Raw genomic sequence first — 273,581 nt, forward strand, 5'->3', positions numbered from 1 at the left:
GCCTACTCTTTTATACGGTTTCATATTTGTATCTTCATATCAGCACCATCAGATATTTAACAGTCCTATATTTTATTTGAAGATGTATATAACTGTATCAATAAAAAATGAGCATTTAAATGAATCTGATGTGTGTTGATATTTGTCTATTATTCTAATCTATTCTTATGGTTAAACAAAGCTAGTTTTACCATGGGGCAAACATTTGACATGGTAACTTGGTAATATACCTACAATGTCTTCTTCTTCTTCTTCTTTGTCTTCTTCTTTTTTTTTCTTTTTTTTTTTTACCATGATCATAATATCATGGTGTTTTGAAGATCCATAGTGTTGTGTATGAATATGGTAATACTCATACAGTGATATATATTGAGGAATTAACATCTGATTTACCACAGTATTATCACAGATCATTTTGTAATTGAAATGGTAGAAACAGCTTTGATATACTTTATCAATTTTATCATAGTTTGGTTTATTTTGATGTATATAAAAACAAAAATACAGACACTTTCACTTTGTCAGGTTGAGATGGGTGAAAACAATGGCATGAATAATTATGAAAAGTTGAAAATAAAATAGTTAAACAAGCATTATATTTTCACAATATAATTTGCAATTATAGCTAGAATTATAGATTTTAACAATGAAAAACAAATTATGAAAATATAGCAAAACATGTTTAGATTTGTAATTATAAATAATTTTCATTGTGTATTTCATATTACGGCAGAAAATTCATTTATTGTAATTGACAGGTGTGATGATCAGTGGAGTTGAGTTTTTACCTCCAGCATTATTGCACGGGCAAAACAATGGATAGAGTTTCCCAGTGAAAGACTGATCAGTGAAAGAGTAGAGATGAGAGCTGGACTCCACATCATAAAAGGAGACCAGACCCTCCTCATAATCCACAAACACACCGACCCGCTGCGGCTTCACTCTCACACACAGAGAGACAGAAGGATCAGCACAGGCTTCATATTCATTCTCAATACTCAGACCCATAGCCCAGCATCCATTACTGGGACTCGGTGTGATCGATCCCTTCCTGTTAATGGATTCTCTGACCACTCCTAAAGCCCATTTAGTCTTTCCCTTCACCTGCACCTCAAAATAAAATCTCCCTGAGGAGAATCCCTCCTTTCCCAGGACACATACACATGTATCAAATCTCTCTGGTTTGTCTGGGAGTTTCTGTCTAATGTCTCCATGTCTCACTTGTTTTCCATCATCAGACAGGATGAGATATGGATGAGCTGTATCAGGATCCAGAGTCACATCCACTGAGAAAACAGAGAATAGAAATCACAAATTCACAATACAGATATTTAGTGATGATGTTTGTAATATGTAATCAGTGTTTAATCATACTGTCGGTCAGTGATGAAGCTGCGAGTATCTGAATGTAATCTAGTGTAGTGCAGACAGCACACTGTACCTGCATACTGCTGTCTCCTCTTCAGTTCTGTAGAGACTAATGACAATAAAACACCATCAGATCTTTGACATGTTTATGTGTGGAATTATAGACAAGATTTAAGGTTATATTTAAAGAATTGTGAACAACATCATGTTTTATCTGATCAATGTTTCTCTGCTGATATTTAGAGAATCCCTGAACTCCTATTGTGTTTGAGCTCGAAACATTCCTCCTTTTTAGAACATCTAAAGATGGGTTAAAAGATGATAAATATATGTATCTGTACGGTGTATTTGATATTGCTGTACCAGTTAGCGTGAGTTTCTCCTGTAGAGAGTCCTGCAGTTTAGTCAGAGCTCTCCTCAGAGTCTCCAGACTCTCATCAGTCTTCACACTGATCTCAGACCAGTTCCTGGTGTTTCTAGAGCTGCACAGGGATGAGTAAATCTACAGCAGGAGAGAGGAGAAATCCTTCAGCATGGGGAGTGTTATGGTGTCATATACTGCATTATCATTGATCAGAGAGATGTTGACTGACCTGTAGGAGGTGGAGGTGATCTTCAGTGTGTGAGAGCTGCTCCAGCTCAGTGTTTCTCATCTTTAGCTCAGTGATCTCCTGCTCCAGCTCTTCAATGAGCTCTTCCTCCTGTTTCTCTGCTGCTTTCTGCTGCTCCTCCATCATCTCCAGCAGTTCAGTCTGACATCTCTCAATGGAGCGGATGAGATCAGTGAAGAGCTCCACACGGGCTGCTTTCTCCTTCTCTGTGTTTCTCTGCTCAACCAGGACAATCAACACATTATTAGTGGCGTTTGTTAAGAGAAGAATCAGTGTTATTATTTCTCATACTTCAGTGTTTTTAGGTGATTTTCAAAATCCCTCATTCTGCCCCGTTTGCACTGAATGATTCCTCAAATCATGTGTGTTGTTGAGGAGAGATGTGTTATTACTTTACTAAGTGATCAGGGAATCACAGACGTGTCGATATTCAGACCAGCAGTGTGACTGTGATTGTGAAATTGCTTTTATAAACAATGATACATATTAAAATTAATTTAATTTAATTATTTTAAACTCACTTTTCTGACTTCTGCTGAGTGTTTGACATCTTGAATCTTCTTGATTCTGTCCTGGATCATCTGCTGTGTGTCTTTCTGTGTCTTCATCAGTTGAGTCTATAGACAGAGAACAACACACAATATGTTTTCATAATCGATTCATTTATATTAGAGAACATGTGTTTCCTCATGATAAGAGCCATTTAAAATCAGTTTGTCAGTAACTTCTACCTTCTTCTCTTCACTCTCCTCTTCTATAGAAACAGTGTTGTGGTTCTTGTGATCTCCGTCAGTGCAGATCGGACACACACATGTCTGATCATCTCTACAGAACAGCTCCAGAGGTCTCTCATGTTTCTGACATATATAGTCCTCCAGATTACTCACAGGATTGATCAGTTTGTGTGTCTTTAAACCTGCCACTCTCGAATGAGGCTCCAGGTGAGTTTCACAGTAAGAGCTCTGACACACCAGACACGACTTCAGGGCTTTCAGCTTTCTTTCCTCACAGACGTCACACAGAACTTCATCTTTTTTCTCAGGACTTTTCTTTTTATAGTGATCTACGAGCTCTCGGAGTGTGGTGTTAATCTTGAGATCAGGTCTGTGCTTGAATGTTTCTTTACAATATGGACAGTTGCAGGTCTGGCTGTTGTCCCAGCACTTATTCAGACAGGTCTTGCAGAAGTTGTGTCCACATGGAGTGGTGACTGGATCAGTGAACACGTCCAGACATATAGAGCACTGAAGCTCCTCAGTCAGTGGACCGCTGGAGGAAGACATCCCTGGAGAGAGAAGTGATGAAGATAAATCACCTGCATTAGTTTAAAGTCAAAATCTTGTTGAGAGAATGTCCAGAATATGCAGAGTTTAATTCTAACCAATGCGAGGCTATTTTCAAGATAAAATATGAGATAGATTTGAGTGGGTTATTGACTCACATGGGGGATCACCCATACTCCCTCTCCTTTCTCGTTCTTTTGTTGATGGTGGGAAAGATTCTGCCATTTTTTCACCTCTTTATTCCTTTTCAAGGCAAAAGAAAAAAACAACAGGATAATCTTAAATAGGAAATAATGTTTACATTAAAGGACAGCACAGATAACCTTTCCCCCAAAATTAACATACATTTTGTATGGCCAAGTGACATTTAATTTTGCTTTAAGTAAATGTGATTTTCAGCTGCAGTTTATTTTAAATGAAATAGTTTATTAAAACTACTAACAAATTGTATTATAACAATTCCGATACCATTTCAGCGCAGTAAACATTTGTAGGAGAAAAGTTCTTTTCAAAACAGTGAGTGTTTTCATAAAAAACTGTGTAACAGGTTCAGCAGGTTTTTCTGTCAGTGTCAGAAAGTCCGTCCCGGAACGGAAAATATGCAGTGATTCATGACGGACTGATTTAAGAGTTGCTACTTCCTTCCAGCAGACTGATGCAATAGTCAGATCCAGCCGTGCTTCCTGATATTGTTCAATGTTGTGCGTTCATGCAACAAATACCACAACACAACGTCACTTACTGCCTGACAAGTTATTAAAGAGAAGTTTATGAAGATACTTTCCCTGTCCTTGATTCTCTTACCGGAATCACTGTCCATAATTGTCCGCCTACCGAACTGTAAATTACAAAAGGTTGACAGAGGTGCGACTCTGCAACAGATTGGTCCTTCGAGCCGGATGTGGCAACAGTAAACAGTATGGACACAGCAGCTAGCGATGCATCAGAGACAGTGGATAGACCCAAGAGACAGAGTAAACTGCCTTCTCATCTGGGTGACTATGAGGTTGGCTATATACCTCCTGTGGACCCTCCTCCAACCGCTTCTTCTCGCTGTCACAGCCAACATAAGAGCCAATCGAGGAAGACGTCCCATAGTAAAGCCAGTTCTCGTTCCAGATCCAGTTGTTATTCTATTGTCTCTGGTGTGAAAGCTACATCTGCACTCACAAGCAGCCAGGCAGCCATAGTGGAGGAGAAAATAAAACAGCGGCAGTACAACGACCTACTTCAACAGATGGAGGAGGACACACTGGCAGAAATAGAGTACCAGAGACTACAAACCCAAACTAAAGAGGCTCAACGTGCTCAGGAAGAGGCTCTCATGGCGAAGGAGGCCTTATCTAACCAGTTAGAACGACGACGCAAGCTGAAAAAGGCAGAAGCAGATCTGGAAGTGGCCAAGCTGGTGAGTGCTCAGCCAAGACAAAAGTTTGACGGATTCAGAGCCTCAAGTATCACCAGACACAACTGGGCCACCATCACAGTTCCATCCTGCCAGCTCAGCCCACTCACCTGTATTGCAACAGTCCTCCTGCTCCCCATCTTCCATGCAGGTCACACAGCCAGTTCCAGAGGCACAGAGCACATTAAGGGACATACGCACAGTTCAGTCTACACCCAAGCTACCTCATTTGGCACTACAAGCGACTATGCCTGCACAAGTTCCAGCTCTCACAGCGCAGTTGTCTTCATGTGTAGTTACTCAATTCCAAGGGAGACCACCCATCGCATATTCTGGGGAAAACATGTCACCTGTCCCACAGGAGCTCAGCCCAGTCTCAATGCCACTACCTCAATGCAACCACATGCAAGCAGCAGCCACCCGATTTGTGACACCACACACAGATAGTGTTCTGATATCACAGCCTGTACTTCCTGTTGCAACCATTGTATCAACCTCAAATGTGAATACTCCGTTGGTAAGCCAGGTAGCCCCACCTATTAATCAGAATCAGATTTTTCCTGCCTCACAGCAGCGAGTGACAGTCTCATCTAACACACCCATCGGCCCTCAGCCTCATCCACATCCAACTGTTCCCCAAACTGGTTACTTACCTCAACCCGGAACAGAGCTTCTCATGGCAGCAGCCTATGGTATCCCTCGGCCCACACTACCAGTGTTTGAGAGTGGCACAGAAAGTGACTTTGCTTTGTTGAAATTGGGCTTAGACAATTTATTAAGTCACCATACTCACATCAGCGAGCAGTACAAATACCAAGTGTTACTGAGCCACCTTAAGTTTGCTAGTGCTCAGCAGTTGGCTAAGGCATATATGCACCACCCACAACCATACACGGCAGCCTTGCAAGCTTTGCAAGAGAAGTATGGTCAGCCCAGACAGCTTGTGCAATCAGAATTAGGTGCTATCATGAGTACTCCACCGCTCAGAATGGGTGATACCAATGCCTTTTGATTCGTTTGCCTTATCTGTGCAATCCCTAGTGGGCATGCTGAGAACGCTGGAGGGACAGTACGGATATGAGCTGATGTGTGGTTCTCATGTGGACCGACTTTTGGGAAAGATGCCACCCGCTTACCGAGACAGCTTTGTAGAATACTGTTTGAGCCGTGGTATCCTTCAAACTGGTACAGATTGAACCTACACTCTTCCTGACTTAGCGACTTGGTTACAAACGAAGTCACAAGCGAAGCGCATCTCAAGCCGAGCTGCTGCCATGTTTCAGTTTGACACAACAAAGTCATCTGTGAGGAGTAAAGGAACTCCATATCATCGAGAGCGCTCAACACCTGTACTTCTGACATCCGAGAAAGTTGCCAAGCCCTCTGAACTGGCCCAGACTAAAGCCATTTCCAAGCCAAAGCCTTACTGTCCTCATTGCGACAACCAAGATCACTTTCTTAACTCCTGTGATAAATTCAAGAGGTTGACCACCACCCAGATTGTCACCTGGATCACAGAGGGTAAACGTTGTTGGAAATGTGGTCGAAATCATCCAGTGGACTCCTGCAATCTCAAGCGGCCCTGTAAAGTCTGCAAAGAACTGCACCTCACTGTCCTACATGATTCTGTCAAAGATACTTCCAGAGCAGTGCTTATGGTGAGTTTGCCATCCACACAAATCTATCTTGACAGACCCAATCGCTCACAGAAAGTTATGCTTAAGGTTGTCAAAGTCCTCTTGCACAGTGGTGGCCAAACAATAGAAGCCCATGCTGTTCTAGATGACGGCTCAGAAAGAACAATAATTCTTCCTCCAGTAATTCAGCAGCTTAGGCTGAATGGAACCCCAGAGGTTCTTTCGCTTCAGACCAATTCAAAACCTGGAACGAGCTAGTTCAAGCTACTGTTGAGTCCTGTAATGGGGCGGCCAACATCACCGCCTTTGAAGCCTCAATGTATATACAGGCTGAAAAGCTCCTCCTAGCACAGTCACAGTTTGATTCATTCCCGGAGGAATTCAGAGCTTTGAAAGCTGGAAAACCTATCCCGACAGACAGCCGATTGGGTTCTCTCGCCCCAGAGTACGACGAAAATACTGGTCTAATCAGAGTGGGTGGACGACTTCGTCGTGTTGAAACCCTGCCTTCTGATATCATTCACCCGATCGTCCTAGATCCTCAACATCAGGTCACAAAGCTACTCATCCAAGACATAGATCAGCAACTCCATCATCCAGGTGCAGAGCGAGTGCTAGCAGAGCTACGTCGTAGATACTGGGTGCTTAGAGGCCGTGAAGCTGTGCGCAAACACCAGCATTCCTGTCAAAATTGCCAGCTTTGGCGCGCCAAGCCACAGTATCCACAGATGGCCGACCTTCCACCATGTAGGCTACGTCTGTTCAAGCCACCATTTTACTCCACTGGCGTAGACTGCTTCGGGCCTTTTCGGGTGAAGATAGGCCGGCGCAAGGAAAAGAGATGGGGAATCTTATATAAGTGCTTGACAACCAGATGTTTACATCTCGACCTCCTTGAACACCTGGACACAGACGCCTTCCTCCTTTCTTTACGACGATTTGTAGCCCGTAGAGGAAAGCCTTTCGAGATTCTATGTGACAATGGCACTAACTTTACTGGAGGCGATCATGAGTTAAAGGACTCCTTTCGTCGAATGGCTTCTGAGCTGCAGGAACAACTGGCTAAACAGCAGATGCATTTTCGCTATAACCCACCAAGTGCCCCCCACTTCGGTGGAACATGGGAGCGAGAGGTGAAATCAATTAAGACTGCCTTGCGAGTCATTCTACGGGAACAATCCGTGCCCGAATCTGTACTGCAAACATTGCTAGTGGAAGTTGAGGGCATACTCAATTCCAAGCCCCTTGGCTATGTCTCATCAGACATTGCAGACCTGGATCCTGTCACTCCGAACCTGTTACTCATGGGACGTCATGATGCTTCATTGCCACAAGTCCTTTACGACTCAGACGAACTCTTGGGTAAACGCAGGTGGAGACACAGTCAAGTATTGGCCGATCAGTTCTGGACTGCTTTCATTCGTTGTTACTTACCAGAACTACAGGGTAGACAGAAATGGAGATCAGATGGTAAAGAAATTGCAGTGGGACAAGTGGTACTCCTAATCGACCATCAACTCCCACGAGCACTCTGGCCTGTGGGTACCGTGACAGAAACCTATGCCGGGGCTGACGGGAGGATTCGGACAGCCAAAGTTCAAGTCAAAGGCAAGATGTACACACGCCCTGTCGTGAAGCTGATTCCACTCCCTCCAATGAGGGATGATGATACAGACCCAGACCTTCTGACGGCCTTTCTTAAAGGTGCCATAGAATGGATTATTTTATTATTTTATAATGTTTCCTGGGGTGCCCTTATAATGTTAGTATGTTTTTTAGATCAAAATTTGTTATAATTTAGAAATAAAAGGCATATTTCCTAGCCTGATTTCATCCATTGATTTGAACACTCTGTTTGAAGGGGCGTGTCTGCTGTGAGACTTCAGTGTTGTTGCCCACTGCTGTGATTGGCTGACATGCTTGCATATGAAATATCTGGCATTACATGTAGAGCTATCTGGAAAAATTTTACTATTACAGCTATCGGGATTAACGAATCATGAGAAGGTTTTTTTTAAGTATTTAGATCTATTCCCATCACATAAAAGGTTTCAGTGATGAGCACTGAGCAGATGACAGCCTGTTGATCGCGTGAATGAAGATCTTATCACTGCAACGCGATTTACTGATGCATAAACAGTGTTGAACGACTTTGAAAGAAAGATTATCTGTCTGAATTTGAACAATTACACATCAGAAATTCACATAACCCACTGGTTCTCCAGAGGCTCGGATGAAGGAGCAAAAAAATATTTTTGTGTTCATTTGTACAACCAAACACTGAGCGACTGCCATGCTTCGTTCGCTCGTTTGCAAGCCATGATGTCTCTCGAGGAAAAAACAATATCGCGCTGGATCTAGATAACACAATGTAAATTATCGTTAATAAAATCCCTACTTGCCGCTTGCGGGAATATAACGTTAGTTGAAATTGCCCCCTTCGTCCGTTTGAGACGCCGAGAGAAGCCTGGCTGCTTGATATTGTTGTAACAGTCCATGGTGAAATGGGCAGAGCAACTAAACAACTTCGAATTAAACTGTAGCGGTATCCGATTATAGATAGATCTGCCATTTTCCCTATGATCCTCCTCCTGTTTCTTCACCTGCAGAACTTCTGATGATTCGGCTGTGCAGTTTCGCCTGGCACTGAGCATGGGCTGGCATATGCAAATTTTTAGAGGCGTACATATTAATGATCCCATCGGTTTCGTCACAGTTGGTGTTATGTGGAGATTCGCCCGTTTTTCAGGGGTGTTTTTCAAAAACGAGATTTAAATAAGAAAGAGAAAACTATGGTGTTTGAGACTCACTGTATGTCATGTCCATGTACTGAACTCTTGTTATTTAACTATGCCAAGATAAATTCAATTTCACATTCTATGGCACCTTTAAGGAATACAATTATCCTGACTGATAATTGGGGGCGGCTATGTCAGAAAGTCCGTCCCGGAACGGAAAATATGCAGTGATTCATGACGGACTGATTTAAGAGTTGCTACTTCCTTCCAGCAGACTGATGCAATAGTCAGATCCAGCCGTGCTTCCTGATATTGTTCAATGTTGTGCGTTCATGCAACAAATACCACAACACAACGTGATAGTCACTTACTGCCTGACAAGTTATTAAAGAGAAGTTTATGAAGATACTTTCCCTGTCCTTGATTCTCTTACCGGAATCACTGTCCATAATTGTCCGCCTACCGAACTGTAAATTACAAAAGGTTGCCAGAGGTGCGACTCTGCAACAGTCAGTGTCTGTATAAGGGTTTATGCTTCCTGCTTCTGTGTGACAAAATTAAAGAAAGCCCAAACTTTGTGTCACAACCAATCAAATGACCTATTTAAATACAATTCTGATAGCTATCATTTCAGTGCAGTGAACAACTAAAATAATTGAGTGAGTATTTTACATGATTAAACCATCGGGGAAGTTACATAAACAACTATTATGTTAAGACTGTCTAAAGAACTAAATCACAGTTATTTAGGGGTTACCGGTCTTACTTTTCAGTATCAAATTAGACCAATCTACGTTTTCATGTAACTGACTTAAAAAAGTTATGAACAGTCTTAAAGAAAAACATTTGATTAACTTGTAAGACAAGTCTTAGAAGTTTATGCAACAGACCCTGGTTCTGTTCAATTTTTGTGTGACATAAACCTACTAAACCAGATCACTTCCATTAGAAACCTGTTCAGCACAATCTCTCTTATATTTCTATCTCTTACCTGTGAGGATCAGATGTGTCCACAAGACTCTTTGAACGGATCAATAAATATTCTGTAGTTTAAAGAGGTTGATCGTTTCAGGCGTCCATATTGTTGTTGATCAAGGTTCACTTTCTCTGAATCTCTCTGAACTACAGTGATGTCAGAGCTCGACATGTGTGAAAGGGTCAAAGATTACAAAATCAGTGTAAGAACTGCATTTCCTGCTATAACAAAAGCTGAGATAAAATTCACCCTGCAATAAAGCAATAAAGCAATAAAGCAATACAACACACCCTGGACAGAAGATCACAAAGAAAGAGCACAGGACATTATCTTGTCCAAACTTATCTCCTTGTTTATATGCATCCCCCCTCTCCCTCCTCAAGTCACTAATGAGAATAATGAGAAAGATTGAGAACCTAGGAGAATCCTGTTCTCCTCTTTGGGTGATGTCTCTTCAAGATATCTCCCCTCTCCCCCGAAACCAGGTGTTACCCCCTGGGGAACATGATTTGACCCAAAACAACTCTAAAAAATATGTTTTTCTCTTTTGTTCTGGTCTGGGTATTTAAGGGTAGGTGACAGAGCAGTCTTTGGGAGCCTGTAACCAGGAACATCCCCCATTCAGTGCTGTTTCAGTGTTTTCCCATTGGAACACACTCACACACCACTGTGTGTCTCTGTCAGGAATGCATTGCTTACTTTTAGAGTCATCTTGGAGTAATTGATTTCATGCATTTATTATTTCTGAATTGGCTTTTAATCATTTACTTGTGTAATTGACATGATACATTTTTACCTGACAAATAAATGTTACATCCTGATTTATTCTGAAGTTTTCTGAAATCATTATTTTAGTAGATAATGAGCTGGTGCTACCGCAGCTCTGTGTCCAGGATAGGTCAAACTAACGGCGCATATATGAACGGAGCAGAAGACGAATCGGCTTTCTGGGGTTTCAGGTCCTGTAAGGCTCCGTCTGCCTCCTCTGTGTCTTCCTAACTGGGTTTGTTCCCTGGTTCTGGAGGTCCGGGGACGTGTCGCTCACTGTCCCGCTGCCTGGCTCGCCTATAGGAGCAGAGGAAAAGGAAAGTTTATAAACATAAAGTGACTAACACATCAGGCCACTAAATAAACTGAATCAAAGTAATTTACAAATCTTGCAAAACAATCGTCAAACTGGCTGTTTCTCTTAATAGTGTACCTATGTCGTAGACTATGTAGCTCGTAATAAAACAAGAACTTTTTGGAGATGGCGAGAGCCAGGGACGGACTGGGGCTAAAAAACAGCCCTGGACTTTCTCCCAAATAGGCCCATCATCTGGCCATTCGCCCCTAGCCGTGCGCTACAGACACTATAGCCAGGATGTCCTGATACTATGCCACATACTGTAGCCTGTCAGACAAGCAAGTAACATCTCAAAACCAATAATGATAATTGGGGTTGTGTTTATTAATGCAGCCTCAGCCTTCAAATAAAAACAAAACATTTGTACAATGCCATTACATCTGCATTGAAAATAAAATACAAATAATGAAATGCCATTGGCCACAGAAACCCCAAATTACACAAACTTGTAATTTTACAACATATAGTTACTACCAGGGGTCTCCAACCTTTTTGTGTGCTAGGGCTACCTCAAGGGATAAAATAATCTAGAAGGGCTACTTGTTTGTTATAGGCCTACTCAAATATTTATTATACATATAACATGGTGCTTTTTAACTTTACCTTCAACTTTTTTTTTACTTTTCACCATCATATGCGAAATAATAAAATATCTTGATATTCTGGTTCAGACTTACAAGCGTTTTAAAAAAAATCAACAATTCCTGAAAAATTATGAAAATATATATTGAATTTTTTTATTCTCTATAAACCTATTGTATGCGTTATCAGTAGCACAAATATTTAGCATTAATATAAATGCAAAATAAATAAACTGCCATAACTTCTAAACAAAAACATTACTGCATTACATTTAATTAATTTTTTTTTTTTACTACAGTTTTACTATAGTAAAGTTGTGGAGTGAAATGTTTTCTAACTGGTTTGTTCTTGGAACAATGTTTCGCCTGTTTTTTGCGCTGTTTCATCTGTCTTTTAACTAACTTAAATCACATAGTCATCTGTGGGTTTATAATAGAGATAGAGAATTCTGCGCTGAATTGAAATGCTTCTCAGTGGATCGCGCAGCTCTGTGTAATAATGTTCGCGTTATCGATATCAGCACTGCTTGCTTTGGCCGCGCACAGATCAAACAAGTTCCGTTCCGCTTTTTGAGCGTTTCCCATTTGATGTTTATCAAACGCAACGCAAACGACAGCGTTTAATCAAAGAAAGTTGGGTAATTCAGTGGCAAGTTGGGTAAAAAGTGCAATAGCTAGGTAAGTCTTATAAAACTAACTTTCTGTCAGTGGCTAGTAGGCCGACTCTTCTTTCTCATTTTTTATTTATTTTTGTTTTTATTTTTTACACGTAGCATGTAAGTGATAGTATTAGTGCCCCTGCTGTTGGCTGTTCATATTGCTTTAGGCTATAGACTTTTTTTTTTGTTTTTTTTTGCCGACGGCCCTCGGTTGGACGGCCGTTCTGGACTTTTCCAGAACGCACAGATTGTCAGTCCGTCCCTGGCGAGAGCTGATTGGAAATGTTGTAAAGGCGATGTGGAGATGTGCTTTTGTGGCGATGGAGCGGTATTACAGGTAGAAAGAATTTCGACTACGCCACCAGGGGAATTTCGCCCCAGGAAATATGGACAACACTCAGATTATCATCATTAGGTCACTCAGGTTCACTTTCTCTAGTAAAGGTAGGCAGAGACATGGGTATCAAAAATACAAAAGATTTATTACAATTTAATTTATAGCAAAAAGACAAATCACATTAAAAGGCAACCATTTCCTAAAATAACATCTGGAACTAAGAAGAATATACTGACACAAGGTCAACAAACGACATATACACAAAACATTAATACAGTTGACAAAAAAAAACCCCGAAAAGACACAAATCGACAGGGCTGAGGTACACCACGGGAGACGCAGTCACTAAGTTTAATTTACCAAAGCACACTCACACACCATAGTGCACTCAGGTCACACCATCAAGCACTTCAACAGTGTCACACGGCAAACACTCGAAGAAACACCACCACCAGAAGAGACCCTCTACCCGTGGGACCCCAGCTCCTGAAAAGAAATAAGAAAATGAATGCACAAACTTCAAAATAATAATAATTACAACAAACCACAATTAGAAATTGTCCCAGTATAAGCAAACAAATGATGGTAATAATTTAATAAACACTCACAATTGGTACACAAAGATCTAAACAAACAGCAACACACTCAATTTCCATCACGGGTTCGCAAAGAGCCACGGACGGTTTTGTGCACTAGTTACACACCCTAATGAGTGTTAGTTCCACGTGTAGCAAATGGTAATATTACACCCTCAATAAATAAAACCAAACCAGACAGCAGCAAGAGTAAACGCCACAGGTGTGACCGGAAAGCGGCAATCCCTTCTCTTTGCAGAAATATATGATGTTCTTGTAATATGGCAGCAAGGAATCGACAAGATTACAATGGCTATTTATTGCATCAGTAGAGAAAATGATCGCCCGGACGAGAGGGAAAATCCTGGTCCAAAGACAAAGAAAACACCACTAAAATGTTATGCCTCAACGCTAAATGTTAAACTCAACTCAGTTACATGTGCAATAAACTTACCAAAAGAAGATGATCTAACCACCCATGGTGTTTATCCTTTCATCGCACAGACGCTCTGAATTTGTGCACTCAGCTGGAGCACAGAGACACTGCACACAGCCCAAAACATCAGTCGATCCCAAACAAAAACAGACAATTCGCCCTCCACACCCAATTTGCACATACCTGATTGTAAAGCAAGCACACGAATGCACCCACTAAGACAATGCCACGGACAAGGCAGAGAGAAAAGACAGGCTAAACACAACACAAATAGTCAGTGCCATACACAGAGAAGATAACCATTGCTATATGCTAACCCACCTACCTACAGCCACTGTCAACAACGAATCAGGAGGCGGAGTCGGACGTGACGCATGCCAGGCTACAGCCAACCAGCTCTTAAATAGGGTGGATTATCTGCTGATAGGTGCTTACTAATGTCAATCATCTCATTCATTCGGTTACAATCTTATTACTCAACAAGTGAATGAATAATTTTATTGAACAATAAAATTGCCAAATGTTGCTCTTTAACAAAGTTGATTGTACAGCATCATCTATTGTGAATGGTAATTTCATTATGGTTGTTGTTATGCTGTGCTGGAACTTATTTTCAAGGAAGTAGCCTACCGTGTCTATTAGAGGTGCAACGGCTCGCAGTTGATCCGTACGGACCAGGCCCCACGGTTCGGCACGCATGTGATTCCAAAAGAAGAGGCGAAAATCGGAACTTGCACGTTATCTGCGCACACAGCAGAGAGAGAGAGAGAGAGAGAGAGAGAGAGAGAGAGAGAGAGAGAGAGAGAGAGAGAGACGCGTTTCAGACAGCGCTCGAACATAAATGTATTCCTCTTTCGTGTTTCCTTGCCTTGATGTCTAAATACCCGTCTAAGCAAGTATTCTCTCGGATAAGTCATAAGTGAACAGTTGAGAAAGAAACCGTTTTTTCAGTACGTGCAGTCGGTCTTAAAGTGACAGCACACACCTAATATTCCTACTGTTTCCTGTGTCATTAATGTTAATAAAACAACAAAATACAGCTTTAACAATGATGATATTATTGATAAATTTGGGGATATCAACGTCCCAAAAGATACCTTATTGTGTCGGGATATGAACTGTAAGAATGTACACTGTAAGGATTTATGTTCCCTGTATGAAGCTATTGTGGAGTCTCTCAGTATTTCGAGTAGGCCTCTACACTCAAAAAAATAATCTGTTGAACGAACTTAATTAAATTAAGGAAAGGTTTTCCACGAAATTGAATTACATTTTTCCAACAAAATCGAATTAGTTTGAAATAATTCGTTGTAATCTTGTTGTATTAATTTAAATTAATTTAGTCATTCCTGCTAGATAAAGTTTTGTCAGGTTAACTACATTTAGTTTTTGCCTTAAATCACCAACATTACAATTTTAGTTAATTTGACTCTACGGTCACTTCTAATGATAGACACTACTAGTGTTCAATTGAATTAAAACCATTTTTTACATAGTAATATAATACTACTTGTGCAGATCTGTGAGTGAGGTTTACACATAGTGTATACTGAGTGCCCACAGCCTGAACACGAGGTTTAATGCACATATAGCTAATACTGAGTAGTGATGGGCGGATCGATCCTGAAGTATCGATACTTCGATACTGACGTGGTATCAAAAAGGATCGATCCTCACATAAAAATATCGATCCAAATGGGTGTTTTTTTTACCAGTAATTTTTTATTAATTTAGCACGCAATTCAGTGCGTAAAAGCTTCTAAGTGGAAAAATAAGCGAATGTTAGCGGATAATTGTGTAGGATAGAACTTTTTCTCCTAGTCATCTGGATACAAGACGAAACCAATCAATCACAGAGAGCGTTCGATGCTGGTACTTCACTGAGCTCACAGGCCCAGTGCGTTTGGGAAACGAAGCCTTGCTTAGATGACACAGAGAAACAATCGGGAGTTATTTCGCAATAAACAAACCAAAAGTGTGCATAACGGTTCAAAATGTTGACGTCAGTAAGTTTTTTTTTTAAATGAAATTAATATTTTTATTCAACAAGGATCGATGCATTAAATTGATCAAAAGTGACAGTCAAGGGTTTTACACTGTTAAAAAAAATCTACTTCATATAAATTGTTCTTTCAACTTTGTTCATCAAATAATTCTGCATAAAATGTATCATGGTTTCCACAAAAATATGAAACTGTTTCCAACATTGATAATAATAAGAAATGTTTCCTGAGCAGCAAATCAGCATATTAAAATGAAATATCATCATGACTGGAGTAATGATGCCGAAAATTCAGCTTTGATCACATGAATAAATTACAGTTTACTATGGCATAGAAAACAGATAGCCTATGTTAAATTGTAATATTACAGTTTTTACTGTATTTTTGATCAAATAAATGCAGAAGAGAATTAAAAATCTTACCCCAAACCTTTGAACAGTAGGCTAGTACTAGTAGGCTAGTACTGTAATTAGGGTCGTTTTGTAAAAGTCACTGACTAATTACAGGCGAGTTGAGAGCACAAATCACAAAATATTTAGGCCTAGTAGTCATGAAAACGTATTCAGATTTATCATATTAATGATGCATTCACCTCATAAATCATGACACACTGCTCTAGCACAGGAAAGTGCATACAAGTTAAAGTGCATGCTTTTAAAATGAAAAAGTATTGGTATCGGTATCGATATCGGCGATACTGGCCCTGTATTTACTTGGTATCGGATCGGTACCGAAATTTGCAGTATCGCCCATCACTAATACTGAGTCCACAGCCTAAACACAGTCGCCACTCTTCTGCATAATGGTAACCACAAAATTCAAAAACATTACAGAAAGTCCTCTAAGTTTCTAACATAACTGAACATTAAACACTAACATTAAAGGGTCACGACACCCCCCTCTTTCAGCTCAAGTCTAGCTCACAATCTTTTTGAAAAATGCAACTTAATTGGGCGTGGTGGCTGTGAGAAGAAGGGAGGGGAGAGGGTGTGGTATGGCACGGCAGGGGAGAGGGGAGGGGGGGAAACTGTCATCGACTGTCACTAAAAATCAGTGGTAAAACGTGAGGAAATGCTAGATTTTTTTATAGCTGGCAAAGTTATAGTCTAATGAAATACACTGACACCTTATAATTGTATTTAAAACATATAAATGCACATGTATATGTATAATTATGTCATTATAAAATATATATTTGTTTATACACACTATAAATGCATATATTTAAAAATATATATATATATATATATATCTTAAAAAAAACGTTCAGTAGCCTACATATCCTAGATCTACGCGCCCCCTAAACCCACATAATAAAGATGTACAGTGACATAGAAATTTGCACAAATTAAGTATACGTTCCATACAATTGAGGTATTATCGAAATATCTAAATTTTAATAACGAGTGATTTAACAGAAGGCAAGTAAAACGGTCAGGGTTACATTTTAGACACACACACACACACCTCTGAAGCGATAGAAAAGTCCTCGGGACCGCATCACTCGCAAGACGAAACCTGCATTGGTGTAGCAAGGCCGAAGTCCACCATTCTCCCGTTGAATGGTTGCTACACACACACATAGTTTAGATGTGTCCGTGGTTGATGGCCAACCAGCCGCCCGCAGTCAGAGTCCATCCCGGGCAGCATCGCGAGGAAAGATGCACTGGAACTTTTGCACCACGAAAACAAACGCGCGTGCCATCATTACCTCTCTCATCTACGATATCAAAGTTTGACATGTCTGTCATTGGAAAGTTCCACATGGTGTCATGAATAATTAAGAGAAAGTGTCTTCTCATTGGATAAAAAACTCAGTCTCATTAATAATTATGAGACACCGATGAGTCATCAAAGTACTATAGTGCTCTGCCACGTCACAGCCGTGGACACAATGAAGATTTTAAACCCGGAAGACGAAAATAGCGTATAAAAACTAAAATTTAACCATTTTCCCCCTACTATTAAATCTAACAGATGCTAACATTGTCTTCAATGGTGTTCAACACACTCTGTTAAAATCTCAGAAATTTTGGTTTAGGGTTTCATGACCCTCTAACAACATCTTTCCATTTACTGAAAAAGACATAAAATAACACTTTTTCCCTAAATTGACCCTCTTAATGCAGTCCCTTGCAAAGCATGCTGGGAACTACAGATCCACTGCCCAGTTAGATGTCAACAACGATTCATGTAGTTTTCACACAAATGAATTAGGTTGATTGAACACAATTAAATTAAGTTGTGACAATATTAAACAATCGTGTTACTTTTGCTTATTTTAATTAATTATTTTAACAAGAGGCCAAAATTCATTTTTTGAGTGTATATAAACCAGTGGCGATTTCTATAAGACTGCAAGGGAAGCTCGGCTTCCCCTATAATGTCAAAAAAATGAATGGTCAAATATGTACTATTGTATTAACATTTTATTGACTAAAATGCGTTAGAAAACGTTCGTCTCAAAGACGAGTTCGTTCAGAATCAGTTACATACAGCCTTCTCATACATTCCCGTAGCGTCACAGTGCATTTCCCTGTTGAAGCCCAGCTTCCAATTGACTTCAATGGGACTGCTTCAAACAGTTTTTTTCAGCGCTTCGAAACTAGACGGTCATTGGATAAATGCTGCGATTATGTCCCGCCCATGGAAGCTCAGCTTCTCTAGGGGTGAACGGGGAGTGGGCTGGCCTGGACTCCGGGCTTCCACGTGATGATTGGAGGGTCTGTCGAAAGGCTGTGTCTCCTTTTGATTGACAGCGATTTCATACAATAAAAAGTCGCTGATGTTGAAGCTGTTCGAGCTCAGTCCCCCATCGCGGATTTTTCAAAGACAAACTGCTGCAACCTATTTCTTGGTATTTGCTTGTCGAAATTGCTAGCCAATTTTTATAATACATTTCACACAATTATACCTTTATTTATTATTACTTATTATATTTTTTATATTATTATTAGTAGTAGTAATAATTCAAAAATTATTTAAAAAAATCTTATTATTAGTAGCATTATTATTATACTTTATTATATTATTATTTTTACCTTTATTATATCATTACATTCATTTTTCACAGAGCATTTTCTTGAAAAGGAACTGTTGTAAAGTTTTCTTCGTCGAAGCAAGAGACCAGGAGACGTTGGGGATCACGTTCAAACAAAGTTATTCTTTATTGAGGACTTCGCGTTGACGCGGCTGCAGTTCTTCCCAAATCAGTCTGACTAACGTAACTTTACATGGTTTCTTTATAGGCATTTTAGTGGGCTGTCCCTAAAGGTGCTGAACTTATGCACAGCCTTTAGGGATGACTACTGCTAAAGACAATAGAGGCAATTACCCCCAACTGAGCTCCCCAAATGGTATAAACACAAATGGTCACGAGAACTAAGACTAGTAACATTCACACACAGTTCAACTCTTAGCTGGAAGATCAAAGGCTAACAAAACCCCTGACTATTACAATGTTTAGACAGCTGACTTAAAGCTAACTTCTGATCAGTAAATTGATGCCATCATGTTCACCTTGAATGCCCAATACAGTGTAATTCACCTTAGTTTTTCATGTGATGTTATGTAAGGAAGTAAGATCAGCAGATCTTAAACATATTCTTAAATTTGGATCCTTCAGTCCCCCGTTTGAGAGTTCTTAAAAACTCTCACAAAATACAAATTTAAACACATAAAGTTAATTCTTGTAACTGGTGTAAGTTACAGGCACATCACATATGTTCATTCTTGTAACTTGTGTAAGTTACAGGCACATATAACTTGCTCTGTGTTGTTCATCTGTAATTGCATGTTGACACAGAAACAAACATGCACTTAGGGTCCGTGAAATCTTACGGGTGTGCTGGACGTGAGTCATTTGCTGGTTGACACACTTGATACTAACAGGTTTCCGAACCATGAAAAGTTATCTTCAGTCATATTAACCAGGTGCAGCACTCAGATAATGGTGCAGGCTTGTAGTCTTGATCATATCGATGGATGACTGAAGGTTTTGTATTTCTGCGTTGTGTATTTTTTTTTTCTTCTTTTTCTTTTGTGATTGGCTCGTTCAGCAGTGGGTGTAGTTGTCTTCTTGAGGTTGTGGCTTCATATGCAGGTGAGACGTCGTTGCATATGGATTTTTGGAACAGCCATCAAGTGTTTATCTGCACAGAGGAAGAAAGAAAACAAAAGACGACAGAGCAGTATTTGTCCAAACACTAGGGTTGTAGCAGTATTTGTTTAAACACTAGGGTTGTAGCATCTGCTGCGGTTGTTTCATTCTTTCCTTATTTCTTAATTGATTTGACACCTATGGACCAGTGAGGTGGGGATAAGAGGGGGGATGAGGAAATCTTCACCACATGGCTGACCCCCGAGGCCTGTTGCACATCGGTTCTTCCATTGGCTCCGCCCTGGTCTGTGTGTCCTATTCTGTCCCTGTTGTGTGCACACTGTACAGTGTGTGAGAAAAATTGGCACATTTCCATTCTCCAGTGAAACATCAGTCCTAATAAACATCATTAACAGAGGATGGTTGTCTAACTGCAATATTCTGTGGTATAACATTTTAAGGCTGTGAGTATACTGAATGTCCCCCAAACAAAGGCTGTGACAGTCAATAAGTCTTTCATCTTTGTTGTGAGTTACTGGGGAGATTAAGCAATCACAGCCTAAATGGTTAACACCTCAAAAAGCTTACCCACGAGTCCAATGACGAGGGGAGGGGTTGCTTCAAAGTAGCAAACAAATGTAGTAAAATCTGCATAACATTGTTAACTTGTCTTAAGTTATTTTTGTTTTTTCTACATTCTTTTCCAAAATGTCCATGCTTGCCACAGTAAGAACAACTGGCTTCTCTAGGACTTTTGCGTTTCTTTGGCTTCTCTGAGTTGACCTTAACAGAAACTGCTGCAATTCTTACTCTCTCTTTGACATCAGAATCTCTTTCCCAAATAGCTAAACTTTCTAGGTTACTTCTGAGAGTTCTTTTAGCCCACGTAATATCTAGGAATGGCAAGGCTGTTCTGTACTCAGCTACAAGACCATCTGCCCAAATTCGGATTAGAGCTCCTTTGTCAGCTAACACACTTTCGGAATCATCCACTATTCCACTGTACGTTACCGCTACCTGACAGAACCTCTCAGTATATTCACTCACAGTCTCTCCTTTCTCTTGTACACAGCTAGTAACTCTTGACCAATCGATTTTCGGTCCTAAGATATTCTTTAGGATTTTCAAAACACCTTCTCTCAAATCGCCTTTACTGACATGTTGCAGTTCGGAAGTAACAGCAGACTCAAAATTGTTGAATTCAGATTCAGTTAGAATTTGTGACATCAGCTGTGTAACTTCTGGCAACGACATGTCGTAAAGACGCATTTTACTGACCAATGCCCTTCTAAATTCAGAAAATTCTGTGCGTGCTGAAGGTAAACTCTGGGATAGTCTCTCGATATCTTTCGGTCCTAGAGCTTTGGCAACAGCTTGTATTTGGACAACAGAAGAATTGGGAGGAACACTTTCAGTTACCTCAATTCCCTGAGACCTTCTCCTAGCGCCACACACCTTCACTGAATCTACTGGCTTATCAGTTACTGATTGGATGGCTACATCTTTTTCAAAGAAAGCTTTTAAGTCAGGATAAATGTTATCCGGCTGACTAAATTCTCCCTCATCAGTTTTTTCTGCATCTTTGTTGCGGTGTAATTTCTTAGTCAAAGAAGATATTCTAGCACGGAGCTCATTGTTCTGTTTCTCCAGCTCTGAGTTGCGTTTAGACTGTTCTGTAGCTATTGCTAAAACAAATTCTCTGTGGCAACAAATAATGGCTTTGACTTTGTTCTTGCGAACACTTGCTCCTAGTACCTTTTTACAATCTTCCATCGACCATGCTTTGTCTGGATGAATCTCATATTTCTTTGTCAAATCCAATCTGACGGACTTCGTCACTATAGAGTCCATTTGTTCTCCCAACAATGTTTTAAATTCGCTTTCTGACCACAATGGAGCTGCACGGCCACCTTTTTCAGTAGTGGGGATCAGTCTGGGATTTTTCCTAAACATTTTTGTGAGTTTTCTTTGTTACCACACAATCAAAAACACTAAAACTTCTCTCTAGTGTCTACACAGAGGGTACACTTGTTAACACATCAGCTATTGTTAACCTTCCTTGCCCAGAGCAAAGGATAACACAAATTACTAGCACTTTACGCTAAAATCTTCCCTGCCTACAAGAACAGAGGATCAACAGAAATAACTAGCACATAAAGCTAATTCTTCTCTGCCTGAAGCAAAGGATAAACCAAAATATTAGCACTAATGCTAACCGTCCCTGATAAAGCGGAGGATAAATCTTCACTAACTTTACAGAGGATAAACCTTCTCTAGCAATGTAGAGGATAATGCAATTTCATCTCAAAAAAAAAACTTTTTAGAGGATAAACTTAGTTAACAAAACCCTGCAGCTGTCTGTTAACTACTTCTCTGAACGGCGCAGAGGATTTCAAACTTGTACTGGTCTTTAAAGGTTCTTTTGAATAGAGTAGCACTCACCAACCCTTGGTTGTAAAAGAAGATTCAGACTGGAAATCTTTGTTCAGCTGGAAGTTTCGCTCTGCATTCCAAAAGATGCAGTCTGGAAAGCAGATCTTTGTTTGAGCTTGAAGTTTTCAATCTGGAGGAAGCTGGAAAGATTCAGTCTGGCAGTCTTTGTTTAGCTAGAGGTTTCGCTCTGGATTCCAAAAGATGCAGTCTGGAAAGCAGATCTTTTGTTGAGCTTGCTGTTTCAATCTGGATTCCGGTGAAGGAGCTGGAACTCTATCCGGGTCACAGGCACCAAATTGTTGAAAACTTTTTCTTCGTCGAAGCAAGAGACCAGGAGACGTTGGGGATCACGTTCAAACAAAGTTATTCTTTATTGAGGACTTCGCGTTGACGCGGCTGCAGTTCTTCCCAAATCAGTCTGACTAACGTAACTTTACATGGTTTCTTTATAGGCATTTTAGTGGGCTGTCCCTAAAGGTGCTGAACTTATGCACAGCCTTTAGGGATGACTACTGCTAAAGACAATAGAGGCAATTACCCCCAACTGAGCTCCCCAAATGGTATAAACACAAATGGTCACGAGAACTAAGACTAGTAACATTCACACACAGTTCAACTCTTAGCTGGAAGATCAAAGGCTAACAAAACCCCTGACTATTACAATGTTTAGACAGCTGACTTAAAGCTAACTTCTGATCAGTAAATTGATGCCATCATGTTCACCTTGAATGCCCAATACAGTGTAATTCACCTTAGTTTTTCATGTGATGTTATGTAAGGAAGTAAGATCAGCAGATCTTAAACATATTCTTAAATTTGGATCCTTCAGAACGTAGAATTTACGTATAAATAAATGAATAATTTTTTATGATGTAGGCCGAAAATGAGCTTCCCCTCTTTAAAAGACCAGCAGCCGCCACTGATATAAACCTAAGACAGTGTGCAATGCTAAGCCAGGTTGGAAGGATCATGTAGAAGAGCTCCATACAGAGGCCCGAAATGCTTTTTAAAAATGGGCTGAGTCAGGCAAAAGCAGGCATGGCCCCTTGTTTGAAAAAAAATAAATGCACTAATGCTAGATTTAAATATGCACTTCGCTACATTAAAAGAAATGAAAACACTATGAGGTCAGATTCACTGGTATAGAAGCTGCAAAAAAATGATGGTAATGACTTCTGGAAAGAAAAAAAAACTATTAATAATTGCAAAACATCTCTTCTATCTAATATAGATGCTGGTGGCCCTGTTGAAATCTCACAGACCAAAACAAATAGTGTTGCAACCAATCACCGACAGGGGGAGGGTGTTGTAAGGTTTTGAGCCACCTTCTTCTTCAGCTCTGACTTCACGTCATCGCGTGCAGCCGTGCACGAGCACAAAACCTCACAACACCCTTCCCCTGTCGGTGATTGGTTGGAACACTATTTGTTTTGGTTTTGAGTGGTTGGTGAAACCAATTGTTTTTGTGTGCAGATCTCAGAGCCTAGGCTGCCTACAGAGACGCGTTTTTTTGACGGCATGCTTATGGGGCGGGCAGCTAGCGGATTGTTAGGAAAGATTAGATGAATGTGATCATTTTTTGGGGGGCCTGAAATCACTGATACAACCTTTAAGTAGAGATGTTCCGATACCCTTTTTCCCTTCCCGATACCGATTCCGATACCTGGACTCAGGGTATCGGCCGATACCGAGTACTAATCCGATACCTGGGTGTGTATCTATACAGCTGCAATTCATAATAGCCCTGTATGAATTGATAGAATTATTTTATAAAAGGTATTTTAGTTTTACAATATAACTGTATAAAAAAGTGCAACAAATAAATCTAGGAATCTAAAAAATGATATATGAAAAATAGGGTTGTAATGGTCCACAAAATTCACGGTTCGGTTCAATATGATACACTGGTGTCATGGTTCGGTACGTTTTCAATACAGCAAAAAGAAAGAAATGGCAGAGAAATTTCCTTGATTTACATTTTTTATTTATTTATTTTTTATTAAAACTAACATCATAAAGTATGATCATTTTTTACTTTGAGCAATGATGGAGCTATACTTGACATATAAAACAAAAACAGCTCCTTATAAAAAAATGAAATGTAATATTGTAGTAACGTTAGTTATAAACAAAGGTTTATTTTATTTCAGATTAACATTTGAGGGCAGCAATTTTATTCATAATGTCAAAATAAAACCAACGTAACGTTACTTGAAAGCACAATGTTCCTGGTTTCCACGTCAGCGCTGTTTGATCCGTTAATAACGGAGAATGTGAATGCTTCTCACTAGATTTCGCAGCGATGTTATTAAGTTACTTCAGTGGCGAATTCAAATGCTTTCTTTACTGGATCTCTTAGCGCTGTGTAGTAACAGTGTAGCTTGATCACGATCGGCTCGCGCTGCATTGTTCCAAACTGTTTAATGGTCCGTGAAGCACAAAATAACGAGTAGCGCAGTTTTGTTCCGTTTTCATTACGTTTGCCATTTGATGTTGGGCGCCAGCGTCTATGCGCTTGCAGCACGCCTACATTTGAAAATTTGCGTTTCACTTCTTCTTCGCTGCTCTAAACAGTGGTTGCTTGTGGCAACAGCACAACTTCCTGTGTTGCCACAAGCAACCACTGTTTAGAGCAGCGAAGAAGAATTGATCTCCGATTTGCAGCGTTAAGCAAAGCTAGCGTGCATAACTAGGTATTGTTTAATAAAATGGTATCGGATCGGTACATGGGTAGATGTACTCGCCGATACCGATGCCAGAATTTTTATTGGTATCGGCGGCATTTCCGATACTAGTATCGGAATCGGAACAACCCTACCTTTAAGCCGTGATAAAGCAATACGATGATGATGATGCGAATATGATGCGATCCAGTGCACGGAACAAAACTTCTAAAATGGGATTTGATGTCAAAATCTGAGTTGATTACATCACTTGATTTCCTTTGATTTCTCGATTTGTTTGATTAAAGGGAATTATGGATTTGTAATGAAGAGCTCAGGAAAGAGTCCGAGTTTTTAGGCCACAGACGTCTGAATCTGAGCTTCATCTGTTTCCACACTGCCACATTTTGTTCACAGACGTGCGAAAATCTCACCTGAACGTCCTGTGATAGACGACACAGAGCTTTTGTTGATATATATCTATAGCACTTGTGTTATTTTGTGTTTGACGGGATGTTTCCAGATGTGCAGAAAAGATAGAGATGATGATGATAAAACATTGGCTGTCCGATGATTTGGTGAATCTCACAAAAAATGTCTGGGTCACGCATTTCACCCCGAGGAGTCATACATGAGAAATGAAAAACATCCTTCATTTTATTTATTGTTTACATTTATTTTATTTGATCAAATTATATTCAGTACAACAAATACTACCATGATGTATGCTTCAAAATTTAAATACGTTTTAGTTATTATTTTTATTATTTTCAGTAAGCGAACTGCAAGGTTTGTTTAAATGTGCTTAATTGTCATGAAAATAATGTCAAAATGTGAGAATTTTTTAATTAGGTACTTAAAACCTATTTAATTTTATTTATGGGATTATAAAATTGTATGAATCATATTTATGCAGTTTTGAACTCTTTTTGTAAAAAAAAAACAAAACAAAAAAAACACAAATATATATATATATATATATATATATATATATATATATATATATATATATATATATATAAATTACAAGTTAATCTACAAGTTAATCATCTCATTTTTTACCTCAAGACATGGTCATAACTTTAAGTAAGTAACATAAGAAAGTAGATTGGACTAGCCCTAACTAATTTGGTCAGACTAGATCTTCAGATCGAGTCTTAACTTGGTCATTTCTGACAGTTTTTGTGAGATTCTCTCGGGTAAATGAAGTATTTTGAGGTTTGCTGTTCTCCTAAAGCTTGTGGATTGTGGCTAATCTTGTGCTGTAATGGATTTGAATAGGGAAGAAACTGGACTGACCTGCCGTCGCCAAAAGCAGGACAGAAAGCCACTGAGATTATGAACATTTATGGGGTGTTGTTGTAATCTGCAAATGTAAATATAGATATGCTCTGAATATAAGACTTAATGTTAAAAAAACACAGATTCAAAGCAATATATTTACAGTCTTTAAGATTTATGTAACATTACATGCTGTCTTTAATTACTGTAATTATTTTTTTCTATTTTCTGAATTCTGCCATTAATTCCTCTTTTGTTTGCATGATTCAGCTTTATTTATGTTTAAGAATAATGTTTCTGGGTCCTTTATTAATCACTAGTTCATACAAGGTGTAAAGGAGCGTGTTTTTAACCTGAAAACAGCAATGAACACTTTTAAAGGGATAGTTCACTTTGAAATTAAATTTTGGTATGTTTTAGCTTACCTCAAGGGCATCCAAGATGTAGGGGTCTTTGTTTCCGCAGTAGTTTCAATTTGGATATTTTTAGGTCAAACCGTTCTTGTCTGTCAGTCATATAATGCAGGTCTATGGTCACCACCTCAAAGAGCATGCACAGAGAAGTCCAAATTAAACAATTCCCCATCGTAAGTACACATTGATGGCCTAAGACACGAAACGAGCGGTTTGTGTGAGAAAACAAACAGTATTTATATCGTTTTTATATTTATTACGCACGAGAGATCACTTCCGGCGCTTGCGCAGACTAAGCCAGACGCACACGTCACACACCAGGAAGCGCGCGCGCCCTCAGATCACTTGGACATGGTTGTGTACATAGATATCATCAGAGAATGTCTAATATGGCGAGAGGTTTCACTCTCAGTACACTTCCGGCTTCTGAACTGGTTGCAGTTCCACTCTGATTCCATATGAGGGCGCTCACAGGACGAGTGCAGAATGAATGGAGGTCTATGGCGCTATACCAATAAAAATCCACTTTTCTCAGGATATAATTTTTTGTCTAGTAATTTGAATGTTGTATTCGAAAGGAGATGCAAAGAAATTACTCATTGCTGGGTGTTAGATTTTTTTGAGTCACTTATTTGCTTTAAAAAGTCTTTTAAAGTGTCAATGACGTCATACACATACGACCAGAGATACTGCTTCACGGCAATCCTTCACTCACTCTGGTGCTTTCGCGCTCTGCACTTTCTTTTCTCTCGAGGCATCGACAACACAGCTGACACAGGTAAACACACGTGCTAAAAGAGTTTTTGTTTTGTTTGTTTCTGGTCCCGCTGCGGATGACATGATGCCATCAAGCGGTATCTCTGGTCGTAATCAGTCCTTCACTGACCAATCAGCATTCATTAGCAGAATGCTAGCGTGTTATGGGCAACAACAACTCAGCCTGTAAGAAATCAAAAGGACATAAGTACTCGTTCATTCAACTTTCGACCTAAAACCCATGTTGAACTTGCACAATCTACAATCAGATCTGAGATTTCTCAACTGCAATCGGGTGAAAGAGACAAATTTAGCCGTCTAGCCCCATTGACTCCCATTCATTTTGCACTCATGGCGATCGCCCCCAGTGGAACTCTGGTGGTACTACAACCAAAATTCGGTACAATAGAGTTTAATAGGGAGTGGGCAGGCTCTCCGTAGACGGGCTCTGATATCATATAAAGGCTAGATGTCTCGTGCGCGCTGCTGGCCAATGGAGGTCGACGTCCGCACACGGCGGCCATCTTACCACAGGGAGCACGCTCACTCGTAACATGGTGCATGTACTTTTAAATAACCATAACTTGCTCAATTTTCTACCGATTTTCAAACGGTTTGGTTTGTTATAAACGTCAGAGATGTAGCTATGACACTGCATACATATGAATAATTATAACATACATGTTCAAGCATTCGGAATTATAGCCACGTTAATAACGTTTGTAAGAAACCAAACTGTTTGTAAATCCGTCAAGATTTCAGCGAGATAAGAGGATTTGTGTGCGTGCTGATCACTCACCTTAATTCACAGCTTCACTGTGTTAAGATGGCCGCCGGTGATGCCGGAAGTGACTCCGCCTTAAGACATCTAGCCTTTATATGATATGTATGGTTGTGTACAAGAGGTAAAAACAATATAAATACTGTTCGTTTTCTCACACAAACTGCTCGTTTCGTGTCTTAGGCCATCAATGTGTACTTACGATGGGGAATTGTTTAATTTGGACTTCTCTGTGCATGCTCTTTGAGGTGGTGACCATAGACCTGCATTATATGACTAACAGACAAGAACGGTTTGACCTAAAAATATCAAAATTGAAACTACTGCGGAAACAAAGACACCTACATCTTGGATGCCCTTGAGGTAAGCTAAAACATACCAACATTTAATTTCATAGTGAACTATCCCTTTAAGTACTGAGCAAAAATGTTTAATCCTTATTACAGCGCGTTCACACACACACACACACACACACAGTACATTAAACAGAGTTTAGGAATAACTATGGAGCACATGCCCATGAAAGTGTGACATCAGTAGGGAACAGAATATTACAGGATTGAAAAATATTAAGAATTTAAATGCATTTACACGGCAAGAAGAAAAGAGTTGTCTTTAAAAGAGGACATCTTGCTATATCAGTGCAAATAAAAGTGAAGTTAGTTTATATAGTAATTGATGAGATAGAAAAAGTTTTTTATTTCTCTTGTTTGTTTCATCTAATAAATCATATTTTTAATCATATAGAAATCATGTTGTGTTCATCATCATTTAATCTGAAATTCTTCCATATAATGGCAGTGAATGGCAACCAGCATCAAGCTTTAAAAAAAGACACAAAAGTATCACAGAATGACCCCATGTGACACGTGTCGGTGTCGTATAGTGTTCTGGGGGTGTTCAGCAGTTTCTTTAAGTAGGAAGGAGGGAAAAGCTATGATTAAAGAAGCTTGCAGTCGGATATGGCAATGAAATTGGAAAAACTGTAAAACTGGAAGACATTTTTATAATATACAAAACATGGCAAGACAAAGTAGAGAAGATCCGATCATTTTATTAAGACTAAGGATGGGCCATGCAAAACTTAATTCTACACTGAACATAATAGGGAAACACAGTACAGGATAATGTGAAATTTGCCAAGTGAAGGGAACAGTTGATCATGTGTTGTTATTTTGTCCTAAACAGGAAAGGAATGAACTACAAAGAGAACTACAGAACATATGCAATGAATTTACAATCTGCAACTTATTAAACATAAAACAAGGATCTGGTCAAATAATAAAGAATAAAATTCATAAAGAATAGTGGACTTAAAGGGTAACTAAACCCTAAACCAACTTTTTTTAGTTAATGATCTGTAAGAACGGGGCTTTATTAGTGCTGTTCATTGATTCAAGTAACTTTTTTGACATTTGGGTATAAAGTGTTTTAATTCTACAATATATGGTGTAAAAACGTCTGAGTGCTGCCCTCTTCAGGTTGAACGGTGGCTACTGCAGTTGAATTTTCCTATTGGATGTTTGCGGTACTGCGTAACATAAGCAGGTTCCAGCTCACCACATATTCCAATATAGAGGCAGAAAAGTCTCAATTATAATTCACGCAAAAAACATGATTCACACATGCGTAGACAATTTCACATGCATGAAACCTAATTCACGTACACACAAAAAAAATTCACGTGCGTGAAAAAAATATACATTCACAAAAACCAATTCACATGTGCAAAATAAAAGTATATATTCATAAAATACACTTCACAAATGCAAAACACAATTCGTAGATATACAACGGTGCATAAAAACCTTTGAATGTTTATTCATGTGTGAATCGCCTTGGATTTGTGTGTGTGTGTGTGTGTGTGTGTGTGTGTGTGTGTGTTTTTGAGACTTTCCTGGCAGCGAACTCCTCCTACACAGATGAGTCGTACTCTTTAGCCAATCAGATTTAAGCTTATCAATCGACCAATCGGTATCACGTGAGGGCGGGCCTACCTGCATGGGGCAAACATTTGACATGGTAACTTGGTAATAGACCTACAATGTCTTCTTCTTCTTCGACGTCTTCTTCATCTTCTTCTTCTATTTCGTCGTCTTCTTCTTCTTCTATGTCTTCTTCTTCTATTTCGTCTTCTTCTTCTTCTTTTTCTATGTCTTCTTCTTTCTTCTTCTTCATCGTCTTCTTTCTTCTTCGTCTTTGTCTTCTTCTTGCCTGTAATACTACAGTTAGATCTGCTGCTGCTGTTCGGCGCTGTCGTATTATTAACCCTTCCACTGCCGCTCAGTTCTCCACTGCCTTCAATCTTAGCTGCGTCTTTCCTGAGACTGTGTCCTCTACTGAGGAGCTCAGTTCATGGTTTCACTCCACCTGTAAGCATGTAATAGACACTGTGGCTCCATTAAAAACCAGGCAGCCTAAAATCAGATCTGAGCCCTGGTTGAATGACGCAACTCGGGCTATTAGACGTGAGTGTCGCAGAGCTGAGCGCAGGTGGAAGAGGGACAAACTGCAGGTGTTTTTTTGAAATGCTTAGGGACTGTTGGCGACGCTATCAAACAACTGTGAAAACTGCTAAAAGAAAATATTTGTCGGACATCATCGTGTCAAACTGCCATAAGCCTCGCATCTTGTTCAAGACTATTGACTCTGTCCTGAATGACCCACAATCTGTCAGTATGGAGACCTCCCCTGTTGTTTGTGAAAATTTTCTTCATTTTTTTATCAACAAGGTTTGTTCTACTAGGGCTTTAATTTCCCCCTCTGCGTATGACCCTTCAATCCCTGTCACTTGCTCTGCTATTTTTAACCAGTTTGAGCCTGTGACGCTGTCGTTTGTACAGGAGATTGTTGGTCATATGAAGCCCTCAGGTTCTCCAAATGATGCTGTCCCTGCGCGATTCTTTAAGGAGATCTTCCCTACTGTAGGTCCTTACGTTACTTCAGTCATTAACAGTAGTCTATCCTCAGGTGTGGTCCCTTTGAATTTTAAACATGCAGTGGTGCAGCCACTGATTAAAAAAACAGGGCTAGATCCTGCTGTTCTTGCCAATTACAGGCCCATCTCTAAACTCCCTTTTTTTTCAAAAATCATTGAGTTTATGGTCAATTAATGGCCTTTTTTTTGGAACACCAAAATATTCTCGAGATTTTCCAATCCTGTTTTAAATCCCTGCATAGCACTGAATCAGCACTTTTAAGAGTTTTTAATGATATCTTGTTAGCTACAGACTCTGGTGATTCTGTGATTCTCGTGCTTTTAGATTTAACTGCTGCCTTCGACACAGTGGACCACGAGATCCTAATTTCTCGCCTGGACCAATGGGTGGGCATTAGAGGCGTGGCATTGGATTGGTTCAGGTCGTACCTGGCTGATAGAACGTTTTGTGTTAGCCTCGGCGACTCTGTGTCATCCTCTGCTCCCCTCTCATGTGGGGTCCCACAGGGCTCAGTGCTTGGCCCTCTCCTCTTCTCTCTTTATCTACTCCCGCTTGGCTCCATAATTAGAAAGCATGGGATTCTATTCCACTGTTATGCGGACGACAGCCAAATTTATGTACCTCTTAAGAAAAATGACACCAGCTCTGTTATTGCATTACTGAAATGTCTGGATGACATCAAGGCCTGGATGTCTTTTAATTTTAATCATGACAAAACAGAGGTGATGGTTTTTAATGGATCCACTGGAACCCCCCTGCCAGATCTTGGTCTCTAACACAGTACATGAAACCCACCATTACAAACCTGGGGGTGAAGATGGACCCCGATTTTAAACTTGAGAGCCAGATCAGGTCTGTCGTGAAATCAAGTTTCTTTCACCTGAGGCAGCTGGCCAAAATAAAACCGATTCTTTCCAGACAGCATTTTGAGACAGTAGTCCACGCTTTCATAACCACTCGGCTAGATTACTGCAACGCACTGTATGTGGGGGTCAGTGCATCGACCATCTCTCGGCTCCAGATGGTACAGAACGCTGCGGCTCGACTTTTAACTGGCACAAGAAAACATGAGCACATTACCCCCATTTTAGCCTCACTCCACTGGTTGCCTATTCATTTTAGAATTAATTTCAAAATTCTTCTATTTGTTTTTAAATCCTGCAATGGTCTTGCCCCGCTATACCTCTCTGAGCTTGTACGATTTTATACTCCTTCCCGGTCTCTCAGGTCAGCAGATCAGCTGCTCCTGAGAGAGCCTAAAACTAAGCGGAAGCTCAGAGGGGATCGTGCCTTCACAGTGGCAGCTCCAAAACTTTGGAATAGTCTGCCTCAGCACATCAGACAGGCCTCCTCTCTGTCTGTTTTTAAATCCCACCTAAAGACCCACCTCTTTTCCTTGGCTTTTAACACCTAGTAGGAAGTTGACTTCATTTATTTTATCTTAAGGATTTCATATTTATTTGTTGTTTAATTTTAAATTTTGTTACTTTATCTTTTGAGTCCATTGTACTATTATGCTTCTGTTTGTTATTTATTATTATTGTATTTTTATTTTTGTGTGCAGCACTTTGGAAACCTTGTGTTTATTTAAATTGTGCTATATAAATAAAATTGGATTGGATTGGATTGGATTGGATTCTTTGTCTTTGTCTTTGTCTTCGTCTTCTTCTTCTTCATCTTCTTCTTCTTCTCCTCCTTTTTAATTTTCTGTTTTTCAGTATTATCACAGATCATTATGTGATTGAAATGGTAGAAACAGCTTTGATATACTTTGTCAATTTTATCATAGTTTGGTTTATTTTGATGTAAAAACAAAAATACAGACACTTTCACTTTGTCAGGTTGAGATGGGAGAAAACAATGGCATGAATAATTATGAAAAGTTGAAAATAAAATTGTTAAACAAGCATTATATTTTCACAATTTTTATTATAGCTAGAATTATAGATTTTAACAATGAAAAACAAATTATGAAAATATAGCAAAACATGTTTAGATTTGTAATTATATAAATCATTTTCATTGTGTATTTCATATTATGGCAGAAAATTCATTTATTGTAATTGACAGGTGTGATAATCAGTGGAGTTGAGTTTTTACCTCCATCATTAAGGTCCGGGTCAAAATATGGATAGAGTTTTCCAGTGAAAGACTGATCAGTGAAAGAGTAGAGATGAGAGCTGGACTCCACATCATAAAAGGAGACCAGACCCTCCTCATAATCCACAAACACACCGACCCGCTGCGGCTTCACTCTCACACACAGAGAGACACGAGGACCAGCACCGGCTTTATATTCATTCCCATTCCTCAGCCGCACAGTCCAGTATCCATTACTGGGGTTCAGTGTAATCACTCCCTTCCTGTTAATGGATTCTCTGGCCACTCCTAAATCCCATTTAGTCTTTCCCTTCACCTGCACCTCAAAATAAAATCTCCCTGAGGAGAATCCCTCCTTTCCCAGGACACAGGGACACAGATCAAATCTCTCTGGTTTGTCTGGGAGTTTCTGTATAATGTCTCCATGTTTCACTTGTTTTCCATCATCAGACAGGATGAGATATGGATTAGCTGTATCAGGATCCAGAGTCACATCCACTGAGAAAACAGAGAATATATAAATCACAAATTCACAATACAGATATTTAGTGATGATGTTTGTAATATGTAATCAGTGTTTAATCATACTGTCGGTCAGTGATGAAGATGTGAGTATCTGAATGTAATCTAGTGTAGTGCAGACAGCACACTGTACCTGCATACTGCTGTATCCTCTTCAGTTCTGTAGAGACTATTGACAATAAAACATCATCAGATCTTTGACATGTTTATGTGTGAATTATAGACAAGATTTAAGGTTATATTTAAAGAATTGTGAACAACATCATGTTTTATCTGATCAATGTTTCTCTGCTGATATTTAGAGAATCCCTGAACTCCTATTGTGTTTGAGCTCGAAATATTCCTCCTTTTTAGAACATCTTTGGGAATGTTTTGTGAACATTTTATGAAATTTTTATTTTGGATATTTTTATGCCTAATGTTATTTATCTTAGTTTTGGAGTGTATTAGTGTTGTGGTTATTCAGCAAAGACAACACTATAAAAAATAACCTTAGAGAAAGTGAAAATGCAGTCCAGCACTGCGAAGCTGTTTGATACAGGTCAGAAATTTTCCTCTAAAAAAGAACAAATCTGCATGAATACATGATTTCTATCGATTTGATTTTCTTCTGCTAAACTGATTTTATCTGACACATAATCACAACATTTAGATGAAACAGCTGATAAGACTGAAAATGGCAGAAAATGAATGTTTCTTTCTGTTGTTTCTCATCTAAAAGTGTTCACAGATTTACTAAAGCCTCAAGGTTCTGGTTACAGTGATGAAGCTTCTAGAACGAGATGAATTTACTGCATGTTTTCTGAAATTAGAGATGAATATGACCTGCTCTCTTCAAGAAGAACTGTGATGATAATGAGACACAAACACATGATCACACACTTCTCTTATTTCAGCTTTAACAGACTCATTCTTCATTACTGATATTAAAAGATGATAAATATATGTATCTGTACGGTGTGTTTGATATTGCTGTACCAGGTAGCGTGAGTTTCTCCTGTAGAGAGTCCTGCAGTTTAGTCAGAGCTCTCCTCAGAGTCTCCAGACTCCCATCAGTCTTCACACTGATCTCAGACCAGTTCCTGGTGTTTCTAGAGCTGCACAGGGATGAGTAAATCTACAGCAGGAGAGAGGAGAAATCCTTCAGCATGGGGAGTGTTATGGTGTCATATACTGCATTATCATTGATCAGAGAGATGTTGACTGACCTGTAGGAGGTGGAGGTGATCTTCAGTGTGTGAGAGCTGCTCCAGCTCAGTGTTTCTCATCTTTAGCTCAGTGATCTCCTGCTCCAGCTCTTCAATGAGCTCTTCCTCCTGTTTCTCTGCTGCTTTCTGCTGCTCCTCCATCATCTCCAGCAGTTCAGTCTGACATCTCTCAATGGAGCGGATGAGATCAGTGAAGAGCTCCACACGGGCTGCTTTCTCCTCCTCTGTGTTTCTCTGCTCAACCAGGACAATCAACACATTATTAGTGGCATTTGCTAAGAGAAGAATCAGTGTTATTATTTCTCATACTTCAGTGTTTTTAGGCGGTTTTCAAAATCCCTCATTCTGCCCCGTTTGCACTGAATGATTCCTCAAATCATGTGTGTTGTTGAGGAGAGATGTGTTATTACTTTACTAAGTGATCAGGGAATCACAGACGTGTCGATATTCAGACCAGCAGTGTGACTGTGAGTGTGAAATTGCTTTTATACAACAATTCAATAAACAATGATAGATATTAAAATTAATTTAATTTAATTATTTTAAACACACTTTTCTGACTTCTGCTGAGTGTTTGACGTCTTGAATCTTCTTGATTCTGTCCTGGATCATCTGCTGTGTGTCTTTCTGTGTCTTCATCAGTTGAGTCTGTAGACAGAGAACAACACACAATATGTTTTCATAACTGATTCATTTATATTAAAGATCATGTGATTCCTCATGATAAGAGCCATTTAAAATTAGTTTGTCAGTAACTTTTACCTTCTTCTCTTCACTCTCCTCTTCTAAAGAAACAGTGTTGTGGTTCTGGTGGTCTTTCAAAGCACACATCGGACACACACATGTCTGATCATCTCTACAGAACAGCTCCAGAGGTCTCTCATGTTTCTGACATATATAGTCCTCCAGATTACTCACAGGATTGATCAGTTTGTGTTTCTTTAAACCTGCCACTCTCAAATGAGGCTCCAGGTGAGTTTCACAGTAAGAGCTCTGACACACCAGACACGACTTCAGGGCTTTCAGCTTTCTTTCCTCACAGAAGTCACACAGAACTTCAGGTTTTTTCAGAATTTCAGCTTTTTTCTCAGGACTTTTCTTTTTATAGTGATCTACGAGCTCTTGGAGTGTGGTGTTAATCTTGAGATCAGGTCTGTGCTTGAATGTTTCTTTACAATATGGACAGTTGCAGGTCTGGCTGTTGTCCCAGCACTTATTCAGACAGGTCTTGCAGAAGTTGTGTCCACATGGAGTGCTGACTGGATCAGTGAACATGTTCAGACATATAGAGCACTGAAGCTCCTCAGTCAGTGGACCGCTGGAGGAAGACATCGCTGGAGAGAGAAATGATGAAGATAAATCACCTGCACTACTAGTCTAAAGTTTGGAAACACATTTGATTTTTTGATTTAATGGTTTTTTCTTGAAGGACTTAGATAACAATAATAATAATTATTATTATTAGCCTTATTATTATAAATGGGCTCATTTAATACTGTTTATAAAGTATCCCATGATGCACCTCATGAAGTTGGTTGAATGTAAAGAATGTCTAGAGACAAAGAGTGACGTCTTTAAAGAAACTCAAATATATTAGAGATCATGTACAGTCAGCTGGTCATTACTGCAAAATGAACCCAGACAAGCTGATCAGAACCCTAATGTGAAGCTCATTACACGAACACTTACTGTACCAAATAAATAAATACACGAAGGAGCAATATTGATTTGAAATCTTGATTTGAAATGATTTTATTATCTGCTGCTGTACACTCCTGAACTACATATTAAATATTATATGAGAAGAGTGAAAGTTATTCATGCACTAATTCATTCCTCTTGTTTGTTTTTTTGTTTGTTTTTTTTATTTACTTACATGGAGGTGTATTCTCAATACTCTGTCTCCTGGTTTTTCTTGCTTGTGTTGATGTTGGTGAAGATTCTGCCATTGTTCTTCCCTCTTTGTTTTCAAGAATAGAAATGTTATTGAATGATCAAAGAACTTATAAGAAACATCTAAGCCTATATTTGCTCCTAATGTGTATTTAGTCACTGAGGTTTAAATGAAATCTTACCTCGAGTCCGGCTTAATTGTACTTATTCATCATAATATTATTTCAAGTCAAATTTATAATTTATATCAAATTGGTTAAAATGAATGTAAGAATTTGTAGTGAGGGAAACACAATAATTCATTTGAAATTCAGTAAGAAACTCATAAACTTACAGAACTGAACTTTGACATGCTCTTTTGATAACCTTTTTTTTTTTGCGAACTCAACTGAACTTTTGACCCTAACTAAAGTAAGTACAAAATACATTATATAGTCAAGTGTAGTTTTAATCTAGTTTATTATAAAAGTGATTTTCATCTGCAGTTTAGCAGGTTTGTGTTCAGTGAATCTGCAGGTCATTTACTTCCTGTTTCTTTAGTCTTTCTGCCATGTGACAAAATGACAGAAACACCAAACTTTGCTTTACAACCAATCAAATTACATATTTAAATACAATTCTGATACCATTTCAGTGAACAACTAAAATAGTTGAGTATTTGACATGCTTAAACCTGGTTCTGTTCAACTTATTCCAGATCGACATAAACCTACTAAACCAGTTCACTTCCATTAGAAACCTGTTCAGCACAATCTCTCTTATATTCTCTTACCTGTGAGGATCAGATGTGTCCACAAGACTCTTTGAACGGATCAATAAATATTCTGTAGTTTAAAGAGGTTGATAGTTTCAGGAGTCCATATTGTTGTTGATCAAGTTAGTTTCACTTTCTCTGAATCTCTCTGAACTACAGTGATGTCAGAGAGTGATGTCAGAGCGGTCCGTGTGGATAAAACATCGAACATGTCTGCGTACGTTACTTCAGCGTATGTACTTTTTTCTCTTTTTTTTTTTTTTACAGTCTATGGTATGTACAGATAGCGAAAAAGGTAGAACATTTCTGTTTAATTTTCTACGAGAAACTGGACTGGACAAGCGACCGTAAAATAAACATTCTGTTACTGCCATAAAACACCAACGAAATTACGTTTATTGTATGGCGCTGTAAAAAAAGGGTTTGATACGACTTATATTTTCTGTGCTATATTTTTTTATGCGCATCTCAGTGCGGTAAGTTGGCAGGGACGTGAGAGTTCCTCAGGGGCAGCCGGGCAGGGGCTCAAAAATGTAAAAAAGGGGCATATATATATTAGTATTATAAGTATAATGGTATATAAGTAGCCAACCAGACAAAAGTTTGGACACTACTATTTTTAATGTTTTGAAAGAAGCCTTTTATGCTCATCAAGGCTGCATTTATTTGATCTAAAATACAGAAAAAACAGTAATATTGTGAAATATTACTACAAATTAAAACAATTGTTTTCTATGGTTTTCTATTGTAAAATACTTATGATATTTTCAGCAGAAACCTTTGATATTTTTTTCAGGATTTTTAGTTTAAAAAAAGAACAAAATCTATTTAAAAATAATAATATTTTGTACCAATATACACTACCGTTCAAAAGTTTGGGGTCAGTAATTTTCTTTCTTTCTTTTTTTTTTTTTTAAAGAAATGAATACTTTTATTCAGCAAGGAAGTGCTAAATTGATAAATAAAAAGTAAAATAATTTCTATTTTAATTTAATGTTCTATTTAACTTTTTATTCATCAATGAATCCTGAAAAAAAGTATCACAGGTTCAATAAAAAAAAAAAAACTGTTTCCAACATTGATAATAAATCATTAGAATGATTTCTGAAGAATCATGTGACACTAAAGACTGGAGTTATGGCTGTTGAAAATCCAGCTTTGCATCACAGAAATAAATGCTAATTTTTTTAAAGTATATTAAAATAGAAAACTATTATTTTAAATTGTCATAATTTTTTCTGTATTTTTGTCAAATAAATACAGGCTTGATGCGCATAAGAGACTTCTTTAAATTTTTAAAAAAATAAAAATAAAATAATAGTGTGTACATTTTTGACCAGTAGTCAAATACCACAGGCCATGTAGGCCTATGAAAAAAATTAACGAAGAAAACAATTTGGCATATTATTTTAGTTCCAGTGTTCTTGTTTCTGTTCAGTGCATGGAAGCCTGAAGGCTTAGGGGAGGATTTTCCCCGGGAATAAGAGGGAGAAGTCCCGACACCAGCATGTTGCATGATTGGAATGTGTGGCTGAGACTGTCCTATGCAGAACCCATCAATGTGCTTACATTTGCTTTATTCCATAATATTGGACATATACACTCACCTAAAGGATTATTAGGAACACCTGTTCAATTTCTCATTAATGCAATTATCTAATCAACCAATCACATGGCAGTTGCTTCAATGCATTTAGGGGTGTAGTCCTGGTCAAGACAATCTCCTGAACTCCAAACTGAATGTCAGAATGGGAAAGAAAGGTGATTTAAGCAATTTTGAGCGTGGCATGGTTGTTGGTGCCAGACGGGCCAGTCTGAGTATTTCACAATCTGCTCAGTTACTGGGATTTTCACGCACAACCATTTCTAGGGTTTACAAAGAATGGTGTGAAAAGGGAAAAACATCCAGTATGCGGCAGTCCTGTGGGCGAAAATGCCTTGTTGATGCTAGAGGTCAGAGGAGAATGGGCCGACTGATTCAAGCTGATAGAAGAGCAACTTTGACTGAAATAACCACTCGTTACAACCAAGGTATGCAGCAAAGCATTTGTGAAGCCACAACACGCACAACCTTGAGGCGGATGGGCTACAACAGCAGAAGACCCCACCGAGTACCACTCATCTCCACTACAAATAGGAAAAAGAGGCTACAATTTGCACAAGCTCACCAAAATTGGACAGTTGAAGACTGGAAAAATGTTGCCTGGTCTGATGAGTCTCGATTTCTGTTGAGACATTCAGATGGTAGAGTCAGAATTTGGTGTAAACAGAATGAGAACATGGATCCATCATGCCTTGTTACCACTGTGCAGGCTGGTGGTGGTGGTGTAATGGTGTGGGGGATGTTTTCTTGGCACACTTTAGGCCCCTTAGTGCCAATTGGGCATCATTTAAATGCCACGGCCTACCTGAGCATTGTTTCTGACCATGTCCATCCCTTTATGACCACCATGTACCCATCCTCTGATGGCTACTTCCAGCAGGATAATGCACCATGTCACAAAGTTCTATCATTTGAAATTGGTTTCTTGAACATGACAATGAGTTCACTGTACTAAAATGGCCCCCACAGTCACCAGATCTCAACCCAATAGAGCATCTTTGGGATGTGGTGGAACGGGAGCTTCGTGCCCTGGATGTGCATCCCACAAATCTCCATCAACTGCAAGATGCTATCCTATCATTATGGGCCAACATTTCTAAAGAATGCTTTCAGCACCTTGTTGAATCAATGCCACGTAGAATTAAGGCAGTTCTGAAGGCGAAAGGGGGTCAAACACAGTATTAGTATGGTGTTCCTAATAATCCTTTAGGTGAGTGTAGATTAGATCAGGAGTTCCCAACTACGTTCCTGGAGCCCTCTGTCTGACACACCCATCTGATCTAAAATTATTGACTGCGCACATTGTGTATCGCAACTGTTCAGATCCGATCTGTGTGTCCCATGGTGCTCTTTCGTTTTCCAGAATATCTGCATTGCTTTCTATGCCAATAACAACAACAGCAACATGGAGGGGTTTGCAATATAGATGTTGTCTTATTTACAAAATGACAATGTGTATCTGCCTCGCTGGACTACTGTGTCTTCTGAGGCAGCGGCAGAACCGTCGGAGGCTGGGATGAGTTGCTTGATGCTATGCTGCCATCTTCGCCGGTTTCAAAACATGTCTCCGTTAAATTCTAATGTTTTGCTCGTCAGGCACTTTGCAACAACGCAACCTTGTTTCTGCAGGGACATGTTTCCTATAACAACGGCTGATGTTTCTGTTTTACATGGCGTAAGAAAGTCACATAAAGATTTCAACCGGATATGCACAAAAATCGGATTTGGACTGACAGTCTGAACTTAGCCCAATGTAACTTGTAGTGATCAATGTGGCTTGTCAGTATCTTTTCAGAATAATTTGTCTTGCTTTTATTTTTCTTCAGAGAGACATCTTCTCCAGTATGTTTACAGCGCTCTCTCCAAACCTGCTGGATCCTCCGGTCCTGAGTTCAGTGCAGTGGGTCTGTATAATGACAGACGGATCTCTCACTACAGTAATGAAGAACAAACCTGGAAAAGAGACCGCCAGAGTTCAGAGATCTGGAGAGACACTGAAGAACCAGATGAATCTAAAGACTGGTTTATACATCTGGTTTATACTCTGACAAACTGCACAAGATCCAAATGTAATGGTGAGTCGGTGATTTTTTTTTTTTTTAATACATTCATATTCAAAGAGTTATTTATTAAAATAAATATTGATCAACAATGTTATCATATATTTTTAGGCCTCCATACACTACAGAGGAGAATCGGCTGTGAGCTGGATGCAGTGATGAATGTAAAAGCGTTTGATGAGTACGGATATGATGGAGAGGATTTTATTGCCTTTAATTCTGACACGATGCAGTGGATGGAGAAAAATCTAAAGGCAAAAGAAACCAAAATGAAGTGGGATGCTGACAAATTTCATAATCTGTATCTCCAGTCATTTCTCAAGACGTGCAAGGACTGGATCTCCATATTTAATGATTCAATAAGCAGTATGTGTTGATCTGATGACTTCAGTGTCTTTCTATATCGTTTTCAATGATACTATTGTAAGAATTGATAAATTAGGAAATTCCAGACAGTCTGTCTTGGGGGTGGCCAGGCCCTGAGAGGACAAAAGGACCTCTCTGGAGATTATCATTTGAACTGGCCCTCGTGCACCATTGAGACGAAAGTCTCACCTCCGAGTCATCCTAATCTACATCTCTTTCCCTCTCCCCTCACCCCCTCTCTCATGCTCAGATGATCACCTGGTTTCTCCCAAGAAAATGTATAGTTTAATGTAAATGATTATCACAGAGTATTTTCATGTTTGGTATCATTTAAAATGTCACAGTGCGACTGGTACAAATGTCCTATTTCCAGAATAAGTAAAACACAAGGTAATAAGGTTTTTGAAGGTTTATGGATAACTAGCATACAAGGAGGGGTTGGTCTCTCAAGCAAATGGTCACGCACCCCCAAGAGGTGTTACAGTGTACCTCTGAATGCAAATTTCTATTGTTAGCACATGGTTCCAGGTGAAAAGGCTTGTCTATTTAAGGAAGTGCAGCAGGGAGATTGGGGCCTTTTTCTGTACCTCAGAATGGTCCGTGAGGTTGAGAGTGAAAGCTCTCAGCCTAACGTATTTCTTAAATGTTGGGTATGCATCTCTTTTCTTTATTCCAGAGAATTTGATGTTTTGTATCGATTATCTTTGAATTGATTATGAAATTGGCATGATACATTTACCTGACGTAATAAATTGTTACATGTGATTATTCTAACTGATCTTGACGTTGTTCATTTAATGGTTAAAAGGAATAGTCAAACATTCGCTCACTTTTAGTGAGGCACAGATATTATTAAACCTTTCATTTATGGAGTCAGATGAATTAACGAGAGAATACATAATTAAATGTATTGTAAATTTAACCAACCAATACTTTCCATGAGTAAGGACAGAGCACGTGAGACCTTCCCTGTGTTATTGGAAAAACCTCCATTGGACCAATTTCACGGGCCTTACACTATTCACTACGTTTATGGTGGTTTGTGTTTGATTTTTCTTTTGTGTAGAAATAATATGGAATATTGTTGCACTTTGATTTATTCCTGATGTTTCTTACTGCAGATGCACCAGATGTTCACACGTTTGCCTCTGAAGCTCCTCATGACCGAAGCAAGCTGAATCTGAGCTGTCTGGCCACTGGCTTCTACCCCAAACACATCGAGATGAAGATCACATTGAACAACGCTAGCGTTGAACCCTTCAGCTCTGGAGTCAGACCCAATGATGACGAGACCTTTCAGATGAGAATCAGTGTGGAGATTCACAGAGAAGAAGAAGAGAGTTATGAGTGTCACGTCTCTCATAGCAGTCTGACACAGACACTTATAACACAATGGGGTAAATATGAAAGTATGTCCTGTCAGAAGTTAACTTTAATTTTTTACCTCTTAACCTGTATTCAAATCTCAGTCAGATTTTCTCAAATTAAATTTGGAGATTTTTTTTTTTTTGTCATTGCATGTTGTTATTAATTCATAAAAATTGTAAAAAGACTTGTTGTTTTCCTACAGATGAGAAGCGCACTAATAGCAGTGAAGAATCTAGAAGGCATGATTTGGCAGTAACGGCAGCTGTATTTGCACTGGTAGTTTTAAATGTTAAGTTAAGTTTAAGTTAAATGGTTATGGAGCTCATAATATGACAAAACGATTTGAATTTGAATTGTGTAAATTTGAATTATTTGCAAGTGTAATCTAACAAAATTGAATTTTAGGTGGTAGTTTAAATAGTTCTGAATTTGATTTTTTTTAAACGAATATTGAACATTTGAAATGTAACAAATTGAAATGTTTGTATGGCTGAATTTTATAGACATGTATTTTCAAACAGCTAGTTTTTTTGTTCTGAATTCATATACTGCAAATATTCAGTTTAAAAAAATACAGATTCAAGTTTTCAAGATGAAGAAATTCGGAACTTCAAATTCAGTTTTCTAAAATTCAAGTTCAAAAATTCAGATCTTACAGAAAGTAGGTCACAGGTCATCCACAGGGAAGAGTAAAGGATCTCAGATAAGTCGAACAGAGCATTTTGGCTGCACTGCAGTAGTTTTCTGCCGCAAACGCGGTGGTGGTTTAAGAGAATCCGTGTATCTTTCGTTCAGTCGTTTTTTATTTAATATTAAGAGTAGAAAAATGAGAAAACAGCTTGAGTATTAGATTTCTAATATTCTAGTAGCCTAATAATAGTCCGCTGCAGCAGTTGCACGGAGCTTACAAAACGCGTGTATTGCAACTATAGGCTACATTTAATTTTCTCATCAAACAGCTAGACTAACGAATGGCTCGGTACAACAGAAGAGCCTAGAAAGGGCTTTTTCTCTGTGTAGACCAGCAGTTGGTCTGAATTTGCTATAACCTATAGCCTATTTTCTGGACTGTATAGGCTAAGTCACGTTTTATCATGAAACACGCTGTGATTTATTCCAAAGTGACTCAGGCATATATAATGCAACGTTATAACGTTAAATAATCTAAATGTTGACTTTCAAAAGTAGTCTATTCTAAGAAGGCTATTCTCTGTATTTTGGTTCATTTTTGGTGAGCGCCAGAAAGATCTAAAGAGACCGAGACGCGCTAAAGCAGCTCATCATGTTGTTTTATTTTTCAATGACATGATATTTTGTAGTCATTTTGAATGTACACAAATAAAAATATACATTTTACTGTTTCGAATGATGTCATATTATCTGTATGACTATAAATAACAGCAGTGGAACAAATCCAAGAGATGGCGCTCGCGCATCGCGCTCTCACACAACATAGTATCAGTTCTGGCGTTGCTTCATATCGCAGACTGTTCATTATAAAAATGAAACACAATCAACCAAACATATAAAAAGTTATTCTGACTAATTTAATTGGTCTGTTGTACAATATAAAGGGCAAGCTGTGCCGCACACAGTCCTACTTGTTATTCCAAACATTTACCTTGCTGTGAAGACGCTGATTTAGCCTGGACTCGACTGAAGTATGACCGCCTTCTTTATATTAATAGTTAGCATCCACATGTTACATTGCAAATATGAAAACTTTTGACTGAATGAGAGATGCGCGACCGTTTCGATTTAAATAAATTTGTTTAGGCTTGGCGTTTAAAATAGGCTAAATGTTGTTTGTAATAAAGGGCACAGTATAGGCTATTTTTATAGTCTATGTAGCCTATATTATTTTATTATACATGGCTACTTATTTTTCATTTTTGTTGTTTTCTGCATTCATTTGTCATACAGTAAGGGAAAGTAAAATAGGCAACACATAGCCTACATGTTAACAGTGTTTATCATGTAAATGTTGTATTTTATTTACAGGTCTTTTACACTATTGCTGAATAGGCTTATATTAAAAAAAAAAAAATAATTATGACGCGTTTCTCTCTCAATATGATCCGGTGTGACTTGCACTCATGTGCATGCGACTTATTTTCTGGCAAATACGGTCAGTTAAAAAATGTTGCTGTATTATTACAAAATGCATAGAGTGGAGACCATTTGGGCAAAAAAAAACAAAAAAACATATTGTGTTCATTACCCCCACCCACATTTGGGCTTAATCACTGTTATTATTAGGAAATGTATTTAGGTGTAGACAAAATCAGTTATGTTCATTTATAAATATGAACGTACCTCGCATTTCCCGGACACTAGCCGTTAGTCTACTTCTTTGGCCTATTTTTTTTAGCTGGCCATTCTCAAAACTGTGTGTAATTAAGCTGCGGAGCGCGGAGAGAACGCACAATGGCTTTGCTTTGGAAGTTTTTTTTTTTTTTGGAAGTTTAGTTGCCAGAGAAAATAACACACCGTTTTATTTAACATCAATTGATACTCAATATTAATTAAATAAATAAATATAATGTCAGAGAATGCACAAAGCGCATCCTTTTGAGATGTAAATTATAATATATTTTAACACACAAGGCCTACATCATAAAACTCAGAAGATTTTGTATTTTAATATATTATATTATAATACAAATAAAAACGCGTCATACTTCAGTCGAGTCCCAAAATACACGTAGGCATATAGGCTAAATCAGCGTCTTCACAGCAAGGTAAATGTTTGGAATAACAAGTAGGACTGTGTGCGGCACAGCTTGCCCTTTATATTGTACAACAGACCAATTAAATTAGGCAGAATAACTTTTTATATGTTTGGTTAATTGTGTTTCATTTTTATAATGAACAGTCTGCGATATGAAGCAACACCAGAACTGATACTATGTTGTGTGAGAGCGCGATGCGCGAGCGTATGGCGTTATTTCTTGGATTTGTTCCACTGCTGTTATTTATAGCCATACAGATAATTCGAAACAGTAAAATGTATATTTTTATTTGTGTACATTCAAAATGACTACAAAATATCATGTCATTGAAAAATAAAACAACATGATGAGCTGCTTTAGCGCGTCTCGGTCTCTTTAGATCTTTCTGGCGCTCACCAAAAATGAACCAAAATACAGAGAATAGCCTTCTTAGAATAGACTACTTTTGAAAGTCAACATTTAGATTATTTAACGTTATAACGTTGCATTATATATGCCTGAGTCACTTTGGAATAAATCACAGCGTGTTTCAGGCCCGGGGTGGGTAATCGGGAGAATCGGGAGAATTCCCGGTGGGCCGCTTCACTTTTGGGCTGGTCGAGGATTTTTTTTATTTTTTTATTTATACGTTTTTACATTTGTCACGTTAGTTACATTAGGCTACACACGTTCCGCATTCTGACACCGCAGCGCGGAGCCTCTGCATGGGTTGTACCATGAGAGGGAGTTCTCCCCTCCCCTCCCATAGAGTTGGTTGGATCCATAGCTCGTCTTTTCCAAAACGTTTTCTCAGGTAGGCTACCGCGGCACTGCCGGCGCCTACCGATAGCTGGGCCGGCCCTATGGCGGAAAATCAATGACAAAATTAACGGAGCGCACAACTGATGCTTGGCGCGCGCAGTAAATGACATTCGCGAGAGGATAACAGCTCTACAAGCGAGGAAACGGGAACTCGCGAGCTCATTCAAACCCTGCGCGCGCGCATGACATCTCCTCTGCACGCAATACAAGCCCTCGCGCGCGCATGATCATTCCCCACGCTCTTGATCTCCTGCTTTTGCTCGCTCAAACACTTTTTTTACTGTATGTTTACTGACTTACTGTTTTAATAACCTCAAATGTCATTAGGTATCACGTTTTTTGATTAAAAAAGCATTATTTTTGAATATTTTTGAATATAAATAAATCTGTAAACATTAGTTCAATATGCCTCTTTGTGGAAGAGTGGGATACATTTCAAATGCTTTCTTTCTTTCTTTCTTTCTTTCTTTCTTTCTGCTTTTGTTAATTTATCAACCTATCCTTGTGGAATAGTGGAACATTTTTTGTTAACTTCTCAGCTTAAGTGAATTATTATTTAACCTTTACATTATTTGTTGAACCATGTTATTAATAAAAACTACACAATGGTAAGAGCTGAACTGTTACTTCATTTATCCAATTTGGAAAAAGTGCTAATTTGGAATTCCACCATGGAAAAAGAGTGCCGGTCTTGGGCCTGAAACTCCCGGGCTGAAAAGTGGCCCCACTCCGGCCCTGGCGTGTTTCATGATAAAACGTGACTTAGCCTATACAGTCCGGAAAATAGGCTATATAGCAAATTCAGACCAACTGCTGGTCTACACAGAGAAAAAGCCCTTTCTAGGCTCTTCTGTTGTACCGAGCCATTCGTTAGTCTAGCTGTTTGATGAGAAAATTAAATGTAGCCTATAGTTGCAATACACGCGTTTTGTAAGCTCCGTGCAACTGCTGCAGCGGACTATTATTAGGCTACTAGAATATTAGAAATCTAATACTCAAGCTGAATTCAGAACAAAAAAACTAGCTGTTTGAAAATACATGTCTATAAAATTCAGCCATAAAAACATTTCAATTTGTTAAATTTCAAATGTTCAATATTCGTTTAAAAAAAATCAAATTCAGAACTATTTAAACTACCACCTAAAATTCAATTTTGTTAGATTACACTTGCAAATAATTAAAATTTACACAATTCAAATTCAAATCGTTTTGTCATATTATGAGCTCCATAATAGGTAAGTTCAAAATGTTTAAAACTATTTAAAGAAAAATTACACCCTCATGTTGTTTCAAACCTGTATGACTTTCTTTTATTCTACAGAACTGAATTATTCTTTTGTCCTTTCAATGAAGTCAATGGGGTGCAAAATAACATTGGACCCCATTGACTTTCATTGTGTGGACTAAGAAAAACGCATTCTTCAAAATAACAAATTTTCCTTTAATAAACGTTTTAATCATTTTTGAAGCTACATTTGTAATGCAGATAAACTGCTTTAAAATTCAGTGCCATAAAAGCTTATGAATTGTGAAACACAAAACAGTGAATAATAACGAAATCAACTTGAGCTAAGATTAATGCTAATTTTGTCTAATGTGTATTTTCCCAGCAAACATTGGTCTGACGGCAACGCCGTGTCCCTGGCCAAAAATAGTCGCGGTAGGACGGAATAAATCGGTAAAAATATGTAACACAGAACATTTCCTAAAAATGCATTCAGATACATTTGTACATGTCTACAGTTCTCTGGGGTTGCATGTATAATTGTTATTTTGACTTTTAGCTACGTGTAGTTCAATATATAGTGTATCGGGTGAGAGGACGTCACCTGGTGACGTCTTTTACACATGCATTCATGACCCTCTATGAAATCCTTGTGAAATATGCAAAAGCTGTGCTTAATCCTTGCATGGTTAATACTGCAATAATTAATTTAATTGCCCAAGTAGTTTTTAAGAGGTTGTGAAGACGTCCACTGACGTCCTTTACACGTCTTGTCAAGCAAGACAGAAAAAAAAAAACAGGAATTATCTTTATGAAATACACGATTTGTATACAAAGTAAATATATTTACTTTATCTTGTTTAAAATAAATTATAATCACAAAGTGCCCAGTGTGGTTAATTGATTGCAAAGCCACTGCATTTAAAGTCGTTTTAAGTGGACGTCCAGTAGGTGACGTCCTTTACACGTGCATTTATAGTCCATCATGACCCTCTATGAAATCCTTATGAAATATGCAAAATTATTATGCTTACACCTTGGTTGATACTGCAATAATTAATTTAAGTGCCCCAAGTAGTTTTAAGAGGTTTTGAAAAGACGTACACTGCTTTACACGTCAAAACTGTGCCACCGGGATGTTGTAGCAAATCTCGCGATATTGCAAAATCCCGCGATAAAGTGGCCATTTTCCCGTTTTTCTACAACCACGAGGCGAGCAGGATTTGAGGGTGCATTGGTGTGTTGCCGAATTACTAAAAATCTGCTGTTGGGTAAGTACATTTTGTATTATAAATGTAACATTAGACATTCTCTGTTTCAACAGAGTACCCGCCTTCAATGAAGTTAACGCTTGTCAATGAGAGGGGCCAGACTCTCTGTACAAATTTTATTTTATTTAATTTTACATTTATGTACGAGAGTCTGGTAGAACCAGGCTAATTTTTTCTGCCGGTGAGACCAAATTTTGTTATAGGTCGCGCTGGCGCGACCGCAACATTGTTAAAACATTGTTAAAACATCGCAAAAAATAAAAAATTTAAAATGAAAGCGGAACGAAACTGCGCAACTCGTTTGTGCTCCACGGACCGTTTATTCAGTAAAATAATATGGTTATTTTCCAACATTTTCAAAAAAAAAGTACGTAATTTACCTAGAAATTAGCCTTTTTCTTTTTTCTTTTTTTTTTAAAACCATATTCTCTTTCCTCAGATGCTGTGATGAGGTGGAGCCCAAATGCTACAGACTCAGACATAGATGCAGCAGCGGAGGAACACCTGAAGAACGCTCCAGGAACAGCTGAGGGTGGTGTATGTAAAAAATGAGCCATAAACAAAACAAAAACCATAAAGCCATAAACAAACTTCATAGACTCTAAAAACTTTTATTTATGGCTGTTTAACAGTAATGCAAGACTGTTAGTAACAAACTTAGTACTGCCACAGCTCTGACTTCTATTCATCAATGATGGCATATTATAGAAAGACTCTAAAAATAGAATGCGTTGACTGTTCCTGTACTTTTGTTATATTCTGGTTTGATTAATGTCTGCTTAACCTTAATGTGAAACTGTTAGAGAAAATGCCATTACCACAGAATTTACCACATTGTACTATTTCTATTATCTTTTTTGAATAATAGCTGTTTAACAACTGGAAGACATTTCAAATGTAATATTCACAATAAAATGTTATGCTAAATTATAGCACTATTTTTTGCTTTTGTCCACAAATAATGTGTTGATGTACACGTGATTAAACGGTTTTATAGACGTCCAGGTCTGACCGGACCGATTTTGGACCTTTTTAGAACCTTTGTCAAGTTAAGATGTGTAAAAATAGCCTAAATGATTGCCTTTCACGATGTTACACAATATGGGTGTGATTATTTTATATGCAGGATTATATATACACATACATTTGGCAGCAACACATCTTATAAACATCCAGAAGAACTAAAAAAATAAATAAACCCATTTAGACGTCCAGGGACGCGCAGAAAAGACGTGGAATTCACGGCCAGACAACGTCAAAGACGTCGGTTCAACTTTCATTTTGGAACTATTTTTCAACCATGACGGGACGTCTCGGACGGACGTCTTTTCAACGGACATTAAACGTCCAAATGTTTGCTGGGTTATAATCTCTAGGCCAGATGAACTATAATGGCTCCAGCAGAAGGGAGAACGTCATCTCAGGGTCTCCAGAACGACCGAAGCCTGTTGAGCGAAACCGGTTTCAGTGGCTACTCGGGTCAGTTTGGGCTTCGTTTGAGCAAACTCAGTTTTTTCAGACTCAAAAAAGTGGATCACCTTTTAGTGGTGTTCATCAAAATTTGATACTGGAGTTTAAGTCCAAGAAGGTATTAATGCAGGGTTTTTTTTTCTCCTGCAGGCCGAAGAATCTGTGCTCATGTACAGCAGTGAAGCCAGAAGAGGATCTTCCTACATGCATGAGGTTCTTCCATGAAAACACATCTCAGGGTTTCAAAATTAGAATTTCATTTCACCGCTCTGATCAGGCCAAATAATTTGTAAGCTTTAGTGGTCAATATAGATTACAATTAGTTTTTTATTTTATTTTTATATGGAGCCGGTTGCATCAGCTGCTTAATGCACAAGTACATTGAAATATTTACAAAAGCCTCCGACCATATATGTGACCCTGGACCACAAAACCAGTCATATGGGTCAATTTTTATTAAATTGAGATGTATACATCACCTGAAAGCTGAATAAATAAGCGTTCCATTGATGTATGGTTTGTTAGGATAGGACAATATTTGGTTGAGATACAACTATTGTAAATCTGGAATCTGAGGATGCAAAAAAATCAAAATATTGAGAAAATCGCCTTTAAAGTTCTCCATTTATGTTCGCGACTGTGCTGCATTCACTCACAAAAATAAGCGTTTTATATATTTGCGGCAGGAAATTTACTAAATCTCTTCATGGAACATGATCTTTACTTAATATCCTAATGATTTTTGGCATAAAAGAAAAATGGATAATTTTGACCCAAACAATGTATTGTTGGCTATTGCCACAAATATACCCGTGCGACTCGTGACTGGTTTTGTGATCCAGGGTCACATATGATGTTTCTGTTTGCATGCATTTACATTTTAAGAAAGAACGTGTGAATGACTGACTTGTAAGCGGCTCTTCGGCACAAAACCGATCCTTACGTATGCAGGTCAAATTTCAACACTAAAAACTATAGTGTTGTTCCAGGTACAGCAGGTAAACCACTTTAATGCTGCAGCCAATTAAGTACAAAATGAGTTACAAACGTACCTGATCTGTTCTGTTCTATGCACTTTAAGCCATGGTTCCCAACTCTGGTCCTGTTTGATCCCTGCAGCAAATTTGGCGTTGGGAAACACTGATTTAATCGTATCCACTTTGAGCTATCTATCAGTCTAAAGCTATCTGTCTACTTTGAGACTTAAGTGTTTTTTCTCTAATTCATCTTTTGATACTCATATGAGTTGAGTTGTATAAAGAGTTACATAAATTACTATATCCTTCTTTACACTGAATAATACATGTGATTCACTCGGACTGATAAATAATAGTATGGATGAATGGTGTTTAAATTGCCCCTATTATGCTATTTTAAAGGTTCCTGATTTAGTTTTAGAGGTGTCCTCCTACAATAGGTTTACAGGCATCAAAGGTAAAAAAAAAAAAAAAAAAATACATCAAAGGTTTAATTTCCTCATAATATAGATTGCACATCACCTCATTTCTCAAAGAGTCTGAAACCGGTTCATTCGAAGATTCGGTCTCTCTAAACCCCTCCTTTCTGTGAGCTACTCTGCTCTGATTGGTCAGATGGCCCAGTCTGTTGTGATTGGTCGACCGCTTACAGTGCGTCAGAAACATTAGCATATCTGAATCTCAGCTCCGGATCTTCCTCAGCACTTGATACACAGTGATGCGAACAGTAACGATGGCGTTGGTTTTTCCGTATCATTTCCAGCACGAGTCTCATTCTTTAGAAGTGCAGAAAGTGGATTCACAGCACAGAAAACAGCGTCTTCTCAACATGTGGACAATACGAACCAAACTCTTCCAGTCTCGGCTACAACCAACATTATGAAGCTGCAGACTTGGAGCCTGCATCTACAGTCCCGCACCCAGAGTCCCGCATTCTCAGACCCCTCGTTTTTCGAGACAGCGCCTCCTGCTGTTCGGAAGATCGTATAACACCCTTATCCAAATGCCATTGAAAACATTAGGATGCAATATTACGGTCTCTTTTTATTTAAAGTTATCCAAATAAATATTTGCGTTCCTCGCTTAATGCATGTGCCAAAAAAAAAAAAAAAAAAAATCATTGTGTTTTCAAACTAACTAATTACCCAGTATTTATTTTTTTAACGTGGGTGTAATTGAAAGAAAATTACTGATGTAAGGGATACAAATACAGATTGAACTATCTTCTGAAAAATATTATGTGATATTATATTGCTACAATGTTTTAGTTTGTTTTTGTACAATGTTTCAAATTCCATTTTTTCTTTCAGTTCAACCTATAATGGTCTAATTAACATTATACCATGCTAACATTACAAAACCTGTTTTTTGATATTTTGAATGTGAAGCAAAACTCAAATAATAGACAAAACACCAATAATAAACAATTCTGTACTTTATTTAACAATCACCGTGATCACCATCATCTTGCTGTAAACAGGACAAAGCAAAGAAAAAAGGAAGAAAGAATTGTGTTAGTGACATTACTTTTCATCTTCAATTGCATTAAAAAAAACTCCTCATTTATAAGTCGCTTTGGATAAAAGCGTCTGCTAAATGAATAAATGTAAAATGTAATGTAAATGCATAAGGTAAAATAATTACTTTCTGGTATAGGCAAATGTTGCTTATTTTCTCATTCTTTTTGCAATCACCCTGTCAAATTCCTCAACTTCACTAAAATAAAAGATGAATGCCATTGTCAAAAATATTGTGTGATAATAAATAATATTTTTATTGTTTTATTATTATAAATGGCTGGCAACAACTTCATATCACAGTTAAATTAATATTGATCAATTTTAATACTTACGTTTTATAAGAACTAATTTAAGTAGTCTACATAAATTATATAAAGTAAAATAATTACCGGCATTAATTAATTCAATTTATAGTTTTAGGAGAAACGGTCCGATAATTAAAAAAAGGTAAAAAGGTAAATCTGATTAAATAATTAATGATGACATTCTTTGATATTAACACACTTAATGTATTTAATTGGTCTACTTTAATGTCAACTAAATTTAATCAAATTTTTACAATGGCTTGTCTACAAAAAGTCCAAGGTTAAAGGCTAACGTTAGCTATCAAAATATTTTCGGGGGGATAAAGGCGAAAAAACATACATTAGCCTAACGGCTAAAATTTTGTTACAAACTATCTTCACAAATATTAACTATTCATATGTTGGTGTATCGATGAGCTATAAAGTAGTTTGATTAAAAAAGAAATCATTGAATAAAATTGACGATACTCACGTTTCGGCTTAAGTTCTTCAAATGTTTATCCGATCCAATTTGATAGGAGGCGCTGTCTCGAAAAACGAGGGGTCTGAGAATGCGGGACTCTGGGTGCGGGACTGTAGATGCAGCAGGCTCCGAGTCTGCAGCTTCATACTACTCGCTACAACTGCAGTGTTTGAGGGTCAAAGTAGATGTTGTTCACCGTCAGCCAATGAAGATCATAGGCTGGCATTATGCAAATGTGTGACATTGTTACATAGGTACCAGGAAGTGAGACTGGAATTACTGACGACTCAATTCAGCAGTTCAGAATCGATTCTTTCTTTAGGAGACAATAAGTCCATTTATCTGCACTTTGATCTTTAAAACTTTGCAGATATTTTACATTCACAAACAGCTCTATTATTACACGCTACATGAAAGATAATATCCCAAAAAAGCATATAGGGGCACTTTAACATGCACCATTCATCTTTTCTGAGGAAAATTCATAGGTCAAATGAATCACCAATGCTGTATATTTAAGATTAGGGAGGTTAATGAATTATTGTTGATTGATTAATTGCTGCTGAAAATTTCATTGAATAAGCTAACCCAGATTATGCTATAATTTGCGTCATTGCCTGTACCGTACCGAACGCCCTGTATCCGTTACTGTTGCATATATGGATGTGTGTTTTGAGGTATTAACGTTAATGATTTGAATGAAAATCGATTATTAATATTCCGGAGAATTTTTTACAGTATTTAAGTAGAAAAAACGTAACTTTTATTTAATCTTTACACACATATTACATGTACAAAAGCTTCAGGTCTTCAGAAACACTGTACTTTACATTTTTAGTATAAAATATATTGAATGCGTTCATTTCATTTGCATTCAGAAGACCTCATTGTTAAATGTTAAAGTGTCACATGTCTTTTATATTGTCATACATGTTGTACTGTCTGTTTAGTGTTTATTTTTCATCCTTGTTTTGAACTATTTTCTTTGTTCTCCATGAAGCTGCAACTTGTTTGCAAATGTACAAATATTTTTAATACCAATAAACAATAAATCTGAAACTTCTCCTTTGTCAGTGTGTTTTTACAGGCGAGGTTTGCTTTACTTGAGGAAACAGTATAAAATAAGTTGTTCAATAAATGAATTAAATTACAGCAATACACTGCTTTTCTAAAACTAAACAAAAGTGAAATATTTTATTTTGAAATTGCCACAGTTTAAGTTGCAGCCAAAAGTAATACTTATAAACATAAACAAACTCGGATCACATTTTCATCAAAATTGGATACTGGAATTTAAAAAAATTACACCAAATTCAAGAAGTAATAGAAATAGATACATAAAATACATGAAATATGAAGGTTCCATATAATGAAGGTCAAATGATGGATAATTTGTGTAGTTAAACTTTACAGAAAGCTTTAATGGTGAAATGGAGGCTTAATTACTTTAATGGTGCAACCAAATCCAGTAATGAACACTTCACCTCTGGTCCCGCAGGATCCCGTTGCACATCTGCATTTCTGGATACTTCAGGAACAGGGTTTGGGAAACACTGATTTAATCAGTCTAAACTTTAAGCTCTCTCTACACTGTAAAAAGTGATTCTGAGTTTTAGTCAGGTGGACAAGTAAAATCATGTCCTGTCAACTTGCAGTGTCTCACTACACAATAGGATGAGTTATAACCACCTCAACTTGAAGGGAAATGGAAAACTTAAAATAACGTGTTCATATAACAAAACATAGGTTCTTTCAATTTTCTGCCTCATGCGCATGTGCCAGAAACTCTACGTCACGATGACGTACTATTTTAACGAATTTGAGCCAGACGCGCCATCGCCATTTTCTGCACGAGAAGACGAGATCACGACACGAGTTGCTGATGAGAGAAAAAAGACGAAGGAGCTCTTATTTGAACGACTACAGATGGATTTTTATAGTAAGTATAACGTTACCCTGATTTGTTCTTTCTTTCATGTAAAAATTAGGCTTGTTTCGTTTGCGCTCACCGACCGCGTATTGATTTCAGGCTATCACATTTGACAAACTAAGACAACTTGATTAGTAATCAGGAGCCGCATGCACATTTTTTCTAGCTATACAGTGTGTTAGACGACACCGAGCTGCTGTCGAGACGTGAGCAGAAAGAGAAGTCGTCTTTGACTAGTATAAGTTAATGTTGGTAAATAGATAAAAAAGTGTACATATAAGTTACTTTTTAGCGTGTTCTTGATCGGATCTCATTATCGTTAGAAACACAGAATGACCAGTAACGTTAATATCTGAAGCACCACCGCCAGTCCATATTTGTGTTTACCATTACGAATAAAAATGCTTGATTTACTTATGTTAAACGCCCAGTTGTTATTTTTTTTAAATGACATACCATAATGTTTTTGAGCACGTGCAAATATTTATAGGCTAAATGAATTTATTACTTGGACAGTTAGGGCTGGGCGATATTTTAATATTTTGATTTAAAAAATATATATATAATTTTTTTCAGCCTTTTGAACATGTTCGGTATTTATTAGTATTTATATATGTGCTCTGAAATAGATTTGAAGGCTGATTTCTTTTAGTAATTTCAACCAAATAGAAACTGTTGCCAGTTTGATTGAAAATGTTTAATGCAAGAAGAAAAATACAGTAAAAATCAAGAGAAAAAAAATATTTTTTTCTATTTTCTGAATTCTGTCATTAATTCCTCTTTTGTTTGCATGATTCAGCTTTATTTATGTTTAAGAATAATGCTTCTGGGTCCTTTATTAATCACTAGTTCATACAAGGTGTAAAGGAGCGTGTTTTTAACCTGAAAACAGCAATGAACACTTTTAAAGGGATAGTTCACTTTGAAATAAAATTTTGGTATGTTTTAGCTTACCTCAAGGGCATCCAAGATGTAGGGGTCTTTGTTTCCGCAGTAGTTTCAATTTTGATATTTTTAAGTCAAACCGTTCTTGTCTGTCAGTCATATAAACGAGCGGTTTGTGTGAGAAAACTAACAGTATTTATATTGTTTTTATATTTATTACGCACGAGAGATCACTTCCGGCGCTTGCGCAGACTAAGCCAGAACGCGCGCACACGTCACACACCAGGAAGCGCGCGCGCCCTCAGATCACTTGGACGTGGTTGTGTAGAGGTAAAAATGATATAAATACTGTTCGTTTTCTCACACAAACCGCTCGTTTCGTGTCTTAGGCCATCAATGTGTACTTACGATGGGGAATTGTTTAATCTGGACTTCTCTGTGCATGCTCTTTGAGGTGGTGAGTGTGACCATAGACCTGCATTATATGACTGACAGACAAGAACGGTTTGACCTAAAAATATCAAAATTGAAACTACTGCGGAAACAAAGACACCTACATCTTGGATGCCCTTGAGGTAAGCTAAAACATACCAAAATTTAATTTCAAAGTGAACTATCCCTTTAAGTACTGAGCAAAAATGTTTAATCCTTATTACAGCACACACACACACACACACAGTACATTAAACAGAGTTTAGGAATATCTATGGAGCACATGCCCATGAAAGTGGGACATCAGTAGTGAACAGAATATTACAGGATTTAAAAATATTAAGAATTTAAATGCATTTACACGGCAAGAAGAAAAGAGTTGTCTTTAAAAGAGGACATCTTGCTATATCAGTGCAAATAAAATTGATGAGATAGAAAAAGTTTTTTATTTCTCTTGTTTGTTTCATCTAATAAATCATATTTTTAATCATATAGAAATCATGTTGTGTTCATCATTATTTAATCTGAAATTCTTCCATATAATGTCAGTGAATGGCAACCAGCATCAAGCTTTAAAAAGACACAAAAGTATCACAGAATGACCCCATGTGACACGTGTCGGTGTCGTATAGTGTTCTGGGGGTGTTCGACAGTTTCTTTAAGTAGGAAGGAGGGAAAAGCTATGATTAAAGAAGCTTCGGATATGGCAATGAAATTGGAAAAACTGTAAAACTGGAAGACAGTTGTTTTAATATACAAAACATGGCAAGACAAAGTAGAGAAGATCCGATAATTTTATTAAGACTAAGGATGGGCCATACAAAACTTAATTCTACACTGAACATAATAGGGAAACACAGTACAGGATAATGTGAAATTTGCCAAGTGAAGGGAACAGTTGATCATGTGTTGTTATTTTGTCCTAAACAGGAAAGGAATGAACTACAAAGAGAACTACAGAACATATGCAATGAATTTACAATCTGCAATTTATTAAACATAAAACAAGGATCTGGTCAAATAATAAAGAATAAAATTCATTAAGAATAGTGGACTTAAAGGGTAACTAAACCCTAAACCAACTTTTTTTAGTTAATGATCTGTAAGAATGAGGCTTTATTAGTGCTGTTCATTGATTCGAGTAACTTTTTTGACATTTGGGTATAAAGTGTTTTAATTCTACAATATATGGTGTAAAAACGTCTGAGTGCTGCCCTCTTCAGGTTGAACGGTGGCTACTGCAGTTGAATTTTCCTATTGGATGTTTGCGGTACTGCGTAACATAAGCAGGTTCCAGCTCACCACATATTCCAATATAGAGAGGGGGGTTTTCAAGATGGCGGAGTGAGTGGTAGCACTTTTGCAGGCTCCGGTAAAAAGTTTGTTTTTAGTCCTTGTAATGTGATAAACTAGTGTAACATCCCCTCTGTAAAATAGATATTTAACGTAGTGTCAACATTTTCTTCGTTTTTTGGAATCATGTCCGACCACAAGTAGCCTACAATTTGGCTGCTCTCCACGAGGCATGCGATGATTTTGACATTGAGGGAGAAATGGAAGCAGAGCAACATTCATCCAAAGAAGACAAAATTAACAAAGAACATACGCCGATTAAACAGCCAAATCCAAAGAAACAGAGACACCAAAGTGAAATTAAGGACGTGAATACTGGCGCTGCAATTCTTCATGCAGTACAAGCTCTGACCAGAAAAATGGACGAGCAGACGGAACTTTTGAAAAGTTTCGACAGACGTATCGAAGCTAACACAACCGCAACTAAAGAAAACAGAGAAGAAATCTGCGCGCTTCAAAAAAAAAAATAGGAGGCCTTCAGAGAGAAAACAGCTTGTTAAAAGAAGCATGTGCAGAGCAAACCCGATATAAAAGAAGGTGGAATCTGAGAATGATTGGTCTCCCTGAAAAGGATGGAGAGGACACGAGAGAAGTTGTCATCGGGATACTGACAAGAGTTGTTCCAATGTCTGTGGAGCGGCTGCGAGACACCGTAGACACCGTTCACCGGCTGGGAAGGAAAGGCGACGCCGCTACCTCGAATAACACACCGAGAGCGATCATCATTCAGTTCGGGATGAGAACGGTGCGGGATGATGTTTGGAAAAAGTCGAAGGATGCGAGAGTGTGTAGAGACATGCACATACGTTTCAAAGAAGACTTCTCGAAAGAAGACCGGGAGGCGCGTGCAAAGCTGTGGCCACTGGTCCAAGAAGCCAGAAAGACGGGTAAAAGGGCATTCTTAAAGGAAGGATACGCGCTGATCGATAACCGGAGAGTGGACCCCAATTGATCACTTGTTTTTGCTATCATTTGAATGGCTGTAGAAATTCAGCATGCACTCACGTTTGACTGAGAAATTTATTTTTTATTGTTGATTGACATAAACGTTCCGATATGTAAGTATCAACACTACCCGCACTTTGTTTGTTAATGCATCACTGAACATTCGGGGTTAAATAAGCCGATGTTATGATCGGAGCATGGTCAATACGTTGAGGACTACAAAACTTTTTTTTTTTTGCACGCCAGCATATGGCAGATACTGATTGTTTACTTTGGTTACCTGTTAAATGTTTTTTTTTTAAAGCTGGTCATAATTTGATTTTTTTTTGTTGCTATGGTAGTCTACTAACAATAGCTTCATGGCTGTCAAAATTAAGAAAAACACAAAGTAGACGAAGTTGATTCCATATTTAAATGGACCGTTGTTAAAATAGCTGTTCGGTTTGTAGTTTTCCTTTAGCCTACTCCCTCTATAGTGTATAGAGGATTAGTTACACTAAACATGTAGATTTAGGACTAATGACTCATTCCTGCGCATCATTAACACTCTTTTGTGCACTGTTTATAGGTTATCTACTTATCAACTAAATGTTTTCCTTTATTTCTTTAAATACTAGGGGGTTGAAAGATAATGTAAAACGTAAGGCTATTTTTCTTTTCTGTAAGGAGCAAAGGGCTAATTGTGTTTTTTTGCAAGAAACCCACTCAGTTGAGGCTGACACAAAATTTTGGAAATCGCAATGGGGAGACTCTATCTTTTTCAGTCATGGAACGTCACGCTCGGCAGGAGTTATGATTTTGTTAAATAGATTTCCGGGGAAAATTATTGACCATAAAAGTGACCCTACCGGCTATTGGATAATGGTCGCAACTGAAATTAATGGTATAAACTACATTTTATTATGTGTGTATGGGTATAACAAAAGAGCACAGAATAAAACTCTCTTCTCATCCTTAATTAAGTACTTAGAAGAATGGAAATTGCTTTTTTTAACGGATAAAGTAATAATTGGGGGAGATTTTAACCTGGCCCCTGATCTTTGGTTAGACCGCCTACCATCAAAAAGACACTGCCACTCATTTGATGAAACAATAGTTGAATTAATCACAAAGGCCAGTCTAATAGATTATTGGAGAATGAAAAACCCAACCAGTAAACAATTTACCTGGTTTAACTCATTTAATAATGGCCAATGCTCAAGATTGGATTACTGGTTAATCTCAGACAATCTAATTAATGAGGTAAATAGATGTGAAATTTCAGCATCACCCCTAACTGATCATTGTGTAATATTTTTGACACTTTTTCCGGGTGGAAGAGAGAATAACATAAACCCTATATGGAAATTTAATAATACCCTCTTGGAAGATACTGAGTTTTGTAATGCAGTTAAACAACTGGTTAAAGAAGTAGGTGAATTGGAAATGTGTTTTCTGAGTAAATGGGAATGGTTCAAATTCAAAGTTAAACAGATAGCTATTAAGAAAAGTAAGCAATTATCAACACGTAAAAAGATAAGACAAAGGGACATCATTAGTCGCATTAATACGTTGTGCTGTAAAGATGATTTGACAATGGAAGAGCAGACTGAATTAAACAATTTACAGTCCCATCTTGATAATATATATTTGGAAAAGGCCAAGGGAGCATTTATTCGTTCAAGGGCTCATTGGATCGAAGAGGGGAAAAAAAACTCTTCCTATTTTTTTAGTCTGGAAAAACAAAGACAGACGAAGAAGAAAATTCGGAAGTTAAATATTAATGATGTTATTATTGAAAATCAAGAACAAGTAAACGAAAAAATCAAAGCTTTTTATACACTCTAAAAAATGCTGGGTTAAAAACTACCCAATTTGGGTTATTTGGCAACCCAGCGCTGGGTAAATATTGGACAGAACACATGCTGGGTTATTTTGACCCAGCAGGTTGGGTTTTTATACATTAACCCATCTGCTGGGTTGTTTTTAATCAGTGCTGGGTCAAACAACCCCCATGCTACAGGTTATTCATTTTAGATAATAATAATAAAAAAAAAACGAATAAAAAAATATTAATAACAATAACACTACTGTTTATTGATTCAATTAAAGTGTTTATTCCAGGAAATTAATATAATCATAAATACATTCATGTTAAAAAAAACAGTTAGACATCTGCAACATAAACGGAGGCCCACAAAAATCATTTGTGCTAAAATGTTGGTATGTTAAAAGATTATAAAATGGTAAGATTCTCAAAATTCAAAACTCTACACTTATAAACTGTAAAATAGCCTATAGCTAAAGATTCTCTTCACAAAGAATACAATAAAAAAAACACACAAGTACATACATTGCAATTCACTTAAATAAGCAATCATTTAGTCCTGTGCAGCAAAAATGGGAGGCAGATAAAAACTCTGCGTATAAACAGTAAGTACATTGCAATTCATTTTAAATAAGCAATCATTTAGTCCTTTGTAGCAAAATAAAAACATGAAACTCCATACCTATAAACTGTAAAATAGCCTAGCTAAAAATTATCTTCACAAAAAAAAAAAAAACGAGTCAACTGTTCCAGAGTTTCCCCATTCACAAAAAAACTGTCCAGCCATTCCAAGCTCCAAGACAAAGGGGAAGGGTTTTGCTTCTCTCTGCCTTTCCAGGTAAAGCACCATGTTGGTTCCAGACTAAATGAGGGAAAGACAATATCAGACACAGATAATTATTTAAAAGTGTGTCTTAGGTTTTCAAAAGAGCAGTCTTAAATTCGTGAAATACCGTCTTAAATTAAAGAATTAGTTCACCCCAAAATATAAATTTCCTAATCATTTACTCACCCCAATGCCATCCAAGATATCTATGTCTTTCTTTCTTCATACAAAAAAATTACATTTTTTTGAGGAAAACATTTCAGTATTTTTCTACACAAAATGGACTTCAATGGCAACCAACTATTCCAACAAATGTCAGTCTCAATGCAGCTTCAGAGTCTCTACACAATCCCAGTTGAGAAATAAGGGTATTTTCTAGCAAAACGATCGGTCATTTAAAAAAAAAAAAAAAAAAATTATATACTATTAAACCACAAATGGCTGATGGTTTCGCTAGATAACACCCTTATTTCTCGACTGGGATTGTGTAGAGATTATGAAGCTGCATTGAGACGGACATTTGAACCTTCTTTGAACGTTGGGATAGTTTTTTATTAAAGTCCATTCTGTGTAGAATAATTCTGAAATGTTTTCCTCAAAAAACTTAATTTCTCTTCCACTGAAGAAAGAAAGACATGGATATCTTGGAAGATAGTGGCGTGAGTAAATTATTAGGAAATTTTCATTTTGGGGTGAACTAATCCTTTAAAGAGTTGTGAGAAAATGAAATGCGTGTCAGATCCAAGCATCAATAACCATAAACGATTAAAACGATTTATCGTGCAGCCCTACAAACAGGTGTAAAGAAATGAGCCTGCTCTTTTTGTCCCCTGTTGTTTTACTTACCGGTTGTACATCAATGAATGAGGTTCTTGCCTCTTGAATAGTTGGCCAAAAGGTTTTGTGGCCAATCTTGTACACAGGCGGGGGAAGAATGACAGGCAGGATTGTAAGTGCTAGCATGCCCTTGGAATCTAAGAATAGAAAAATGGCAAATTAGAACTTGTTCGTTCATCAGCTTTTAAATTAAGCAAAGTGCATTTCTAACTAAGGTCAACTTAGAATGAGTGAAATTAGCTTAAATATGTAACAGTTAAATATGTACTCTGGTAATCTGAAAACATTTAGTGTTAATAAAGGTATAGTTCACCTTAAAATGCAAATTTACTCACCCTCATGTCAAATTTACTCGCCTCATTTACTCACCCTCACGTTGTTCCAAACCTGTACAAGTTTCCTTCTTCTGCTGAACACAAAAAGATTTTTTAAAGAATGTCAGTAACAAGATAGTTGACGGTAGCCACTGATTTCCATAATAGGAAAAAAGTACTATAAAAGTCAATGGCTACTGTTAACTGTTTTGTTACCAACATTTTTTTAAATATCTTCTTTTGTGTTCAGGAGAAGAAAGTCATTCACGTTTGTAATAACATGAGGGTGAGTAAATGACGACAGAATTTTCCTTTTCAGATGAACTATACCTTAAAGCAGTGCTTCTCAAACCCGTCCTGGGGACCATGTGCTTGTACTTTGGACAAGTAAATTGGCCATTCATGTTTTTGAGCTTATTGTGAATGGTGTAGCAAACTTTGTTAAGGGTTAAGGCCTGTTCACACCGTGACGAATTTCGCGCGGGATATTCGCTGACGTTTAACGCCTAAACAAAGGGCGCTAATGCGAGTGTGCACACTGACGCGAAAAACGCCACGCGTAAAAGCGTCATTTTGTAAAAAACGCCTCAGGTTGTTTTTTTTGGTTTGACACGCCGCGTCAAAAACTATCATACCAATGAGATTGCTGCTTTTGCTCACGTGTCTGGAGCTTCTGAAGTTACAGTAAAACACAACTTGGGGGCGCTCAAACACAAAACGGTCTTGCCGAGCACACATACGTAACGGCGAAGAAGATATACGGCAAGTAGTGTCTACACTGCCGGGAAGAAATAAGACGAGGAAGATGCAAGGCAAGATGAATGTAGAGCTGCTGTTCTCGTTGGTGTCGGAACATCAAGAACTATATGACAAACGTGACAGTGACTACAAAAATCTTGATAAAAGAGAACTGTTATGGAGTGGCATTGCACCTTGTGTACCGGGGTATTTCTGTTTTTACATTAAGCGTCATCTAATGTCAGGGAATGAATTTGCATGTTCACTCGGCTCATCATCAGCGAAAACCGCTTGGGTGTGAACACAAAAAACGCGTTGAAAAACGCTGGCGAATAACGCGCGCCAATATTCGTCCCGGTGTGTACGGCCCTTTAGGGTTGGCACTGGATGCAACTGTGAAAAAAAGATTACCTACAAAGAAAGAGAATTTGAAATGCAAAATTGTTCATCACATATTTACCAGCAATTTTTCAATGAGGCACTCAAGATTCCAGTTGAGGAGTTTTTGTTGAACAAAAATGTCCATTGCTGTAAAAGAAAAGGAAACATCTGATTAGTAATATCTTTACAAAGTTAGCATGTCTTATACAATGCTTTTAAAATTAATTTAATCTCCAGTTAATTAAAAATATATATATATTTAACTAATTTTAATGAATCATTACTTATTTAAAAATTAAATAAATAGACAAAATAATTTTTAACAGCTTAATTAACTATTGTTAATTCACAAGACTGTAAACAGAAGAAATGTTAATTTTGTGAATAATTTAAAAAATATTTTATAAAATCACCTGTAGATATTTCATAGAATATTTTTTTCATTCATTCCAATGTATTAGTCTATTAGTCTTTTTTTTCCCTCTCCCTTCTGTCACCTGATGGAGTGTGGGTTCCTTGCCACTGTTGTCTCTGGCTTGCTTAGTTAGGGGCACTTAATTTTCAACAATATTATTGATTTAATTGACCCTTCGCAGGGAGCTTGATTGACAGGTGATCTGACCAATCATACTTCGCCATCCGCCATTTTGTCCGACAAAGCAGTCAGGAGAGTTAACGTTAGTAGATTAACATAGGAGGATTTGAACTTGAAAAACGGAGTGTACTGACGCCTTTCTGTGGTTAAAACAACATTCCTTTTTGTGTTTGTTCATGTTTATTTGAGGCTATAAATTAACTAGAAGGAAGAGATGATCGGTTCACGAGCAGCTTTAACTGATGCTCTACAGCGATCTGTCACGGCACATTAAAGAGCAACAAAACGGTATTTATTGTTAAAATTTCTTTTTAAAAATGACCAAATTTGAAAGGTGAGACTTTGTTTAATATGTTTAATATCAAACGTAACCGAAAAGTAACCTGCTCTGTCCTGTCTGTCAGCGTGTTGTCAGTCTCCTCTCTACTCCGCGATGTATTTTTCACTGCATGAGAACATGGTGTGGCATGAGAACGGCGTAGCTTGTCGGACATAGCGACAGTAACTAAGGGGGGCGGGTCTTTGCGAACGGTCAATTGCACTGACAATATCAGATGAGAATTGAACTGAATGACTCTTTTTCAGAGCCGGTTTAAGACCAAATTGTACTTCAGTATAACTACTTTGTTTATCTTTACATAGTTTCTGAACGTAACTAAAGCAACACTGAACTGACTTCAAATGAACAATGACAGTTTTTGATAAGAATTGTACTGAGCTGGACGATGACATCACTGTTTTCTGCAGAAATGCTTAGCCAAATTGAACTAAGGTGCACGCACCCAAACACAGAGAACATACTGCAGCATAATAAAATATTTTATGTAAAGCTACCTTTCGAAAATGACTAACAAAAACAGTTAAATAATAGGTAACGTTAGACTTACAGCTTCTTTAGCATATCCAGCCACTAGCCAGTGACGTTAACGTTACGTGCATCCATCCAACACCGCCGAGTCAAGTAACGTTAACCGCAACATTTCTGGAGATAAAACAGACACCAACAACTGTACTTAGACATTGTGACCGTGTTATAAGTGGAATAATTGATGACAGACCGTGTAAAAATAATGAATGTTATGTGTAACGTAACGTTAGCATAACGGTCGCTAGTTCAACAGACGCAAAATCTAGACTAGAGCATTTGTCCGTCGTCAATAATTCATAGTTCATTTCAACATAACTTCTTGTTGACTTTCTGACTTCTTTGACTAAAGTTACTTAACGTTAGGATAGTTTTAATAAAACAGGGATGCTCACCTTTACGCTCGCTCCTGCTTGAACCTCTCGTCCTCCTGTTGACGTAGTGATTTGAACTGTGGACAAAAGCGCGCGACTCGCGAGAAGGTAAGCGCTCAGCGCTCAGTCAAAATTTCCAAAACAAACCCAAATGCTGGGTCATTGTCTGCTGATTACGGAGAAAATAACCCAGCAACATAGTCAAAATGCTCAACCCAGCATTTGGGTTTAAAAAATAACCCAGCATTTTTTAGAGTGTAGTAATTTGTATAAATCCCTTTTTTTCTAAAGAAGATTGTTGTTTTTTCCTAAATAGGATTGAGGGGTTTAAAAAGACAATTGATGATAACTTTAAACAATCTATGGAAGATGAGCTAAGAATTGAGGAGTTAGACTTGGCAGTTCGACAGATGTCTAAGGGGAAGTCACCTGGAATAGATGGGATAACCGTGGAGTTTTTCTTTTTCTTTTGGAGTGATATCAGAGAAATGCTCTATAATGCCTATTTAGATTGTATCTCAAAAGGTAATCTTTCTCCCACTATGAAACATGGTCTCATCAATCTAATTCCCAAACCTAACAAAGATAATCTGTTATTGGATAATTGGAGACCAATTACCTTGTTATGTAATGATTATAAATTATTGGCACTTGTCTATGCTAATCGTCTAAATGAGGGATTATCACATATTATCGATGAGTGTCAATCAGCTTTCATGAGGGGTAGAAATATACATAATCATACCAGATTGCTTCTAGACATGCTTGATTATCGAGATCTCATTGATACTGATGCCTTTATTTTATTTCTCGATTTTTACAAGGCATTTGACACTGTTGAACATGCCTTTTTATTTGAAGTCCTAGATTTTTTAGGTTTTGGGAACAATTTTTGTAAAATAATTAAGATGTTTTATACTGATATATATAGTTCTGTGTCCCTGAATCCTGGTATGACTCCTAGGTTTGAGGTGCTCCGCGGTATTAGACAAGGGTGCCCGATTTCTCCCAAACTGTTTATTCTAGCCACCCAATCACTTATCATGCTCATTAATCACAACCCCGATTTGCATGGGATCTCAATATTTGACAAGGAATTTAAAATTAGTCAATTTGCAGATGACACCGTAATCCTTTTAAGGAATAAATTCATGGTTGATGTTGCCCTTGATTCAGTCTCAATTTTCTCTAAAGCTTCAGGATTAACCCTCAATGTTAAAAAATGTGAGCTACTTCCCATTCACTCGTCAATGGATTCCAGCATCTCTTCAATCGAGGTTAAATCCGAAGTTAAATATCTAGGAATAGTCTTATCTAAAAATGCTATCAGAAGGGAAGATGTTAATTTTTCTAACCGATTAATAGATATGAAGAAATCCTTGAGTCGATGGCTTACCAGAGACCTCACTATCTTTGGTAGAGTTACTCTATCTAAAGCAGAAGGTATTTCCAAAGTAATTTATCCATGTCACTCCCTGTATGTTTCTTCCAGTAATATTAAGAAAGTCAACTCAATTATTTTCCAATTCCTGTGGAAAAATAAAACCCATTATATAAGGAAATCTCAGCTTGTTAAAGAGTATGATATGGGTGGTATCAAAGCCTTGGACTTTGAATCAATGTTTGGGACCTTTAAGATTAAGTGGTTGAAAACATATCTATCACAACCAGATTCTATGTGGTTTCACATTCCTAGACATCTATTTAAAAAAGTAGGAGGGCTTGATTTTCTTCTTCAATGTGATTTTGAGGTGACCAAAATTCCAGTTAAATTATCAAACTTCCACAAACAAATTCTCCAATATTGGAAAATGATATTCACCCAAAACTTTTCTCCACATGGATCCACCTTATGGAACAATAGGGTAATTCTAATCAATAGGAAATCATTGTTCAGGTATGACTGGTATGATAATGGCGTTGTGTTTGTGAATGATATTATAGATGATAATGGTAACTTCTTTGAATATAAAGCTTTCTTAGACAAATATAATTTAAACTGTACGATTAGAGAATACAGCAAGATCTGTAAAGCAATACCTGTACCATTATTACAGCTAATACAAAACACATTGTTATATTCAATAGTAAGACCCTTACCAACTTTACCAAATTTAGTCATTAATGATTGTAGTTTAGTTGACTTTAAATGTAATAATAAATATATTAATGATGTTTTGAAATCTAAATTGTTTTTTGATTATAACAGAGGATTGTGTGTACAGGTTCCGAATATGGTTGCATTGTCCTTAGAAAAAACACATTTTAAATTCATCAAATGGCCCATTTCCCCAAAAGTCAAAGAGACTCACTTTAAAATAATTTATAAGATATATCCGGTTGCTGATTTTCTTAGAAAAAGATTCAAATTTGATGTAGACCCTTGTGTATTTTGTGAGATGGCTGATGAGACTCTGGAACACATGTTCTTCTTTTGCCCCGTGGCCAATAGTTTTTGGTCCGAGTTACATAATTGGCTGTCACTTAAGATTGATAATATCCCTAATCTCACCTTGCCACACATCCTCTTTTATATGGATAATGTAAATTCATCAGTATCAGATTTAGTCAATATGATTATTCTTATGGGTAAATATCACATTCATTGCAGTAAATGGAGATGCTCTAAGCCTTCCTTTGTTTGGTTTATAAATGATTTTAAATTGTTTTTTACCTCACTGAAAAAGGTCAAATCTACTAAAATAGCAAGGAAAATGTGTAGTGATATATCTAGGAAACTACTGTTGTGATTAATCTCCCCTTGTGTGTGTGTGTGCAGCTCCAAATGGAAATTTTTGCCTGTGACTTGTGTATTTCAAAGTAGCTCCCCCTTGTTGTTTTTTTTTCTTTTTTTTTCTGCTTGGTAAGTACCTTTTGTATATTGACAACATTTGTATATATGCATGTGTATTCTTTTCCCCTACGAGAGTTTTGTATGTTGTTGTTTTTTGTTAATAAAAAAAAGAAAAAAGAAAGAATATTCCAATATAGAGGCAGAAAAGTCTCAATTATAATTCACGCAAAAAACATGATTCACACATGCGTAGACAATTTCACATGCATGAAACCTAATCACGTACACAAAAAAAAATTCACGTGCGTGAAAAAAATATACATTAACAAAAACCAATTCACATGTGCAAAATAAAACAATATTCATAAAATACACTTCACAAATGCAAAATCGTCATAATCGTCATTCACGTGTGAATCGCCTTGGATTTGTGTGTGTGTGTGTGTTTGAGACTTTCCTGGCAGCGAACTCCTCCTACACAGATGAGTCGTACTCTTTAGCCAATCAGATTTAAGCTTATCAATGACCAATCGGTATCACGTGAGGGCGGGCCTACCTGCATGGGGCAAACATTTGACATGGTAACTTGGTAATAGACCTACAATATCGTCTTCTTTCTTCTACTTCTTCGTCTTCTTCTTTCTTCTTCTTCTTCTTCTTCTTCTTCTTCTTCTTCTTCTTCTTCTTCGTCTTCGTCTTCATCTTCTTCGTCTTTCTTCTTCGTCTTTCTTCTTCTTCTTCGTCTTCTTCATCTTCGTCTTTCTTCTTCTTCTTCATCGTCTTCTTCTTCTTCTTCTATGTCTTCTTTGTCTTCGTCTTCTTCTTAATCGTCTTCGTCTTCTTCTTTCTTCTTCGTCTTCTTCTATTTCGTCGTCTTCTTCTATGTCTTCTTCTTCTGTCTTCTTCTTTGTCTTCGTCTTCTTCGTCTTTCTTCTTCTTCTTCTTCTTCGTCTTCTTTCTTCTTCATCATCTTCTTCTTATTCTTCGTCTTCTTCTTCTTCTTCTTCGTCTTCTTTCTTCTTCATCGTCTTCTTCTTATTCTTCGTCTTCTTCTTCTTCTCCTCCTTTTTAATTTTCTGTTTTTACCATGATCATAATATCATGGTGTTTTGAAGATCCATAGTGTTGTGTATGAATATGGTAATAATCATACAGTGATATATATTGAGGAATTACCATCTGATTTACCTCAGTATTATCACAGATCATTTTGTAATTGAAATGGTAGAAACAGCTTTGATATACTTTATCAATTTTATCATAGTTTGGTTTATTTTGATGTAAAAACAAAAATACAGACACTTTCACTTTGTCAGGTTGAGATGGGAGAAAACAACGGCATGAATAATTATGAAAAGTTGAAAATAAAATTGTTAAACAAGCATTATATTCTCACAATTTTTATTATAGCTAGAATTATAGATTTTAACAATGAAAAACAAATTATGAAAATAAAGCAAAACATGTTTAGATTTGTAATTATATAAATCATTTTCATTGTGTATTTCATATTACGGCAGAAAATTCATTTATTGTAATTGACAGGTGTGATGATCAGTGGAGTTGAGTTTTTACCTCCAGCATTAAGGCCCGGGTAAAAATATGGATAGAGTTTCCCAGTGAAAGACTGATCAGTGAAAGAGTAGAGATGAGAGCTGGACTCCACATCATAAAAGGAGACCAGACCCTCCTCATAATCCACAAACACACCGACCCGCTGCGGCTTCACTCTCACACACAGAGAGACAGAAGGACCAGCACCGGCCCAATATTCATTCCCATTCTTCAGAGCCACAGTCCAGTATCCATCACTGGGACTCAGTCTGATCGATCCCTTCCTGTTAATGGATTCTCTGGCCACTCCTAAATCCCAGTCAGTCTTTCCCTTCACCTGCACCTCAAAATAAAATCTCCCTGAGGAGAATCCCTCCTTTCCCAGGACACATGCACATGTATTAAATCTCTCTGGTTTGTCTGGGAGTTTCTGTCTAATGTCTCCATCTCTCACTTGTTTTCCATCATCAGACAGGATGAGATATGGATTAGCTGTATCAGGATCCAGAGTCACATCCACTGAGAAAACAGAGAATATAAATCACAAATTAATACATATATTCAGTGATGATGTGTGTAATATGTAATCAGTGTTTAATCATACTGTCGGTCAGTGATGAAGATGTGAGTATCTGAATGTAATCTAGTGTAGTGCAGACAGCACACTGTACCTGCATACTGCTGTCTCCTCTTCAGTTCTGTAGAGACTAATGACAATAAAACACCATCAGATCTTTGACATGTTTATGTGTGGAATTATAGACAAGATTTAAGGTTATATTTAAAGAATTGTGAACAACATCATGTTTTATCTGATCAATGTTTCTCTGCTGATATTTAGAGAATCCCTGAACTCCTATTGTGTTTGAGCTCGAGATATTCCTCCTTTTTACAACATCTTTGGGAATGTTTTGTGAAACATTTTATGAATTTTTTATTTTAGATATTGTTATGCCTAATGTTATTCATCTCAGTTTTGGAGTGTATTAGTGTTGTGGTTATTCAGCAAAGACAACACTATAAAAAATAACCGTAGAGAAAGTGAAAATGAAAGTCCAGCACTGCGAAGCTGTTTGAACTACAGGTCAGAAATTTTCCTCTATAAAAAAAAGAACAAATCTGCATGAATACAAATTCATGATGTCTATCGATTTGATTTTCTTCTGCTAAACTGATTTTATCTGACACATAATCACAACATTTAGATGAAACAGCTGAAAAGACTGAAAATGGCAGAAAATGAATGTTTCTTTCTGTTGTTTCTCATCTAAAAGTGTTCACAGATTTACTAAAGCCTCAAGGTTCTGGTTACAGTGATGAAGCTTCTAGAACAAGATGAATTTACTGCATGTTTTCTGAAATTAGAGATGAATATGACCTGCTCTCTTCAAGAAGAACTGTGATGATAATGAGACACAAACACATGATCACACACTTCTCTTATTTCAGCTTTAACAGACTCATTCTTCATTACTGATATTAAAAGATGATAAATATATGTATCTGTACGGTGTGTTTGATATTGCTGTACCAGTTAGCGTGAGTTTCTCCTGTAGAGAGTCCTGCAGTTTAGTCAGAGCTCTCCTCAGAGTCTCCAGACTCTCATCAGTCTTCACACTGATCTCAGACCAGTTCCTGGTGTTTCTAGAGCTGCACAGGGATGAGTAAATCTACAGCAGGAGAGAGGAGAAATCCTTCAGCATGGGGAGTGTTATGGTGTCATATACTGCATTATCATTGATCAGAGAGATGTTGACTGACCTGTAGGAGGTGGAGGTGATCTTCAGTGTGTGAGAGCTGCTCCAGCTCAGTGTTTCTCATCTTTAGCTCAGTGATCTCCTGCTCCAGCTCTTCAATGAGCTCTTCCTCCTGTTTCTCTGCTGCTTTCTGCTGCTCCTCCATCATCTCCAGCAGTTCAGTCTGACATCTCTCAATGGAGCGGATGAGATCAGTGAAGAGCTCCACACGGGCTGCTTTCTCCTTCTCTGTGTTTCTCTGCTCAACCAGGACAATCAACACATTATTAGTGGCGTTTGTTAAGAGAAGAATCAGTGTTATTATTTCTCATACTTCAGTGTTTTAAGGCGGTTTTCAAAATCCCTCATTCTGCCCCGTTTGCACTGAATGATTCCTCAAATCATGTGTGTTGTTGAGGAGAGATGTGCTATTACTTTACTAAGTGATCAGGGAATCACAGACGTGTCGATATTCAGACCAGCAGTGTGACTGTGACTGTGAAATTGCTTTTATACAACAATTCAATAAACAATGATAGATATTAAAATTAATTTAATTAAATTATTTTAAACTCACTTTTCTGACTTCTGCTGAGTGTTTGACGTCTTGAATCTTCTTGATTCTGTCCTGGATCATCTGCTGTGTGTCTTTCTGTGTCTTCATCAGTTGAGTCTGTAGACAGAGAACAACACACAATATGTTTTCATAACTGATTCATTTATATTAAAGAACATGTGATTCCTCATGATAAGAGCCATTTAAAATCAGTTTGTCAGTAACTTCTACCTTCTTCTCTTCACTCTCCTCTTCTAGAGAAACAGTGTTGTGGTTTTTGTGATCTCCGTCAGTGCAGGGCAGACACACACATGTCTGATCATCTCTACAGAACAGCTCCAGAGGTCTCTCATGTTTCTGACATATATAGTCCTCCAGATTACTCACAGGATTGATCAGTTTGTGTTTCTTTAAACCTGCCACTCTCGAATGAGGCTCCAGGTGAGTTTCACAGTAAGAGATCTGACACACCAGACACGACTTCAGGGCTTTCAGCTTTCTTTCCTCACAGACGTCACACAGAACTTCAGGTTTTTTCAGAACTTCAGGGGTTTTTTTCTCAGGACTTTTCTTTTTATAGTGATCTACGAACTCTCGGAGTGTGGTGTTAATCTTGAGATCAGGTCTGTGCTTGAATGTTTCTTTACAATATGGACAGTTGCAGGTCTGGCTGTTGTCCCAGCACTTATTCAGACAGGTCTTGCAGAAGTTGTGTCCACATGGAGTGGTGACTGGATCAGTGAACACGTCCAGACATATAGAGCACTGAAGCTCCTCAGTCAGTGGACCGCTGGAGGAAGACATCGCTGGAGAGAGAAATGATGAAGATAAATCACCTGCACCTCTCAAATATATTAGAGATCATGTACAGTCAGCTGGTCATTACTGCTAAATGAACCCAGACAAGCTGATCAGAACCCTAATGTGAAGCTCATTACACGACCACTAATCAAATAGGCTAAATAAATACACAAAGGAGCAATATTGATTTGAAACATATGATTTTAAATGATTTTGCTACTGTACACTCCTGAACTGTACATAATCAAATATTATATGAGAAGAGTGAAAGTTATTCATGCACTAATTCATTCTTCTTGTTTTTTGTTTTTTATTTTTTATTTATTGACTTACATGGAGGTGTATACTCAATACTCTGTCTCCTGGTTTTTCTTTCTTTGGTTGATGTTGGTGAAGATTCTGCCATCCTTCCCCCTTCTTCAAACCTTGCAAAAAAAAAAAAAAAAATTGTATTTAACAGTAAATTATGAAAAATGATTTGCTCCTTGTAATATTGAGTGTTTATTTGGTCAGTGATGTTTAAATGAAATTTCCATAGTAAAATTGTGGGTTACTTATTAGTATTATTTAAAAATAGATAATTTTACAGAGCAGTATTTTCGGCTGCAGTGAGTATAGGTTTGTGTTCGGTCTGTCTGCAGGATTTACTTCCTGTTTCTTTAGGGCCAGATTGAAAGTTCAGCACAAGATCTACTGAAGAATACAGACGCAGCCGAATCATTTCCATAATGACCAACACAATCATTTAAATGCTCTCCTCCCATAAATTTTGCGTCTGAAAGGGAAACTTTTTCACTGCGTGTCTTTAGTAAACCCTGACAATATTTTGTAATGCCAAAAGAGGGTTTGCACGGGCGCATGCTGTTAGTAAATCTGTTTTAATCTTATGGAAATGATCTGTTCTTTAATATGCTAGTCTAGCCTGGATGCCAGGCGAATTTAGCCCCGCCCACAAAATGTTTAGGACTAGAATCTGAGTATGGCCCTGTCCCAAATGGCGCACTTCATGAGGACTTTCGGTCTCGTGGACTTAAATTGCGCGTGCTCGCCGAGTCTACGAGTCCGTAGGCCGTCCCATTCATTTACATTTACATTTACATTTAATAATTTAGCAGACGCTTTTGTCCAAAGCGACATACAAATTAGGACTAAATTAAGCGAGTTGTCGTGAAGAGGCAAAAAACAACGCAAGAAGTGCTCAAAATACGAAGTTCAGGCATTATTCAGAGTGGCATAAGCCCGATAAGCGAGGATTTAAAGGAAAAGGAAGTGGAACATTTTTTTAATTTATTTTTTTATTAAGAGGTTAAGTGCTCACGGAAGAGAAGGGTTTTCAGCTGTCTTTTGAATGTTGTCAGGGATTCTGCATTCCGGATGAGGGTGGGGAGAGCATTCCACCAGCATGGAACTGTGAATGAGAATGTTCTGGAAAGTGATTTTGTGGCTCTCTGTGATGGAACCACGAGACGTCGCTCGTTGACCGATCGTAGGTTTCTGGTAGGGACGTAGACTCGTAGGAGTGAGTGAAAGTAGGAGGGAGCTGAGCCTGTGATAGATCTGTAAGTTAGCGTCAATGCCTTGAACTTGATGCGAGCAGCGAGAGGTAGCCAGTGCAGTGAGATGAACAGAGGAGTGACGTGGGCCCTCTTGGGCTCGTTGAAGACAAGACGAGCTGCAGCGTTCTGAATCATTTGTAGAGGTTTAGTTGCACATGAAGGAAGTCCAGCCAGAAGAGCATTGCAGTAGTCAAGCCTAGAGATGACCAGGGCCTGGACGAGAAGTTGTGTTGCATGCTCAGTTAGGAAAGGCATGATCGAGCTGTCTTTGAAATGTGATCTGTGAAGGTCATCTGGTCATCAAATGTTACTCCAAGATTTCTGACCGACCTTGATGGGGTGATTGATGATGAGTCTAGCTGGATAGTGAAGTCGTGCTGTAGAGACGGATTGGCAGGGAGGACGATAAGCTCAGTCTTTGCCAGGTTGAGCTGCAGGTGATGTTCCTTCATCCATGCCGAGATGTCCGCCAGACAGCTTGAGATCCGTGCAGCTACTGTGAGATCATCTGGTTGAAATGAGAGGAAGAGCTGTGTGTCATCAGCATAGCAGTGGTAGGAGAAACCATGTGCCTGTATGATGTGTCCCAGTGATGTGGTGTAGATGGAGAAGAGCAGGGGTACAAGAACTGAAACCTGAGGAACCCATGTGGTCAGCTGATGTGCTTTGGATATCTCGCCTCTCCATGCGACCCTGAAGGACCTACCTGTGAGATAGGACTCAAACCAGTGGAGAGGAGTACCTGTGATGCCCAGTGATGAGAGGGTGGACAGAAGGATCTGATGATTCACAGTGCCGAAGGCAGCAGACAGATCCAGGAGAATGAGAACTGAGGATTTGGAAGCAGCTTTTGCGATCCGTAGGGCTTCTGTGACCGACAGTAATGCAGTCTCAGTTGAATGCCCTTTCTTAAAGCCGGATTGGTTGACATCCAGCTGGTTTTACATGACATCCATTCAGCATTTAAATGCTCTGAAGTGTGCTCAGCAGCGCCCCCTTTGTACCCTTGAAGCGGTCTTCCGCAAAGCCTGCATAGATGCAGGATCCACACACTTTAACTACCTAAGAATCCTTGCGAAAGGCCAATCAGACAACAGATGGGAGGAGATTTCACTCACGGATAATTGTAGACATGGCTGAGAAGAAAATATTAAGATTTTTATGACCTAGATGTACATTTTACCAGTTGTTAGCTACAGTTTATACAAACATTATGGTCACCGACCAGTGGTTGATGTCTCAAACATAATAATAGTGAGTTGAATAATACAATCACATTATGATTCATTAAATAAATAGAACCGAATGTCAGGGCTTTACTGAGTCATATATAAACATAGTATGAATATTGAAACCTGTAAATTCATCTGAAACTCATGCACATTTTCATTATGTGTTAAAATTGTAATCTTAGTTCAAATGGAACATTATGTATTATTATGTACAACTGTATCATTTAAATAAGCATGATGTATCTATTGTCTAATGCCCAGGTGATATGCACAATATCAAAATATATAACTGTAAAATTAGGCTGTGTAGTTGACATGCAGATAAGACGTCGGAGCACAAAAATGTGATTTCTCCTGTCCAACAACAACAAGACCGTTATTTCCGGCGTGACGATCGAGTCTGTCCCAAAAATACCTCTCAATGCGCCCTCATGGACTCGCGCCAAGGGCCCTATAGGTCTGCACTACATGACGTCACCAAAGTGTGGACTTTTGAGGAAGTATGCCATTTGGGACAGGGCCTCTCCTCCTGGGACCCAGGAATAGATTTTTGTCCACTGTAGTGGACATTATAGAATTTCTCTGACATCATACATGTCACGTCACAACCTGAGTGTCCTGTAAAGAGCACATTCAGGAATTTTCAGAGATACCAAATGTTTGGAGGTTTCACCATGAAAACAACTTCTCCTTGGTCTTTAAAAATGTCTGACATTAATTTAGTGATCAAATGTAAGAAATATGATAATATATTGTAATTATAATTTAAATCTGACTATTTTTTAAATTGTATTTCATAAACCAACATCTCAGGAAAATGTTATGGGGTTTCAAAAAAAAAACAAAAAAACTTTCTGTTACAGAACAGGGCATTGATTTCATACGTGTCCACTGTAGAGGACATCAGGACTTAAATCTTGTTTATCAGGCATTTTGGGAGACACAACAAGAGAATTTGGAAATAAATTATACATCAATATTCCTATGAAATATTAGATATTATTATTAAAATGTTGTCAATTATTACTCCAATTATTACACTTCTTTTTTCATTAAATGTTGCTCCAAGAACACATTAATGTGCAAATTAGATACAGTGTATAGATACATTGCATTGAATGGGAATATTAATTTATGGCCATTTTACCCACATATTGCATAAAGTAAAATGGTGTATCAATTAATTCCGTTATATCTTTCATAACATAGTTGAGAATCATCTTTATACAAATTTTGGTTAAAAAAATCCTGAAACCCCAAAATGTATTGGTGATTGGGGAAAAAATCCCATCGTTTTTGCCTATACATATAATTTCATGTCATTTTATTTTTTAAACAACTGAGTCCTGGTGTCCACTACAGAGGACATAGTATAACGTATGAATAAAATATTATTTTTCAAAAATGTTTTTTTTTTTTTTTTTTTTTTTACCATTTGTTTCTTATGACATGAAAAAAAAAAACTAAATTCAAAAAACTTTTTTTTTCTGGGTCTCAGGAGGCTATGACGACGTCAGGCTAATGCTAGTCGTCAGTAGCCTAGAATCACATGCAGAATTTCCCACTTCCGTCTGCGCTTTTATGGGATTGCGCTCTCACACTAGAACTCCCAATCTGGCGCTTTATGTAGTGTGACAAATTGACAGAAACACCAACCTTTGCCTGCGTTACACAACCAGTCAACTGAAATAAATACAATTCTGAAAGGTCTACCATTTCAGTGCAGTGAACAACTAAAATAGTTGAGTATATGCTTAAACCTGGTTCTGTTCAACTTATTCCAGTTTGGCATAAACCAACTAAACCAGTTCACTTCCATCAGAAACCTGTTCAGCACAATCTCTCTTATATTTCCATCTCTTACCTGTGAGGATCAGATGTGTCCACAAGACTCTTTGTCAGTATAAATATTCCGTTGTTTAAAGATTAAGATCGTCCATATTGCCGTTGATCAAGTTAGTGTTGTTTTCTCTGAATCTCTCACTGAACTAAGGTCATAGTCCAATGTATCTGTTATCAGTTTCCAGAACAAATGCTATAAAATCATCTGCTTAGACTGACATACTCTGGCTTATTGTTTTACAACAGATATGTGGATTGTGAAAGTTCTAGGACCAGGACTGTTCAAAGTATAAAATAATTTCAATGTGGCAATGCCAGATAAATGCATTATTTAATATACAAAGCATTTGTATGCTCATCTGCAAGCTATTGTAGTATTTTGAGAAGAGATTCTAGATATTAATGGAGTAATGAGAGATTTATAAACACATTAAAAATATGACCTTTGAGTCCTTTCTATATTTTAGTCTTGCATCACGCAGAAAGAAGCAGTCATCTCCAAAAGTCTCCAGTAGAGGCCGCCATTCTCTCACAATGACTGCTGTGATCAGTGTTATTGTTATGTGGGTGTTAATACTGTTATTCCCCATTGTGCCTGCAGGTGGCACTGCCACTTGTAATTGTAAGTTGTTGAGTAAGTAGAGAATGTTGGCTGTGTTCTGTTAACATGGTTTACACCGAAGTGTTTTCTACATGTTGATATTGAGAGACATAACAGTTATGTCAGATGTGCTTTGCGATCACACCTGGGGCCTGTACCATGAAGCCGGATTAGGTGGCTAGCCAGCTATGTTTCAGCTTAGTTTCCGCCAACCCTGGGTTTTAGGTACTATGAAAGTAGCTCGGCTTTAATCGGTGTTCGTTGCCATGGTATCTTACGCTGCACGGCTAACCTGCTCCGGGGCAGGTTATGTTCTGGATTCAAGATCTCAGACTGAAGTTTGACCAATCAGCTGTGAGCAAAGAAACATATAGGTGACGTAACTAATTCCCAGTGTCTGTTGCAATGGCTTCACCTTTTCTTCCAAATCTGGTGGACATCTCAGCGCAAACTGTTTGACGAGCACTCGTAGAGAAAGAGTTTTTAGCCAGACAAAATCCCCTTGCCTTTCCTGATAGTTACTTGTATGAAAGATACAGATTTTCCACGGAAGGAAAATTTTTTTTTATAAAATTGCCGGTAAGATATATTGATAGGGTTACATCACATGAACACGTTTTTTTTTTTTTTTCCAAAAAGCAAATTTCTAAAATGTACTATACAATACAGTATATGTTAAGAATAATTTTAAATCTTTTTTATTATTATTCTGTTAATCTTATGATAGGATTCCCTAGAGTTATTGGAGCAATAGACTGCACTCATGTTGCAATCTCCACTGCTCTAGGAGAACATGAGGCAGATTGTTAATATGAAGTCCTTTCACAGCCTTAATGTTCAAGTAGGCATACATGTGAGATGATTATTTTCTGTGAGATGAATCTTTAAGTAACATTAACATATATAACAATGATCTACTAAACATTTCATCTGCAGATGACTTGTGGTCATGAACGTATGATCACAAGTTTGGATGCCAAATGGCCTGGCTCCAGTGCATGACCAGGACTGAGTCTGTTTCCACCTGAAACATAATTCCACCACAAACATGATCTTTAGAAGTTTTCTGGAGGCTCATCAAATCACAAAAAGTTCCTTGCCTTCCAACAAACACAGGACTGACTGTAATTTATGTCAAGGTTTTTAAATCCTTGTTCACATTTCTTCTGAAGCCCATTGAGGTAGAGGCTTCAGTTTCTGGGGCAGGTTGTGAAAAATCCTACAATAAAAGAGATGTGTAAGGGCCAGTCTCTTTTTTATGCCACACATTCAAATGTTTGCCATAGTAAAAAGCCTAGTGCATTCACCTCAGCAACTGTCTGAGAACACACAGACAGAGTGTCTTCATCATTTCCTCCACCCCAATAAATAAAAGTAGGCCAATATAAAGCATAACTGTTGTAAAGCAGGTTATGTTTCTGGTGTTCTGTCTGCTGCATACTGACCTCTGTGTGGGAGACTGTGTGCATGTGTGCTGGCTTCAACAGGGACACTGTATTTCCCTCTACTGCAGAACATACAGTCAGCCATATTTAAAACTTCAAAAAGTAGTAATGTATTGCACACGTACCCAGTGTTACTTGCTTAGAGGAGCCAGCACCAGGGTCAGACTGTACAGCACCTGTAATCTCATCCATAATCGGCCGTCCCTTATTGCTACTCAGAGCCAACTCCTCCGCCAGTGTATTCTGGTTTTCTGAATTTCACTCTTTATTTCTGTTTGCTGCAAACAAGTGTTTATGATAAAATGTTCACAAAAATAATAAAAGGTTGTGGTAAATACTCACCATTTTGAATTATATTTTTATATTTTGTCTTTATCTGCTGTCAAGAACGTTTGGAGTTAGGGTTGCATATAAAAATCAATGAATATTAATCTTTCTTAGTATATACATGCACATTTTTTATATATTATAAAAATGGGCTAAAATATATACATCATTTTACATGAATATAGAACGTATTTGTTTAACTTACACATTAACGCAATCAGCAGACCGTATTGTTTCGAGCTTGAAATACATATTTAAATTCATGGTAATTCTGAATGATTATCTCTTGTTCGGAAAAATATATCGCTCGATCGCTCTATCCATATCGAACGCAATTGGTTGTTCGGTGCCAACGTCACTTTGGTATGTGCACGCGCTCGTGGAGTAATCATAGCTTAAAGCTCAAAACCTGAGTTGACAGAGAAAGTTGATGAGCTGCGTCATGGTACCAATAAAGCCTGATCGCATCGGTTTGGTTTTGTCGACTCAAAACCAATCCTGTAACACCGAGTTTGTTCAACTATCATCATGGTACAGGCCCCTGGACTGGTGATTGTCTGGGTTTCTTGTTTTTATTTTTTTAATACATAACTTTATATTTTTTCTTTTTAATAACAAGTAGTTATTTGTAGTTTAGTACACACAGAGTTTGGCAAATAATAATTATTCTAATTTTCTTTATGAATATCCAGTAAGTTGTTAAAGGACAATTCCGGTGAAAAATGAACCTAGGGGTGATTAACACATGGTTACCGAGTCGATCGTTCCCTGGGATGCGTTTTCATGATAATCGAATGTAAAGAGTTTTATCTCTAAAAACAGATTAGCTTATAACACTAGTATATGGGGCATAGTGTAAGTAAAAGTAAATCGCTAGTTAATACCACTAACAAGGCTCAGAATAGCCTCACACTAACACGGTAACATAATGAGGGTCCCTACATGCAAACCGAAGCATTGAGAACTTTGTAAGTGTACAGACAGTTTAATAAGAAGATACTTTATAAAGACAGTACATTACGCGTTTACATGCAGGAGCCAGGGCCGCGGGAAGTGGGGGTGCTGGGGGTGCTGCAGCACCCCCTGTTTTCACAGAATTGTAAATGCAACGCATATGTTTGTTCATTAAAATTTATTAATTTTTAGCATTTAGTCATTTATTTGTAATAAACACTTTAAGTGGGCTATTTAAAAATGGTTATTTATATGTTAAATTATCTTTTTAAAACATTAGCGCAGAGTGTTATGTAATATTGTGTGTGTCGAAAAAATTTGTCCGCATGCTGCTCAAAAAAAAAAAAAAAAAAAAAAACCCAGTCAAAAACCCCACTTTCAGTGTTTTGTAAGGAACAGGCAAATATGTTAAATATATCAGGATACATTTTAATTGTTTACTAATAAAACAGTTCTTTTTTTTATGTCAGTGTCGGCTAGACAGATGAAGTTGACGACTCGCGATCTTCGCAGCGCCAGAGAGAAATGCACATTTCATACGAATTACATAAGCAGCGCCGTCTGTTTTCTTTCGTTTTGAATTGTTCTGCTTAAAAGTAGACATTTCAAGCTATCTATATGTCTCAGGTCTGTGAGGCAATAGGCTACCTTATAGGCCTACGCTGAGTTTCGGTTCATTTATGAGACGAGCTCCAGGTTCGCCAGCGCCTCCGTGTCCTGATTATCTATTTTCTAATAGCCTATATTTAGCTACTTCTTATTAAATCCAGAAAATTTGTTGATGAAACATTGATTAAAATTAAGATACAATTAATACAAAACGAAATTAAATTTAAAGACAGGCTTTGTGCTTTCAGTTTTAGGTCTCTGTGAAAGTTTTAAAACATTATTTTAGTGCCGCTTTAGAGCGCTCACGTCCGTAGCGGAGAACTGTCTGTAACTTTTTTTTTTTTTTGTGAAATAAATTTAAAAAAAAATGCAACTTATTCCAGTGCGACTTAGGCTTAATATGTTTTTTTCTTCTTCGTGGCGCATTTTTTGACTGATATGCGTCTCCGGAGCGACTTATAAAATAGGCTACGGTAAGTTATTTATTCTTTTTGTGCAAATGTCCCATAAAGTCCCATCCTTTAAGGATTCATTTATGTCCCGTTGACCGGTCCATTACGAATAAAAGCAGAATCAATAAATTCAAAAATGTGATGTGCAGTCAGGTGGTTTGAGTGTGCGCGCGTTTTTTGACGAGATTTATAGTCTTGATATTGTTTCTTATTCAAAAGTGGTGAACCCCCCCCCCCCCCCCCCCCCCCCAAAAAAAAATCAGCACCCCCAACCTAAAACCTCTTCCCGCGGCCCTGGCAGGAGCCATCTTGGAAAACAGTCTCGACTAGTCCCCATATACTAGTGTTATAAGCTATCTGTTTTTAGAGATAAAACTCTTTACATTCGATTATCATGAAAACGCATCCCAGGGAACGATCGACTCGGTAACCATGTGTTAATTACCCCTAGGTTCATTTTTCACCGGAATTGTCCTTTAAATTGGCAAATGGTTAGTCCACTTTTTCCTTTAAAAATAGTCTTGATAATAGACTTAAAAAAAAAAGAAAAAAAAAAAAAAAAAAAAAAACTTTGCATATCCACCTATGATGTCCACACTATTGATTTTCTGCATCATCCTGTGGCTTGAAACATTCTGAACGCTGGATTTGTCAATATTATATAGGCCGACGTTTTTATTCCCTATAAGATTTCACTAATATTTGTCACTAGGGAGTTTTTATTCTGTATTTTATTCTTAGATTTTCATATTTTTAATATTTTATGCTGTAAAGTTGTGTACACTATTGTTTATGCAGCAGTATAATCATAAAATAAGAGGCAGACATGAGAGTGCAGCTCAGCAACTGTATTGCCAACAGAACAGCCAGCGAATGTAACCGGCCTAATTCTGCCCACTGTTATGATCTGCGTTGTGTTGGTTTATTGAGAGAAGACACCGGACACTGGAACTGCTGCTCATGGAGAATTTATTATCATGGAGGATGTGGATGGTACTGGATGGATTAAAGAGAAAATGCAGCAATGAAAAGTGTTTTCTCTGTGATTTTATCACCTCTCCTCAACTCACTCAAAGCAGACTCAGTACACATACAATGATAATAACATATCAAAAATACTATGAATGAAACATGTTGCAAACCAATGCAAAATGAATCGTCACAATTTATCCAAACATACATTATATTCTCTTGCAGCTAATTAAGTCGATCATAAATTAGTAAAGAAACAAATTGATACAAAATGAAGACATTGGAAAATTAAACAGAAATAAACCATACCTGGATGGATTAAAGAGAAAATGTAGCAATGAAAAGTGTTTTCTCTGTGATTTTATCACCTACAGATTAAAGACCAGAAAATGAATCAATTAAAATCACCACATTCTATTGACGCACACACATTCTCAAAATCGCTGTACTCAGTAATAAAACTATCGAATCCTATCCATCCATTCATAAAACACTTCCTGAGACATTTATAACAGTCTTAACAATAATATTACCACATATTATGAACTTAATCAACCTTCTGAGAACTTTTATAAACTTAAATCGGAAGAGCACCTCTAACTGCTTACCTCTCCTCAACTCACTCAAAGCAGACTGAGGACGCAGTGCGAGGTGAACGGTAATGACGTCACGACGTCAGCAAAAATACAACACAAAACTTCTTTCCCAAATTAATACAAATGATATTAAAAAACAAATTATTGCCTTTTCTTAGACAAATAAGTAAATAAACAAAAATTGACAGGAAGGATTATTAGTGAAATACATTAATTCTTATTTTGAATATTTCCTCATGAATATTAACATCCGTCACATTCACCCCTCCTGAATTTCACTAATATCCTGACCAAATGACACAAAATTTGTCTAACAGAACCCCATTTGCAACGAATCTCATTCGCAGTTCAACATAGTAAGCTACCTGCTTTACAGGTCAAGAAACATCCAAGGTTGATCAAGTCTCAGATATTCTTAGAACAGTATGCTGCCTTGTACACCATCCAATAATCTGGTCTGTATTACACTTCATGAAATTCACATTTTTCACAGTATTTTCCTAGAAACAATACTTTTTTTTAAAATAAAGAAAGAAATTATCCTGATTTTCTTGCTAAAGATGACCCCATTCTCTGAACATAAAATGGTCTCTGTGCCATTGACTCAATTAAACGGTTAACTCTTTTGACCACCCTTCCTGCACGGGTCCTAACCAGGGTGGGAATTAAAATTCTTCCGGTCGGAGAGCACGCTGGCATGGTTTGGTTGCCGCTTCTCCCTCCGTGACTATCTAACACTGTTGGATTTAATATCTTAACACAGTTGGACAGTTGGACTTACTTTTATTTATTGTCGATGCTCATTTGCGCTAGTCAAAAAAGTAGTGCAAAACTGTTACATTTACTGGCATCTCGTACAAATGTTGACTGCCTGTTGGCTCCGGTTGAAACGTCTCCATTCCACGTCCTTGGCCTGGGTAAATTGCCTCTGGTGCCGTTCGTCTCTGCTGTGGTATACGTGCTTTCCTCGGAGGGCCTGCTCATTACCGGGCTAACTACAAAGTGGATCCACGTAAACCATGTGTCTTCCCCGGTGCGCACTGTGCTGCCGGCTGTGACGCGCTGATACTCACTGACATCTCAACGAGCCTTGGCTCCTACTGAACTGTCCTCATTCCTTGTCTGTGGTTTGTGAAAGCTGTCCCAGGTGACGTCTGTGCCTGCTGTGGTGTTCTGCCCTGGAGGGCCTGCCTGCTAGCGGGCCAACTACGAGGCGGATCTCTGTGTGTGTCTACCCTGGTGCGCTTTTACGCACGCACATACACACACACACTCATCGGCGGTGACACGCGGATAAGTTACTTATCGGCATCCCTAACTACTGAACTTCGGAATTCAACCTACCAAGGGGGCTTCTAAAATACTGCTGTTAATATGAGGATTAATATGTGTCTCTGGTGGATTCTTCTATGCTCTACTGTCAGTGCCACTTCAGCACTAAAATACTCGGCAGCGGAGCTATTGCGTCTGAACTCAATGAACTTCAGGACTCCACTGGCTCTGTTTGCCCACCGTGATGTTCTTTCCCGACCGAGATACATCCACCGCGGATCGGGGCGATCTTATACATCCAGTAAGTCATCCTCTGCTATTAGTTTAATTTGGTCTAAAGTTCGTCCCGTTTCTTCCACCGGCCGTGGAGCTAATCCAAATAATCTGTTTCCAGTTACCAAGGCAACGTCAAACGCTAGTTTTACTGACTGTTTTAAATGTGGACTTTTTAATGTTCGATCTCTTACAAATAAAGGTCTGCTGATAAGTGAGTTTATTAGTGATGGTAAACTGGACATAATGTGCCTCACTGAAACTTGGCAACAGCCTAATGATTATTTTCATCTTAATCAAACAACCCCTAATGGTTATTCTTACATCAGCCACCCTCGCTCTAGTGGGCGTGGGGGTGGGGTTGCTGTTGTCTATCGTGACACGATCAAAGTTAAAACAATCAGTATACCTCATTCTTCTTCATTTGAATGTTTGGCTGTTAAACTCTCTGGCTTTCAACCTCTGGTAATTTTAACACTCTATAGGCCACCTAAACCATCTGATCTGTTCTTTACTGAATTTTCTGCATTAATGACTTCACTCTCTGTCTATTCTCCCAATATATTACTTGTTGTTGATTTTAATATTCATGTTGATGCCACTACTACTTGTTCCTTTGCTGCTGATTTTATGTCATTACTAGATGGTCTTGATGTCACCCAAAATGTACATTTTCCTACTCACAACAAAGGTCATACTCTAGATTTAGTTTGTTCAACTGGTATTGTTCCCTGCAATGTAACACATGCTGAGTTACCCATCTCTGATCACAAAGCTGTTTTATTTGAAGTCTCTGTCCCAGTTTCCAGGTATAAACATCAACGCATTATAGCCTACAGAAACATAAAACACATTAATCCATCTGACCTTGTGAGTCTCATAAATACATACTCGACTACTGTCTCCCTCTGTCCCCTCAGCCTCATCACTCATTACAATGACTGCCTATCTTCTTCTCTTGATGCCCTTGCTCCCACTCAAACTCGTTCTGTTTCCTTCAACCACTCAGCGCCGTGGTACACACCTGAGCTCCGCCAGTTAAAAAGATGTGGGAGACGCCTTGAGCGCTTGTATAAACGGACAGGCCTTGTATCTCATGCGCAGGCCTACAAAGATCACCTCTTGCAATATAATAACACCATTTCTGCTGCTAGAACTTCTTACTATTCGAACATTATAAACTCTGGAAATAACAATTCTAAGCTTCTGTTTTCAACAGTAAACCGGCTCCTTAAGCCACCTGAAAATGTACTCTCTGTCCCCTCAACGGAACTCTGCAACAAGTTTCTTAACTTTTTTCATTCAAAAATTCAAGAAATACATGACCATCTGCTTAATTTTCCTAGCACTACAGTTCATAACCTTACCTACATAACTGCCCTGCAGGGTTCTGCTTTAACCATCTCCCTCTCAAACTTCACCTTGGCCTCAGAGAACCAGATCAAAGAACTTGTCAGCAAATCAAAAACATCTACTTCCCAATTAGACCCTCTACCTACTAGTCTTCTTAAAGCATGCCTGCCTTCCATCGCTCCATTACTCACTACATTAGTAAATTCCTCCCTCTCCACAGGCATTGTACCGCCCGCTCTTAAGACTGCTGCTATCACTCCGGTCCTTAAAAAGCCCAATGCTGATCCTGATGACTTGAACAACTACCGTCCCATCTCCAATCTTCCTTTTGTCTCCAAGATACTGGAGCGGGTCGTGGCACATCAACTACATCACCATCTCATCTTCAATGATCTGTATGAACATTTCCAGTCTGGTTTCCGCGCTAAACATAGCACGGAAACAGCATTGGTAAAAATCACCAATGACCTACTCTGTGCTGCTGACTCTGGTCTATTGTCCATCCTGATCTTACTTGACTTGAGCGCTGCCTTCGACACCATCTCACATCCCCTCCTCATTGAACGTCTTGCCAGCATTGGTATCATGGGCGATGCACTCTCCTGGTTCTGTTCATACCTTACGGATCGTCAGCAGTTTGTACAACTCAAACACTATAAATCGGCCTGTGCATTTGTGCCTCAGGGTGTCCCCCAGGGGTCAGTGTTGGGTCCACTCCTCTTCATTATTTATCTGCTCCCCCTGGGCAAGATCATGAGACACCACAAAATTAATTTCCACTGCTATGCTGACGACACCCAGCTTTATATTTCAACTAAACCGTCATCTCCCCTTCCACCCACCTCTCTCAGCAACTGTCTTAAAGACATTCAAATCTGGATGAACTCAAACTTTTTAAAACTGAATGCCAATAAGACAGAAGTCCTGCTCATCGGCTCCAAAAATACTCTCTCAAAACAGCAAAACATCAATTTAACCATAGATGAGATCACGGTCCCTCTGTCAACGCGAGTCAAAAGTCTTGGTGTCATTCTGGACAGTTCCGTCACATTCAAATCTCAGATTAAAGCACTTACCCGGACTTCATTCTTTCACCTCAGAAATATCTCCAGGTTTAGACCCTCTTTGACTCAAGCCAGCACTGAAACCCTAATTCATGCCCTTGTCACGTCACGTCTGGATTATTGCAACTCCCTTCTCATTGGTCTCCCTTCTAAGCTGATAAATAGGCTTCAACTTATTCAGAACTCTGCCGCTCGAATCCTTACTGGTACCAGACCATCTGAACACATTACACCTATCCTTATCACTCTACACTGGCTCCCTGTGCACTTCCGTATTGATTTTAAGACCCTCGTCATCACCTACAAAGCACTCCATAATCTTGCTCCCAGCTACATTTATGACCTCCTATCAGGATATGTTCCTACACGCTCCCTTCGCTCTTCCTCGATTGGCCTTCTTGTCACCCCCAAATTCCGCCTCTCCACCATGGGGGCCAGGGCCTTCAGTTGCGCTGCTCCAAGACTTTGGAATGCCCTCCCCTCCCACATTCGACAGGCAGACACAGTCAATTCATTCAAAAAATTGTTAAAGACCTATCTCTTTAAGAAAGCTTTTAATCTTTAAAACATCTTAGTTTTACTTTGCCATCGTAACTCTTCTGACACTCTTTTATAGTGCTTTCTCCTGGCCTTCTTAGCACTTTTCTGATTTGTCTTATTTGTAACATGTATTAGCCTACTATGAATTTAAGTATTTTTTTTATTTTTTTTTCTTTTTTTTTTTTTTTCCTTCTTTTATGTCCTCCGAAACATGTAAGATGTCCTTGGGTATTTAGAAAGGCGTCGGCCAAATAAAATGTATTATTATTATTATTATTATTAATTATGTAATTTTAGGGGCAAGGCCATTTGGCCTCCACCTTTTTTTTTTTTTTAGGGGCACCAAGGCCATATGACAGGGCACAAAGGCCATCGTACAATTCGATGGTTTTCCCATTCAGATTGATACCATAACATCCTAATTTGGAATAAGACATGGATTATGACTTTTTTAATAAATAAAAAAACATTTTTTAATGAGAGAGAGAGAGCGCCATTACACCCAGAAGGTATACACCCTCACACAACAATAGAAACAACATAAATGCCAATAAAAGCATTCAGAAACACCACAAATGCCAATAAAAGCATTCAGAAACAACACAAACGCCAATAAAAGCATTCAGAAACAACACAAATGCCAATAAATTAATAATTTCCTGCATTGTCGAACGCTCTTCTTCATGCGTTTCAAATATGGACTATAATGTTCAGTAGAGCGCCCTCAGGCTGCTGGTATGAATTGAAAACACAGCACATCAGTATACAACGCTCATAATGATTACATCGACGCATTTGGCTATAAATTCAATAAAATATTATTCCTGTCAATAGAAATCTGATGTAAACTGAGAATATATCAATATTTCTCCAAATCTGCACACTTTTGAGCTAAAAGCCGTGAGGGACGTTGTTTTGTGAATCGCTTTCATGACGACAGCACAGGAGTTTTTTATGAATGGGAGCGTCTGACGCTCATAATTCATATTAAAGGTATCGACTCATTTTTGCATTTCATAACTCCTGACACAAATTAAGACATAACTGTCAATATAAATTTCTCAGAATACAATAGTGGTCAAATACTGAAACGTGAGTCTTATATCTTTTTAATGATGTAAGTTATAGTTTGTCAAGGTAATAACATTAAATCTTATAGTAACTTTGAACTATTAAAAAAAAAAACGCTTCAGTGCGCCGACGCCGTTAACGTTACCTCTGGAACCTTGCATAGGGCCCTTTTCTGAAAAGGGCACTTATCTAAGTTACTAGCAAATAGATTTTGATATTTTTAGGTCAAACCGTTCTTGTCTGTCAGTCATATAATGCAGGTCTATGGTCACGGTCTCAAAGAGCATCCACAAAGTCCAAATTAAAACAATTCCCCATCGTAAGTACACATTGATGGCCTAAGACACGAAACGAGCGGTTTGTGTGAGAAAACGAACAGTATTTATATCGTTTTTACCTCTTATAACACAGCGACGTCCAAGTGATCTGAGGGCGCCCGCGTTTCCTGCTGTGTGACGTGTGCGCAGACTGGTGCATAGATAGACATAGATTTCGCCTTGGCTACGGCAGTTCATGAACGAATGCCGTAGCCAAGGCAAAATCTAGTGTATATATCTATGCACCAGTGTAGACAACAGAGTGTCGTTCTTCTGTTGGTGCTGACGTTACATGCTTCTTGCACTGCTGTTTTGATGCGTGAGATCATCGATGTGATTATGACACTGCACCTGCGCGAATCCACAAACTAATTGAAGTTCAGAGACTACTTGGGTGGAACTTGGACAGGGCCAGGGCACACAGGCCACTGTGGCCGTACGATGATTTTTTTTTCACGGGGCATGAAGGCCAAAGTGTAGGGCAACGGCGGCCATGGCCGCGTGGCCGCGGTATAATTCCCACCCTGGTCCTAACACCCAATGTGTCAGTTGGAATTTGTGCTTGTGTGTCAGTAATACTGTTATCGTGTGTATCATTCACTGTTTCTATTAATAAGTCAGGATTACCAGCAGAAGATTCGGTCTCTATGGTAGGTACTTGATCAGAACCCCCAACAGCCTCATTTTCACTAGGATTTTGTTCACAATCACTTCTTTGACTGTGGACTGAATGATCAGATTCCAGAACATCATCATCCATAACCTCTTCACCCTCAATCTGTTCTTGACCTTCAAGTACCCATGCCCTCGTTCTATCATCCGAACTCCCATCTTCCAACGAGTCAGACAACTCAGACACACAAGACTCGCTCTCCATATTGTCATCATTAGACTGTTCGTCCTTGTCATCTTGAGGTGGTTCAACGGGTAGGAAGCTGATATCCAGAATCAGATTTCGATGCACCACTTTGGATTTTCCCTTCTCGTCAATCAGTTTGTATATGTTTGTTTGAAGGTTCCGGTCCTTTACAGTATAGACGGTTGGGTCCCACTTATCGGCAAGCTTTCTCTTTCCTCTTTCACTCTTGTTTGCAAGGAGCACTCTGTCTCCGATGTTCAAACTCGTGCCCTTGATCTTCCGATTGTAACCTTTGGCCTGTTTTTTTTGCTCTTTTTCAGTATGTTTCTGAGCAATACGAGCTGCTTCATGCAGGTAAGACATAAGGGTTTTCGCATAGCTGCTATGGTCAACAATCACCGGGTCATGCAACACCTGCCCAAACATGACATCAACAGGTAGCTTTGGGATGCGACCAAACATCAACTGGAATGGGGCATAACCAGTGGTCTCATGTACTGTAGCATTATATACGAATGTCAGAGTCTGTATCTGCTCAGGCCACTTGTGTTTCTCCTTGAGAGGCAAAGAACGAAGCATACTGCCCAGGGTCCGATTAAACCGCTCGGTCCCACCGTTTCCCATCGGGTGGTATGCTGTAGTGTGGGATTTCTCAATACCTGCCAGCTTGAGCAGTTCTGCTATGAGGGTACTTTCAAAGTTGGTCCCTTGATCCGTATGAATGCGTGTGGGGAAACCATAAATGCAAAAGACGTGATCCCACAGCTTCTTCGCAATTTGTTTTGCCTTCTGGTTTACACACGGAAAGGCATGGGCCAACTTTGTGAAGTGATCAGTCACAACTAATACGTCTACAGAACGCTGCTTGCTGTCCTCAGCACTCCAAAAATCCAAACACACTAACTCCATAGGGGCAGAGGTTTTAATGCTCTCAAGTGGGGCTCGTGCAGATGGCTCTGGTGTTTTGGCCAATATACATCTCTGACAACACTTGACATAGTCCCTTATGTCACGCTCCATTCTAGGCCAGAAAAAGCGTTGTCGAGCTAGCTGGAGAGTTCTTGACTGTCCCTGATGTCCAGCAAGATTGTGTACACCATTTAAGGCTTTAATCTTAAGACTAGAAGGAAGCACAAGTTGAAACCTCTTGTGCTTGCTTAGAGGATCTTTAGAAACACGATAGACTACTCCATCTTGAATCTTCAGCCGATCCCATTGCTTAAGAAGAACTAGAGCCCTGGCATCCATTCCAGCCCTCTCTCGCCTTGATGGTCGCTTCTTCTGATTCAGATAGGGCATCATTTTTGAAATTACTGGATCTGACTCTTGGCCATGTTGGATCTCCGCAAGGGGAATTGCTGAAATTGCGTCATACCCAAGCGGTACTGCATTCTGAATGGCCTGAATTGCCTGCATAGCCCTCAGCTCAGTTACAGTCTCCCACTGATTATGAAGGTTCAATTGAATTCCGACTGCTGTGCGATCACAGAATACTGCAGAATTCGGCTGAAGCAACACATGAAGACTGTTCACTTGTAAACGGAAAGTGTCTTGAATTCCATCTTCAGTTACACCTACAGCTTCAGTGAGTAAGCTGCCATATCGCTCTGTGATAAGCCTGTGACTGATTGTTTTTGCGAAAGGGTCTCGGCTCAAAGCGTCAGCCACAGTGTTCTTCTTTCCGGCAATATGTTTGAGGTCAAAGGTGTAAGCAGCAAGCTTAGACACCCAGCGCTGTTCACAAGCATCGAGTTTAGCCTTGGTTAGAATATAAGTGAGCGGGTTATTATCCGTCCATACAGTGAATGTGTGGCCCTTTAGCCAATGACTGAATTTCTCACACACGCTCCACTTTAAGGCTAAAAACTCGAGTTTGTATGCCGGATATCTCTTCTGAGAGTTACTTAGGGACTTGCTTGTGAATGCAATGGGACGAGCTTTCTCCCCGCTTGCTGGTTATTTGCGATAACACAGCCCCAAGCCCATCCAGAGAAGCATCAATTGACAAGATTAATGGAAGAGAAAAGTCGGGATGTGCTAAGACCACACTATGCAGTAGGCTCTCTTTCAGATTAGAAAGTGCATCATCACACTCTGGAGTCCAGTCAGTTGGCTTGAGCTTTCTGTATGTGCCTGCCTTAGCCTCGGTTCTGACCTTTGCCCTCTTTTTCTGTCCAGCTGTTAGGGAGAAGAGCGGCTTGGCTACGGAGGAGCAATTTGGGATGAAATGCTGGTAATAGAGGATCATTCCCAAAACAGACTTAATCCTCCTCACAGATGGAGTACACCCATCCTCTTCCATGAGATCAGCTTTTGACAGCTTGACTATGGCCTCAACCTTTGAAGGATCAACGGAAACACCATTTCCATCAATGATGTGGCCTAAAAACTTAACGGATCCCTGCATCAGATGGCACTTTTTTGGACTTAACTTGAGATTGTGGCTCCTCAATCGTTGGAATACTATCTCTAACCGCTTCAGAGCTGCATTTTCGTCAGGTGCAAACACCAGTAGGTCGTCCAAGTAACACAACAGACTACTAAAATTCAGGTCTCCAAAGATGCTCAACATCATGCGCATAAACGATGCTGGGCTATTGCACAACCCTTGAGGCATCCTGTTGTACTCATGAAGTCCTACTGGAGTAGTAAACGCTGTGTACTTTTTATCTTCTTCAGCCATGGGGATGTTATAAAAACCAGATGTTAAATCCATAGTACTGAAGAGAGTGTTTCCACCCAAGGCAACTAGACAGTCAGACTGATGTGGGAGCGGATGTGCGTCCTTCGTGGTCCTGGCGTTCAGCCATCTAAAGTCCGTACAAATCCTCAAGCCACCGTCTTTCTTCCAAACTAGAACTAAAGGCGAAGCATACTCGCTCACTGATTTTCGAATTATGCCTTGCTCTTCCATTTCTGAGAGAACTTGGCATAATTTTTGATAGTGAGCAGGTGGTACTCGACGATATGGCAGTCGGAATGGACGCTCGTCTGTCAAGCGGATGCGATGGACAAAACCACTGACCTCTCCACAATCCAGAGAATGCTTAGAAAATACATCATGGTAATTCTCAAGCAGCTGAACAAGCTTTTCTCTTGCTGCATCCTTGACAGAGCATGTATCAATGTCGATATCACTGAGGCCTACGGCCTTTAGTCTTTGCTTAAGATCAGCTGTGCTCGGTGCGAGTTGACAAGAATTCCCGGACGTGGGCAACTGTACTTGACTGAAACCCTGCAACAGCTCAAAATCTTCCACAGCTAGGCATGGGAACACATCCGCAAGCTTACAGTTTCTTTTTAGGGTAACTGGTTTGTCTGAAAGGTTGGTAACTTTTAGAGGAACCCAACGATCTCCCCACAATGGTGTAACAACTCGTCCAATGATGATGTCCCGTGGCATGGATCTGGAAGAAGTGGCTTCAACAATTATAGTACTCCCTGGTGACATAGCAGTATTACTCGGCAGCCTTCCCCAAACAAGGTGCTCTTTTCTGGCCATAAGTGTAACTGACTGCTGAAGCTTTACAGTCCCAACCTTGTCGGGTGGATCTCCACCTCTCCAACGGCAAGTATTTGCCATGACATCCAAGAATTGTTCACACGATGAAGATGGCTCTGAGACACTGTTAGACACAATCCTCCAGTAATCATCACTGATCTTCATCCTGTGCATGAGGAACTTAATCAAGTTGGTGCCAATGATCAAGTCGTCCCTTTGTCCTGGCACAACTAGAACAGGTACTAAACATCTCTCGCCATACACCTTCAGCTCAACTTCATACATGCATTTTGGCTTAGTTGCTTTACCTCCACAGCCTATTAACATTATTTCCTGCAACAATGGTGTGGGCTTTGGCAACACATCTTCACTCAGCATTCGGCTCTCTACTGCTTCACTGAAAGTACATGCCATGGATCCGGAGTCCAACATTCCCATCATCTGGAATTTGTCGTTGATACAGACTGGTGCATAAAACAATTCATCAAACACTTCAAGGGTTTGCATATTCTGTGCAATCACTTTAACTTCAACAGAAGCTTGTGCACAGGCACTTTCGTAAACTTGCATAAGATCAACATTTTCGAGGGTTTGTTCAACTCTACCCACACGTCCCCTCTCCAGGTGTGGGCCGACTATTTTAAAGTCGGTGAACCTTGAGGAGGCTGTGCGAACTGATTGCGATCGCGGGGTTGGATATTTGCACAATCCCTCTTTATGTGACCAGGCTGGAAACAGGCAAGACAAAGTCGTTGTTGTCGACAATGTGCTAAAGTTGAATGCTCAAGGGAATGGCATACCTTACATGCTCTCACAGGGGGTTGGCTTGGCCGAGTGCGCCTCATCTCTGTTTGACTATTCTGGGAAAGAGCACGATCAAGTAAACCGATGAGCGTCTTCATGCAGTTATCATTCTGTGGATGAGATGGGGTGCTTTCATTCACATTATCAGATGACACAACAGGAAATACACTGGTGACGACCTCACCCTCCATAGGTGACTGGGCATGAGTTGTAACGTTTTTCACAACAAAGTTATGCTTGGGTTTGACCGCCAACTGTTCCTTTTGCTCAGTCTGATACCTGTCAAGATGCTCTTGTACCTCACTTGCTGTCCACTTATCTGGTGCTTTCAAGCGGAAAATGGCTGACAGAGTTGGGTCCGGGCAGTGCTTGACAAACATCATGGCTGCCTTCTGGCATGGATTATCCATCTGTCGCCCAAGCCTAGTTAGAGCCTCCTCTGCAACATCCACAGCCTTATTTAAACGGACCCAGTATTCAATTGGGTTTTCTCCGACAACAGGCACTGTGCCATAGAAATCAGCTAAAGGCATGTAAGAATATCTGACCTCGCTGAAATGCTGTTTCAGGATATCAAATATCACTTTGGGGTTCTCAGAGGGTCTTAGGGAAGTGTTACTGCGAAGGGTAATTCTAGCAATGTCTTTGGCTTTACCCATCAGCCTTGAAAGGATTTCATGGTGGTGCTCCAAGATTGGTATGCCTCTTTTCCGCAGGTAAGTGTCCATTAAATCCTCCCACTCATGCACACTGAACTTATCTGTTCCATCTCCTCGGAAAACAGGGGGCTCTTTTGCTTCAGACTGCATGACTAGTTTAACTCCTGTCAAATTAAGTGAGGGTGTCTCTGAGAATGACTGACCTGCACCTAAACTTTTAGTCTGTGCATTGGTGGATGCTCTTTCCCCATACACTACCCCACTTTGAGCAGAAATTATACTTGTTCCTACTTCCTGAGCAATGTGTGTTATAAGGTTAGACCATGCTGGATCACTTATGTCTGGGCAGACTAATAATGGATTACCCCGTAAATGACTAGGTGTTTGTTCAGTTACTCGAGTGGAACAAAGTTCAGGTGATATTCGTTCTACATTACCCCTCCCTGGAACAGGTGTGAATGTACGGTCACTGAAAAGTCTACCTCTCCCAAAATTTGAATCTGACATGTTCCCCTCAGCATTAAAATTATCTGCATTGAAACCATGCGCCATCATTCCTCATTAACATACAGGTCACCAAATGTAGACCTCAAATGTAAAAAAAAACTTAAGCACACAACAAATGATTAAAGGATACCAAGGGAGGAAAATTAAAAGTGGCAGCGCTAATTATGAAGTGAAATGTCCAGTTCAGCAAAAATTAACCTATTTGTGTTACTGTTCATTGAAACCTTGAGTGAACCGCAGCGTCCACCGGTGACCAAACGGCATTGATCCTTGGACGAAGATCCTGGAAGACGAGCTGATCTTCATCCGGGTCACGGCACCACTGTAACCGGCCTAATTCTGCCCACTGTTATGATCTGCGTTGTGTTGGTTTATTGAGAGAAGACACCGGACACTGGAACTGCTGCTCATGGAGAATTTATTATCATGGAGGATGTGGATGGTACTGGATGGATTAAAGAGAAAATGCAGCAATGAAAAGTGTTTTCTCTGTGATTTTATCACCTCTCCTCAACTCACTCAAAGCAGACTCAGTACACATACAATGATAATAACATATCAAAAATACTATGAATGAAACATGTTGCAAACAAATGCAAAATGAATTGTCACAATTTATCCAAACATACATTATATTCTCTTGCAGCTAATTTTAAGTCAATCATAAATTAGTAAAGAAACAAATTGATACAAAATGAAGACATTGGAAAATTAAACAGAAATAAACCATACCTGGATGGATTAAAGAGAAAATGTAGCAATGAAAAGTGTTTTCTCTGTGATTTTATCACCTACAGATTAAAGACCAGAAAATGAATCAATTAAAATCACCACGTTCTATTGACGCACACACATTCTCAAAATCGCTGTACTCAGTAATAAAACTATCGAATCCTATCCATCCATTCATAAAACACTTCCTGAGACATTTATAACAGTCTTAACAATAATATTACCACATATTATGAACTTAATCAACCTTCTGAGAACTTTTATAAACTTATATCGGAAGAGCACCTCTAACTGCTTACCTCTCCTCAACTCACTCAAAGCAGACTGAGGACGCAGGCACAGCGCGAGGTGAACGGTAATGATGTCACGACGTCAGCAAAAATACAACACAAAACTTCTTTCCAAAATTAATACAAATGATATTAAAAAACAAATTATTGCCTTTTCTTAGACAAATAAGTATAAAGTAAATAAACAAAAATTGACAGGAAGGATTATTAGTGAAATACATTAATTCTTATTTTGAATATTTCCTCATGAATATTAACATCCGTCACACGAACAACCAGGGAAAAGCAATCGACTGCCGATCGCATGATTCATTACATTTCGTAACATCCCCCTTTACAAATATGAACTAAAGAATTCCCTTCTAAAATAAGAAGTAAATAAGAACAAAATATTATATAAACTTTAGGCCACATAACATTTAAAACGACTGCAATGAACTTCAAATACTAATGACCTGAAGTATAATTGCTGACTATAGAGTCCTTGTTACACTAACCGTTCTTTTCCTTTCCAAAAACTGCCACAGCAGCATTTCTAACCTATTACAAATCAAGCCTCTTGGGTGGCTTGGACAATCGGCCAGCCCTAGTGTAAGTGTGTCCATCTGATGATGAGGGTTTGACAGGGCCAAGTGAAGCCTGTGGCATGGGCTTTGCAGGAGGTGAGTCAGCGGATGGAAGCGCCTCTGCAACACTCCCTTCCAGCATTTCGGGTTCAGTACTGTCCAGTGCTTTTGTGGTGGTTGACTCTGCCGTTCTTAGGTGCACTCTGTTTCGTCTATATAGGGATCCACCCACATTCACAAGATAAGAGCGTGGTGCCACTTTCTGAAGGCAGGTGCCGACCCTCCATAGCGCAGGGTTTTTCCCTGGAAGGGGCTTCATGCGGATCCTCTCTCCTATGTTCAGCTCTGGCAGATCACGAGCTGACCAATCATAATAGGATTCTGCCAACTTCTTTCGTTGGTGAAGCCGCTCCACAACCCCAGTTACAACACTTGGCACCAGAAGCTTGTTTGTTACTGTAAGAGACGTTTTCAGTCTCCGCGACATTAACCTTTGTGCAGGGCTACTGTCCATGTATTCAGTAGGGGTGTTTCTCCAATGAAGGATTGCTTTCCAAGGGTCAGTTCTGTCGTGCATAGATTTGCGCAGAAGGTTCTTAGCAATCTTGACGGCTGACTCAGCCTTTCCATTTGATTTAGGATGTCTTGGTGAAGTAGTGACATGCTTAAATTCCCAGCTTGAGGTAAAAAACTTAAACAGAGCACCAAACTGAGGGCCATTATCTGTGATCACTCTTTCTGGCTGACCATGTCGAGCAAACTGAGCCTTGCAGTGCTTAATGACCATCTCTGCAGATAGATCAGTAAGCAGTTCAGTCTCCCAAAAATCTGAGAAATCCACAATTAGAAAATAGTCCTTTTTCCGGTGACTAAACAAGTCCATGCTGACGATCTGCCATGGCCTTGCTGGGGATGTCATGAGATAGCATGGTTTCCTTCTGTTGGTTGTGCGCAAATTCATTGCAAGTCGAGCAGTTACTCACAAAGTCTTTGATTTCTGCTTGCATACTAGGCCAATACAGTGTGTCACAAGCTTGAGGATAACATGCGTCACCTCCTATATGGCTTGAATGTATGCGCTTGAGCATCTCTGGACGTAGTGACTTGGGGATAATAGCTTTCTGTCCACGGTACAAAATACCATCTTGGACACTAATTTCATCTCGATAAGGCCAGAATTCTCGGTTGATGTGTGTTGTTTTTTTCTTTCTCATCAGGCCAGCCTGCAAGGACAGTGGCCTTAAGGGCCTGTAGCGCATCATTTCCTTCAGTATGCTCCCTGATTGTCTTCAGCCACTGGTCCGTCACATTCAAGTATTCTGGTTGGTTGATAATTTTAGCACAAGGAACCGTGTTTACTCACAATTGAAAGTGAGCAAACACGAGTAAAAGTGAGTAAATCACATTCTCTGATCTCTGCGATGTTCGATTATGACGTATCCTCTCGCGTGGCCTCCTGGGATAGAAAAGTATCCATCGGTTGAGCACTCAGTAGTAGATCATCCAGGAACTTCGCCTACTCTTTTGTATACTGTTGTTTCGAACATACTACTCCTTTCACGTACTGTTTTCTCCTACTATAAAGTAGGTAAGTATAAGGCTTGTTTGAGATGAGCAAAATCTGCGCAGAACCGATCACCGGTGATCAGCGCGAGAGGCATGCCGGTTAGAAATGTGTCTGAGTGCGGTCTGCCTTGCTCTGATGTCATGCTGACATATGTCAAAAATCTCTTGCGAGCGCAAGGCGCACCTGTTGGATTCTGCAGTCGGGCGCAGTTGCTCTCCAATGACTGCGCTGATCAAAAGCACGATGGGAAACGACTTGCATGATGACACAGCTTAATGATCATTGGTTTAAACAACTGTGATGTATTGTTCTCTTTTAAAATGTTTGATTTTAAAACTCTGATATCATGTTTTATACGTTATGTGTGAATATTCCCAAACTATCTGACAGTGCGATCTCTATGGGTTATGCAATGTAATAAAAAAAACAAAATAAAAAAAAACATCTGTCTGTATTAAAGAAAAAATTATTGATAAACATGTATTTGGAATGGAATTAAATAAGTACTTTGGGTGTCTTGTTCATTATATTTATTTTCATATAAAAGCAACAGAACTTAAATTCCATCCAGTTTATTAGCAACACTGTGCACAAGCATGAATCCCGTGAATCCCGCGATATCCACCTGATCTCACAGGTGTCAGATCCACTGCGAGAAGAGAGAACTGTCCGGCTTGCCTGCGCTTTCTTCACTCCTCCTCTCACTGCAGCCGCGAGGCAAGGAGCATCTCAAACAAGCTTATATTCGAACTCACTTTAAGTATATGTATGTCCGAATCTCGCGAGAATTAGTACGTCACCCAGGTAATTCTCGCCTACTCTTTTATGAATACTAGGATTCATACATACTTTTTCGCTCGCCTACTGCTTTTCCCCTACTATATAGTAGGGAAGTATGCTGTTTCGAACGCAGCAATATACTTCAATGGAGACAAGTGAAGTCAATTAGAAGCTGATTAGAAGCACTCACTTCCTGATGGCTGAGCGTACTGTGCAGACTCAAACTGAGCTTGACGACGTAGATGTGAAGTGAGCAACCCATCTGTCTTCTAGTAGCTGTGCCAAGAGAAATCTGAATCATTCCCTTCCGAATCTTGCAGAGACGGAGAGCGTGAGTAGGAGCTGTCCATGAGCTAGGAGCAGGAGCAACTTTACGACTCTCTATGGGCTTCTCCCTTGACTTTATCGGACTTTATGCCTCCACGTCCCCCTGATTGCCTGCGAGCTTCTCTTTCTGTCTATACAGTAATTTCTCTACTGTGCGACAGAAAGTCGCGTTGTTTTGACGCAATCGTTAGCCTATTTTTTTCAAAAACGGCTTCTATGGGGCCATAGTGTAAGATACAAGGTAATGGAGCCTTTTATACATTGTCGTGTTTCTTTAGAAATAAACAATGGACAAATGGAGTCTTTAAACGCCTCAGATGTAAAGTTATTCGCTATCAAAGTGACGCCAAAATGAATGGGAATCAATGGATTGCTAACACAGCAGGTGATGGCTTGTTAGCCAATGGATGCCCCCATAGAAGGTACGCTTTCTGGGTGAAAAGTTTGTACGTCTTGCAAATTGTGAAATTGTGTTTTACCATGGTAAAACTAGGTTTGTTTAACCATAAGAATAGAATAATATACAAATTTCAACACAGATCAGAAATCATGTGAAAGCAACATCCCACAGTTTACAAATAAACCTGAGAGTCGTGTTGTGAATTCTTTCCTCTTCAAGCCTTGAATTTGTATTTGGTGTCATTTTGTGTGTGTGTTCAAATTAAATAATTTTAAATAATTTTGTTTTGTATCATTGTGACAAAGTGCAAGTTGACAAAGAGGACATGTCTTTTGTTTTTTCTTCCAAAAAGGCATATGCAAACAAACCTGATAATTTGATTAAATGGTGGCACCAAATGAATGCACACAGTTATTCCCTGATATGTTTATGATTACTCTCAGTACTGTCAGAACAATTAACAGTCATTAATGTCTACTATTAATGCTCACCATTATGCATTTCGATATAACATTCCCAATGTTTATTTTTATGGATAAACATTGGGAATATGAAACATATCATTAAAAATACAATAACTTTTTTTTTTACCGTGTCCGGTCACTTCTGACCACGAAGATAACAAGTTATACTCCCAAATGAGGAGCACCAGAGGGTTAATTATTGTTTAATATCTTTGTTATTATTTTAATTATATATTTCTAAAATACTGACCGCCACTGATGTGACAGAGGACGTTCCGCTTCCTCGATCTTCCTGTTCCTCCGATCAGTCTTGCTGTTGGAATTCCTAAAGCAGAAGAAAGCTGATGCTGACCTGTATGACTTGTTAGGGGTTAACAGTTTAGGACCCAAAGACCAGATGTTTGAAAGAAGACCTGGAGTCAGAATTATAAAAAATTGAAGAAAAGTTTTACTGAAGATAGATATCACAGCAGTTATACCATTTCCAAGGTCTAAGCTACGTCATTGCTTACAGGTTGAATGATTCTCATTGGCTAAGAAATAGATAAACATAGTAATCTTCCACACATATACAGATAGACTGAAGCATATCTCCATAGATTATGCAGCTGACACTCGGACCCTGAAGTTAGGCACGTCGTGACCTTCCAGTTCTCAGATTTGGGTTGCTGGGTGCCAGCATGTCCCGAACAACAACTCAGTCAATCTCCGATAATGCCAGTGGTTTCTTAACCTGTAACCAAGAAGACTAACACACACACCGACACACAGCTTTTCCAGGGTTGGATTCGGCCAGACTCTAACTATAAACAGGATTCCTCTCAAAACATCCAGATAATGCGTTCTTTCTCTCAAGGAGAGCTACACTTTAGTCTAACTGGAAAGTAAAGGCTTTAACAAAGAAATGGTCCCTTAAACTATTGGCTTCAATGACCCCTATATGTTTAAACACGTTGAAGACCTTTCTCAAACACAAAACAAGTCCCTATTTCATTTCTGGAAGCTGGGATAAATAGGCAAGCACTGTTACTGAATTCAGATATCAAATACAGACATTAGAGAATACACGAAAAGAACATTTCAGTAATCACACTAGTAAGCTGACTTTAAGCTTCATATTATACTAAACTCTGAGTTCATTATGAAGTTGTCAGCTCAATATCATGATAATATATTATATAAATTAATATATACTTTTTAATTAATAATTAGGACTAAAGATGCATGATCAAAATTTATTTACCAGACATAGCACTCACAATGAACAATTTTAACCAAGTAAACTAAAAACAAATCACTAAACAAATTAAATGTCAACATTTTAAATAACATATTTCCAGGTTTTCCTTGACTGTGTGAACCTCATTGTTTTCTCTGTATTTTCTGATTTGAAACTATAGCGCCACCTAGTGAACATTATCTACAGTAACGCTGTAGCACAGAGGCCTCAGAGAATCTTAAAGTGATAGTTCACACAAAAATAATAATTCTGTCATCATTTACTCTCCCCAAACCTGTATGAGTTTCTTTACTGTGACTGGTTTACTTTAAAGAGATAAAGTTTTCTACTCTTTCTCTCAGGACACAGAACAATGTGAAAAGACCAGAATATGTGACTAGCTTTCTATATATATTTTTTCCTTCAAAACGATGACCTTATTTGTGACCCTGGATCACAAAACCAGTCATAAGTCACACGGGTATATTTGTGGCAATAGCCAACAATACATTGTATGGGTCAAAATTATCGATTTGTCTTTTATGCCAAAAATCATTAGGAAATTAAGTAAAGATCATGTTCCATGAAGATATTTTGTAAATTTCCTACCGGAAATATATAAAACATTTATTTTTGTGAGTGAATGCTGCACAATCGCGAACATAAATGAACAACTTTAAAGGAGATTTTCTCAATGTTTAGATTTTTTGGCACCCTCAGATTCCAGATTTACAATAGTTGTATCTCAACCAAATATTGTCCTATCCTGACAAACCATACATCAATGGAAAGCTTATTTATTCAGCTTTCAGAGCTTTCAGATGATGTAGACAACTCAATTTCAAAAAAATTGCCCATTGTGGTCCAGGGTCACATTTTATCACTATCTACTGTAAAATGAAGCTGTGCTCAATTTTCATACAGATCAAAAGACATTAAACATAAACAGCAATATAAATAGGCATCTTTAATAGAATAATCTCTAATATGTCCTGATAGAAGGAAAATATTTTTTATAAGGTTTAATTTTATAAGATAGGCCTACTCTTTTATACGGTTTCATATTTGTATCTCTACTTCATATCAGCACCATCAGATATTTAACAGTCCTATATTTTATTTGAAGATATAGTATATAACTGTATCAATAAAAAATCAGCATTTCAATGAATCTGATGTGTGTTGAAATTTGTCTATTATTCTATTCTATTCTTATTGTTAAACAAACCTTTTACCATGGGGTAAACATTTGACATGGTAACTTGGTAATAGACCTACAATGTCTTCTTCTTCTTCTTCTTCTTCTTCTTCTTCTTCTCCTTTTTTTTTTTTTTTTTTTTTTTTTGTCTTTACTGTGATCATAATATCATGGTGTTTTGAAGATCCATAGTGTTGTGTATGAATATGGTAATACTCATACAGTGATATATATTGAGGAATTACCATCTGATTTACCACAGTATTATCACAGATCATTTTGTAATTGAAATGGTAGAAACAGCTTTGATATACTTTATCAATTTTATCATAGTTTGGTTTATTTTGATGTATATAAAAACAAAAATACAGACACTTTCACTTTGTCAGGTTGAGATGGGAGAAAACAATGGCATGAATAATTATGAAAAGCTGAAAATAAAATTGTTAAACAAGCATTATATTTTCACAATATAATTTGCAATTATAGCTATAATTATAGATTTTAACAATGAAAAACAATTATGAAAATATAGCAAAACATGTTTAGATTTGTAATTATATAAATCATTTTCATTGTGTATTTCATATTACGGCAGTAAATTCATTTATTGTAATTGACACGTGTGATGATCAGTGGAGTTGAGTTTTTACCTCCAGCATTAGGGCACGGGCAAAACAATGGATAGAGTTTCCCAGTGAAAGACTGATCAGTGAAAGAGTAGAGATGAGAGCTGGACTCCACATCATAAAAGGAGACCAGACCCTCCTCATAATCCACAAACACACCGACCCGCTGCGGCTTCACTCTCACACACAGAGAGACAGGAGGATCAGCACCGGCTTCATATTCATTCTCATTCCTCAGCCACAGAGTCCAGTATCCATTACTGGGAGTCGCTGTGATCTGTCCCTTCCTGTTAATGGATTCTCTGGCCACTCCTAAAGTCCAGTCAGTCTTTCCCTTCACCTGCACCTCAAAATAAAATCTCCCTGAGGAGAATCCCTCCTTTCCCAGGACACATACACATCTATCAAATCTCTCTGGTTTGTCTGGGAGTTTCTGTCTAATGTCTCCATGTCTCACTTGTTTTCCATCATCAGACAGGATGAGTTTAGGTTGAGCTGTATCAGGATCCAGAGTCACATCCACTGAGAAAACAGAGAATATAAATCACAAATTCACAATACATATATTTAGTGATGATGTGTGTAATATGTAATCAGTGTTTAATCATACTGTCGGTCAGTGATGAAGCTGTGAGTATCTGAATGTAATCTAGTGTAGTGCAGACAGCACACTGTACCTGCATACTGCTGTCTCCTCTTCAGTTCTGTAGAGACACATGAGCATTGAAGATGGGTCGAGGCTGGGTCTTCCAACATGACAATGACCCGAAGCACACAGCCAGGATAACCAAGGAGTGGCTCTGTAAGAAGCATATCAAGGTTCTGGCGTGGCCTAGCCAGTCTCCAGACCTAAACCCAATAGAGAATCTTTGGAGGGAGCTCAAACTCCGTGTTTCTCAGCGACAGCCCAGAAACCTGACTGATCTAGAGAAGATCTGTGTGGAGGAGTGGGCCAAAATCCCTCCTGCAGTGTGTGCAAACCTGGTGAAAAACTACAGGAAACGTTTGACCTCTGTAATTGCAAACAAAGGCTACTGTACCAAATATTAACATTGATTTTCTCAGGTGTTCAAATACTTATTTGCAGCTGTATCATACAAATAAATAGTAAAAAAATCATATATTGTGATTTCTGGATTTTTTTTTTTTTTGATTATGTCTCTCACAGTGGACATGCACCTACGATGACAATTTCAGACCCCTCCATGATTTCCAAGTGGGAGAACTTGCAAAATAGCAGGGTGTTCAAATACTTATTTTCCTCACTGTATATATAAAAATGTAATTTGTTTCAGCCTTTTGAACATGTTCGGTATTTATTAGTATTTATATATTTGCTCTGAAATAGATTTGAAGGCTGATTTCTTTTAGTAATTTCAGCCAAATAGAAACTGTTGCCAGTTTGATTGAAAATGTTTAATGCAAGAAGAAAAATACAGTAAAAATCAAGAAATTAAATAAATAACAACAACACTTGTATAAATATAACAATATAAAAGCAATATTAACATATAAAAGACTGAGACTCGAGATTTGAATCAGTTCGACTGATTCATGGAAAATAATCAGAGAAGAAACTCAATGGCCAAATAAAATCATCACAATGTTGCTTCATTTTATAAACAAAGCGTATATCGCCCGGCCCTACAGTGTAAACTCAGACTGAACGAACAAACACAACTGGTGTCAAAGGTCATGATGATGTCATATAGGGCCAAGTACTCACTTTCTACTGAATCTTGTTATGATGATGTTGAGTTATTGTTTCATATTATTTAATGTTTCCAGTTTGAGCTCAGTCCAGATGTGACACAGCCAGTCTTTCCCACGACACGCCCGTGACTGAAGCTTTTCTGAAGTGTAATTTCTACAGTGACCTGACAGTATTATTTCACAGTCATTATTTCTTGGTCCGTTCGGTGGTCGAGGCTCTTGAAGATGTTCGTTTCGTGCAGTTTTTGCCCTTCACTCGCTCTCGTTTGGATACAGTCGTTTATATTCGCAGTTCTGAAGCTCTGGTGTGAAACTCATTTCAGTTTTAACAAGATTTTAAAGTGACATGCATGCATATTGTATTTGCACTTACATCTTTGTTTGTACATTATCGTGTAAGAATGTATATACGTTTGTAAATGTAAAGAAAAATAAGTTGGGTCATTTGCAAACACACGTTTCTGTGCCAAGCACTATTATGGGAGAGCAATGCAATATGAGAGGATTTTAATATTGTGAAATGTTTTATAAAAGCCTTGAACCCCGATCTGTTCTGACGTGATCGATCCAGTGCACAGAACAAAACTACTTCTAAAATGGGATCTGATGCCAAAATCTGAGTTGATTACATCACTTGATTTCTCGATTTGTTTGATTAAAGGCACACTAGGCAGCTTTCCGTTTTTGTCAAACAGCGACCCCTAGAGTCGCTGTGGAGTACTTGTATTTAACGTTACTGTCGTAAATAGCACTCGCGCAGAGCTGTCTCTGCACTCACGGCCTGATCCCTTCCGCCCTCTATACCGGTACCTGTTCAATAGGATGGAAGCTGTAACGAGTGGAAATAAGGTGTGGCCCCTTTAAGAGCTGCGCGCGCCCTGTTGAACTGTCGTCGGCAGTCTGTGTTGTATCATGTGCACCTCGAACACCCGTATGCGGGTAATTTCAGTTTGATGCTCATTCTTATCCTACTTTTGTTTATCAAGTAAAGATGTGGACGTTAGAACGGGTGACAGACAGTTACACGAGTTCGACTGGGGAATAAAGTGCAAGTTGTGAGATGCCAATCGCCTCCGTGAGTCTGTCTGGCTCTCGGTAATAACTTCATCTGTGAGCTATCCCTATTTCTCCTCCTGACAGAACGCGTTACAAAGCGTCGGACATCGAACAGGCACAGATAACCTCTGAAGATGTCTACTAGGGTGCGGTAAAGTAGGTTTTATGTTGGACATTCGTTAGACATTCGCCAAGCAAATTAAGGGACTGTCTCAAAACTGCACACACACACACACACACACACACACACACACACACACACACACACACACACACACACAAATAAGCATTCCAAGGTGCGAACCCACGCAAAGCATACTAATAAAATGTAAAGATGTGAATTAAGTGGACAACCTATTTTTTGTCAAATAGGCGTAGATAGTTTTAAGCTGTGAATGGGATATTCATTATGAATGGGTACATGGTTATTACATTGTACTCCCAAAATTTCATTTTACCTTATAGAAACAGGTGATATCACACCACCTGGAATTTGTTCACCAACCCTTGGAACACACCATACATGACTTGAATTTGGAAAATGTCATTTAGTCTATTTTTAATGAATTTTTGAAATACGCAAATCTATATAACTTCCTGGTCATGTGACCTGATGATGTCACACCACCTGGAATTTGTTCACCAACCCATGGAACACACCATACACGACTTGGACTTGGAAAATGTCATTTCGTCAATTTTTAATGAATTTTTGAAATACACAAATCTATATAACTTCCTGGTCATGTGACCTGATGATGTCACACCACATGTAATGTATTCACCAACCCATGGAACACACCATACACGACTTGGACTTGGAAAATGTCATTTCGTAAATTTTTAATGAATTTTTGAAATACGCAAATCTATATAACTTCCTGGTCATGTAACCTGATGATGTCACACCACCTGGGATTTATTCACCAACCCTTGGAACACACCATACACGACTTGGACTTGGAAAATGTCATTTCGTCAATTTTTAATGAATTTTTGAAATACACAAATCTATATAACTTCCTGGTCATGTGACCTGATGATGTCACACCACATGTAATGTATTCACCAACCCATGGAACACACCATACACGACTTGGACTTGGAAAATGTCATTTCGTAAATTTTTAATGAATTTTTGAAATACACAAATCTATATAACTTCCTGGTCATGTGACCTGATGATGTCACACCACATGTAATGTATTCACCAACCCATGGAACACACCATACACGACTTGGACTTGGAAAATGTCATTTCGTAAATTTTTAATGAATTTTTGAAATACGCAAATCTATATAACTTCCTGGTCATGTAACCTGATGATGTCACACCACCTGGGATTTATTCACCAACCCTTGGAACACACCATACACGACTTGGACTTGGAAAATGTCATTTCGTCAATTTTTAATGAATTTTTGAAATACACAAATCTATATAACTTCCTGGTCATGTGACCTGATGATGTCACACCACATGTAATGTATTCACCAACCCATGGAACACACCATACACGACTTGGACTTGGAAAATGTCATTTCGTAAATTTTTAATGAATTTTTGAAATACGCAAATCTATATAACTTCCTGGTCATGTGACCTGATGATGTCACACCACATGTAATGTATTCACCAACCCATGGAACACACCATACACGACTTGGACTTGGAAAATGTCATTTCGTCAATTTTTAATGAATTTTTGAAATACGCAAATCTATATAACTTCCTGGTCATGTGACCTGATGATGTCACACCACCTGGAATTTGTTCACCAACCCATGGAACACACCATACACGACTTGGATTTGGAAAATGTCATTTCGTCAATTTTTAATGAATTTTTGAAATGCGCAAATCTATATAACTTCCTGGTCATGTGACCTGATGATGTCACACCACCTGCAATTTGTTCACCAACCCATGGAACACACCATACACGACTTGGATTTGGAAAATGTCATTTCGTCAATTTTTAATGAATTTTTGAAATGCGCAAATCTATATAACTTCCTGGTCATGTGACCTGATGATGTCACACCACCTGGAATTTGTTCACCAACCCTTGGAACACACCATACACGACTTGAATTTGGAAAATGTAATTTTGTCTATTTTTAATGAATTTTTGAAATACGCAAATCTATATAACTTCCTGGTCATGTGACCTGATGATGTCACACCACCTGGAATTTGTTCACCAACCCTTGGAACACACCATACACGACTTCAATTTGGAAAATGTCATTTCGTCAATTTTTAATGAATTTTTGAAATACGCAAATCTATATAACTTCCTGGTCATGTGACCTGATGATGTCACACCACCTGGAATTTGTTCACCAACCCTTGGAACACACCATACATGACTTGGATTTGGAAAATGTAATTTCGTCAATTTTTAATGAATTTTTGAAATGCGCAAATCTATATAACTTCCTGGTCATGTGACCTGATGATGTCACACCACCTGGGATTTATTCACCAACCCTTGGAACACACCATACACGACTTGAATTTGGAAAATGTAATTTTGTCTATTTTTAATGAATTTTTGAAATACGCAAATCTATATAACTTCCTGGTCATGTGACCTGATGATGTCACACCACCTGGGATTTATTCACCAACCCATGGAACACACCATACACGACTTGAATTTGGAAAATGTAATTTCGTCTATTTTTAATGAATTTTTGAAATACGCAAATCTATATAACTTCCTGGTCATGTGACCTGATGATGTCACACCACCTGGAATTTGTTCACTAACCCTTGGAACACACCATACACGACTTGGATTTGGAAAATGTCATTTCGTCAATTTTTAATGAATTTTTGAAATACGCAAATCTATATAACTTTCTGGTCATGTGACCTGATGATGTCACACCACCTGGAATTTGTTCACCAACCCTTGGAACACATCAGAGAAAATTTAACACTAAAGAGTTAAGGGTCAAGAGTCCAACTAAAGCAAACGCTAACCACCATCATGGTGACTTTAAAATACAACTATTGATTTCATTAAACCGGAAATTAAATAAAGTCAGTCTGGTAATGCTGTTTGTGGAGTTGTTTAATCCTCCTCTGCTGAGATCTTCACAGATTTAATGTCTTCTTTTATCTTCAGTTGATTTCATCTAAGGCTGTGGCTGAAGTCAGTTGTAGTTCTTGCGTTTCTCTGTTCTTCAGTGATTCTGCTTGTTAACAGCAGGTGTTCATAATTAATTAATCAATCACCATTTTATTTTCATTTATTTTATTTGTTTGTTTGATGTATCAAAGACTTTTTTTCTCTCTTTTAGAAAACATCAAAACAATGTATAGTGGCAATGGATTTTTTTTTATTTTTTTTTATTTTTATTAAATACATAATTATACTAAACAGTTGCATGGTTCGTATTGATTTTAAAGTGTTTAAAAATATTTATTTTTTAATCCACTTTGGTTATAGGCCTAGTAATAAGCCATAATAGTTATGAAATCACATATAAATATTTATCTATATCAATTGTAAAACATTTTAATATCACTTTCTTCAAAACAATATCAGCTTCAATATGAGTGGCTCATGGGCATAAAATATACAATTGTCTTCCACATTAACTTTAAAGCACAAGTGTCTAATGAGTGTAGGCCTACTCAGTGTTATTTATCTTATATGAAAACTCATTAACTTTGTTTGTTATAGAATATCTATGAGGTGTCATCTATAATTTACTCCAATCTAAAACATGTTTCTTGAACAGAAAGTTCAATGTATTTGTAACATCAAGAATATATTTTGTTTAGACAATGGAGCATAGGCAATTATTACATCCATAACTTAAAAAATGTTTATTATTCAGCCTAAACTGGGAAGTACTTCAAGTGTCTCTAATCCAATAAGCCTCAAAAGTTCTCTGGGAATTGCATACAATTAAATATTAGCTAAATATTTGTAAGTTCTATAAAACTAAAGATACCATCATCTTTAATCAATTTCCACAACCAAAATTCCCAAACCAATTGTCATTAAAAAAAGTTTTTGTTTCTAACCTTGATTTATTTACTATTCCAAATTGTGCATTAATCCTTTGTGGAGGAAGAAATTATTACTGTACAAAGTAAAACCTATTTATGAGTGTATAAGTGTAATTGGTATGTTATTAACATCAAAACTGCATTTTAGTAAAAACTCTGGTGCCTTTTGAAATATAGCATTTGGTTTTACAGTTATAAGACATGTAACTACTAATTTCACTGTTATACTAGCCTAGATAACGGTGATATTACAAAATCCCAAGACCATAAGTTCACATTTGTTAATATTTAAAGAAACAGACGAAAATTAAATCAAACTCTTGATTGTTTAACTTCTGTATGTTTTCTTCAATAAAGGGATGTCATGAGCTAACTGTATGCACTTAATTTCTTTTTCCTCTATGAAAATATGACAAAACATGTATTTCTTAATGTGAATGGTCATTACTTGTGAAATCAATCTAATTTCACAGCTTTGTCAAATTCCTCTTTTAATATCAATTAGAAAAATAAAAAATAGAAAACTTTAGAAAACCTGTAAAAATGTTCCAAGGGTTGGTGAATAAATCCCAGGTGGTGTGACATCATCAGGTCACATGACCAGGAAGTTATATAGATTTGCATATTTCAAAAATTCATTAAAAATAGACAAAATGACATTTTCTAAATCAAAGACGTGTATGGTGTGTTCCAAAGGTTGGTGAATACATTCCAAGTGGTGTGACATCATCAGGTCACATGACCAGGAAGTTATATAGATTTGCGCATTTCAAAAATTCATTAAAAATAGACGATTTGTGTATTTCAAAAATTCATTAAAAATAGACGAAATGACATTTTCTAAATCAAAGTCGTGTATGGTGTGTTCCAAGGGTTGGTGAATAAATCCCAGGTGGTGTGACATCATCAGGTCACATGACCAGGAAGTTATATAGATTTGCGTATTTCAAAAATTCATTAAAAATAGACGATTTGTGTATTTCAAAAATTCATTAAAAATAGACAAAATAACATTTTCTAAATCAAAGATGTGTATGGTGTGTTCCAAGGGTTGGTGAATAAATCCCAGGTGGTGTGAAATCATCAGGTCACATGACCAGGAAGTTATATAGATTTGCATATTTCAAAAATTCATTAAAAATAGACGATTCGTGTATTTCAAAAATTCATTAAAAATAGACAAAATGACATTTTCCAAATCAAAGTCATGTATGGTGTGTTCCAAGGGTTGGTGAATAAATCCCAGGTGGTGTGACATCATCAGGTCACATGACCAGGAAGTTATATAGATTTGCGCATTTCAAAAATTCATTAAAAATAGACGATTTGTGTATTTCAAAAATTCATTAAAAATAGACGAAATGACATTTTCTAAATCAAAGTCGTGTATGGTGTGTTCCAAGGGTTGGTGAATAAATCCCAGGTGGTGTGACATCATCAGGTCACATGACCAGGAAGTTATATAGATTTGCGTTTTTCAAAAATTCATTAAAAATAGACGATTTGTGTATTTCAAAAATTCATTAAAAATAGACGAAATGACATTTTCTAAATCAAAGTCGTGTATGGTGTGTTCCAAGGGTTGGTGAATAAATCCCAGGTGGTGTGACATCATCAGGTCACATGACCAGGAAGTTATATAGATTTGTGTATTTCAAAAATTCATTAAAAATAGACAATTTGTGTATTTCAAGAATTCATTAAAAATAGACGAAATAGCATTTTCTAAATCAAAGATGTGTATGGTGTGTTCCAAGGGTTGGTGAATACATTCCATGTGGTGTGACATCATCAGGTCACATGACCAGGAAGTTATATAGATTTTTTTTTTTTTAATCTTAAGAAATGTAATAAAACATTTTTTCACCAATCTAAGTTGTGTATTATATGCTGCATGTGTGTATAAATACATTGTAGGTCATTTGAGGTATTTACATAAAACAACCACAAAGTTAAATAGATGTATTTCATTTAAAACATTCAGTTTAATTACAAGTATAACAGATATAAACCATATACAAGTTAAAAATTGGCTTAATCTATTTTAATCTATTTACTAACATCAACTACATATGTAAAAGGATCACGTTTTTAGTGTTTTTGTGGAATAATGCACATACTTAACCAACTTTGTTGTCGATTTGGCACTTTTGAGACACTCCCTAACTTGAAGTGCCCAAGTGGGGATCGTTATGAGGACTTTTTCACTTCCAATTCTTAAAACAATTACATAATCGAATAATATTAAAATTCACCTTTGACATTATGCTTTACAATGTGACCTAGACGAGATACAGCATCATCCACGACTATTAAGCCATTACATATCAATTAATGCTGCAGAAAAGATCGAATGTCTAACGAATGTCCAACATAAAACCTACTTTACCGCACCGTCTACTAGTCCATCAACAAGAACGATATTTACTCAGTCTGCCGTTTCCTTTCTTTCGTCCTCCGACAAAGCTTTCCTAGCTTTGTGTGCAGTGCCATAAAGCAATTTGTTACATCGCGAGACCTGATATCACGCGATACTTCCTGACGCGACCCGCCGGCCCAAAGTTGCAAGGGTGGTTTTTCCGCTCACAGGCGCTCGGGGGATGCGCGACGACCACCATTCAACCCGAAACAAGTCATATAACTATTCCAATGACTCCGAAGCTGTTCGGTTAAGGTAAAAACGTTAGCCTACTTAGTGCACCTTTAAAGGGAATTATGGATTTGTAATGAAGAGCTCAGGAAAGAGTCCGAGTTTTTAGGCCACAGACGTCTGAATCTGAGCTTCATCTGTTTCCACACTGACACATTTTGTTCACAGACGTGCGAACATCTCACCTGAACGTCCTGTGATAGACGACACAGAGCTTTTGTTGATATATATCTATAGCACTTGTGTTATTTTGTGTTTGACGGGATGTTTCCAGATGTGCAGAACAGATAGAGATGATGATGATAAAACATTGGCTGTCCGATGATTTGGTGAATCTCACAAAAAATGTCTGGGTCACGCATTTCACCCCGAGGAGTCATACATGAGAAATGAAAAACACCCTTTATTTTATTTATTGTTTACATTTATTTTATTTTATCAAATTATATTCAGTACAACAAATACTACCATGATGTATGCTTCAAAATTTAAATACGTTTTAGTTATTATTTTTATTATTTGCAGTAAGAGAACATTATTTAATTAGGTACTTAAAACCTATTTAATTTTATTTATGTGATTATAAAATAGTATGAATCATATTTATGCAGTTTTGAACTTTTTTGTAAAAAAAAAAAATATATATATATATATATATATATATATATATATATATATATATACATTTTGGGGTGAAATATGACCTTGTTAATCTTAATATGAAGTTAATCTAATTTTTTTACCTCGAGACTGGTCATAACTTTAAGTAACATAAGAAAGTAGACTGGACTAGCCCTAACTAATTTGGTCAGACTAGATCTTCAGATCGAGTCTTAACTTGGTCATTTCTGACAGTTTTTGTGAGATTCTCTCGGGTAAATGAAGTATTTTGAGGTTTGCTGTTCTCCTAAAGCTTGTGGATTGTGGCTGATCTTGTGCTGTAATGGATTTGAATGGGGAAGAAACTGGACTGACCTGCCGTCGCCAAAAGCAGGACAGAAAGCCACTGAGATTATGAACATTTATGGGGTGTTGTTGTAATCTGCAAATGTAAATATAGATATGCTCTGAATATAAAACTTAATGTTAAAAAAAACACAGAGATTCAAAGCAATATATTTACAGTCTGTTGCTATAGAAACCACACACGTCTTTTCTATAACCTGCATTTTTACAATAATGTTTAAAGGCAAATGTCAATAAAAGATTTATGTAACATTACATGCAGTCTTTAATTACTGTAATTATTTTTTTCTATTTTCTGAATTCTGTCATTAATTCCTCTTTTGCATGATTCAGCTTTATTTATGTTTAAGAATAATGATTCTGGGTCCTTTATTAATCACTAGTTCATACAAGGTGTAAAGGAGCGTGTTTTTAACCTGAAAACAGCAATGAACACTTTTAAAGGGATAGTTCACTTTGAAATTAAATTTTGGTATGTTTTAGCTTACCTCAAGGGCATCCAAGATGTAGGAGTCTTTGTTTCCGCAGTAGTTTCAATTTTGATATTTTTAAGTCAAACCGTTCTTGTCTGTCAGTCATACAAACGAGCGGTTTGTGTGAGAAAACGAACAGTATTTATCGTTTTTATATTTATTACGCACGAGAAATCACTTCCGGCGCTTGCGCAGACTAAGCCAGAACGCGCGCACACGTCACACACCAGGAAGCGCGCGCGCCCTCAGATCACTTGGACGTGGTTGTGTAGAGGTAAAAACGATATAAATACTGTTCGTTTTCTCACACAAACCGCTCGTTTCGTGTCTTAGGCCATCAATGTGTACTTACAATGGGGAATTGTTTAATCTGGACTTCTCTGTGCATGCTCTTTGAGGTGGTGACCATAGACCTGCATTATATGACTGACAGACAAGAACGGTTTGACTTAAAAATATCAAAATTGAAACTACTGCGGAAACAAAGACCACTATATCTTGGATGCCCTTGAGGTAAGCGAAAACATACCAAAATTTAATTTCAAAGTGAACTATCCCTTTAAGTAAAAATGTTTAATCCTTATTACAGCGCCCCCACACACACACACACACAGTACATTAAACAGAGTTTAGGAATAAGGAGCACATGCCCATGAAAGTGTGACATCAGTAGCGAACAGAATATTACAGGATTTAAAAATATTAAGAATTTAAATGCATTTACACGGCAAGAAGAAAAGAGTTGTCTTTAAAAGAGGACATCTTGCTATATCAGTGCAAATAAAATTGATGAGATAGAAAAAGTTTTTTATTTCTCTTGTTTGTTTCATCTAATAAATCATATTTTTAATCATATAGAAATCATGTTGTGTTCATCATTATTTAATCTGAAATTCTTCCATATAATGTCAGTGAATGCCAACCAGCATCAAGCTTTTAAAAAAGACACAAAAGTATCACAGAATGACCCCATGTGACACGTGTCGGTGTCCTATAGTGTTCTGGGGGTGTTCAACAGTTTCTTTAAGTAGGAAGGAGGGAAAAGCTATAATTAAAGAAGCTTGCAGTCGGATATGGCAATGAAATTGGAAAAACTGTAAAACTGGAAGACAGTTGTTTTAATATACAAAACATGGCAAGACAAAGTAGAGAAGATCCGATAATTTTATTAAGACTAAGGATGGGCCATACAAAACTTAATTCTACACTGAACATAATAGGGAAACACAGTACAGGATAACGTGAAATATGCCAAGTGAAGGGAACAGTTGATCATGTGTTGTTATTTTGTCCTAAACAGGAAAGGAATGAACTACAAAGAGAACTACAGAACATATGCAATGAATTTACAATCTGCAATTTATGAAACATAAAACAAGGATCTGGTCAAATAATAAAGAATAAAATTAATTAAGAATAGTGGACTTAAAGGGTAACTAAACCCTAAACCAACTTTTTTTAGTTAATGATCTGTAAGAACGGGGCTTTATTAGTGCTGTTCATTGATTCGAGTAACTTTTTTGATATTTGGGTATAAAGTGTTTTAATTTTACAATATATGGTGTAAAAATGTCTGAGTGCTGCCCTCTTCAGGTTGAACGGTGGCTACTGCAGTTGAATTTTCCTATTGGATGTTTGCGGTACTGCGTAACATAAGCAGGTTCCAGCTCACCACATATTCCAATATAGAGGCAGAAAAGTCTCAATTATAATTCACGCAAAAAACATGATTCACACATGCGTAGACAATTTCACATGCATGAAACCTAATTCACGTCCACACAAAAAATTTTTACGTGCGTGAAAAAAATATACATTCACAAAACCAATTCACATGTGCAAAATAAAAGTATATATTCATAAAATACACTTCACAAATGCAAAACACAATTCGTAGATATACAACGGTGCACAAAAACCTTTGAATGTTTAAAATGTACGAGTTTATCCTTGAATGTGAATGTGCAAATCGTCATTCACGTGTGAATCGCCTTGGATTTGTGTGTGTGTGTTTGAGACTTTCTTGGCAGCGAACTCCTACACAGATACTCTTTAGCCAATCAGATTTAAGCTTATCAATTGACCAATCGGTATCACGTGAGGGCGGGCCTACCTGCATGGGGCAAACATTTGACATGGTAACTTGGTAATAGACCTACAATGTCTTCTTCTTCTTCTTCGTCTTCTTCTTTCTTCTTCTTCTTCTTCTTCTTCGTCTTCTTCTTCATCTTCTTCGTCTTCTTCTTCTTCATCTTTCTTCTTCTTCTTCGTCTTTCTTCTTCTTCATCGTCTTCTTCTTTCTTCTTCTTCTTTGTCTTCTTCGTCTTCTTCTATGTCTTCTTCTTCTATATCTTCTTCTTTGTCTTCGTCTTCTTCTTCTTAATCGTCTTCTTCTTTCTATTTCGTCTTCTTCGTCTTCTACTTCTACTTTGTCTTCTTCTTCTTCGTCTTCTTCTCCACCTTTTTTAATTTTTTGTTTTTACCATGATCATAATATGGTGTTTTGAAGATCCATAGTGTTGTGTATGAATATGGTTATAATCATACAGTGATTATTGAGGAATTAACATCTGATTTACCTCAGTATTATCACAGATCATTTTGTAATTGAAATGGTAGAAACAGCTTTGATATACTTTATCAATTTTATCATAGTTTGGTTTATTTTGATGTATATAAAAACAAAAAAACAGACACTTTCACTTTGTCAGGTTGAGATGGGAGAAAACAATGGCATGAATAATTAAGAAAAATTGAAAATAAAATTGTTAAACAAGCATTATATTTTCACAATTTTTTTTATAGCTAGAATTATAGATTTTAACAATGAAAAACAAATTATGAAAATATAGCAAAACATGTTTAGATTTGTAATTATATAAATCATTTTCATTGTGTATTTCATATTACGGCAGAAAATTCATTTATTGTAATTGACAGGAGTGATGATCAGTGGAGTTGAGTTTTTACCTCCATCATTAAGACCCGGGTAAAAATATGGAAAGAGTTTCCCAGTGAAAGACTGATCAGTGAAAGAGTAGAGATGAGAGCTGGACTCCACATCATAAAAGGAGACCAGACCCTCCTCATAATCCACAAACACACCGACCCGCTGCGGCTTCACTCTCACACACAGAGAGACACGAGGACTAGCACAGGCTTTATATTCATTCTCATTCCTCAGCCACACAGTCCAGTGTCCATTACTGGGAGTCAGTGTGATCAATCCCTTCCTGTTAATGGATTCTCTGGCCACTCCTAAATCCCATTCAGTCTTTCCCTTCACCTGCACCTCAAAATAAAATCTCCCTGAGGAGAATCCCTCCTTTCCCAGGACACAGGGACACTGATCAAATCTCTCTGGATTGTCTGGGAGTTTCTGTATAATGTCTCCATGTCTCACTTGTTTTCCATCATCAGACAGGATGAGTTCAGGATGAGCTGTATCAGGATCCAGAGTCACATCCACTGAGAAAACAGAGAATATAAATCACAAATTCACAATACAAATATTTAGTGATGATGTTTGTAATATGTAATCAGTGTTTAATCATACTGTCGGTCAGTGATGAAGCTGTGAGTATCTGAATGTAATCTAGTGTAGTGCAGACAGCACACTGTACCTGCATACTGCTGTATCCTCTTCAGTTCTGTAGAGACTAATGACAATAAAACACCATCAGATCTTTGACATGTTTATGTGTGAATTATAGACAAGATTTAAGGTTATATTTAAAGAATTGTGAACAACATCATGTTTTATCTGATCAATGTTTCTCTGCTGATATTTAGAGAATCCCTGAACTCCTATTGTGTTTGAGCTCGAAATAGTCCTCCTTTTTAGAACATCTTTGGGAATGTTTTGTGAACATTTTATGAAATTTTTATTTTAGATATTTTTATGCCAAATGTTATTCATCTCAGTTTTGGAGTGTATTAGTGTTGTGGTTATTCAGCAAAGACAACACTATAAAAAATAACCTTAGAGAAAGTGAAAATGAAGCCCAGCACTGCGAAGCTGTTTGATACAGGTCAGAAATATTCCTCTAAAAAAAAGAACAAATCTGCATGAATAGACATTCATGATGTCTTTCGATTTGATTTTCTTCTGCTAAACTGATTTTATCTGACACATAATCACAACATTTAGATGAAACAGCTGAAAAGACTGAAAATGGCAGAAAATGAATGTTTCTTTCTGTTGTTTCTCATCTAAAAGTGTTCACAGATTTACTAAAGCCTCAAGGTTCTGGTTACAGTGATGAAGCTTCTAGTACAAGATGAATTTACTGCATGTTTCCTGAAATTAGAGATGAATATGACCTGCTCTCTTCAAGAAGAACTGTGATGATAATGAGACACAAACACATGATCACACACTTCTCTTATTTCAGCTTTAACAGACTAATTCTTCATTACTGATATTAAAAGATGATAAATATATGTATCTGTATGGTGTGTTTGATATTGCTGTACCAGTTTGCGTGAGTTTCTCCTGTAGAGAGTCCTGCAGTTTAGTCAGAGCTCTCCTCAGAGTCTCCAGACTCTCATCAGTCTTCACACTGATCTCAGACCAGTTCCTGGTGTTTCTAGAGCTGCACAGGGATGAGTAAATCTACAGCAGGAGAGAGGAGAAATCCTTCAGCATGGGGAGTGTTATGGTGTCATATACTGCATTATCATTGATCAGAGAGATGTTGACTGACCTGTAGGAGGTGGAGGTGATCTTCAGTGTGTGAGAGCTGCTCCAGCTCAGTGTTTCTCATCTTTAGCTCAGTGATCTCCTGCTCCAGCTCTTCAATGAGCTCTTCCTCCTGTTTATCTGCTGCTTTCTGCTGCTCCTCCATCATCTCCAGCAGTTCAGTCTGACATCTCTCAATGGAGCGGATGAGATCAGTGAAGAGCTCCACACGGGCTGCTTTCTCCTTCTCTGTGTTTCTCTGCTCAACCAGGACAATCAACACATTATTAGTGGCGTTTGTTAAGAGAAGAATCAGTGTTATTATTTCTCATACTTCAGTTTTTTTTAGGCGGTTTTCAAAATCCCTCATTCTGCCCCGTTTGCACTGAATGATTCCTCAAATCATGTGTGTTGTTGAGGAGAGATGTGTTATTACTTTACTAAGTGATCAGGGAATCACAGACGTGTCGATATTCAGACCAGCAGTGTGACTGTGAGTGTGAAATTGCTTTTATACAACAATTCAATAAACAATGATAGATATTAAAATTAATTTAATTTAATTATTTTAAACTCACTTTTCTGACTTCTGCTGAGTGTTTGACGTCTTCAATCTTCTTGATTCTGTCCTGGATCATCTGCTGTGTGTCTTTCTGTGTCTTCATCAGTTGAGTCTGTAGACAGAGAACAACACACAATATGTTTTCATAACTGATTCATTTATATTAAAGAACATGTGATTCCTCATGATAAGAGCCATTTAAAATCAGTTTGTCAGTAACTTCTACCTTCTTCTCTTCAATCTCCTCTTCTAAAGAAACAGTGTTGTGGTTTTTGTGATCTCCGTCAGTGCAGGGCAGACACACACATGTCTGATCATCTCTACAGAACAGCTCCAGAGGTCTCTCATGTTTCTGACATATATAGTCCTCCAGATTACTCACAGGATTGATCAGTTTGTGTTTCTTTAAACCTGCCACTCTCGAATGAGGCTCCAGGTGAGTTTCACAGTAAGAGCTCTGACACACCAGACACGACTTCAGGGCTTTCAGCTTTCTTTCCTCACAGAAGTCACACAGAACTTCAGCTTTTTTCAGAACTTCAGGTTTTTTCTCAGGACTTTTCTTTTTATAGTGATCTACGAGCTCTCGGAGTGTGGTGTTAATCTTGAGATCAGGTCTGTGCTTGAATGTTTCTTTACAATATGGACAGTTGCAGGTCTGGCTGTTGTCCCAGCACTTATTCAGACAGGTCTTGCAGAAGTTGTGTCCACATGGAGTGGTGACTGGATCAGTGAACACGTCCAGACATATAGAGCACTGAAGCTCCTCAGTCAGTGGACCGCTGGAGGAAGACATCGCTGGAGAGAGAAATGAAGAAGATAAATCACCTACACTTCTAGTCTAAAGTTTGGAAACACTTGATACACACACTCAATTTAAGTTTCTTATAATATTAAAATATATTGTGGCGAGCAGGACGAGGCCGGTGGCGTGATTGATAATGAGTTTATTTGACATGCTTAAACCTGGTTCTGTTATTCCAGTTCGACATAAACCTACTAAACCAGTTCACTTCCATTAGAAACAGGGGCGGATCTAGAAAAATATTTATGGGGTGGCGAGAGGGGGGCAAGAATTTTTGAGGGGTGGCAACATATGGCAGACGTATATATACTGAATTTAATCACAGTTAAATTGGCCATAACTTTTAATTTGTTGCTGCCAATAGGGATGGGTATCGTTAAGGTTTTAACGGTACTACTCTTACCGATACTCCTTATCGATCCGGTACTTTAACGGTATTCTTATCGGTTCTTTTTGTTATATAAAAAAAAGGGGAAAAATTATTTAGAACACAATTAATATTGCTTTTGCTATTGATATTTATTTAACATTTCAAAATATAAAGAAAAAGCAATGCTTTAACAAAACAAATAAAAGGGTGCAGGCTTTTGTGTTTTATATTCAGAAGACATAGGACACCAAAAACAAAGTACAAACACGTGGTCAAATTTTTTTTTATACAATTAAACAAATATACAAATTATATACCCAGTGCTTTAATTTCAGTAATGTCTACTGACATTACTGTTCAGGAGTAATATGGGCTAAAAAGACATCTAATAAAGTCAGATGTAAAATAACACTGCATAGTTTATCATAGATAGATTAAAGATTATAAAAGCCAAAATTATACATTCAAGAGCTGCGACTGATTTTCTCTTTGCCTTTTGTTGTTTGATTCACATTAATGGAGCAATCGTCAGCAGGATTATTAGACTGCTGACTCTTTAAGACCAAATGCAGTATTACGCATCATATTTTCTCCCAACTATTAACGCCCATTTAAGACATAAACTGTATTTAAGTGAATAATCTGTTTAAGTGAATCTCCAAGACAGCCATTTTGACATATTTGATCGTTTAGATGTGCACACGAAGCCCAAAATATACGTTGCTTGTCTCGTTGCGGTGTGTTTCGGAGCGCGCGCCGCATTTGGAACAGCGTCTTTTGCGTCAATTTTGGTACTTTTAATAGCCTTGTATTATCAAACGCGTCCCACACTTTAGCAACAGTATAGACTGCATTTTACAGCAATCACTGATCGTGCAGATTCTGACGTTATGTTTGGGTTTTAGGGAGAAATGACAGCGCACCGCTGTGAAGGGAAGGAAGTTGCGCTAGACAGAATGCAGCTTTAGTTTTTAATGGAATACCTCAAATATATTCTTTTTTATAATCATTGGAAGCCAAAATCTAAAATAAAATTAGTTTAATATCAAAGAAAGTGTAACCGTTTGAATGTCAGGGCCACCGCACCGCAGCAGACTCGCTGTGTGTGAGCCAGACTGAGCGAACGCCGCTCTGCACGTTTGAATCAGGGACGTAGCTAAGTATTTTCTACTCAAGTCATGATGCGTTTAGGGGCGCCCAGGAAACAAAGGTTTTTACCGTAAATGTCGTCTTATTTTCAGCCGGCCTGGCTGACATCAATGGGGTGGCAGCTGGGGTGGCAAGACCTTTACTAGGGGTGGCAGCTGCCACCCCGTACCACCCCAGTAGATCCGCCCCTGTAAACCTGTTCAGCACAATCTCTCTTATATTTCTATCTCTTACCTGTGAGGATCAGATGTGTCCACAAGACTCTTTGAACGGATCAATAAATATTCTGTAGTTTAAAGAGGTTGATCGTTTCAGGAGTCCATTGTTGACCAAGTTAGTTTCACTTTCTCTGAATCTCTCTCTGAACTACAGTGATGTCAGAGCTCCTCCTGTATTCACACATTTACATTTGTCCCTGTATTCGGTGTGTTTGGTTCATGTGTTTATTTGTAATCGGACTAATGTTTCTGTCAGGTCCTGAAGAAGAAAAATAGCAGACTTACAAAAGCTTGGTTGTTTGGTGATATCTGTGAAGATTTTCCAGGACAAACGCTGCTCAACTTAAAGATTTTCATAAAGTTGTCACAGGGTGACGAGAGACAGGTGGAACCATTTGTCGTGGAGGATGTTTCCCCGCCGGAATGGCCGGTTCCGGTTTTCCCCGTGTGCTATGGCCAGGCGGGAAGGAAGTCGACCGGAAGTTGAAGTCAGCCGGGTGCCGACATCTTGTAGCAGAACTTCACTTGCGTTAGCATCCCATTGACTCCCATTCATTTTGGCGTCACTTTGACAGCGAATAACTTTACATCTGAGGCGTTTAAAGACTCCATTTGTCCATTATTTATTTCTAAAGATACACGACAATGTATAAAATGCTCCATTACCTTGTAGCTTATGTTATGGACCCGTAGAAGCAGTTTTTGTAAAAGTAGGCTAACGATTGCGTCATAACCACGCGACTCTCTGTCGCACACTAGAGAGATTACCGTATAGACGGGAGGAGAAGCTCGCGGGCAATCGGGGGGACGTGGAGGCAAAATGACAATATAATTAATCAGAATACCTAGCAAAAGTTTCTCCTGCTCCAAGCTTATGGACAGCTCCTACTCACACTCTCCGTCTCTGCAAGATTCGGAAGGGTAATATTCAGATTTCTCTTGGCACAGCTACTAGAAGACAGACGGGTTGCTCACGTGGTCCGTGTAACGCTTTGCTCGGTTTGAGTCTGCGCGTCAGGAAAGGAAGTGCTAAGAAATCGCTGAAAATGGGCTTCACTTGTCTCAATTGAGTTCCAATGGGGTCGCTGTGTCCATTTCTTTTACTGTCTATGGCTATGGCCGATCAGGGCTATTGAAAAGTTTGACATTTCATTTGATTTACTATACATTTCATTCATTACATCATTACACTTTCTTTCTTCTGCTGAACACAAAAGAAGATATTTTGAAGAAAGTCGGTAACCAAACGACTGATGGACCCCATTGACTTCCATAGTAGGAAAAAAAAAATACTATGGAAGTCAATGGGGACCAGCAACTGTTTAATTACCAACCTTCTTTAAAATATCTTCTTTTGTGTTCAGCAGAAGAAAGGAAATCATACAGGTTTGGAACAACATGAGGGTGAGTAAATGATGACAGCATTTTCATTTTTGGGTGAACTATCCCTTTAACAATCAGTGAAAGGCTCGCTCTATGAACGCGATAATACATTTTTTAAACTAGCTACAAATAATTATTCTACTCACCTTTCAACAATCGAACATCAAAAGGAAACATAAAAATGTAAAAGCTTTGAAAATTACTTTCAACAATATATATATAGATATACCTTGCCTTAGAAATGTTCATTACCTTCAGCATTGAGTGATAATATTTCAAAGTTATTTCAGTCATTTTGATTGACAATATTGTATTTCCCTGCTTTAGAAAGATTCCAGTAAACACTGGGATTATAAGTGAAAAGGGGAGACAGTTAAATTTTAAAGCAGGGGTGTCCAGACTTTTTTTTTACCGGTGGCAGATTCGACAGGGCTCTAGAATATCTGAGACCAGTGGCACCAACACACGATACAGCATGTATTAATAATATTACATGTTTTGTCTATTGGAAATGCACATTTGACAGTAGCGGTTTTTGGCACGGGCGAGGTGTGTAATTCAATGTAGAACCGCCACTGGCTTGAGTTGACAATAGCAGTTGGGATACAGATGTAAATGTATTTTCATTAACACAGACAGTAGCGAACATCTGTAAAAAATAAAAAATAAATAACAGCCTCATTTTTAAAGGGCAAAATGTAAATAGGCTATTCTTACTGAGATAGAAGTTAGAACTCTTAATATACTCTTATTAAAATGAACCATTGGTCTGGCTATCATACATTCAGATCATGAGAACCACAGGTAAAACCACACAGGGCACACACATGGTTCTCTTACGAGAGGTTCTCTCGTATTGCGTAAGTTGCTTACGCTACGGGAAAGTCTTCTTTCTTCGAGATCTGAAGCCAAAAATTATCCTTAATTTTGTATTCATTGTCAACGCAGTGCGGCAGCCGGCAGACCAAGGCAGGCTGTATAAGCGTGCTCATTGGCTGCTCGGTGGCAACTGCTTAAGCCTATCAGTGAGCCTCGTGAAACGTGGCCTCCAATGAGGGCGCTTCGCGCCCTCCACACCCTTCTAACCGTCAAGATGGGTGTGGCCAGAGTGTATATAACGAAGGCTCACAGGCTGAATATCTGATTTTCTTGTCTTCAGCGAAGCTCTTCGCATCGCTGGATCTTGAGAGCCGCCGCCGTTGAAACCAGCGACCAGCAAGCCTAGGACAGCGCCTGAAGAAGCCGGCCGCCTTCGCCGCCTTCAGCCATCCGTGCCTGCTACGCTATCCGGCGACATATCCTTTTACTGCTGTGTGTGTTCGCCTACTGCGACACATACTTTCTCTCATTCTAAAAGAGCACGAGGCGTTTTTCTAAAAATGCCTCGTTTTTTTCCTGCGGCTTGTGCCGCGAGCACGCCGCCACCGCACTCTCTACGGGCGGCTGCCCCGAGTGCGAAGAACTTTCAATGTCGACCCTGCGGGCTCGACTTGAAGTTTTCGACCAAGCTGTCGTTCCGCCTGTCCCTGCCGGGCCGCGCAAGAAGAAGCGCCGCTCGCAGAGACCACCGGACACTGATGTGACTGAGGAGCTCGCCGGAACTTCTCCCTTGAGCTTCTCTCTCGCTCGCTCTCTCCGCCCCCCCCCTCCCGGCCGTTCAACCGCCGGCTCTCGCCCGCGCCGCCGCCGCGTCAGGGGATGAGGCGAATGAGATAGATACACTCCCTCTGTTCGAGCCGCGCTACTGCGCCGCTCACAAGGGATGGCAGAAGTGGACGGTCTCGGAGCGAGCTTCCTTTCCCTTTGTTCGAGCCGCGCTACTGCGCCGCTCACAAGGGATGGCAGAAGCGGACGGTCCTGGAGCTCTCTTTACGTTACAAGAAAGCTACTCCGTCCTCGCACGTCACTCACCGGCGAAAGGAGAACAGAGTGTTTTCGTCCCGCCCTGGCCGGACCTACCTCCATTCCTCACACATTTCTCAGTCCCCTCTTGAGTTCAGGCGACTGGAATTGTTCATATTGCAGTATACGAGCCTGTTATAAATACACGCACGCCTGCAAGCAAACGCCGTCGCAAGACATGACTCTCTTATATGCTCGCTCTAACCGAAAGTTAATGTATTCTTCCCTGTGGCTCAGTGGCAGAATCTTAGGCTTTTGCGCCAGGGATCCGGGTTCGATCCCGGCTCTCGCGGCAGATAAAAATGTATGCTGTTCGCTTCTCCAAGCTCGCGGCAAGCTTTTCTTATTTACAGAAAGCGAACCCGCTCTCCCCCTTGTTGGGCCGCGCAGATTGCGCCGTTCACAAGGGATGACAGAGCGGACGGTCACGAGCAACGTTCAGCGCGCGCGCCTCACTCACCGGCGAAAAGAGGAGAGAGAGTGTTTTCGTCCCGCTGTGGCCGGACAAACCGCCAATTCTCACACATTTCTCAGTCCGCTCTTAAGTTCAGGCGGCTGGAAATATTACTATTGCAGTAAACGAGCCTGTTTTTATTACACGCACGCCTGCAAACAAACTTGAGGTCGCTCACTTATATGCTCGCGCTAACCGAAAGCTATTGTGTTCTCCCCTGTGGTACAGTGGTGGAATTATAGGCTTTCGCACCAGAGACCCGTGTTCGATCCCGGCTCTCGCAACAGATAAAATTTATGCTGTTCGCTTCTCCGAGCTCGCGGCCAGCTTTTCTTACATACAGAAAGCGAACCCGCATATGAGCATAATGTCTGGTTGCACGGCTCACGCCGTATGTGTTTCAAATGCAGTGAATGTGCCCACGTTTCCGTGTTCACCCCTGCACACAAGCACTATAAATCCCGTGTCTCTCACAGAGCCCACTCTCATAAAGCAGGCAGAAGCCGCTCGAGTGTTAAAAGTAGGTCACGTGTCCACCTCCCCGTGCCCACACCTACTCACTGCCCGCTCTGTCACACGGCCTCTCACGACCGGTCATGTTTTAAATGTAAGTCCTGTGCGTTTTAAATGTAAGTCCTGTGCCCGCCCTCGAGCGCTCACACATACTAACAAACATTTCGCCCTGACGCCGCCCTCGCGCGTTGCGCCTCACACTGTATGTTCCCCGTCCAAAGCCACTGGGATACTGTGTGTAAAACGGCCAGCTATCGCTGCATGCGAGCCGCCGTATCTAAGCACCAAGAGCGCGCGCGCTGCGCCCGCGCCTCCGTTTCGAGCTCTCGAGCCCGCGACGCGCGGCAATCAGAGCTCGGAGGCCATTCTGCCCCTGGCTGCACACGCGAAAGCGTGGGAAGCTATTCCAGGCGCGTCAGAATGGGTGCTAAGCACAGTAAAACAGGGCTATACTCTGCAGTTCGCTCGCCGCCCTCCGCGCTTTCAAGCGCGTACCGAGACCAGAGTGAATGGGGAAGTAGCACATCTACTTCGAGCAGAAATAGCTACACTTCTGTGCAAAGGGGCTATAGAACCGGTTTTCCCCTTCTATGAGCGAGTCGGGCTTTTACAGCCGTTATTTCCTCGTTCCCAAGAAGGACGGAGCTCTCAGAATTTTGGATCTGAGATGTTTGAACAAAACTCTTATGAGAAGACCGTTCAAAATGCTCACAACCAGGCAAATTCTCGCGCAAATTCGCCCGAGGGACTGGTTTATATCTCTCGATCTAAAAGACGCGTACTTTCAGATCCAGATAATACCCCGTCACAGGCCATTCTTGAGATTCGCCTTCGACGGTCAGGTATATCAGTACACCGTCCTGCCTTTCGGCCTGTCGCTGGCACCCCGTACATTTACGAAGTGCATGGACACGGCTCTCGCTCCCCTGAGGGGTCGGGGAATGCGAATTCTGAACTACTTGGACGATTGGCTAATTCTAGCACAGTCAGAGGCCGAACTCATCGCCCACAGAACAGTGCTTCTAAGCCACCTGGACAGCCTGGGGCTCACGGTCAACTGGACCAAGAGCTCATTAGTGCCCAGTCAGTCATCCTCTTTTTCTGGGTTTGGATCTGGACACTGTGGCAATGACGGCCCACCTGTCGACACAGCGCGCGCGCTGCATTCGACGCCTAGCCGCGTCTTTCCAGCCGGGCAGCACCGCACCTCTCAAGACATTTCAGAGGATGCTGGGTTGTATGGCTTCAGCTGCAGCAGTGCTTCAGCTGGGTCTGTTACGTATGCGCCCGCTACAACGCTGGCTGAATGCCCGAGTGCCTCACAGAGCCTGGGCTTCCGGCGGCATTCGAATCAGAGTGACTCAGAGCTGCATTTCAGCACTGAAGCCCTGGTTAGCGGCCGACTGGTACCAGCGGGGAGTGACAATGGGAGCCATCTCGCACCGCAAAGTTATCTCGACGGACGCTTCCACCTCAGGTTGGGGCGCTCTTTTCGAGGGCAAACCGGTCTTTGGCCTGTGGTCAGACCAGGAGAAATGCCTCCACATAAACTGGAGATGATAGCGGTCGAGAACGCGCTCAAGCGCTTCCTCCCATTTATACAGGATCACCATGTGCTAGTCCGCTCGGACAACATGTCAGTGGTATCCTATGTGAACCGACAGGGCGGCGTCAGATCCAGAAACCTGTGCAAGCTGACAGAACGCCTTCTCGTGTGGGCTCACCGCTCGTTGCGCTCGCTGAGAGCCGCGCACGTGCCGGGCCACCTGAATGTCGGTCCAGACAGACTGTCCAGAGACATCATTCCCCCGGGAGAATGGTCCCTGCACCCCCAGACAGTCCAGTTTCTCTGGCGCCTATTCGGCAGAGCGGAGATCGATCTCTTTGCGTCAAGAGACAACGCTCACTGCCCGAAATTTTTCTCGAAAAGCGAGGATGCGCTGTCCCAGACGTGGCCCAGCCTCCCGCTGTACGCTTTTCCCCCGATCAGTCCAGTTTCTCTGGCGCCTATTCGGCAGAGCGGAGGTCGATCTCTTTGCGTCAAGAGACAACGCTCACTGCCCGAAATTTTTCTCGAAAAGCAAGGATGCGCTGTCCCAGACATGGCCCAGCCTCCCGCTGTACGCTTTTCTCCCGATCTCCCTGTTACCACAGGTTATTGCGAGGATCAGGGAAACGCACCACCCAGTGCTTCTTATAGCCCCGCGTTGGGAGAACCAAACCTGGTACCCAGAGCTGGTGAGGCTGTCGCACTCATCCCCATGGCCGATCCCCGTGAGAAAGGATCTCCTCTCTCAAACCGGTGGATCGATCTGGCATCCCCATCCAGAACGATGGTCTCTGCATGCATGGGTAATCAACGGATACCCGTTGACCTGCCAGAAGGGGTCGTGAACACGATCACGCAGTCTAGAGCCCCCTCCACGAGACGGCTCTACGCGTCTAAGTGGTCGGTGTTTTCTAAATGGTGCGCTACTAAGAGCTTAGATCCACGTGCATGTGGGGTCCCACGGGTGCTCTCCTTCCTACAAGAGCTGTTGGACAAGGGCAGGTCCCCTTCCACGCTCAAAGTGTATGTGCTTATTGCAGCGTTCGCTGAGACGACGCGCGGCCAGACATTAGGAAGGAACGAGCTTATTATCCGCTTCCTCAGAGGAGCCAGACGGATGAATCCCCCGCGGCCCCCCTCGGTTCCTATTTGGGATCTGTCCTTGGTCCTGGAGGCCCTGAAGGCTTTTCCCTTTGAACCGCTTGAATCTGTGGATTTAAAGTACCTGTCGCTCAAAACCGTTTTTCTGATAGCTCTGTCTTCAGTAAAACACGTGGGGGATTTGCACGCGCTATCTGTTAGCCCTGCATGTCTTGAGTTCGGACCGAACGACTCGAAAGTCATTCTCAGACCGAGACATGGTTACATCCCCAAAGCGATTGGAACCCCTTTTAGGGCACAAATTATTTCCCTTTCGGCTCTGCCAGCATCCGATAATGGGGACAGTGATAACCTCCTATGCCCTGTCAGGGCGCTGAGAGTTTACATCACGCGCTCCGCCGCTTTCAGGCGTTCCGAGCAGCTCTTTGTTTCCTTCGGCGGGCGCACCAAGGGTCTCGCCGCCTCGAAACAGAGCCTGTCCAGGTGGATAGTGGACGCGATTGCAGCAGCTTATGCCTCCAAACACCTGCAGTGCCCTCTGGGTGTCAGAGCCCACTCCACTAGAGGCATGGCCTCTTCGTGGGCATGGTCCAGTGGAATTTCTATCCACGATATTTGTATGGCGGCGGGCTGGGCCTCCCCATCGACATTCGTGAGGTTTTATAACCTGGAAGTTCCCGCCTTACAGGCTAAATTGCTGTCAGTATAAGTGACATGTATGCTCTGCCCAGTCGCTCATGTGCAGACTACGTTCACATGCTGACGATATTTCTAGCATGTTACTTAGGGTGAAGTGTTTTATACTCAGACCGGCTGGTCCGCTCTGTTTATCATTCCCCGTTACGCGCTGTTTACCGGTGCTGGCCCGCGCTGCTGGCCGCCCGTCTTCCACTCTGCTGCGCGGGGGGTTATTCTCTTCGTAAAAGGCCGATGATGTCGCTCTTTTCTTCCCCTAATGTGTGCTTATGTACTGTGTGGGCTCGCGCTGCCGGCCCCACTGTTTTGCACTGATATATACTTATAGACCGGCGGCGCCGCTCTATTTTATACACTGAGTGAAGTGCTTTGTACTGTGCTGGCCCGTCTCTCCGACCGGCCACCTGTTCCAGCAGAATGTTTTCCCCGGTCTCCCTGGGTTTCAAGTGCTGGATGCTCGGCGCGCACGGCGTTGACAATGGGTTCCCGTAGCGTAAGCAACTTACGCAATACGAGAGAACCTCTCGTAAGAGAACGTACTCGGTTACCTAATGTAACCTCGGTTCTCTCTAGAAGAGGGAACGAGTATTGCGTAACCTGCCGTGTCGCGCCACGAGCTTTTGCGCTTCAGACTACGAAAACCAGATATTCAGCCTGTGAGCCTTCGTTATATACACTCTGGCCACACCCATCTTGACGGTTAGAAGGGTGTGGAGGGCGCGAAGTGCCCTCATTGGAGGCCACGTTTCACGAGGCTCACTGATAGGCTTAAGCAGTTGCCGCCGAGCAGCCAATGAGCACGCTTATACAGCCTGCCTTGGTCTGCCGGCTGCCGCACTGCGTTGAAATGAATACAAAATTAAGGATAATTTTTGGCTTCAGATCTCGAAGAAAGAAGACTTTCCCGTAGCGTAAGCAACTTACGCAATACTCGTTCCCTCTTCTAGAGAGAACCGAGGTTACATTAGGTAACCGAGTACGTTAATTTGTCTCAAAGTATCATAAGATATTTGACAGTAGTGCATTTAGCTGTTTATCAGTGTTGTCAAAAATTCGTTTGTCAGCACATCAGGCAATATGACATGAACAGATGTTTAAAATTATTTATTTAAAACATGAAAAGATGTTTAACAATATTTATTTAAAAAAAATGTTTTAGACAAAGCACAATTTCAAAAGAATAGCTATATTAGTATTTGCTCCACAGTCTAGTTGAGGTGGGACAATTAGAAAAAAACAATACATTGCAATATGGTTTCTAGCAATACATTATCAATACCTTGGCAGTGGCATAAATGCATATTGAAACTTGCTTTACTGTATACAGACAAAAACAAGCATTTTGAAGATGTCATCTCAAAGGTTTATGTTCTTGAACAGCTAAGAGTCAGTTTAGTGCACTGCATTTGAATATGTTCAGTTAAACTTGTGCGAGATCGATTAAGAAGCATATGGAACTAATCGCATACTTTTCTCTAATCGCTCTCGCGGTCATTTGATGTCACCTCGTCATATCGCGGAAGTGGGCGTAACTTGAAGGGACGTGACTTAAGGTTGTGACGTAACTTGAAGTGGGCGTAACTTGAAGGGGCGTAACTTGAAGTCTTGCGGGGTGCAGACAGATTCTATTGCTTGTGCCCCTCAATGCGCGTTCTCGCTAAGGGGTGCAAGACCGTAGGGTGTCCCGATCCTCTAATGGTGTTCTCCAGGGGTGATCATTGGTGCACTTAATGCACCCCTTTCGCAAGTGCGCATCAGAGCAGCTTCTTCTTCTTCTTCTTCTTCTTCTTCTTCTTTAGGGTTTTATGGCGTATGGCAACCAACTTAATAGGAGCATTACCGCCACCAACTGGGCTGGAGTGTGGAACAAGTAGATCGGACCAAATGAACAAAAAAAAAAAAAAAAAATTCAATTAAATCCTCTGGGCTGCGCATCAGAGCTCACTTTGCTATAGGCTATTACCCAGAATCCTTGTAGTGTCATGATGTTTCGAACAGCTGGTCGGACGCCGGGAAAACTCCGAAGAAAAAGGAAGCCGTGTGGTGAACAATCCGGTCAGATGAAATCCCTAAATCCCGCTGCTATATGCAAGGTAAGATTAAATTAAATTGTATATTGTATGTAAATTGTGTATATTCTATAGCTAATATTTAAAATCTCAAGTTGCTTCAATAGCAGAGGAGAAAGACCGCAAAATTTTAAAATATCCAGCAAGCAATTTTGCGTCTAAAAGACATCTAATAGCCGTCAAAACAGCCCAGATGTCTATAAAACAAGGCTAAATTTGGGCTGTCAGTGAAAATCTAATAGACGTCTAACCATAGCCCAAGAATAGACTAGTCATCAATTAGACGGCTATTGAACGGCTAAATATATACGTCTAATAGACAGTGCATATGGGTCTAGGCTAAAACAAGGCTGAATTTGGGCTGTCAGTGAAAATCTAATAGACGTCTAACCATAGCCTAAGAATAGACTTGTCATCAATTAGATGGCTATTAAATGACTACATATACATGTAATAGACAACAAAATAATGGCTAAATGATTCTTTTCACTCAAATATAAAAGGTTCTCATAAATTGTAATCCATCCGAACAAATTAAATATAAAGGTTTTATTTAGAAAAAGAACATTAACAACTTTCAAAACATAAAAATGACCAAATCAAATATTTAAAATAATTTATATATGGAAAAAATAATTTAAAAATATACATATATATATATAAAAAAAAAAAAAAAGGAACATCAACAACTTAAGATAATAAAATATAAAACTCTGTTGCTGCTGGGAAGTTGGTCGTCACAGCATCTGCCAAATAAGAAAAAATTAATTTGCACAAGAAAATCATTGTTGACAGTTTAACCTCAAGTGTGCATGGACTAATACCTTCACCTATACTGTGTGTGTGTGTGTGTGTGTGTGTGTGTGTGTGTGTGTGTTCAGTTTAGGTTTTAATGCACATCGGAGCTATTTGCATTATTGATATACTGCCAGATATTTTTTTATAATTGCTAATTTTATGTAGCCAATCATTTGTTTTTTTTATGCTGTATTATAAAATTAATTTGAAAGTTTCAAACTTGAATGAATGAAGGCATTTTGAATGAAACTTCATCTTATTGTGCTTGACAATGACAAATATTATTCTACTCTATTAGAAATGCTCTCTCTATGTAACAAGCCATTGTTCAGACAAATTCAATATTATAGTTCAAATCAATGATGGACTTTGTCAAAGATGAGAGCTTTAGTGAGGAAATGCTATTTTCATATCATAATGATCTAAAGAAAAGAGTAAAATATATTTGTGGCTTTCATAACACTCTATAATTGTTTGCACATGTTTCATGTTTACACCTTTGGATTTAGATAATTCCAGTTTAAGGGCACATGGAAACATGGGGTTACAGTACACGTGAATGTACCATGATACACTGTTACCCACTAAAATGTCACGATTCAACACAAGATAACAAATAATCTAGCTAAAAAATGAGCACGTCAAAACGAAAACACAGATACTTACAAGACAAAAGTAGGAATGTCTTTTACCTGTTCTCTTTGACCGATAGCTGAATGCAATGCTCTGGGTCGTTTAAAATATTTCAAAATGGTGGAAATGTTTATCGCGCGATCGCGAGAATGGTGATCTCTACTAACTATCAAGTCTCGCGTTGCCAGTAGTCATGTCTCAGTAGGGCGGTTGCCATCTAGTGGTTGAGAAATGTAATTGCATTTTTATTTAATTTAAAATGAAAGACAGTCAAATAATATCGTAGATTTTTTTATGAATGTGTGACAGCAAACATGAAGCTGCGTGGGCGAAAAACATGTAAACTATTTTAAAGGGGTGATGAACTGAGAAATCAAAGTTTCCTTGAGCTTTTGACATATAAGAGATCATCATACTATAATAATATCCTGTAAGTTTCAGAACTGAAAACTACCTTGTTAGTCCAATAAAAGCTTTTATAGACATCAGGCTCAGCAAACGACTCGTTTTTCAAAGTGTGGAACTATGACGTCAAAGAGGATAAAACACATAGACAGTATAAGAAGTGGACAGAGCCATCTCATTGGATCTCAATTGAGACAAGTGAAGCCCATTTTTAGCGATTTCTTAGCACTTCCTTTCCTGACGCGCAGACTCAAACCGAGCAAAGCGTTACACGGACCACGTGAGCAACCCGTCTGTCCTCTAGTAGCTGTGCCAAGAGAAATCTGAATCATTCCCTTCCGAATCTTGCAGAGATGGAGAGCGTGAGTAGGAGCTGTCCATGAGCTAGGAGCAGGAGCAACTTTTGCTAGGTATTCTGATTAATTATATTGTCATTTTGCCTCCACGTTCCCCCGATTTCCCGCGAGCTTCTCCTCCCGTCCATACGGTAATCTCTCTACTGTGCGACAGAGAGTCGCGTGGTTATGACGCAATCGTTAGCCTATTTTTACAAAAACTGCTTCTACGGGGCCATAACATAAGCTACAAGGTAATGGAGCATTTTATACATTGTCGTGTTTCTTTAGAAATAAATAATGGACAAATGGAGTCTTCAAAAGCCTCAGATGTAAAGTTATTCGCTGTCAAAGTGACGCCAAAATGAATGGGAGTCAATGGGATGCTAACTGCAGGTGAAGTTCTGCTACAAGATGGTGGCACACGGCCGGCTTCAACTTCCGGTCGACTTCCTTCCCGCCTGATAAAACACCGCCTCCACAAAAGAAGATCAACGCCTACTTCAACACGGCCTGTTTAGCCCCGCCCACCAATTCGCCCAAACATGCGAAATAACCTAGGACGACATGATAATTGCTAAACCGGATCGAGCTACTTCCAAGCAATAAACCCAGATAGCAAAATCTTCCGGGCCTTTTCTGGATTCTTCTGGCATTTGTTTGGTTTGTGTACGATGTTGGCAAATGGATGGCAACCCTGAAGAGTTCCGGAATCGGTGGTGGCGCAGCTGGAGGTGGTGGAGGGAGGGGCATTATTTTATGGCTCTCTTCTGGCAAATATGAAACATGCCAGATTCAACGTATTTTTCAGTTGCTGTTGTGGGAGTGATTGTGAAATGACTTAAACAATTTTCTCTCCAGTTTTATCATAAGATATATATTTATATATAACGTTATATATAGCCTCTAAAGGACAAGGTTGTCTTTGTCATAACTTTATGAAATTACACGAAGTTACACAATTTAATTTAATAATAAATTAATTTTACTTAAATCGTATTTAAAATGTATGTAACGGTAGGGTCTGACCATAATTAACTTGACATAATAAAATAAAAACTGATAGGCTACAGTACATGATATTTAAGTATGAAAAAACGAACTTATTAAAACATTTGTGATTTACCCTTTGACCTTGCTGCCGCGCCATTTTAAACGAAGTCGGACAATTCTCATCCTCAGTACCTGAACCGCGCTGAGGTAAAGTGTGTTGCTTGAGCTGCTGAACTATGCTTTTTTTGGGGGGGTAATTCCATTAACTATCGTACAAATAGCTAGTTAACAAATTATATTTTCTGTTGTAAGTTATATTGTAGGTGGTAAGTTCCATGTAAACTGGCATTATATGATATGAGCATTAAACTGCCCCGTTTTTGAATAGTTCTCAGCGTCAGCACTTAACGTACTTTAGCTCGCTTTCTAGGTTTAACATTTTTTACAGTCTATGGGTTTAACCGAGCCCGTTTCTCTGACCAAACCAATCTTCCTGTACATTTCCTGACAGAGATTTCACCGGTGACTATCAGAGCCAAGTAAAAGTAAGGTAAGTTGTGTTCTGTATGTTTTTAACTCTATGTTGCATTTTGTTTTTGTTGCGTAAGCTATGTAGGCCTAAACGTCTTTTATCTGCTAAGTAGATTTTTTTTTCGCACCCTAACGTTAACGTGCCCTCATGAGCACCATGGCAGTTTTAGATGACAGGAATTTGATGAGAAAATTGCATATGGCGTATGGATAGGCAGTTTATTGGTATTATAATAGCATATGCACATTTTTAAAATATTCAATGGTTGTTTGAAGAAATCCGTATAAAAGCCACTGCTTCGTGTCTATTCACACCGCATGGCGTCAAGATGGCACCTGACGTCGTTCTGGCAGACATTTTCCCGCTGCATTCTGCCTACTAGTGTACTTGAGGGATTCGCCAGCCTTATTCTAAATTTGAGTTTGACATGTTTTCTATTTAGTTTGGGGCTTTTAAAAAAAACCCTTGCCTACATGAGATCAGGCGAAGTTCGCGTTGTTTGAAAATCGATGTACCACAGCCTTCTTGTACCCTGGAAACTCCAGAGTTCTCGCAAGAGCAATTTGAATTGTCTCTGCGAGACACTCTGGCAACCCATACAGAAAAAATATATTGAAATATATTTTAAAGTGTCAAATATATGTGGAATATATTCCAAATACATTGAAAATATATTTGCATTGTTGTTCACTTATATTAATCATTTTGAAATGTATTCTGAAATATAACAAAAATATATGATGTCCAGTGTGAAATGTATTTACATTTATAACATGTAATGTAAAATTTAAATGTCAACTCAAAAATAGCTGAACTCAGATTTAAAATGAAATAAATAAAAATGTAAAAAATAAGTTGAAAATATGTTTATGAAAATGTTAACGTTTTAAATTTCAAAATATTTCAAATGAAACAATTTGCAAAAGTTAAAACGTATATGAACATGTTGACATATAAATATATTCACATATTTAACAAAAATATATTTATTGGGCCAATTTCGAATATTTGCATATATTCCAAAAATATATTTCAAAATATATTCTGAATTTATTTCAAATATATTTCTTTTGTGTGTGGGTATGAGTGATGATGCACGTTACTTTTGCCACTTGTATCGCGAGGAGCCAATCACATCGGTGTATCTGATATAGGTGGTATAAGATAGCTAAACCGATGACAGTCATAGTGTTATCCAATTGCGTCGAAGTCCGTACGTTTTTGTTTTTAGCCTCACCAACAAAAAATGTCCTTTCCTGTGTTCATTGCATGTTTTCTATCTTATTCCACAATTGATTTAATTTACTTTAAAACCTCAGTTTTTAGAGATAGATGGGTCTCTTCATAGTAGGTAGTGTAAATGGGCCTTACATGGCTGTGGGGTTGTAAATAATTTTAGTTATTTTTCTCTCTTCAAAGACCAAACCAGCGCTTCCTCTCGAGTCAGGTCTGATGAGGAGACTGTGAAGAGCAAACCAGTCCTCCCTAAGGTGCCCTCCATTCCATCTCTGCCGTCACTGTTGCGTGACGCCATTACCTCATCAGATGAAATGCCTCCGCCTGCTAGTCAACTTGCCTCTCTGCAGCCGTTTCATGCCCTTGGACCTCCTGAGTTGTTCTACCATCTTCCCTCTCAATCGTCTCACTACCATGGAACTTCTGAGCCATTCCATCTTGCCCCTCATGCTGCTTCTGAGATTGACCTGCACACTGGTGAGACCTTATGCTCTATTCCCATTTACAATACATTTCTATGTTATAGCTAGCAAGGACTGAACAGTTTTTAAAATGTTCTGGTTTCAGCATTACTACGAGAGATCATTGCCAAGCAGGAGGTGATGAGATGCAAAGAAATCTGCTGGAGATTGTTCAGGATCTTTCTTCTACACCTACACCACATGGACGGATGTTTCCTGCCGTTGAGGGATGCTGAGGCTCTTTTGGCGCTGGACCACGACATTAAGACAAAGCCAGAGAAGAGAAAGGACTTGGTAATAATAACTTTTATCATTAGTATTTGGACCAGATTTTTTTCTGAACTTTTTTCTTTGCATTTTTTTCTCCACAATGAACATTCAAATTTTCAAAACCTTGATTTTTTTTATTTTTTCCAGGTGCTGACACTGGGCCTTGCTGGGGGCGTGACCCTCAAGGACACTGTGTGGAGGGTCATGAAGATGCTTCTTCAGAACGACTTGGCAAAACATTATTCCAGGGCCTAGAAGGCAAGAATGTTGTTACTTACAGGTAAAAGTATTGATTAGATGTACCAGGCAACATTTTAAGGTTCATTTACCAGCTTTGTAGTCACTTCGATGAGCTGCCACCCCTCAATACAGGGTGAATAAAGGCTCTTGGCCGCCTCCAGTGTAGTGGCCACCGTTTTTAGAGGCAAATTCTTTGTATGTAAACAAAGGGCATAAATGCAGAGAAATGTCTGTTTTTCAAAATAACCATGTACGTGTGAAAGGGGTGTTAGTCTATCGTTCGTGGTCAGACTACACATTATGATATAGGGCCCTATTTTAACGATCTGAAACGCAAGTATCAAGCACGAAACGCAAGTAACTTTGTGGGCGGGTCTTGGGCGCTGTTGCTATTATACTGGCGGGATAAATGACTCTTGCGCCGACGCAAATCTAAAATGGGTTGGTCTGAAATAGCTTCATTATTCATAGGTGTGGTTTAGGTGTACGTGAAATAAACCAATCAGAGCGACATCTCGCATTCCCTTTAAGAGCAGGCGCGCTTGTTCTAAAGCGGATTCCTATTGTAACGGCGGATTTGCCAGGCGCACGCCAGGAGTGGTTCACAGCCGAGGATGTTCTCGTCAGGGACGTTGGGGATGGAGAAACACACCGAAATTAACTTCGGTTAAACAGGCGTATGATAATTTGGGTAAATGTGTAAGCTAGATGTATGCTTTTAGAATAAACTATCTATATATCTATCGTAATAATGTATGATTTGCAAAAATGATAACTGCTGCGTCTGTGTGTAGATGAGAGAATCAAAGTGTATGCTTGTGACACTTAAAGCACACGCTACATTGATTATGGCCAAGCATGCGCCCTTAAAATAGCATATGAATAACATGCGCAGCGCACCACTGACTTTAAACTGTTTTTTTTTTTCGGTCAGTGGCGGAATTGTTTTCTAAACCTGTAAAATAGCATGAGGGAACGTTTGCGCCGGAACACGCCTCCTCTTTGCGCTGAACCGCCCCCGGGAGCGCAAGTGTATTTTTTTAGTTAACCGACGTGCGTCTGTGGAGGGAAAAGTCCGCTGTGCGCGGGTGCAAAATAGGAATGATACATGCGTCTGTGTACAAAGTCAATTGCGCTGGGTGCGAGATAGGGCCCATAGTCTGGCTTGTCAGGCTATGTATACATCTCTTTTTTAAGGTCTGTGCCTGTTTAACTCCATAGTGGTAAAGAAACTGTATGAACAAATTATGCTGCCCCTTTCCCTCAAGTCTGTCACACAAAGTCAACAGAAGAATGGGACTTAACTTAAAGGCCTAAATGAAATTTAAGTTTAAATGGCATTGCCTGTCTTTAAGTCTTATATTTAAACTCTGAAACCTGCCATGATATCTAGAACCAGGAGGTGGAGCAATGGTTGAGGCGTTGGTTGTATTTGGCTGGCGATCGAGAGGGGGGTAGGAGGAGGAGAAGCACAGTCCTCCACCACCAGCCACCCACCAACACATAACGTCAGGCACACACCAACACATAAAGTCAGGCACACACACATATACATTCCACTTTGGCCCGTTTCTGGCCATACTTTAACATACACTACCGTTCATAAGTTTGTGGTCTTTCATGGTTTACACAACTAAGTGTGATTTCTAAAACTTTCTTTTGCTTTTGGCAAAATTGTTTGGGCCGGTTTTGGCCCTGCATTCCCGGCGGTATGATTGCCAAAACTAAGAACAGTGTTTGGGCCATAAAAGGCCCGGAACAATTTTGCTATCTTATAGCTTAAGAACATTTTTTCCTTAGACTTTAGCAGTTTACTGTGACAATCTGACGTGGTAACATACAGAATATGGTAAACGGGGTGAAAAGGACAATATTTAGCCTATATAAGCTAACTAACGTTAGTTTATTGACAACCTAGCTGCTAACGTTACTCCGTTGTCGTTCGACAAAAACATATGGTCTGGATTAAAGCTGCAGTCGGCAAGTCTGGCAGATTGAGTGGACTTAGCCAAAATTTTGAATGTTTACAACTCTCATGCCCCTCCCCCACTACCAACGAGCACCCGCCCATCGTCAGTGCGTGTGTACCTGATTTTCTGTGAACGCGTCCGTCTCTTCAGCATCGATCAACACCATGGACTCGGAGGTAGGCTGCCCTGGCTAATCTATCCATAGATAGCAATAACCGAGGAATTGGAAGCTTGTTAGTAGATTTTCTCTCCGCCATCACGCTTCGTACAATCTTCAGGCGAACTTCAGGCGTGTCGTGTGCATGTGATATTGTAATGTGCGTGTCTGCGCGAGGGAGGGGGGATCTGTGGCGTGTGCACGAACTGTGATTGACAGTCAGATCTCACACCCCCCTGCGCTGATTGGACCCGATGAGACGGGAGCGGTGGATTTTTGCAAAACAAATAACACGCTCCAGGTGGAGTTAGAAGCTCGGGTTTTTTTCTAAAACCACCTTATTTATGTTGTTCTGTCGGATTATAGTGTCAATTTCACTGAATTTGATCAAAAAAATGTTGCCGACGGCAGCTTTAACAAAAAAAAACAATAGGTACTGAAAATACAATAATAGCAGAACACACACACTATGGCAAATATTTACTGTTAAAGATAATACTCAATTTACAATTAAAACTCACCTCAGAGTCAGGAGAATTCCACTGTGAAGGCAGAAACAACCGTTAGGAAGGCGGAAAGTGACGACTGCAGCCTGTAGCGCGATGACGTTGATTAATCAAATACGTAGTTGATGTTCGACGCATGCGCGGAATTGGATACTTTTAACACGCATGTATTAATCTTTTATGTAATGTAATTTAAACTGTAATGCCGAGTTAAGGATAGAAAAATAGATACTTAAATAGATATTTCATTAGATAAATTATATAAATTATTATTAATTATTAAATGCAGGAAGGTTTCTTCAAGCATCTCGGAGACGTTCCCAGTTTTTTCTGTTTCTTATCAGACTCGATGATGGTGAGATCAGATCATACCGGCTGTTGTCAGATTCCTTGTGCATACACAAATCTCACTGGTTATTACAATTAATGGCAAAAAGAATGTTTGGAAATTAAACTGATAAACTGATATTTCCTACTGAGACCAAAAGAAATAACCGACTTAAAACCTTTTTTTTTTAATGTAAACATAAATGTATATATTCTATGCTATATATATATATATATATATATATATATATATATATATATATATATATATATATATAGCATTGAATGCTCTACAAATAATTCTTATAAGTTAATAACAAAAAAGATAGCCTATAAATTACATGAAAAATAGCACTCCAAAGAGCGCTCAATCTCTATCTCGGCAGACATTTTCCTTCTAAATATTTTAAAATTGAGTGTATAGCCTAAAGTTAAACTTATGATCTCCAATGTTGTTTTGAGTGTTGTAGACAATGGTGTGAAAAGCAACTATAATGAATAAACATTTATTTGACTTGACTGGGGTGTTATTAGTCATGTGAACTTGTCTTTTCCTTCAATTTAATCTAATTTTTATTGTTGAAAATGTTTAGCTATATTAGAATGATATAAATGGCATTAGGCCTATACGTCTATGGGAAATTGTATAAAAACAGACAAAAAGAAGAGAGAAGTTTAATTTAAACTTTAAAATTAAAAATTAATTTAAACTCAACGAACTCTGCCAGAGTGATGGATATCATAATAACTAGTAATAACTTCTTCATATCTCTGTACCATCAATAACTTTACATTTTAACCTTCTCAAATAAATTAAAAGCCTATTGTTTTATTCCTGATATGCAGGATTCAAAATGAACTAGGTTGGTAGATTTTTTTTTTAAATTACGAGGCAGCCAGATTTTTACCACCAATTGCATGGTACACTGTTAATTTTGGATTACATTACAAACATCATATCCAGTAAAAATAATAGGCTTTTTAAAGTAAGATTTGTTCTTAGAGTTTGGTAAAGATAGATTAAAGACATAAAGATTTCAATCGGATATGCACAAAAATCGAATTTGGACTGACAGTCTGAACTTAGCCCAGTGTAACTTGTAGTGATCAATGTGGCTTGTCAGTATCTTTTCAGAATAATTTGTCTTGCTTTTATTTTTCTTCAGAGAGACATCTTCTCCAGTATGTTTACAGCGCTCTCTCCAAACCTGCTGGATCCTCCGGTCCTGAGTTCAGTGCAGTGGGTCTGTATGATGACAGACGGATCTCTCACTACAGTAATGAAGAACAAACCTGGAAAAGAGACCGTCAGAGTTCAGAGATCTGGAGAGACACTGAAGAACCTGATGAATCTAAAGACTGGTTTATACATCTGGTTTATACTCTGGCAAACTGCACAAGATCCAAATGTAATGGTGAGTCGGTGATTTATTTATTTTTTTAAATACATTCATATTCAAAGAGTTATTTATTAAAATAAATATTGATCAACAATGTTATCATATATTTTTAGGCCTCCATACACTACAGAGGAGAGTCGGCTGTGAGCTGGATGCAGTGATGAATGTAAAAGCGTTTGATGAGTACGGATATGATGGAGAGGATTTTATTGCCTTTAATTCTGACACGATGCAGTGGATGGAGAAAAATCCAAAGGCAAAAGAAACCAAAATGAAGTGGGATGCTGACAAATTTCTTAATCTGCATCTCCAGTCATTCCTCAAGAAGTGCAAGGACTGGATCTCCATATTTAATGAATCAATAAGCAGTATGTGTTGATCTGATGACTTCAGTGTCTTTCTATATCATTTTCAATGATACTATTCACTACGTTTATGGTGGTTTGTGTTTGATTTTTCTTTTGTGTAGAAATAATATGGAATATTGTTGCACTTTGATTTATTCCTGATGTTTCTTACTGCAGATGCACCAGATGTTCACACGTTTGCCTCTGAAGCTCCTCATGACCGAAGCAAGCTGAATCTGAGCTGTCTGGCCACTGGCTTCTACCCCAAACACATCGAGATGAAGATCACATTGAACAACGCTAGCGTTGAACCCTTCAGCTCTACTGGAGTCAGACCCAATGATGACGAGACCTTTCAGATGAGAATCAGTGTGGAGATTCACAGAGAAGAAGAAGAGAGTTATGAGTGTCACGTCTCTCATAGCAGTCAGACACAGACACTTATAACACAATGGGGTAAATATGAAAGTATGTCCTGTCAGAAGATAACTTTAATTTTTGACCTCTTAACCTGTATTTAAATCTGCTGCTGTGTAGTGCACAAGTACATTGAAATATTTACAAAAGCCTCCGACCAGGACCATATATGTGACCCTGGACCACAAAACCAGTCACATGGGTCAATTTTCTTAAATTGAGATGTATACATCATCTGAAAGCTGAATAAATAAGCGTTCCATTGATGTATGGTTTGTTAGGATAGGACAATATTTGGTTGAGATACAACTATTGTAAATCTGGAATCTGAGGATGCAAAAAAATCAAAATATTGAGAAAATCGCCTTTAAAGTTCTCCATTTATGTTTGCGACTGTGCTGCATTCACTCACAAAAATACATGTTTTATATATTTACGGTAGGAAATTTACAAAATATCTTCATGGAACATGATCTTTACTTAATATCCTAATGATTTTTGGCATAAACGAAATATCTATAATTTTGACCCAAACAATGTATTGTTGGCTATTGCTACAAATATACCCGTGCGACTCGTGACGGGTTTTGTGATCCAGGGTCACATATGATGTTTCTGTTTGCATGCATTTCCACACTAAAAACTATAGTGTTGTTCCAGGTACAGCAGGTAAACCACTTTAATGCTGCAGCCAATTAAGTACAAAATGAGTTACAAACGTACCTGATCTGTTCTGTTCTATGCACTTTAAGCCATGGTTCCCAACTCTGGTCCTGTTTGATCCCTGCAGCAAATTTGGCGTTGGGAAACACTGATTTAATCGTATCCACTTTGAGCTATCTATCAGTCTAAAGCTATCTGTCTACTTTGAGACTTCAGTGTTTTTGCTCTAATTCATCTTTTGATATATACGTATGAGTTGAGTTGTATAAAGAGTTACATAAATTACTATATCCTTCTTTACACTGAATAATACATGTCATTCACTCGGACTGATAAATAATAGTATGGATGAATGGTGTTTAAATTGCCCCTATTATGCTATTTTAAAGGTTTCTGATTTAGGTTTAGAGGTGTCCTCCTACAATAGGTTTACAGGCATCAAAGGTAAAAAAAAAAAAAATGCATCAAAGGTTTAATTTTCCCATAATATAGATTGCACATCACCTCATTTCTCAAAGAGTCTGAAACCGGTTCATTCGAAGATTCGGTCTCTCTAAACCCCTCCTTTCTGTGAGCTACTCTGCTCTGATTGGTCAGACGGCCCAGTCTGTTGTGATTGGTCGACCGCTTACAGTGTGTCAGAAACATTAGCATATCTGAATCTCAGCTCTGGATCTTCCTCAGCACTTGATAGACAGTGATACAAACAGTAACGATGGCGTCGGTTTTTCCGTATCATTTCCAGCACGAGTCTCATTCTTTAGAAGTGCAGAAAGTGGATTCACAGCACAGAAAACAGCGTCTTCTCAACATGTGGACAACATGAACCAAACTCTTCCAGTCTCAGCTACAACTGCAGTGTTTGACGGTCAAAGTAGATGTTGATCGCCGTCAGCCAATGAAGATCATAGACTGGCATTATGCAAATGTGTGATAACGCATGTAACAGGAAGTGAGACTGGAATTACTGACGACTCGTTTCAGAAGTTGAGAACTGATTCTTTCTTTTAGGAGACAATATGTTTATTTGTCATGCACTTTGATCTTTCAAACTTTGCAGATATTTTACTTTCACATTACATACACGCTACATGAAAGATAATATCATAAAAAAGCATATAGGGGCACTTTAACATGCACCATTCATCTTTTCTGAGGAAAATTCATAGGTCAAATGAATCACCAATGCTGTATATTTAAGATTAGGGAGGTTAATGAATTATTGTTGATTGATTAATTGCTGTTGAAAATTTCATTGAATAAGCTAACCCAGATTATGCTATAATTTGTGTCATTGCCTGTACCGTACTGAACGCCCTGTATCCGTTACTGTTGCATATATGGATGTGTGTTTTGAGGTATTAATGTTAATGATTTGAATGAAAATCGATTATTAATATTCCGGAGAATTCCTTACAGTATTTAAGTAGCAAAAACGTAACTTTTATTTAATCTTTAGACATATTACATATTATGTACAATAGTGTCAGGTCTTCAGAAACACTGGACTTTACATTTTTAGTATAAAATATATTGAATGCGTTCATTTAATTTGCATTCAGAAGACCTCATTGTTAAATGTTAAAGTGTCACATGTCTTTTATATTGTCATACATGTTGTACTGTCTGTTTAGTGTTTATTTTTCATCCTTGTTTTGAACTATTTCCTTTGTTCTCCATGAAGCTGCAACTTGTTTGCAAATGTACAATTATTTTTAATACCAATAAACCACTTTAAATCTGAAACTGTGTTTTTACAGGTGTGGTTTGCTTTATTTGAGGAAACAGTATAAAATAAGTTGTTCAATAAATGAATTCAATAACAGCAATACACTGCTTTTCTAAAACTAAACAAAAGTTAAATATTCTGTCTTGAAATCGCCACAGTTTAAGTTGCAGCCAAAAGTAATACTTATAAACACAAAAAAGTGGATCACATTTTCATCAAAATTGGATACTGGAATTGAAAAAATTACACCAAATCCAAGAAGTAATAGAAATAGATACATGAAATAGGAAGGTTCCATATAATGAAGGTCAAATGATGGATAATTTGTGTAGTTCAACTTTATAGAAAGCTTTAATGCTGTAATGGAGGCTTAATTACTTTAATGGTGCAACCAAATCCAGTAATGAACACTTCACCTCTGGTCCCGCAGGATCCCGTTGCACATCTGCATTTCTGGATACTTCAGGAACAGGGTTTGGAAACACTGATTTAATCAGTCTAAACTTTAAGCTCTTTCTATATACACTTTAAACTGTTTTTGCTCTATGTCAGCTTTTGTATGTTGTATAAGTTGAGTTGAAGAGTTATAAATTAGTAAGTGCTGCTTTGCATTGACTAATACATGAAATACATTCATTTGGACTGATTGATAATATTATGGATGGATGGATGATGTTTAACATGCACATTCATCTTTTCTGAGGAAAACTCACAGATGAGATTGGGGATGTTATGGATTTATTGTCGATTTATTGTTATTTATCAATAAATCACAGTTAATAATTTCATGGATTAAGCTTGTTGATTAATCAAAATTTTCAGACCGATTAATCAGCACAAATGCGTTCAGTAATTATGTATTATTCTCCACATGCCATATTAATGGATTGTTCCTCAAAACCTTACATTTGCATCATTACTTTTGCTAATAATAATGGGTTTTTAATGGCAGAGACTCCAAAGATATTTGCACACATTATTAACTGGTAAAGTGTCAAATGTTTTACATTGTCATGTACTGTTGTATAGTCTATATAGTGTTTATTTTTCATCTTTGTTAGAATTTTCTTTGTATGTAGTGAAGTTGCTGTTGGTTTGGCAATGCAAGCGTACAATTATTTTAAATACCGATAAAGCACTTGAAATGTGGAACTTCTCCTTTTTCAGAATGTTAATCAGAAATCTTTGTCCCAGTGTGCATCTCTCTGGGCCTGATGAAGCTGTCTGGGTTTTGCTGGAACTCACGCTTTACAGTTGTTGTGTGTAAAATAACATAATCCTCACAGAATCTGATGTCAGGAGTCAGTCAGTGAGATCATCAGATCAGCGGCTGCAACTTCATTCTATCAAGAATTTTATATTTAGAAAATTAAAATTTTAATATTTAGAACATTTGGTTTGGAGATTTGGCACTTGATGCACATCTAGACCAGCTGGTGTTTTACTTCTTGAGAGTGGAGGATTACTGTAGTCTTCCATTACTGGCAGCAAATGCCTGATCTATTACTGGCAGAAGATCACAGTGAATTAATTGCTGAATTGATACTGAATTCTGTAGTTTATAAATAAACCCGAGTCACGAGTTGTTTAAGACCTCTTCTCTTCAAACTTTAGTGTCTTGTTTTGTTCGTGAACACTATTGAGCACTAATCGAATGTGATGAAGATGAATGATGTAGTGTTTAATCAAATCTGGGAAATGGACTTGTCAAAAATAGAAAGTTATTCAATAAATTAATTTGAATTAATACAAATAATTTATAGATAAGCAATACACTAGCTTATTTATAAATATCTTGTTAGGTGACAGCAGGGGACACTGGCGCATTCATTTCGGATCTGCCCTACCCTACACCATACATGAATTTTCATCTAAAGTTTTTCAACGATTAAAAAAAAAAAAAAAAGTATACAACATAAACATCCAGTTGAATCAAAATGAGGCTTTTTAATTCTACTTCCTTTTTTACTTAGAATTACAATTCTGCATCCTTCTCTCCATATCGATTCATTGTCAGATGCTTCCTACAGGAGGCGACATAGTTGATCCACTGGCAATAATACAACACACCGTGTCCCAAAAACACATCTTAAGTTTGCAGAGACAACGACTCTCTGCGACTCAACGATAACTTTTTAACTTTTCATAGAGGAAAATTGCTCTGAAGTGTTTAGTTGGCTATAACTGCAGCAAACATATTTGCTATAAATTGGTTAAAATCGCAATCTCACTTTTCTTAAAAGCACTGTGGTCATTATTCCATAAAATTTAATTACATTTAGTTTCAATACATTTATAATAATAATACATTTACTTTATTTTATCATCATATTCATTATTTTATCAAATATTAGTCCTGTCTGAATCATTTTGCGCAGGTGAAGGGAAGAGTTTCTCTTGACCAATCAGCGTTCAGTGTGGAGGACAGCAGGAGATTCTACCTGAGCAGGCCAGCAGGGACATGATCACCTGTGTGAGGATCTCTGAAGCTCGTGTGTGTGTGTGAAGACAGTCGTGGTTTCGGGAAAACACACAGATAATGGAGACTAGCGGTGTTTTATTTCTCGCTGCCTGCCTCAGTCTGTGTATAGGAGTGCGCGGGGGTAAACACGATGTTTTCGCGCGAGTTGTGGATCTGGTGTCTCCAGGTGAAGAGTTCCTCACAGAAGATGGTCTTCTCTCGGTGTTTGAGAGGCTGGAGAACCGCCTGCTCTGCTCCGGTGTGTCCTGTGGGAAGGTAAGGCGGATTTGAGGAATTTAGTGTGAGGACGACAGCGCCAGCCTAACGACGGTTTCTGATGCTGGAAGTTGGCGCAGCAAGGCATTGCGCTACTTCCATGTTTTGGAAAGTTTCAAAGTTTAAAACAAAGTTATTATAAAGGTTTTTTTTTTAACGATTTAATTGAAAAGATATATATATATATATATAGTCATTCCACGAAACCGGTATGATTTGAGTCCCTCTGTCCTTTTTAAGTGTATTTTTCATATTGGGTCACCAACATCTATTTTTAAAAGCTTTTTGTATCAATTGAAATGTCTCCTTTAATAAAGTTTAAAAATAATGGCATACATATGATCTTTATATTAGAAATTATAGCCTAACCTTTACTAACCTTTACTAACTTTATATTAGTAAATTCATGATTTTTCATTAAAATCACATTAATTAGTTCCGTCCCTCAGTAATCCCTCAACCCCGTTACACAAATCATTCTCCCCCATAAAAATAATGAACAGATCCTTATGTGACATCAATAGCAGGAAGTAACATCATAGAAGTCTTCTGAACAACACTGTGTGTAGACACAGACAAGTTACCACCCTCTTTTATAACTATAACTTATTTAGAATTGTGATAGTGTGGTTGTCAAGCTCAACGACTCAACCCTGTTACATCAAATAAACATAGAATTCTATGACTTATGAAAATTATCTAACAACCCCGTCACACTCAACCCCCTACTTTTTTGCCACGAAGAGCGCGCACATCCAAAAAAACACTCAAACACATGCTCAAAGACACACACACACACACACATCAAAAAAGCACACAAGTAATATATGTTTTATTTTGATGATCTATTCAGTCAGTTTATAATGTTCTAATGTATACTACGTTATTGTTGTTTTTCCTGCAGTCGGGTTAATAAAACTGAGTTGCAATGGGTTAATGCCCGACGAGGTGTCCATTGTCAGGTATTACGTTAATGGAGGACGGTGAGTCGTGAGGTTGCCTCCGCCTAAGTCCATTAATACCTGAAAATGGACACCTCGAAGGGCATGGTCCCTTGCCAGATAACACATTTTTAAAACATTAGTTTATATTTTAATTAGTTTTACAATCGAAATCTAAAGTTTTTACAAACAATAACTTGGTTTTCCTGGTTACGCCTGACGGTTTATTTATTAGGTGTCCTCTATGTAAGGGTTAATGCCAAGCGGCAACCTCCCCTTCTCTCTCTTGAAACCAACACGGAAGTGTGTTAAACTGCAATTCATTGACTGGCCGCTTGAGGCTGGCTGCACAAGTGAGTCAAATCTGTATCTCCCCCATGTTAAAATTTAGCCTGGGTTTCCCCATACTGCCTTGCTCGCAGCGCGATTTTATTCACGCTGCTAGGCAGTCTGGACACCATGGACCAAATTTTCCCCTGAAAAAGGGAACCAATCACAGAACGGGGAGGGAGCAGCAAGACGATGACGACACCGAAGCAGTTTGTTTATATCAGACTCGACGTTACCTTCTACCCTCATTCATAGCGCCCAATAAACGGCTCTGGGCATTCGTAAACCACGCCTCAAATACGAGAAAATGTACACGTGGTTCCCAGACCAAGTCTCAAATGAGACTTGGTCTGACGTTAGCCAGGCTAGTTAAAATTACCAACTTTACAGCAGAAAAAACATGTTTACAGCCTGGTGTCTGTATGTGGCTTTGGTCTATACAGCTAATTTTGCCCTTCATAACAACTGTGAGGGGGGTGAATTTTTTTATAACTCATCCGTTTAATTGATTAATATTTAAAGTTCTGCATAATTAAGGGTGTGGCCACTTGAGTGACAGGTGGATTGCCGCTGATGTCAATGCTAGCCGTTTGTCTGTTAGCCGTCACTTCACTTCAGCAAATTTTAGCTGCTGAACTTGCCACCTCTGCAGTGTTTTGTGCTTTTTTTCCAAGATGGCGACGGCCGGCTCCGCCCATTTTAGGCTTCAAAAACGGTCTTCAGAAACCTACGGGTGACGTCACGGATACTACGTCCATATTTTTTTACAGTCTATAGTTAATGCCTGACGAGGTGTCCGTTGTCAGGTATTAAAGGGTAACTAAACCCTAAACCAACTATTTTAGTTAATGATCTGTAAGAATGGGCTGTTCATTGATTCGAGTAACTTTTTTGACATTTGGGTATAAAATGTTTTAATTCTACAATATATGGTGTAAATCGTCTGAGTGCTGCCCTCTTCAGGTTGAACGATGGCTACTGCAGTTGAATATTCCTATTGGATGTTCGCGGTACTATGTGACGCAAGCAGGTTCCAGCTCACCACGCCCTTGGTACGAGCTAGCGTAGATTTATCAGAGGGGTAATCGAGCTCTCGAATAGCGTACCACCCCCGGCGGCCGCCATTGGCTATCAAGCCATCACCTGCTGTTAGCATTCCATTGACTGCCATTCATTTTGGCGTCACTTTGACAGTGAATAACTTTACATATGAGGCATTTAAAGACTCCATTTGTCCATTATTTATTTCTAAAGAAACATGACAATGTATAAAAAGCTCCATTACCTTGTATCTTACGTTATGGCCCCGTAGAAGCAGTTTTTGTAAAAACAGGCTAACAATTGCGTCATAACCATGCGACTCACTGAAAATGACCGTATAGACAGGAGGAGAAGCTCGCAGTCAATCGGGGGGACTTGGAGGCATAAAGTCTGATAAAGTCACGGGAGAAGCCCATAGAGTATCATAAAGTTGCTCCCTCTCCTAGCTCATGGACAGCTCCTACTCATGCTCTCCGTCTCTGCAAGATTCAAAAGGGAATGATTCAGATTTCTCTCGGCACAGCTACTAGAAGACTTACAACTGTCAGACAGGTTGCTCACGTCACATCTACGTCGTCAAGCTCAGTTTGAGTCTGCGCAGTACGCTCAGCCATCAGGAAGTGAGTGCTTCTAATTTGCATCACTTTTCTCCGTTGAAACCTCGCTGTGTCCAGTGTATATACTGTCTATGAGATTTATCTGTATTTAGTACAGTGGTCAGGATGGTACGTAGGTGTAGTGTTGCTAGTTGCAACAGCACTGTTGGACTGCATAGCTTTCCAGCAGACTTGGAAATTTAGGCGCCAGTGGTTGCATGTACTTGGCCTGGAAGACCGTGAGTTCCCGTCTAGAGCTCAAGTGTGCAACCTGCATTTTACGTGGGATTGCTTCTCCAACGCAATAGAGGTGGAAATGGGCTGCTCCACACAGCTCGCGCTGAAAAGCGACGCACTGCCAAATGCTGCTCCTCCTGCATGGACTCCACCACCGCAGCGGCGTCTTGATGTGAGTCATAGGCGTAATTCTATGGGGGGACAGGGGGACACGTCCCCCCCAATATTCAAAGAAGGACAATTTGTCCCCCCCAATATTTGATCATACTGTATGATTATGCGGGCAATATCGATGTGATTGCAAATACGTCTTTCTTTCCAGCTCCGAAAATATAAAATCCCGGCCGGTCCATTTCCCAAATCCATTCGACTGGCCTTACCACTATACATTAACAAAACCTATTTCTCCTGAAATCCATGTCATGTTTTCCCTATACCTTTAGTAGCTCGTGCACCGTCAGTGAGTTAGGAAAAAACAAACAGAAGAAGAGTTAGGAGCGCGAAATCTGACAGACATCTGGCCATACCTGTCAACACTCCCGTTTTTCCCGGGTTTCTCCCGTTTTTTAGGCCTATCTCCCGGACCCCTCCCGGTTTGTTATTTCTCCAGGGAAACTCCCATAATTTGCATGGCCCAAACTCCTTTATGAATAATCGGACCAATATGTTTGTCTAATGTTGACCAGTTGCCAGATCTTGTATTAAATGCATTATATTCACACAATCCACTCACCATATACAATATCAACCCGTTTGTCACCTCAACCTGGCAACCTATATCCCAGTTGCGCAGTCGTGGAAAGTTTAACCCGAAAGCGAGCCGATAGACATGGCAGGTGACGGCGGTGTCCTCGCAAAGAAACCGAAGTACAGTTGTAAATTTATGTTTCCATTTATGGGTATTGCCAGAGTTTTTCCTGCATAGAGAATTATGAGGTGGCCGCCTCCGTCAAATTTCGTGCCGCCTCCGGCTCTCGACAAAACTCGGACAGACAGTCACATGGTCAGATACACTTTTCCCACCGTGATGGTTCTGTTGCGGTTATAAAAATATTTAAAATAATCTAATTTAATACAGTTATAGGCTACTTTTTCAATGTAAATTATTTAATTTGATTGGTAACAGCCTAGTGTCTTATTATTTTAATTAGATATATTTATCAAATTTAAGAATTTGAAATGAAAGATGGAGCATACAGTTCATAAAATTAGGGGGAAAATGCCCTTTATAAAGGTACAAAAAACTATTCTGAGTGTTTTCAAACAGTGATGTAATGAAAAATGGACAATTTTAAGTTTGAAGGGAGTAAAGCCTCTGTTTAGGCTATTAAGGAAATATGATTTTGCCAAAAGAAGAACTTTTATTTTAAATAAATGTTCATTTTCAGTGTGATATGTTACCATATTATCATGCTTAACACTAAGAATTTGAATAATTGTAATGTGATGATCAGATGCAGATCTAAATCAGAGAATATCATAGGTTCGGGCGGTTTGCGGGTGGATTATTTATTTTTAACAGTGGATTCGGGTGACTCAAAGTGCACCAGATTAATGAACTTACCTTTAAAATGTACAAAATTTTCTTCCGGGGGAGCAAGCCCCCGGACCCCCCTAGAGGTACCAAGTACACTTAACAGCATGACTGTTGTATGCTGTTAAGTGTTCGACTCTGACTTGTATTTTATTTTGATAAAAAAAATGTGTGCATGCGCCAACACAAAAAGTCCCACAGCTGTCCCCCCCAATGTGTGATTGACAATTTCGCCCTTAATGTGAGTGATCATATAGATTTTAAGCACAATTTATGGTTAGGCTAAAGTTTATCCTCTGGGGTCGACAAACGCGCCGGTGCATTTTTCTGGATTTTTTCACATAGCGGCAAAATATGAATATGCCTACAGAGAGCGCGCGCTATTGACATCAACTCGATAAAACTCATCAGATGCATGTACTTTACGTCGTCTTGCGACCCTGTGAGTCACTCTCCATTTTAGAGTCTGACAGCAGCTGTCAATTAATCTGTCACTAAGGGTCTCAGGTCCACGCATCCCCACCCCCGCTCAGCCCCGCCCTCGGTTCGTCCCCTCTATCTCCGCTGGGGTCTGCCCACTTTTCTAGCATTTTTCAAATATTGCCAGTGGGTAGAGTCAGGCTCTGACCAGGGGTTTAGTTACCCTTTAATGGACGACAGCAAGGCGGTTGCCTCCGCCGAAGTCCATTAATACATGAAAATGGACACCTCGAAGGGCATTAACCCGCTTACAGTTATAGTTTTACAATCAAATCTAAAGTTTTTACAAACAATAACTTGGTTTACGCCTGACGGTTTATTTATTAGGTGTCCTCTATCACTTTTTAATGGACACCCTGCAGCCAATCAGAATCGAGTATTCACCCAGACCATGGTATAAAAGATAATAATTATATTTTGTCCTATTAAGTGTCCTATTATGTAGTCCATTGTCGAGTTCACGCGCATAGGTTTAGTTACCTATGATCACGCGCGTGAACTCGGCAATCGACTACTTTGGACTTCAACCGAAAACAGGATGTAAATACAGGTATTTGCGCTGGCTTAAATAACATCATTTTTGTCCATTTCTTTCACATCTACTGCAGTCAGATTCACTCGTGTTCACTCTGAAGGAATCACTCACATGACCTGTGCACTTGTAATGACACATCAAGGATGTTAAGAGGCTAAAAGCAGGTTTAAATATTGCCCCATTGAAGTCAACAGGGTGCAAATTTTAAAAAGAGGATAACACGGTGTAGGCAACACAGATTTTTGTCGTTGTTCTCTGTATTGACAGCACTCCAAATTGACAAAAAAATGAGCTCAATGTTAAAATTGACCGGAGTTCTCCTTTAACAAAAGACAATAGGCAAGGCAAGGCAAGTTTATTTATATAGCACATTTCATACACAATGGAAATTCAAAGTGCTTTACATAGAAGAAATTAAAATAATAAAAAGAAATAAGAGTAATTAAAACAGTTTAAAAAAATAAAATAAAATACAGTACAGTACAAACAGTCGGACGAACATTGGCACAGTGCTCATTCAGTAAATGCATAGCTAAACAGATGTGTTTTGAGTCTGGATTTGAATGTGATTACTGTAGGAGCACGTCTGATCTCCTCTGGAAGCTGGTTCCAGCTGCGGCTGGCATAATAGCTAAAATATACAAATGTAAATAGCTTTTTTTTAAAGTTAAAATTATACTTTATCCATTTGTTTTGCTGAGTCAAATGATTAACAATATATTTGAACAAAGCTTAAAACAAAAAAAAATAATACAATGAAAACAAAGCTTGAGCGTTTGAACATTTGATTTAATTGAAAATCATTTTTAATTCTCAACCAACCATTTTTTTCATAGACCATACACAACAATCATATGATGGACTGAAAAAATACAAATTATTAATTTAAATAAAATTAAGTTTTTCTTTCACTGAAATATCAAAAGAATCACACTAGCTGTACCTGCTCCAAATAAATAATAGTAATTAAATAAAAATACAAACTCGAACTAAATAATAGTTATATAAAACAAAATCAAACCAAAAAAAATAATTATTTTAAAAGTTATGCAGGCACATATTTAACAGTAATTCTCAAGAGAAAAATAAATAAAATAAATCAAAACTCCATACAAATGGAGTTAATCCTGAGGTGCCTTTCATCACGACACTTGCAAAGAAAAACTTCCATGTCTTCTTTAAACTGGAACCGAAACATGAAAGGCTCTTCGGCCAGTTCCAGATCATCTTGTTTTTCTGCCTGATCAAGTTTAAGAAGGGCCTTTTCCTGGTCTTCCTTCTTTAAGTTCAGATACCACGGCTCTTTCATAGAACCTCTGAATGAGTGGCAGTTTTTCCGCAGCCATCCAACTGCGATCCTGAGGTCTTTGACTATCTGTAGTTCCTTCATTAAAGAGAAGAGTACAAAAAAGGAATGAAATATTTAATTAATTTAAAAGAAATTATTCTCACAAGAGAAGAGATGGTTTGCACCACATCTATAGCTGCCAGCTAATTTCCATCTGTTGACCCTGGGGAGATTGGAAGTGTCCGCAACAATACATTGTGTTTTATTCAGGATGCATGTAAGTTAACCCATTTAATCCCACCGGTCACAATAGTGACCGTAAAAAAATGTTTCATTTCTAAGGCTATAAAAATGTTACTGAATGATCTATCAATGCATTTCCAGCAGATATTGAAATAATAAAGGGTCTCAATGAAATATGTGCAGTGTCGCATGTTTACTGTAAATTGTCACATGACCAGAGCTGTTTACTTCCTGTTTGCGCCAAGAGAAGAGGATGGCAGCAAGAAAGCTCCCAAAGAAAAGGTTATTAAAGTATGTTAACATAAAGATAGGACATAGATTTTTGGTACACATCATGTTTAAGGTGTCTAGTATTGATATATGCATTTGCAATTACTCAACTTTGTTTAATGTGGTCATAGAACTCACAAACATGTCAACGGCAACAATAGTGACCGGTGGGATAACCCATTGTATCTACATGCTAATACACATAGGCTAACTGTTCTACCTTACTTTCTGCTGCTACCTAACTTTCTACCTAATTTTACACACAGACACTATCCCGTGGCCTCGAGACACTATCCCGTGGCCTCGAGACACTATACCGTGGCCTCGAGACACTATCCCGCTATCCCGTGGCCTCGAGACACTATCCCGTGGCCTCGAGACACTATCCCGTGGCCCGAGACACTATCCCGTGGCCTTGAGACACTATCCCGTGGCCTCGAGACACTATCCCGTGGCCTCCAGACACTATCCCGTGGCCTCCAGACACTGTCCCGTGGCCTCCAGACACTGTCCCGTGGCCTCCAGACACTATCCCGTGGCCTGCAAACACTATCCCGTGGCCTGCAGACACTATCCCGTGGCCTGCAGACACTATCCCGTGGCCTGCAGACACTATCCCGTGGCCTCCAGACACTATCCCGTGGCCTCCAGACACTATCCCGTGGCCTCCAGACACTATCCCGTGGCCTCCAGACACTATCCCGTGGCCTGCAGACGCCTGCAGACACTATCCCGTGGCCTCCAGACACTATCCCGTGGCCTCCAGGCACTATCCCGAGGCCTCCAGACACTATCCCGTGGCCTGCAGACACTATCCCGTGGCCTCCAGACACTATCCCGTGGCCTCCAGACACTATCCCGTGGCCTCCAGACACTATCCCGTGGCCTGCAGACGCCTGCAGACACTATCCCGGGGCCTCCAGACACTATCCCGTGGCCTCCAGACACTATCCCGTGGCCTCCAGACACTATCCCGAGGCCTCCAGACACTATCCCGAGGCCTCCAGACACTATCCCGTGGCCTCCAGACACTATCCCGTGGCCTCCAGACACTGTCCCGTGGCCTCCAGACACTATCCCGTGGCCTCCAGACACTATCCCGTGGCCTCCAGACACTATCCCGTGGCCTCCAGACACTATCCCGAGGCCTCCAGACACTATCCCGAGGCCTCCAGACACTATCCCGTGGCCTCCAGACACTATCCCGTGGCCTCCAGACACTATCCCGTGGCCTTGATACACTATCCTGTGGCCTCGATACACTATCCCGTGGCTTCCAGACACTATCCCGTGGCCTCCAGACACTATCCCGTGGCCTCGAGACACTATCCCGTGGCCTCGAGACACATCCCGTGGCCTCCAGACACTATCCCGTGGCCTCGAGATACTATCCCGTGGCCTCGAGATACTATCCCGTAGCCTCGAGATAGTATCCCGTGGCCTCGAGATACCATCTCGTGACCTCAAGATACAATCCCGTGGCCTCAAGATACTATCCCGTGGCCTCCAGATAGTATCCCGTGGCCTCCAGATAGTACCCGTGGCCTCAAGATACCATCTCGTGGCCTCGAGATACTATCCCGTGGCCTCGAGATAGTATCCCGTGGCCTCCAGATAGTATCCCGTGGCCTCCAGATAGTATCCCGTGGCCTCAAGATACCATCTCGTGACCTCAAGATACTATCCTGTGGCCTCAAGATACTATCCCGTGGCCTCCAGATAGTATCCCGTGGCCTCCAGATAGTACCCGTGGCCTCAAGATACCATCTCGTGACCTCAAGATACAATCCCGTGGCCTCGAGATACTATCCCGTGGCCTCGAGATAGTATCCCATGGCCTCCAGATAGTATCCCGTGGCCTCCAGATAGTATCCCGTGGCCTCAAGATACCATCTCGTGACCTCAAGATACTATCCTGTGGCCTCAAGATACTATCCCGTGGCCTCAAGGATTTTATAAGGATTTTATACACTCTTATGCACGCGCGCGCACACACAAACACACACACAAACAAACAAACAAACACACACACACACACACACACACACACACACACACACCCACACACACACACACACACACACACACACAAACACACACACACACACACACACACACACACACACACAAACACACTGCACAGGTCAAATAGACCTATATTCACTCTGTCCAATGGTTGATACAACACAGTATCCCACCGGTCACAATTGTGACCGATCATAAAACACACTTTTTCACACAATTTTCCATGAAAATTTAAAAAAATTATGATTGATTGTTTCAAAGGGATACTAATGACACATGATTTGGATATTTTTGTGTCTGAGAAAAATTTGGGATTAAATGGGTTAATGTTTTGAAATTATGCTCTTTCATGTGCCCGTTTGAGACGATAATAACATACCTCGTCGCCGATTTCAGTCTCTTGTGCTTTAGGTGGCACTTGCACATCCAACTGTAAAATAACAATACGTGATTAAATGCCTTCGTCACAATTCTCACTTAGTCACATTTATTATATAGCGCTTTTTACAATACAGATTGTTTCAAATCAGCTTTATAGGGATAATAGGAAAATAATGCAACAAAGTTTGTCTCAGCAGATCTAGAACAAAATAGTGTCATAATCCAGCTTAAGTAAGTTCAGTGTTGATTAATTTCTGTTGTAAAAAAGTTATGTATCTTGTCTGGTGAGATACATTCCTTTCCTATTACTTTAGTGAATGTCTACGCCCCAAATTATGATGACCCAGAATTTTTCAAGAAAGTGTTGGCTCTTATCCCAAATATGTCTCAAACTAATCTCATCATAGGGAGGGACTTTAATTGTGTCCTAGATGTGTACTTGGACAGATCATCATCTAAAAGAGCCCCTCACTCTAATTCAAGGAACTTTTTAAATGCATTTATTAATAACTCTAACTTAGTGGATATATGGAGACTCTTTCACCTCCATAATAGGATCCATTTAGGATCCTCGACTTGTCGATGATCCTAAATTTTATGATTTCATGCTTACACAAATGGAAATATTTTTTGAGAAAAATGACACCCCCGAAGTTTCACCAGGATTACTTTGGGAAACACTGAAAGCCTTTTTAAGAGGATGTGTTATCTCGTATCAGGGGTCCAGAAATAAACTGCATAAAGCAAAACTTTTAGAGTTAGGGAAACAAATTCACCAATTAGATAAGGAAAATGCACAAACCCCCTTTATTAAAAACTTACAATAAAATTCTACAGTTAAGATATGAGTACAATAAAATTGTTTAAGATAAATTAAGTAAATCATTCCTCTTCATTAAACAGAAATAGTTTGAATTCGGGGAAAAGCCACATAAATTGCTTGCGAGGCAGTTAAGATTAATTAAGACAATAAGATTAATTAAGACAATAAGATTAATTCATAAGATCAAGACAAAGCATGGAGCACAATGTATTTCATCCAAGGATATAAACAACTGCTTTAAAGAATTCTATTCAACTTTATATTCCTCAGACCCTTGTACTGACTTAGAAGCTATGGATAAGTTTCTAAATAAATGCAACCTTCCCTCTCTTACTCAGGATGAGCATGATTCCCATAATAAGGATATATCTTTAGGAGAGTTAAAAGGCACAATGAACTTCTTAAAGAATGGTAAAACTCCAGGCCCGGATGGCTTGCTATCTGAATTATATAAAAAATTTAGTGATTCCCTCTCCCCCTACCTGCTCAGAACATTTTAGGAGGCATCAATGAATGGACTGCCACCGAGATTCAATGAAGCAATCATAACTGTTATTCCCAAAAAAGGTAAAAATACAGAGGTTGAAAGATACAGACCGATTTCTCTTCTTAATGTCGATCAGAAGATGTTGTCAAAAACACTTGCAAATAGACTTGGTAGATTAATTAGTGGTCTAATTCATCCCGATCAGAATTGATTTATTCCATGCAGAAATGTCTCACAAAATACTAGGTGTCTTTTCAATATACACTCTCCTAAAGGATTATTAGGAACACGTGTTCAATTTCTCATTAATGCAATTATCTAATCAACCAATCACATGGCAGTTGCTTAAATGCATTTAGGGGTGTGGTCCTGGTCAAGACAATCTCCTGAACTCCAAACTGAATGTCAGAATGGGAAAGAAAGGTGATTTAAGCAATTTTGAGCATGGCATGGTTGTTGGTGCCAGACGGGCCAGTCTGAGTATTTCACAATCTGCTCAATTACTGGGATTTTCACGCACAACCATTTCTAGGGTTTACAAAGAATGGTGTGAAAAGGGAAAAACATCCAGTATGCGGCAGTCCTGTGGGCGAAAATGCCTTGTTGATGCTAGAGGTCAGAGGAGAATGGACCGACTGATTCAAGCTGATAGAAGAGCAACTTTGACTGAAATAACCACTCGTTACAACCGAGGTATGCAGCAAAGCATTTGTGAAGCCACAACACGCACAACCTTGAGGCGGATGGGCTACAACAGCAGAAGACCCCACCGGGTACCACTCATCTCCACTACAAATAGGAAAAAGAGGCTACAATTTGCACGAGCTCACCAAAATTGGACAGTTGAAGACTGGAAAAATGTTGCCTGGTCTGATGAGTCTCGATTTCTGTTGAGACATTCAGATGGTAGAGTCAGAATTTGTCGTACACAGAATGAGAACATGGATCCATCATGCCTTGTTATCACTGTGCAGGCTGGTGGTGGTGGTGTAATGGTGTGGGGGATGTTTTCTTGGCACACTTTAGGCCCCTTAGTGCCAATTGAGCATCGTTTAAATGCCACGGCCCACCTGAGCATTGTTTCTGACCATGTCCATCCCTTTATGACCACCATGTACCCATCCTCTGATGGCTACTTCCAGCAGGATAATGCACCATGTCACAAAGCTCGAATCATTTCAAATTGGTTTCTTGAACATGACAATGAGTTCACTGTACTAAAATGGCCCCCACAGTCACCAGATCTCAACCCAATAGAGCATCTTTGGGATGTGGTGGAATGGGAGCTTCATGCCCTGGATGTGCATCCCACAAATCTCCATCAACTGCAAGATGCTATCCTATCAGTATGGGCCAACATTTCTAAAGAATGCTTTCAGCACCTTGTTGAATCAATGCCACGTAGAATTACTGTAAGGCAGTTCTGAATGCGAAAGGGGGTCAAACACAGTATTAGTATGGTGTTCCTAATAATCCTTTAGTTGAGTGTAATGCACCACTCCAAAGCTATTCAAGACAATCTGGTAATAATCTCTCTCGATGCTGAAAAAGCCTTTGACCGAGTGGAATGGCCCTATCTTTTCGCAGTATTAAGAAAATTTGATATGGGTGATAAATTTATAGATTGGATTAAGATTTTGTATAAAAGTCCTACAACACAGGTATTAACCAATAATGGGGACCAGGCATTTGTTTCCGTATTATGGCCCCAAAAGTGCTCACTGGACCATTCAGAAGCTTAGAATGGCGCCTATAACCAATGCCATCATTATGTTTTGCAACAATTAGGTTGCGAAGGTCTTGAGACAGCTCTTCGCTTTTACCCATCATGAGATGTGTCTTGTGTGACACCTTGGCAATGAGACCTTTTTGTAGGCCATCATTTGGGACTGAACCAGCTGTTATTAATTTCCACTGACAGGGGGCTGGATTGCTTTTTAATTACTGTAAGTTTTCAGCAGTTGTCTTGGCCTCCCTTTCTTCATTTGTTCAATACTTTTCCCTGTGTCATTTCACATTATTACACATAACTTAATTTCTGAACTTATTTTTGTTTGTTTCTTTGTATGTATGGCTTACTTGGGTTGTTACCAACATCTGGCGAAAATTTCATATCAATAGCACATTTGGAAATATATTTACTGAGAAAAATGGTGACGTGTTCAATACTTATTTCCCCCCGCTGTATATTCATGGTGAAAATAAAGTGTATTTATATAAAATTGTTTGGATGAAAACAATTTCAAAAGAACTATACACAACAAAAAAATATTTAACCCTTGTGTGGTGTTCATATTTTTGTTACTCAGCCAGTGTTCGTGGGTCTGGTGGACCCGCTGCATTTTTGGGTTTTTAATTCAACACAATCAAAAATGTTATGTTAAAATACTCAACAGATGTTTACTTCATCCCAATTACAAGCAATATAAACTGCATATATGGTTAATATTTACTCTTTACCTTTGTTAGATCACATTTAAGAATTGCAACCTCGTGTGGGAATGGCAGGAGTAGAAACACAAAACTCATTCTTGCACTCTTTCACACTTACACACAATCTCTCTCTCACACGCACGCACACACACACTCATGCACACACAAACACAACACCCACACCCACAACACACACAAAACACACACACACACACGCACACACACACACACACACACTTGGATATGTGGTGTACGGTCACGGGCTCTCCATAGGCATAATGTTTTTTCTAATGTACAAACTTTATAATCTATCCCCCTACACTAACCCTACCCCTAAACCTACCAATCTCAGAAAACTTTTGGCATTTTTTGAATTTCAAAAAACACTGTTTAGTATGTTTTAGTATGAGGACACAGATGTCGTCATAAACCATGTTTACGTTGTAATACCCATGTCATTATACACATTTGTGTCCTCATAAACCATATACAAGAACACACACACACTAACAGCAGGCACTGACAGGAGGAGGACAGAGTAAAGGTACACAGGACCTACAATTTCCACACTTTTATTAGCCCTGGGTCCAGTGGTATAAATGTGTAGGGGGGGTGTACAGTGTGTTTTCATTGAGAATGTGTTCTGATATATATTCCTCACAGAAAATGAGCCAAGGCCAATGAGTCTCAGTTTGAAAAAATAATTAATTGTATATTTTTTCTTTTAATAAAAAATGAAAACGGGTCCAACAGACCCGAACACTATACAAGGGTTAATTAGGAGGTGTTACAGTACTTTTTGTATTTCTTTGCAGCAGATGTTTTCAACCTCTGTTGGCATTTTGTCACAGTTACCTCATGTACACTTATAAAACAAACATACAGTATATTACTAATCAAAACTCGTGCTCACGTGTAACTAAGGTAGGAATAAACAATGCACTTATTTAAAAAATTCAACAACACCATTGTTAATTCGACAGACGGACGAAACCATATACCACAAGCTTTTATAACAGTTTGTACCATTTAACATTACAATTTAACCAATTCAAGGTAACAGCCATGCGTAAAAGTATGACAACTACTAAATAAACAGTTTACCATTGTGAAACATCCTGCAAAAGTCGTGCTTGAACAGGTTCTAATCGATCCTCTTCATTTATGTTCTCCGGGTCTGTTTCCGGCTCAAATTGATAAGGTAATATTAAAGACGTGTTTACAATAACACTGAGCGCATGCATCTCCACGTTATGGTAAGAGGCGTGACCTTTCCGGGCAACGTGCGCTAAGCTGCTGTCAAATCACAACACAGGAACCGCTGGCACAATCAGAACTCGTTCCGTATTGCTGAAGGAGGGACTTCATAGAACAAGGAAGTCATCAGCCCATTAGTTGCCCAGCACTGTTAGGACAGTGAAAACAGCGGTATACAGATAAGTAAATTGTGTGAAAAATACTGTTTTTTACACGCGAAACATGAACACATGTTATATTGCACACTGTAAACACAATCAAAGCCTCAAAAACACAAGAAAAACGGGACCTTTAATAGTAATATCATAATTGGGAATACATGTCGGATCTGGAAACAGATAAAAGAACATTTCAAGATAAAGTTCCTTTCATTTCTAACTCCTATTACTAGAATCCATCATTTACGCCATCACGATTAGATGGGACCTTTACGTACTGGGAAGAACTGGGTATACATACCATAGGAGATATTTTCTTTGATGGAGTTCTAGCATCATTTAGTCAACTGCAACAGACATTTAAACTTCCACAGAGTCATTTTTCTGCATTTCTGCAGATTAGGAATTCTATACGTGCTCATACACCTTCACTGGACACTACATCACCCTCAATTATTGACAAAATTTGATGTCATTTAATGTCTTGATCACTGTAAAGGAAGTAAAAAGGCATTATCAATTATATATAACTTGCTGCAATCCTTTAATTCTCCCTCTACAAAATTTCTTGAGGAGGACTGGGAGAAAGAACTAGGAATGGAAATTTCTGAGGAAACTTGGCTGAAGAGTTTAAAATATATTAATGAACATTCTATCAGTTCTAGACACTGCCTTATTAAGTTTAAGGTCATTCACAGACTGCATTATTCAATGAATATTTCAAAGTGTTTCGCCTCTTTGTGACAAATGTAGTTCAGTAGATGCTGATTTGTCCCATAGTTTTGTTTTTTTTGCTCCAAGATACAGAGCTATTGGAATGGAATTTGATGTGCTTTCAGAAATTTTTAGGGTGCAAATGCAGCCAGACCCGACACTCATCATTCTGGGACTTTCTGAACATATGCATCCATTGTCAGCACAGCACAAATTGCTTGCATGATAGTTTAATTACGGCCAAGAAGTTACTCCTGTTGTTCTGGAAGAAAAAAGAGGTTCCTACTGTCAAGTTATGGCTTGGAGAGATGTCTCCTACTTTACATTTGGAACAAATCAGATACTGTTTGAAGGGAAAATTTGAGCAGTTTGACAAAATCTGGCACCCTTTCAGCTGTTATCTAGATGGAAACCATGTGGATTAATGCATCTTTTTCTTAATGTAATCTTTTAACATTCCTTCATCATACCTTTTCAAGTCAATGTAAACAGGTCGGGATGGGATGGTTTGTTATATTCTTTTATTTTTTATTTTCTTATTAATTATTTTTATTTATTATTATTATTATTATTTTTATTATTATGTTTTTTTTTATTATTGGTAAAGATACATCTGTAAGATTGTAAAAAAATGTTTTAAATTGTCTTCCAATAAAACTTACTTGACAAAAAAAAAGTTATTAATTCAGTTAACGTTAATTAATCTATATAGCCATTCTGGAGAAAACCGTAATGTCATCGTCCAGCTCAGTTCAGTTCTCATATAATGGTGTCAATGACAGATCAATAGTATTGTTTATTATTACATGGCTTGGTTGAATTCTAATGTAGAATGCGGTCTGTTATTTCTTGATAACAAACCGCTGCTAACACACCGTTGCCATGAAAACAGAGCGTTGCTATGGACGCAGGATTCTAACCGTAGAGACGTAACGGACTATTTTCTTTAGCGGAAGCAATACAAATTAAATAAAATAAAAAAATCAATAAATCAATAAACTCCAATAAAATCAATAATTTTTAAATCAATAAACTGTCAAATTATTGATTTATTGGTAGTTAGCCATGTAATAAGCGGGATAATGTAGAGCGAGGTGGTTGTTATAGTGAACACAACCCCGACAGGCTGATCAGGACCCCGACGCGAAGCTCTACATTATCCCTTATATTAACTTACAAAATACTTCGAGCCGTTTTGTATAACGTTAAGCGTATAACGTTAAGTATGTTGCATCCAACAAAGATATAACTATTTTTACCTTCTTTTCCTTGTTCTACCGTGTGCTCCGCCATAGTTAAACATGAACTCCGCCCACTTCCGGCATCAGACTTTTACCCCGCCCACTTCCGGCATCAGACAGTTAAGCTGTCCTCACACTGCTATGACGTATGGTTCCACGGATCTGCAGTTGGTTAATGTTGGAATTTTGGGGGAAATCGAGGTCCAGCTGAGAGAGAATCGGATAAACAGGGTTCCCACGGGTCCTTGAAATCCTTGAAAGTTTGTGAATCTGAAAAAATGTTTTCAAGGCCCTGGAAAGTTTTTGAAAATAAACATAGATAGAGACAGGTGCTTGAAAGTGCTTGAATTTATTTTGTGCAATAAGTTTTCTGGAAATAATTCCATATTCACTCCAGTCCCCTATAATGTGTTATTTCGCCAACACTTCATGGCCTTCGCATACTAGCTTGCTTGATTTACACTAGTTAAGCGCATTTACGTGTTACGTTAGGGTTTTTCCTGCATAGAGAATTATGGCGCGGCCGCTCTCGACAATAAAAAATAACTGGGGAATCACCGAAAACTTGAGGATGATTCTTTTTTATTTCATTTAAAGTAAGTGGTGATTGATAGCCTATAGTTGATAATAATATAGGCCTACCTAATGTACTGACGGTAACAATGTTGCGCTGTTGAGGCTCGTGCAGTTATTTATAACATATTATAGTTAAGAAACAATATATAGCCTAGGGCGACCAGAGAGCTGTTTGCCTGAATGCCATCAAGATTGAAACCGAGACTGATTTCATAAGTTCAATAAACAAATAGTTAAAATTAAGTCACTTACATTTTAGACGCAATGACTGTTTTTGTTCTGTTTCAGCAGCGAAAATAGTTCCAAACATCACAGCAGAACCATAGCGCATCTCACAGCAACACTTGTTGCATTACTGAATGATTCAGCGTTTTGAACGAATCGGTTGAGTCAAAGATTCAATTACCCATTCAAAAACTGCTTCATTCTGAATAACTCAGCCGTTTGAACGAATCGTTTGAATGAATGACTCAATGACTCGCTCATTAAGACGGTCGCCTGCCGCCTCCTACTGGCGGTTTAGTTTCATAAAGTATCATTCTTTTCAACATTCCTTATTTGTATATTCAAAAATATTTAAAATAATCTAATTTAATACAGTTATAATTTTTCATTGTAAATTATTTAATTTGATTGTTAACAGCCTAGTGTCTTATTACTTTAATTGAATATATTGATCAAATTTAAGAATTTGAAATGATGGAGCATACATTTAATAAAATTAGGGGAAAAAATGCCATTTATAAAAGGTAAAAAAAATTAGTGTATTCAAACAGTAATGTAATGAAAGACTGAAACAACAATGAAATTAAACAATTTAAGTTTGAAGGGAGTAAAGCCTCTGTTTAGGCTATTAAGGAATAATAAAAAAAGAACTTTTTAAATAAATGTTAATTTTAAATCAGCCTACTTCAGTGTGATATGTTACCATACCATTATGCTTAACACTGAGAATCTGAATAATTGTAATGTGATGATCAGATGCAGATATCTAAATCAAATAATATGGGCGGTTTGCGGGTGGATTATTTATTTTTAACAGTGGATTCGGGTGACTCAAAGTGCACCAGATTAATGAATTTATCTTCAAAAATGTACAAAATTTTCTTACGGGGGGGCATGCCCCCGTACCCCCCTAGAGGTACCAAGCTCTACCCACAAAGTCAAGTCAAGTCACCTTTATTTATATAGCGCTTTTTACAATACAGATTGTATCAAAGCAGCTTCACATTGATAAAATGAAAAAAAAATTTAAATACAACAAAGTTTGTTTCTAGAAGAAAATTGCATCATTGTCCACCCTAATTAGGCAGATCAATAATATAGTTGAATATTAAATGTCCCCAACTAAGCAAGCCAAAGCCAAGGCAACAGTGGCAAGGAACCAAAACTCCATCAGGTGACAGAATGGAGAAAAAAACCTTGGGAGAACCCAGGCTCAGTCGGGGGGCCAGTTCTCCTCTGGCCAACGAGCGAACAGTGTATGATTATGATCCAGGCAGCGTTTTCCCACAAAAACAATGTGGGAAACACATTAGGCTATATGATGATCTACAAAAAATACAAATTTAATTATCTTATTATTAAAATACATTATTAGGATTTTACCACATCTGCCTTGTTTTGAGCTAGGAAAAACCCTGAGTTATGTTAAGTGTTTCCCGCATGAGGTACTTTGTGTTGTAAGTTGCCATGAAGTTCAAGTGCGCATGAAACTACGATGGTACCTCATTGTTTGTTGTTGGACACAACAAATGTGTCCCCACATTAAGTCCTTGAATTTGAGGGTATTGGACCTGGAAAGTCCTTGAAAGGTCCTTGAATTTGAAGTTAACCAAGGTGTGGGAACCCTGGATAAATGACGATTAAAGGGACATAGCCTATAGTATAGTAAACAAAAATTATAAATACTAATAAAAGAATATTAACGATACAAATACTGTATGTTTCCCATGATCTAAACTATAGTTAAATACAGTATTCCTATATTAATTTTATACTTTTGGCGTGATCATAAAAATACACTAATTTTGATATTTCTCTGATGTACAATCGTCTCGTTTACTAACGTAACCTCATGTTCTCTCTAGATGAGGGAACGAGTGTTGCGTAAGCTAGCTTACGCTATGGGAAAATCCCTTTTCTCGAGAATACTGAAGCCAAAAAATTATCCTTAATTTTGTATTAATTTAAAATTAAATTAATTTTTTATTTTAATGAGGGTGCAGGCGCCCTCATACATCATGTCCCGCCAGAATGTCTATATAAGCCCAGACCCGATAGGATGCTCTTTGGTTTTTTACATCGACTGAAGCGAAACCAGAACGTAGCACAAGCAGGGTTACGCAACACTCATTCCTTCATCTAGAGAGAACCAAGGTTACGTTAGTAACCGAGACGTTCTCTTACGAGAGTACTCTCGTGTTGCGTAAGCTAGCTTACGCTACGGGAACCCAATTTAAAACGCTGTGCATGCTGAGTGATGTCCACCACATAGTCCCAAGGGCATGTGCCCGGGGCACATATGATAAGTGGGTAATATGAGGGCCAGCGAAGAGCGGGCCCAGTGAATAAGGGAAGGCAAGTTGTTGCCTCATGATAATTAGGTGCTTTGACACAGTGTAACAATCAGGGAGGACCTTAGTCAGCCTGAGCTGTAGAATAAGGGAGTGCTTAGCACAATATATCATACAGGAAGAGACGTTAGTCAGCCTGTACTGATAGCAGGAATAGCACACAGTCTGATCGGAGTTTCGAGCAGGACTGCTGCGATCAATTTAGACTGAAAATAGTCTAGCCTGTAATGCAGGGACTTATGAATGTAGACGGAGAGGCCCAGCCTGCCACCGTACAAATATCATGAAGTGATACCCCGCTGGACCAGGCCCATGAAGAGACCATGCCTCTGGTGGAGTGGGCTCTAACACCCAAAGGGCAACGGAGGCCCTTGGACGTATAGGCCAGTGCTATAGCGTCAACTATCCACCTGGACAGGCTCTGTTTCGAGGCAGCTAGCCCTTTGGCGCGCCGAAGGAAATGAAGAGCTGTTCTGACTGTCTGAAGGCAGCTGAATGGTCCACGTAAATTCTCAGTGCCCTGACCGGGCAGAGGAGATTTGCGTCATTCTCGCTGACAGGGAGATAACTTGTGCTCTGAAGGGAGTGGAGAGCACTTTGAGGACATAACCGTGTCTCGGTTTAAGGATGACTTTGGAGTCATTAGGCCCAAACTCGAGGCACGTGGCACTCACAGAGAACGCGTGTAGATCACCCACCCGCTTGACTGAGGCAAGAGCAGTCAGAAAAACGGTTTTAAGCGAGAGATATCGCAGATCCACAGACTGTAATGGTTCGAAGAGACTTTCTTTCATGGCCTCCAAGACCGTGGAAAGGTCCCATACGGGAACCGAGGGGGGTCGGGGAGGGTTCATTCTCCTTGCCCCTCTTAGAAAGCGGGTGACCAGGTCATTCCTACCCAGTGACTGACCATGCACAGTTTTTCTAAACGCAGCTATGGAGGGGCATCTGCCCTCGTCCAGCAGCTCCGTGTCGCGGCAGCAAACACACGGAGAATACTCAGAAAGGATATAGGCGCCGGATAGCGCGGCAGGAACAGCGGCTGAAGGCGGCGAGAAGACGGCCAGCTTCCTCAGACACTTAATCCGCGATGCAGATGCTCGTCCCGCTGCAGTGCTTTCTCAACGATGCAGGATTCTTCTGGAGATCCAGCGATGTGTTGTACTTCGCTGAAGAGATGAAAAATCAAAGAGCATCCTATCGGGTCAGGGCTTATATAGACATAAGCCACGCCCATTCTGCCGGGACATGACGCCCTCATTGGTGCGTACGTCTCCAGCAGCCCTACGATTAGACTGCCGCAGGGCGACCAAAAGGCGTGCAAGCTGCCTCGCCTAGGTCTGCTCTGTGCAGCAAGTGCGTTTTAAATTAATACAAAATTAAGGATAATTTGTTGGCTTCAGTATTCTCGAGAAAAGGGATTTTCCCATAGCGTAAGCTACACGAGAGTACTCTCGTAAGAGAACGTGATTGTCTTAGACTTAGGGGGTCGTTTTTGAAAACAAAAATGGTACTTGTGTTTTATGCAATTTTTAGACAAATGTTTTCCAAATATTAATAATAATTTAAAACGTTAAAAATAATCACCTTTTTTATTTTATTACTTTTTATACTAACATCCTTTTTCCAGAATTTCAATTATTGGAATTTTAAATTTTTATTTAAAATTTTAATTATTTTATTTTATTTCATTTTTTACAGTTTCCAGACAGTTACACCAACTAGATATCTTTTTCTTTTTTTTGACAGAAAGAAAGAACATTAACACTGTATGCATGACATAATGATTGATATAATCTGTGTTATAGATCTGTTTTGAACAAGAGACAAGGATGCATCTCATGCAATATGCCAAGAACAGGTCATATCTGACCCTAAAATGAAAATAAATTTCAGTCATACTTTAGATCAGGGTCCAATTCTCACTATTAAAGGGTAACTAAACCCTAAAGCAACTTTTTTTAGTTTATGATCTGTAAGAATGGGCTGTTCGTTGATTCGAGTAACTTTTTTGACATTTGGGCATAAAATGTTTTAATTCTACAATATATGGTGTAAATCGTCTGAGTGCTGCCCTCTTCAGGTTGAACGGTGGCTACTGCAGTTGAATTTTCCTATTGGATGTTCACGGTACTATGTGACGCAAGCAGGTTCCAGCTCACCACGCCCTTGGTACGAGCTAGCGTAGATTTATCAGAGGGGTAATCGAGCTCTCGAATAGCGTACCACCCCCGGCGGCCGCCATTGGCTATCAAGCCATCACCTGCTGTTAGCATTCCATTGACTCCCATTCATTTTGGCGTCACTTTGACAGTGAATAACTTTACATATGAGGCATTTAAAGACTCCATTTGTCCATTATTTATTTCTAAAGAAACATGACAATGTATAAAAGGCTCCATTACCTTGTATCTTACGTTATGGCCCCGTAGAAGCAGTTTTTGTAAAAACAGGCTAACGATTGCGTCATAACCATGCGACTCACTGGAAATGACCGTATAGACAGGAGGAGAAGCTCGCAGTCAATCGGGGGGACTTGGAGGCATAAAGTCTGATAAAGTCACGGGAGAAGCCCATAGAGAATCATAAAGTTGCTCCCTCTCCTAGCTCATGGACAGCTCCTACTCATGCTCTCCGTCTCTGCAAGATTCAAAAGGGAATGATTCAGATTTCTCTCGGCACAGCTACTAGAAGACTTACAACTGTCAGACAGGTTGCTCACGTCACATCTACGTCGTCAAGCTCAGTTTGAGTCTGCGCAGTACGCTCAGCCATCAGGAAGTGAGTGCTTCTAATTTGCTTCACTTTTCTCTGTTGAAACCTCGCTGTGTCCAGTGTATATACTGTCTATGAGATTTATCTGTATTTAGTACAGTGGTCAGGATGGTACGTAGGTGTAGTGTTGCTAGTTGCAACAGCACTGTTGGACTGCATAGCTTTCCAGCAGAAATTTAGGCGCCAGTGGTTGCATGTACTTGGCCTGGAAGACCGTGAGTTCCCGTCTAGAGCTCAAGTGTGCAACCTGCATTTTACGCGGGATTGCTTCTCCAACGCAATAGAGGTGGAAATGGGCTGCTCCACACAGCTCGCGCTGAAAAGCGACAGTGTTAGATTTTAGACTCCATTTTAGAGTCTGACAGCAGCTGTCAATTAATCCATCACTGCGGGTCTCAGGTGCACGCACTTTAACTAACTAATAACTACGACTTTTGCCTCAAACTCCAAATTCCTGCTTATTAATAGTTAGTTAGTAAGGTAGTTGTTAAATTCAGGTATTGGGTAGATTAAGGGATATATAATATGGCAATGTAAAAAAAGGCATTAATATATGCTTTAGAAGTACTAATAAACAGCCAATATAGTAATACACATACTAATAAGACACTAGTTAATGAGAACTGGACCCTAAACTAAAGTGTTGCATAAAAAAATTCTTAAAGAAAATAAAGCCTATTTAAGGATCATTAAGATAGATTGCATTGGGACCATTTTCATGACAACTAAACACATTTTATGTACCATATTATGACATAAATCACATGAGTATCTTTACGTTTGTTGAAAGGCAGACTTAAACTGCACACAAACTGTAACCTTTCGTGTCTCTCTCTCTCTGCTGTGTAGTGTCTGTCTGTTGAACATCTGCAGCAGCTGTTGAGGAACCACAGCAGTTCTCAGGAGCTCCAGATGGAGGATTTCTTCACGATAGCTCCTGCGTTCTGTCTGTTCCTGAGCGCTCCGACGGAGACCTGCAGGGCCGTACGAGCGGGACACTGGGACACAGAGACACACCAGTTCGTCCAAACCCTCTCAGACCTCAACGACACCAGCCGGCCTCCTCACCTGGGCATCCCAGGATATCAGGGTCTGGAGAAGCTGCTCGACGAGATGGAAACACACTATCAGCCCGACACACATGAGGTCAGAAACAGCAGAACAGCTTCAGGATTAACGTGCTAATCATTCAGCATCATATATATCAAAGTTACACATCTGTTATTTGTCCGTCCACATTTCTAGTCATGTCTCTCACTGAATGACGTCCTGGAGGAGATCGGAGGTCTTCACGTGGAGCTGGACGCCGTGTTGGGAAACGTCCTTTATCATGTCCTGCGTGGAGACTGTCTCAGAGCTCATGTTCTTCCTCAGAACCAATACTTTCTGGATTACATCTTCAGTCATTTTGGCTCTGATAACCTCACGCTTCATGGTATGACTCAATGATAATCCTGATGATGTTACACTATCCTGAAAATGTTTCATGTGGGAACATTCGGTTTTAAGTAAAAAAAAAAAAAAAAGATAATTGTTATTTTAGTATCATTAATATACCATTAAAGTTTTTATAAATATGTTGAATGTTTTTCTATTTTCATTTTAGTTAAAGTTTTAGTCATTTTGTTTATTAGTTTAAAAATGGTTTTAGTACTTCAAGTTAAACCAGAGATATTTTAGCATCTTTGAGATACTATTATATATTATATTTATTATTATTTTTGAAATAGATGTTATATTTTCCATTTTCATATTAGCTAAAATGTTAGTAATTTTGTTAGTAATTTAAAAAAAATGTCTAGTTTTTATTAATTTTTATTCCAGTTAGTTATTTTAGTGCATCAAGTTAAACTAAATGAACATGAGAAATTCTGTCTTAGCAACAAACTGAAATAAGGCAAATTAAAAAAATTATTTTATTTCAAGTAAAATTGATTTTTTATGGTTTTAGTTTCAGTTATAATAAAAACACTGAGTTATACTAAATGAAAATGAGAAATGTTGCCGTGGCTGAATTAAAAATAAATTTAAAGTTGATTTTTTTTATTTCAGTTAACATTTATTTTATATCAAGTGACAAAAATGTGTTTTTTGCGGTTTTAGTTTTTCTTTTTCTTGTTAACTATAATAACCCTGCTCAGGTCAGGTACAAATGGCACTTTTCACTTTTTAAAGCAAATAGTATATCTAAAGCACATTATAGGGTCCTCAGATCAGTGTTCAGGTTTCTGTGTTCTACATTTATGTTTATGCATTTGGCAGACGCTTTTATTTAAAGCACAATTCTTACCAGTTCATGCATTCCCTGCCAAACCCAAAACCTTGTCTATAGCAAAAACATTAATATGGACCTTAAAAGGGTTCTCCTTGCTGGAGTATAAGTATGTTTAAATACCTGTTCATGTTACTTTATGAACAATATTTGGTTTAAAGCTGAAGGTTTGTGCTCTATTTTTAATGATGCTATTGTTACTCAGAATTTGAGGAGCTCCTGAAGACGCTAAATCTGGGTGGAGGAGAAGACGATCACGATGATGTCCACCTCGAGCCTCATCAGGAGGATCACCATAATAACAGCAGCTGGGATACAGTAAGACACGCAGTGTTTGTGTGGGGCATCATGGGAAATCTTTACATGCTGTAGGACTCTGATCATTTAGATTTAGATGAGGAGTTATTTTGAGGCCTGTAACATGACATATCAACATGAATAATTGATGTTTAGCTCTCGTGATTGATGTGACATAATGTGCAATCTGAGAGACCATGCAATCTGTCCATAATGATAATCATTGATATTAAGCTGTTACAAGTGCTCATTTTTTGTTCGCAATTTTTGAATGAAAACAGAAAAAACACAACATTTGAAACTTCAAACAGAATGAAAACATGCATATATAATCTATATAAATATATAATGCCTGTCATTTGACATCCATGCAACTAATAAATCAGGAAATTGTACACACTAAAGCATGCATGCTTATCAGAACAATGAAAGCAACTGAAGCCAAATTATATGTAAATGATAAAAAATTTGCACGTCTGAAACTGTGTCTGGTTGTTTTGTCTACAGAGGTGTTTCAGCGCTGAAGACCTGTTGAGGATCTACCAGCTGAACTCTTCATCGCTGACCCGAGATCAGTTCACACAGCTCAGTCCTGCTCTGATCCAGCAGATCCTCAGCGGAGTCTGTTCTGAGATCAGTTTCACACACGTGACCCCTGATTCTCTGAGCACAGCTGCGAGTGAGTGACTGATCCGCACTGAACAGTTAGTCTGAGCTGCATAGCATATCGATATAAAGTACAGAAACATATTCTAAACAACAAACCTTAGTTCTCAAGCTTCCTTCAGATGTCTGTGCATTCAGCTGAATGTTTCATTATTCAGGCAGCTGCTATAAACGCGTCATTTTAACTAACTTTAAGCTCATTAAGATTCTGTTTAAATTGTGTGTCTGCCATGACAGTAGATGAGCCGAATATGAGCTGCATTATGAATCATGTAAAAAATTATGTAAAGCTAATTTGACGAGAGTGACAAACATCAATATAGTTGACCATATGTATGTTTGACATTTAAATAAGACATTTAAGTGATTGCAAATAAACTATAAAAAATTACAGAAATTAAATTAAGATTTATTATTTAATCAACATCTGAAAACAGAAAATGTGCATTAAAATCTAGGTTTATAATTGACTTTGAAGCTAAACAAGAGGAACTAAGACTATTTGAAAATAGCCAAATATTAATCTGTCTGTATGATATTTATATTGGTGTCACTACTATGTACATATTTTTATTTGACAAAATTAATTTTATTTACGCTATAAATTGATCAAAAACAATAGTGAATACATTTATGTTGTATCAAATTTAAATAAATCCTAAAAAATATGAAGCAGCAGCACGACTGTTTTCAACACTGATAATAATCATAAATGTTTCTTGAGCATAAAATCATCATATTAGAATGATTTCTGAAGGATCGTGTGACACTGAAGACTGGAGTAATGATGCTGAAAATTCAGCTTTGATCACAGGAATAAATTACATTTGATTATATATTCACAGAGAAAAAAGCTATTTTAAATTGTAGAAATATTTCACTGTTTTTACTGTTTCTAATTTAAAAATGCAGCCTTGGTGAGCGGAAGAGACTTCATTCAAATACATTGTTAAAAATCTTGCCGACCCCAAACGTTTGAAAGGTAGTGTAATATCTAATGGCAACAATTTAAATGTGAAAAATGTATTAAAAAATGCTACCAACTTGATAGTTTAGTTTGTCAGAGAGTAAAGATGTTTTATATACAGTATGTAACTGTCAGCAATGGTGAATGTTTAGATGATCACTTACTAGAGATGCACCGATTACAATTTTCTAGGCCGATTCCGATTTCCGATTTTTCATTGAGTTTGACCTGCCGATACCGATTTTAGCCGATTCCGATTAATTTTTTTTCTAACCACTTTACAGCACACACACATATTTATTTTCGATCTTTTCTTTAACCCTTTTCACGCGTAAGTTTAAAATATTCTAACTGACTCCCCCACCCCCAGAGTTTTTTCAAGGCGAACGTTTCCTTTAATGTTTCCATGGCGACGCGTCACGCGATACACAGCAGACACAATAATACTGTATGACAGATGTGTCGCTTTTATTTCGCTTTTCCTTTTTTATTCAAAATATTCACAAACTTGCTTAAGTTACCATGTCATCAACTAGCCTATCTGATATTCCGATTCTCAAATACGTGTAAGTGAGTGTGTTTGGTTGTTTAAAAACCTTTATAAATAATCTTGATCTATAACATGAGATGGGCGTCGCAATGTTGTCCTGTCAGTCGGATTTAACTTACAGCACGTCAATTCATCAGTTTCTCCCGAAATAAATGCAAGAAAGTGGCCGGTGAACTGAGAAGAATAGAGTAAACTTTATAGTTACTTCCACTATGTTTGTCTGATATGAATAACACATGTCGGCAAATTATATTTGAATAGACTGTTATTGCTGCTTCCACAGACATCAGTGTGTATTTTACAAACTCCAAATGCATTGTTTTACTCGTGCTTATGTGTATTTAAATATCTGAAACCTAAAATAAACATTATGAGGTTGAAAACACTGCTTAGTTGTGACATATGACAGCGCTGAACGCGTCCGACTCTGGCTCAGCGCCAGCCAACGCGCGAAAGCACAGTTTGAATCTGGCAGTTATAAGACGTCACTGAACATTCTAAATGTGGCACCATTACCTACTCTCAGGGGCACAGAAATAAAAATCCCATATATGAAACCGTACCGCTCTAAAGGTTAATCATGCGGCGCCCGAGTGCATTTGACCGGCATAAAATCGGCATATGTCAGACTGACCGGCCGGTCGCCGGTCATGGCCGATCACGTGAAAATCGGCCAATTCCGGTCACCAGCCGATCAATCGGTGCATCTCTATCACTTACATTCAGTTTCTGTATCAGAAACATGACACGTCATGACCGCTTGCTTTTCTGGTTCTACTACAATATTTAGTTCTTGTTGGCATCAGTCTCTCATTGACGAGAACAAGGACAATCAGAATCATTCCTGAATGCTGTGACTGATTATTTTAGTGACTATCTCTTCCTGGAGAAGAACAATCCCTCCACTGTGTTCTGGTCACAAACCAGATTCCGTCTGAATGTTTACAAAAACCACACCTGAGAATAACACGGACAATACGATCTCTTTATATAATCACTCAATGAGCGCTTTGTGTCCAGGATATGGATATGCCACCCTCGCCAACATCATCATCTGCCTGATGGCCATGTTTGGGATCGTGGTGCTGCTGTTTTCCAGGTGTACGCAGGTTTTCCAGATGTGCATCCAGTTCTGCATCAGCCTGGCCGTGGGATCCCTCACGGGAGACGCTCTCCTGCATCTGCTTCCCTCGGTAGGCGGACTCACATGTGTCTGAATAGGATGGGCTTCGTTCAGTGTTCTCATGGTTTGTGCCTGTAGTTTTTAGGTCTTCATGCACATAAAGATGGACACGGTCATGAGGAGGAGAACCTCGACTATGTTTACAAACTCCTGGTGGTCCTCGGCGGCATCTATGTCTTCTATCTGATGGAAGCCATATTCTCCATCATCACTCGACACGGTCATCATCATGATGGAGTGAGTGACTGAGTCTGCAGTCTTAGAAGAAAAGGCTCTCTATAGAAGCTTAAAGGGTTCTTTCAGGCGCTTCATGTATAGAATCTTTTAGTGGTTCCAATCATTTCGATGACTTTTAGTTTAATTAATTTAATGAATTAAACCGCACATAAACATACTGTACGTCATCACTGGAAAAAATGAAATGACCCAATAAACATGAAAGTTTTATGCAATCATTTCACCTTATATAGAACCTTTTTGCCATAAAATAATTCTTTAAAATTGAGTCTAGAACCCCAGTGCACACTGCAAATGAAATAATCCAATTCTTACAGAGTATTTTTGTCTAATTTTCCAGTTAAACTTTCTTAAAACCCTTAAAACGAGTTAAATTTAGCATGACATTCAGAAGCAACATAGCAAAAGATATTAAGACTTTTTAATAAACGCACATATTGTTAAAAAGTCTGAATTAAAAAAAAAACCAAGATATTAATACTTTTATTCAGCATGGATGCATTAATTTGACCAAAAGTAACAGGAAATACATTTATAATAGTACAAAAATTTCAAATAAATTATGTTCTTTTGAATTTTTAATATCAAAGAATCCTGAAAATATGCATCACATGTTCCATAAAGCAGAAAATCTTTTTTTAAATGAATAGAAAACCCTTATTTTATATTGTAATAATATTTAACTGTTTTTACTGTATTTTTAATTAAATAAATGCAGCCTTGGTGAGCAGAAGAAACTTTAAAACATTAAGAAATCCTACTGATCGCACTTGTGAATGGTAGCATAAATATATTTAGATTTTTACTGCACTGGTGTGTTTTTTCACTTGTTTGCAGCTTGTTCATACTTTAAACAAGAGAAAAAACTCAGACGACAATGCACTTATATTAAAGACACACTGTATGAAAAGTCTTGTTATCATATTCAGCTTGACTTCACAAGTAAATCTCTTGTTTCAAGGGTTTTTTAGACATTAAAGGCCCATTCACACCAAGGACGATAACTAAAACGATATAGTTTCTAAATGTAAAAAAAATAGTCCACTCCACAACTATAACAATAACGGCACAGAGGAACGATATCATCGGGATCACTTTCACAAAGATTTTTTTGATGAGCGAAATGAATGCGAAATGGCATTTTAAGCTTGACTAATAAAAATAGGTTAAGCAGCAGGGGGAATTATTGCTGTAGAGCAGACTGGTCCTACTGAAATTATTTATAATTATGTTATTAAGAAGGCTCAGGTCAGTCTTTGTACTGTTGACCACCCTTTATGAACTGAGTTTCAGGCCTTACCTTCAGGCCGTCATTTTAGAGAACAAAAAATGAAAGATTAATTTATGTCTGTGGCTATTAAGATACTAAACTGCCCTGGCCCTGATGTAAGTTTACTTAGCACACCAAATTAATGAATTTATTAAGAATAGAGCCTGGTATTTTTATGTATACTTGTATAATTTTATTGTTTATTTAGGAACTTTTGTATGTAATAGTTTATCTAATATGTATCTATGTTTATCTGGTTAGTGTTTCTGGTGCCTTGCTGCAGTCTTAGTTTCCCTAAGTGGGACAATAAAGTTGTGTCTGAGTCTGATAAAAATGTGTCCAAATAGTAAATAAAAGAAGGCCCAAGACTGAGCCTTGGGGAACACCAGTGGTAAACTGCAATGGATAAAAACATTGACAGCCAATCAGAATCCATCGTGCTTTAAAGAGCTTGAGCATTTAAAGAGACAGACGACAAAGCTGCAGCTTGCTGTCATAAACAGAATGATATCGTCCGCTGGTGTGGCTGTTGTTATAGTTATCATTATACAGGTGAAACTCGAAAAATTAGAATATCGTGCAAAAGTTCATTTATTTCAGTAATTCAACTTAAAAGGTTAAACTAATATATTATATATAGACTCATTACATGCAAAGTGAGCCTTTATTTGTTATAATTTTGATGATTATGGCTTACAGCTTATGAAAATGTTACAAATTTCTGAGATTTTGAATTTGGGGTTTTCATAAGCTGTAAGCCATAATCATCAAAATTATAACAAACAAAGGCTTGAAATGTCTCACTTTGCATGTAATGAGTCTATATAATATATTAGTTTCACCTTTTAAGATGAATTACTGAAATAAATGAACTTTTGCATGATATTCTAATTTTTCACCAGTAGAGTGTCACCTGTATTTATCTTTTAATTGTATTTTTTTGCTGTGTGCACTGGTATGACTGGAAAATGTTAGTAAGGTGGCCGCCACATGAACTGACTAGCCTTAAAGGGTCTCTGTTGTCCTGTTGTAGGAGTCTGACCCTCATCACTGCGATCACAGTAAAGTTCTGCAGATGTTCCAGAGCAGGAGACGCAGCAACAACTCCACCTCACAGGACGAGCTGGTGAGACCGTCTTTCTCTGTGAACATGGGGCAAATAAACAAGTTATCATGTTACAAATCACTACACAGGCACTACAGACAATACCAGTTTTCCCTAAGGAGGACAGGGGTAATCATATTTCACAAACCCAGACAGTAATTGTAAAAAACAGGAGGTCATTTTAGGTGATTTTATTATCATCTGAATCAGGAATGTTGGTGTTCATTGGTGGCATTTTTGATTGTTTGATTAATTAATGGATATTTAACTAATTTCTAGATTAGCTTTAGTCAGATTTAGACAGGGAAATTTGAGCATCAAAGGTGGATTTTTATTCTATTTTATATTTTTTTTACAATATCTCTAAAAAATTACAGCAATTTTTATGCTCACTTAGAAGACAAAATCCTGTCTGAACATTCAGGAACATCTGTGATTGGTGTATCATTTTTTCCATACCATGTGTGCTTTATTTTGACCATCAATTTTGAAACACCACAGTCTTCCTCTGTGATCATCAGTAAACACTGTCAGGTTTCATTGATTTCAGGTGAACGAGCAAAACAACGAGAAGTCCTTCCTGGAGCCGTTCAGCAGCACACGAGGTCAGTTCATGCCTAATACTCTGCGCTCTGTGCTAAACACATCTTGGCTGTAAATAATAACACCCCACTTAGAGTTAATCACATGTTTGTGCATTAAGGGAGTAAAGTGACCTGTTATTAAAGTGACCTATACCACATCCGATGAGATCACTTGTCAAAAAGTTTCTGCTGCCATATAAACTTTTCGTGAACATTTCTGCACCTCATTTCAAAAGCTTAGACTCAGTAAGATTTTTACTCTTCTGCTCACCAAGGCTGCATTTATTTGATCAAAAATACTGTAAAAACTGTAAAAATGTGAAATAGTAAAAAAAAAAATCTATTTGAATATATTTTAAAATGTAATTTATTCCTGTGATTCATTAAATTGATCAAAAGTGACAGTAAAGACATTTATAATATTATAAAAGATTCTATTTCAAATAAATGCTGTTCTCTTTTGAACTTTCTATTCATCAAAGAATCCTGAAAAAACAATTTTTACCACAGTTTTCACAAAAATATGAAGCTGCAGCACAACTGTTTTCAACATTGATAATGATTATAAATGTTTCTATTAGAATGATTTCTGAAGGATCATGTGACACTGAAGACTGGAGTAATGATGCTGAAAATTCAGCTTTGATCACAGGAATAAATTACATCTTACAATATATTCACATAGAAAACTGTTATTTTAAACAGTAATAATATTTCACAATTTTTGATCAAATAAATCCAGCCTTGGTGAACAGAAGAGACTTTCAAAACATAAAATCTGTGAGCATCTCTCTCATGTCCCTCAGAGAAGCGTCTGCTGCCGTTCATGATCACCATTGGTGACGGCATCCATAACTTCACGGACGGTTTGGCCATGGGCGCTGCGTTCTCCGTGTCCTGGCGCTCGGGACTGGCGACATCACTGGCCGTCCTGTGCCACGAGCTTCCACACGAGTTAGGTGAGATCTCAGCAGTTTCATTTGAGAAGATTAACTCTAATCTAGCTACTGAAAATGCATTGAAAACAACTAGAAAAAGTAAGTCTGTCAAGACAGACTTTGAATGTTGTGTGAATGTTGTTTGAAGGTTACAGAAACATGTAAGTTTGAATACTAAGACTTTCTATGTACTCTTGAAATAACTCTCGTACACAATGTACAGTAACATTACTGTAAAGCGCAGTCAAACTTGTTTTTCTGTTTTCCTGCACACACGTTTCCTTTCAGGAACATAGTCATAGGAATAGAGTATTTATGCAACAAAAAATTCAACCTGGTTTTATGTTAAATCCACTAAAAAACTAAAAAGTAGATTTTGTGTGAATCTCTCAAAACTCGCCATGAAAAGGTCTGTCACATCAAAGTCATAAGATAACAAAAGTATTATATTTTGCATAAAGTAAATGAAGCCTGCCTTTATTTATAATTACATTTAAATAGTGAATTTTTAAAAGTTAGCTATATATTTTATTTATATTAAATATGTATTAAAAATAATGTGTGTGTATATATATATATATATGTGTGAATAGTTCAGATGCAAAAGCCTCTAAGTGCCATCTGAAATTTTCTTCTAGAATGATCATTTTTGGTACAACTAATAGGTCATTTTCATTGCCATTTAAGTGAAATTACTGAACTTAAATATATAAGCTTGATAAAAAATTATCATTCTAGAAGAAAATTTCATATGGCACTTAGAGGCTTGGCATCTAAACTCCTCATATATATTTAATTTTTATGATGCAAAATATAGTTGTATGTTTAGGTTTGTGCGTTTGTTGTTGTCTGCAGGTGATTTCGCGGTCCTGCTTCACTGCGGTCTGTCTGTGAAACGCGCTCTTCTGCTGAACGTGTGCAGCGCTCTCACCTCCTTCATCGGGCTGTACATCGCTCTGTCCATCTCCACAGAAACTCTCGCTCAGGAGTGGATCTCCGCCATCACCGCCGGACTCTTCCTGTACATCGCCCTCGCAGACATGGTGCGTTTGCTGCTTTCAGAACGCAATGACTGAGCAAAAATGAACAAAATAGCCAACATATATTGTGTAAAATGAAAATGACGTGCTATATGGGCTTATGCTAAAAGCAGCCATATCAGATTCAATTCTGAAAAAAATCAATACGTTGTAGTTTCCTGCATTTGTCAAGTAAAAGAAACATCTGAAATATGTGTGTCATCAGATCATCATAAGAAGCAAGCTTCATTTCTCTGTTGTTTTACTCTCGTCCAGCTCCCCTCCATGCTTCACGTGGACAGCAAATGGCCGTGGCTGATTTTTCTCCTGCAGAATCTGGGTCTGATGACCGGATGGGGGATCTTATTACTCCTGTCTTTATATGAAGATCAGATCGGAATCTAAAATATGATGCCGCTTTGTACTAGTGTATTATCATATTCCCTTCCTCGAACATGTCTGTGTGATCGTCACTTTAAAAAAGTGGAAATGTGTGCAATTTATAGTGCTGCCATGTTTTAATATAGGCTATTTTTCATTTTAAAACCTATTATTTTTAGAACACCATTTACAATTTCTTCAGAAAATGTAAGTCTTATAACAATTTAACATTTGAAACGGATGAATCAGCTGTGTGAATCACTTTAAATCATGGTCATCAGCACTCAGTTTAAATATTTACAAGTTAATTATAATTTGTATGTGTTTCTATGAAGATGTAACTGGATTGAAAATATTGCACTTGATATATGGAAGTGATTTTACATCATGAAATTCTGGTAATATATGAAGTATGAATTGTGTACTGTGTTGCCATAAGCTCTGGGTGAGCTGTAGATCCTGTGCAAGTCTGAGAATAATCACTCATAGTCTCTGTGCTTTCATAAATGCGATGTAAAGCCTGTCTTCAGCATTATGGTGTCGTGTGTCAGTGTGTTATTAGTCATGTTAGAGACTGCTGTGCTGAAGCCACTTCAAGCCAGTGATTTTATCCTAGTGTCAAAGCTGAAATGCTGAGGTTTCGCTGAGACTCATCAGAAGTGTTCATTAGACAATGATCCTTGTAGAAATGAAGAAAAATGACAGGTGTCTCTGATATATAACATACACACCCAATTTAAATACAGTGCATTGACTGCAAACCTTGGAAAAACATTTTTAATGAGACATTACTCAGAAATGCTCTCTGTCAGGGTCGGAAATGAACCAGGGTGTGAGACAAAAATACTCGTCTAACACTGACTTCATTATAATATAAAACAAGTTAACTTAGATCAGTGTTAACTCTTTGAAATGATTTGCATGTGCATTTTTTCCTACTCGTATAAAAACTTGGTACTGATCCATTTCTTTGAGTAAATAACAGAATTAAAAGTTTCTATGAATTATTATAAAGCATTGAAGAGTTTGTTCAGAAACAGGTGAGTTTGAATCATTAGAGCAACTTGAGCTGAACGAGCAACACATGTAATTGACACAGACACACACACACATTTTACTGACAATGCATTTTTAGGGATTTTTTAAATTACACAAAAACAGATGTTAATTTTATTTTTTTAAACCTGCTATATAAAGTCAAGAACCTTTTGTGGAATGGAAAGGTTCTTCATGTAACCATTGATGCCAGTATACATTTTATAAAGTGTTGGATTTGTTTCCTAAATGATTTACTGCTGCGAAAAAAAATAATAGTCATCATCAGAAAATAATAAAAAATAACTAGATGTACCACATGGCGGTACAAAATATGACCGCCGCTCAGGCCTGCACTGGCTTTCCACAAAAATAAATGACGTGGAGCAATTTGGCTGTATTGCGTGTTTATGTATATACCTAAAAAAAGTAGTAGTATGTGCATGTCTGTATGTGTGTGTGTGTTTGTGTATGTGTGTGTGTGTGTCTGTGCGTGTATGTATGCGTGCGTACATGTGTGTGCGCGTGTGTTTGTGTGTGTGTGTGTGTCTGTGCATGTGGATTTGTATGTGTGTGTATGGGTGTGTGTCTGTGCGTGTGGATGTCAGTGTGTGTGCATGCTTGCGTTTGTTTGTATTCCTGCATGTGTGTGTGTGACAGTTAGGGTTGCCAACTTCAGAAAAGGAAAATGCGGGACAATCGTGGTTATTTATAGGAAAATGAGGGACACTCAAAATATTTGTACTGTATCACACAGTGTATGTCATTTCAGTGTCTGCAGTTAAGTTTGTGTTTAAAAGGTTATCAGACATAAACACATTTGTATTGCTTAACCTATTTATGTATTTAATTCTAAAAATAGTTTTAATGTCATACATGAAAAAAGTCACATTACAAACAAACCATAGTTCAAAATAACAGCATTTATCTAAAATAGAAAGCTTTTTTAACATTATACACTAGGCTTACAGTTCAAAAGTTTGGGGTTAGTAAGATTATTTTTTGGGGAAAAAAATAAAGAAAGTAATTGCCTACTTTTATTCAGCAAGGATGCATTACATTAATCAAAAGTGACAGTTAAGATAATGTTACAAAAGCTTTCTATGTACTTTCTAAAAGCTTTAAAACATTAATAATAATCAGAAATGTTTTTGGAGCATATTATTCCCTCAGGTAGATTACATGTTTTCTTGCGTGGCTGGATGTTAGACTCATGAACAATAATCACGTTGTTTGCATTCGCCAAAATTGATTAGCCGAAATCAAAACGTGGACAGTGAAAGGAAATTACCGTTAGCGCGAGACGAGTCCGGCTTGAAGCGGAAGCGACCAGACGGCAGAGGATGTTCGCAAATCAAACAATGATTTGTCTCAAAACAATGATTAAAAAAAGCTGTGATTGGATGATTGGATGATGACAGGTGTCGGTGATCATTCTCAAGTGTCGTGGTCAGCACTGCTCCCTCTTATTGGAGGGGCGCAAAGCGTAAATCACAAATGAGTGATTATGGGCTAGGCTGATGTGGGCCCTTAAGTCCAACATACCATAAAAATTTCTTCATCCTCGGTGCCACGGTTCAGGTAGTTATTTAGGAAAAACTGCATTTTTTGGGTTTGGGGGGGCCCAGCGCGGGGGGGGAGTGGCCCCCGGGGACCAAACGAAATTTTTCTGTTAAAGTCTAGTGGGGCTACATGCCCACCAAATTTCATGTTCCCCGGTGTCCCTGGTATCGTTGACGAAAAATTCAGTAGATGACGGGAAAAAAAAAAAACTTTGACAATTCCTATATGACCGCTTTCGCTAGCTATGCTAGCGGCGGTCATAATAATAGATTCCAGTACACTTTTTTTCCCGAATCCGTAGTCTGTTTATATTCATATGTAATGAGTGTAATTAAAGGCTAACTGTAGGAGAGACCACACAAAACATGCGGCGGTAGATGCGGCGGTATGAATTTAGATTATACAAGTGATCATAAATATTAATACCTGAGATCTGTTGGGGAATGTTTAGTATAAATGTGTCATGTGACTAGAATGAATCTGGACAGAAAACAGCACAATAGCGCTCCTTATAGTCAAGTGAAAGCAAATCTGCAAATGCATCATATTTTTGCCAGCGATGAAGATCTTTATTAGTTGAACATCTTCGTAAGCTGTCAGTCTGTGAATGAATGATTCCACAGGACGATAGGCGAAAGAGGCGAATTGAGCGTCTGGCGCAAGTGATTTTTTTTCACAAATTTATTGTAGATAATTCGCGTCTGACGCCCGAGTTGAAAAATCTGAACTTTGGCGTCTGTTCAAGCCGCGTTAACCAATCAGGAGCCTGCTTGCTGCTGTCACGTGGTGAAGTGACCAGTGTCCTGGAGGGTGTTCCTCGTTCCGATGCGGGACAACAGGTCATCAAACTGATCGCGGGACAGGCGGAAGTACCGATGAAAGGGGCTGTCATCCAGATGCAGCTCCTGGACCAAGTGGTGAAACTCGCCAAACTGGGTACGCCTCCGGACGGTCTGGTGGACCCAAGTACGTCAACAATTACCCCTACGCCGCTCTTCTGCTCTCCAGAGCAAATTGCTTGATCTAGGGCTGTAGTACTCGAGTCCGGTCGTTTTTCTATGGTCTCAGACTTGTCTAGGACTCGCTGGCATTCGGACTCAGACTTGTCTCGGTCTTGGCCACTGGTCTTGCCAAATATGGCTTTTGGTCTCGACCGAGTCCAGGTGTCTCTATTATGTTCCCAGTAAGCACACATACGTCGCCTCGATATTAAAACAAAATATTTTTGAAGGGAAAGTGAAACACTGGCCACCTAATAACTAGCGATGGGCATGTCGGCTCTTTTTCGTGAGCCGGCTCTTTTGACTCACAAAAAAAAGTAATTTTTTTTTTAGCTCTTTAAAAAAATTTTTTAAATAAACTCGCTGAGAGTCCACCGCTAGTGCAACGTGAATATTCACATTTTTAATTGTCCATAACAACCCGAAAACTTGCCTGCTTGCCTTGCACATCTAATTAATGGGAAACGTTTTCCGACTTTTTTTCTTTTTTTTTGATGTGGATGTTATTGAGCTTGTAGAAGTTTAGCTCTTGCGTTCTTCTGAACATGTCGCTGAATGACATCTGAACATTGCCCGATGTAATTTCTGAGTCATATCACTCCATAATCTGCCTCTCTTTTAAATACCTATTCCATGAGTGGTAGGCTACAATGACTGGCTGTTTTAAAATATAGTTAGCTAATATCGAAACAAAATAACCCAGGCAGTCTCATCTACGAGACGTTTAGGCCTCCTCCAATAGTACTGAAAGCTGGGCTCATAGCTTGCAGGTTTGCTTAGTGGCAAACTTTTTTCATTTGATTGGTTCAACCGCCACCCGCCCGAATTTAATTAAAATATTGTTTTTCGCCACGTCATCCGCCCGATCCGCGGTTTATTTGCATCTCTAGTGTGTGTGTGTTTGTGTGTGTGTGTGTGAGTTGGCTCAGCCCTCCCTCATGCAGTTTAATTGGTTGACATTGCGTGTATGATTGACAGGAACAGAATGTGAGGCTGATCAGACAGTCAAAACGAATGTGTGTGCTTCTTTAGGCCTATATAATTTTTTTCTTGTTGTTCTTTGAATTAGTCAATTACTTTAAATTAAATTAAAATCATTCATTATTTCATTATTACATAATGATTTAATTTCTATAGGCTATATTTTTTAGCAGACTTTTTTTCCTGTCCTGGACTCTGTCTTGACTCGGACTCGAACCTTTTTGGACTCGGTCTTGACTTGGACTCGACTAGTCCTGGTCTTGGACTTGTCTTGAACTCGACAAAGGTGGTCTTGACTACAGCCCTAGCTTGATCTGATGTTGACAATCAATATAAAAATGTCTCAAACCTCCCTTTACTCACCATTTTTTTTAAATAAACCCAGAACATTCTGTACCATTTCAGGGCTCCAGACTAACTTTTTTTTACTAAGAGCGCTGTAGCCTGTTTTTTAGGAGCGCAAGCAGAAAATCTAGGTGCACACCTTAAATCAGCTTGCAATGCAATTATTCAAATTTCCCCCCAAATAACTGTATACTGACAAATGATTTAATAATAAATAGACTTAACGTACAGATATTACAATGTGCAGTTTTTTTTTTTTTTTAAGTTCACAGGCTCCAGACTAACATTGAGGGCAGCGGTACCGGAGCCACTGAGTTCTACAGAAACATATCTGGTAAGACTGGGGCTGACAATAAAGCATTTTAAATCCATGGTGAATGTTGCTGATTTGTGGACTGAAAGCCTTCTAAGAAATAAGTGTCTCTCCTGGTTTCCACGTCAGCACTGTTTGATCTGATATATGGTTTATAACAGAGAACTCTGCGCCGAATCAGAATGTTTCTCACTGGATCTCGCAGAGATGATGTTATCAATTCTGGGGCAAATTCAATGGATTTCTTCAAAGGATTTCTTCAAATATTTGGTCGCACCGGCAGGAAAATTGGTCGCAGTCTGGAGCCCTGCATCTCATTGTTTAACTGTTTATCTAAATCTGATGAAGTGCTTGAATGTTTCTAACATAAATGTTCTTCAGCTTCATGAATGAATGAAGAATAAACACCAACCTTTCTTTGTTCTTGCAGTGGGAGGAGCTTCACTGATGATGTATTCCAACGTGGGAGGAGCTGATCTGCCAAAATCAAAAATTTCAATTACTGAGTTTGTTTTTATAATAAATGACACTTCTAAACATTTATGTCTGTCTATCTATTCATCGTACAGTTACTGATGCCAATTCAATAATTATTTTTATTGCTAATCCTAACATTATTCTGCTTCTTCATTAAAATACAATTATCTAGAAATAAAGAAAATAATATAAACAATTCTTTCAAATATAAATAATTATATTTGATTATTATTCAAATTATTATAATATACTCATAACATTTAATACTTTTTTCAGGATTCTTAGTTAAAGAACAGCATCTTAAAATAGAAATATTTTGTACCAATATACCTTTCAAAAGTTTGGGGTCAGTAATTTTCTTTCTTCCTTCCTTTCTTTTTTTAAAGAAATTCATAATTATATTCAGCAAGGATGTGCCAAATTGATTAAAAGAAAAGTGACACGTGACTTGAAATACTACTTGATTGGTTGGTGTAATATACATGACAAACAGGCTTCAATTAATTATGTAATATTTTAAAATATGTGATATGTCGACAAACTACCTTTTATTATAGAAAAAAAGTAAAAAAATAAAATAAAATTGCCGTCGAGCCATTTAGGCCTAAGCAACCATATCTGGCTTGAGCATCGGTTCCGAGCAGACTGTGGAATACCTATAACGTTACTCCTATAGCAGGGTGTCTACAGATATAAACAAGTTAAATTTAAGACTTTTTAAGACCTTTTTAATGCCACTTTGAATGAAATTTAAGACCAAACCTGTGATGGAAATACACATTATATTACATGCGAATATGTAATATTTAACCTAAGTAATTGAAATAATTTAATATTCACTACTTGTTTATTGAACTAAAATCAATGTAACATTTGCAATCGTGAGAATATTCAGCAAAATAGCTCCTGTCATGTTATGTTACTCAGGGTTTTTCCTGGCTCAAAATGAGGCGGAGGTGGTAAAATCGTAATAATGTATTTTAATAATAATTAAATTTGTTTTTTTTTGTAGATCATCATATAGCCTAATGTGTTTCCCACATTATTTTTGTGGGTGGAGCTTGGTACCTCTTGGGGGGTTAAGTAAGGGTTAATGCCCGACGAGGTGTCCATTATCAGGTTTTAATGGACGACGGCGAGGCCTCCGCCTAAGTCCATTAAAACCTGATAATGGACACCTCGAAGGGCATTAACCCGCTTATACCATGGTTACTTAGAAAGAAATATTTAATCAATTAATAATACTTTAATGTGTTTTAGAGTAAAAATCGTGAGGGTCGAGCGCACTATTTAATATCTCCCGTATACAGGCGTTGCCAAGCAACGTGGCCACAGCGACCCGACCGCAGCAGTTGATCAGTGAGTTTGAGCCAGCGCAATCATTTAGAACTGTCATCAGGCAAATTGACGGGACGCCTTTCCTAGGTGTAGGCCTACATTATCACTTTTTAATGGACACCCTGCAGCCAATCAGAATCGAGTATTCACCCAGACCATGGTATAATAGGTAATAAATAAAACAGAATCATTCTCACGTTTTCGGTGATTCCCATAGTTATTTGTTATTAACTATGACAAACATTTTGAATTTTTACCTCAGTATGTTTCTTTATGTTTGCCGTTATGCTCATTTGCTTTGATTTCTACCTATAAAATCGATCACAGACACAGAGAAAAGCAGCGCGAGCCTCAACAGTGTTACCAGAAAAGGCCTACATTATCATTATCAATAGCTGCAATAAAATCTGAATCAATCTGGCGATTCGATGCTTCACTGGTTATTTGACGGACATTAGGTCCGTCAGACTGGAGAAATTTTTGCGGTAACGTGACCAGAAATATTTAAGACCTATCGAATCTAAATTTAAGACATTTTAATACTTTTTAAGGCCTTTTATTAGGAAAACTTTATTTAAGACATTTTAAGACTTTTTAAGGACCCGCGGCCCCCCTGTATAGGTTTACACCAGTGCATTTTCATTTTAAAACGCATAACCTGAACACATATAACACACACACACTAATCCGGAGTTTTCGACCCTCGAAGAGACCGACTCTTCAGTCAAGTCCGAAGCAAGACCCATAGCAACGCGTTATGGCAACGAAACCTCAGACTGACAGAAACGTAAAAATAAACGTAAATTTAGGCATCTTTAATTTTGTACACATTGTCATGTTAATTATAATCAAATGCATTTTGTTTTATTAAAGTGAAGGGGCACCGGCGGCACCCAAAGCCCCCCTCCCCCCACGTAAATGTTTCAGTAGGAAGACGCCAGAAAAGACGCACAAGTATCGCTGTGATCGATGAAAACAATACAGAAATGAGCCTGTCACTTAATCAAACTGTATAAAGTGTGTTTGATGGTTGTGTAAATATGAGAAATACCGTGAACTTCTCCTCACCTCAGAAGACTCGACTCCGCTCTGACTCGACTGAATCTCAATGACTGAAGAGGCGCGAACGAGCGGTGACGTCATCGGCCGCCAACTGTAGAGGATCGAAGACGCGCCAAAAATCTATTCATAACGACAAAACATCTAGACATCAACAATAACACAAAACTGATAATTTCAGTTTATTTAGTAGAAACTGTGTGTTGTTTAAAGTTCATAGTAATTGTTCTGACTTCATGAAGCCTTGATTTCAGTCACGTGTGAGCCATTCTAGAATTAGGTGTACATTTTATGTCTCTAGATAAACTGTTATTTAAAAAAAAAAAACTTTATTTAATTAATTTTGAATAATAATAGACTTTACATGGCTTGGTTGAATTCTAATGTAGAATGCGGTGTGTTATTTCTTGATAACAGACCGCTGCGAAGGTATTAAAAGGTATTTAAATAAATGTGACCAAAACGGTTATAAAAATGCTGTCATTATAAAAGGTTCCTAGTGTCAATGTATTGCTTGTTTTTTTTTTTCTGTTTACATTTCATCGTGTGACACAGACTTCACAGTGGCCAAAGCGTCAACAATTAAGCTTCCCCGTAATTTTTGTCAAGCGTCCTTGACAGGGCGGCCAGAGCTTCTTTGCAGCTCAAGTCGGTGGCGGTGTGAACAGAGCCGTCTCTCCCTATAAGCGAACTAAGCGGCTGCTTAGGGCCCCGCCGTCACTAGGGGGCCCCCTAACTACAGATGGTACTCGCCGGTGTCATTGTCTTCCCCAGGGGGTCAATCCAGCTCTCGAATTCCGTACCACCCAGGGGGGCAGGGTCAATATTGAAGCTTCCCCGGGCGCCGCCATTGATTAGCGGACCCCCACCTGCTGTTACCTTTCCATTGACTCCCATTCATTTTGGCGTCACTTTGACAGCGAATAACTTTACATCTGAGGCGTTTAAAGACTCCATTTGTCCATTATTTATTTATAAAGAAACACGAAAATGTATAAAAGGCTCCATTACCTTGTATCTTACGTTATGGCCCCGTAGATGCAGTTTTTGTAAAAATAGGCTAACGATTGCGTCATAACCACACGACTCTCTGGAAATTACCGTATAGACAGGAGGAAAAGCTCGCAGTCAATCAGGGGGACGTGGAGGCATAAAGTCTGATAAAGTCAAGGGAGAAGCCCATAGAGAGTCATAAAGTTGCTCCTGCTCCTAGCTCATGGACAGCTCCTACTCACGCTCTCCGTCTCTGCAAGATTCGGAAGGGAATCAGATTTCTCTTGGCGAGTTGGAAAAACACGGGTTACAGGTTGCCTGGAACGCGGCATTACAACTGTCAGACAGGTTGCTCACGTCACATCTACTAGTGATGTGTCATGCGCAAAAGATGCGGCTCTGAGAGCCGATGCTTTGTAGTGAATCAGAAGAGCCGGCTCGCATCGAGTGAGAGCCGGCTCCCAGTTTTTTTCCTTTCTCTGCTTTCCTCAAGGCAGAACTTTGTTTTGATTGGTCAGCAATCGCATCGCGGCCAATCAGATGTGAGGATATGGGATCATACCATTATGTAAAAACAGAGAGGTGGGTGAAGCGAAGCAGCACTCCACTGCAAGTTAATGAGTCGTAACAACGTTAAAGGGTTAGTTCACCCAAAAATGAAAATTCTGTCAGTATTTACTCACCCTCATGTTGTTTCAACCCCGTAAGACCTTCGTTCATCTTCGGAACACAAATGACGATATTTTTGATTAAATTTGAGAGCTGGATCACTTCTCCATAGGCTTATAAGGGATTGAAACTTGCTGGCCCAGAAAAGTTATTAAAGAGATCGTTAATATAGTCTAAGTGACTACAGTGGCTCAATGTTAAGTATATCAAGCGACGAGAATACTTTTTGTGCGCAAAAACTAACAAAAATAACGACTTTATTCCACTATTCATTTCCTTCTCTCTGGGCCTCGAGTTAGTTCACGTAGTGTTTTTGCGCAGCGTGTCTGTGTTACACGTCACCACGTAGGCTCACTATTGGCCGACGCTGGTCATGTGTGTGATGCGTGTGTCGTACAACACTGACGCGCTGCGCAAAAACACTACGTGAAAAGACTCGAGGCCCAGAGAGAAGGAAATTAATAGTGGAATAAAGTCGTTATTTTTGTTTGTTTTTGCGCACAAAAAGTATTCTCGTCGCTTTATATAGGATCCCTAGGTTTAAAAAACTTGCATTCAATGACAACAGAGCTGTTTATTTGCTGTTTTGTTGTTAATTTGTGCAATAAATGCATAAAAACACTGCACATGAAAGGGTTTTCAACACACAAACCATTAATTTTTGCAAAGTTATGGTAAAATAAAGGCCTACAAAAAATCCTAAATTAAGAGCCTTTCGGGAGTCGAAAGAGCCGGCTCTTTTGGCTCAGCTCCCAAAGAAGAGCCGGCTCTTTCGACTCCCGAAAGGCTCTTAATTTAGGTTTTTTTGTAGAAATTTTTTTTTTCTGAAAAGAGCCGAACTTCCCATCACTAACATCTACGTCGTAAAGCTCAGTTTGAGTCTGCACAGTACGCTCAGCCATCAGGAAGTGAGTGCTTCTAGAGCTACTACTCTAACGAAATCCAAATTTTAAGCAGTTTTTACTGTAGAATTATTTTTGCATGAATTTTTGAACTTGGCACATTACACAAGGCACAAAGAGCCGCCTATTGCATTTTCTGCACAATTCGAGGTGCTATTTCATGGTAGCCTCGGAGGGTGCGTTAAAGTGGACATTATCCCATCATAGTAGAGGCACTACTCCAACGAAATCCACATTTTAAGCAGTTTTTACTGTAGAATTATTTTTGTATGAACTACATGTAACGTGTAACAATGACACTGTAAAATGTTTGTTTTTTTACTGTAAAATGTAAAAAGTGTTACCTGTTTTTATTCGATTTATGTATATATTTTATAACTAAACTTTTTATATACACATTTGGCTAATGATTGTTTGCTGAAGTAGTGTTTTTGTTGGAATATATAAAAAATAAATACCAACTCAAACTAGAATCTTTTGTAGAATTTTTAATCTCTTTGATACATCAATATAGAAGAATATGTTTAAATCACTTTAGAAGGAAGCAAAGAAATTACTGGTCCAACTTCTCCCTCTTTTTAAAGTGTGGAAAAGAGAAAAGAAGTTCAAAGATCATGACTCCAGCAACACCTGTAGTATTAACAACTTTATTGAAGATTTTTTAATACTAAAGGTTTTAAGCCGCCTAGTGGACAAAAACAGTTAGTCCTGTTTTAAAATTTACAAAGCATTCAGACAGTAATAAAGTAGATTTTTGTCAAATCTGTAATCTTTACTTTTACTGTTTCAGTGAGTGTACTTTAATAAGCAGTAAAATAATTGTGGGTTATCATGTTAAAAGAGGTACAGATGAAATGTGTAAGGGTTAGATTGTAGGTGGCAATACTCCATTATTCACTGCAAGGCAGGGCCCCAAAATTATCCTGCTTAGGGCCCCCAGATTTACAGAGCCGGCCCTGGGTGTGAACGTAGAGTTACACACACACACACAATCTGTAGTTTTCGACCCTCGAAAATAGAGCCTCTAGGCTCTCTATGGTTAGAATCCTGCGTCCATAGCAACGCTCTGTTTTTCATGGCAACGGAGTGTTATCAAGAATTATTACATGGCTTGGCTGAATTCCAATGTAGAATGTGGTCTGTTATTTCTTGATAACAGACCGTTGCCATGAAAAACAGCGCGTTGCTATGGACGCGGAATGGACTATTTTCTTTGGCGGAAGCAATACAATCGTTTTTAAATCAATAAACTCCTTTTTAAATCAATAATTCGTGTCAAATTATTTATTTATTTTGTAGGTAGCCATGTAATAAGCAGGATAATGTATAGAGAGGCGGTCGTTATAGCGAATAACAACCCCTTCAGGGCAGGCTGATTCAAGACCCCGACGCGAATATATTCGCTATAACGACCGCCTCTCTATACATTATCCCTTACATAACACAGACCGCATTCTACATTAGAATTCAACCAAGCCATGTAATAAGCATTTTTTTTTTTTTAAACCTGCTAATGCTATATAAAGTCAAGAACCTTTTGTGGAATAGAAAGGTTCTTCATGTAACCATTGATGCCAGTATACATTTTTCATTAAGTGTTGATTTGTTTTCTAAAAGATTTACTGCTGCGAAAAACAGCAGCAGTCATTTTTTTTTTTTTTTTTTAAATAATAGATTCCAGCACACTTTTTATTACGACTCCGGAGTCTGTTTATATTCATATGTAATGAGTGTAATTAAAGGCTAACTGCAGGAGAGACCACACAAAACATGTAGATGTGTCTGTGATGAATGTAGATTATACAAGTGATTACAAATATTAATACCTGAGATCTGTTGGGGAATGTTTAGTATAAATGTGTCATGTGACTAGAATGAATCTAGACAGAAAACAGCACAATAGCGCTCCTTATAGGACACACTGAGCAACTACAACAGATCTCACTCTGACTCACCAGAAACAAGTCTTTATTTTGTATAAAGTCATCAAACACAACATGTGAACATTTAAAAAATAATGACAAACAGCACAAATAAATAAATTCAGATTGTGGTTTGAGTTTGACACAGATGATCATGTGACAGGGCGTCCTGTCACCTCGTTCTAATGATCTCCAGAGTGGCTAAACGAATGATCTCATTGAAATCAAACTGAATGTATTTCCTCCAGTATCTGCGGTCGCGTCCGTACACCTGCGCTGGATAACACGGACTTCCTGCAGGAGGAGACGAGCACATGCTCAATTACTCTCAAATGAAGCCATGACGACAGGTGTGTGATTCTGACAAGATATATCTGGATATAAAAAGTCTACACACACCCGTTTATTTTTTTGATGTAAAAAATGAAACAAAAATTATATCAGAACTTTTGCACCTTTAAATGTAAAAATTACAACCTATGCAAATGCCACTGAAAAACAAGAAAAAAAGACTTTTTCACTGCAGAAGTGGCACAGATGCTGCATTTATATTAATTCACACTTCATCTTTTAACGATTAATCATGCAGCTCTAGTTTTCAACATACTCCATAATGTAAGCTTCCACTTTGTTAAAACAACAATTACGATATTATCATTGACGATACATTTCACACACCCCCCCTAGTTGAGAAAAATATCAGAAGAAAAACACACCGATGCCGTGGAAAACTCTGGCCACGGCTCGACCGGAGAACTTCTCGTCGCTGCGACCGGACAGGAAACCTCTGATGTCAGCACAGATCTGCCCTTCCCAGTCCCTCATCTGAGGACACAACACAACCAACACATGAGGATTCAGAGATATGACACGTCATAAGCATGTGCTCAATATGAAACCGTGAAAGAGTCACACCTTGCATTTGTTGAGCTCTTCCTCCTCATCCTCTTCCTCCTGGTAGTGTTTGCTCAGGTCCAGGTTTCTCCTCTTGTCAAAGTAATCGCGCAGCAGCTCTTTGAGATCGTGACTCCTGCTCTCCTCCAGATCATCCATACACTGACTGCAGTTACGGTACGAAACGCTGCACACACACACATACAGGAAGAGATATTAAAGATGATGCCATTCCCTCAAGTCAAATGTCAGTGCATGTAAAAGGCCAATCACATTTCAGTATGCAAATCTTGCAATGACTTTTGAATGCTAAATATTCTAGTCCCGTAAATGTCTTTTCTGCTCACCAAAGCAAAATTGATAAAAACTGTGGCACTTTGCTATAATTCAACTGTATAAATGATCACTTTTTAATTTATGCATTTATCAGATGCTTTTATCCAAAGCGACTTGCGATGAGATGAGCGATGTGGAGTGTGTGTTACAGTCTGACCTGCGGAAGGCTTTGAAGCAGGTTTTGAGCTGGTACAGCTGAGTCCTCTCCTGCGCCATCACTCTCCCGTGCAGAAACGCTCCGACCGCGTCCAGCTCGTCCGGCGTCAGGTCACCATACGAGCGGAAGTAGAAGGACAGCGCCGAGAACTCCACGTGGACACCGCTCCTGCCTGTGCCATACGAGCCTGAGGAGATCACAGCACACGGAACATCAGAACATACACAGCATCATAGAACAGAACACAACATCAGAAAATAGAACACAACAAAACAGAATAGAATAGAGTCAAATAGAATAAAACAGAACAGAAAGGCAGAATCGTGCCTATAGAGTGATTCAAAAATAGAATCACTAATAGAATAGCATAACAATAGAATAGAATAAAACAAAATAGAACAGAATAGAGCAAAATAAAATTGAACAGAAAAGGGTAACATAATAGAACAGAACAGAATATAACAAGAGTAAAATAAAATGGAACAGAAAAGCAAGCACACAACAATACTGTAGAATAGTAGAATAATAGAATAAAACAATATAATAGAACATAACATAATAGAACAGTAAGAGTGCAAAATAATAGAACAGAATAGAATTGTCATAACATAATAGAATAGACATTACAACAACATAAAAAACAGAATAACTATTCTGTTTTATTTTATTCTATTATGCTATGCTATTTTTAGAGTACAACATAATAGAATAGAATAAAACAATTAAAATAGAACAGAAGAGTAAAAGGGAATGGATAAGGGCAACATAACAGAATAGAGTAAAATAAAATAAAACAAAAGCACACAGCATAATAGAATAGTATAGAATAAAACAGAATAAAATATAATATAATATAGAAAAAGGGAACACAGCATAACTGAATATAACAAAACAGAATAAAGTGCAAAATAATACAATTAAACATAACAGAATAGAACAGAATAGAGTAAAAGCACAAAACATAATAGAATAGAACCAAACCAAACAGAATACAACATAATAAAATATAACAGAGGTTTGTTTTTCAGCCCACATGTTTTAAAGGGTTAGTTCACCCAAAAATGAAAATTATGTCATTAATGACTCACCCTCGTGTCACTCCAAACCCGTAAGACCTCCGTTTTCCAGTCTGTTTTCCATCCGCGTTCACGAGTCCACATTGACGCTGCTGACGTAAGACGCTGCTGACGTGTTATCTGGTGCGTCAATGTGGACTCGTGAACGCGGATGGAAAACAGACCGGAAGAGAATACAATGTTGAATAAAGTCGTAGTTTTTGTTAATTTTGGACCAAAATGTATTTTCGATGCTTCAAAACATTCTAAATAACCCACTGATGTCACATGGACTACTTTGATGATGTCTTTATTACCTTTATGGACGTGAACAGTGACACGTCCATTGACTTACAATGGAGGGACAGAAAGCTCTCGGAATAAATCTAAAATATCTTAAGATGCCTTCAGAAGAGAAACGGAGGTCTTACGGGTTTGGAGTGACACGAGGGTGAGTCATTAATGACATAATTTTCATTTTTGGGTGAACTAACCCTTTAAGTATTTATTATTTGTTTATTAAACTTCTAATCAACTCTTTATTACTGCCATAAACTCTTTTTCATGACAATTAAGGGAAGGTAAATGGATTTTTATCACAGAAGTCAGAACCATCAGAGTAAAGCTATCTGTTTGTAGATGAGTGTGTTCCTCTCACCTGAGCCCCACTGCAGCTGTCTCAGACCTCTCTTCACCAGAGGAAGCTGCCAGCCCATAGTGTCCGCCAGCTCCACCACATCAAACTCCAGAGCGTCACATGACTCCACTCGCTCCCCCGCCATGCGTTTCCTCGCCAGCGTCACAGCGACCGGAGGACACCTGAGCACATGCAGAGTTACCACACACACACACTCCGGAAAAGCTCTTATAAACCATGCTGTGAGAGTGTGACGTACAGTCTGGTGATTTTGCGCAGTTGTTGAGGACCGCCGTAACACTGCAGCTTGCAGACGGAGAGAGTCGGATGGAGAAGCTCCACCCACTGCTGAGGATGAAGCTCCAGGTAACACAACAGAGTCTCCAGACCTGAACACACACGCACACACCAATAATGAGCCATCCAGATCTTAACTGAAGACGACGCCATATTTCATTTGGAATAGTTCACACAAAAATCACAATCACTTATTTCAAATAAATGTTGTTCTTTTAAAACTTTCCATTCATCAAAGAATCCTAGTGTATTTTTATGCAATTTTTGGCAAGATCAGAATAAAATATATTGCAATAACCTGTGAGGTGGATACATATTTAATCAATTAGACGACATTCTATTCATAGATATTTTTAGGAGATCGATCCCTTCAAATATTCTCGTCTACCCTTAGATCTACTGTGTTAAAGCACTTCATCTCATGTTTTTGTAAGTCTTCTCACTCTCTTCCGTGATGTCGAGGGCCTCCACGGTCTCCTGCATGGGAATGGCTCTCTCGTGTGTGTGACATGGCCGCTGTAAACACTCGTCACTCAGTTTCAGCCCGCCGTCGCTCTCCTCGGCTGTCTGTGTTGGTTTGTTGTGCTCGTGTGGAGTGTGTGTGTGTTGTTCTGTGGGAGTCACTGTCTCGCTCCTCTGCTGGTGTGAATCAGTGTCCGCACAATCCTCCATCTCCAGCAACTCACTGTCAGATACTTCTGCAGCCTACAGGGAGGGACAGTCAGACCTCAACACAACTCACACACACATACACATACATGTACAATATATATTTGTAATTACTCAAGCTTCACCTGTTCCAAATCTCGCTGCTTCTGCTGAATCTGTCGGCATTTGCACGGAGGAAAAACCTTCTGCACCAGTTTCTTCACTGTATAATAATCCACCGTGTCTGCGTAGATGTGCCTGCGCAGCTCGTGCAAATCTGCTCCCTAAACACAAATAACAGAATAAAACAAAAAAATGCAATTATTGCAGTGTTGTTATTGTGCACTAAAATTAAAAATGTAAACTATTATAAATTGATTTTGCTAACTGAAATAAAGCTGAAGTAAAATATAAATATCAGATGACAAAATGTAAATTTTTGTGTTTTATAAACACTTTTTGTTATGCTGGCTGAAACTCTTCACATACTGATAGCAATCAATAGAAGTGGTCTAACTGTCTGAACATGTACAGTACCAGTCAAAAGTTTGGAAACAGTACTATTTTTAATGTTTTTGCAAGAAGTCTCTTATGCTCATCAAGCCTGCAGTTAAAAACAAAAAAAAACAAAAAAAACAGTAATATTATGAAATATTATTACAATTTAAAATAATGGTTCTCTTTTTTAATATACTTTAAAATGTAATTTATTTTTGTGATGCAAAGCTGAATTTTCATCAGCAAGTACTCCAGTCTTTGGTGTCTTATGATCCTTCAGAAATCATTCTAATATGATGATTTGATACTCAGTTATTATCAATGATGGAAACGGTTGTGCTGTTTAATATATTTTTTTGGAATACTTTTTTCAGGATTCATTGATGAGTAAAACGTTAACAGCATTTATTCATAAAAACAGCATTTATTCAAAATAAAAACATTTCTAACCATATAAATCGTTACCATCACCTTTTATCAATTTAACGCATTCTTGTTGAATTAAAGTACTAATTTCTTTAAAAAAAAATAGTTATTGTTCCCAAACTTTTGAACGGTAGTGTATATTGTTACAAAAGATTTCTATTCTAAATAAATACAGTTCTTTTTAACTTTTTATTCATCAAATAATCCTGAAAAAAGTATCTCAGGTTATAAAAAAATATTAAGCAGCACAACTGTTTCCAACATTGATCATAAATCAGCATATTAGAATGATTTCTGAAGGATCATAAGACACCAAAGACTGGAGTACTTGCTGATGAAAATTCAGCTTTGCATCACAAAAATAAATTACATTTTAAAGTATATTAAAAAAGAGAACCATTATTTTAAATTGTAATAATATTTCATAATATTACTGTGTTTTTTTTTTTTTTTTTTTTTTTTAACTGCAGGCTTGATGAGCATAAGAGACTTCTTTCAAAAACATTAAAAATAGTACTGTTTCCAAACTTTTGACTGGTACTGTACATGTACAGAATCTTCTGTGGAAGTCTCGGGACCAAAAAATGTTTGTCCAATCATTGCATTCGGTCCTGAGATGATCACGTCCTCACACTAGGATTTATGCGTTTCTATGTCAAAACGATCAACGCTGAAATGAATCTGCAGCAGTCAGGTGGTACAGGTCAGAGCTCTTTAAGTTGTTTATGTTCCTTAAACCTGAAATAAAATAGGTTTAAGGAACTAAAATGACTAATCCAGCACAGTCTAATTAAACATGCTTCAGGGATCAAGGATTTTGACACAGAGAACATGTTGGTGGATCTTCTCCTGATATCCTGAAATGGCCTATTTGGCAACGGGTATAAATCACCTGTTCGCATCGATTTGAAAAATGATAGAGACTTCTTTTCCCAACATTGGGACTGATTTTATGGAGTTTGTTCATGGTGTGTAGATCCCACTCTGTTTGCTATTTGTTATTAATATAGAAATGTATTATAGGTTTTAGATCCAAAGCAGCTATTGTGCAATTTCTGAGGTCTATTGATAATTCTTCTTTTACGCCAGTGTCTTACTATATTAGTATGTAAGTAACATTAAAATATTTCTACTACTCTGAAATCATGAATGAAAGTAGCACACATGCACAGACCTCTGGGTCTAGAAACAGGTGGCAGTGCGCCGGGTGTCCGTCACGTCCCGCTCGGCCAATCTCCTGCACGTAGCTCTCGAAGCTCTTGGGCATGTTGTAGTGGACGATCCCACGCACGTCCGATTTGTCCAAGCCCATCCCGAAGGCCACGGTGGCCACCACCACACGCAGCTCCCCACACATGAAGTTATTCTGCACTCGCCGCCTCTCCGACGCAGACATCCCAGCGTGGTAGGCTTCCGCGATCCACTTCAGCGGCTTACGGATCTTCTTCCTGGCTGAGTTGAGGGGGAGAAATGGCATTAACACCTCAAAATAAAGCAAATAAGCTGGAGTGTTATGCACAACAGTGATGTATCATACCCAGAGCTTTCTTCTTCCTCCCCACAGGGTTGTCGTCCTCATTGTTTGGCGCTGGTTTGGACGACTCTCTCAACATCACCCCCTGCAGGCAGGTGCGCAGCAGTGCAGCGATACGGGACGTCTCCTCTCGCCTGGTGCAGTACACGATCACCGACTCTAGAGCGCCAAAGCGTTCGCCCTTCAGCAAACACACTAGAGCCTGTTGGAGAAAACAGTTGAAAACATTAAGACATTTGTAACAGCTCTGAATTTACTGCATGAATTTATTTTATTTTTTTAACAATGCATCTTTCTGAAAGATCTCAAACCAAGTTCAAAATATTGTACCACGATGATCCATTTTTATTGAGATGTTTTATTGAATTCAATTTCATGAATTCAAAGAATAAATGTCAATTCAAGACCAGATCTGTTTTGGTGCAGATATAAAAATAAAATAAAAATCAGTGTTGTCATTGTTAACTAAAAACTTGAAAACCATTTAAAAGGTTTTTTAATAATTGAAATAAAGCTAAAAAATAAAATAAAATAAAAAGACTAATTCAAATTAATTAAAAAATAAATTAAATTACAATTAAAATTGTTGCTTTGGAAACTAACTCAAATACAATATTTTTAAGTCAAAGTACTAAAATTCAAAACTAAAAATCAAATAAAAACAAATTGAACCTTAATTTATTTATATATATATATATATAATAAAAAAATAATCAAAATAAAAAAATAATCAAAATAATACAGTTTTTCTGAATTGCTAAGACACATTTCTTGAAACCATTTTCTCACAACATTAAACAAATCCAAATTTTTAAACTAAACTCACAAAACCATTGAATTTTCTGGCAAAGACAAACAATTGCTTCAAAACCATTTCACCTGTACTCAAAATCAAACAATGCTTTCAGATCATACACACAAGTCAATAAAAAAAGCACTACAGATCATTACACTACATCAAAAAATGCAATTACATAAAAAGTAAAGTAATTGCAACTGAGTAATGTGAATATATTGTATACTTTATGCACTGCAAGTATAGTATCGTACTGAATATCGAATCGTAGGCCAATTGAATGTCTGTATATTCAGCACTTGCATAGTGTAAAAATACTGCAGTCCAAATGCAAAAGCCAAAAAGGTCAAATAAAACTCTAAATGAAAAGCATGTTACGGTACACTCACATACTGTACGTTGTGCAACTGCAAAATCAAGGTCAATGAGAGATTGATTCTGCTTCACCATAATGTCTTCCTGCTGGCTCTGGCCCGAGGACTTTGTCCACATCACAGACAATGTTATCTCTTGCCAGACAAAGGAAAAAACCTTCTAGTCTAGTCTGACACATTCAGCACTTTGACAACACTGTCCACACCTTGCTTTCTTGTCCTCTTCCTCCTCTTACACATACTATTTCTCCTCTGCCTCTCAGATTGTTTCCATATATTGTTCATATCATCAGTGCACCTGTGTCACCTGTACACTCTGAACTGGCTCATATTTCATACAGTTGGTTTGGTCACATCATTAGAAATAAGTGAGAACAATTTTGAATTGTTGTGTGTAAACTATAAAAACAGTGCTGTAGTTGTGTGTAACTTTTGCCTCTTGTGTTTAGTGTTTTGCAAGACAAATGTATCTAGGGGTGGGCGGTACACCGGCAAGGTGAGTCATCACCGGTGTGACATTGCGCCACGACATGGATTTTCTAATACCGTCAATACCGTAATAAATCAATTATGTTCCTTGAACGGCTGCATTTACATTAGGGCTGTAGTCAACCAAAGAAATGCTTAGTCGACCAAAGTCCTGTCCTGCACAACGATTAGTCGACTAAAAAAAATAAAAATAAAAAAATAAAATAAAAAAAGACGCGATGTTTTGCATTTTGATTGAACATTTATTAAACAATTGTCAGAGCATTTATAAAACAACAACGAAAAAACGTTTTTGTTTTTGTTTTATTGACACCTGGGATCCCCCGCGAAACGGTTCTCATTCGCGCTTGAATAAGGCCGGCGACACACTGGCTGCTGGCGTGAGAGTCTCAGCTGCGTTGGGTGTCTGTTTTTATTTCGGCTCCCATGTTAAAAGGTTGGAGTTTGCACACTGCCTGCGTGAGACACGCGTCTCAGGCGCGGCTCGAGCCACGCGGAAAACGCGTGCATGCTAGAAATAGATCCGACGCCTGAGTGTTCCTGCAACAAGAGTGTTCTCTGGCTAGAGCGCAGAACAGCGGAGTTTGTATGAACCGAAGTGCATGCCTGAGCTTGTATTGCTGCTGTTGCTTTGACATTGTGGAAAATAGAATAAACAAAATGTATTAGACTTTTTACCCGTTATTATTAATCTCGTTTTTAATTTAGGCAAACTTAATTTCGTTTTTTCTTTATTTAAATTTCGTTTTTCTTTATTTAAATTTTGTTTTTTCTTTATTTAAATTTCGTTTTTCTTTATTTAAATTCCGTTTTTCTTTATTTAAATTTCATTTTTTCTGTATTTAAATTTCGTTTTTCTTTATTTAAATTTCGTTTTTCTTTATTTAAATTCCGTTTTTCTTTATTTAAATTTCATTTTTTCTGTATTTAAATTTCGTTTTTTTCTTTATTTAAATTTCGTTTTTCTTTATTTAAATTTCGTTTTTTCTTTATTTAAATTTAGTTTTTCTTTAGGCCTATTTAAATTTCGTTTTTCTTTATTTAAATTTCATTTTTTCTGTATTTAAATTTCGTTTTTTTCTTTATTTAAATTTCGTTTTTCTTTATTTAAATTTCGTTTTTCTTTATTTAAATCTACCCTTTACTGTGTCAGTAATTTGTTAGTCAGAAAAATATTAGACTACCTTAAAAGTATTGCTTAATTAACAGACTGTGTGCGTTTTATATCACTAGTGCAGTGTCCGTTCTCGGAGAATATAGCCGCCCTGCTCGCGTGAGGTGCGCCGCTTCCCGCTCGCGCTGTTCTGTAGTTTACTATTAATTCTGAACGTGTCGCGTCTCGCGTGTCTGTCTATATTGCACCAAATGCGACACTGCACTCCCTTGTGAAGTCGATTGGATGAACGGTTCTCGAAATAATCAAAATGCAAACGGACAGACAGACACATAGAGATTACTACCTATATTCCTTACTGAGCACGAAGCAGCAGTGCAGCCAGCCACAGGTGCGGTTCCCGAGTGTTCTACGTGGTGCGCTAAACTGTGGCGCTGTTACAAAATAGCCTAAATTAAAGCATTTAAAGTTGTGGATAAAACATAGGCTAATTATATTTAGAATACAGTAATATATAACTGCTTATAAAGGAATAAATATCAAGGAGTAAATCAATGAAAATTTCTTTATTGGTGAAAAAAAAAAGTTATACCGTGATATTATACCGTCACCGTTCAAAAGATGAAAAATACCGTGATATTAATTTTAGGTCATATCGCCCACCCCTAAATGTATCACAGTGAGAAATGTGTTTTAATAAGTGAAAATGTGTTCAGAGTTTTGCTAAAAGAGTGCCTGAGATCTGCAAACAGTGTCTAACTGCCTTAACTTGTTTAAGGTTTTGTAGAAATAGTGATTTATTCGACAAATTGGTTTAGGCTATTGAGAATTTGGTTCAGAGAATGGAGTTTAGTGTTTTAGCGATTCTGAAAAACTGTAATAAGTACTATAACAGTATATAAATAATACTAAAATAACACTGATATTTTAGTATATATATTTATTAATGATTTATTATAGTTTATATATGTAAATAAAATAAAATTAAAACAATTATATATATTTAGCATTTCTCTTCCATTTTGAATTTTCTGGACAAACTTTTTTTCCATCTGAACTATTAGTGTGAAAATTGTCATGACACCCTGTTTTTTAGATGTGATCCGTAATGCCTAATTGTCCTGTATCTTGTGAAGACAAAATGCCACTAAACAATACTCAAATATCTACAACTGTATGACCATGATAGGTGAAATATGCCACCAAAACAACTGTAACCAGTCATCCACATAATCTATGATCCTAATAATGGCTGTTTTCAGCTAGTTGCATCTGACTTGCTCTGCGGTGCGACTGCTAACATAAAAACGCACCTGATCTTTGTCTCTGTCCATGGACACGGACAGCTGGAGGTTGTGAGGGACGGCAGCAGAGCGCACAGCGATGCCGTCCTGGTCGCTGATGTCCAGGTGTCGGGCGATGTCCAGCGCCGTGGACAGAGTGGCCGTGGCGGTGAGACCCAACAGACAACGCACGCCCAACCGATCCCTGAGCACCTACGCAACACAAACTCACATTGATTTTGCACTGATGGAATGCAGAAAACTCCAATGCATTTGAGAGACTCACCTTGCACAGTCTCAGGTAACAGGGTCGGAAGTTGTGCGACCATTCAGACACGCAGTGAGCCTCGTCGATACAGGCGAAGGCCACCGGGGGAAGCTGGTCTGCAGGCGGGAGACACCCTGACCCTGAGTGACCTCCCCCGACCAGCGCTTCAGGAGACAACAGCAGGACATGCACCTCACCGGCCTTCACCTACACACACAATAACACACATCAACTAAGACAGAATCCTGACTAGTAAAGATGCATCAAGACGTGAAAATCGAAATGTTTTGATGTGTGACGCTGTTGCTCGTCAGGTTAGGAGTTGTTATCGTTAACTAAACGAAAACTTAAAGTGGTTTATCACTATATCGTTTATTACTGTATTAAAAGACATGCTACATATAATTTAAAGAGTATTTCATATTCTTGTACCTTCTCAATGGCCGTCTCTCTCTGTTTCTTAGACATGTTGGAGTGGATGCAGGCGGCTTTCAGCTTCGACGGGAGTCCAGAAAGCTTCACAAACAATGTAAAAATGAAGCAAAAACACTTTAAACAGCTGCTCTAACCTTCCACAAGATATTTTAATCTAAATGCTCTTAATAATTTTCATCAACACAATACATCTAATTAAATAATGATTAAAACAGCAATACTGTGGCTCATTTCACTTGCTTAATAAATTAATAAGAATTCAATTCCCACTGCAGAGTCAGACGTACCTGATCGTCCATCAGAGACACCAGAGGAGACACCACCAGCGTGATGCACTTTGACCTCTGGGCGTACAGGTACGCTGGAAGCTGGTAGCACAGAGACTTTCCCATTCCAGTGGACAGAACTACCAGTGTGGACAGACCTAGACCAAAACAAAACCGCCAATAGATCAAAACACCGGCTTTACTCAGCGTTTGTGCACACTTCACTTCAGACTCAAATTCATTTAGTTTTTTTGGTTGTCTGAACAGCAAAAAAAAAACACTTTTAACATAGTTAAATCCATTTTTTGAAAGTCTCGTCAACAGCAAAAATTTGCAGAAAATCCTTTCAAATGTGGTTTGAAATGAAAATCAGGTTTTTGGGAATCTTTCTCTGTCACATATACAATGCCAGGGAAGTTAACTCTCTGGAGATGAGGTTCATGTGTTCATGTCCTCATATAAGCCCTGTTTGCAACTGGTATTAAGATGAGTTTTGGTCGATCGGATCACAAGTGGACGACACTAAAGACAGGTGTAAACGGGGTCTAAAACATTTTGAGCTTGTCCACTTTCGACCGCTTCCAGAGGAAGTTGAAAACACATTCGACTGGATTGCGTTCGTAGTGTAAACGCTCATGTGGTCGAATAGCCACAAAAGACCGTCTACTCTCCGCCTACTGAACTAATGCGTGAACATTATGGGAAGAGCTCAAGCCAGACCAGATTTAAACTTTGTCGGCTGGAGACTTAAGTTTGGTTTGAAGATGAAAAACGTACCAAGCACAATGTTCTCCCACCATTCCTGATTTTAACACACACTCACTGCGTTCGGCTGGTCTTGCGGCCGACTAAAGCTGCGTCTCTCCGCACGTTCACATGTAAATTACGTGAGCTTATTTTGTCCATTGGAGAAAAATAAAGCATTTTTATGTTTTTCTGAAAAAACACAAAAATGTACCCGCCTGTAGACCCTCCCCTCAAAGAAATTAGGGCAGAAGTGGTTGAAAGTGGACAAAAGAAACGGATTAAAACACCAGGTGTAAACGGGAATGTGTCTCCCTTGTCTACTTGTGATCCGATCGACCAAAACGCATCTTAATACCAGGTGTAAACAGTGTAACAGCAGACGCTGAAAACAACACAAGCTTCATGTGTGCTTGAAAATGTTTAGTAGACCAAACTGAGCTTCTCATTCACACAGAGACACATGGAAAATGCAGACTTGTGGGGTTTTTTTCCAACATGACACTCCACTGTCACAAGCCAAAAAAGGAAGTAAAGAAATGCAGTAATGCCTCAAGCTTCTAATAACTTCCTCCCACCTGACAGGATTCTCATGATGGCCGTCTCCTGGCCAGGCCTGAAGGACTTATAACCAAAGTCTCGGAGCGCTTCGTACACCTCTGGAGGGACATCTGTGGAAAAACACAGGAGAAGAAAGAGAATAAATAGGGACATTAGCACAGAATAAAGCTCTTATTGACCATTAAAGCTCTTAAAGTCCATTCAAGTACCTTGAACTTTCCCATCATCCTTTGGTGTGTAGAGCGGCTCCATAGGTGGAGGAGGAGCAGGCCGCTCATAATCGGGTCTGATGATGTTGAGCAGAATCTCCTCCCCTTGCTCCGCCTTCTCAGAAGAGTCCCCGGCCACAACAGGAGGAGCCACTGTGGCAAGAAAGCAAAACACTGGTTGCCATGATGTTGTTCTAAATGTTTTTGCACATTGCCATCCAGTTCCTTTGGTACTAGATATGTACTACTATGTGGAAAAATCATACAGTAAATTTCCCCAGACGAACAGTCAATGAGCACGAACAGTGCTGAGCTTCACTCTGAACTATTGCCTTAAGTCATATTGCAATATATCATGCTAGGGTGTTTTGTGACAGTTGACTACAGAAAGTATGGCATCTGTCCCAGTATGTTGACATGTGACCCATGCAGCCCCACCAATAGGCTCTGAGCGCAGAGTTCCTGTCGCCCGGGCAACTTCCTCCAGCGTGGGCAGCTCAAACTCCTCCTCCTCTACTGGGGTTTCCTGCTGTTCTGCAGAACTCACGACAGGAGCTGCAACACAAACCCAGGCACATGATATCATTAACATAATCGCATATTCATGAGAGCAGAGTCATGTGACCCGGGCAGCCTCGTCTCACCTCTTCCTTGACAGTCTCGTGCCCAGTGACCCGTCCCGCCACACTTGTAACAGCTGTCGCCCTGACGATTGAAGCCACCGAACCGGCCCCTGCCCCTCCCCCTCCCGAACCCACCGCCAAACCGTTCACCCTTCAGCTGGAACTTCTGCATGTACATCTGCAATTATAAAGCATACGTGAACTACACAATAAAAAACATTTTATAAACAGAGAGTTTCAGCATTTAATACAATTATAATATAATTTAACCATTTAAATTATTTAAATCGTTTCCTTCGGATTTACTCAATTCATGTTGGTCATACTATTGGACGGACAATAAATACACAAAAATCATATCCCTGTTTGAGAGGTTCCTAACAACATTCTTTTAGCAAATAAACAAATTTAAAAAAATATGATTTTAAAAAAAGAAAGTAAGATAGAAAGAGTGATTTGCCAAAAAATTGCCTGAAACTTAAGACGCATCAAATCTGACATCAACAATGCCACACGGCAAAAGTTTAGAGCTATGATGGAGGGAAAAGACTTCCCGCTTAAATCTATTGTAATGTAATGTAATTCTGACCACTTTTATGGTGCTTTTTTGTTCTTTTAAAGAGCTATGGAAGATATATGTTGTGACTGTGCAAAAACGGCAGCTCAAATTTATTTAAAAAATAAATCTGTATTTGTGTTTCACTGTAGAGGGTAAATCATATAGGAATTTTTGGTTAAACTTTTCATTTAAAGAAGATCTTAGATGTTCGATCTGACCTGTTTCCTCATTGCGGCCCCTCTCAAAGCAAACCCTTTGACATGGGACTTTTTCTTCAGATTGATTTTCACAAAGTTCCCATCTGTGTTTTTGGTAGGCCTGGTTCAAGATATGAATAATAATGAATCATAAAACATAAACATGTGACAACTATTGGCAAGTTTATGGTACCCACTTGACCCTGGCGGTGTTCCTCATCGTGTACGCCGCGGCTCTGGCCTCCTCCTCATCCACCTCTCCCAGCAGATTCTCCTGAGGAATCGCTCGCTTCTGGGTTTTCTTTTCCTCTGAGCTGGAAGCATCATCCTCCTCCTCGACTTTTCCTTTCCTCTTCCCTCCTTTTTTGGGCTGATCCTCCCCAGCTGCCTCTCCTTTCTTAGTTCTCCTTCTCTTTTTCACTCCGCCTTCCTGCTCCTCAGATTCATCCACATCATCGTCCCTCTGTCTTTTTCGACCTTTTGTTTTTTTGCCACCTTCGTTGGCCTGTGGTTTTTCCCCCGAGTCTTGATCTTTTTTGGCCCTGGATTTGCGTTTCTTAGTTTTTGCAGGAGATTTGGGTTCCTCTAAACACGTCTCGCCATCTCCAGTGAGAGCTGCAGTGTCTTTTTGATATACCCGTTCACCATGAGGCCCCGGGGAGCCCAATTCTGCATCCAGCACCACATTGTCCCTTACTGAAGACACTACAGGACCTTTCTGTGCTTCGTCCTCTGACAAGGCAGATTTACTCTTCTCTAATGAAGTCTTTGGGGATGTTTGACCCTGAGTTGACACGGTTTCGCTTCTAACAGTAGGTGCTAAATAACTATTATCGTTTTTCATTAGCTCTGAATTCCCCGCAACCGGTTTCTGAGGTTCCTTCACCTCATCGAAGACCTGGCAGCGTGCAAGCCAGCCACTGTCCACAGAAGAAATCCTCTTGGTCATGGACTGCCTCAGGAACTGGAGCCTTTCCACGCTCTTGTGTGCGGATCCCACAGCAGGAGACCAGGATTTGGAGGGGGTCACGGAGGGGAAGGGATCCGATGGCTCGTCCTCAAACTCAGCGCTGGCCGTGTGTACAGGAGGAGCGCTGGGGTCTGGTTGTGTGTTGGCTGACTTCGGTGTGTGAGTCTCTACGTCTGTCGGTGCTGTGCTGGAGTTTGGAGGGTCCTGCAGTGGTTTGGTTGGCGTTCGGCGAGGGGTTGTAGCTTTTTTTAGAGAAAATGATCGTTCCTAGAATTTAGCATATGCAACAATAAAATAAGAGGACAGATATTCTGCAGCCTGTTTCTCCAAATTACATTTATTACAAATTGTTTCTGTCAGATTCATTATTTGTTCAAAACAGCCATTAATATCATTATAGAATAAGTTGAGAAATGCAAGAAGTACAATACAGTAAAGATGCCATTACAACATCCTAATCAGAGTAAATATTTCTGAATATGTTTAACAATATAACAAAATGCTTTTTATAAAATTATACACTTTTTAATTAAATTATAGAGCGGTTTCCACTTATTAAGGCTGATTATTTGTAATTATCTGTATTTTGTTCAGCATGAGTTAAACATTTTCAAATTAAATGTTTAGAAAAATACTAAAATTTCGCAAAATATTGTCAAAATCAGTCATAATCAGTGGACATGTTTACCCATATAATAGGCCGTAATAAACATTAACTACTACTATATACTATTTTTTTTTTTAAAAAACATTTAGTAAAAAAATTATTTTAACTTTTTAATTACCTTTTTAATTATTACAAAATTATATATATATAAATATTTTTTATTATATATTTTTTAAATTAAAGAGATCTGTTTCCACTGATTTATTTTAATTGTATTATGTGACTATTTATTACTTATTTTATTTTTTGAAAGTACATGATAACAACAGCTGTTTGAAACAAATATTGTACTGCACATTTTCAAAAGACTAAAAAAATATATAAAGATATAGTAAGTTTTTAAGTAGTATTACACAGCTCATGATAAGTCATATTCACCTTTGTTAAAGCTCCAAGATTGTTCTTCAACTTCATGCCAAAGTACTGAGCTGAAGCTTTCAGCGTCTCTTTATCATCGGATGAGAGTTTCGGCACAGCAGCCGGCAGATTCTTCCGGTTGAGGTGAGATCCCCAGCATCCAGATCCCTTAAAACAGTGAACGCAAACATTTACTGGATCTACACATATGATCGGTTCTAATCTTCAGAAACTATAAAGACAGCTGATGATGGATGTTTAAATGAAGTAGATTCTCACAGTAGTAGATGAGTGACTGTCCGGGGGGTTTGCTGGATCTTCCACCTCTGAGCTCTTTCTTTCTTTTGCTTCTTTGAGAGAACGATATTCTTTATAAAGTTCTGCAAACACAAGAACACACAAATCAAAAATTTAACCAAACAAAACAAAGTATGAAAGCTCAATATGAACAAAGTTAACCCAACAAAATAATCTTACGTCTCGTCTCCTCTGGAGCTTTATCGATGTCATCCTTCAAAAGAAAAGATATGTTTGTACATTATGACATAAAAAGATGTCAGGCAATGACAGAATACACCCACAATAACTGACATATATATCAGTAGACAACACAAGAAAACACACAAAAAACATAACATTAAAAAACATAAGACTGAGCACATATAGCACAACAAAATAAAACACAAGACAAGGAAACCACAGATAGCATAACATACAACAACACTACACAACAATACTCGATACCTTATTGGGCTTTCTGCTGTTTGTTTGGAAGAAAGATTGTTCCCATTTCTTCAAGAGGATTTTTACATCATTGTATCGATCCATTTGGTCACTTTATCCGTGAAAACCAATAGCCTATAAATACAAACTCTAAAAGTAAAAAGAGTTTATAATTCCTTCATAGAACACACCAACATGTATTTCAGACTCGCTATAAAAAAGCATGTCAGTTATAGAGACATATGCATCTTATATAAAAGAGAATATGTATCTTATTATATAAAAGAGAGCTTATGCTTGATTCTCACTCACTAAACTGCGACTTTCCACTGAACGCGCCAAACGTCAAATCAGTGTTGAAAAAAACAATAGAGGACTTCCTCCTCTTCCGGTAATGTCATAATAAAAGTCCTCAACAAAGTGATACCATATAGACCACAATAGGCAGTGCATAACTTTATTTTATTTAAAGACAATTACAAAGTCAGATGTCCAGTTTTTCTTATTTTTATACATATATATGAATGTCAAAAAGAGACATATATTATCTGAAAACACAGAATAATGAATAGCCTACTTATAATTGAACATGAACAGACAGTTTCTTCAGTCTGGATTAAATAGGCTATACAGTTATTAAATGTCACTTTTTCCTTCATAACAGGCCACATGGTAGCTTTTGCCCATGGACATCACTCGCACAATCTCATTTGAACCCTGTGGACATTAACAAACACAAATCAATATTTCAAATCATGATCACTGGTGTATGAGATCATACGGAGCCCCTAAAGGGACGTGGTGGTGGAAAGATTTTTATGTTGGGAGATTTAAAAAAAAAAAAAATCTTTTGCGTTCCCTAGCTCGCAAAACATTGCGTTCCCCCGAGAAACTTTGCGTTCACACGCAAAACTTTTGCGTTCCCTCGCAAAGTTATTTGCGTTCCCACGCAAAACTTTTGCGTTCCCTCGCAAAGATATTTGCGTTCCCACGCAAAACCTGTTTTGAGCTCGGACAGACACTTCCTGTTTAATGTCCCGCTGGCAGTGTTTCAGAGCTCCGTACGTTAATGGAACGTTTCATAGTGTTTGAACTTGGACTCAAATATAAAGAAATGCGGTCAGTGCTTAACTAAAGGAGTTCAGTGAAGTTGGCAATATTAACATAGGCTATTCGAACTTCCCTATTCTTGAGCTAAACGTTGTTAAAACACAAACGACACCTATTTACAATCACAGTAACCTAGACAACGAGCTACAACCGAATTCTCATCAAGACGAGCTTTATAATATTAATTGTCTCTAACTAACCAGACGAATGAGAGACAAGTCCAAATAAGGGGCCGTCTGTAAAGTGCAAATCCCAAAACCCGTCTGCACATTTTATATTATTAAACATATTCAATAGCTTCACTGTGACACACTGTAGCCTACTGTCAGTACAGTGTGTCACAGTGAAGCTATTGAATATGTTTAATAATATAAAATGTGCAGAATTGTCACCAAATTCAGTTCACACATCACTGCTCTCCTGCTGGTTATACTAAATTACTTAGTTTGATAAAAAATGCTGAATTTTTATGATTATTTATTATGAAATAAAAGCAATAACTTCACCCTTTTTAGAAAAAAATATTAAATAACTTCACACTGTGTGTGAAGTGTAGGCTACATACAGTGTACAGTGTAATGCCATCAAATTCAGTAAGCAAATATAATGCAAAAGCTGCGTAGCCTACAGTACCAATATAATTTGTGTAAAGAATAGGCCTACTTATTTTTTATGTGCAATTACTTCCCAAACTAATTGTTGTAGGCCTATAACCAACATTAGAGCAGTGATCTGTCATGTGTGAACTAAATTTGGTGTGTTACAGTGAAGTTATTGAATATCTTTCATAATATAAAATGTGCAAAAGCAGTGTAGTATGACCAGTGGGTCACCATTGATGTGTAAACTGAATTGGGTGGCACTACAGTTTGTAACATTGAAGTTAATGACTATTTTTTTATTTTTGACTATGAGTTGATGCTGTAGTCGTTCTTTGGGTTATATTGCACTTTGCAGACGGTCTCTTTGAACTAGTCTCTCAGCCGCCTGCTCATAGAGGTCCATTTAGCCTATATTATAAAGCTCGTCTTGATGAGAATTCGGTTGTAGCTCGTTGTCTAGGTTACTGTGATTGTAAATAGGTGTCGTTTGTGTTTTAACAACGTTTAGCTCAAGAATAGGGAAGTTCGAATAGCCTATGTTAATATTGCCTCAAGTGGAGGAGTTCAAGTATCTTGGGGTCTTGTTCACGAGTGAGGGAAGGATGGAACGGGAGATTGACAGGCGGATCGGTGCAGCTTCTGCAGTACTGCGGTCCCTGTACCGGTCTGTCGTGGTGAAGAAGGAGCTGAGCCGCAAGGCGAAGCTCTCGATTTACCAGTCAATCTACGTTCCTACTCTCACCTATGGTCATGAGCTGTGGGTCATGACCGAAAGGACAAGATCCCGGATACAAGCGGCCGAAATGAGCTTTCTCCGCAGGGTGGCTGGGCGATCCCTTAGAGATAGGGTGAGAAGCTCGGTCACTCGGGAGGAGCTCAGAGTAGAGCCGCTGCTCCTCCACATCGAGAGGGGTCAGTTGAGGTGGCTCGGGCATCTTTTCCGGATGCCTCCTGGACGCCTTCCCGGGAAGGTGTTCCGGGCATGTCCCACCGGGAGGAGACCCCGGGGAAGACCTAGGACACGCTGGAGAGACTATGTCTCCCGGCTGGCCTGGGAACGCCTCGGTGTCCCCCCGGAAGAGCTGGAGGAAGTGTCTAGGGAGAGGGACGTCTGGGCATCCCTGCTTAGACTGCTGCCCCCGCGACCCGGCCCCGGATAAGCGGTAGAAGATGGATGGATGGATGGAATATTGCCAACTTCACTGAACTCCTTTAGTTAAGCAATGACCGCATTTATTTATATTTGAGTCCAAGTTCAAACACTATGAAACGCTCCATTAACGTACGGAGCTCTGAAACACTGCCAGCGGGACATTAAACAGGAAGTGTCTGTCCGAGCTCAAAACAGGTTTTGCGTGGGAACGCAAATATCTTTGCAAGGAAACGCAAAAGTTTTGCGTCGGAACGCAAAGTTTCTCGGGGGAACGCAAAAGATTTAAAAAAAAAAATCTCCCACCCTAAAAATATTTTCCACCACCACGTCCCTTTAGGGGCTCCGTAAGATCAAATATATGATGACCATAAAAATACTTCTACATAAAAATAAAAGGATATTTGCAAAATAATAATAATCATAATAAAATACCTCAGCGGGAAGGATTAACTGTTCACATCCAGCACAGGTTTGGGCTAGACATCTGTTCAAGAATAATAATGTCAAAGTACGCACACACATGCACACACACACACACACACACACATACATACAAGTCTATATTACTAACAGGGGACTATCGCTCTACACTGGCCAAGACGGGACTAGTGTTTCTGGTCATTTTGAAGAAACAAAAATGATGACACACAAAATTTTCTTTTAAGGTCTTTTTTCATAATATAACTTTAAAAATGCATTTTGTTTATTTTTAAAAAACATGCCAAGTGGGGACCTGCAACTCTGACCGATCTCTACCTATATCGAACAGGGAACTCCCATAGTCTGCAATGGAACTGTGTGTGTGTGTGAACAGTGAAGTGAACTGGCACTGAAGTGAAGTCTGTCTTCATTTTGTAACTTATATATATACAGTATGATGAGTTCAGATGCAAAAGCCTCTAAGTGCCATCTGAAAATTTCTTCTAGAATGGTCATTTTTATCAAGCTCGTATATTTAAGTTCAGTAATTTCACTTAAATAACAGTTGATAGGTTATTTTCATTGCCATTTAAGTGAAATTACTGAACTTAAATATACACACACACACACAATTCCATTGCAGGCTATGGGAGTCAAGGTTTTTTTCGTAAACGAAAAATGAAACTAAGACTAAAACTATTGGTCAAAAAAACACAACGTTCTAAAAACACGGCACAATCAAGTTAAAATAAGTTAAACTTTTAAAAGGCATGTCTCGAGACCTTGCACTTTTTTCCCATTCCACTGCCCACGTCTTTTTTCCGTTTTTCCAAGCAAAACCGCTTTCTGTGTGAACCAGCCCTAAGCAGAAATAGGCAATTAAATATTTATATCATGACTAGACTTTATGCAAATACAGCTGTACATTAATTCCAGGTAAGATAACCATCTCATGTGAAACTAAACCACCAATATTAGATTAGATACCACACTGAGCAGAAAACGGAAAAAACAAATAGCATGTCTAGCCCATAAATAGACGTAGGCTACATTTGTCAGAGTAGAAGTAGGCCTATACTAAATGTCTGGTCTGAATAGAACATTTGAATATGAGTAAAGCTATGAGTATATGATTTTAAACGATGCAATAGACAAAAAGCATAAATGTATCAATACAAGAATAATGTTTGAAAGGATTAATCATATAAATAACCTTAAAGAATAATCATAATAATCATACACATATTTTCCCCCCTTTTCTTATACACCATGTTTAAGAAGATTTAATTTTTAATATGAATGAGTATGAATGAATAATTTGTACTTTTTAGTTGCATATGTTTGGTTCTTTGTTCATCCTCAAACTATTATTTTATTTTTATTATTAAGAGGTTTTCACAAGAGTTAACTGTAATTGCTGAAATTAACTGTCTTTAACTGAAAGTGTTCTGTTAACTCTGCTAAACTATAAATACTAAAGCTAAAACTGAAACTAAATATATAAAAAATAAATAGAAATGTGTTCACAAAATAAAAACTAAACTAAAACTAAAAAAAACATTAATGAAACTAACTAAAACTAAACTGAAATTTATTGGAAATTTGAAAATGATATTAAAATAAAAACTAATTTAAAAATGCCAGACTACACTGTAAAAACTAAAGGAGCCTCAAATATCCTGTCGGATACTCAAGGAACTTCAAAATGTAATTTAAGTGCCTCAAAGCTCTTTCTCCTAAAGTAGGGTTACTGGAGGAGCATTGACAATCTTTGAGGTTCTTGCTGGAACTTATGGGATCCTTTAAGCACTTTGTATTTAGTTCAGAGGTTCTGGAGACACCTTTTCATTACCACGAGACCTCAAAGTGCTTTGGGGGAAAATAGAGGAACCTGAATGCGATAAAAGGGTTATTGGAAGATCTTTTAACATTTAAGTGGTTCCTGGAAGATCTCTTATGTTAAAGCCAGCATCTGGAGGAACCCAATGGTTCAGTGAGGCCAGAATAAGATTATTATTATCCTATTATTATTATTATTATTATTATTATTATTATAGGCTACTTAAGTTTGATTCAGTATATATACCCATGTGAAAAAGACGTACTATTAAATGTATTAAAAATGTACTTGAGTGTGTTTTTAGTAGACCTACTACAATACAAATATACTTTAATGCATTTTAATACATTTAACAGTAGCCTACGTCTTTTTCACTTGGGTTACATATATTTAGTATAGGCCTAGGCTATTTTATTAAGTAATTTAAACCTTAAAAAACAACACTAAATAATAATAATAATAATATGAAGAAGAAGAACCAGGAGGAGAAAAGTTGTATTCTGTCACGAAACTGCTGCTATTCCTCTGCTGTCGTCACTTCAGTGATGCTCGCGCTGCTCGCGCTCAACAACAATAGTATCCAGTGACGTCATCGTGTTTGAAAGTAACGGCTCCTCTCATCAAAGCTTCCGCCGTTTGTTCGGCTCTCTCAGTTACAAGGTTTGTAAACTCGCAAATAAATATAAATACAGAGTCTACTCAGTATATATTCAAACACACATATATATAAATTAAATTTATTATACATTAACTTTACTACGTTTTTACAGTGTTTACCACTCGTTTATTGCACAGTATCTGGTATGAAGGTTTTAGCAGCGATGCTAACTAACGTTACTGCTACGTTGATCTAATCTGTAATGGACAAATGGAAATTATTGACTTATTGTCTTAGGTTGATTTAGTCATTCAATTCAACATATTCTGTACAACTGTGTCGTCAAATTGCTGATATAGCCTATAATTTAGCTGATTCCTGTTGGCATTGGCGTTTTTTATGAATAACAAAAGCAGGTTAATATAGTTTGGTCTGTTTTTGTTTAGCCTAACTTTACTACAGGTGCCCTATTTTTTACAGTCTATGCATGTGCCCTCATTCTCTCAAATACGTTACAATTTTAAAGCCATTTACTGATCAATAAAATATTATGTTGTAAATAATCAGCTTTTTTTCTTTTGTTTCCCCAGAACAACCATTACATTTCTAAAATAATCTGAACATTTCTGAGGCAACATTGAATTACAGTAAGTTACCTGCACCACATGCAAGTACTTTATTACTATGAACTTTCTCTGTGTGAAATTGTATTGTTTGACTGTGTACTTGTGTTTTTTAATCAGTTATTCTCTGAAAATCTTCCCTCATGCTCTCAAATCTCATTCATGTTACTCAGAAAAATAATATTAGGTTTGGTTCACAAATAATGCTATGCATTTTTTTCTTATATCTTTATCATTTGCATTTGAATATAAGACATTTTAATTCTGAATTATAACTTCAAGTTTAGTCTTTTTCGACAAAAAAAAAAAGAAGGAAAAAGCTATTATATGGCTTCAGAAGACTTACAACACAACCCATAACACATGAGTTGTGAACTCATTGATTATTTTTAGGATCTTTTCTGGGACATTTTTGGAGCTTAACCATTTTTACATAAATTGTTGCATTGAATTGAACTAGACAAGTGTACATAAGAATGGTTTCATGAATGATTTACACAAATTTTTTCTGCTTGTTTCATGCAGTGATCGGTAAGCGATCGGTGACAGGGGTTGCATTATGCCTGAGATCTGCTTTTGGGTTCCACAGACAGAAAGTCAAACAGGTTTGGAACGTCCCGAGGCTGAGGAAATTATTTAAATTTCACAACTATCACTTTAATAACCTTTCTAACAGTAAATTTTGTACTTTGCAGGGATCTCAGTTAGGGTTGTGCCGATAGACGATAGTATCGTGTATCGACGATAGACAGAGATATCGCCGATGGCAGATGCCTTTGACGATATCAATACGATAATTGGCTCGTTTTCCCATTAATGTATTAAATCATTATTATTATTATTATCATTATTATTATGAAGCTAGTATAGTTATTAAATTAATTAGGAACTACAATTATATTTGCCTTGCCTAAATTCAAAACGACATCACCACATAACCACACTTGCGACATCAACACATAACCACACTTGCGACATCACCACATAACCACACTTGCGACATCACCGACGCGCGCGTATGAGGACTCCTCAAAGAAAATGTTTTTAAAACAGACAAAAAAAACTACATCCCACAACGAAATTTAATTGCAAGGTGATCCATTCACAAATTGTCAAGAGTGCTTGTTTTAACAGACGCACATTCTTATACAGAGCCAAGATGAAGACGCGGCATCGTTGTTCGTCAGTATTTTGTTTCCATAGCACATTAACAAAATATTTAATGACACTAATAACACTAAAAACAATACAATTACAAAATATGAATTATAGCCTAATAATATCAATAAAATTAAACAGGCCGCCTAGGCCTAATAAAAGTCTTTAGTTCACGAAGCATAGGCCTATCTGTGAAACTCTGCCATCTGTGAAAATCACAAGCAACTTCAAACTTGTTTAACAAGAAATATTCTTCAAATGTTTTCACTGTCAATAATGTAAGTCCACAAGAGAAATATTAAGCCAGTAAATTGATAGTTGCTGTACCGTTATATCCACTGTCGTCTCTGAGAGAACGCGCCGTTAATGCAGTGAAAGCTCAGTCCGTTTCTGCTTTCATTTTCAGGGAATGAGCGCGTTTACATGCACGTTATTAACTCGATTATGCTGAATAAACAGACAATGTGTGTGGTCATGTAAACGCATTAACCCGTTTTCCTTTATCAGAGTCAAGTCATAGGTTTAAGTATAACCGATCGACTTTTAGATTTTTGCCTCTGATTTCTCCCGGCATTTAAAACCCGCGTTATTTGGGCTTATTGAAGTGCGGTGCGCATAAGTGAAGTGCATCCAGACAGAGAGAGCACTGGTAGGAGGACATATATCGCAGACTGCAACAGACCCAAGAAATTAAAACGTGTTCTCATCTCGTGCAGAAGTAGCCTAGTCAGATACAAGAATGATTAGGATCTTTTTTTACCTCACTATACCGGGAAATAACCTGATTTAGCCTATTAATAAACACTCCACCTTTGCTAGCAAAATAGAAAAAGAAATCTCATATTTAAAACGAAGTAATAAAACAAGCAAATTGATGAGTAAATAAGCAAGTTAATAATCAAATAAGTAAGACCCGCCCCCCTCACGATAATATCGTGTATCGCCGATCTCACAGGCTGACGATAAGACGATATGAAAATGGAGCATATCGCCCAAGCCTAATCTCGGTAAGCTGAAATACAAGTTTGAACAAGAATAAAAATCCTCCTGTAGACCTGAAAATCACTGAAGTGCCTGGACCATCCACCAGAACCAGAAATCGCAGCTGCGGCACCTCTTCACTTTTCTAACTCTTTAAGTACCTCACACAAACTTGGTCCCAAAGTGACATTTTTGACCACAAACGAAATTGCTGACCATGTAAATTCTTATTGAAATGACTGGAATTCACCAGTGAACATTCACAGAACAACAGATCATTTTACTGCACCTTAATACTGTTTCCGGGTCGAAGCCTCTACTTCTGCTTCCTCTATCTTGTTTCATGAGAATTCTCAACAACCATTTATGGGAACTGTTGATTCAAGTCACACATTTAAGCTTTTCAAAAGCCACAGTGTACATTACAGTCTCCAGTCTAACGTCATCCCAGACTTCAACATTTTATGATTCAAAATAGCTGAATATCTAACCATCTGAGATTTCGGTATAGAGATAAAGGTTAGATCATAATTTTCAGGAATATTACAGCACAATGAGTGCATATTAGCACTGTTTGTTTGTTTTTGGCATCTGATAGAGCTTTTGTACTTGGAAACAGTGATGTCAGACTAACCATCGGACTGAAACACAAATGTTTTAAAGTTAAGTAAAGATGGACATTTTTAATTAATCAAAATTTTACATTGATTTATTTCATGGAACATATGTGTTTCCATGCATTTTGTTGAGATGTCTTTTCTCGTATAGCCTATTGTATATACATGGTTGATTATTCATGTTGCTTATGTATTATACTATTTTTTGTGTATTCATTGATATTAATCTATAGTTAGCTTTTTTCCCCATGTGCATGGAAGTGTATGTATAAAAATGAATATCAAATATGTAATAAACAATTCTTATTTTGTATTTGGTTCAATTTGTTTATTATAATAGAAAGGTAACCAAAATAACAACATGAAATTAAATATTAAAAAAAAAAAAAATTTGGTTCCTGGAGGCACCCAAAGTGGTTCCACACAGTGCCTAATATAAGAGTTCCTCAGGAAACCTGTGTGGTTCCTCAGAGAACCACCCCTTTTTAAAGGATGCCTAGAGGATCTACAGACGGTTCCGCCGGTGTGGCAAAGTGAAGAACCCCAAAAGGTTCCTCCAGGCACCTTTTATTTTTACAGTGTACAATAGCCTTGATGGGAGTCCCCTGTTGGATAGGTAGACATCGGTCAGAGAGTCCCCTTTTGGCCAGTGTAGAGCGATAGTGCTCTGTTAGTAATATAGACATGTATGTGTCACGGTTTCAGAGAGGAAGGACCCAGGCGCAGAATGAACAGAGAGTGATATTTATTGACAAAGACAGGTAGACCAGATGATAATACTCAAAACACCACGTATAGCAGGCGGGCGACCAGGATACAAATACACCGGAGAGGATGAGTGATATGAATAGTCTTGTGTGGATGCCAAACAGGAACTGGAATGAAGATAACTCCAAACGATCTCCAGAAGTCGTCAATTTCTGTGGAAACTTCATACAAACAATGAACACAGACAACACACCAAAACGAACCAGCAGAGACATGAGGAAAAGAGGCACAATCTGCAGACAGAGCCATGTGTTCAGACACAAGACAAACAAGGAAACATTAAACAGTGACAAGACAGTAAGAGCAGGATCCTGACAGTACCCCTCCCCCAATGGACACCTCCTGGCGTCCAAACTAGCCAATGGAGTCAAAGGAGGTACCACCTGAGAGGGTGGGTGGAATGAAAACCTAGAAGCCCCATACTGGCCAGGAAACACAGAGGGTGGGAGTGGATGGGTAGGAATAGGACCAGGTAACTGTGACTGGAACGGTCTCTGCAGGCTCTGGGGTGACTGGAACGGTCTCTGCAGGCTCTGAGGTCTCTGCAGGCTCTTGGGGTGACTGGAACGGTCTCTGCAGGCTCTTGGGGTGACTGGAACGGTCTCTGCAGGCTCTGGGGTGATTGGAACGGTCTCTGCAGGCTCTGAGGTCTCTGCAGGCTCTTGGGGTGACTGGAACGGTCTCTGCAGGCTCTTGGGGTGACTGGAACGGTCTCTGCAGGCTCTGGAGTGACTGGAACGTTCTCTGCAGGCTCTGGAGTGACTGGAACTGGTTTGGGAAGATCTTGAACTGACTTGATGGAGACAGAGACTGATGCAGCAGTCCGACCTGCCCTCTTCCTTCTCAACCTTCGTTTTTCAGTTGGATTCAAAAGAGCAAGAGCTTGCTTCGAAGAAGATGAATGGGTGAGGTGGTCACTACAGGCAGGCTTTGATGGTGGCAGGATCCTCCAATCCTTGCTATAACGCAGGTAACTGGTAAACTTCCAAAAGTCCAGTATCCTTAAACCCTCCATCTCCCACTGAGGAAGGGGATCATCCAGACAGTGGTTAAAAGCCTCTTTAAGAGCTGCATCATGATACTCCAATCCCTTAGCCATTGTCCAGAAGAACTGGGAGAAGGATCCTACCTCACAGCCTTGCTGGCGCAGCGATGCCAACCCCTGCTGGAGTGCTAGTCTCTCCTTAGCTGTAGCAGGGGGAACAACATGGATGCTCATTCTGCTGGGTCCGATTCGGGCTGGTTCGTTATGTCATGGTTTCAGAGAGGAAGGACCCAGGCGCAGAATGAACAGAGAGTGATATTTATTGACAAAGACAGGTAGAACAGATGATAATACTCAAAACACCACGTATAGCAGGCGGGCGACCAAGATACAAATACACCGGAGAGGATGAGTGACGGGCTGGTTCCTGAGTGACAAGACAGTAAGAGCGACAAGACAGTAAGAGCAGGATCCTGACAGTATGTGTGTGTGCAATGGGACATAAAAATGGCAAGTAAATTGTTAGGGACTGCATAACCAAGCATAGAAAGTATCTAGAGAGAGTATTATGAAGAGAGAGTGTTAAATAAGAAAAATTATATTATGAATGATTTTCATTAATGATATGCTTTTGAACTGTTGCATATATATATATATATATATATATATATATATATATATATATATATATATATATATTGTAGTAGGATATGTGAATTTTAATAGGTATTTTGGACCTACAAATACACTTCCAAATACTTATGCACGCACACACATACATAGAAGTCCAAAGCGCAGAAGACGGAAAGGATGCAAGAATGCCCATATATGGGAAACAGTGATGTCACCAAAACCCCCATCTGAAGCAATAGAAGGTTAAAGTCCACGTGAACCGGAAGTTGCAAACGACTTTTCTCCAGTGTTGTGACGTATTTCCCAGTGAAAAGGAATATTGAACAGAGGGCAGGGTTTTACTCTAGCGCTCCTCCTCTCCATCTCTCACTCATAACAGACTAACGGTTTGAGGGGAGTGGTTAAGCGTTTCCCAACCCAAGTCCTCAAACCTATGTTATCAGGGAAGGTCCTCCAATGCAGAGGGGAGGGGCATTTTCAGATTTTGATTAAAGATTACGAAGCCAAAAAATTTTTTTGTGTGGATTGACTTGCATGGATGAATTGTTCACCACAAAACGATCAATTTAGGCAAACAAAGTAAATATGGTCAATTTTGATTTCATGTGGACTTTAATGTCCTCTGGTTCATTGAGGTCTACGATTGACTTCTGGTTAATATCTGACTCTTTATCTGATTATGTCAATAAGGTTGAAATTTTGCCTTCTCCACTATCCGATCATGAATCTATTATTCTGTCTGTTGATAACCCATCTTACTCAAGAACATATAGTTCATATTGGAAACTAAACTCTGCTTTATTAGAGGATGAGGAAACTTGTCAATCTGTAATTTCTAAAATCAATTTCTTTTTTAATAAAGCTCAGGCTGAAAACAATTTTAGTTCTAATTGGGAACTGTTAAAATACAATATTAGATTATTGTTATTCAAAGTTGGATCTCAAAAAGCCAAGCAATACAAATCAGAGGAACATTGTTAAAATAATTGTCTGTCTCTCCTGCATCCCCTTTGAAAATTGATCAGTTGTCCAGAAAATAGAATTGGCTGAACTTCAGAACTCATTAGATAACTTATATATATATGTAAAGCAAAGGGTGCTTTTGTTCGTTCAAGAAGGAGATGGATGGAAGAGGGAGAAAGAAATTCCAATTATTTTTTTAGGTTAGAGAAACAGCGTAATCATCTCAATTCTATCAATAGTCTTAACTTAAACGGAATAGTCTTAAAAGATCATAAAGACAAGTATTGTGAATAATTTTATAAAAATCTTTATCGTTCTAGACACTCTCAACAAAATTTTGACTTATTTTTTAATTCTCTTGACTCAGACCGTATTTCCAAAATTGATGATATTGGTAAAAATATGTGTGAATCTCCTATTCAATTGAAAGATATTTCTGAGGCGATCGACAAGCTGAAACTTAATAAGTCTCCTGGAAATGATGGTCTGACCACAGAATTCTATAAGAAATTTTCAAATATTCTTTCTCCATTTCTTCTCCAAGTGTATTTAGAAAGCCTACATAAGGGAACTCTCCCATGTTCTATGACTCAGGGTGTTATAAATTTGATCCCTAAGCCACAAAAGGATCCTTCTCAACTTGAAAATTGGCAACCTATAAGCCTATTAAATAATGATTACAAAATACTAGCCTCGATTTTTGCTAAAAGAATTAAATGTGTTTTAGATAATATAATTGATGACTTTCAGTCGGGTTTCATGAAAGACAGACTTATCTCAAATAATATTAGACTTGTTCTTGATATTTTAGATTATTCGGATCTGATCTCTGATGATGGTTTCTTGCTTTTTCTTGATTTTTATAAAGCTTTTGATTCTGTTGAGTTTCCTTTTATTCTTAAATCTTTGAATATTTTTGGTTTTGGCCCAAACTTTATCAATGCAATTCAAACTTTGTACAATAACGCCAATGCTTCAATTAAATTACAGCAAGGTACTACTAATAGATTTAATATTGATAGAGGCATCCGTCAAGGCTGCCCAATATTGCCGCATCTATTATTAGCCATCCATATTCAAAATAGTAATCTGAAAGGTATCTCTGTTGCAAACCAATCAATTTTAATAAGCCAATTGGCTGATGACACCACTCTATTTCTAAAAAATAAAGATCAAGTTTCTGTAGCCTTAAATATAATTGATCTCTTTTCATCCGCTTCTGGTTTAATAGCCTACTTAATATTCACAAATGTGAACTTTTACCTATTAAAGATTCCACTGATGATAAAGTATGTGACATTCCAGTCAAATCCGAAGTGAAATACTTAGGTATAATTATTTAGTCATTTCATTTAGTCATTTAGTCATTTAGCAGACGCTTTTATCCAAAGCGACTTACAAAGTAGGACTAGATTAAGCGAGTCATCATGAAGAGGCAAAAACAAAAAGCAGCGCAATAAGTGCTCAAGATACAAAGTTCAGGCATTATTCAGAGTAGCATAAGCCCGATAAGTGAGGTTAAGAGGGAAAGGGGAGGGTTTTTTTTTATTTTTATTTTTATGTGGATAAGTGCTCACGGAAGAGATGGGTTCCCTTTCAAGGGAACTCGCGTTGCGTCGAGTTTGACGCTATGGGAACGCTTTGCGTGATGACGTCTTGAAGCACATGTAAAATCAGTCCAATGGCGTGGCGGAACGTCAGAGGCGGGTGACGTCACGTACCAGGAAGCTATAAAAACCGGCCCGAAACAGAAAATGACAGCTTTCTGAGTCTTCAGTTGCGCTCTGTGTTGAAATCGGTCTGTCTTATTTGGTGTTGTCTGTATATATATTTATATTATTCAGTATGGCGAGCAAGCAGCAGTTTAGAGTGTGTGTCCATCCCTGCCCGCGTTATCTAACGGGAGGTGACACACACACTCTTTGTGTTGTTTGTTTGGGAGAGGAGCATGCCCAGTCAGCACTCGAGGGTGGTGACTGTGAGCATTGCTGTGCGCTTCCTTTGCGTACACTCCGATCCCGCCTGGCTCGGTTCTATCCCGACCACGTTCCCCAGGGCTCGGGTCCCGCCGCTGCCGAGGCACGGCGTCGATCTCAGTCCTGGGGTTCACAAATGGATTTATCAGTGGATGTTGAGACGGGCTCTGCCTTATCTCAGCATCCTTCTGATAGATCCAGTGCCTCTTGTCAGGGTGTGGAAGCACGCGCTGCGGTTACTTCCCCCCCGATAGAGGTACCAGTACTGCAACTATCCAGCTCTGAGGAGTTGGATGTTGTGAGTATTGAAGCTGAGTCTGAGGATTCGCCACCTCAGTCTCATGCGTTTGAGGAACTGCTCGATGTCATTACTAGAGCGGTTGACAGACTATCTATTGAGTGGCCAGAGGATCGGCAGGACGTTCGTTCGAAAAGTAAGCTCGACGAAAGCTTCCTGCCATCTCGTGCTCAGCCCCAGCGCAGGAGCTTGCCGTTTTTCCCCGATCTCCACACCGAGGTGTCGAGATCGTGGGGGAAACCAGTGTCTCACAGAGTATACACACCACACACTTCTCTCTATTCCTCTATTTCAAAGTATAAAGAGTATGGTTATGGGGAGATGCCGAGGGTGGAAGAGACGCTCGCGGGCTATCTCTCTCCAGCAACGGCATCTTCCCTGAAGGCTCCTACACTTCCCTCTAAGCCAGTAAAAATGACTTCGTCCCTGGTACATAAATCGTATGCAGCCGCTGGTCAAGCTGCAGCGTGTCTGCATACGATGTCCATCCTGCAAGCATATCAGGCAGAATTATTGGGGGATTTAGAGGAGGGCGGGGGAATTGGTCCCGACACTGTGGCTGAACTTCGCAGAGCCACAGATGTTTCTCTCAGGGCCACCAAGGAGACCGCTAAATCTATCGGGCGGTCTATGGCAGCCCTGGTGGCCACTGAGAGGCATCTGTGGCTCAATCTACGCGATATAAAGGACAAAGAGAAACATGTTCTTTTAGATGCTCCGGTTTCCACTGCTGGGTTATTTGGGGATGCAGTGAATATTGCGGTTGCAAAATCTCAAGAAGCCGCTAAACAAGCAGCTGCTCTCCAAAAGCTTCTTCCCCGCCGTTCTTTCTATGAGGCTGCTGAGCGGGAGCAGCCTCACTCCTCTAAAAAGGGCGCTGAGCACCGTGCCACTCAGAAGCAGAGCGTGTCCTCCCGTGCTCCCCCACAAAAATCTCGGGGACACGGAGGGCGCGCTCAAACCCAGCAGTCTTCGAGGGGTAAAGCGGATCTGCGGACCGTTATTACCGCCAAGAAGGCTGCTGGGAAGAAATCCTGACGTCCGAGGGCTCAGGACTAATGAGGGTAGTCCCCCCCGAAGCAGAGCGGTTAACACCTCTTTTTACGGTGCCCGTCTCTCTTCGGTACCCTCAGGGGACCGTTCTGCTAACCCTACCGCCTCCGGTGTTACAGGGCGCAGCGGTCTCCGGTGAGCACATATCTCAAGGACCACCCGGAAACGTAGTGGCCTCGGGATGCCCGCCCCCTCCGAGGAGGGTGTTAGAGCAGTCTGTTCGGTCGCTCCCTGCCGGTGCGCCGTTACAGGGCGTCGAATTGACTGCTCAACAACAACAAAATCCAGAAACCAGTCTCGAGAGGCTGGTACCTCTAGTAGAATCTTTGACAGCGTGGAAACTACTGTCAAATGTTTCTCGTTGGGTCCTGCAGACCGTGGAAAGAGGGTATCTGATACAATTCAAGAAACGCCCTCCTCGGTTTATGGGGGTCCTGCCCACAGTGGTGGCCCCCGAGCAGGTTCTGGTTATGGAACAGGAAGTGAACACTCTGTTAGAGAAAGGGGCCATAGAATATGTACCTCCCTCCGACAGGGAAACCGGGTTTTACAGCCGGTACTTCATAGTTCCAAAAAAGGACGGGGGATTGCGTCCCATTTTAGATCTTCGAGTTCTGAACGATTCAGTCATGCAGCTCAAGTTCAAAATGTTAACATTGAGACAGATCGTGCCACAGATCAGATCCGAGGACTGGTTTGTCACGATAGATCTCAAGGACGCATATTTCCACATTTCCATCCGTCCGTGTCATTGGAAGTTCCTGAGGTTTGCTTTTGGGGGCAAAGCTTACCAATATCGTGTTCTTCCATTCGGCCTAGCTTTATCACCCCGCACTTTCACCAAATGCATGGATGCAGCTCTGGCGCCGCTGCGCCTCCAGGGTATTCGCATAATGAACTACATCGACGATTGGTTGATTTTAGCTCAGTCGCATCAGTTGGCGGTTCAACATCGAGATGTTGTTCTCGCCCACATGAAAGAGCTGGGGTTACGGCTGAACGCCAAGAAGAGTGTGCTTTCTCCACTCCAGAGGACCACTTTTTTAGGCGTGGTTTGGGACTCAGTGTCGATGCAGGCGCGCCTGTCACCCCCACGTATAGAGTCCATCCTTGCAGCTGTGAAAAGTGTAAAGCTAGGCCAGCTACTCACTGTCAAACAGTTCCAGAGACTGTTGGGTCTCATGGCGGCAGCCTCCAACGTGATACCTTTTGGACTGCTGCACATGAGGCCCCTGCAGTGGTGGCTCAGGACCAGGGGGTTTTCCCCGAGGGGCAACCCATTTCGCACAATCAAGGTCACGCGGCGATGCCTACGTGCCTTGGTTATGTGGAAGAAACCTTGGTTCCTGTCCCAGGGCCCAGTGTTGGGAGCTCCTTGTCGTCGCAAACTGCTAACGACGGATGCTTCCCTCACGGGTTGGGGAGCGATCCTGGAGGGTCGCTCATCTCAAGGTCTGTGGGAAGACCATCATCGTTCCTGGCATATCAATCGCCTAGAGATGTTAGCCGTCTTCCGGGCTCTGAGGAGCTTTATCACAGATCTCAGGGGACACCATGTGTTAGTGCATACGGACAACACGTCGGTAGTCGCCTATATCAACCACCAAGGGGGTCTGCGCTCGCGCCCATTATCCAATCTGGCGCGCCATATCCTCTTGTGGTCCCAGGGGAAGTTGCTGTCACTCAGAGCAGCCTACATCCCCGGGGTCCAGAATATAGGAGCAGACACTCTGTCGAGGCAGGGGCCGAGGCCCGGGGAATGGAGGCTCCACCCCGAGGTGGTGGAGCTGATATGGAGGGAGTTCAGCCAAGCACAAGTGGATCTGTTTGCGTCTCGAGAGACGTCTCACTGTCCACTTTGGTTCTCCCTCACGCATCCAGCTCCTCTGGGACTGGATGCTATGGTTCAGACGTGGCCGAGGCTACGTCTGTACGCCTTTCCCCCAGTTGCTCTGCTCCCGGGAGTTCTGGAGAGAGTTCGCAGGGACCGGGTTTGCCTGCTTCTTATAGCCCCGCGTTGGCCGGGCAGAGTATGGTTTCCCGATCTGGTCTCCCTCCTCGACGGGCATCCTCTGGAGTTACCCGTCAGGAGAGACCTTCTTTCCCAGGCAGGGGGCTCAATATGTCACCCCCGCCCAGAACTGTGGAACCTGTGGGCTTGGCCTCTGAGGGGGCCCAGCTCATAGAGTCAGGTCTCTCAACTGAGGTTGTTGAGACCATTCTACAATCCAGAGCTCCCTCCACGAGGAAACTTTATGCCCTGAAGTGGAGAGTCTTCACTTCTTGGTGTAGTGACCGTCGGTTGGACCCAGTTAACTGCCCAATTGGTACAGTGCTGGAGTTCCTGCAGGACCGGTTCACTGCAGGTCTGACCCCGTCCACCTTAAAGGTTTATGTGGCGGCCATAGGTGCTTACCACATTCCTTTGGGTGGAATGTCTGTGGGGAAAGACCCTTTAATATCTCGTTTCCTTCGTGGCACTTGGAGGCTGAGGCCTGCAGTTCGCTCTAGGGTGCCACCATGGGACTTGTCCATTGTACTACAAGGCCTGTCCCTGGCCCCCTTTGAGCCCATTGAGGAGGTTCCTGAGAAATTTCTAACTCTGAAAGCTCTTTTTCTTCTGGCTATTTCTTCTCTTAAGAGAATAGGGGATCTGCAAGCATTGTCGGTTGCTCCGTCATGCTTAGAGTTTGCTCCGGGTATGGTGAAAGCTTTTCTTCATCCCAGACCGGGTTATATCCCCAAGGTCCCCACTAATGTGGTCAGACCTATCGTTCTGCAGGCCTTTTGTCCTCCTCCCTTCCAGAATGCGGACCAGGAGGCTAATAATTTGCTTTGCCCAGTTCGGGCGTTGGACGCCTATGTCCACAGAGCTGCCCTGTGGCGTAGAAGTGATCAGTTATTTGTTTGCTTTGGCTCCCCTAACAAGGGAGGCCCGGTGTCTAAGCAAAGAATGAGCAAGTGGGTGGTTGAGGCTATCTCACTTGCTTATGAGGCGGCTGGGCAGCCTTCTCCTTTGGCTGTCCGGTCGCATTCTACTAGGAGTATGGCGGCCTCTAAGGCCCTTATTTCAGGAGTTTCTTTACAGGACGTTTGTGATGCGGCAGGCTGGTCCTCACCGCACACTTTCGTCAGGTTCTACTCTCTGGATCTAGACTCTGCTCCAGGGTCTCATGTTTTGTCATCCTAGTGCTGCTCTACTAGATTTCACACAGGACAGACATTTGTAGCTATGGAGGCGTTGGTATAGACGTTCCCATAGCGTCAAACTCGACGCAACGCGAGTTCCCTTGAAAGGGAACGCTCCGGTTACGACTGTAACCTCGGTTCCCTGAAGAGGGAACGAGCGTTGCGTCACCTTGCCATATCTCCTTCATGCCTGTCAGCACGACTTCAGACTTTATTAAGCTGTCATTTTCTGTTTCGGGCCGGTTTTTATAGCTTCCTGGTACGTGACGTCACCCGCCTCTGACGTTCCGCCACGCCATTGGACTGATTTTACATGTGCTTCAAGACGTCATCACGCAAAGCGTTCCCATAGCGTCAAACTCGACGCAACGCTCGTTCCCTCTTCAGGGAACCGAGGTTACAGTCGTAACCGGAGCGTTTTCAGATGTTTTTTGAAGGTTGTCAGGGATTCTGCATTCCGGATGAGGGTGGGGAGAGCGTTCCACCAGCATGGAACTGTGAATGAGAATGTTCTGGAAAGTGATTTTGTGGCTTTCTGGGATGGAACCACGAGACGTCGCTCGTTGGCTGATCGTAGGCTTCTGGTAGGGATGTAGACTCGTAGGAGTGAGTGAAAGTAGGAGGGAGCTGAGCCTGTGATAGATCTGTAAGCAAGCGTCAATGCCTTGAACTTGATGCGAGCAGTGAGAGGTAGCCAGTGCAGTGAGATGAACAGAGGAGTGACGTGGGCCCTCTTTGGCTCGTTGAAGACAAGACGAGCTGCAGCATTTTGGATCATCTGTAGGGGTTTAGTTGCACATGATGGAAGTCCGGCCAGAAGAGCATTGCAGTAGTCAAGCCTAGAAATGACCAGGGCCCGGACGAGAAGTTGTGTTGCATGCTCAGTTAGGAAAGGCCTGATCTTCCTGATGTTGTGCAGTGCAAACCTGCATGATCGAGCTGTCTTTGAAATGTGATCTGTGAAGGTCAGCCGGTCATCAAACGTTACTCCAAGATTTCTCACCGACCTTGATGGGGTGATTGATGATGACTCTAGCTGGATGGTGAAGTCGTGCTGTAGAGACGGATTGGCAGGGAGGACGAGAAGCTCAGTCTTTGCCAAGTTGAGCTGCAGGTGATGTTCCTTCATCCACGTCGAGATGTCCGCCAGGCAGCTTGAGATCCGTGCAGCTACTGTGGGGTCATCTGGTTGGAACGAGAGGAAGAGCTGTGTGTCATCAGCATAGCAGTGGTAGGAGAAGCCGTGTGCTTGTATGATGTGTCCCAGTGATGTGGTGTAGATGGAGAAGAGGAGGGGACCAAGAACTGAACCCTGGGGAACCCCTGTGGTCAGTTGATGTGCTCTGGATACCTCGCCTCTCCATGCGACCTTGAAGGACCTACCTGTGAGATAGGACTCAAACCAGTGGAGTGAAGTTCCTGTGATGCCCAGTGATGAGAGGCTGGACAGAAGGATTTGATGATTCACAGTGTCGAAGGCAGCAGACAGATCCAGGAGGATGAGGACTGAAGATTTGGAAGCAGCTTTTGCGATCCGTAGGGCTTCTGTGACAGACAGTAATGCAGTCTCAGTAGAATGCCCTTTCTTGAAGCCGGATTGGTTGACATCCAGCTGGTTGTTGAGAGACAGAAAGGATGTTACTTGGTTGAAAACAGCTCTTTCAAGTGTCTTCGCAATGAATGGTAGGAGAGAGATAGGTCTGTAATGTTCTACAAATGATGTGTTTAGCGTTGTTTTTTTAAGCAGTGGAGTAACCCGAGCTTGCTTGAATGCTGTAGGGAAAATGCCAGTATGGAGGGATGAGTTGATGATGTGTGTGAGTGCTGGAAGAAACAAATTATTTGTAAAGATCAAAAAAGAAGATCAATGCTAAATTTTGAACCTCTATTCTTTCTATTCAACGCAAATTTAATTCTTGGTTACAGCGAGATCTGTCTATATCAGGTAGAGTGTTTACTTTCCAAAGCAGATGGGTTATCTCGGGTCATCTATCCTGCAATGGCTCTGGATGTTCCTGTGGAGATTTCTAGAACGCTGGACAAAATGATAGTAAACTTTGTTTGGAAATCTAAAAAACCTTTAAAGGGACACTTCACCCATTTGCATTAAGCTTTCTATTGTTAGAAACCCAGTCATATATTATAATAAACGTGGATTTTTCATTAATTTTTCCCTGAGATGGGAGAAATAAGGATTTAAGTGTTTTACTTCCTGCTTATTATGACGTAAAAATCATCATTTTGCGTCATAATAAGCAGGAAGTCACATTTCATTGAAAAGTGTAGAGACTACAAACACTAGCTCCTCATTATTCCAGGGGGCGGGAACCGCTCACGCTACAGGCCTATTACAGATCAGTGGGTGGGACTTTACTCTCTGAAACTGAAAGCAATATCCTCCATCTTGTTTGAAGCTAAGCTAACAGGCGCTGTGGAGACAGATGTAAAGTTATGACAATAGCGGAGGAGAGTGCTCAATATGATATAAAGGAAGAGGATTTCGGAAGTCTGATGCTTGAATCAGGTGTTTGTGGCTACCTTTACAAGCCGCATTATAGCGAAGAGCAGCCGAGGCAGAAGACCTGCCTGCCGCGGACGAGGAGCCCGGACTGGCTCGAGTTAGGGCGGACTGGTGGCGCCGGTGATCTCACTATGCAACTACGAACCGCTACGAACACAGATATAGAGTCTGTCTGCGGCAAAGAATTTCAACGATGACAATTTCTCCTGGACGAAATCTCTGAATCAGACGAGGACACGGACGTTTGTGTTGAGAACTATCCTAGTTTCGCACCGCATATGTTCTGACTGAACATCCAGGTACCATGCAATAATTCACCTTTTCGAAAGAAATACAAACGAGGAGTAATGCACTAATGAGTTCGCCAACTAACTAGACATTTTGTGTGAATGTGAAATGAATTTTAAGCTCTGGTGGTAGCTAGCCTTGTAGACGGAAGAGTGATTTCTCTTATAGGCAGATATGCGCTTTCTGGATTAGTGGGAGTGGCTTGCGGAGCTGTGCAATGTGGTGCATTGCGGGAGTTGTTGTCTTTCATACAAATGCATCCTGAAGTTATTTTTTGTCTTTTCTCGGTCACGAAGGCACCAAATTCAAAAATTATTTTACATTTCGACTACATATATGACCCACTTTAAATAAAAAACAATGTTCAAATGGGTGAAATGCCCCTTTAATTAAAAAGAGTGTTATGATAGCTGATCGGACAATGGGTGGTTTTGACTTAGTGGACTTTTCCACTCTTAATAATTATTTCAATGTTAAGTGGATAAAATCTTTCTTGAACAATCCTACATCTTTTTGGAATATTATCCCAAACTATATTTTCAGTTCAGTTGGAGGTTTGCATTTTTTGTTACGCTGCAACTATGACGTTTCTAAAACAACTTTAACTCTTTCTAGTTTCCATAAACAGGCTTTAATATGCTGGTCCCTGATATATAATTATGCATTTTCTCCACATAATTATTTTATTTGGAACAACCAAAATATTAAATATAAAAATAAATCTCTTTTTTTAAACAATTGGTTTGATAAAAATATACTTTTAGTGAGTCAACTTTTAGGTGAAAGGGGTGTCTTGCTCTCTTATGAACACTTTATGCAAGAATTCTCTTTTCCAGTCCCCCCAAGAGAATATGCCATTGTTTTTGGGGCAATTCCTGATTGTGTAAAACCTTTAGTCAATCCTGGCCCTAAAGACCTTTAGGCTCTTTACTTATATTTGACAACACTAATTTATTTGTTGATCAAAATCCTTTCAGCAGATTGTCAAACAAGTAAATTCGCTCAATTCTTAACAAGGATCAGATTTCTTTACCTGCTTGTGTAAGCTTTTGGAACAACAAATTTGATAATAATATAGTATGGGACGATTTCTGGCTCCTTCAGAAAAAGTTATTTTTATCTAATAAAGTTGTTGAAGTATCTTTTAAAATTATTCATAATTGCTATCCAGTTAATTATAATTTTGCTAAATTTAATAATAGTATCTCCCCCTTGTGCACCTTTTGTCATCAGGTTGATGAGACAACTCATTTATTTTGGGAATGTATGTATTGCAAAATATTTTGGGTTGACTTTTCAAATTTTGTTAAAAGATATCTGTCTTTAAACTTTTGTATAAACCAAAAATTTTTGTTTTTTGTGACTCTCTGAAAGTAGACCCTTATCATTTTAAATTTATTCTCAATTTATTACTTTTTCTTGCCAAATATTATATTCACAAGTGTAAGTTTTGTAAAAACTCCTTCCTTTTTAATTTTTAAGAAAGATTTTGATATATTTTTGAACTCCTTGAGGAATTCTCAAAACTCTACTGCTTGTAAGACTCTACGTTGGTGTCAATCATTTAAGATAGCTTAATATTCTTTATGTTTATGTAATGTAACCCTCTTCATTGTGTATTGTTTATATGTTCATTTATTGCTCATTCATGGTTGTTTTGTATTTGTTATTGCATAATAAAAAAAAAAAAAAAAAAAAATATATATATATATATATATATCAAAATAGAAAAAAAAAGAAGGTTAATGTCGCAAGACTCTGCCATGAGACTTAGTTCCTCTGGAAAAAAAAAACAAGAAACTGCATAGGAACAATGTAACCCAGTTCCGTATAAATATGACTGCATTTTGACTGTTAGTTGCTGCATTTTTGATTTTGATGTCGATTGCATCCCTAGAGAGAAATTAGATCTCTTCTAGCTTAATCCTAGCTAAATTTATTTTGGTTTGAACTGCTCTGCTGTATTATTGTAACTTGAAAAACCTCGGATGAGAACAAGTTCATATTTACTCCAATTGCTTGAACTGCTTACAAGGTAATTAGCCTTTGTAATATTCACTCACAGGACTGCCCTGTTGAGATTGAATAAGCTGAAGTTTTATATCCTGTAACATTTTCTACGAATTTGATTTGCTACGAGTTTTAATCTTTGTGTAACCAGTGTTTTTATCTTTTGTATAAATAAATGTTTATTTCTAAAGACAATCACTACAGAATCACGCAGCCGCCACGCAGCTGACACGCAACAGAAACGCCACGCTCACGCCACGCAGCCAGTGTGTCACCGGCCTTACTTCAGCTATCATAAACAGTTCTAATAGCAAAAGACAGAGCAATTTATTAATCCTTTTATAACCAAAGAAAACAAGGGTTCCAAGAGCGATTCTGCTGGAAGGTAAGCATGAATTTAATTCATATGTCTAGTAAGTGATGATTATTATTGTTTCCTGGGAGTGTAGGGACTACACCTAGATTTACTGGTATAAATTAAACAAGCAAGTGAGGGAATAATACCTATCCTGACTTGACAGCAAAAGACCACCTAGACACATTGATACTAGGGGTTAATCAGGAAAGTGAGAGTAATACCAGATCTCACCACAATATATATATATATATATATATATATATATATATATATATATATATATATATATAAAGTGTTACTTGTTACATATATAAAGGCTATATGTTTGAAAATACTTCAGTAAGTTCAGTAACACTTTATAATAACTGCACGCTATTAATAGTTAAGCATTAATAAACAGTTAATTCGTAATTTATAAAGCATAGACATTAATAAGCAGTTTATAAATAAAGCTAAACATGCTTTATTCTTGTATAAATACTTTATTTATTATTTATTTATAAGCATATCTTTAATGTGTTTAATAATTGTGTTTTCATACTTTAGTAATGATCAATTTATAATTTCGAAATGAAGTAAAGCATTATTCACAAACCAGTTGTTTAGGTGTTGTCAGTGATTCGAGCACTTAAGTGGAAGTAAATGTAGTAAATTCAGGTAGTTATAAAGAATTTAGTAGTGGTCAGTTAACTATTTTGTGAGCTCATCTAAAGTGAGGACTAGTTATGCCTTGTAAATCATTTATAAAGGAGATTTAAAGGCTCACTGATCTTCTGAGAAAAAGGAAACAAACACAACACAGTGATACAGAACATACAAATATTTATTTGAGCCTTTAAATCTCCTGTAATATACTGTCTATGGTTTCCAGTAGGCTACAGATTCAGAACCCATAGGATGTTGCGCAATGCACATGCGCGGTCAATACTAAAGAACGAATCACTCTCTGAGACAACTCGGTTGTCCGGGTAGTCCCGAGTCATATTACAAATTCGTTTAAAATGAACGAATCGTTCATGAACGACACATCACTTGAAGCGCCGGTGCGGTCAGACTAGCTCAGTCCACCATGCACGATCCAAGGATTTAAATCAAACGATTTTTAAAATACAAACATTTTTTGGAAAGTTTAGGAACCTCTGAAGGGGAATGATGGGCTCGTGTGTGGTTCCTGTGCTCATTGGATTGATTTTACTGCAGATTTACAAAATCTCAGGTGAGTCAGAGAAGCACCACCCCAAACACGTTTAATCCTCGTCACTGTCATGTTTCAGTTATTTATCATTTACCAGGTTTTAATGTTTTATCTATTGAAATTCATAAAATATTTGATATAAAGAGCTTATATGTGTCAGATAGCCCTGAACCTACAGTATTATGTGTTTAAAATAGATAACATGAGACAGTTAATTTCATTAAATATATGCTGGGTGTTTATTTATATAAAATCGTTATTGAAATATAAAATGAGAGAGTTTTTCACAGTAGGACTGAATCTGGCCTCAATCATGGCCTATGAAAATGAACACATTTGCAATTATGAGTTATGACAGCTGCTGTGAAAAATAACTATTGACCAACAATCTGTTACTGTACAAATGGAAGGCAGTTTGCTGTAACATGCTCTTGGGCAGGGAGGGAAAAACATAAGGCTTTCTCTGTTTTCTCCATGTGAAATGCATATCTGAAAATGTCAACAGCTGTTTGCTTTTCTATTGTCATTTCACCGATATAAAGTTGTTTTGAAGTTTGACATTTGTCAGAGATTCAGCTCCGAAACACTTAAAACAGTAAATACAGTAAAGCCGATTAAAACACAAACTATACTTTGTGTTCTCATCTACATTTTAAAACAGTTCGAACACAACCTGTTTTTCGTTCTTATGCCAAATTGTTATTGATGTATTAAAGTTTTTTCGGAGCTGAATCTCTGACAAATGTCAAACTTCCAACGTCAAACCAACTTTATATCGGTTGACATTTCAGCTTTTGAGACTGTAGACTTTAATTTTCAGTGTTGAAAGTGACCTTCAGAGTGTAGCCGATGTATTAATGGTTGGAGCTGTGATTTTTAAATGATTAAAATGGATCGAAAGTGTGATTTATTTATTTTTTTGTGACATTTTCTTGTGCAGACATAGGTGTCAGTTCATGATTAAGTTTTTATAATGCCAAAGATGCATGACTAAACCAGAAAATGTGCAAACAAACTTGCGATTTGCTTTGCATATCTTCCCCTCACACCTTTACCAGTTATGCCACTAAACAAACAACCTGATTTAGTTGCTGATATATGTTAACCTGGTTCAGGTTAGAGGCTGGAGTGTGTGTCCGCTGACTGTTGCTGTCACAAACATGAGTAAATATTTGCAGATGTTGTAATTCTTATGACAACATTTATTTGTGCTAAATGTAACACTATCTAGTGTAAATGATAAATCACATTTAACATTTGTGCTGGCTACTGTATACAGGCCACCAGGGCACCATACAGACTTTATCAAAGATTTTGCTGATTTTCTATCAGAGTTAGTATTGGCTGCAGATAAAGTCCTAATTGTTGGTGATTTTAATATAGATGTGGATAACGAAAAAGATGCATTGGGATTGGCATTTAAAGACATTCTGAACTCAATTGGAGTTAGACGACACGTGTCAGGACCTACTCATTGTCGTAATCATACTCTAGATCTAATATTATCACACGGAATAAATGTTGATACCATTGAAATTCTGCAGCAGAGCGATGACATCTCAGATCATTATCTAGTCTCGTGTAACTTCATTTAGCCAAGGCTGCAAAGTCGACTCATTGTTACAAATATGTTAGACCTATCACTTCTGCCACTAAAGATTGCTTTATCAATAATCTGTTTTATCAATAATCAGTTTCATCATCTCAGCATCCCAGATAGCTTAGAAGAACTCAATATTGCGAAATAAACTTTTAACTCTCTCTTTTCCAGCACTTTAGACACAGTTGCTCCTTTGAGCTTAAAAAAGATTAAAGAAAATAGTCCAACGCCGTGGTACAGCAAGCACACTCAGACCCTTAAGAGAGCAGCCAGAAAAATGGAGCGCAACTGGAAGAAAACAAAACTAGAGGTATTTCGCATTTCATAGAAAGAGAGTTCGATTGCATACAGAGAGGCCTTAAAAGCTGCTAGATCTGCTTATTTTTCAAACCTATTTGTGTCATAACTGACGACAGGAAGCAAATGCAAGTAAACTCTTTATTGAAGACAATAATATAAATATAGTTCCAGATGAAGCAGCAGGCGGGTGGCGCAGGGACTATGATGGTCAACAGGGTGCAGATGAAGTGAAGCGTTGAGTGTGTTGGTGAAAGGTGATGACGAAATCCAGACACAGAACGAAATCCACAGTGAATAACGAACAGGAACAAGGAAGCACGAAACTGGAGACGTAGCACAGGACCGGAAACAAACACACAGCACGGAAGACTTCAAACAACGGAGATGAGAAAACAGTGAGTATTTAAAGGTAAGTGGATTAGCTTTAGTGAGATCAGCTGGCCGCTGCTCAGATAATGATGGCCGGTCACGCCCACTCACATACACCCACACACACATAACAACATAAACACGAGACAAGTACCCCGCTCCTAGGAACGCCTCCTGGTGTCCCCAGACTCCCTTACCTGTCGATTGTAATCATCGATAAGGGAGTTATCCAGGATGTCTCTAGCAGGCACCCAACTTCTCTCCTCCGGACCGTAACCCTCCTAGTCCACCAAGTATTGAAATCCGCGTCCCCTCTGTCTTGAGTCCAGAATACGATTAACCGAATATGTAGGTCATCTACGAGTTGCGGCGGCGGGGGAACCGGGACAGGCGGATTAATAAGAGAACGAAACATGGGCTTAATTTTTGATACATGAAAGGCGGGATGAATTCTTCTGTACGCTGGAGGAAGATTGAGGCGGACTGCCACCGGACTAATGATCTTGGTGACAGTGAACGGGCCAATGAATTTGGGAGCAAGCTTATTAGAAACGGAGCGGAGAGGAATGTTCTTGGTAGAAAGCCACACTTTTTGACCAGGGACGTATATGGAGGCTTAGACCGGTGGCGATCGGCTTTAGCCTTGGTGCGCGCCCCCACTTGGAGTAGAGTCTCACGGGCTGTAGTCCATATGCGGTGACACCTCTGGACGAAGGCGTGAGTGGAGGGGACTGCGATTCCAGACTGGGAAAAATTGGTGGCTGGTACCCTAAACTACACTCAAACGGAGATAGGCCCGTCGATGACACTGGTAGCGCATTGTGGGCGTACTCCACCATCGACAGTTGTTGGCTCCATGAGGAAGGATTCTTGGAGACCAAACATCGCAACACCCTTTCCAAATCTTGGTTGACTCTCTCGGTTTGACCATTGCTCTGAGGATGAAACCCTGAGGACAGACTGACAGTCGCTCCCAGCAATCTACAACATTCTCGCCAAAATTTGGACACAAACTGGGGTCCCCTGTCGGAAACCACGTCTGTTGGGAGGCCATGTAAACGAAAGACGTGATCTATGACGATCAACGCTGTCTCCTTGGCTGAGGGTAATTTGGGCAAGGGAATAAAGTGGGCCGCCTTCGAGAACCGGTCCACCATGGTCAAAACTACCGTGTTGCCCTGAGAGGGCGGGAGGGTGGTAATAAAATCTAGTGCAATATGGGACCAAGGTCTCGAAGGGACAGGAAGCGGTTGAAGTAACCCATCTGGGGGTCGATTGGAAGTCTTACCAGTGGCACAAACCGAGCAAGCCAACACAAAACTGTGAATGTCGCGAGCCATAAGTGGCCACCAGAATCGTTGCTTGAGCAAAAATTTTGTGCGATTTACTTATGGATGACAAGCCACATTGGAACAATGCCCCCACTGAATGACGTCAGACCGTAATCCCTCCGGCACAAATAACCAAGGTGGGCAACCGGGCGGAGGCATTGCCTCTTCTAAGGCTGTCTTGACCTTTGATTCGACCTCCCATGTGAGTGTGGAGACAAATAGGGTCTCGGGTAAAATACACTCGGGAGTAGACGGCGTTCGGAAGAATCGGGTTTGATGTTTTTGGAACCCAGGCGGTACGAGAGAGTAAAATCAAAACGACCGAAAAAAAGTGCCCACCGAGCCTGCCTGGAGTTCAATCTTTTGGCAGTTCTAATGTATTCCAGGTTCTTGTGATCACTCCAGACAATAAAAGGTACCCCCGAGCCTTCTAACCAGTGGCGCCATTCCTCCAATGCTAACTTGACTGCCATCAACTCTCTTTTACCAATGTCATAATTACGTTCGACAGGGGATAAACGATGGGACAAAAACGCGCAAGGATGCATCTTGTCGTCTGTGGGAGAATGTTGGGATAGCACTGCACCTACCCCCACCTCTGATGCATCGACCTCCACCACGAACTGACGTGACAGATCAGGGGCAATTAAGATGGGGGCTGAAACAAAGCAACCTTTCAGTTTGACAAACACAGCCTCGGCTGTGTCTGACCACCTGAACGTAGTTCTGGGGGAGGTCAAGGCGGTCAGAGGTGCGGCTAGTTGGCTGAAGTTGCGAATAAAACGCCGGTAGAAGTTAGGGGTGGGAATTGGCAAAAATGTGACGATTCGATAGTATTGCGATATTTGGGCCACGATTCAATATTATTGCGATTCTTAACATATTGCGATACAGCAAGTATTGCGATTCGATTCTGCGATATATTGCGATTCATGCCCCCCATATTATTCAAAGGCATTACAAAAATTAGGAAAATAAGACTGCTCAACTCACTTCAAATGTCACATTTAATTCTGTGAACATTATCTTCTACACATTAACTGAAGTGTTTTTATATATCCAAATGGGCACTCTTAAAATCAGTAAATCAAGCATTATATTATGATAATCAAGCATTAGCCTATTTAATGATATAACTTCAGTAATTAGAACTAAAACTTGATAATCATGCATGAATGCATATTTGTCATTTTAACTGAACTTGCTTAAGATATTGTTGGTCATTCAGTGTTTCTGTAAAACAATAAAAATAATAGTAATTATTATTAGAAGATAATCCTATTACTAATTCTACTACTAATAATGACAATATACAACCATAGTCTATAAAAAAAAATATATAGTATAGGCCTACAACACATGAGCTGCTGGGTTCATGAATGTTAATCACCTTGACAGCGTTCGTTCGCTCTGATTTGCTGAAATTGAAAACAGGGATGGATGAGTGCCATCCAGTAAGATTGCCGTTTGCGCATTAGTTCGCCCACTACCGGAGAAACCGGCATCTCTTCTGCTTGTTCTTAAAAGCTGAATAATCCCAGATGAACTCAGTTATTTTGACAGGAAAATACAAACAAGAATATCATTTACATGTAGCACGTCAATTTTGCGTGGTATAATGTAAGTAAGACTCTTTCTCGCTCTCTTTGCGTGCGTGAGAGAAACGCGACAGCGAGCGCGCGCCTTCACACTAGAGTTTACGGTACATCACACACAGGTACGCTGAGCTGAATGATCGCTTGACAGAGAGCGAAACTCTCAAGCGCTCAGTCAGTGTTCAGCGAGTGGAAATATATCTATGCTAAACTTATACTTGGCATCTACATTTTCATTTGAATTTCCTGTTGAATGCACGACAACAAAGCACCGCAACAAGCGCTTCATTGTGGATGTAATACGCAAATGCAAATTATCAGAGTAAACTCCGAGAAAACCAATGGAGAAAACCCGAAAGTAAAACAGATAATTTTATAATTAAATATTGCGATACTTTGCGCTACTGTATCGATATAATTGCGTGCGCAAAATATCGCGATACTGAACAGAATCGATTTTTTCCCCCACCACTAGTAGAAGTTGGCGAATCCCAGAAACCTCTGTAGGGCCTTACGGGAATCTGGACTTGGTCAACCTACCACAGCCTTAACCTTCTCAGGATCCATACGTATTCCCTCAGTCGAAACGATGTAACCCAGGAAAGGAACCGATTGTGCATGAAAAACGCATTTCTCTGCCTTGACAAAAAGCCCATTCTCTAGCAACCTCTGAAGCACTCGTCAGACGTGCTGCACGTGTTCCTGGAGAGAAGAGGAAAAAATCAATATGTCATCCAGGTAGACATATATGAACTGATCGACCATATCTTGCAGCATGTCGTTGACGAGCGCCTGGAAGACCGCTGGGGAGTTGGACAACCCAAACGGCATGACCAAATATTCAAAGTGCCCCCTGGGGGTGTTAAAAGCGGTCTTCCATTCATCCCCCTCCCTAATGCGGACCAAATGATATGCATTACGTAAATCCAATTTCGTGAAGATCGACGCTCCCTGCAACCTCTCGAAAGCCGAAGACATCAACGGCAAAGGATAAGTATTCTTTACCGTGATGCTGTTCAGGCCCCGGTAATCAATACAAGGTCGCAGAGATCCGTCCTTCTTCCCCACAAAAAAGAACCCCGCCCCCGCTGGAGAAGAGGAAATATATTTCTCCATAGCCTCCCTTTCTGGAGCAGAAAGCGAATATAACTTGCCTTTAGGCGGAGACTTACCTGGCAGTAACTCTATGGCACAGTCATAGGGACGATGCTGAGGAAGAGAAGCAGCACGAGACTTACTGAACACTTCCTTCAGGTCGAGGTACTCCGCGGGCATGTTAAACAAATCCACTGCTTCCTCCTGAAACACAGAGACAGAAACAGACGGACAGACAGACACAAGACAAGACTCATGACATTTATTGCTCCACACCAAGACAGATCTCAGTTGCCAGTCCACTTTAGGGTTGTGCCGGATGAGCCAGGGGTGCCCGAGAACGATGGGTGCAAGAGGGGAGTCCAGTATATAAAAGGAGATGATCTCAGAGTGGTTTCCTGACGTGATGAGGGTAATATCTCCAGTGGTGAGTGAAATAGTGGGAAGTTCTTGACCATTGAGCGCGTGTACAGCAATCTTGTGTGTGAGGGGCTTGAGGGGAATCTGAAGTTTGTGCGCAAATGTGTGGTCCATGAAATTACCTTCAGCCCCGGAATCCAGAAGTGCCTGACAGTCGTGGGTGTTGACCATCTCAGTCTTACCGGAAGGAGAGTAGATGTGGATCAGGTCTTCTCGGCGGAGATCCCACCCGATAGTAGCCTCATACTTACTATCGGGCTTGACCTTTTACCGGACAGTTGTAAGCAAAATGGCCCGCTCCACCGCAGTAGAAGCAGAGGCCCTGGGATCTCCGCCTTTCCTTCTCCTCCCGGGAAAGCCGAGCTCGCCCTACCTGCATGGATTCGTGATCGTAGACGGGGCTAAACGCGTCCCCACCGCTGAAACGTGGACCCTCAACTCCTTCAGGAGTGCGGATGGGCAGGACCCGTCGCTCGACTCGGGACAGTCGTGCATCTACTCTCAGCGCCAACTCTATCAGTCCATTAAGGGATGTCGGAAGGTCCAGGGTGTAGATCTCCCTCTGGACGCGGTCAGCCAACCCATGCAGGAACATGTCCCACTGCGCCTCCTCGTTCCATTGACACTCTGCCGCTAGGGTTCTGAACTCGATGGAAAAGTCAGAAACCGATCTCTCTCCCTGTCGCAGATCCGCCAGTACTCTGGCCGCCTCTCTCCCGGCGACGGCTCGATCAAACACTCATTTCATTTCAGCGGCGAGTGTCTGGAACGAGGCGCAGCATGGATCTTGGTTCTCCCACACCACCGTTCCCCATAGTGCCACTCTACCAGTCAGCAGCGTCAGGACAAATGCAACCTTGGCTCGCTCACTGCTGAAGGTCCTGGGTTGGAGAGAAAAATGCATGGAGCATTGTGTTAGAAAAGCTCTGCAGTAGCTTGATTATGTATGAGTATGAGTAGAGTATGATTCCGGAACTGGAAGACGGGGCTCCGACTGGGAGGGACTCTCTGGTGGTGTGGGGGGAATGGCCTGCGTGGGCGGCGCAGTGGGAGCTCGCAGAAGTTGGAATTGCTGGGTGAGCTCGGACACCTGCGCCACCAAGGCCTGTACTGCGCGACCCATGTCGTTAAGATTCTTCTCTTGGGAATCCATTCGACGAATGCTGCTGTTAAGAAATTCTTCCAGTGATGCTGATGGATTACTCTCTGCTTCCATTGATGGGTCAGATCGTTCTGTCATAACTGACGACAGGAAGCAAATGCAAGTAAACTCTTTATTGAAGACAATAATGTCTGTTGGTGCGTTGGTGAAAGGTGATGACGAAATCCAGACACAGAACGAAATCCACAGTGAATACCGAACAGGAACAAGGAAGCACGAAACTGGAGACGTAGCACAGGACCGGAAACAAACACACAGCACGGAAGACTTCAAACAACGAACCCTAGGTATTTATTTGAAATTGTGGCTAAACTAACGAAAAATAAATCTTCAACCCCAGACGTTTCCAAGCAGCACAGCAGTAATGACTTTATGAACTTCTTTACTTATAAGATTGATAATATCAGGGAGAAAATTATAACTATGCAATCAGGCAGTGCATTGTAGTGTCCCTGAAGAAAAATTTGATTCATTCGTTGCTATAGGAGAGGAAGAATTTACTAAACTCGTTATATCATCTAAATCGACAACATGTATGTTAGACCCAATACCGACTAAGCTACTGAAAGAGATGCTTCCAGAGGTCATAGATCCTCTTCTTAATATCATTAATTCATCTTTGTCTCTAGGATACGTACCGAAAACTTTTAAGCTGGCTATGATTAAACCGCTTGTTAAAAAACCGCAACTTGATCCTACAGAATTAGTCAACTACAGGCAGATCTCGAATCTATCTTTTCTGTCAAAGATATTAGAAAAAGCAGTATCCTCACAACTGTGTTCCTTTTTAGAAAGAAATGATATCTGCGAGGATTTTCAATCAGGATTTAGACCGTACCATAGTACCGAGACAGCTCTCATTAGAGTCACAAATGATTTGCTCCTATCATCCGATCGTGGTTGTATCTCGCTATTAGTGTTACTCGATCTAAGTCAGTCCCTCCAGTTTTTCAACACAAAATCAACAAAATGTCGCATTTTTTGCGATCCTGCATAATTCCTAATTTAACCGCAAAATAATCACAAAAATTAAAAAGACCTCACATAACATTAAATTATAATCACCCAATTTTAATTAAAGTTTCAATAAATTTTTACGTGGATACAGATGTTACTATAAGTAACTGGTTGCCTACTGCAGCTCAGGACCCCTCAACTCAGGATTTACACACAGTTCTACAGTATAAATTACTACACCTGCTGTTAATATTTACATAGGTCAGGTAGAAAAATTGCCCATAGGTTGTTTTAAAAGTTAATTTGATGAGACCAAAATAAACAAGCTTAATGTTTGTGATTTGTGTCATGTATGACTATTGTGCATCTGACATAATACTATTATGGTAAATGTGATGTCCTAATTATAAAATATAAAAATCGCAAATTTTTTCACAAATTTTTGGAAATTACCACCACATCATTACCACCGTCATTTTGATTGCAAAAATCACCCAAAAAAATCGTGAAATCCTGGAGGGACTGCTAAGTGCTGCATTTGACACTATCAACCACAACATTCTTTTAAATAGACTCGAAAATTATGTTGGCATTTGTGGAATTGCACTAGCATGATTTAAATCATACTTATCTGACCGTTATCAGTTTGTAGCAGTAAATGAAGAGATGTCTTATCGATCACAAGTTCAGTATGGCGTACCACAAGGCTCAGTACTAGGACCGCTGCTGTTCTTTCTGTACATGCTACCCTTAGGAGATATCATTAGGAAGCATGGCATTAGTTTTCACTGTTATGCTGACGATACTCAGCTGTATATTTCTTCACGCCCAGACGAAACTTACCAATTCACAAAATTAACGGAATGCATAGCTGATATAAAAAATTGGATGACTCGTAATTTCCCACTACTAAATTCTGAAAAAACAGAGATTCTAATTATTGGACAAAAAACTTCCTTACATAATAATCTAGAATACTGTCTAACACTTGATGGCTGCTCTGTTAAGTCTTCGTCGTCGGTTCGGAACCTGGGTGTGCTCTTTGATACCAATCTTTCATTTGAAAGTCACGTGTCTAGTATCTGTAAAACCGCATTCTTCCATCTTAAAAATATATCTAAATTACGCCATATGCTCTCATTGACAAATGCGGAACAATTAGTTCATGCATTCATGACCTCAAGGCTCATGGGTGGTTGCCCTGCACGCTTAATAAACAAATTACAGCTAGTTCAAAACACAGCAGCTCGAGTTCTTACCAGAACCAGGAAGTATGACCATATTAGCCCGGTTCTGTCAACACTGCATTGGCTCCCGATTAAACATCGCATACATTTTAAAATATTGCTGATTACCTACAAAGCACTAAATGGTTTAGCTCTGCAGTACTTGAGCGAGCTCTTAACGCATTATAGTCCTTCACGTCTATTGCAATCTCAAAATTCCGGCCAGTTGATAATACCTAGAATATCAAAATCGACTGCTGGCGGTAGATCCTTCTCCTATTTACCACCAAAACTTTGGAACAGTCTTCCTAACATTGTCTGGGAAGCAGACACACTCTGTCAGTTCAAAGCTAGACTAAAAACACATCTCTTTGACCTAGCATTCACATAATACATTATAGACTTCTATAATTCAATGTTAGGCTGCACAGATTAGGTCAGCCGGAACCGGGAACACTTCCCTTAAATCCTGATGTACTCGTTACGTCATAAGAAGAATGGCATCTACGCTAATTTTAGTGTCTTTGTTTATCCCGAGGTTTTCCCGCAGCCTGCCGGATCCAGGCCGTATCCAGATCTGACAAAGGACCTGCGCCTGGACCCGATGACAACGCAGTGCCAACTAGTCTCTCCCTATGGAGGATCCCTTTACCACTCTACAGATAAAGCGTTGTCAGGAAAATTCGTTTCGCGAATTTACCAATTTACCAATACCATGTAACGAATACGACTTTGGGTAAATGTGAATTAGCTCAAGAATATGGGGAATTCTGGGAATATTAATATTTATGACTCATGGTCATAATTCATAAGTCGCATGTACATTTATTTTATCAATTACCGAGATTACCTTGTTCTGTAACTGGTCTGTCCAACCCTTAATTCGTCCAGCGAGTAAAGGTAAGATCAGTACAGTTAAGAAGAGGTATTCACAAACTTCAAGGAAGTTTATGTCCTGGCCACAGACATAAAACTTTCTGAGTTTATTAATTAAAACTACTCACTGTAGTCTATCGAGCGTGTAGCAAGATCTTCTGTCTCATTGACTTTATAAAAGTGGGCTTTCAAATACAGAGACAGTTAAAAGGATATATGGATTTTAATACATGTAAAACTAAAGGTTATATGAGCTACAAATACAAACGTACGTAAAAATACAAACAATAAAACAAACACACATTCAACCAAACAATAACATAAGTGATCAGACTGAAATGAAATGAAAGAAAGAAAGAGAAGAGAAGAGAAGAGAAAATTAGTAATTATTACATACAGAAACCTAAGTTCACGAGACTCCTGGAAAGCAGCTTTCAGAGAGGGTTTTAAAGTTACTTGCACGTTCGTTCTCTGTTCGGGCGAGGCTGAAGCAGGAAGCGAGGGTGTGTCCTGTTTTCCGCTGCGTCTTCCAGTGCCGCGGAAGTTTAAAAGGCTTACTGACTGTAATGTTACCGAGAAAGTTCGTCTCCCGGGACGGGAGAGGTTGCAAATCTTGGTTGCAAAGACGGCAGGCTTTTACATGACGCGGGCCATGTGTCCCAGAGGCCAAGGCGATGCCTGTCCAACCGGAGCAGCGCTGCACGTGGAGAAGGAGGAAGTGGGATCGGCGGGATCGAATGAGAGAAGAGAGAGAGAGGGGAAACAGGGTCTCTTGCTTTTTAAAGACACTTGTTTACACCCTCCTGTTGGGGACAACATCCAATCAGATCTCCTTATCTGACAGCGGGAACATTTTCTTTGTGTGAAGAAGAAACGCCTACCTTGACTTTGTCATGTGAGAGATGGAATTCGTATTTTCTCTTTCAGAAAAGATAATACCCATAAGAATACATTTCATTGTAATCTCATACATATATGCAATTCCGTGGGATCACTACGATTAGAATGATACTAGACATGGATATGTACAGAATATGGGAAATACAGATATGCATTTCTAATGTAGGATTCTGAGCATCTTAAGAGTCCATTAATTTCTATGATAGAACATAGAAAATCTCAATCTGCCATGGAAATTATACACACATAAAAATATATATCAAAAACATGGCTATTGGATCGCATGTGTGGAAGTGTATGTTTCAAAGTCCACGAGTGTGTTTGTGTGTGTGTGCGTTGGAATGTCTGCTTTCATGGGTTGTAAAGTTTTAGGGAGTCCATGCTGACATGGGGGTTTTAGAACGGATTGTCCGAAAGAACAGGGTTCCTTTTGTGACTAAAATGTTCCTCTGGGGAACAACAAATTGCAATTTTGACTGTTCATGGTAGACTTAGCGGCACCATGCACAGACCCGTTGTCTGAAAAGACAACGAAGGATGTGTTTGGAGACAAGGATTTACTAATTGGAACAGCATGTGACCGCATGTCAGGCATTGTCGCTACAACCAATACCAAATTTTATTTGACTAAATAAAATAAAATTCTGTATCAAAATTTGTAAGCAAAGACCAGTACTTTGTTTAGGCTTGGTTTGTAGGGAATTACAAACCTGCGCACAGATTTTCAAACGCACATAACTATAGAACCAATTCTTAATGCGCATGTGAACGCCATCAGCGTTTCTCACAGGTTCGCGTTTAAAGTCTGTGTAGAGAGAATGGTGTCGTCTTAGCGGCCCCTAACTTAATAACGAATGATCGTTGCGACGGAAGCGAATCAATCAAAACTAACTTTAGCTGGAAAATAACTTTATTAAAGAACCGCTATAAAGCCAAACAATCTCTGTTACCTTAAATTATACATTTATCTCTGTAAAGCTGCTTTGAAACAATCTACATTGTTAAAAGCGTTACATAAATGAGGATGACTTGACTTATGGAGTAATATGAGACGCTGCTGTTGGGTTGCTTGTGTCTTGTTGAAAGTCAGTTAGTGTGCAATCAAAATCATGTCTAAACTTGTGATTGTCTTTCTATCAAGTGTGGTACAAGATATTAAAGGGATACTTCAGGATTTAGCATTAAGCTTTGTATTAGTAGAAAACCTGTAGTATTTTCGAATTACCGTGCTTTCCACCCTCATATCCCCCTGAGACGAGAGATTTATGTATTTTTTGTCTGGAAAAAATCCTCCGATGACGCAAAAATCGTCATTTTGCGTCATCGGAGGATTTTCTGGCCAGAGGCTAAAGACTACAGCCAGTAAGAGGAGCTGTTCCGCATGTTTTCAACCCGCCCATAGAGGGTGGGATCTCACTCACAGAATGTACACAGTTTCAGCCGTCTTTCTTTGGAAGGCAAGTTAACAGGCTCTTGTTCTGTGGAGAAAGCTGAGTAGTAGGGGTTACCATCCTCTTTTTCCCAGACATGTCCGGCCATCGAGATCGTCCAAAATGTCTGTGATTCGGCTTTTGCTTTCTGCAGTCGCCATTCATTGTTTACATGCACACCTTTTGCTTCAGTCTAACTGAATTCATTCCGATTGGTGAATCTGAATGTAGTGTTTACATGAACGCTAAACAAGTGATCGGTTGATGTGCGTTTTAACATTGCTAAGAAAATTCCCGCTCCTCCGTGAGAGATACGAGATCGGTGCGCCTCAGTAATCACGCCACTGGCCTCGCGCCGTTCTCCCGCGGCCGTCAGCCTCGTCCTGCTCGCCACAGTAAACATAATGAATGGCGACTGTAGAACGCAAAAGCCGAATCCCGGACATTTTGGGCGATCTCGAAATCCCGGGCAAACTCGTCACGGAGACTCACTAGCCTAACCTTGTTGTTTTCAACTGCGCTCTCTTACCGGTAGGCGTGGCTTGGGAGTGGCCTCCTAGGGCAGCGAAGCAAGTGCATTCTGGGAGTTGTTGTCTTTCATCCACATAAGCCAAAAATAAATTTTCTGGCTTTTCTCAGTCTAGAAAGCTCCAAATTCAAAAATTTCTTCACATTTCTTCTACATAAATGACCTATTTTAAATACACATTCATCTTTCCAGAGGTGAAGTATCCCTTTAATAATATTAAACCAACTGCCAATGAATCTAGCAAATGGACAAGGTTTAGAAAGGAATGGTTCTTAATAGGGCCCTATTTTTTATTTTATTATTATTGATTATTATATTTTATTTTTACTATATATATTAGGGGTGTAACTTACACAGAAGTCACGGTTCAGTACGTACCTCCGTTTTGGGTTCACAGTGTGATACAAGTATGATACATTTACATACAATGTATATATATAACATAGCACATACTATGTACTGTAGTATTATGTACTACACATACTGTACTATGTTCAGGAAAAAAAGAGCTACTGTCAAATAAAAATAAAGAAAATTAGAAAAAAAGAGTCAAACTACAAGCAACTGCACAAATAAATACAAAAGAGCAAATATACAAATAAAATAAACAAGCGCTTTTCAGGTTATTTAGGTATCTAACAGTAGTTTTCAGGTACAGAAATTGTAATCAAACATAAAACAACATTGCATAATCTTCACTGTATAAATTGAATAAAAATGAATTATTATTAAAGTTACAAAAGTTATTCAGTCAAGAGCAGTGAGTGATTTTCTCCTTGTCTTTTGTTGTTTGATATTATATATTAGGCTGATGTCACTTTAAGACATAATGCACAGATCCAGTTCACTCATACTTTACACATGCGTTCTTTCTCAACTGTTTGCATTCACTTAAGACATAACTGACTATTACTAGGGATACTCTCCAAGACGGGCATGTTGACATAATTTTTGTGTGAATTTGTCCGTTCAAGCGCAAAGCTTAACCCTAAAACCGTATTCTGGACAAATGTGGGCAAAATAATTTTGATTTATTTTAAAAAAATACTTCCCTTGATCTGAGCGGTACAAGACTTGGCTACTTTTCCTAAGTTTGTCTCCTGAACACACAATTTTTTTTTACTCAATTCTGCGGCTCAAATGACTGGTAATATTAGAGCTTCCCCCAAAACTTTGTTCAACATGAGTGCCGTATGCATGCTCTAGAATGCGTATAAATTGACAGAAACATACTCTGGGCCCTATCTTGCACCCAGCGCAATTGACTTTGTACGCTGACGCATGTATCATTCCTATTTTGCACCCGCGCAAAGCGCGCTTTTCCCTCCACAGAAGCACGTCGCTAAACTAGGGAATGAACTTGCGCTCCCTGGGCGGTTCAGCGCAAAAAAGGAGGCGTGTTCCGGCGCAAACGTTCCTTCATGCTATTTTGCAGGTTTAGAAAACAATTGCGCCACTAACCAGGAAAAAATAGTTTAAAGTCAGTGGCGCGTTGCACATGTTATTCATATGCTATTTTAAGGGCGCATGCTTGGCCATAATGAATGTAGCGTGTGCACAACGCGCATACACTTTGATTCTCTCATCTACACAGAAGCAGCAGTTTTCATTTTTGCAAATCATACATTATTATGATAGATAGATAGATAGATAGATAGATAGACAATTTATTATAAAAGCATACATCTAGCTTACACATTTACCCAAATTATCATACACCTTTTTAACCGAAGTTAATTTGGGTGGGTTTCTCCATCCCCAACGTCCCTGACGAGAGCGTTGCTCTCCTTGGCTGTGAACCGCTCCTGGCGCGCGCCTGGCAAATCCGCCGTTATAATAGGAATCCGCTTTAGAGCAAAGCGCGTCTGCTCTTAAAGGGAATGTGAGATGACGCTCTGATTGGTTTATTTCACGTTACGCCCAAACCACACCTATGAATAATGAAGCTACTTCAGACCAACCCATTTTAGATTTGCGCCTGGCGCAAGAGTTATTTATTCCGCTGGGAAAATAGCAACAGCGCCAAGACCCGCCCACAAAGTTACTTGCGCTTTGCGCTTTGACACTTGCGTTTCAGATCGTTAAAATAGGGCCCATTGTCTGACTGTTTTATTTATTTTCAACAAACCATATTATAGATGCCTATGTATCGTCAGATTGCAAGTGCTTGCTGAGTCGTGGGTGGAGAACAGTATGATTCGATTTTTTTATTGAGAACTTTTTTACTGAGAACCATTACACCCCATATATATTAGTTATTATTATTATTATTTCTCCTTTTATTCATATATTATATTATATTATATTATTTTTATTTTTTCAGAATGTCATAAAATTGAGGTGACCCCTGACCCTGGCACCACAGTACACTTCATTAAGAAGGCAGGTCAGGGTCTGGACTGTGATGTGTGTAAGGATGATGGTCCGTCTCAGACCTGTAACTCCAACCTGGAACTCACTGAAGCTCGGTCCACCATCGTGACTTTCAACTGCTCTCAGCCGGGCGACATCTTTACTGTGGAGATCAACCAAAAAATCGGCGAGTAGCATAAACTGTCTGAACTATCCACTTGATAAAAATCACCTTGTAAAACACTAAATCTTTACTTTTTATTCCAATCACAGATTGTTTGCCGACAGCCTGCAGCATCATTACAGCGCAACCGGATTCGACCCGATTCCTGGAATTCAGCAGAACCTTCACCTGGGATCCGAAGGTTCAACCAAGCCAGATGTTTCAACTGGACTTTCCAGCTCCAGGAATGAGACAGATCAAGCCTTCAGAATCCTGTCCAGACCAACACACCTACACCATCATTAAATACCAGCGGTCAGGTCCGATCTCCATCGGCACGTTTTGTCGGAACGGTACCATTAGTCGTATCCAGGCCTTGTTTAGAGGACGTGTGTATCTGGAGGTTCCCAAAGGTACAGACGTGAACCCACCTGACTTCAAAGTGTCCATAGGATCGGATACAGAAGGTTAGAAGAAGTGATGTGGAACAAGAACTGTTTCTTGAGTGTTTCGTTTTTGATTGGAAATGATTTTATTTCTTGTTCTTTGCATCTACAGCATTGGCTGTGGTGGACGTCAAGCTGCCCAGAGGACCGTCATCTACTGATTTCTTCACACCAAATTACGGCACAGGCTACTACAGGGAAGAAAAAATTAAATGGAACTTTGCTGTTGAGCCAATGCAAAATTTTACAGTTCTCTTTCAACATTACACTCCACCAGAGTGCAAAAATAATAAGGTCTTGGTTAATTATACACTGGCGGACAAGACTTCATTCACAAAGGAACCAAAGGACATTCAGCCGATCAATAAACAGGGAGATTTCAGCCTGACTCTTACCAATTGTGAACCAAAAAGAGATGTTCCTGGACTTTCTTTGAACATAAACGTGGCAGTGTTCAGGGGTGGGACAGTTAAGGAGAAGCATGTAGATTTGGTTTTTTGTCTGAAATAATATTGCTATGTAGGGTATCTGATCTTGATTAAGTCCTGCTTTAAGTAAGCAATAAGGTACGAGAGGCTGTTCTGTATCGTGAATAAGTAACGGCTGAAGGGCGTTGTTCTTAACCCCTTCAGCCGTTACTTATTCACAATACAGCACTTGCCTCGAGTACCTTATTGCTTTTATAAAACGGTTACCACACAATATTAAAGTAAAAAAAAAAAAATGTATTAGTGCAACTTTCATGAAGTTAAATTAATAAAAGCATTCCTTCTGCTAGAAAAAAATAGTCCCTGACCGTGAACAACAACGTTCCAATGTGTAATATGCATGAAAGCTCAAATAAAAACAACAAACCGTTCTCAAACTTTGTCTCATTCTTTTTCATAGGGCGCAGTGATAAATAGAACCATTGGGTGAAGCGGTCATAGCCGTAAATGCTGCACACATGCGCAGTGGACTGTCATATGAACACAATTTAGACATGGAAAAAATGCTTTGTTTGGTCTGGCTTTGACTCTTCAGGTGTAGTCTCAAATGGATGGATGGATGGATGGATGATGGATGGATGGATGGATACAGATGGATGGATGAAAGATAGATAGATAGATAGATAGATAGATAGATAGATAGATAGATAGATAGATACGGATGGATGATAGATAGATAGATAGATTCGGATGGATGATAGATAGATAGTGTTGGAAACTTTTCCTTCGTCAAAGCAGAGACCAGGAGACGTTGGGATATCTTTCAAGCAGAAGTTATTCTTTATTGAGGACTTCGCTGTGCGTTGCTGTAGTCATCCAAGTCAAGTCTGACTAAGAAACGTTGCCTTGCAATTTATATATACATTTAGGGGGAGGGATTTACATTGAGGTTGAACAAAGCATGTAAATGAAGTATACAGGTTTAGGAACCTGCCCTAGACTCTAGAGTGTTACCAATCCTAATCCAATCAGCATAACAATTCAAACGCATAGATGCTAATCCAATCAGCCTAACTATTCAACGACTGGGGCTGGGGCTCGGGCTCCAAGAGCCATTAAAGACAAAAGGTGAGAGTCTCCATAATCTGACTCATTTAACTTATAATAGAAAAACAGGTCTGGCAGGAATCTCTTGCTGGAAACTCAATAATCATCATTAATACCTCAAATGCTAAAATCAGTCTACTAAACTTTCTCAGTTTATATACTATTGTAGTGGAAACCTAAATTAAACATTTAATAAATTTGTAATAGATAGATAGATACAGATAGATAGATAGATAGATAGATAGATAGATAGATAGATAGAGACAGATGGATGGATGATAGATAGATACAGATAGGTAGATAGATAGATAGATGACAGTCATGAAATCATAATCTTGACAGAATCATTTTGAGATTCATTCACCACATTATCTTGATTGTGTCTTTCCTCCATGCAATTCTAGATTGTCCGAGTGCATCTCCTCTTGACACCAGACACCAGTCCCTCTCTATTCCCACGCTGGACCCCAGTCTGCATGTTCCCCTCCACCAGTTCACCTGGCTGCTCCGTGTGCTCGATCAAAGCACCGTGGATCTCACGTCCCCTAACAAAAACCTGCACCAGTCTGTCCCAGACAAGGAGTGTAACGAGAGGGTCTCTCTGCTGGTCTCCGAGACTGACGGCTCCAACATCGGCCAGTTCTGCTCTATGGCTGGAGGCACAATCCAGAAAATCCAAGTCAAAGGGAACGTTTCCATTACCGTAACTCCTAACACGATAAAAGACCTGAGCCAGGAGAAAGAACTTTTAAGAGTAACCATGAGTCCAGAGATCACTGGTAAGTAAAAAGTTTGGAATAATTACTACCTTTAATGTTTTTCAAAGAATGCTGCATTTATTTGATCAAAAACACTGTATAACTATAATACTGTTTTTCTATTGTAATAGAGTTGAGTCTCATAGCATTGTCTTCCTGCTTATTTAAACACAAATGTGGTTCAGGCAACGCAATTGATTCACTGCATATTTATAACAACACGAAATATAAAGCACAACCCTGACTCTTTTTGTTTTCATTTTTAAAATATGATAAATAAAAAACATTATAATATTGATCATTAAAACTAACATTTAGCAAAAAGAGACAGGGTTGAGTCATTTTATTTTATTATATATGTACATACAGTGAAGAGAATGTAGGCAACATGTATAATAAAATATTTTATGTTTTAAATATATAAAATAAAATGACATAACCTTTTTTGTTAAATGTCAGTTTTAATGATCAATAGTCATTATAAAAGTATAAGTAGCCTAAAAGGTATAAGAAGCAGTATTTTTAAATTACGCGGGGTTTCTCCTCTGCTATTGACGCTTGCTGGTTGGTGTGAGATGCATTCTGAGTTACCTGGCTGTCTCAAGTCCGCACAAGTCACCTCTCGATGCATCCTCGGTAAAAGGGGCGGATCAAGAACACATCCGGGGATTTGAACTGGACTTGGCTAGATGTGAATTGGAACAGTACTTGGGCAGCGACTGTTGACGTTTCACAAGTCCACAAGAACACAAGTACAGACAAGAACGCATATTGAGAAACAGCTCGAGTCTTTGAAGGAACAAGTCCGAGACGAGTCCGAGAAAGCAGAAATCGGTCTCGAGACCAGACTCGAGTACTACATCACTATCCAGAAAACAGTGAACGCAAACATTTACTGGATCTACACATATGATCGGTTCTTATCTTCAGAAACTATAAAGATGGCTGATGATGAATGTTCAAATTTAGTAGATTCTCACAGTTGTGGATGAGTGACTCTCTGGGGGGTTTGCTGGATCTTCCACCTCTGAGCTCTTTCTTTCTTTTGCTTCTTTGAGAGAACGATATTCTTTATAAAGTTATACAAACACAAGAACACACAAATCAAAAATTAAAACAAAGAAAGTATGAAAGCTCAACATGAACAAAGTTAACCCAACAAAATAATCTTACGTCTCGTCTCCTCTGGAGCTTTATCGATGTCATCCTTCAAAAGAAAAGATATGTTTGTACATTATGACAAAAAGATGTCAGTCAATGACAGAATATACCCACAATAACTGGTTAAATTGGCTTTTGTAGGGAGGGGGAGCCCTTATTTACGGTGGTCATCATTAAAAATTGTGCCATAAAATGACTTAATGTGTTTTACACCAAAGGGGCTATTTTTCCAGTATTAATGTGTAAGGTAAGGTTGAGTAGTTATTCAAACAAAGATAAATACTTTACAATTTTTTATTATTTTTTACCTTTAATGTTAACAATCAGGCAACAGATTTCACCCTCGGAAAACGTATGAAATTGAACATGTTTGAAAATATTGGTTGGCAAATATGTAAACATCTTTTTAAACAAGAAAATTATATTGATTTAAGAGAATCAGGGCCAATTTCTTTGGCAGTTTATATTTGATTTAAAGGGATACTTCACTTTAAAATGAAAATTCTGTCATCATATACTCACCCTCAAGTTGTTTCAAACCTGTATGAATTTCTTTCTTCTGCTGAACAGAAAGATAGATATTTAGAAGAATGTCAGTAACCAAACAGTTAACTGGAGCCATTGACTTCCATAGTAGGAAAAAAAAATGTACTATGGAAGTCAATGGTTCCAGTTAACTGTTTGGTTACTGACATTCTTCAAAATATCTATTTATAGACTTATAAAATATTTTTTTAATAAGGAATGGCCCAAAGCACAGGCTTGTCATGTATTTGGCTTTTTATTCTTGGATAAGAATTGTGAACACCCCCATACTGAGATATAATTTAATTTTCACATTAAATTAAATAAAGTTTTCTTATTGTGGAAAAAGCATATTCTGTCATTGACCCGATTTTAGCAATAACAAAGATAACTGATGGATCCTTTATGGTAATAGGCCTACATATGATATAAAGTGATAAGTAGGCTAATAGTAAATAGTTTAGTCAATAAAATAAACAAACAGAATACAGCAAATAAAATAGTAATGAAAAGTATAATTATATAATATCATAAGTACTATAATATAGCCTAATAATAATAATATATTGATAATAGCATATAGTTTATGTATAATACTATAATAATAGCAATAGAATATGAAATATCAATTACAGAATATAGACAATAAAAAATAATAAGTTAAATAGTTACTATGAATAGCACAATAATTTAACAGCATAACTATAATAGAATGATAATCGCAAGTGGTATATTATTATAATAACAATAATAAATAATGCAAATTTATATATTTTAAAATATTCTTACATAGGCTATATAAAATAAAATGACGCAACCCTGTCTCTTTTTGTTAAATTTCAGTTTTTAAAAGGTATAAGAAGCTATACAAGTCAAGAAATAAAGTAAACGATTCAGTCAAACATACAGCAGGCTACAACGTTAAAGTTAAATAGCCTAAATATATAAAGTTATTAAACTTAATTTTGCCCTCAGCCAAAACGATTTGCCAAGGAACAAATTATAGATTAATGAGACCAAAGATCGCCCGTTAGATATAGTCCTACACAAGACGAATTATTCTCATGTTTAACCACTAGACTAAACGTCTACGTCAGAAGCGTCAGAAGCACTAGCAGCACCAAGGCTGTTCTCAGCGGGGTACATGAGCGCTGAGCGCCCGGTGATCGCTGGATCTCACAACTCCGAAACCGTCAGATAACATTAAATATGCGCTATCTTTATGAATAAACCACAGATTTGAGATTTAAACAACTACACTGTCGACTGAAAAACTCTTAAAACTACATTTCGTGACACAATAACAGTAGTATTTTTAAATTTCGCGGCCTTTCTCCTCTGAAAATAAAAATAGTAAATTAAATACAACCAGAAACTAATTTTCAGTTTTGCTTGTGAAAGGTAATTCCCTGAGACCTGTTTTGAATTGTGTGGCGCTTGTAAAGCCCCAAGCAGCACACGAAATAGGCATTTTTCTCAATTCTCGTATGGGAAAGTTGCCCTCCGCAGTATGGCGGCGCCGTTGACGTACGATCCAGCGGCCAATAGGGCGTTTATGTATTTATTATGTCTATGGTCCTAAGAACGGGCTGATGACTTCCTTGTTCTATGAAGTCCCTCCTTCAGAAATACGTAACGAGTTCTGATTGTGCCAGCGGTTCCTGTGTTGTGATTCGACAGCAGCTTAGCGCACGTTGCCCGGAGAGGTCACGCCTCTTACCATAACGTGGAGATGCATGCGCTCAGTGTTATTGTAAACATGTCTTTAATATTACCCTATCAATCTGAGCCGGAATCAGACCCGGAGAACATCTTCCTCTTCTCCGTGGGAGCGCAACAAGACCACGCCCCCTTTTTTTGTGTATTCCTGTGGGCGGAGGTTAGTAAAAAACTGTTCTAGTGACGTCATTAAAGAAGGAAGTAGAGGGATGTTGTCATGTCGCTACTCGATCCGTACCGGAAACACGATCTGTACTGCGCATGTGCAAGAACGAAGTTTTTCTGCCACTTCCTGTCATCGTCAATGTTTTTACAACAACGTCACTGTCACTACTCGATCCGTACTTTACTGTCACGATTTGTACTGTACTGTCCTGCATGTGCGAAAAAAACATGGATTCTTTTGCCTTTTATGTGAAAGTTCAAGAATTTATGTTTTCAGAGTTTTTGTATAAGTACTACATTAAACTACTATATAATGTTGATTATAATGTATAATAATGCAATGAGATGGAGGGAGGAGGGAAGGAGGGAGGGAGGGATGGAGGAAGGAAGAAGGGAGGGATGGATGGATATAGATGTAGGGATAGATGGATGAATAGATAGATGAAGGGGTAGATAGATGGATGGATGGATAGATAGATGGAGGGAGAGATAGATGGATGGATGGAGGTAGGTATGGATGAATTCATTTATTAATAAATAAATAAATAATTTTATCCTGTGTGTTTCTGTGTTTTCTTGAGTGCAGACATTTGTTAAAGTATGCTGAAATAAGTAGAACAAACCTTTACCAAATGAAATATTACATGTAGTAATATTGTAAATATTACAATATATTACAATATTACTTCTGCAGAGGAGGCTGATCGCACACTACAACCATCATACTGCCCACACTTAATGCACATATGTATTTCCCACGTAAACTATTTCTCCATTTATTTAATTGAATCAATTTAATGTAACCTTATATATATACTTATATATATATATATATTAAAATATTTATGTTAAGATAATCACTAGTAAATAACTATTTCCGATACAGATCTTTTTTTTTTTTTTCAGATGTAAAATTTACAACAATAACTGGCTTATACAGAATTTACAAAAATATGAGTGTTAACAGGAAACGGAGCACGTAGAATAACACACAACTTTAGGGAGAAGAAAATAAATTTAAGTTAAAAAATAAAATAAATAAACAATAAATAAAATGACAAAGGATAAATAAAAGTAATAAAAGTCAGTTAAGGGGCTTCAGTTACGATACGGATCGTGTAGTGTCGAACAACAACTGCCGTAAATGGTTTCGACATCAGACAGGAAGGAGTCGCGTTCTCGCACATGCGCAGAACAGATCATGTTTCAGGTACGGATCGAGTAGCGACCAAGGGGCAACATTCTAACAGAGCCCGTCTACGGGAGCTGATTATGACCAGAGATACCGCTTGATGGCATCGTGGCATCCGAAGCGGGACCAGAAACAAACAAAACAAAAACTCGTCTAAACTAGCACGTGTATTTACCTGTGTCAGCTGTGTTGTCGATGCCTCGAGAGAAAAGAAAGTGCAGAGCGCGAAAGCACCAAAGTGACTGAAGGATTGCCGTAAAGCAGTATCTCTGGTCGTACGATGTGTATGACGTCATTGACATTTTAAAAGACTTTAAAAGACTCTAAAAGAAGCAAATAAGTAACTCTAAAAAAATCTAACACCCAGCAATGTGTAATTTCTTTGCATCTCCTTTCGAATATAACATTCAAATTACTAGACAAAAAATTATATCCTGAGAAAAGTGGATTTTGATTGGTATAGCGCCATAGACCTCCATTCATTCTGCACTCGTCCTGTGAGCGCCCTCATATGGAGCCAGAGTGGAACTGCAACCAGTTCAGAAGCCGGAAGTGTACTGAGAGTGAAACTTCTCGCCTTATTAATCTGAAAAAATGAAGCCTACCCGGAAGTGCGAAAAACTGCAATACATTGAAAATCCGCTAGGGGCAGGTCCCAAAAGGGAGCAAAATGTCCGTTTTCACAGCATTAATTCATGTTTTTACAGGTTGGTCCCATGGACTTTTATTGTATTTTTCGATAGGTTCCGAGTGTGACAACTGTGAGGGGGGTGAATTTTTTTCTAACTCGTTAGTTTAGATCGTATTTAGATAAAATGTATGACAAATAAGGGCGTGGTTAACTTTGATTGACAGCTTGATTGACAGCTGATAACGAGCATAGGCTGCGCCACGGAGAATGACAACATAAGAAGCGCCATTTTTTAATATACAGTTGAAATATAATACTACTGTTTCTGTATCATGAAATGTAGTTTTAAGAGTTTTTCAGGCAAGAATGTAGTTGTTTAAAGCTCAAATCTGTGGTTTATTTATAAAGATTTATGAAAATTTTATTCAGGTTGTGAGGTGCAGGCGATCACCGGGCGCTCGGCGCATGTACCCCGCCTGGTACAGCCTTTCCTCGGCTAGTCATTCTGAGGTTTGCTGCTGACTCTGGCGTCTCTGTAGTGGTTAAACATGAGATATAATTCGTCTTGTGTATATCTAATGGGCGATTTTTGGTCTCGTGAATCTATAACTTGTTCCCTGGGCAATCGTTTTGGCTGAGGGGAAGTTTCATAACTTTATAAGCTATTTAACTTTACCGTTGTATGGTTAGACTAGAGCGCTGACTTTGTATGTTTGACTGAATTGTTTGCTTTATTTGTATAGCTTCTTGTACCATTTACTTATACTTTTATAAGTCTAATATAATGGCTAATATTGATAAAACTGAAATTTATCAAAAAGAGACTGGGTTGAGTTTTGTCATTTTAAATTTTAATACAACGAAGATGATCTGTAATGTTGTTTACTGCAACATCTGTTGTTTAGTACAAATGCACATATTGCCTGGACCGTATTAAAATGTTTAATATTTTTATATTATATTTAAACGAAAAGAGGCAGGGTTGTGTTTTATATTTGGTTTTGTTATAAATAGGCAAACGTTATATGCAGTGAATATAATCAATACGCGTTGCCTGAACCACATTTGTGTGGCTATAATGTTTAAGATTTCTTTAAATGAAAACGAAAAGAGTTAGTATGGTGTTTTATAACATATTTCGTTGCCTAAAATATACATACAGAGATAACCGGAGTAGCAGAGCGAGCTGAGTGACGCACGCTGTTCTGTACTTGGAATAACCGGACTCGCGTCCTTTACCCATATATGGATTGGCCAGAAGGTGGGCGGGGTTAGGATTTCCCAAGATTTTCCAAGATGGCGCCGCCCATACCCCCCATAAACGGCTTCAAAACCGTTCTTCAGAAAGTCTATGGGTGACGTCACAGACGCTTTGTCCATATTTTTTACAGTCTATGGTAGCGAAGTCCAAACCGGCCGTTCGATGTAGCGACTTCTGTTAAATAAAATATCTCGCTTGGCATTGAACTTTGAACTTTATAATTTTAAAGTTTGAAACATGGGATCACGAAGAACGGGACCTTAAAAACAACACATTTTTTATTGTCTCGTCAAGGTTGTTTCAGATCAACACCTGCAAGTGACCACTAGGTGTCACCGTTGAGACGGGTGTCGGATTGATTCGAAGCCTCGAAACAATATGGCCCATTTGGTTCAACTGTTTCATTGCTTCACGAAGCCTCGATGTGCCCACTATTGTTTGTTTGGAAGAAGGATTGTTCCCATTTCTTTAGGATAATTTTTACATCATTGTATCGATCCATTTGGTCACTTTATCCGTGAAAACCAATATAAATACAAACTCATCCAACAACCGGAGTTATAAATTATAATTCCTTCATAGAGCACACCAACATGTATTTCAGACTCGCTATAAAAAGACCATGTCAGTTATAGAGAAATATGTATCTTATATAAAAGAGAATATTTATCTTATTATATAAAAGAGAGCTTATGCTTGATTCTCACTCACTGAACGCGCCAAACGTCAAATCAGTGTTGAAAAAAACAATAGATGACTTCCTCCTCTTCCGGTAATGTCATAATAAAAGTCCTCAACAAAGCGATACCATATAGACCACAATAGGCAGTGGATACATTTATTTTACAATTACAAAATCAAATGTCCAGTTTTTCTGGATGTCACATATATATGAATGTCAAAAAGAGACATATTTTTTCTGAAAACACAGAACAATTAATAATTATAATTGAACATGAACAGAGTTTCTTCAGTCTGGATTAAATAGGCTATACAGTTATTAAATGTCACTTTTTCCTTCATAACAGGCCACATGGTAGCTTTTGCCCATGGACATCACTCGCACAATCTCATTTGAACCCTGTGGACATTAACAAACACAAATCAGTATTTCAAATCATGATCACTGGTGTATGAGATCAAATATATGATGACCATAAAAATACTTCTACATGAAAATAAAAAGATATTTGCAAAATAATAATAATAATAATAAAATACCTCAGCGGGAAGGATTAACTGTTCACATCCAGCACAGGTCTGAGCTAGACACCTGTTCAAGAAAAATTATATCAAAGTACACACACACACACACACACACACACACACACACACACAAACAAACAAACTAATATTACTACATAATACATGAATAGGTTAATGAAGAAAAGTTCATGTCTTATAATTGGGGTTCATTTGGTATGAATGGCTAAAATATTTAATAAATATATGGGAAATTTGATATTGGTATAATGATTTGGAGATCCTTCATTATTTGATAATTAGATTATATATTCATTGTCTGTGAAGTGTCTTACTGTAAGTGTCCATATGCCAGCATGTTCTTCACCTGTGGTAGTCTTTCACACAATATATCTTGTTTTGTGTGTCGACACTGAACGGCTGTCCCTCCAGCGTTTCGTTACAGATGACACAGCGGAAACAGTCGGGATGGAAAGACTTTCCCAAAGCCTGGAGAACCTAAAGGGGTCAGAGGTAATCTTCGTTCATTTTATTTAATGTTTCCACCTGCCACGTGATCCATTAGATTCATTAAACACTCAAAATGGCTTTCATACTGACCATATCTGTGATTAAATATCCACAGGATGTGCAAACCTCTGCAAAGTGCTTGACACTGGAATACTAGAAAAGAAAGAAGCATTAAAAGCACTCTTGCCCTCTAAATTGAGTGCAAGAAATAAACTTAATAAACAAGACCAGACCACAGACCAAATAATCTTCCTCACAGAACACCTGTCCTGAAAAGTCATAAAACTGCTTTCCTTTTAGTTTCTGGCCTAGAGAAAAGAAAACACACATGATCTTGAGTTTATTGCGTTCTCTCGTAAAAGCATTGCACAGAGCCCAAAAAAATTAGATGGGAGGAAAGATAATGAGTCAATGCTTTTGTGTTATCTCACAAATGTTTTGTGTTCCCCCGAGAATCTTTGCGTTCTCTCGTAATGTTGTGCTCTCTCTGGTTAGCTGGCGCTGAAATTCTCATGTGCAGCGCACTGATACATAATGCCGCTGCGCTTCAGGTGACCCAAGTTTGAGTCCCCACTCGTGGCCTTTTCCTGATCCCGTCCCCCCTCCTCTCTCTATCTCTCTATCTCGCTCTCTTTCTCTCCCACACTGTAAAAAGTGATCAATTGACTTATCTTGTGTTTCTAATAAAGGTTCTAATATTTACAAAACTGCCTCAGGCTAGCTGGCGCTAATAGCCTAGTGGGTAGCACACTGACATTTAAAGGGTTAGTTCACCCAAAAATGAAAATTCTGTCAGTAATTACTCACCCTCATGTTGTTCCAACCGCGTAAGACCTTCGTTCATCTTCGGAACATAAATTAAGATATTTTTGATGAAATCTGAGTGCTGGATTACTTCTCCATAGGCTGCTAGGTGACCGAAACTTGCTGGCCCAGAAAAGTTATTAAAGAGATCGTTAATATAGTCCAAGTGACTACAGTGGCTTAATCTTAAGTATATCAAGCGACGAGAATACTTTTTGTGCGCAAAAACAAACAAAAATAACGACTTTATTCAACTATTCATTTCCTTCTCTCTGGGCCTCGTAGTGTTTTTGCGCTGCGCGTCTGTGTTGCACGTCAACACGCATCACACACATGACCAGCGTCGGCCAATTGTGAGCCTACGTGGTGACGTGTAACACAGACGCGCAGCGCAAAAACACTACGTGAACCAACTAGAGGCCCAGAGAGAAAGAAATGAATAGTGGAATAAAGTCGTTATTTTTGTTTGTTTTTGCGCACAAAAAGTATTTTCGTCGCTTGATATACTTAAGATTGAGTCACTGTAGTCACTTGGACTATATTAACGATCTCTTTAATAACTTTTCTGGGCCAGCAAGTTTCGGTCACCTAGCAGCCTATGGACAAGTGATCCAGCACTCAGATTTCATCAAAAATATCTTAATTTATGTTCCGAAGATGAACGAAGGTCTTACGCGGTTGGAACAACATGAGGGTGAGTAATTACTGACAGAATTTTCATTTTTGGGTGAACTAACCCTTTAAAGACATTGTGCTTTGGGAGACCAGAGTCCAAGTCCCAGCTCATGGCCTTTTCCAGATCCTGTCCCCCTCTCTCTCTCTTTCTTTCTCTCTCTAGCACTTCACTTTCAATCTAACCCAGTAAACAATTACCGTCTTTCAACGTTGAAATATGGTTGAAAATAAGTCGGTCTGCCTTGGACTGGTTTACGACATGATTTCAACTGATCATCAAAGATACCACATGTTTTCAACTAATAATCTAAGACAGGATAAGTCTGTTATACATGCTAAAATAACAGAGAAAAACAAACTACCAAACCATGTTCATTATTATCTCAAATAAATTTAAAGAGTTTTACATATTCCATCAAGACGTTGAAGATCGGCCTGTTTTCAACGTTGAAAAGTCGTAATTAGACGTTGAAGATTTACGTCTATTCAATGTATATTCTTTTTGCTAGCTGGGAAGTACTGTCCTATCATGATAAAAGGCAAAAACGCCAAAACATAAATCTATAAAAGGATGCTGGTTATGCTCCATTCACACACATCTATTAAAGTCACTACATCAACATCTCCGTTTGCCATCGGATTCTGTTCCCCCCATGTTTCTTACACAAAGAGGTTCTAATATTTACAAAACTGATTCTTGGTACCTGGAGCTAATAGCCTAGTTGTAGCACACTGACATATAAAGCCATTGCACTTTGGGAGACCTGAGTTCAAGTCCCAGCTTGTGTCCTTTTCCTGATCCTGTCCCTCTATCTTGTTTTCTCTCTCCCACTTCGCTTCCAGTCTGCATTCTGTCCTATCATGATAAAAGGCAAAAACATAAATCTTTAACCTGATGCCGGTTAAGCTCCATTCACACCCAGTATAGAATCAGCATCTCTTAAAGTCACTACATCAACATCTCTCATCATATGGGTGTGGGAACGGATTCTGACAGCTGGATTGTTTGCTGTTGGATTCTGTTCCCCCCCTGTGTTTACACAACAAGGTTCTAATATTTACAAAACTGATTGTGGCTAGCAGGTGCTAATAGCGTAGTGGTTAGTACACTAACAAATAAAGTCGTTGCACTTTGGGAGACTTGAGTTCAAGTCCCAGCTTGTGTCCTTTTCCTGATCCCGTCATTCTATCTTTCTTTCTCTCTCCCACTTCGCTTCCAGTCTGCGTTCTGTCCTATCATGATAAAAGGCAAAAACATAAATCGGTAACCTGATGCTAGTTAAGCTCCATTCACACACAGAATAGAATCAGCATCTTGATTCCGACAGCTGGATTGTTTGCCGTAAGATTCTGTTCCCCCCGTGTTTCTTACACAAGGAGGTTCTAGTATGTACAAAACTAACTTGTAAAAGTATTGTTGTCCCCAGGGAAACTTTGCATTCTCTCGTACTGCATTCACCCATAAATGTTTTGCTCTCTCCTAAAAGTATTGTGTTCCCATGAGAAACATTTGCGTTTTCTCTTAAAAATATTTTGTCTCCTCAATTCTCTTTATTTATCATTACCATGTCCCTTTGGTGACTCTGTTTAGGGGCTCTGTGTACACTATATGACATTAAAAAAGTACTTTGAATTGATATGTTTTTGTGTCTGTATATGTCATCTTCCCTGAGATATATTTCTATGCATCTGAACTGTCACATGAGCTGTGAGTCTCACCGCAGACACAGCAGGAGAAGCAGCTGTCGTGGTACACTTCTCCCATGGCTTGGCAGGCCTGACCAGCACCATAAATGCCTCCTGTGCACTTTGCACACTTACCTGCAGGCGGCAGACAACACACAGAAAATTCGGATTCATCAATTAATCTGAAATAATTTTTTTGCATGTAAACATAGTCAAAGCAGGGGAAATTCCTTACATGATCCCCCCCATAGTACCACCAAACCAAACCACACAGTACACAAGAAAACTGATTTAAAAGGTTGAGCATCAAATTTACTTTAATGAGAAATTCTTTGATTCTATAGATTATAGTTCTTTTTATAAAGAAGAAGTGAAAATATAAATATTTATTCAATAGGCTACTTTAATGAAAGTCGCTTGATATTCATTAACTGAGTGGTGATTGAGACACGGTTTGCCATTGAGATGACTTGGGGGGGAAAAGTGTCCCAATCAACCTGAACTCATCCTATTTATTTGTATTCACTTACTTTCACTAAACAAACACTGGTTAAACTTTTAATTGAGTAAGACTGTAACAGAATTTATCTATAGTTTTACACCTCTGAACTGAAATCAAACTATCAAACTAATCTGCATAAATTCTGAAAACATCCTGATGAACAATAAACGAACAATTCTTCAGCTTGATAAACTGAACTATAAACATTAGGCACCAGTTTACACCCATGCAAACATTTTCGAATCACTCCCCAGATTAGATTCATGACGTGGACCTTACCAAAGCATAAAGAGTTTGAGTCCATTTTCTGTGTGTGTGCCAGACAGAGACGGGAAGGGAAAGTGTCACTGATGTCCTGCTCCTGCAGACAGACTCTGTCTCCGGCGGTAAGCGGAGAACATACTGTGAATTCTCCAATGTGTGCGGGTGTATTTATATGTGTTATAGTATGTGCGTGTGTGTGGACAGGAGGAGACACTGTGAAGACCTTTGATGGACATATGATAGCCTATATGTATATATATATATATATATATATATATATATCAATGACAGCTGTGTATCAACCTGCTAAGATATTACATAGAACTGATGACATCAGTCTAGTTCAGATATGAGTAACTGCAAGTATATATATATATATGTCATTCATTCATTCTATCTATCTATCTATCTATCTATCTATCTATCTATCTATCTATCTATCTGACTATTACTCCATTATATAGCCTATTATATATTAATTTACATAAACTTACAGATTTATAGGAGATGAATAATTTCACAATCAGACCAGTTTCTGCTGGTTATTGAATGCTATTTGTTCTGTAGCACATGACATTGTGCAAGAAGGTTTAAAAGATTGTGAATTATTTATGCATTTCAGAAAAATGTCTGGATGTTTTGCTTGGATAGATTTTAATGTGTGAGAAACTGTCATTTAAATGCTCCTTGCTGTAGGCTATGGCCTATAATCTGTAACCACAGGGTTCATTTATCAGACAATAGACCATTAATGGTCGATTTTCTATTTGAATGCTTTTGATGAGCAATCTGCGATGACATACATAAAAATGCATTTTTCAATAATGTATTTCCTGCTTTCACATAGTTTTTAATGGTATGTACTATGTAGGCCTAAATGGAGTGATCAGAAAGGGGAAAACAAACGACAAGATGAAAGTGTTGCCTCTTGTGATACCTGTTGGATGGGTTATGAAATCTCCTTATCTTCGTGTTTTTAGTGACTCTTTCCCTAATGAGAGTGCTGTGCTCCTCAGGCTGCTTACATTGACACGACTGGAATGCTGTCTGCGGGCGTGTTTGGACGGTTAGGACTCATTACACGAGAGCACAATAGCAGTGAACAGAATTTGAATAAATAGAAAGGCGATTTAATTTTTAGACATTTTCAAGAGTATATTTAGCCACATAGTAGCCTAGGCTATAAGTCATTTCACAAATGAAAAAATAATAATAATATTATAACATAATTTAATTACTGAATTATATTATCAGTATAACGGTTACCTTGTATTATTTCAAAAAGAGACACTTTACAAAGTTAACACCTTCGACTTTAGTAACAATCAAACGACTAGGCTAAAATACGCATCCTATCAAAGTGAAGTTCTGGCTCATGAATATTAATTATGCACGATGACGTTTTTTTTCGAAAACCTTCCAATGGAGGAAGACTTGGCTCATGGCTCATGAATATTAATCATTGTCCTCAGAAAATCGAGCTGAAGCGCTTGAATAATCAATCTCGACTGAGGAAAAGCAAAGAATGATGTTAGTCAATCTAATAAACTTGAAAAATCACATACATTGAAGCGAGTGGATTTTGTCCCCGAAGAAAATGAAAGGATTAATCCGATTTGTGTGCCTTTAAAGTCAGATTTTATCACTTCTTCTTGTGAGTTTTTTATTTATTTTTATAATGCAATCGCATTTTCCAGCTGTTGTATGATCCTGAACACAAGTTTGGACAGGTAAGTTGCGCGCGCACACGCCCTTCTGCGTGCACAACAGGTCTCAGAATCAGGAAGCGCCGATGCGGTCAGACTAGCTCAATCCACCATGCACGATCCAAGGATTTAAATCAAACGATTTTTAAAACACAAACACATATTTTGGAAAGTTTAGGAACCTCTGAAGGGGAATGATGGGCTCGTGTGTGGTTCCTGTGCTCATTGGATTGATTTTACTGCAGATTCACAAAATCTCAGGTGAGTCTTCAGAGAAGCACCACCCCAAACACGTTTAAACATCCTCGTCACTGTCATGTTTCAGTTATTTATCCTTTACCAGGTTTTAACGTTTTATCTATTGAAATTCATAAAAATATTTGAAATAAAGAGCTTATGTGTCAGATAGCCCTCATGATACGACAGTTAATGAACCTACAGTATTATGTGTGTATTGTTTAAAATAGTTAGCATGAGACAATTAATTTAATTACATGTATGCTAGGTGTTTATTTATATAAAATCGTTATTGAAATATAAAATGAGAGAGTTTTTCACAGTAGGACTGAATCTGGCCTCAATCATGGCCTATGAAAATGAACACATTTGCAATTATGAGTTATGACAGCTGCTGTGAAAAATATGTAGTTAATTATTGACCAACAATCTGTTACTGTACAAATGGAGGGCAGTTTGCTGTAACATGCTCTTGGGCAGGGAGGGAAAAACATAAGGGTTTCTCTGTTTTCTCCACGTGAAGTGCATATCTGAAAATGTCAAATGGTTTTCTATTGACATTTCAGCTTTTGAGACAGTAGACTTTCATTTTCACAGTGTTAAAAGTGACCTTCAGAGTGTTGCTGATGTATTAATGGTTGGAGCTGTGATTTTTAAAGATTAAAATGGGTCGAAAGTGTGATTTATTTATTTTTTTGTGACATTTACTTGTGCAGATATAGGTGTCAGTTCATGATTGAGTTGTTTTATAATGCCAAAGATGCATGCCTAAACCAGAAAATGTACAAACAAACTTGCGATTTGCTTTGCATATCTTCCCCTCACACCTTTACCAGTTATGCCACTAAACAAACAACCTGATTTAGTTGCTGATATATGTTAACCTGGTTCAGGTTTAGAGGCTGGAGGAGTGTGTGTCTGCTGACTGTTGCTGTCACAATTATGAGTAAATATTTGCAGAGGTTGTCATTCTTATGGAGTAATATGAGACGCTGCTGTTGGGTTGCTTGTGTCTTGTTGAAAGTCAGTGTGCAATCAAAATCATGTCGAAACTTGTGATTGTCTTTCTATCAAGTGTGGTACAAGATATTAATGCATATGTAGGCCTACCAGCGTTTGAGCAAAGACCAGCCTGTTTATTTTTAAGACTAATTACTAATTATGACGCATATGGATATATGCTGTCATGCACCGAACCTTCTGCAACGTCAGAATTTCCCAGTTATTATATGGGCAAGGTGCTCTTGTTCCTTGATGTAATCAGGGAAGATCCCAGAATGCCTGACATGTGTAGTGTAATGTGCGGCTGTGTTCGCTCATGACCTCTTCCTGTTCAAGTCCTGAATCAGTCCTTTGTGTGTCTGTTTGCTTTTATGTGGGTTACAACTCTCTGCTTCATCCGAGCTGTTCTTTCACATGGCTCCATATTGATTGTTTTGTAGGGTTAGTAATTTTTGTAGGGTTTTGTATCTCTGCCCAAGAGCAGTTTTTGATTTTAATTTGTATTGCATAATTTTCCTAATAGATTGAGTCCATATAAAGGGCTGTTCACACAAAGCAAAAATAATAAATGACACCAAATGTTAATAAAAAGTCATACATACAAAACACAGACAGAAGTCGTTTCAAATCAATAGCAAAACAGAAAAGTTTTGGGAAAAAAATTCTTATTGTGAATAGGCCTCATTTTATAAATAATTGATGATATATTATTACGTGTTATTTTTGTTTAATATGATTATGATATATTTTATTTTTTAAATTTAATTGTATTTTAATTTAAATTAAATTTAAATAAAATCATCTCAATGTATCCATCCATTCTCCATGTATATTTATTTATATATTTAAATATATTTTTTCTAATGGGGTGAGTCCTTATAGGCCTGTTCACAC

The 273,581-nt window shown here is 39.0% G+C and overlaps 9 protein-coding genes across 20 annotated transcripts in view; 4 read left to right on the forward strand and 5 right to left on the reverse strand.

Moving 5' to 3' along the window:
* Positions 1-435: 435 nt before the first annotated feature.
* Positions 436-10,161, reverse strand: LOC311094058 (E3 ubiquitin-protein ligase TRIM39-like). Of its 3 annotated transcripts, none has more exons than XM_084131789.1 (8): positions 10,034-10,133; positions 3,421-3,505; positions 2,711-3,264; positions 2,501-2,596; positions 1,962-2,195; positions 1,732-1,870; positions 1,442-1,468; positions 436-1,286 (listed from the first exon to the last, which is right to left on the reverse strand). In XM_084131789.1, the coding sequence occupies exons 2-8, from the start codon at positions 3,485-3,487 to the stop codon at positions 739-741; spliced, it is 1,665 nt and encodes a 554-aa protein (XP_083987915.1). In that variant the 5' UTR covers positions 3,488-3,505; positions 10,034-10,133; the 3' UTR covers positions 436-738. The 3 variants fall into 3 exon arrangements, with proteins under 3 accessions (XP_083987915.1, XP_083987914.1, XP_083987916.1); XM_084131788.1 differs by having other exon boundaries at positions 450-1,286; positions 1,442-1,477; positions 10,034-10,161; XM_084131790.1 differs by lacking the exon at positions 3,421-3,505 and having other exon boundaries at positions 450-1,286; positions 1,442-1,477.
* A 22,848-nt stretch (positions 10,162-33,009) lies between these two features.
* LOC311094053 (E3 ubiquitin-protein ligase TRIM39-like) lies at positions 33,010-123,218 on the reverse strand. Of its 3 annotated transcripts, none has more exons than XM_084131771.1 (8): positions 123,092-123,218; positions 36,807-37,562; positions 35,693-36,264; positions 35,483-35,578; positions 34,931-35,164; positions 34,701-34,839; positions 33,856-33,891; positions 33,010-33,698 (listed from the first exon to the last, which is right to left on the reverse strand). In XM_084131771.1, exons 2-8 carry the CDS (start codon positions 36,877-36,879, stop codon positions 33,151-33,153), a joined length of 1,698 nt encoding a protein of 565 aa, XP_083987897.1. In that variant the 5' UTR covers positions 36,880-37,562; positions 123,092-123,218; the 3' UTR covers positions 33,010-33,150. The 3 variants fall into 3 exon arrangements, with proteins under 3 accessions (XP_083987897.1, XP_083987896.1, XP_083987898.1); XM_084131770.1 differs by lacking the exon at positions 123,092-123,218 and adding an exon at positions 37,596-37,732 and having other exon boundaries at positions 36,807-36,890; XM_084131772.1 differs by lacking the exons at positions 36,807-37,562; positions 123,092-123,218 and adding an exon at positions 37,596-37,727.
* Positions 70,065-78,245, reverse strand: LOC311094051 (E3 ubiquitin-protein ligase TRIM39-like). Its single transcript, XM_084131764.1, has 8 exons — positions 78,114-78,245; positions 73,795-73,886; positions 72,892-73,466; positions 72,682-72,777; positions 72,130-72,363; positions 71,900-72,038; positions 71,040-71,075; positions 70,065-70,887 (listed from the first exon to the last, which is right to left on the reverse strand). The coding sequence occupies exons 2-8, from the start codon at positions 73,865-73,867 to the stop codon at positions 70,340-70,342; spliced, it is 1,701 nt and encodes a 566-aa protein (XP_083987890.1). The 5' UTR covers positions 73,868-73,886; positions 78,114-78,245; the 3' UTR covers positions 70,065-70,339.
* Positions 103,969-123,539, reverse strand: LOC311094061 (E3 ubiquitin-protein ligase TRIM39-like). 5 transcript variants are annotated; one of them, XM_084131797.1, is made up of 7 exons: positions 123,130-123,538; positions 120,798-121,369; positions 120,588-120,683; positions 120,035-120,268; positions 119,805-119,943; positions 118,952-118,987; positions 103,969-104,962 (listed from the first exon to the last, which is right to left on the reverse strand). In XM_084131797.1, exons 2-7 carry the CDS (start codon positions 121,365-121,367, stop codon positions 104,415-104,417), a joined length of 1,623 nt encoding a protein of 540 aa, XP_083987923.1. In that variant the 5' UTR covers positions 121,368-121,369; positions 123,130-123,538; the 3' UTR covers positions 103,969-104,414. The 5 variants fall into 5 exon arrangements, with proteins under 5 accessions (XP_083987923.1, XP_083987922.1, XP_083987924.1 ...); XM_084131796.1 differs by lacking the exon at positions 103,969-104,962 and adding an exon at positions 117,973-118,796 and having other exon boundaries at positions 123,399-123,539; XM_084131798.1 differs by lacking the exon at positions 103,969-104,962 and adding an exon at positions 117,973-118,796 and having other exon boundaries at positions 118,952-118,978.
* Positions 123,540-131,614: 8,075 nt separating this feature from the next.
* Positions 131,615-143,911, forward strand: LOC311094064 (zinc-alpha-2-glycoprotein-like; the record flags this gene model as incomplete). Of its 3 annotated transcripts, XM_084131801.1 has the most annotated exons (8): positions 131,615-132,804; positions 136,456-136,494; positions 137,896-138,189; positions 138,280-138,467; positions 138,591-138,723; positions 142,810-143,058; positions 143,157-143,411; positions 143,568-143,911. In XM_084131801.1, the coding sequence occupies exons 5-8, from the start codon at positions 138,708-138,710 to the stop codon at positions 143,909-143,911; spliced, it is 864 nt and encodes a 287-aa protein (XP_083987927.1). In that variant the 5' UTR covers positions 131,615-132,804; positions 136,456-136,494; positions 137,896-138,189; positions 138,280-138,467; positions 138,591-138,707. The 3 variants fall into 3 exon arrangements, with proteins under 3 accessions (XP_083987927.1, XP_083987929.1, XP_083987928.1); XM_084131802.1 differs by lacking the exon at positions 131,615-132,804 and having other exon boundaries at positions 136,217-136,494; XM_084131803.1 differs by lacking the exons at positions 136,456-136,494; positions 137,896-138,189; positions 138,280-138,467; positions 138,591-138,723.
* Positions 143,912-148,602: 4,691 nt separating this feature from the next.
* slc39a4 (solute carrier family 39 member 4) lies at positions 148,603-184,238 on the forward strand. Its single transcript, XM_084131813.1, has 12 exons — positions 148,603-148,936; positions 172,727-173,023; positions 173,123-173,312; positions 174,355-174,467; positions 174,954-175,125; positions 177,650-177,822; positions 177,891-178,049; positions 180,353-180,445; positions 180,975-181,029; positions 181,815-181,967; positions 182,802-182,989; positions 183,242-184,238. Exons 1-12 carry the CDS (start codon positions 148,739-148,741, stop codon positions 183,368-183,370), a joined length of 1,920 nt encoding a protein of 639 aa, XP_083987939.1. The 5' UTR covers positions 148,603-148,738; the 3' UTR covers positions 183,371-184,238.
* Positions 184,239-195,973: 11,735 nt separating this feature from the next.
* recql4 (RecQ helicase-like 4) lies at positions 195,974-213,389 on the reverse strand. Its single transcript, XM_084131814.1, has 25 exons — positions 213,374-213,389; positions 213,083-213,196; positions 212,816-212,849; positions 212,618-212,718; positions 212,360-212,506; positions 210,542-211,581; positions 210,366-210,465; positions 209,610-209,766; positions 209,404-209,520; positions 208,966-209,118; positions 208,774-208,866; positions 207,473-207,609; positions 207,183-207,266; positions 206,769-206,957; positions 206,513-206,695; positions 202,430-202,628; positions 202,067-202,344; positions 200,115-200,252; positions 199,764-200,025; positions 199,283-199,412; positions 199,045-199,205; positions 197,332-197,518; positions 196,860-197,025; positions 196,661-196,769; positions 195,974-196,238 (listed from the first exon to the last, which is right to left on the reverse strand). The coding sequence occupies exons 2-25, from the start codon at positions 213,164-213,166 to the stop codon at positions 196,117-196,119; spliced, it is 4,371 nt and encodes a 1,456-aa protein (XP_083987940.1). The 5' UTR covers positions 213,167-213,196; positions 213,374-213,389; the 3' UTR covers positions 195,974-196,116.
* Positions 213,390-236,659: 23,270 nt separating this feature from the next.
* On the forward strand, positions 236,660-256,010 carry LOC311094079 (CUB domain-containing protein 1-like). Of its 2 annotated transcripts, none has more exons than XM_084131817.1 (6): positions 236,660-236,872; positions 237,039-237,232; positions 238,339-238,421; positions 254,514-254,729; positions 254,816-255,172; positions 255,264-255,778. In XM_084131817.1, exons 3-6 carry the CDS (start codon positions 238,355-238,357, stop codon positions 255,659-255,661), a joined length of 1,038 nt encoding a protein of 345 aa, XP_083987943.1. In that variant the 5' UTR covers positions 236,660-236,872; positions 237,039-237,232; positions 238,339-238,354; the 3' UTR covers positions 255,662-255,778. The 2 variants fall into 2 exon arrangements, with proteins under 2 accessions (XP_083987943.1, XP_083987944.1); XM_084131818.1 differs by having other exon boundaries at positions 236,698-236,872; positions 238,334-238,421; positions 255,264-256,010.
* Positions 256,011-271,203: 15,193 nt separating this feature from the next.
* Positions 271,204-273,581, forward strand: part of LOC311094077 (CUB domain-containing protein 1-like) — a 10,075-nt gene continuing 7,697 nt past the window's right edge. Inside the window, exon 1 of the mRNA XM_084131815.1 lies at positions 271,204-271,709. Within this exon, the coding sequence (XP_083987941.1) occupies positions 271,643-271,709 (67 nt within the window). The 5' untranslated portion in view covers positions 271,204-271,642. The remainder of the gene's footprint in view (positions 271,710-273,581) is intronic.

This window comes from Abramis brama (assembly GCF_963993115.1).
Source record: "Abramis brama genome assembly, chromosome: 12".
NCBI classification, from domain to species: domain Eukaryota; kingdom Metazoa; phylum Chordata; class Actinopteri; order Cypriniformes; family Leuciscidae; genus Abramis; species Abramis brama.

Bases quoted from the DNA above. Each gene is read 5' to 3' on its own strand.
- LOC311094058 (XM_084131788.1), bottom strand. From the start codon at position 3,487: ATGGCAGAATCTTTCCCACCATCAACAAAAGAACGAGAAAGGAGAGGG. The intron at 2,196-2,500 runs GTGAGTTTAAAA...CTGGTTGAGCAG, and splicing joins ACTCAGCAGAAGTCAGAAAA to AGAAACACAGAGAAGGAGAA. The intron at 1,871-1,961 runs GTCAGTCAACAT...CTCCTGCTGTAG, and splicing joins ATCACCTCCACCTCCTACAG to ATTTACTCATCCCTGTGCAG.
- LOC311094053 (XM_084131771.1), bottom strand. From the start codon at position 36,879: ATGGCAGAATCTTCACCAACATCAACACAAGCAAGAAAAACCAGGAGA. The intron at 35,579-35,692 runs GTAAAAGTTACT...CTCTGTCTACAG, and splicing joins AGGAGAGTGAAGAGAAGAAG to ACTCAACTGATGAAGACACA. The intron at 35,165-35,482 runs GTGTGTTTAAAA...CTGGTTGAGCAG, and splicing joins ACTCAGCAGAAGTCAGAAAA to AGAAACACAGAGGAGGAGAA.
- LOC311094051 (XM_084131764.1), bottom strand. From the start codon at position 73,867: ATGGCAGAATCTTCACCAACATCAACCAAAGAAAGAAAAACCAGGAGA. The intron at 72,778-72,891 runs GTAGAAGTTACT...CTCTGTCTACAG, and splicing joins AGGAGAGTGAAGAGAAGAAG to ACTCAACTGATGAAGACACA. The intron at 72,039-72,129 runs GTCAGTCAACAT...CTCCTGCTGTAG, and splicing joins ATCACCTCCACCTCCTACAG to ATTTACTCATCCCTGTGCAG.
- LOC311094061 (XM_084131797.1), bottom strand. From the start codon at position 121,367: ATGTCTTCCTCCAGCGGTCCACTGACTGAGGAGCTTCAGTGCTCTATA. The intron at 120,269-120,587 runs GTGAGTTTAAAA...CTGGTTGAGCAG, and splicing joins ACTCAGCAGAAGTCAGAAAA to AGAAACACAGAGAAGGAGAA. The intron at 119,944-120,034 runs GTCAGTCAACAT...CTCCTGCTGTAG, and splicing joins ATCACCTCCACCTCCTACAG to ATTTACTCATCCCTGTGCAG.
- slc39a4 (XM_084131813.1), top strand. From the start codon at position 148,739: ATGGAGACTAGCGGTGTTTTATTTCTCGCTGCCTGCCTCAGTCTGTGT. The intron at 148,937-172,726 runs GTAAGGCGGATT...TCTGCTGTGTAG, and splicing joins CCGGTGTGTCCTGTGGGAAG to TGTCTGTCTGTTGAACATCT. The intron at 181,968-182,801 runs GTGAGATCTCAG...TGTTGTCTGCAG, and splicing joins CGAGCTTCCACACGAGTTAG to GTGATTTCGCGGTCCTGCTT.
- recql4 (XM_084131814.1), bottom strand. From the start codon at position 213,166: ATGGATCGATACAATGATGTAAAAATCCTCTTGAAGAAATGGGAACAA. The intron at 200,026-200,114 runs GTGAAGCTTGAG...CCCTCCCTGTAG, and splicing joins AGCAGCGAGATTTGGAACAG to GCTGCAGAAGTATCTGACAG. The intron at 199,206-199,282 runs GTACGTCACACT...GCATGTGCTCAG, and splicing joins CTGCGCAAAATCACCAGACT to GTGTCCTCCGGTCGCTGTGA.
- LOC311094079 (XM_084131817.1), top strand. From the start codon at position 238,355: ATGATGGGCTCGTGTGTGGTTCCTGTGCTCATTGGATTGATTTTACTG. The intron at 254,730-254,815 runs GCGAGTAGCATA...TTCCAATCACAG, and splicing joins GGAGATCAACCAAAAAATCG to ATTGTTTGCCGACAGCCTGC. The intron at 255,173-255,263 runs GTTAGAAGAAGT...TTGCATCTACAG, and splicing joins CATAGGATCGGATACAGAAG to CATTGGCTGTGGTGGACGTC.